This window comes from Schistocerca americana, chromosome 6 (genome assembly GCF_021461395.2).
Source record: "Schistocerca americana isolate TAMUIC-IGC-003095 chromosome 6, iqSchAmer2.1, whole genome shotgun sequence".
NCBI lineage: Eukaryota > Metazoa > Arthropoda > Insecta > Orthoptera > Acrididae > Schistocerca > Schistocerca americana.
In genome coordinates this window covers 430,717,423-431,005,780 of record NC_060124.1, presented here as the reverse complement: position 1 = coordinate 431,005,780, position 288,358 = coordinate 430,717,423, and the positions used below count along the sequence as shown (strand labels likewise).

General features: G+C 42.0%; 1 protein-coding gene across 2 annotated transcripts; it reads right to left on the bottom strand.

The window, feature by feature from the left end:
• Positions 1-59,511: 59,511 nt before the first annotated feature.
• On the bottom strand, positions 59,512-180,172 carry LOC124619639 (oxidative stress-induced growth inhibitor 1-like). Of its 2 annotated transcripts, none has more exons than XM_047146158.1 (6): positions 180,051-180,172; positions 73,097-73,175; positions 72,702-72,859; positions 71,972-72,343; positions 65,870-66,238; positions 59,512-64,010 (listed from the first exon to the last, which is right to left on the bottom strand). In XM_047146158.1, the coding sequence occupies exons 2-6, from the start codon at positions 73,161-73,163 to the stop codon at positions 63,591-63,593; spliced, it is 1,386 nt and encodes a 461-aa protein (XP_047002114.1). In that variant the 5' UTR covers positions 73,164-73,175; positions 180,051-180,172; the 3' UTR covers positions 59,512-63,590. The 2 variants fall into 2 exon arrangements, with proteins under 2 accessions (XP_047002114.1, XP_047002115.1); XM_047146159.1 differs by lacking the exon at positions 180,051-180,172 and adding an exon at positions 73,277-73,591.
• Between the last annotated feature and the right edge of the window lie 108,186 nt (positions 180,173-288,358).

Genomic DNA, 288,358 nt, shown 5'->3' with positions numbered 1-288,358 from the left:
GCAGGCTGCGTCGGAAGTCATCTTAACATAAACGACGCTACTAATGATCGATAGGTGTATGCCGGTGAGTTCGTCACGCGGGATCTTCACGTCTTCGCGTAGGAAGCGTTCGACGGCCAGTGCTTTGGGTCGTGCGTATTCGTTTGAGAAGGTGAACTTAAGAGTGTTCTTCCTGTAAGAGTTGGCCATTACAGCTTGTTCGAATGAGAAGCGCTGTGACGAGGAAGTAAACAAAACACTCCGCGCACGCAGCGGCGTGGACGGCCGAGCGCGGTGCGCACTGCTGCCCTGCCGAACGCAGACTGTCCATCTGAGCTACCGAAGCACGTCTCATGCCGGGTCCTCACAGCTTTACTTCTGCCAGTATCGCGTCTCCTACCTTCCAAACTTTACAGAAGCTCTCCTGCGAAGCCATGTCTCCGCAATATCCTTTCTTTCAGGAGTGCTACTTCTGCATGGTTCGCAGGAGAGCTTGTGTAAAGTTTGGAAGGTAGGAGACGCGATACTGGCAGAAGTAAAGCTGTGAGGACCCGGCGTGAGTCGTGCTTCGGTAGCTCAGGTGGTAGAGCACTTGCCCGCGAAAGGCGAAGGTCCCGAGTTCGAGTCTCGGTCGGGCACACAGTTTTAATCAGCCAGGAAGTTTCATATGTTGAAACCAAAAAGCTTCTGCTATAAAGATGTCGTGTACGTACATTGTAAGTTCTTTTGGAAGTATTGTATTCATACCACGAATAAATGCTGCTGAAGAAATTATTAAACCAAACGGTAATTTGCAAAAGTGATAACAATCACCAAAACAGAGAAAAGCTGTGTACTTTCTGCAGTTTGGATGGAGCTGAATCTGCCAACAGCTGGATTTTAAATCTAAGGTGGAATAGATAGCAGTACCATGAAATTTCTGAAGAAGTTCTTTTAGTGTCTGTGGGCGATCTGATTTATTAATGATACTGTCATTAACGTGAGGAGATGCAAATACAAGGCGAAGTGAGCCGTCCTTTTTCTTAACAATATGAAGTAGGTTTATGTACGGACTAACTGCCGGTCTGATAATGCCTTAGTCTAACATAGCTTGTAGTTCTTTCTTGACTTGTTCTCTGTGGATATAAGTAATAGGATAATGTTTGACTTTAAATGTGTCGAGCTGTTTAACTATAAATGCATACATAAAACCGGGCACAGTATCAGGGATGTTGTCAAAAACTGGGGCTTGCTCAGAATTTCATGTAGCTGAGTTCGTTCGTCATCTGTGCTTGCGTTGCTGTGTTTTAGTTTCTCAGAAATCGTTTGCATCACGTCGTAATCAGATTCGTCTGATGTATCGTAGTTGAGTACATATGTATCTGTGAACAATGTGAAATGCCAGTCGATGTTACAGGATGTAGACATGATTTCTGTTCGATTAATTGCCTGTTCTTCTGCTGATAATGTGTGATGAAATTCCAATGCCAGCTGTACTTTTCCATCCTTTAACATAAAATAGGAGCTTTTGAAATCGATAATTGCGTCGTGTTGTACCAAGAAATTCGTGCCTAAGATAACGTCTGTTGTCAGTAAAGGAACAATCCAAAAGTTTGTGTGAAACGTACGACCTGCAATAAAACATGATAAGTGTGTCTGTAGTTTTACATATACTCCTTTACCAGATACTGCACCTCTTACTTTAGTTTTGCCTAGTGGTAACGTAGATTAATTATTTTCTTTGTTAAATTTGTTGAGTCTCGTCATTTATTACCGAAATAGGTGATCCAGAATCGATTATTCCTGAAAATGTGAATGATCCAATTTTTACTTCAATAACAGGGTGGCAAATGGTTTTCCATGTAACTGGTTTTTCATGTAAAAGCGCATCTTAGGTATCGTCAAAAGTAATAACATTTTCGTGAACAAAATCTTGTGTATCAAACGTGTTGCTTACGCTGCTGGAAGATGCAACCTGTACTGCATCTAGTCAAATTCTTTCTGACGTGCTGTTACTTGCCGGAGGACGCTGTGGCATTTCAACTATCTGTACTATTCTGTTACTTCGTCCTGACGTATTAGGTTGAGGATGATATCGACTGTCTGGTTCATTCATGATAATCTGTGGTTGTGGATGATTCTGCTGCTGACAAAACCTACTGTTATTAAATGAAGGGCTTATTTCAATAGTGCTACAAGTGCATTACCTCCACTTTTCTGTCTATAATGCTTCTGAAATTAATGAGGCAAACAAACAGAAAGAAAGGTTCATCTCTAGCAAGATTCCATATGCTTGAATATTTCTGGTATCTCAACTGCAGATTTTTCAGCGCTCATTTAACTTCAGGACTTTGTATCTCAATATGAACTCAAAAATGGATTTGTACCACTATTGAAATAAGCCCTTCAAATGTGAGTTGAAAACTGTGCTCATTGCATTTACGTTTCCCATGCTAATTACAATTATATGGCGCGTTGCGATGAGAGTTGAAATAATAGGTTTTCTGTACGAACTTGTTTCCTTGTTGGTGAGCGTTACTGCTCGGCGGAGCCGATGCTATATACATAGGTGGCGTAACATTTAAGGTTCGGCTGACCTTGGAAATTGCATTATTGGTTAAGTGTGCTAAGTGGCTAGTTTTGTTGCTGTTGTGGGGAAAAGCCTAGATTGTTGCCAAAATGTGTGTGCGGTTCCTGAAAATTTTGTACATACTGATGATTACAATTCTGCCTGTCATTAAAGTTGTGCTGGTAGTTCTCATCATTTCGGGAACGTCTAGCTCCTTTGCTATTAAAATAGCGTGGCTGGTCGTAGTCACCATATACCTGTTGGCCTTGGTTATGTTGTGGAAGATTTTTATTTATGAATGAATAATCTGACTGTTGGACTTCCAAAAGCTGTGATAAATCTCTAAATGCCTAAATATTTTCTTTCTGTTGTTAAGAGCGATAATCTTAACGATCGTGGTAATTTCGAAATACATAGCTGAATTAGCGCTGACTCTCTGTATGGCCGGGCGGGGTGGCCGTGCGGTTAAAGGCACTTAAGTCTGGAGCCGCACGACCGCTACGGTCGCAGGTTCGAATCCTGCCTCGGGCATGGATGTGTATGATGTCCTTAGGTTAGTTAGGTTTAAGTACTTCTAAGTTCTAGGCGACTTATGACCACAGCAGTTGAGTCCCATAGTGCTCAGAGCCATTTGAACCATTTGAACTCTCTGTATGGTTCGCATAAAAATATTGGTTTTTCTGTACCATAAGTTCAAAAAATTGCGTAATAGTGGAAAAATTTTTAGTTTTCATAATTCGGTAGGCTAATTAACTGATCCTTGATGCCTTGCTGTGTCGTTTTCGCCAATACGCTGACTGAAAAGCATTTTGAAATTCTTCTATGAGTAACACTGTCTCGCGATCACTCTCATTCGAGTTGCCGGTTCGCCTTCCAAAAAGCTGCAAATAAATTCTACCTTGTGTGTTACAGGCCAATTTAGAGGAAATGCAAAAGAAAATTGTTGTATCCAGTCTAAGGGGTGAATTTGTGTTCTGTCATTCTTACATATCTTAAATTTCCTAACGGATAAAAAGTGATGGTAGTCAAAATTATCGTCTCTAAATGTTTGAGCAAGATCAGGATTGTATAAGAATATGTTTGTCTGTGTCTGTCCAGAATCTAAGTCACGTACTCTCTGTAATCTACCTAAGTTGTGTTGCTGTGGGAGAGTGACAAAAATGTTCAGAATGTGGCGTATGTTGTGGGATGTTAGAGGCTGAAATATTTTTCATTTCTGTCACTTCATGCTGTAAAGATGACATTTTTCGACGTAGCATATTATTGTATGTACCTAATTCACTGATTGTTTGCTGCATCTTTTGAAATTTGGGTGCCTGATTGAAGGAAACTGGTCTGATTGAGTGTCATTATTGTTCTCGATAACAACTCTACTGGCTAATTCATCAAACTTTTTGGTTAATGCTTTTACTCGATTGTCATTTCTGGCGTCACAAGCATCAACTTGTTTTCGCATTTTACGCGTAGTTTTATTTAATTTCTTAATGCCTGCTTTACTGGCATCGGGATCCTGTACTAATTCCAATTGTTCAATTCTACTAGTAACTGTATGAAAGTCTTCTGTGTGTTTACTTTCTAAGGTCTGAATATTAGTGTCTGTCTTTCTTTTCAGGTCAGTAAGTTCATCCTGTAATTCGTTGTTCGATTGTTTGACTGTGTTAATTTCACCTGATACTGTAGCAATGTCGGTGTCTACTTATGCTTTTTCGAACAACTTACACTTACCTTCCTGTCTCTGTGTAGTAATTGTTTTCATTACTTGTTTCTTTACTTTGTTCTGTTCTTGTATGAATTTGCGGTAACGCGTTTCTCTGTTTTGTAGGTGGTAATTAAAACGTTCGTGAATTTGGGTGTTCTGTTGTTCAAATTTCTTTTCAACTTTCGCATCTAAAGTGCGAGAAAGTTCTGCTGATACTGCTTTAAGCTCATCGTGTAACCATGTTGTGTTTTCTAAGCATTGTTTAACGACTGCGTTGATGTCATTTCTGAGTAATTTTGTTGTGGCTTTGTGTGTGTTGCGTGTCTCTTGTGTAACGAATCTGATTTCTTCACTACTACTCCTAGCACAAGCCTTAATTTCCTCATGTAATTGTTCTTTAGTTTCATTGCATTGCACGGCAATGGCTGTAATCTGTTCAATATGCTGTTCAATAGAGGTGTCAAGTTTTTCATTAATCTGTTTCCTGGTTTGTTTGTTCGATTCATAAAGTTGTCTATAGTTGTTGTCTTGTTTTTCATTCGACTGTTTGAAATTTTCATTAAGTTGTTTGTTTGATTCATTCAGTTGTAGCAATATTGCCATAACAAACATCAAAATTAGCGACTCTATTTTTTGTACGGCGTAATAGTGTATCTGCATTTGATATGTGTTCTGTAACCATTTGGCCATTGTCTGATTCATCAATAGGTTTGCTGATTGGTTGTGCACTGTTGGTCACTACATCGGAACTAAATAAACCTGATGTATTTTGAGTAAATTGCTCGTTTTCACTAGTAACATTTAGCTGCTCACTGTGTAAATTTTGCACTTCCGATGTGTGTAACTGGGCAGCATTCATTGGAATGGAATGCACCGCATCATCAATGGTTGTTACATTTACTGTGGACGTAATTAAATGTATTGGCTCGTCGTTTAAATTTGAAATGTTACTGGTGGTTAACACTGATTGTCCAAGGTTGAAGAATTAGAACTGTGAGACTGAATATCTCTGGTATTATCAGTTAAATATACAAATCGGCGTTTTCATTCATTGTACTTCGCAATGTACTGTTTGCAGTTTTTTGCGGCATTTTCATAAGTCAAAGGTGGATGCAAAATCAAACAAAGACAAAGTGGACACAAAATGGAGCAAGTACAATGACAACAAAAAGCAATAAATTGCTGATGATCTGTGAAAAAAAATAACAAATTAGCAAATGCGTTGCGCCAGACTTAATTAGTGCAGACAAATCACAAAAAGATTGAGACAAATTCATATTAACATCTCAGACAACCAATTTAGTACGGGCCAATTTAAGTAAGTGCATGGTGATGAAGAATAATAAAGTTTAGCTTACACTACAGGGCAATGAACCGCGTTGCACCAGCGGCGACTGCTATTGCTCTTACATGGCTAACAACTGTACTGTTGCGGTCAGCTACTACGACTTCTCAGTAACTGTGAGCTATTGCTGCTCCATAACAACGAACTATTGTGACTGCTCTGTAGGAGCGAGCGATCATTACTGCTGCTGACACTGCCTTGACCTGCAATTCTATTGTAGCAGAGATGTTTTATATCACAGGCAGCATGTGAGCAATACATCGAAATTACATTTGCTCCAGTAGGGTAGTGAACAGTAAACTTCTTACATAATGAACTCCTTACAGTGGTTCAACAACATTTAACAAGGATGATGAATGTAGGATTGTCATCCAGCACCAACATGCTTTAACTCTTCCATGCAAGAGCTTCATATATTTGGATGTATCATTTAAGGAGAGGGATGGTAGGCATACATTGGGATCAAAGCTTACATGTAAAGCTTTGGCATTCTTGTTCTAGGAAATACAATATGAACTTAATGGGGGTAGAGGTCGATCGTATACATAGTGTTGGCATAGCATCAACCCTTAAAACATGTCTCGCTGTCAGCCTCAGATTTCAATGGTATAGAAAATGCAGGATGTTCCATAGAAGAGCCTGTGGGCAGAAAAGCAGAAGAGTACCACCGATTTACTGCATACATATCTCTAAAAGTGCGTATGGGATGCTTTGAGAACATGTAGCGTATTATTATACATGCATGCTAAACAAGAACTTATTCTGGTATGGAGTGTAATGGATAGCAACTCGTACATTCTAGAAGCTCAAGAGGAGAATCAGATCGTCATCAGTAAAATTACATGGAAAATGCCACACATCACTGTGGTAGACGAGGAGCGTTTGAAGCTTTTAAAAGTTCTGCATACTGGTGCATATCTCCCATTACCATTCGGCTCATGGGGGATTTTTGAGTATCTATTACTACTAACAGCGAGCTGACAAACATGGACTATTAAAACTGCAGCTTGAAATACCGAGATTCATTATATTTGCATTTCAGACCAATAGAAGGGGGAATTTACGAAATGATTCCACCACATTTGACAACCGTAATTGAACTAGTCCCAGAGTCTACTTGAATTCAGAATTCTATTCATATGACTATTTACTGCTACAGTGAGATCACATTGTATAGAGTCTAGCATTTGATATGTATGCAAGGTTCTGTGCTTCTTACTATGAAGGTGATGTTGAAGAGGAAGGATGCCTACTCATTCCACGGAAAGCTGGGCACAAATCATCACAACAGACTCTTCTAAGCAGAATGAGGTAATTAAATCAGGACCAATAGATGTATGAATCGAATTTGAATCCTCATCAAATTTCCCAGAACACACTGCAGCGTATGCTCTATTTCTACATGACCATTTGGTAACCTATTGTGCACTTACTGGTGTTGTGCTGCACACTGTATAAATGATCAAATGCTGTGTCATACCTTGAGAATTTCACAATGACAAATTGGAGTGTGAACGTCGATTCTGACATTCAAGGTTTCTATGATGATGACTATAGACAACTCATATTTAAAAATGTTGCATTCACAGCATGCACAGAAGATGTGGTATAATAGAGACATCCTCAGCAAGCATTTGATCACCAATGCTTTTCAAGGATGTGAACTGTGCTAAAACATGGAGGAGTGCAAAGTGGTTAAGACATTTCTTCCATAGACTCCACTGGGACTATCCTGTTACACTTTATAAAGATATGAGGACGTCACTTCGAATATTCGATCATCCTGATACCACCAACTGTGTTAAACACGAGGAGAAGCTCACATGAATACATCGTATCTTCAAGTTTGCCTCTGTTCTAGACCTGGAATTCTATGGGTGCCCTGCTCTCCATCAGCTAAAGAAGAAGAAGATGTGAGGAAATAGTGTTGTGTCTGCTTATGAAAATGTTAAATTATTTTTAAGGTGGATTAACGAAAATAAATGAGTTTTTTCTTCCTTCTACTTAGCTCCTACTTAGATAGTATGTAACTTTGCCCAGATCCTATGTCTGTGGCTTTGTTTAAACACAGGTGACATAATTTCAGACTTGTTTGCTGTATGTCTTTAGAAGCAGACACGATCATGCGCCGCCTGTTCCTAAACACCTATCATGCAGTACAATAGGTGAAATTCCATGCAATGATTACATATATTTTGTTTTCCTGCATCTTAAACGTTACCTCCCTCATGCTTCAAACTAACATCTTGTGCATCTTGCACAGCCTTTATATTCATTTGTAATGATAGGGATTTGTGAAAGAACAACAAAGATGTATGGAAGAATAACAATTTTTAATTCGGATTAAATATTTAACAGTAGTAACAAAGCTGTTGCTTTTAAATTCACAGTTCTTATTACTATTTGGAATTTTTTAATTCAAAGTTGTTGGTTTTACAAATAATAACATTGGTTGAATTTTTTTTACTTTACATTGCAGTATTGAATACAGCTATTGCAGAGGTACAGTTTGTCTTACACTAATACTATTACTATCAATAGTGAAATTCAACACAAACAGAAGGCTTAATTTATATGTTCAACTGGGTGGCTCTAAACATTTTTCCACCTCAATCAACTGAAATAATTTAATAACACAATGATCTGGATAGTCCTAAAGTATTCATCCTAAACAGATGCACTAAACTGTGTGGAGCTCACAATTAAAACTAGAGTGACTTGGGCAGCTAGCAGTAGGTGAAACTTAAAAACTATTGTATTTATACATGCATTCACACACATGTAGTGCAAAAGAGAGAAATACAGTGAAACTACTTTTTCTCAATTTACAACTTTTTAAATATTTTTTGTTGATCCTTACTCCAATTTTTAAACTTTGTATGTATATGTATTTGCACATTTTCAACTTTTCCAGCACATGGTGCTTATATATTCATGCATACACAGTATGCTGCTTATTAAGAAAAAATAAGCAGAATGTATTTACACACAGGGGGCATAATTATTTACACAGACATCCACACTCAAATGTATTGACAATCATACACACAGGCACCTAAGCACTCACACATGCAGGCACACAATACAGCACGCACATACAATATTTACTATATGATAAAAGAGCCATACTATTCAGCATAATCTCTCATTCAGTCTGTCACTCACTCTCTCTCAATCACAAAGTTGGAGTCCCTCATCCCCTCTTATGTTTCAAGTAAATAGTGAGAGCAAGGGAGAATTTCGATTCCATCATCACAAATGGCTCTTTTGTTGTCATGAGGTGACAGTCCACCTTTAGATTTCAGCACAGTGTACACCTTTTGACCTGTACCACATGTGGAGTTTGCAGTGGAACACCATGAACACCACCGTACAGGCACTGCAAGTAGTCTTTGACCATAAGGACACATAATGCCACATGCCACATACCCTTAGCCCACCTCTGGATAGCTCCATCTATTGTACGATAAGCACACATTTTGGATCATAGTCCCACAAACTCAGCAATCGGCAATCCATCCGCCTCATCTTTCATTAAGCTAATAGCCTTCTTGTTCTGAGGAATAATACCATAAGGATTATTCGCTGCATATCCAAACGTGTCAAATTCATTACCATGATGCCTAATTACTTCATGTGGATCACAGTTCTTCATCCAACAGATGAGGCCGGCTGTATCTGTATAAAGAAACCTCATAGTGGTAGTGGTACATGTGGAGTTTGGAACTGTCCAGTATACACATACCCAAATAGATAGGTTTTGTAAACTCTGCTGAAACCTTCAACATCTCCCACAACAACAAAGGTCTCATCGAAAATAGTGAGCAGCTTACAATATAGTCTGGCGATGCTCTTTCTTATGCACAATGCCCATCGCATTCAGTCCTATTCTTACATTCTTCATGGTTTTACCGAAATGGAATTATTCATTAATTTATAAAATATTTTTTCCGAAATCACAAGTCGTGCCTATCCTCTTTTCAGTATTTAATTCAATATACTCCTTCAACCAGGTAGACTGACTGAAGGAGATAGATGAGGTGATTCTCCCTAGCTTGTTGCGTAAGATGACCCACTGCTGGAGATTACGATAATGAATTATGTGCCTCTGCTTGTGTCCAATAGTAGTCATCAGTTTAGGGATAGTGCTTCTTAGTGAAACTTGTTGCTCTGGACATAACGGCAAGTCACTTGTCATTTCATGCATACTAACAGGGTATACTGTATGAGGTATGCCTCCACCACATACTCTACATCGCTATCAGCTGCCTGACTCATTATTTTTCTAATTCCTCTAATTCGTTTTTGCACTGATTGAAACCCACCAATTGGCACTGGCTACATCATGGTGTGTTCATTAAAGTTATTCATATCCAAATATAGAATATAACTTGAAATGAGGTGTGTGTTGAACCTCACACCCATACGTGGCTTATTTGCCTTGGCATGTCTATGGACACCCTGGTAAAGTCCTCCACGGATTCCACGCTCAAAGAAAAAAAGCATATCAGCTTCAGTCAAAAGTTATTTACAATAGTAGCATGTACCTTTAATTGCATTAGTGCATGATGTGCTCAACAATGCTAGCTGACTCCTTCAGCTATTGCATAACAACTAATTTATAAAGTTAGCTCAGCATCTGTTAATTGTCATATGAACTATGGATAATATTCATATATGCATATATAAATAATCATGTAATTATTGGCTAAATAGTAATGAATTTGTTTCATTGTCCTAATTATTCTGATAACCTTGATATCATTGTGTGATTGTTGTAAGTTGTTATACTTGGTTTCTGTTATTTCATCATCAGACATTTCATACTCTGCCACAGTGTTCATGAATATACCATAACAAGTACAGCAGCTGTGGCTACTGGTCATTCTCCCTCTTTCTAGTGCTTGGGAAAGCCAGCTGCAGCCCTATGCCTTCTGCATTGTGGTCAAAATACTTCCTGGAGTATACTCATAACCAGAGGGTGACAGGTGTAACTCTATGGCTACAACATTGGCCATTGATAGCGAAGTTAAGTGTTACCTTAAAAGGTTTTACTCAAATGTTACTGGCACGGTGAACACTTCATCAAAATGAAAATATTTGAGGCTCTAATGTCCAACACTAAAATTAATTGTTCTCCTAAGTTAAGCTGTGCATCTATATGTTCACTCCCAAAATATCCTTCAGTAAGTAGCAGCTCTTTGGCCTGCATAAACAGATGGTCATTTACCATCTTATATTGAAATAGAACACACCCTCGCATGTTTCATAGTGTATGGTAGACAGAGAAAGCAAAACACCTAACCACGACCTCTTGATGGTGCCAAGATAGCTTTCTAATGGGCCTCCAATCAAACAAACTTACCTTAGCACTGTGTATCACTGAACGGGGGCCAGCAAGACTTACCTCCAAGTAGCTTTGAAAAGGCTCTCTCCCCACCACAATTATGGGTACGAAAATCAATTGCTTTAGTTAGGGATAGGTTTCGATAAATGGCACAATCAGAACAAAACTTTTGTCAGGAAACCATTTACTCCGAAGCATGGTGGCTTCTTAAAACAATACATTGAACCGTTACCACTGTGTCTGGTGCCAAAGCAGGGAGAGCTAAATCTTAGTCCTGCCACGCAATTCTTCCACGCTTTTTCGTGACTCACAAATGTTACTAAGTTATTGTGACTCAGCAGCCCTCAGTTATTTCTGTTACTCTCAGGAAGACACAAACATAAGTTGCTAGCAGATCAGAGACTTGCTCAAGGAGTGAGGTAAGCTGTACAGTATCATCACCATTTCTAACACCAAGCAATGGCATTACAGTTGCTGCTGGGATGAAACCCCGCCGATGATGCCGCCATTGCTGTAGTAAGGCATGAAGGAGCGTCTAGTAGCGTCTCCGTAGCTCTTGTCATGACTAACTTTACAAAATATTTTAAATTACGCCGTCTTTTTCGTCAAGCAGTTGCACAGACTTATATCGAAAGCTAAGTTCCAATGCTCTCTCCCCAAACACCAGAAGATGCTCTGTGTTATAATCTTGGTTCAGTGATTACTATCATTCTGACTAGATCCTTTTTAACAGTAACTACAGTGTGGTGTAAAGTAAATTCCTGCACTACTTTTCAACTCAAAAAAGATCTCTTGTTGGGACTAAAACGCTTCGCAGTATTTTGCTTCTTTTCCCCACTAAGAAAAACGTATGGTACAATTCTTGCAGGGAAGGTGAAACTATTATGTCATCAAGTGGTACCTACTAGTTCACAATGTTGTGCAATCGGTTGGCAGACCAGTGTGTGTGCAAAAGAAAGAGAGGGTAGATAAGCATAGGATGACACAGCTCTTCCAGTGTGGCAGCTTGGTGACATGACGTCGTGTCAATTATGTAAAAGAACACCGTTGGCAAAGCCTGACTGCGACATATAGTCAGGCAAAATTTCCACGGCAGTGATTGGTCAGAAAACAGGGGAGCAGTTCCCCACCCTGGTCACAAGAGCTGGATGAACAGTGAGACAGAGGAGTCCATAATGAACGGTTGTGTGTTGGTCACAGCTCCCGCTCATTAATTTAATCATAACATTTCAAATTAAAGATATAGCCATTATCGATAGCCTCCATAATCAATACACAAAAGCGGTTCCTCAGTGATTACACTTGCTATTTATATGGTAAATTCGTGGTTCATGAATGTGTGATCACGCATTTACAGCGATCTGTCGATTTTCTGCCTACGGAGCAGACAGGATATAACTGAGTACAGTGCAGTGTATGTGACGACACCGTTGGAGAAATGAAATTATATGGCATCCCTCTTTATATTACGTACACTATTTACGGACCAAATAGTATCAGAGCATTCCTTTCACCATTGTCGCTATGCCTCGACATTCAGATCTGTCGAATCTACAACCAGTGCTTCCGTTACTCCGGAAGCAGGTTAGTGGATTTCAGATCAACAACAGCGAGATGTGATGGACATACATTTCTCCAGAGACAACCCCACCACATACAGTTGCTCTAGTACAAATAGTGACCGATACTGGTCTTTCCAAACCAAGGGGACTGTTGTAAATGAGTGTTTTGCAGGTGTTCTACCCGAATGTCTTAACTTCAGAAATATGTGGCTATATTCCCCTGCCCACATGTCTTTTAGCTCCCCGGTAGCCATATATCCCTTTCCAGTGAGGATACTCGATAAAGTCGGCCATGTTGGTTCTCAATGCTTTCACATCTACTCTCTCCTCTGATGTACGAATTGAGCCCATATTAGCACATGAAAACAAAATAAAAGTTTCCTACCACATCAGCTTTTATAAACTTGACTATGTCGAGCTTATATTAACTAATGAAAGGAATCACTCAAGGCTGTGATGAAACACAAACCCCACCTTGGTGCCATGATACTGACATGAGTGACATATTACCTTGAATTGTGCTGCACGCAGTCTGACATAGCAGTTAGCATCATAGGCTGATGTACTGCTGCTTGCCATTTTAAGCCTGACCACGCACAATTATTTGTTATTTAGTATCTATCAATTCTGGAAGGTCCTAAAAATTTCTTATGTTTGTACTTTTGGTATATTCTGGGATAATTGATGATTATACAATTATCTGTAAAAATCGCAACACCAAAAAATAATTAATGTAGAGTAATGAAATTTTGGGAAAAAATTTGTCTAGGTAACATATGCAAGTCACTAACATTGCAAAATCACAGGTTAATATAAGCATGAGTAAGCCACTGAAAATGCAAACTGCTGGTACATTAATAACTAGTATAACCCCCAGACCGTTGAATGCAAGCGCACAAATGTGCATGCATTGTGCTGTACAGATGCCGGATGTCAGTTTGTGGGATGGAGTTCCATGCCTATTGCACTTGGTTGGTCAATACAGAGACAGTTAATGCTGTTTGTGGAGAACGCTGGACTCGTCTGGTGATGTCCCATTTCTGCTCGATTGGAGACATGTGATGACTGAGCAGGTCAAAACAGTATGTCAACAATGTATAGAGCATATTGGGTTATGGTAGCAGTATGTGTGAGCATTAATTATGCGGTTGGAAAACATCCCCTGGAGTGCTGTTTACGAATGGCAGCACAACAGGTCGAATGACCAAACTGACATACAAAATTGCAGTCAGGGTGCGAAATCGCACAGCCCAGACCATAACTCCAGATGTAAGTCCAGTGTGCCTAGCACGCAGATGAGTTAGTTGCAGGCCTTCAACTGGACTCCTTCTAACCAACACAAGGCCATTACTGGCACCAAGGCAGAGCCAGCTTTCACCAAAAAACACAACAGGCCTCTACCCTACCCTCCGAAGAGCTCTCACTTGACGCCATTCGAGTCACAAATGGCGGTGAGTTGGAGTCAGTGGAATGCAAGCCACATTACGTCTGGCTCGGAGCTGTCGTTGAAGTAACCGATTTGTAACCATCTGTTGTGTCACTGTCGTGCCAACTCCTGCTCAAATTGCAGATGCAGTACGATGCGCCAGAGTCATATGCCGAATGCAATGCTCTTCCCTTTCGGTAGTGCCACGTGGCTATCCGGAGCACAGTCTTCTTGTGACCGCACATTCTCGTGCCCACCGCTGCCAGCAATTATGTACAGTGGCTACATTCCATATAAGTATTTCTGCAATATTGCAGAAAAACATCTAGCTTCTCATAGCTGCTACTGGTTGACAATCGCATCTTTGTCGCCTTAGAGGCATTCTTGACTAACATCAACTCACTACATCCAGTCTCAAAGATAACTAACGCTCACGACCGTTGCAGCGTGTATTTAAAGCGAATCTTATTTGCACCCGCTTATGGGACTGACGCAAAATTTGAACAGAAATCAACTTTCAGATGTAGAAACATGCTTACCATCTTTTGTTTATGTCACACAACTCCCCTCTTGGTGTTGCAATTTTTTTCCTGTTGGCGTATAAATATCTGAACTGCCTGTCCAGGACTTCAGATCTGTTTTATCTGTGTGCTGATGTTTGCCATAAACCTGCCTTCAGCGGCAAGTGTTGCAGTCATTGAGGACCTTGCTTTATGATTTGGACTTGATTCCGGTTATAATATGAGATTGTCTGGTGTAAATATCAGATACTTCGAAACATTTACTCTTCTGTGGCTCCAATTATGTAAAGTAAAACCAGAACACAAGGAGTGCATCATTTCTATGTTGTGTATATTCAGGATTCCAAAACAGCAATAAGCTTAATTAGTTGCACATCACACATCCATCAGTGTTTTCTCGATACGCTGGTCAAGTTACGGAGAAATGGCTGAAATGGTTCCACAAAGTCGCCAAATACAGCAGATGGGATGGCATCAATATAGCGGCGAATGACGATAGTAAATCATGTGCAAAGTGCAAGAAAGCTGTTAAAAGCACTAAAACATTTATAAAGCGTTGATTGTAGTGTCGAAAATCGTTCCACAGTGATTGTATAGGCCTAAGTAACAGTGAATCACGTGCTATGACGTCTTCAAAAGTGCAAATCAAGCTTCCTTGTTAATCCTGCGTTAATAGTTTAGCATCGAACATTTCAGAGAAAAAGGAACACAGAAACAAGGAAACAGGGAACTGTGTAAACAATTGCGTCAATCTGGTCAAGTTAGCAGATAAACTAGCAAACAATTACTAAGAAACAAATACAAAATAAAACCCAGTTCTCAGTTCAAATGCAATATTAGTAAAACACTTATAGCAATCATCAAAGTGCAAAGAAAAACTTAGTGAAGAAACCAATGACAGTAGCATGGACTTTGTGGAAATTTATTCTACGAAACGAAAAACAGAAACTGGTGAGGAAAACAACGACACGAACACAAGCGGGTAAAGCTCGTTTCACAATTCCCGCAGACGTGACGTCATTTTGACGCACACGCAATATCGACGTCCGCTTGATCAACTATCGAATTTCGTTAGCATTCGATCTCTACATCTACATCCGCATCCACACTCTGAAAACCACCGTGAGGTGCATGGCAGAGGGTCCGTTCCACTGTGCCAGTTATTAGGGGTTCTTTCTGTTCATTTACGTCTGGAAGAACGATTGTTTGAATGCCTTTTGCGTGCAGTAATTATTCTAATCTTATAGTCATGACAATATGTGAGCGATACGTGCAGAGTTGTAGTGTATCCCTAGAGTAATCATTTAAGGACGGTTCTTGAAACTTTGTTAATAGATTTTCTTGGGATAGTTTACGCCTATCTTCAACAGTCTAGCAGTTCAGTTCCTTCATTATCTCTCTGATACTCTCCCACAGATTAAAAAAACCTGTGACCGTTCGTGTTGCTCTTCTCTGCATACATTCAAGATCCCTGTCAGTTCTACCTGGTACAGGTACCACACACTTGAGCAATATTCCAGAACCGGTCACACAAGTGATTTGTAAGCAATCTCTTTTTTAGATATGTTGCACTCTCCTAGTATTCTACTAATAACCAAAATCTACCACCTGCTTTACCCACGACTGAACCTACGTGATGATTCCATTTCATATCTCTACAAAGTGTTACGTCAGGTATTTGTGTTAGTTGGCCGATTTCGACAGTGACTCACTGATATTATAGTCACAGGACACTGGGTTTTTTTGTTTTGTGAAGTGCAAAATTTTACATTTCTGAACATTAGGAGCAAGTTGCCAATCTCTGCACCACATTGAAATGTTATCAAGATCTGACTGAATATTTATGCAGTTTCTTTCAGAAAGTGCTTCATTATAGATAACTGCATTATTTGCAAAATGCCTGATTTTACTGTTAATATTGTCTGCAAAGTCATTACTATATAACATGAACAACAGGGGTCCCAATACACTTCCCTGGGGCACACCTGAAGTTACTTCTACATCTGATGATGCCTCTTCATCCAAGACAACATGCTGTGTCCTCCCTACCAAAAAGTACTCAATCCTGTCACAAATTTCACTTGATACACATGTGATCGTACTTTTGAGAATTAGCATAGATGTGGTACTGAGTCAAATGCTTTTCGGAAATCAAGAAATACTGCATATACCTGGTTGCCTTGATCCAAAGCTTTCAGTATGAAATGTGAGAAAAATGCGAATTGGGTTTCATATGATCGAAGTTTTCGAGATCCATGCTGACTGGAATCGACGATGCCATTCTGTTCAAGATACCTCATTATGTTTGAGCTCAGAATATGTTCTAAAATTCTACAACAAATCGATGCCAAGAACACTTGACTGTAGTTTTGCGGATCACTTTTACAAACCTTCTTGTAGATGGGTGTGACCTGTGCCTTTTTGCAAGAAATGGGCACAGTTCGTTGTTTAAGGGATCTACGAGAGATTATAGTTAGAAGGGGAACTAACTCAGCTGCAAATTCATTATAAAATCTGAGAGAGATTCCATTGGGGCCTGGAGCTTTGTTTGGTGTTAACGATTTCAGCTGTTTCTCAACATCACTAACACTAATACTTCTTTCATTCACCTTTTCAGTGGTACAAGGATTAAATTGGGGCAATTCTCCTAGGTTTTCCTTTGTAAGGGAATATTTGAAAACGGACTTAAGCATCTCAGCTTTTGCTTTGCTACCCTTAGTTTCAGTTCCTATCTCATTCACTAAGGACTGGACACTAACTGTAGTGCCACTAACAGCCTTTACATATGACCAGAATTTCTTTGGGTTCTGGAAAAGATCAGTTGACAGTATTCTTCTACGGTAATCACTGAAGGCAGCATGCATTGCTCTTTTGACAGCCAAACATGTTTCATTCAGCATGTATATGTACATCAAAGTATCCATCTATATGGATACTTTGCAAATCACACTTAAGTGCCTGACAGATGATTCATCGAACCACCTTCACAATAATTCTCTTTTATTCCATTCTCGAACAGCATGAAGAAGAAACAAACACCTGCATCTTTCTGTGTGAGCTCTGATTACCCTCATTTTATTATGATAGTCGTTTCTCCTAATGTAAGTCGCCGTCAACAAAATATTTTCGCCTTCAGAGGAGAAAGTCGGTGATTGAAATTTAGCCAGAAGGTTCTGCCACAACGAAAAACATCTTTGTTTGATGATGTCCACTCCAAGTCCAGCATCATATCAGTGACCTCTCCCCCATATTTCGCAGTAACACAAAACGTGCTGCTCTTCTTTGAACTTTCTCGATGTACTACATTAATCCTATCTGGTAAGAACGCCAGACCGCACAGCAGTACTCCAAAAGGGGCTGTGCAAGTGTAGTGCAGGCAGTCTCTTTAGTAGATCTCTTACATTTTCTAAGTATTCTGCCAGTAAAACATAGTCTTTGGTTCACCTTCCCCAAAACATTTTCTACGAGTTCATTCCAGGTTAAGTTGTTCATAATTGTAATTCTTAGGTATTTAGTTGAATTTACAGCCTTTAGAGCCGACTGATTTATCATGTAAGCGAAGTTTAATCGATTCCTTTTAGCATTCATGCGGATGACCTCACACTTTTCATTATTTAGGATCAATTACCAATTTTCGCACCATATGGATACCTTTTCTAAATTGTTTTGCAATTTGTTTCGTTCTTCTGATGACTTTACTAGACGATAAACGAAGGAAACATCTGCAAACAACCTAAGACAGCTGCTCAGATTGTCCCCTAAATCGTTTATATACATAAGGAACAGCAGAGGGCCTTAACGCTACCTTGGGGAACACCAGAAATCGCTTCTGTCTTACTCGAAAACTTTCCATCAGTTAGTACGGACTATGACCTCTCTGACAGGAAATCACGAACTCAGTCACATAACTGAGACGATATTCCAAAAGCACGCAATTTGACTACAAGCCACTTGTGAGGCATGGAGTCATAAACGATGTTTTCTAAATCCGTGTTGACTGTGTGTCAACAGACCATTTTGCTCGAGGTAATTCATAATTTTCGAACAGAATATACATTCCAAAATCCTGCTAATATCGGCTTTAATGATATGAGCCTGTAGTTTAGTAGATTACTCCGACTACCTTTCTTGAATGTTGGTGTGACCTGTGCAATTTTCCAGTCTTTGGGTACAGATGTTTTATCGGGCGTGCAGTTGTATATGATTTTTAAGTGTGGAGCTATTGCACCAGCATACTCTGAAAGGAACTAAATTGGTATACAGTCTGGACCAGGAGACTTGCTGTTATTGAGTTAAGTCGCTTCACTACTCTGTCTATGTTCAGTAACTGTGCTTAGGCAGCACTGTCTTCGACAGTATTTCCATTGCTATCACACAGAGCAGGCATTGATTATGTTTTGCCACTAGCATACTTTACATATAACCAGATTCTCTTTTGATTGTCTGTCAGGTTTCGAGACAAAGTTTAGTTTTATGGAAACTATTATAAGCATCTTCCATTGAAGTCTGCAGTAAGCTTCAAGATTCTGTAAAACATCACCAGTCTTGGAGGTTTTCCATTCGTTTAAATTTAGCATGCATTTTTCGTTGTTTCTTCAACAGTGTTCTGATCTGTTTTGTGTACCAAGGAGGATCAGCTACGTCGTTTGTTAATTTATTTATTATTAATCTCTCATTTGTTTTCGATAGTATTTCTTTGAATTCAAGCCACATCTGGTCTACACTTTCATAGTTAATTTGGAAGGATTGGAGGTTTTCTCTCAGGAAGCCGTCAAGTTAATTTTTATATGCTTTTTTTGAATAGATATATTTTTCATTTATTTTTGGAGGATTTGGTGGTTAAAATATTCGATCTCGCTACGACAACCCTGTGTTCACTAATCCGTTACCCGTTTTGATGCTCGATGTTAGCTCAGGATTATTTGTTACTAAGAGGTGAAGTGTGTTTTTACAACTGTTTACTATTCATTCGCCTGGGCTCATGTGCTAACTGGTCGATATGATTTTCAGAGAATGCGCTTAGCACAATTGTTTCATGCATACCTCCGGATTTAAACATATATTCCCGCTAATATATCGAGGGTAAATTAAAGTAACCACCGACTATAATGGTATGAGTCAGGCATGTGTTTGAAATTAAAGTCAAGTTTTCTTTGAACTTTTCAGCAATTGTATCATATGAGTCGGGAGATCAGTGAAAGGATGCAATTATTATTTTATCCCGGTTGGCAAGAATGACCTGTACCCATACTAACTCACAGGAACTATCTGCTTCAATTTTTCTACAAGATAAACTGCTTCTAACAGCAGCAAACAAGCCACCATCACGTCTTTAGCCTATCCTTTCTGAAATCCGTTATGCTCGTCGCAAAAATTTCGGCTGAACTTATCTCCAGCTTTAGTCAGCTTACAGTGCCTATAACGATTTGAGCATCAACAGTGCTTTCTGTTAGTGCTTGGAGCTCTGGTATCGTCCCTACACAGCTACGACAATTTACAACTGCTATATCGATGGTTCCTGTCTCTACGATCTTCCTGTGTTCAACCTGCACCCTTTGAGACTGAAATCCTTTTTGGGTTTCCCCGAGACCCTCTGACATAAAAAAAACCGCCCAATCCATCATCTCTCCATCTATAGCCGTAAGTTTTGCTTTACACCCATTATGCAGTAATATCTGTTTCTTTGCGTGTTTCTTTACAGTGGCAGTTTACTGTAGAGGTTCGCTCCCACCATGGAATGGACTGTTCTACTCGGTACATATTTATCCAATGCACGGTCAACTGTTCTTTTGAATTGAGCCAGAGTTCCTCTACGTGGTTCTTCCCTGAGCTAGAAGTTTCAAGTTCCTCATTGAGATATGACATTAAGGATTTTTTTTATCTAGTTTGATGAACATATACATCTTTCTGCTTGTTTTAGTTGTCCTTTGTACTCTCGTAATCTTTGTTCCCATAACCACGTCATGGACATTGATACCAGTTTCGATGTGAATATCCTCAAAGAGGTCAGGTTTATTTGTTGCCATTGGTTCCAATATATTTCCACCATGAGTGGGGTTCATAACTATCTGTTTCAGGTAGTTTTCAGAGAAGGCATTTTGTAAAGTGTCAGAGGTTGTCTTATCACGCCCACCAGTAACAAAAAAGCAACTTTCCCAATTAATTGTTGTATGATTAATGTCTCCACCGATGATTACAGTATTATTGGGGAACTTACATGCAAGTGAGCTGAGGTTCCCTCTAAAGTTTTCGGTTACATCAAATGAATCTGGGGGAAGGATCCAGTCACCATTTAATGCCCACCCCTGATACTGAATCTTGTCCGTATAATCTTACATGAAGCTTCAATTTCTATCTCAGTGGATTTCAGTTTCTTACATTCGATATGGACCTCTTACAAGATTTCGTGTGTGCATACTAGAGATTTACAAAAGACACATAGTTCTTGGAATGATTTATTATAATTATTGCCACACAATGATTTATCGATAGTTAATTCAACTAGCAATAGGACTGACACTCATAAAAGAAAAATATGTTTACTTTCGTATACATAGTCATTATTATTATTATTATTACTATCATTATTATTATTATTTTTATTATTCTTGATTGTTATAATTATTTTTTGATTGTTACAATTATCATTGTACTACTTTTATAATCTCTATTTTTTTTCTTTAACATTAATACTGTATAACATGTTATATGTCCTAATTTTCTGTAGACACTGAAATTTGTTCAATCTGAGTATGCCTGGTTAGGTGTAAGAGAGGGCCTGAAGGCCCTAATCTTGCCAGGTAAAATAAATGCATAAATAAATAAATAAATAAATAAATTCCTTCATATAAGAGTGGTCTTTTAGAATGAGTTATCATCGTCAATAATTTACAAATTAAGAATGAAACACACTTCGTTCATAATTTGCAGCATGCCGTTTTAATGTAAAGGACCACGGAATGAATAAAGTCGTGGTTTCTGTTGTCGAAAGTTGAAGGTTCGCATCCTGTTTAGTGCGGTTTTTTTAACTTTCATGTTCGCATTATTAATGCCTACTGTTACTTAATTATGAATGTAATACAAGTGTGTTATGCAATATTGGATGTCATTTACATTCAGTCTGAGCTGAGAACGAAGCATGAAATTAATATTTAACGATTTCCGAGTATATGATAATGCAGGAACCTAAGAGGACAGCTTAAATTGCTGCGACTGAGACAAGCAACAATAAAATTCATATTCTTCCTTTTCACATATATTTGGCTCTTCATTTCCTAATATGTGCCGCCTTTCGAGTGCGACAGTTTAAATTGCTGCGAGTGAAACGAAGAGCATTGAGATTCATATTCTTCCTTGTCACAAATATTTCGCTGTTTATTTACGAATGTGTAACATTTTCCGAGAGTGTGATAGATAGGAACCTAAGAGTACAGCTTTAATTGTTGCGAGTGAATCTAGGAGCAATAATATTGATATTCTTCCTTGTCGCAAAACGATAGCCGATCATGCGGTCGTCGATGTTTTGTGTGAACCGAGAATTACCGAACTCAAGCAACCAAACCGAATTGTAAACAGTAAATAAACGAAAAGCTGTGCATCGTTATTATCAAAACATTAAAACAACAACAAACTGAAGTTAACAGCTCGTTGCATATTGTAAGTTACCTCACCAAAAAATTTACTGATAGGCAACAACAAAATACTACAAAACGATGTATTTCTAATGTAACCAACGAAATTTAACCAAATATGTATAAACGATTAACATATGATTAACTTTTCAAATAAACAAAAACAAGGCACTACAGTGACATACGCCCCAAGGTCACTTTACAGAGCATGGTATGCACAGGAACGGACAGAAAAAGGAAGCTATGTGCAAACAAGTGTTAAATGCTATTAACTGCAACACAGTGGAAGGTCATGCTGTAATCCCTCTGCCAGTAAGCTTAATAACAAAAATGAAAGAAATGAATGCATCAGAAGTTTCAGTAGCTAGAGGCTCAGATGATCCAGTTTCATCATCAAACATAGTTAACTCAGTGGTTACAGGTACTTAAGAAGAAATCGCAATTGAAGAAGAAAAGGCAGCTGTTCCACCCTTTGAACCTACAGCAACACTACGTGTGCACCCACATACATGCAGTTCATCAAAAATGTCATCATCAGCAGAAAGGCCAGCTGTAACAGCTCAGTAAGACCCCTGGAACCTACAGTAACAGCAAACTTATCCCCACCTACAAGCAAGTCAACAGCTTCATCATCTTCAGTAAAGATGGCAGCATTTACTGAAGAAAAATCAACATCCTCATAGAGAACAGCAGGTAAATGTAAAGTCGTGTGTCCTCCTCATCTGAAGGATTCTTTAACCACAGGCATGAGAAAGAAGACACCACCAAAATAAGTAATAAACCAAACAACTTCTCCATTTTTCATCAAAACATGAGATCAATTAGGAGTTAACATAAATTACAAAAAACTTTATGAACAATGCTCAGATCTTAAGTTTATCAGAACATCATATTACAGAAGGAATTGAGATGTTACATATAGGCAGTTATATCCTTGCTACCTACTACTGTAGAGATAGCATGGGAAAAGGTGGAGTAGCTATTTTCATTAAAAATAACTTAACTTTTAGATCTGTAGATGTAAGGAAATACTGCATTGACCAACAGTTTGAAGTATGTGAAGTAGAAGTGACATTAAACAGTTCAGAATTAATAGTGGTTACAGTCTACAGGGCACCATGAACCAATTTGTGGTGCAGTTAGAATTGGTACTGTCAACCTTATTTTCAAAAAATAATAATAATGACTTGTTTTACTTGGGGACTTTAATGTCAACTTTGCAACCAAATGCAACAACAAAGTAGAGCTCCAGAATTTGCTGAGTTCCTATAATCTTACATTGGTGGTTGACTTCCCTACTAGGATCATACCTGACTGTCAATCTCTGATAGATTTTTAGATGTAAGTTTATACCAGAACTTCACTGCCCCCCTCCCAATCTTAAATGGCATATCTGACCATGACTACAGACATCTCAAGAAAACAGTCCCATCCTGGAAGGCAATCAGACTTATGAACAAAGAGTCCCAGGAAATTTTTAACCATAAGCAGCAGCATGAAGACTGGAATTCAGTGCACTGAGTAGATGATGCTGATACAAAGTTTATCATATTCATAAATGTATTCCTGTCCTGCTTTGTAGAAGCTTTTCCTAAAAAGTTGGTTAGGAACAATATTTCCTCATCCTTATGGAAGCCATGGATCGGAAAGGGTATTAGAGTGTCATGGAAATGTAAGAGGAAACTTTATATTGCAACCAGAGGGTCCAGGGACAGAGAATTAATCAACCATTATAAAATGTATTGTAAAATCCTAAAGAAAGTTATTCAGACATCAAAAGCACTGTATTATGTAAAAAAAATTGATAGCTCCAATAATAAAATGAAGACTGTCCGGCAAATAGTTAGCAAGGAGACAGGGAACAATAAAAAAAGACCCACAGAAAACTTCAAAATCAAACACAAAGGGAATCTTGTGTAAAAGCCTAAGATCGTAGCTGTTATCTTTAATAAACACTTCCTGTCAGTGTCTGAGCAAATAGGCTGCAAGGTTTCAGTGAATGATGCCTTGCCCTTTTTGCTGTCCCTAACAAAATCATTCAAATGCATATTAGACCTATTACAGTATCAGAAATAGAAAGATCAATTGCCTTCACTACTGAAGATTCAATGAACACGCCAGCCGAAGTCGAAAAGTTACGAAATGAACCACAAAAGGTAAACAAACGGTTGACGGTGAACTTCCGACTACTAACATTGTAAAATACGGAAAAATATGTGTGTTAGGCGATAGCCACGGCCGTGGAATTACCGCAGTGCTAACGGAAAAATACAATTACAGAGCAAACGGTTTCGTGAAGCCTGGGGCTCCATTAAGTGAACTGAAAAACCTTACAAAATTACGTGAAGTAACTAGTTTGTGCAAGGATGACTTTGTTGTATTGCTGAGAGGATCAAATGACGTATATGAGTCGTTCAAGGCTAGCACAGAATTGAGAAAATGCCTCATTAATTTATCTCACACGAATGTACTCGTTTAAAAGATACCGCATCGTCACGATTTACCGAGGTGGTCGTGTGTAAACAGTGAAATCCATGCCGCAAACAAGAGTTTCAGTGAAATATATACTCACTTCGTAAATACAGACGTTATTGACATAAACAGTTTGGAGCGAAGGCTCCATACAGTTCACGGTTTTCATTTGAATGCATTAGGAAAGGAGGTACTTACGGAAAAAAAATTTTTACTCGTATTTCGCGGTGCAATGAAGTACCCAGGACAAGTGGAAATCGATCGGAAGTAACAAAGCGTTCTTTTCATGCAGCGACCAATATAGCCATCAATCAGTGTCAAATCACGAAATGGTTTAAAACCAATAGGCCAGAAAGTAACATTCAAGCTGGGAAACAAACACAAATTACGAAATGGTTCAAGCCAAAAAGAAATGAAGCACAAATTTTGCAAGCTCCAAAAATACTGGAAGACAAACAAGCTGCTGTACGTGTGTCTTCCAGAACAAGAAAAGCTCCAGAGAGGAACAGTGATTTTTTATGGCTGGCACCAGGGAAATCACTTCAGCACCATCCAGATCTAGTGCCATCAAGAATGTAACTATAGATGTAAGTACACAATATCAAAGTGACAAAGAAATGTACAAGCCAAGTGAGCAAGCTGATGGTCTGCTACAGAAGAATCCAGACCTACCCTTTTGTGAGGATGGCTCATTATTAAATATTAGGTCTTTAAAAAATAAAATTGATGATCTTAGTAGTAACTATATAATGCATTGTAATATAAATGGTTTAAGTGCTGAATACTCATGTGACAGAAGCTCTAAGTTAGATGAGCTACAAGTTTTTTTATCTGAATTTCTAAAACGTTAAAGTAATTTGTTTAAATGAACACTGGCTTAGTAGTGATACCATAAAAATCTGTGTAAAATAATAGGATACCCACTATCTAAAATAATAAACCAATATTTTGAACAAGGAAGCTTCCCAGAGGTGCTGAAGTATGCAGAAGTAAAACCGTTGCTCAAAAAAGGGTCATGAGAGGATATGGGGAATTATCGTCCCATCTCCCTCCTTCCAGTCCTATAAAAAATCTTTGAAAATGCTGCTGCTAATCAGATTCGAAATTTTATGGAGAAATATGATATTATGACGGAAAACCAATTTGGTTTCCAGCGTGGCAAAAGTACTACTGATGCAATTAATAAGTTTATCGACAAGATCAGCACATCATTAGACAACCATAATAACGTTGCAGGAATCTTTCGTGATCTCACAAAACCCTTTGACTCTGTAAATCATGCACTGCTCATCTATAAGCTTTACAAGTATGGGATCAAGGGTAATGTTCTAAATTGGCTTACTTCATACTTATCAAACAGGAAACAAAAAGTGATTGTCTCATCAAATGCAGCAAATTACTATTCAAAATGGAAAACAGTAGCCCAAGGTGTCCCTCAAGGCTCGATTCTAGGACCTATTTTGTTCTTGTTCTATGTTAATGATTTACAGAACAATATAAATGCTCCATCGATTTTATTTGCAGATGACACATCTGTATTAATTGAAAACCAGGACCCAGAAAACATCCCTCTCTACATAATAAACACAACGAACAAACTACAAACATGGTTCCAACTGAATGGATTAAGATTGAACATCCCCAAAACCCACATGGTCCAGTTCAGAACAAAACAGTCAAAGCCCCAAGAAATTAAAATAACTCATAAAAATCAAGATATAGAAGAAGTAGATTCTGTAAAGTTTTTAGGGTTAAACCCAGATAAAAATTTAAATTGGAATAAACATGTTGACTACCTGTTAAACAAGTTATGTAGCTTTGCATTTGCTATGCAAATATTAGCTGGTGCAACAGACATGAATACAAGGAAAATTGCATACCACAGCTACTTTCAATCAGTTGTAAGATATGGTATCATTTTTTGGGGGAAATTCAAGCAATATATTGCGCATACTAAAGTTACAGAAAAGAATAATAATGAACATATGTACTGCCCATCCAAGGACATCATGTCACCCACTATTTGAAAAACAACAGTTATTAACAGTTCCCTCCTTATACATCTATGATCTTATCATCTTTCTACATAGCAATTTAGAGTTATTCGAGAAAAACTGTTTCAATCACGCGTATAACACGAGAAACAAAGACAATTTTATGCTTCCCACTCATCGCTTAAACCTATATGCGCAGTCTCCTCAGTATATGGCAATGAAAATTCATAACAAGCTAAAAGGAAAGAATGTTCTGAGTATGAGCCTAGAGACATTGAAAACAAAGCTATATGATCTGCTTGTCAAAGGCTGCTACTACACTGTTGAGGAGTTCATGAAGGATGAACTGAACATTTGAGCAGGATAAATTTACATATAGTCTTGTGTGTAAATGTAGCTGTCCTTCACAAAAGGGAGGAAAGAAAAATAAAAGTCTATATTAATGTTAAAATTCTTTGTACCAATTAGGCCTAAGTAGTCTTATCCATTTTTTTTACGTGTCTCCTGTACACTAATCATATGATTAGAAAATGTATGTTATGAGATGAATAAAACACTATTCACTATTCACTATTCATGAAAACCAAGAACTCCTATGGAGTGGACAATATTTCTAGCAAACTGTTAAAACAGTGTTGTACTCTTGTAAGTGGTATACTGTGTCATATTTTCAGTGCCTCCTTGCAACAAGGAATTGTCCCTGATAGACTAAAGTATGCTATCATGAAGCCTCTCTTTAAGAAAGGGGAGTGTCATATTTTAAATGCCTCCTTGCAACAAGGAATTGTTCCTGATAGACTAAAATATACTAAAAGGTATCAGATAGATTATATAATGGTAATACAGAGATTTAGGAACCAGGTTTTAAATTGTAGGACACTTCCAGGGGAAGATGTGGACTCTGACCACAATCTATTGGTTATGAACTGTAGATTAAAACTGAAGAAATTGCAAAAAGGTGGGAATTTAAGGAGATGGGACCTGGATAAACTGACGAAGCCAGAGGTTGTACAGAGTTTCAGGGAGAGCATATGGGAACAATTGACAGGAATGGGGGAAAGAAATACAGTGGAAGACGAATGGGTAGCTCTGAGGGATGAAGTAGTGAAGGCAGCAGAGAATCAAGTAGGTAAAAAGACGAGGGCTAGTAGAAATCATTGGGTAACAGAAGAAATATTGAATTTAATTGATGAAAGGAGAAAATATAAAAATGCAATAAATGAAGCAGGCAAAAAGGAATACAAACGTCTCAAAAATGAGATTGACAGGAAATGCAAAATGGCTAAGCAGGGATGGCTAGAGGACAAATGTAAGGATGTAGAGGCTTATCTCACTAGGGGTGAGATAGATACAGCCTACAGGAAAATTAAAGAGACCTTCAGAGAAAAGAGAGCCACTTGTATGAATATCAAGAGCTCAGATGGAAACCCAGTTCTAAGCAAAGAGGGAAAAGCAGAAAGGTGGAAGGAGTATATAGAGGGTCTATACAAGGGTGATGTACTTGAGGACAATATTATGGAAATCGAAGAGGATGTAGACGACAGCAAAATGGGAGATATGATACTGCGTGAAGAGTTGGACAGAACACTGAAAGACCTAAGTTGAAACAAGGCCCCGGGAGTAGACAACATCCCATTAGAACTACTGACAGCCTTGGGAGAGCCAGCCCTGACAAAAAACTACCATCTGGTGAGCAAGAGGTATGAGACAGGTGAAATACCCTCACACTTAAAGAAAAATATAATAATTCCAATCCCAAAAAAAGCAGGTGTTGACGGATGTGAAAATTACCAAACTATCAGTTTAATAAAACATGACTGGAAAATACTAATGTGAATTCTTTACAGACAAATGGAAAAACTGGTAGAAGCCGACCTTGCGGAAGATCAGTTTGGATTCCGTAGAAATGTTGGAACGCGTGAGGCAATACTGACCCTACAACTTATCTTAGAAGATAGATTAAGGAAAGGCAAACTTATGTTTCTAGCATTTGTAGACTTAGAGAACGCTTTTGACAATGTTGACTGGAATACGCTCTTTCAAATTCTGAAGGTGGCAGGGGTAAAATACAGTGAGCGAAAGGCTATTTACAATTTGTACAGAAACCAGATGGCAGTTATAAGAGTCGAGAGGAATGAAAGGGAAGCAGTGGTTGGGAAGGGAGTGAGACAGGGTTGTAGCCTATCCCCGATGTTATTCAATCTGTATATTGAGCAAGCAGTAAAGGAAACAAAAGAAACATTTGGAGTAGGAATTAAAATCCATGGAGAAGAAATAAAATCTTTGAGGTTCGCTGATGTCATTGTAATTCTGTCACAGACAGCAAAGGACTTGGAAGAGCAGTTGAACGGAATGGACACTGTCTTGAAAGGAGGGTATAAGATGAACATCAACAAAAGCAAAACGAGGATAATGGAATGTAGTCGAATGAAGTCGGGTGATGCCGAGGGAATTAGATTAGGAAATGAGACACTTAAATTAGTAAAGGAGTTTTGCTATTTGGTTAGCAAAATAACTGATGATGGTCGAAGTAGAGAGGATGTAAAATGTAGACTGGCAATGGCAAGGAAATCGTTTCTGAAGAAGAGAAATTTGTTAACATCGAGTATAGATTTAAGTGTCAGGAAGTCGTTTCTGAAAGTATTTGTATGGAGTGTAGCCATGTATGAAAGTGAAACATGGACAATAAATAGTCTGGACAAGAAGAGAATAGAAGCTTTCAAAATGTGGTGCTACAGAAGAATGTTGAAGTTTAGGTGGGTAGATCACGTAACTAATGAGGAGGTATTGAATAGGATTGGGGAGAAGAGAAGTTTGTAGCACAACTTGACTAGAAGAAGGGATCGGTTGGTAGGACGTGTGTTGAGGCATCAAGGGATCACAAATTTAGCATTGGAGGGCAGCGTGGAGGGTAAAAATCGTAGAGGGAGACCAAGAGATGAATACACTAAGCAGATTCAGAAGTATGTAGGTTGCAGTAGGTACTGGGAGATGAAGGAGCTTGCACAGGATAGATTAGCATGGAGAGCCGCATCAAACCAGTCGCAGGACTGAAGACCACAACAACAACAGACTAAAATATGCTATCATGAAGCCTCTCTTTAAGAAAGGGGAGAAATCTGATGTTACAAATTTCAGACCAATATCTCTCCTGATTGTGTTTTCAAAGGTACTAGGAAAACTTATGTATCGTAGAATTTTATAACAACTACATTCTTAGCAAACATCAGTTTGGTTTCCGGAAATGTCTGCCAACTGAACAAGCGATATATGCCTTTATAGGTAAGGTTTTGGAATCTCTAAATGAGAAAATGGTGACAACGGGGTTGCTTTGTGATTTATCTAAAGCCTTTAATACTGTGAACCAGCAAATACTATTACAGAAGGCAGACCATCTAGGAGAAAGTGGTGTAGCAAATACCTGGCTTCAGTCATACCTCACAGATAGGAAACAGAAAGTAGTCATAGATAAGTCAGACAATTTGTGTGGTGGAATGATTTCATCAGAATGGAGAGACATAAATTGTGGAGTGCCACAGGGCTCTATTCTTAGTACATTACTGTTCCAGTTATTTATAAATGATTTACCTTATTCGACCATGATAAAGTGTAATTTTACCATCTTTGCAGATGACATGAACATAATGGTTAATGGTCATAAATGGGAAAATGTTCAAGAGTCTGTTAATATTATTCTTATAGATTTAATGAAATGGTTTACTGCAAATGGTCTTTCACTAAACCTTAGTAAGACTGGTTGTATTGCCAAAACTGAGGAAGAAATGACTGTTAAATATGCCACACAGGTCATAAAAGGAGTGGAAGTAACAAAGTTTCCAGTGTGAAGATTGACTGTTGAGTAAACTGGTCCCATCACATTTTAGATCTTTACAAGAGACTCAGCTCTTCAATTTTTGCAATGCAAATCATCTCTGACAGTGCAAACTTAAGCATTAAAAAAAGCAGCATACTATGGTTATTTCCATATATGGAATATATGGAATTATTTTCTGGGGAAATCAACCTTTTGCAAAGAAAATATTCGTTGCTCAGAAGTATGTTGTAAGAGTGATGTGTGGTGTAGATCCTAGGCGCAGTTGCAGAAGCCTGTTCCGGAATCTGGGAATTCTTACAACTACTTCTCAATACATATATTCACTTATGTGTTTCAGAAGTAAAAACACTGATTTACACAAGTGCAACAGTGAATACCATCAGTGCAATACAAGGAGGAAACATGATTTGCACAATGAAGGTAAAAATTTGAAGGTTGTGCAGAAGGGTGTACAGTACTCTGGTATAAAGATATCTAATGCTCTTCCTCCAGAAATCAAATGTGAAATAGTCAACAAATCTACATTTAAAGAGCTTCTTAGGCAATTTCTTTTAGCCATGTCATTTTACAGTTTGGAAGAGTTTAAAACAAAATAAGATGTATTATCATATAAATTGAACATAAAGCTGTACATTCTTGTCACATATGTAACTCTTTAGTGTTAACTGCTTACATTTAACTCTTTGGATTATATGACCCATTCATATTTAATTTACTATGTTTTATACTTTGTAATCTGGAGGTCTAAGGTTTCTCATTTTATAATATTGTGTTATGGATCATTGTACCAGTTCCATAACTTTCTAATCTTTACTTGTAAACATAGTGTATAAGTACTTGTCATTGACAATGTAAAAATTGACACACACTACATCCATGTGAAATTCTCACAGTTGGACCCATGATGTAAGAAATAAATAGATAAATATAAATAGCAAATCATCCGGTAATATGGAAACAAACCAGTATTTCAATCTAAAAATCCTAATGATCCTGTAAATCTTGCGGGTGAAAACTCACCAAAAAATGCGGAGGCACCCTTTCAAAAAGGGCACAGGAAAATGAGAAGAAATGAGCAGTTTGTCAGTGTTGAAACTGAGGCTGAAGAACATAAATATTGGTACAAAAATACAGTACAAAGTTCCAAACAGAATGCACCCTCATCATCACAGAACCTAGTTGCATCTAGAAACACCAAAACTAACAGCATGACTAAAGCAGTAGTTGGTACAAGAGAAGAACAAGGAGTGCTTTATGGTGAAAAAACGGGGTTGGTTTCATCTGAGCAGATGAAGAAGTGGGACAACTCCAGAATATGTCATTAGTTTCATGCAAAAGACGCTTCCTAAACATAACAACTTTACAGCTGAGAAGCTTGAATCTAAGGGGGTTGATAACGGTTTCACAGTTAGTGTTGACTTTGATTTAAGAGATAAAGTAACAGATAGCACTACATGGCCCAAAAATGTTATGATAAAGCAGTTTTATTCCAAAGAATTACCAATATTCCTGTGAAATATGCTCCTCTATGACAAAGATGTACCAATACCAGCTAAGTGAAAACTGAATTCACTTACAACCAGAACGTCAGTGCTATAGTTGTAAACAGTTCGAATGTGCAAGGTTGTAGTCGAAACTTGATGTGCTGTTATTATTTATAAAATAAGTGAAGCCTATGTGAACAATGGTTGTCAGGACAAGAAGCTGAGTACTGCAGCTATATCTAATACTTAAACTTGGTACATGCATGTTACAGAAAACTGCTTCCTTTGGTGGTGTATCTATATATGCAAACTGTTAAAGAAATTGATTTAAAAAGCTGCTCTTTGGACCTAGATTTAGAGTTGGCTGCTTCGGAGTTATTAGATCCTATTATAATTGACATCTCAGTACACCATTCTCCAAATGGCAACTCTGAAAATTGTGTTAACCAAATGGAGTATTGCATGTGCTATTTAATGCACCTAAAATATAAAATTGCATTGTGTGGTGATTTCAGTGTATTCTTTGGTAAAGGGAGCACTAAGGAGAGAGAATTTATGTACCTATTAACCAATTATAGTCTGTTCTAAAGCAAACCATCTACCAGACAGATGTGATGCCTGCATTGACACTGTGATCACAAGTCTAAATGCTTGGGACTATGAGATGACTGTCGCTGACCCAATGACCTCTGACCACAGTGCACTATTTATAGAACTATATACAAAAAGAGATCAAAATCAACCATTTGTTGTCTGGATTTCTAATTATGTATTCACAAAAAGGGCCATAAGTAAGGAAACATTAAATGCTTTTCAGACAGCAGTATCTGCGGTAAAGTGGCAGAGTGGAAATGACAGAGACCAATGCATTTAAAGAGTTTCTCCAGATCATCAAAGCCAAATTTGACTATATCTATCCATAGAATATCAAAACATGTTCTATGAGCATGTCACAACACAGCCACAGTGCACATTGTGTGAAAAAAAGCATGGTATACTAATAAATTGAAAAACTTAAAATGGGTCATACTGCTATTACATGATCACTACAAAACAGCACAAGATCCCAGTGCAAAGAAAGTATTCTACAGCAGATATTTACAAGCAAAAAGACATTCTAGAAAGGATGCAGAAAAAGCCAAAAAGAAAAGCAATGACAGGTTCATTGAAGGAGCACACAACCTATGCAAGGCAGTGTGGGACCTGATCAATGAACATAGGAAGAAAACGCCCTCCCTGTAGTCCATATGACTTTAATAGTTATTTTATTGACATGGTGAAAAACACGGTAAGTACAAATAGCTGCTGTAATAAATGACAAATGATGCACCATGATGAACTGGAGGGGGAAAGAAAAAAAAATGCTGATGTATTTTTTAAATGTGCAGCAAGTATTGACACATGGACATGCGTGGGCAGTTGAATTAAAATAAACACATCGTCACTGTTAGTAAATGTATTACAGAAAACACATGCATACAATATACGGAATGTCACTACAGTCTCACTACATTCTTCTCAGGGTTGTTTTCATTGTACCCTACCCAAACTGCACCAAAGAAGCACATACAGAGAAGAGAAGCATATACTAGAAACCCTAGGCTCCCTAGTGCTCTTGTAACGAACCTGAATTTGAGTGATGGTCAGTGCATTATGTAAAACTACTTTCAACACTTCCCATCAGTGTGCAACATAAGAGAATACCTTATCAGTTTCACATTGCAAAAATACTTTATTAAACATAACACAAATGAGACCAAATTTAACAGCTAGGTAGTACAACATAAAATAATACTCATTTTAATCCTAATTTGTCTTCGAATCTCTCAGTTTTAATAATGTTAAGACCTTTAGTTAAAATGTCTGCAACATTGTCATCAGTTGAGACATACTTAAATTTAAGAAAACCATCCAAGACAGTCTGACTGACTTTATGATAGCGCTCTCTGAAATGTTTGGTTTCTTTCTGATACACCCTTTTTCTTGATAATGTCAATGGTGTGGTGTCACCGCCAGACACCACACTTGCTAGGTGGTAGTTTTAAATCGGCCGCGGTCCATTAGTACATGTCGGACCCGCGTGTCGCCACTGTGTGATCGCAGACTGAGCGCCACCACAAGACAGGTCTCGAGATACGGGATAGCACTCGCCCCAGTTGTACGGACGACTTTGCTAGCGACTACACGGATGAAGCATAGCTCATTAGCAGAGCAGATAGAATAGCCTTCAGCTAAGTCAATGGCTACGACCTAGCAAGGCGCCATTAGTAACATTGCATGTATCTAAAGAGTCTCACTTGTATCGCCACAATCTCCAGATGTACCAAGGATGGATTAAAGTTAAGTATTACAGAAGCTACGTACTTTTCTTTATAGCATTCATTACGTATCCTGTTACAGACCTATCTCTTGCCTGCTAAACGCGTGCCTTTCGGCTACTTCCATGGCGTGGCTGTCTTGCTACGCCACAACAGTTGGCGACGAGTCAACGGAAAGGGTCGTGTTCTTTCTAATTGCTTACATTTACTTGTGTCATGGCTTCGCCAGATGTACTGTCCGAATTTTATCGCTTGCAGAATCAGCAGACGCAGGCGTTATTGGATGCCCTTGGACAGCTCATCCAGGGTCAACGTGCACTGCAAAACGATGCGGCCGCTGCCGCTTCACCGCTACCGCAGCCACAACACGCAGTTGCACCCCAGTTTCGACCTTTTGATTCAGCCCAGGAATCATGGACGGAGTGGTCACGCCAATTTGGATTCCATCTCGCCGCCTACAGAATTCAAGGTAATGAGCGGCAGCTGTTTTTGCTTTCATGTGTAGGTGTGTCCACCTACCGTGTGATAGTGAAATTGTTTCCCCGACGCGACGTAGCGACTCTGTCCTACGAAGAAATTTTGTCTGCATTGGATGCCTATTTCAAGGAAACAGTCAATGTCGTTGCAAAAAGGTATACTTTCTTTCGTACAAAACGTACGGCCGGTCAAACTAATAGGGAGTGGGTTGCAACATTGCAAGGCCTTACAAGGGATTGTGCTTTTGAGTGTGAATGTGGACTCCCTTATTCAGATACAATGGTATGTGATGCAATTGCACAGAACGTTTCTGATGTTCGTATACGGGAACAGATTTTGAAACTAGTTAATCCCTCCCTTCAGCAAGTGATAGACATATTAGATAGACAAGACACACTTGACTTTGCTCAGGAATCATTTGCAACTTCGCCAGCCGTGTGTACCATTAACCGGCCCGCCGGGCGCGCTGCGCGGACCGATAAACTGCCCTCGCGCACGTCCACGCAGCTGCCGCCACGCTCTAAATCAGGTGTGCCGCACAAGCATACAAATGCAGTGAAATCATGCCCGCAGTGTGCAACTAGACATTCGCGTGACACTTGCCCGTCACGCCAAGCTATTTGTTTTTACTGTAATAAAAATGGACATGTTCAAAGTGTTTGCCAGAAAAAGCTCAGATCAGACAATCACAATCGTTCCCGGCCCTTTGCTTCGCGCCGGAATCGAACCAAGGACACTCAGGCTCGTGGACCTTCGCCCATGGACATTCATGTAGTTAATTCCGCTTCATCCAGTGCCACTTTCTCTAACAGTGACTGTGTTCGTCCCACACGAAGTGTGCGTCGACGTCGCCGGAAATCACGTCAATTAGCAAGTGATGCTGTACCTGTATCAATTCAAATTGCACGTGATAGTCGCTCTTGTCGTCGGCAGGACAATAAACTTTTTGTGGACTTGGACTTTAATGGCAAGGTCATACCATTCCAGCTCTATACCGGAGCTGCTGTTTCATTGATCAATCACGAAACATACAAACAACTGGGCAAACCTCTGTTGCGTGCCGCAAATGTTAAGTTACATAGTTATTCAGGTCAGAATATCCCTGTGTTCGGACAGTGCACTCTTCTTGCACCATATAAGGGACAAACAAAACTTGTGTCATTTTACGTTCTTCGTTCTTCTTCTGCAGTGAACTTGTTTGGTTTAGATTTATTTCAGTTGTTTAACATGTCTATAGTAAATCAGGTCCTATCAGTGAATCAGACTGTGCCTTCAGACAGTGTTTCTCGTCTGTGTGAAGAATTTGCAGACATTTTTGCACCGGGCCTTGGTTGCGCTAAGAACTATGAAGCACATTTGGAACTGAAAGTCAACGCGCAACCGAAATTTTTCAGAGCGCGCAATGTTCCCCACGCATTGCGTGATGAGGTCACAAGAACATTAAACGATTTAGAATCACAAGGAGTAATTGAACGTGTGCAAGCTTCTCTCTGGGCCTCACCCTTAGTAATTTTGCCGAAACCTTCCGGAAAATTGAGACTTTGTGTGGACTTCAAGGCAACAGAGAATCCACAATTAGTGATTGCAACTTATCCTTTACCCCGCCCGGAAGATCTTTTTGATAAACTGTGCCCGGGTAAATATTTTTCGAAGTTGGACCTAGCAGATGCGTACTTGCAAATACCAGTGGACGAGGATTCCCAGCGTGTCTTGGTGGTTAACACGCATCTTGGTTTGTACCGACAATGCCTTTCATTTTGCCCCATGGCAACGCGCCGCCGCAGCCGCCGCCGCCGCCGCCTGTTCTCCCGCCGGCGCCGCCCGCAGTGGACGCTTCGCTGCTGCCGCCGGGCGCCTCCCTGGGTCACGCGCCGCCGATCGCTTCCCGTGACCAGCTGTCCTCCGCCATGGAACTCTTGCCCGCTCCGGACCACATGGCGTCTTCGCGTGTCGGGTACCCCGACGCAATGGAGGTCGACCCTTCGGCCCCTCCTGTCTCTCTACGGGCGCATACACCGCATGTTGACGTGCACCCTGGACTAGGTTTTCAGGCGTTTCCTAGCTCCCCTCGGACCGAATGGCCGGGTGCGGGTGGCACAGCCTCGCCTGTTGTTAGGCTCCCTACCTCATCGCATACGTCAACATGGGGTCGTCCCCACGGCAGGCGGAAGCCTTATCACACGACCGTTCACCGATTTGTGGGGGAGGAATGTGGTGTCACCGCCAGACACCACACTTGCTAGGTGGTAGTTTTAAATTGGCCGCGGTCCATTAGTACATGTCGGACCCGCGTGTCGCCACTGTGTGACCGCAGACCGAGCGCCACCACAAGGCAGGTCTCGAGATACGGGATAGCACTCGCCCCAGTTGTACGGACAACTTTGCTAGCGGCTACACGGATGAAGCATAGCTCATTAGCAGAGCAGATAGTTAGAATAGCCTTCAGCTAAGTCAATGGCTGCGACCTAGCAAGGCGCCATTAGTAACATTGCATGTATCTAAAGAGTCTCACTTGTATCGCCACAATCTCCAGATGTACCAAGGATGGATTAAAGTTAAGTATTACAGAAGCTATGTACTTTTCTTTATAGCATTCATTACGTATCCTGTTACAGACCTATCTCTTGCCTGCTAAACGCGTGCCTTTCGGCTACTTCCGTGGCGTGGCTGTCTTGCTACGCCACAACAAATGGCACCTGTGTTGTCAGCACTCACCTCCAGGGGTAGTCTAACGAATTCAGAACACTTGATCTCAAATCTACAAATCATTCCACCTGTAGACGACTCAAACATTGCAAAGTATTCAGCTTCTGCTGTAGAGGTGGCTACAATGGATTGCCTTTTGCTCTTCCAGCTGATTACTGCTCCAGCTAACAAAGTTGTGTACCCTGTTGCAGATTTACTAAGAACTGGGTCATTTGCCCAGTCAGCATCACTGAATGTGCTAGGATCAGAACCCCTTGGATTAAAACATCAGCTCAGATCTTCAGTTTGCTGCAGGTAATGTAATACCCTTTTTACTCTAGCCCAATGAGAAACCCTTGATTTAGAGTTGAACTGACTAAACCTTCCTGCAATAAAGGCAATTTCAGGTCAAGCACATGTGGATATATACAACAAACAACCCACTGCCTTTTGGTACAAATTTGGTCAAATGGTTTGTCATTTTCATGTTCATCAAAGTGGCTGTTATTATGTGGCATAGCTATGCCCTTGCAGTCATGCATTTTAAACTCTCACAGTGTCTGCTGAATGTAACTGGTTTGGTTTAGTTTCATTTTTCCTTGAGAGTGCTAAATGATAAGTCCTAAAGTAAATAACATCTCATCCATTTCTTTATTGATAATGTAAGACTTCAAAATATTTGTGAATTTTTCAGTCCTCTATTCCTCACCTATTACAACAATATCATTAACAAGAAACGCAGCGATCAAATGGTTAGAGAAAAATACACAAGGATCCTTTTCATATTGTTCCAAATCTAACTTTTTCGTCACAGAGCAGAAAAAAATCATTCCAATTCTTACCAGCTTGGTGAAGCCTGTACAAACTCCTATTCAATAAACACACTTTATTCCCTAAGCTAAACCATTTTGCTTGCTCCATGAAAATGGTGCCTCTTATGGGGCTATTAAGATCAATATATCCCCTAAGTAATGCAATTGTATCAGAATCCTCAAGCTACTTTGTCTCACTACTGGGATACAGCTTTCCCAGTAATCTACTCCAAATGTTTAGCTATAACCCATAGCTACTAACCTTGCTTTAAATTTATTAATCTCACATTCTCTGTTTCTCTTTGTAGTAAACACCCTCTTACTTCCTATAACACAATCAGCTTTTGATCTGTCAACAAGTTGCCAAGTATTGTAGTGTTTTAGGCTATTCATCTCTGACTCCATGGCTGTACACAATTTGTCCCTATGAACTGAAGCTAAAGCCTCTTCTACTGATGTTAGAACAGATGGATTCACTTGACACACGGTAGCAAGAAAACATGCACAGAGATGCGAACCACACTTCTTCAGCTTCATCAGACATGAAGACCGTCTTAACCCTTTTTCACTATTTGCAATAGAAAATTCACTTTCCAACATGGTATCACACTCCTCACACACATCACTATCTCCACTGCTGGTAATTACGTTGCCTTCAGTATCATATCTTTTTCTCCAACCCTTGATTGGCTCTCATCTCCTCAAACAGCTGTTGACTCAACCGCATCATCTGCTACTGGTTCTGCACTCCTTGGTGGTGTGTTGTCACTATCTGTTGATAGATCAGGGAAACTCAACCCTACCATATTGGCATCATCTGCTGTCACCTCATTGTTGTGTGGACCAGCTGTTGCCTTCTGCTTCATGGTTACTTCCTCTGGAAGACACAGTTTTTTGTTTACTGTAGCCCTTAAGAGTGTATACTGTCTCATCAAAGATGATATCTCTTCCAAAAGGATGATATCCTTTTGATCATGCTTCTACTCGAAGATAAACATATTCTTCTGCCCGTTTCCCAAGTTTGTCAGATGTTAATATGCTTGTCCAGGTTCTGCAGCCAAACACAATGAATGTTTTGAAGTTTTCTTAATAAGTTCTTTTTGCTTTCAGACTCCATATGGTATTTTTCCACCAAGTGATCTTGTTGGACATCTATGTCGGATGCAGCATTCCAACATCAGAGTTTCTCCCCAAAAGCTTTTGGGAAAACCACCTTTGGATAGTAGACACCTCACAATGGATATGAGTTTGATTCAGGCACTCTGCTTTTCTTTTGGATGTGCGAGAGTAATCTGTGCTTTCCCAGTGTAATATGCCCTCTTTCTTGAACAACTGTTCAGTTTGCTATTGATGTATTGCCCGATTGGAAACTTTGCAGGTTTCTCCCTGTCTCACACTCTGCATGACCTTTAAACTCCACAAATGAGTCAGACACATCACTTTTCTGCTTTAGCACTTTCACTACTGAATATCTTGAGTGATCATCCAGGTAAGTAGCATAATAATGTGCTCCACCAAAGGAGGTCTGTCTAATATAGCCCACATCTCTATGTACAAATTCTAGAACATTTTCAATAGTAGTTTGGATTGGTTTGAAAGGCTCCACATACTTTTGTTAAAGCTTCTCTGTGTCCAAGTCTTTGGTGCCACAAAATTTCCACCTGTCTGTGTGTTGCTTTATTTTCCACTGGTTGATGTGTTTTGTTGTTGTGGGGCATCACTGTATTGTTATTCACTTTGTAATATTCACAGTGCACTAAATAGACATCACTACATATGATCTTCCTCTCAACACTTCGTCCTCACCTATAAACACATTAACATCACCATTTTTTAATCTAACCAACATTCCTGTCTTGTCCATTTGTTTAACAGACAACAAGTTCCCATCCAGTTCTTTAGAAACAATTCTGTTAGTTGGACTGATTCGCCCCACATGACTTTTCTGCTTTTATGACAACACTTCTCTTACCAGTCCCATTAGTAACTTTTCCATCAGCTAGTTTCACTTCTCCGAAGTTGCCCATCTCTAAGTCCTGTAGTATCTCCTGGTGACTAGTCATATGATGTGATTCTCCTGAATTCAGAAACCCACCCGCCATTTCCCTCAGCATCTCCTCCACTTTTGATCACTGCCATAGCCACAAGTTCATCATCTTCCTTTGCACTTGCACTTAAGTCTACAGTGCTTGGATGATTATTCGCACTGTTGAGCTTACATCCAATTGCCCTGTTTGATGATTTCTTGGGAGCATTCTGCTTGCTTCGTGCACCCCCTCTTTGTTTTCCATGGAAATGTGTGCACTCCTTGTCATGTGATCTGCTTCATCTCAAGATAAACATAGTCTGTTTCTGCTGGCTGCATTCTTATTATCTTCTTGGTTTTGTTTATGATTTTTATAATGGCTTTGGCCAAATTTCTGTTGTTTATGACATTCACCTTGTGGTGCATATGCTTTGGCTTCTTCTTGGCTCTTAGTGGACTTGGAATCTGATTCCAGGCACTTCTCTTCTAGGACTAGTCTGTTGATGACAAAGTCTGTGGTCAATCTGCCTTTGTCTTTCTGTAACTTCTAATGAGGGCTTCAATGTGTCTCCAGAATGCAGTCATAGAAGTATATTTTGTCATAGAGAATAAAGCCCCCTTGCTTCAATAATCTACGAGGTGCTTTCAAGTTCTAAGGCCTCCGATTTTTTTTCTAATTAACTACTCACCCGAAATTGATGAAACTGGCATTACTTCTCGGCGTAATCGCCTTGCAGACGTACACATTTTTCACAACGCTGACACCATAATTCCATGGCAGTGGCAAAGGCTTCTTTAGGAGTCTGTTTTGACCACTGGAAAAGCACTGAGGCAATAGCAGCACGGCTGCTGAATGTGCGGCCATGGAAAGTGTCTTTCATTGTTGGAAAAAGCCAAAAGTCACTAGGAGCCAGGTCAGGTGAGTAGGGAGCATGAGGAATCACTTCAAGGTTGTTATCACGAAGACACTGTTGCGTAACGTTAGCTTGATGTGCGGGTGCATTGTCTTGGTGAAACAGCACACGCGCAGCCCTTCCTGGACGTTTTTGTTGCAGTGCAGGAAGGAATTTGTTCTTCAAAACATTTTCGTAGGATGCACCTGTTACCATAGTGCCCTTTGGAATGCAATGGGTAAGGATTATGCCCTCGCTGTCCCAGAACATGGACACCATCATTTTTTCAGCACTGGCAGTTACCCGAAATTTTTTTGGTGGCGGTGAATCTGTGTGCTTCCATTGAGCTGACTGGCGCTTTGTTTCTGGATTGAAAAATGGCATCCACGTCTCATCCATTGTCACAACCGACGAGAAGAAAGTCCCATTCATGCTGTCGTTGCGCGTCAACATTGCTTGGCAACATGCCACACGGGCAGCCATGTGGTCGTCTGTCAGCATTCGTGGCACCCACCTGGATGACACTTTTCGCATTTTCAGGTCGTCATGCAGGATTGTGTGCACAGAACCCACAGAAATGCCAACTCTGGAGGCGATCTGTTCAACAGTCATTCGGCGATCCCCCAAAACAGTTCTCTCCATTTTCTCGATCATGTCGTCAGACCAGCTTGTGCGAGCCCGAGGTTGTTTCGGTTTGTTGTCACACGATGTTCTGCCTTCATTAAACTGTCGCACCCACAAACGCACTTTCGACACATCCATAACTCCATCACCATATGTCTCCTTCAACTGTCGATGAATTTCAATTGGTTTCACACCACGCAAATTCAGAAAATGAATGATTGCACGCTGTTCAAGTAAGGAAAATGTCGCCATTTTAAGTATTTAAAACAGTTCTCATTCTCGCCGCTGGCGGTAAAATTCCATCTGCCGTATGGTGCTGCCATCTCTGGGACATATTGGCAATGAACGCGGCCTCATTTTAAAACAATGCGCATGTTTCTATCTCTTTCGCCGGCCAGTGTGGCCAAGCGGTTAAAGGCGCTACAGTCTGGAACCGCGTGGCCGCTACGGTCGCAGGTTCAAATCCTGCCTCGGGCATGGATGTTTGTGATGTCCTTAGGTTATTTAGGTTTAAGTAGTACTAAGTTCTAGGGGACTGATGACCTTAGAAGTTAAGTCCCATAGTGCTCAGACCCATTTGAGCCATTTTTCTATCTCTTTCCAGTCCGGAGAAAAAAAATCGGAGGCCTTAGAACTTGAATGCACCTCATATTGGCAGCCAGTATCTTCATTACATAGTTGTCCACAGTAATATTATCTTATTTCTTCATATTTACTAAGTACCTCCATCTTGGATATCGTGTTAAGTAGGCCATTGTTTGTGTGTATTTTTTATGGTTTCTCCCACTCTTTCTTCATAAATTTAGAGAGCCAATCGTCTTTAGATAGCGGTCTTTGACCAGCACTAGAATGATGGACAAGGCCCTCTCATTTTCATTTTTTTTCTCCACATCCAACTGACTGTTATGTTTCCAAATCTGGGTTCTATGGCATCCCATGTCTCACAATGTTGTATCAGGGAACAAATACGAATTGACAATGTGAAATAGTTATTGCTGGGCAGGCGATAAATCTTCACAGATAGTTCCCTTATTCTGAATTGTTTCCTTCGTCATCAGCTAAGGTAAAATGACAGACACGTCTTCTTCATCAATTCTTGTACCTTATGTTCTTTTTTCATCAAACTCAAACACGCTCACCACACCCACACACTGGGCCAGTAACCCGTCATAATTTATATGTGTACTGACACATGGATATGGATGGGTAGTTGAATTATAATACACACATCATCTCTGTTGATAAATTTATTACAGAAAACACACATACGCAATGTACAGCCTGGCACTATGATAACATTATATTCTTCTCGATCCCTACTCCAACCGCACCAAAGGAGCACATACAGAGAAGAGAAGCATATACTATAAACTCTTGGCCTCTGCATGCTCGGGAAATGGTACTGAATTCAAATGACAGTCATTGCATTAAGTAAACCTAATTGATTGTAAAATCTTCTGATAGTCAGGGTATATATGGGATGTCTACTAATGCCCTTACATAAATAGACATGAACAGTTTATAAAAAGGATGACCCAGCCATGGCAGCAAGCTTCAAACCAATCTCAACCACTCCAGTCTTTGCATAAGTCATTGAGTCTGCAATGAAGGACTAAATATCAAATTACTTTGAAATATATGAACTCTTTACAGATGCACAGCATGGTTTCCAGAAAGGTAAATCTACAACAACACCTGCATTAGATGTGTGTTCTAGGATAGAGAAGCATAGTTCTGTGAACAAAGAATTTGTGGTACTGACACTTTGTGACCTTAGTAAGGTATTTGACTGCATTCCCCATAAGGTACTCCTAAACAAGCTCGTTGTTGTTGTCGTCTTCAGTCCTGAGACTGGTTTGATGCAGCTCTCCATGCAACTCTATCCTGTGCAAGCTTCTTCATCTCCCAGTACCTACTGCAACCTACATACTTCTAAATCTGCTTAGTGTATTCATCTCTTGGTCTCCCTCTACGATTTTTACCCTCCACGCTGCCCTCCAATACTAAATTGGTGATCCCTTGATGCCTCAACACATGTCCTACCAACCGATTCCTTCTTCTAGTCAAGTTGTGCCACGAACTTCTCTTCTCCCCAATCCTATTCAATACTTCCTCATTAGTTATGTGACCTACCCATCTAATCTTCAGCATTCTTCTGTAGCACCACATTTCGAAAGCTTCTATTCTCTTCTTGTCCAAACTATTTATCGTCCATGTTTCACTTCTATACATGGCTACACTCCATACAAATACTTTCAGAAATGACTTCCTGACACTTAAATCTATACTTGATGTTAACAAATTTCTCTTCTTCAGAAACGCTTTCCTTGCCATTGCCAGTCTACATTTTATATCCTCTCGACTTCGACCATCATCAGTTATTTTGCTCCCCAATAGCATAAACCTTTACTACTTTAAGTGTCTCATTTCCTAATCTAATTCCCTCAGCATAACCTGATTTAATTCGACTACATTCCATTATCCTCGTTTTGCTTTTCTTGATGTTCATCTTATACACTCCTTTCAAGACACTATCCCTCGACTCTTATAACTGCCATTTGGTTTCTGTACAAATTGTAAATAGCCTTTCGCTCCCTGTATTTTACCCCTGCCACCTTCAGAATTTGAAAGAGCGTATTCCACTCAACATTGTCAAAAGCTTTCTCTAAGTCTACAAATGCTAGAAACATAGGTTTGCCTTTCCTTAATCTAGCTTCTAAGATAAGTCGTAGGGTCAGTATTGCCTCACGTGTCCCAACATTTCTACGGAATCCAAACTGATCTTCCCCGAGGTCAGCTTCTACTAGTTTTTCCATTTGTCTGTAAAGAATCCGAGTTAGTATTTTGCAGCCGTGACTTATTAAACTGATAGTTCGGTAATTTTCACATTTGTCAACACCTGCTTTCTTTGGGATTGGAATTATTATATTCTTCTTGAAGTCTGAGGATATTTCACCTGTTTCATACATCTTGCTCACCAGATGGTAGAGTTTTGTCAGGACTGGCTCTCCCAAGGCTGTCAGTAGTTCTAATGGAATGTTGTCTATTCCCGGGGCCTTGTTTCGACTCAGGTCTTTCAGTGCTTTGTCAAACTCTTCACGCAGTATTATATATCCCATTTCATCTTCATCTACATCCTCTTCGATTTCCATAATATTGTCCTCAAGTACATCGCCCTTGTATAGACCCTCTATATACTCCTTCCACTTTTCTGCTTTCCCTTCTTTGCTTAGAACTGGGTTTCCATCTGAGCTTTTGATATTCATACAAGTGGTTCTCTTTTCTCTGAAGGTCTCTTTAATTTTCCTGTAGGCTGTATCTATCTTACCCCTAGTGAGATAAGCCTCTACATCCTTACATTTGTCCTCTAGCCATGCCTGCTTAGCCATTTTGCACTTCCTGTCGATCTCATTTTTGAGATGTTTGTATTCCTTTTTGCTTGCATCATTTACTGCATTTTTATATTTTCTCCTTTCATCAATTAAATTCAGTATTTCTTCTGTCACCCAAGGATTTCTACTAGCTCTCGTCTTTTTACCTACTTGATCCTCTGCTGCCTTCACTACTTCATCCCTGAAAGCTACCCATTCTTCTTCTGCTGTATTTCTTTCCCCCATTCCTGTCAATTGTTCCCTTATGCTCTCCCTGAAACTCTGTACAACCTCTGGTTCTTTCAATTTATCCAGGTCCCATCTCCTTAAATTCCCACCTTTTTGCAGTTTCTTCAGTTTTAATCTACAGGTCATAACCAATAGATTGTGGTCAGAGTCCACATCTGCCCCTGGAAATGTCTTACAATTTAAAACCTGGTTCCTAAATCTCTGTCTTACCATTATATAATCTATCTGAAACCTGTCAGTATCTCCAGGCTTCTTCCATGTATACAACCTTCTTTCATGATTCTTGAACCAAGTGTTAGCTATGATTAAGTTGTGCTCTGTGCAAAATTCTACCAGGCGGCTTCCTCTTTCATTTCTTACCCCCAATCCATATTCACCTACTATGTTTCCTTCTCTCCCTTTTCCTACTGCCGAAATCCAGTCACCCAGGACTATTAAATTTTCATCTTCCTTCACTATCTGAATAATTTCTTTTATTTCATCATACATTTCTCCAATTTCTTCGTCATCTGCAGAGCTAGTTGGCATATAAACTTGTACTACTGTAGTAGGCGTGGACTTCGTATCTATCTTGGCCACGATAATGCGTTCACTATGCTGTTTGTAGTAGCTTACCCGCATTCCTATTTTCCTATTCATTATTAAACCTACTCCTGCATTACCCCTATTTGATTTTGTGTTTATAACCCTGTAGTCACCTGACCAGAAGTCTTGTTCCTCCTTCCACCGAACTTCACTAATTCCCACTATATTTAACTTTAACCTATCCATTTCCCTTTTTAAATTCTCTAACCTACCTGCCCGATTAAGGGATCTGACATTCCACGCTTCGATCCATAGAACGCCAGTTCTCTTTCTCCTAATAACGACATCCTCCTGAGTAGTTCCCGCCTGGAGATCTGAATGGGGGACTATTTTACCTCCGGAATATTTTACCTAAGAGGACGCCATCATCATTTAATCATACAGTAAAGCTGCATGCCCTCGGGAAAAATTATGGCCGTAGTTTCCCCTTGCTTTCAGCCGTTCACAGTACCAGCACAGCAAGGCCGTTTTGGTTAGTGTTACAAGGCCAGATTAGTCAATCATCCAGACTGTTGCCCTTGCAACTACTGAAAAGGCTCCTGCCCCTCTTCAGGAACCACACGCTTGTCTGGCCCCTCAACAGATACCCCTCCGTTGTGGTTGCACCTACGGTACGGCTATCTGTATCACTGAGGCACGCAAGCCTCCCCACCAACGGCAAGGTCCATGGTTCATGGTGGTGGTGGTGGTGCAGGGAGGGGGGGGGGGGGAACAAGCTCATTAAATATGAATTTGGAAGCACTGATTTGGCAACCATCAAACCTTATTTGGGTAACAGAAGGCAGATTGTATCAATACAAGAAGCTCTATCTTGTGAATGGAAGTTGGAATGTGATGTGCCACAGGGTTAGGTAATGGGCCACTCCTGTTCCTAGTATTTGTAAATGATTTAAGCTCTCATGGACAGTACTTGTAATTTGTAGATGACACAAGTCTGTACTTGCCAGAAAGGCTCAAGAAGTAGTAGATGCTTTTTTTGTTGCTGCAGAGATTTGTTCCATATAGTCAAAATGAAAATAAATGAAGAAAAAATGCAAAAATTCGTATGTAGCCTCAGATATGTAGGAAATAAGGGAACTGTAAAGCATCTGAGGTTAATGGTGAATTGTAAACTCACTTAACAAGAACACACTGTGCATGTGTGTGACAAACTGCCATAAGTCATATACCTCCTGAGGAAACTAGAGCATGTTATAAATGATCAGTATCTGCTGATGGTATATTATTCAGTGTTCCACACCCATATCAAGCCTGTTACTAAGGGGTCGCTCTACAAGCTGCAAGAAAATACTGCTACTACTACAACAAAAAAGCCGTAAAGATCGTTACATCAAGCAGGGAACTAGACCTCTGCAAACCCTTCTTCACACATCTAGGATTGATGACAATTTTCAGTCAGGAATGATTTCCACAATTATAACGTGCACAGTAAGGAAGACATAGACATCCCTAGCTGTCAGTTCTCCATGACACAGGACAATGTTCCAACAGCAGCAATTAAAATGTTCAACCATTTAAATACTAAAGTGCAGTCCTTGGACTTTGTGAAATTTTGAGGAAAGATGTTGCAAAATCTGCACCAAAAACAATTGTACATTTTAAATGAGTTCTTCAACAGTGAAAGAGCAAATTGGCCTCGCTGTGATATGAAATGAAGTGAACATGTACTTGTTAAAAATTCCTTACTCTATATATCATTGAGAGTTATGCTATAGTTATGCAAAATTGTTCTGTATTATTATGCATACTTACACTAATTTGTGTTTGTATTATAATGATCATGTAATATTAACCTTGTAACACAAACACAGTCTATCCAGTCTTGAGTGGTGAACGACGTAGCTATAATAATAAATGGTAATAAAATCTTTGATGAGTGTGGACTTTTACTTGTATGGCACACCTCAGCAGTGGTTTGAGTACACCAGACAGAAGTTTAATAGCTTAGATAAATTCCAGGCCAAACAGAAGAAAACATTTTGCAACAATCAGCAGCTAGTCCACTTACTAGAAGAACTATTGAAGAACAGGGTCCAATGTCATGGAGAAAGAACAGTCCTATATATGTAATATTTTAGCCCTATGCCATGTTGTGAATCCAAATATGACAGAAACTGACCGAATCTCACACTTGATGAAAGCAGTCACAGGAGATGGACACCAGGCTCTTCTGGTAAAGTGTGTCACAACACCAAAGAAATTCGTCAGCATTGAGGAAATGCAAAGAAAAGGAGCAAGAACTATGATAAACTCCCAAATGTGGCCCCTCTGACAGTAGTGGGAGATCACTGTGACCTCATGTCTCATATGCCGTGTAAGAGAGGTGATAAAGCATTTTATGGCAGTTAGAACTGTCAGACCAAGGAAGCACGAGATAGCAGCCATGAGTGTCAACTGCACATGACAAAAAATATTAGAGAATGTTGAAGAATAAGTGTACCAAACTTTAGCACCAACTGCAGCACCAATCAAACACACCAAGAAGAACAGATTTGGCCAATGCAGACTTAAGCTGCAACTATCAAATGACAACCCAGCACCCGAGAACTCTTCTGTCAAATATTATGCCCCACTGAAAAACAAACATTTGGAGGATGCCTTGAACATGCTGTGCACTATTGCAGAGAAAGAAGAAGAGTTTTTGATGACTACTATGAAAACAAACATCAATGACATAATAGTTCTATTCACACCAGTCAACTGTGGATGATGATTATAGACAACTTGTGGGACAGGGCCCATTGCCAGAGACCAGCACTGATGAAAATCCTCCACAGATAATAGTCAACAAGATATTAGAAAATCTTACTAATGTCATCATCGCCTGCCAACCTGTTCAGGCACACGCCAACTCAGGGGATTTCTTTTCTATAATGTTGAATACTTATTGTTGCCAGCTAAAGAAGTCTATGTTCTTTGATACGAACGCTATTGTGCTGAAAAGTCACAAATAGGATGTTTGTCCAGCCAGTAGCATCAAGTACGACAAGAATAACTACAAAGGACAGAACACAAATCTTTGAATCTATGGTTTTATCAGAACATAGTCATAAGATTATTCTCATATGGGACTTCTTGCAGGCATCACAAGCTGTTATATACTGTTGAAGACCAGAGAACCAGATTGACAAAGCTCTTTCAGTAAGCACCCACTACAAATGTAGCTTAGGGAGGTTGTTTGCTGTTAAAGACATTGTTACCCTATTGTCATCCACAGGATGAGTTCCAGGCATTAGTCTAAATACTCATTTAAACTGTGCAGCTTTTGTTGATTGCAAAAACCTGCTCAAGCTTACAAAAGAAATTGACATACCAGCAATGAGCATAAGCACTGTAGATGGTCAAGCAGAACTTTTGATCATTAACTGTCATTAACAACCACAACTCATCTCTATAACAATGTGTTTAGCGACAGCTGAACCAGTCCAGGAAAGGCAGCTTAGTTCCTTCGACCAAGAATCAGGTTCTGCCACCACTACAGACAGTGTAGGGAAGGAATCTACTGTACTACAGAACTGCCAAGAGGATCAGACCTGACTAAAGAACAACGTTTGTGAGTGTTAGCCATTCTGTGCCATTTTTTGGATGCTTTAAAATCCAGATTGGAGACAAGACTCACCAAATACCCGTGGTAGAACAGCTTATCAATGTTGTGGATCAGCCATCAAGTAGCCAACACTCATGTAGGGTGTCATCGGTTGAATGAAAAATAATCTGGGAGGAAATGGAGGAGATGCTGCAAGATGACGTAATTGAACCTTCAGAGCATCCTTGGTACTTTCTTGTAGTCCTTGTGAAGAACAAGGGTGGCACATGGCATCAGTGATTGCACAGAATCATGATAAAAGATGTTTCGCATTTGCTGTGCATTGCTGACACCCTAGACTTCTTGAGAGGATCCAGAATGCTGAACTCACATCTAATGAGAACTTCTGAAACAGCAAGTCTCTGTTTCTCAGGAGAGGGAGCAATGCTGAGACCTGTGCTGCAGGCAGTGTCGTGATTCGCATGTTCAGCTTGTGTACTGCAGGTTGTCAGTTCGAACCTGACCATCCACAGTTATTTGTCATTCAGTATTTATCAGTTCTGGAAGGTTTTCAGAATTTATTATGTTTGTATAGTCTGGAATATTTGGTGTCCGTATGAGCTGCTGCTGCTGCTGCACTTTCTGTCTAGTGGGTGAGTTCTGTTACAGCTGTATGTTGGTGTTTTAGTTAAAATGCTTTCAGTGCCAAGTGTTGTACTTCCCTGATGATGCTGCTTATGGATTTGGACTTGATTCCAGCTGTGACAAATGTTTTTGTATTAATTGCATCAAGGGCATGTAAAGGAAAAAATTTTCAGCCTGGCTGTGATAGACTTTTTTTCTCTTTTTTATGTAAAAATTCACATTTTTCTGTTGACTAGATTATATCCTTGAAGTATGTTTCTGGGTCTGCAAAATACTCACACAGCTCCTATAAGCTCTTCATTGGACTCAATATGTTTTTCAACATGAAATATCTTTAAACGTAAGGCAAAACTGCAGAGACAACATATATGTGTCAAATACTGTACATTCTAAAATTTGTACAGTGTTATTCAAAAGTACCTCTGGGGTTTCGGAAAATGATTGTGTGAAAACTACAAGACATAGAATTTTTATTTTTATTTTATTTTTATTTATTTATTTGGTCCTGTTGATTACATATTACACAGCCAGTGTACAAGTAATATAGGACAAGTCAATTGATACAATTACAGTAGTACATTAATATTTATACATCACATTGCACAGCCATTGGTTTATTTTACAAGAACAATTACTTGCATGCAGTATTAAAGCTTGCATTATGCCAAAAACAGTTTAAGTGATTGTTCAAAATAGTAGAATAAGTGACAGTGCATATTTTTATGCTATTGACATATATAAGGAAGTAAATTTTCTTCATGGTTATGGTTTGAATGAATAAAAGTTTTAACTGCATTCCTTAAGAAGAGGTTTAAGTGAATGCTCAAGAGAGTGGGATACATGGGAGTTCACATTTTCTCGTAATGAAACAGATAAATTTACATTTTATCACCACAATTTCAGTTAAACTACAAGTAACAGCATCACACTTTATCTTTAAGGGAGTGCTTTTCTTAGGCAGTTTCCCCCACTCTTGTACATCATAACTCTAAGTATTCATCCATTTTATAGAAAGTTTGTTCGATGAGAAATAATTTTAGTTTCCTTTTGAAAATCTGTACATTATTTATTTCCTTTTTTATATTGATGGGGAGCTTATTGAAGACCTTTATATCTGACTCAGTAACTCCTCTATGTACTTTAGTGAGAGATGCAGAGCCTGGATGAAAATTTTTCACCTGTCTTGTGTCATGGTTGTGGATGTCACAATTTTTCTGAAACAGTTCCCTGTTGTTGGCTACAAATAACATCAGTGAATATATATACTGACCTGTGATGGTAAGTATCCCGAGAGATTTGAAGAGACCTCTGCAAGATGTCCCATTAGGGACTTCACATATTAGCCTCACTGCTCGTTTTTGTATTCTGAAGACTTTTTCAACACCTGCAGCATTTCCCCAGAAGATTATGCCATAGGATAGAACAGAATGGAAATACGCAAAGTATGACAACAACATTATTTCTCTGTCTACTAACTGATGGAGAGCTCTTAGTGCAAAGCACGATGAGCTAAGTTTCTTGACCAGCTGATCAATTTGTTCTTCCCATCTTCGGTGACTGTCTATCTGGATACCAAGGAATTTTGTATGTGTGGTTTCATTAATTTTGTGATTGTTAACATGTATTTCGTGAGCTTTAATTTTTTTATTTTTTGTCAGAAACTGTATCATATTGGTTTTTGAAATATTTAAGGTTAGGCTATTCGCAGTGAACCATTTGTGTACTTGAGTAGAGACTGTCATGTCTGTATCCTGCATTGTTGAGTTGGGTCCTTTTACGAGGATACTTGTATCGTCGGCAAACATTACTATTTTTGCTCTGTTGTTAATTGTGATTGGCAGGTCATTAATGTAGATCAGGAAAATTAATGGCCCAAGAATTGAGCCCTGTGGGACTCCATACTTTATATTTCCCCAGTCTGATGTTAATGCTGTTCCTGTCCCCCTTAAGACAACCCTTTGCTTCCTGTTCTGTAAGTATGATTCTAACCAAGTCAAAGATTTGTCTTTAATGCCATAATGTGGAAGCTTTTTCAAGAGTGTGTTGTCATCTACACAATCAAATGCCTTGGCAAGGTCACAAAATATCCCCACTGGATACCTTTTGTAATTTAGTTCACCTAAAATTTCATGTGTTAAGTTAAATATAGCTCTGTCTGTGGAGGAGCCCTTACGAAAGCCGAACTGTGTAGGAGCCAGTAAGCCATTTTGTGTAGTGTGACTATAAATCCTATCATACACTATTCTCTCAAATACCTTTGAGAATACTGGCAGCAGGGAGATGGGCCGATAGTTGGATATTTCATCCTTTGCTCCACTTTTGTGGATTGGCATCACTACTGCATGTTTTAATCTATCTGGGAACACACCAGTTTCCATAGATTTGTTACACAAATAGCACAATATATAACTGATTAAGTCTGCACATGATTTTAGAACCCTACTTGATATGCCATCGTATCCACAGGAATCTGAGTTTTTGAGTAATTTTATGGTTTTTTCAATTTCTTTAGGGGTTGTACTTCTGAAATGAAGTGCTACTTTAGATGTTATTTGCATGTGGTTAAGTAGTTCAATAGCTTCTGTGTGAGCCTCTTTATTATGGTTCACTGTTTTTTCAGCAAAAGAGAGAAAAAATTGTTAAAATCTGAGGCTGCAGCTTTGTGTTTATTATTGTCAGGTTTTATGTTCCAATTTATCTCACTTTTTATGATGTGCCATATGGTTTTTATTTTATTGTTTGAATTGCTAATTTTTTGTGCATAGTGCAACTGTTTGGCCTTCTTCATTACACTTGTTAGGATTTTACAGTATTTCTTGTAATGTAACTTTACTGCTGGGTCTGTACTAGTCCTCTGTTGTACATACAGATCTCTCTTTTTGTTGCATGATATTTTTATGCCAGTAGTTAGCCACTCTTTCTTTTTACTACAGGTTGGTTTGATTTTAATCTGTCTTTGGGGGAAAGAAGCTTCAAAATGTTTAAGGAATAAGTTCACGAATGAGTTGAACTTCTCATTCACTGTGTCAGCCTGGTATACTTCCTCCCATTGTTCATGGCATAAACTATTTCTGAACAAGCAAGTAGATTCAGCATTTATTGATCTAACATGCTTAACTTGGTTACAATGGCCATGTGTTGTTTTTCTGCTGGCAAGTTTAAGGGTTGTCATTTGACCATCGTGATCAGACAGACCATTTGTTACTGCCCGTGTCATCACTTCATTGTAATTTGTGCGATCTAGGAACAGATTATCAATCAGGATCTTGCTGTGCCCATATACTCTTGTTGGGAATGAGATCATGGGAAGCAGGTTGAAGGTTAACAGTAGTGATTCTAATATTTTCTGGTTGTTATTTTTTGTGAGTAAGTTTATGTTAAAGTCACCACATACAATGACATTACTATTGTTTCTATAAAGATTAGTAAGAACTGTTTCTAGCTGAGAGAGAAATTTTTGAATTTCTCCCATAGGTGATCTGTAAACTGTTACTATGATCAGGAACTGTGTTTCAAGCTCTAATTTGACTGCACAACATTCAAAGTGGTGTTCAATACAATATTTAGATACATCTATAACTTGTGACCTAATAGTATTGTGTGTGTAAATTGCCACACCGCCTTGTCTTAAATTGCTCCGACAGTAGGAAGAATCAATTTTGTAACTATTTAAATGTAGCTGATTAATTTCTGTGGCTTCCAAGTGATGTTCAGTTAGGCAGAGCACACAGAGCACATCTGAAATAATTCCATCTGTGTCAGTTGTTTCTTGCAGTGAAAGCATCAGCTCTTCTTTTTTATTCAAAAGACTTCTTATATTCTGATGAAATATTTTTAAACAATATAGCTTATCAATTGTATTTTTAAATGGTTCCTTAATGTCAGTTTTCACACAAGTTAAATTATCAAAAAGTACAACATTTACACTGTGCTCTCTTCTGTTCTTTAGCCTAAAAAAGATCTTATTTGAGTGTTGACTATTACTGGAGTGTGTTGCTGTGGAAAAAAATCACTATTTTTCTTTTCTGTGGTTGGCGATGAAACAAATTTTGTCATTACTGTTGAATTTGTAGTAAAACTGTTGCCTGTGCTTATTTCAATTAGTTTTTGTGCTAGAAACCTTTTCCCAAGACTGTTCAAATGAAGCCCATGTGAGGTATGGAATCTTCGCCCAACACCACTTACATCTAGAACATTTACATTTTTAAACTGTTTACATACGTTTGAGAGCTGTTCATTTGCAAGTTTGATCTCTCTGTTCACACAAGACGACTGATGTAAGTCGTACCTCTTTGGAATGTTTACATATATTACATTTGTGTGTCCTAGATAACACAAGCACTTCTTTAGTTCTTGGTAGGCTACTGATGTTTCATTGCGGTACACGTCAAGAGCCGCCGAGTAGTACAATGAAATCCTTGGATGACAACTTACCGATTTCTTCTGAATGTACATACGTACATATTTGAGAGAGAAATGCTCCAGGCTTGACAAATCCTGTTGCCTTGACAGTTTCATTTATACGAGAAGCAATCTCTTCACTGTGACTATCGGCAAGAATCACAAGCTTCCTCAGAATACCATAATGCGATTTATATTGACAGATGGTTTTCGGAACAGGAACAGCAGCATCACACGGAACTTGAAGATCTCCTTGTTGAAGTTCAGAAGCGGTAGTGCTTCCAGGAAGATTTACTGCAGCATTCGATGATTGAGAATGTTCTGTGTGAGCTTCAAGAGCATCATAGTTACTGTCTACATCGAGCACTTCAAATCTGTTTGTTAGCGGGATATTTGCGGCCCTGCTTAGTATATCGGTTGGCCTACACGTATTACACTTCCACGATTTTGTAAACTACTCATTTCCTTTCAATGAGCTATCCACCTTTGCGCATCGAAAGTGGAATTTTGTTTCATGTTTTACACATACTACACCACTTTTAGCAGTTTTCCCACATTTTTTACAGTTGGTATCATATTTGTTACCACTGGTTCTAATATCATTATCAATTATAAGATCACTGTTTGTTTTATACTCACATTGATTGTTATTGATATATTTGCTCTCGAGACACATGAAATGCGGCTCCGTCACTGAAAACCAATTTCTGCAGAAAACAGTCTTCCTTCATTAGCTACCGCAAGTCATTACAAATGTTAGAATAAAGCTCATTGCCCTGAGTAGTCAGCACATGTAAAAACTGTAGTTGGTATAGTTTTATATGCAGATGTTTGAACAGAATGTGCCAGACACTTGGCTGTGGTATCTGCAATTCTCTGCTTTTGTATGTTGTTGATTACTTTGGACTCCTGGTGAATAATTCCCGCACACGCCCTACCTTCTCTGCTGATGTTACTAGCAGACCTGTTTCCTCCACACAACGTAAGCAGCCAGTCTCACATGATGATGTGTACCACCTAGGGATAGTTTTGTCTGTTGGTGTGTTTACTAGACATCTGATATGGAATCACCAATGAATTCTAGTTCACAAAATGCATGCATTGATCCATCACATGTCATGTTCTGACATGCCTGCTTTCTAGTGGTTGGATCCAAGACAACTGGATAACTATAGCCTGGTCAGATGAGTCCCAATCTCAGTTTGTAAGAGCTTATGGTAGGATTTAAGTGTGGCATAGACCATGGACCCAAGTCATCAACAAGGCACTGTGCAAGTCATCAACAAGGCACTGAGAAAGCTGGTGGTGGCTCCATAATGGTGTGGGCTGTGTTTACATGGAATGGGCTGGGGTCCTATGGTCCAACTGAACCAATCATGGATTGGAAATGGTTACGTTTAGCTACTTGAGCTCATTTTCATCCATTCATGTACTTCATATTCTCAAACAATGATGGAATTTTTATGGATGACATTGAGCCATGTCACCGGGCCCCAATGGTTTCCTATTTGTTTGAAGAACATTTGGACAATTCAAGTGAATGACTCTGCCACCCAGGCTGCCCAACATGAATCCCATTGAACATTTATAGGACATAACTGAGATATCAGTTCATGCACAAAATCCTGCACTAGCAACACTTTCACAATTATGGATGGCTATGGAGGCACCATGGCTCATTATTTCTGCAGGAGACTTCCGACGACTTGTAGAGTCCGTGCCACATCGAGTTGCTGCAGTACACTAGGTAAAAGGAGGTCTGACAAGATATTAGGAGGTATCCTATGACTTGTCACCTCAGTGTTTCAACTATTTATTCTTCTGGCAATGCAAAATATTTATTTCTTAACTGCATCAGTACATTAAATTGTCATCATATAGGTGTTATCTAACAAAATACTTCGCATAATGGCATTTATCACTAACATAAGATATTTGTATTTCTGTGTTTGGATTTTATGATGGAACACACACTGTTATGGTGTGTGTGTGTGTGTGTGTGTGTGTGTGTGTGTGTGTGTGTGTGTGTGCGCGCTCAAGTAACAGCCACTATTTTCTGTAAATGAATTTTTCTCTACAAGTAGAATTGTAGACTGGTCAACATGATACCATCACATGCTAAGCCACAAACTGGAAACATTTAAGAGCTGTGAAGTGCTGTTTATAACTGTTGTTTATAACATCAGTGCTGTGTAATACTTCTTGTCTGTTATCTGAGTTTTAGTCGCAATTTTAATATATAATCCCTAATACATGATGCTGAATGGTATTGACATGGTACTAAAGTATAGAGCATGAAAAGAATAACTAAAATGTTGAGTGCCACACACCAGGCCATGGCATCTGGTATGATGTTCTGCTGTGCCCACTGGCATGCACACACTGTCAGGCATAAGGCTCTGCAGTGGCCGGCAGTGGGCTTATGGCAGTTGAACATGTTATATGCCTCAGTGCATACTGTAATCTAATCTCATTCTTACAGTCCCTACAGAAGTAATACGGGGAAGGGGGTGGGGGGTGGCCCTTACATATTCATAGATTCATCAATAAAAGCTGGTTCCTGAAATTTTGTTTGGAGGTTTTCTTGTGATACTTTGTGTCTATTTTTAGGTCTCTGCCATTCAATTTCTCTGCCACCTCTATGATGTTCTCCCACGGGTCGAACAACCCTGTGACCATTCATGCTGTCCTCTATATACATTTACTATCCCTTTTAGTCTTAGTGGTATAGGTTCCACACACTTAAGCAATGTTCTAGGATTGATAATTACTTGAGAGAGATCCACTTCTGTCGCATTAATATTTATTTAAACCACAAAGAGGTTTCTGATTTAAAATCCCATGTTCAGGTGTATGAAACTGTAATATACAAAGGAGAGGAATGAAGAAATATAATGCAAAACATGTGTAAAAACCGTAAGTGCAGACTGCCAAAACAACGCAATTTACTAATAGTATTTGGTAATACATAACATGCAGTCAGGCTGGTCAGTGTGAGAGTTCCAGTCATCAAGTGTTGGGATAACTAGAAAAAAGAAAATGAGGGGTGGGGGATGGGAGGCAATAATGAAACTGACCTACAAATGTTAACATTTGGATGGGTGAGACAAATTAAGTAGGAGAGAACAACCACAATACATACACTTTCTATTGCAGGTCAGCCACATGGTATGAACACCAACCAGTTCTGCGTGCAGAACCACGCTGACAGTCTGGGAGCATGGTGCAGCGCAGGTGCCAATGATGTAAAAGCAAGTAAACTAATGTTGTCAATCATGATATAGAAAATCTGGACTACTATCATGAATACAAAGTTGAGTTCTTCATTCATTTAACTTTTGTTTGAAATCATCAACCTTGTCCATCATACCTGTAACTGAATCTTTCTCTCCTTGCTTTAAGAGGTTTAAGAAATTCAAATTGTTGGTGATGTTAACCATAAAACCAAGAACAGCAGTTCAAGGATTAAGCAGACGTAAAATTACAAGAGCATGTTGTCGCTGTGGAACGTAATCCAGTCAGTGTTGTTTCCATCATATAAAACTGCAATGGTGTGTTAAGGGAGCCTTGTATCACCAGGTGTGAATGATAGCATCAACTTGTACTTCATGTAAATTTAATTGCTGAGCAGCTGATACCTTGTGCACTGCCTGGACATTTTCGATTTATGTTGCCATTTTCTGGGATTCAGTCATCTTCAAGAGATTTATGGTTACTTTTGATTTCACTCGCTGTTGAAAGTGAAGACACAGGCTGAGTCTAAACTGTTTTCAAATTCGGATGACTTTCTAGTCATGACAAACTTCTCAGCACCAAGACTTCTGCAGTTGCACAGTGTTCCAGCTTAACGATTTGAATGAAACCTATGGCTATTTTAAAGCCCTCATATAAGTTATACTATTCCGTGTTTCAAAATAACTGGATCATTGTGTAACAAGCAACAAAATAAAAACAAATGTACAAATTGATAGTCTGGACACCTGCGTGACCAAGCAAGGTGGCGCAGTGGTTAGCATACTGGACTTGCATTCGGAAGAATGACAGTTCAAACCCACGTCCCATCATCCCAATTTAGGTTTTCTGTGATTTCCATAAATCAATTCAGGCAAATTCCAGGACGGTTCGTTTTGAAAGGGCCTGGCAGACTTCCTTCCCTAACCCAATGGGATCGTTGACCACTGTTTGGTCCCCTTCCCAGAATCAGTCAACCAACCAACTAACCAACCAACCAACCATCTATCTGTGTGCCAACTCAATACATTCTCCTCTTTCCCTTGTACAATCTACTGTTTAAAGTGTTTTTGCTCTAACTCTTGAAAGTTCCCTAGGACACTAGTTAATGAGATACGGTTTTTTGGTATGTATGTCTATGAAGCTGGTAATCATTTTTTCATTGTCTTTTCTGTACACACTTCTGACAAGATTAATGGAAAATTCAGGCATGAATTAGTCCTTAGACACTTCCATCTATCACTTGCAGTATTGCTACTGACACCACTGTAGCCTTGAGTAAGGATAGCAAGACTTGCCAATACATTAACCCACGAGTGATCACGCCATTTTTTTGTAACACGAAAAGGCACGTGGTGTACTATGTACATGTGTAAAGTATACCCGTCTTTATGTTACAAAGGTAAACATGTACGAGCAAAATCACAGTTTAATCAAATAATGATAAAGTGAACTAACATTACATGAGCTACATCACTATTTGACTAAACTACAATAAAATGAACTTTCATTAGATCATCTGTTGCCGTGTAAAAGTGTTGCCTCACATTAATTACCCACTCGAAGCATTAAACAGCACAGTTCCATCAGATACCTGCCAACTGCATATTTTATTACATATTATTTAGTAGACAACTGTCTCACTGTGGCGTTGTGCTGCTTGCTCAGAATCCGGGTCATTATCTTACACAATTGTGATTTCTTTCTCAACTGACTCACTGTTTTATATTACTGCAGCTCAATTGTATGACGACAAATTAGCACTGTTTTAGCTGAAGCAGTAATGAAGGAATAGGTACGGGTTTGCAATTGTAGAACAACAATAGAATGGTACAAGACAATGTTTATTGTGATTGGCGCACTTTATACATAGGTGCACCTGCTCAAAGGTTAAGCTTTACTCATTCTGTGCCCATGATTAGGGTACTGAATAGATCGTGGAACCTTGCTTACTGGTATATTTGCTGTTTCCGACAAAAAAAAGCAGCTTCATATTCCTAGCAATTATATATTGTGCATTTTCATTTCAGTATTGTCTTTTTTTTTATAGACAGTAACAGCTCAATTAACATTTTTATGAATACAAATAATCAGTCTCAAAATAAAAGCAGCAGCAACAGGTAGAGTATTGCAATTAAGATTAGTTGCCCACTTTCAAGTTCTGCTCATAGTTACTTACTACTATTCTATATTAAACAACGTTGAAATACAAGGTACATTTAATTTCAGTACAACACCTACTCTATTTCTGCAACAGGTTAGTATTATGAAACTGACAATTTAGAAAATTATGTAACTTGCAAAACATCAAATGAAACTTTACTTTGTCTAAATAAAAAGTTAAGAGGACATACATGAAAACTGTGCTTCATTTAACTTTCTCAAATGTTAGTTGGAAGACATACATAGCACCACTGTAATTTTTTCCTCTCTCATCAGCATTTTCATATTACAAGACGTATTAAATTTAAACTACTGCATTAAGCAGGTTTTAAGGAAAGGGAATCTTTTATCATTTGTCAAATAAATAATAATCTCAATTCTTTCTCTGGATCATATATTCATTCTCTATAGAAGTCGACTGAAAACACAAGTGGTTTCTCACTTAAACACATTGACTGCCACACATCCACCAGTGTTGACTGTTTCACCATCTGGCCAGGATGTCAGATGTGAGGTTCTGCTGTGGCTGCTGCCTGGTAAACGGCATCAGATGTAGGCTCTGCTGTGGGCACCAGCGGCCTCCTGGCAGTCAACGTGTTAAATACCAACTATTTATTTTCCCAAAACTGGTTGGAATCTGTGTATGTATCTTTCTATATAGCCACAATGTCCTTGATACTGTCATCAAATAAACTGCTTGCAGCAAAATATATTTCCTCTATCTCCCTTTATGTACGTACACAAGAATGTAAGCATCTGCTCCCCACTCCATTTTGTGTGTATTAAACCGCCATCGTATGTCATGAAGTAGCTATGGCATTGTGAGGTAGATTGACAGAGGAGACATCTAAACCGCAAAGACTATTTACTGTGATTCTTTGTGCAGATGTATTGTAGTAGCTCTACAGATACAGTCTCTAGTTTCTTCAGAAAGTGAAAGAGGTTGTCAAACATTTTTGGGGACAGTTCCTTCAGCTTAGTAGTACAGAGATATACGTGTAACTCCATGTTTTGCCCTGAATCATCTCATCTCAAACAGTATCTTTTAACTCTATTCTGAAGAATAGAGTAATGTGACAATAATAGCATATGGCCAGACAGGCTCTGGGAAAACATATTCAATGGGCACTTATCAGCATGTGTCAAAAAGTGAAATGGGTGTCATACCATAGCAATTAAGACATCTTTAAAGGAATGAAGAAACAGAATGACTGGCAATTTAGAGAAAATTTATCTTTCATGGGGCTCTTGCTCCCACTCACTGTGCTGTTGATGTTAGGGAAGCTGGAACCACCATAAACATTAAGTGCAAGTGATGGACTTTGAAGGAACTGTTACAGTCCCAGTCAGAGGTCTTTATGTGAAACAACTGGAGTGACAGTAATGAATGCACATTCAGGCAAGAGTCATGCAATTTTCACCAGAAGCACTGATCAGCTACACAGTAACAATATGTGGTAGATCAATTGCCAGAAAGGTTTAATGTTTTAGTAAAATCTGGCCAACAACTGTCAACAAATTACTTTTCAAGAATGATATGATAGTGCATAAAATACTAGCTAAATTTTCATACCAATGTTGTAAGTTTAATTTAAGGAAACTATAACAGAAGCATGAAAAGAAAATGTTGTTATACAAGATTTCATAACAAAAATAAATTACATCGATGACTGTATGGTCAATATCATTGAATGTCCAAGTAACTAAATAAATCTGGGAATCTACTGGTGCCAAAATTTCTAAACAGAGAAGACATTTAGGCTTAAGATTATAGTAAACGTCTTAATAACATTCATCCCCACTAACAGTAACAACACAATTTAGGGAGTACAAGCTAGTTATACTGCTTTTCAACAGTTGTGTCAGACCCTGCACAATAGAGGACAGGGATTTAACAATATCTCGACAAAATTTTGATGTTATGGTTGGGGTCTACCACCCACAGCCACAGGGCTTTTTATTTCCACAGATTGTTATCTGAAGCAATATTTAAACATTATTTCCACAGCAGTAACACAGATCACTAGCATTAACCGCAATGTCAGTATGCTCAAGTGTGGACAATCTGTTTACATCACATATGCCAAATATATGGGGCACTTAATTTCAATTTTGCTTATGAATGACTGACATTAAGCCCTTTGTTTTGCTTACACTCAAACCTACAGATGTCAGACACTAAGATTGGAACCAAACACTGTATGTCGATAGAGTATCAACCAAAACTGATTTAGGTCATACTATGTGCTGTTGACCAGCAGAACGGGCGTAAACGTTAATTAAAAGAACTAAGGGGCACAGGAAAAGCATAACTGTGAGGAACTAGTATGTACAGCTCCTGTGTAAAAGTAGGTAGAATGTTAAATCGTCATACCAGTGCTCCTAAGTTTATACCCCAATAGTGACAATTTTTTTACTGTATTATGCGCAAAAGTGTTATATGGGGCTATTAATACTTCCACAAGTGTGACGCAATTGTTTCTTTGTTCTAGTGTTCCGATAGTTTATGTTTATTATATGACACTACAAATACAATAGCTGGTTTATCACAAATGTTATCTGTTCAGTCGCACGTCCGACAGAAGACCACACCCAAATGTACTCTCTAGGTTTGCTACTTTCAACAAAAGAAGTGAAAGCAGACTACCAAATGAACATTGCTACAAACTCCGAAAAGTCCTTTCACATGTCAGGAAAATGTTCTCCCCTACAACCGTTTCATATATAAACAGTTGAAACAAATTGTCATCTGTGGAATTTCAATGCAGAATCTTTGACACGATAACCTGACACACTACAAACTCACTCACACGAGAGCTACAAGATCATCTCTCACTAATATGCTTTTCCGATGTTCTGCAGTTGTGGTGCTACTTTTAATTACTATTTACACATTTTCTACTGGATGACAGCACATAGCACGAACTAAATCAGTGTTTTGGTTGATAGTCTATCTACATACATGTCTAGTACCAAACTGAGTGTCTGACACCTGGAGGTTTGGGTGTTAGTGCGAAACCAAATTTAATCAGTCAGAGTCTGACCGAACTTTGAGGATGTGAAACAAGTTTAATATTTAATGTAGTGCTAGAGTGTGGTATAAAAGTAATGTCATTACTAGCAAAGATCTTTTTCCCCACTGAAATGTTTAATTCTTTCTGCAAAATCTCTAATGACAACAACAATGGTCTAATGAACAGTCCCATCACCTACTACTATTTCCCCAGTGAAATACTGCTTTATGTATGTAATTTATTTTCCTGTAAATACTGCCAGTGTTAAAAAATAAAATCTTCATGCTTTTAAATTTTTTGGGTGAAATAATGATAAAACAACACAAATAAATAAAATTCTGCTTATATATTTTAAAAATGATATGAAAATAAATAAATAGACATCAATGCATCATGGAACATAAAAATAGCACCCACCAATACAGCTTGCTGCATTAATATACTGATTTTGGACTCAATATTAGAGTCAGTAAACATAGGACTGACAATATGAAAAACTATATCCTACACACATATTTACAAAATCATTCAGTATCTGATCAGAATACCATTGTCACATCAAGGATCAGTTTATACACAACAGGAAATTAATAAAATAATATCACAGACATGTTGAATTTATATACAGCGATCCACAGATGCCACTGTAGTAGCTGGCAAGTTACCCAGCTGTTGGTGTTTTCATAGCACAATAAGAAAGTCAACCAAGTTTCATCCCTTATGTTGGTTACGTAAGGTCACCAAGCAGAGATGCAGCAACAGCATGGGCTCCAGCAGCAGCAAATCGCACGAAGGTGTCACCGACAAGAGGTCCTAAAGCGTAAAGACCTGCAGGAGCATGGAGCACTTTGTGAGTATAAGGATCCACAGCAATTGGATTACGACGTGGATCCACTGGCTTTGCTGAATTACATGTAAGTTGTGCCACAAGCTCTTCAGGAATAAATGAGAGATTAGGCCTAGCACCAGTCAGGATAGCAGCAGCACACACTTGGACTCGCTCTCTTTTCCCGTCCGCTCCACGAATAAGCACTGATCGAACAGCCTGTGAACCTGTCCCTTCCTCAGAGAACTCCAATACAGCAGCATCTGCCAGAGCCTGGTACCTTGGGTAACAGTGACCTCCATCAGCCATCATTTGACGTACCTGAAAGTAAATATTTCACTTTATCTTTGCCTTTACTGAACACACATTCATCTCAAAGGAAAAGCAACACTGAAGAAAACAAGTTATCAAATCACCTGTATGACTGCACCAATTACTTAATGTTGGGTACAACTTCATAAAGTGTCAAGAAGTATGTTTTAAGAAAGAGAGCAACTGAAATGAAATGAATGGGCTGTAAAGCAGAAATTCTGTGAAATGAAATCGCCAGCAGCAGCAGAGAGAGAGAGAGAGAGAGAGAGAGAGAGAGAGAGAGAGAGAGAGAGAGCGAGCTTATGAACTCCGAACTGTTTAATACGAATGCGTAAGTACTTTAAACATTGTTCTTCCTTACTTGTTTTGTGAAATAAAGAATAATATTGTATTTTATTCTAGGATATTAACTGCTATGTAGTCAATGAATGAAGACAGTAATGAGGATTTATTAATTTAGTCAGGAGTGTATTTTCTGTATGCCATGTATAAATAATTGTTTGAAGTCCTGAAATACGATACGTGATTTGTAGAAAAAGGAGTGACGTTTAGAAAACTGATGTACATAGACAAAACTCCTTGTATAATATTTGAATATTGTAGGTGAATAGTATAATAATAATAATAATAATAATAATAATAATAATAATAATGTGTAACTCAATGCCCTGATGCAAGTCTTTTAACTTGCATAGCCATAACCTACCCCTATTATCCAAGTAGGAAGAGGGGACCTAAAGTTTAATGTCGAATCTGAACCACATGATGTTCTAGTAACTATTCACGCAGATTAAAATGCAGACTGAAAAATCCATCATCCGACTGGGATTTAATCCTGCAACCTCTCTGTTTCCATGCATGCACTTTATCACTTGATCACCAGGCAAGCTAATGTTAAAGCAGACCACTAGTTTGTACAAAAATATATGCATTTCCATTCAAATTAGGAAGAGTGTAACAATGAATACTAAAAACACTCACTTTTATAAACAATTGTGCCATTAATAAATGAAACCTATGATTATTATAAAACTAGAAACGTGCATGTGGCACAGGCAGAGAGAGTGAATTTTTTTGTGGAGACCGGTTTGAAGAACACACTATTTTCACTTGGCATTTACTGAGAGAATGAAAGTTAATATAACTGTCAAGGTAACCCTGGCCAAACCATTATGTGGCCAAGGTAAGTATCTAGTCAGGACGGCAATTGGTAACAGGAAGTCTTATATCTCCTGCTGACATGTAGTGCTGTGTTGGGTGTGGAAGTACACAATAACACACCAGTTTGTTATACTGAGTTTGTATGACTTTTGTTTTTGATTTAAGTTACAGGGTTTAGAAAGGTAAAACTGTAATATCCCACTATACTCACAGGCTGTGTGTCACACATCTGAATCTGTTTAAGAATCTCTCTAGCTTTCACAACTTTTTTTGGGAATACAGAAATACAAAAGGTCAGTTCCACCTAAAAATGATCCAAACAGTTTCTTGCATGTACTACATGGTGGATATATTTTTTTCAGAAACCTAGGTAATAAGTGAATCCTTGCATTGAACTCTTTATGAGCCATTTGATCCTTTCTCCCCCACACCAATTCCTACGTTTCCCATTCCCACATCCGGTTTTAGAATCATTTCCTTTATTTCATTAGCACTGTTACATCAGGCCCTATTTATTTTTAGTAAGAAGATCTTCTATTTTTATGAGAGTTCATTTCATTAACTTTTCTTTCCCTTGTGTGAGATATCAGATTCAGTTTCAAGTTGTATTGATCAACACCAACCTCTCTTCCCCTGTGTTATTTGTCACATCACTACATTTAGTTCAGAACAGCAGAAAATTAAAACCAATATACACCAAGACTTACCTTATGGTACTCAGGATAAACATTCTCAGGCAGCACATGATCAAACAGCGGTGCATCAAGACGCCTCCGAAACACGTGTAGGACTGGAAGAGAACGGAAGCGGGCAGCTATGACAGCATCAGCAGCACTCAACCCTGCACCTACGATAAGCACAGGGTTTACGCCAGTGCCTATCATACCAGGACAGTCAAGAGCTCGCTCCAAGGAGGCGGCATCATGGAAAACCCATCGCAAGCTGTCTTCACCAGGCACTCCCAATTGATTAGGTACATCATGTGCTCCAGTTGCCAGGACCACTGTCCTGCATTTGTAATTAAATACTGCACGACCATCAGTTGCTTCCACCCTCCACAGCTTGTCAGAACTTTCCTGAAAATATCAAGAAAAACACTTGCTTACACATATTTAACAATTTTAAATTAAGTGTCTACTTCTTGTTATTCTTTTATTACATATTTTACAACTTTAATCATAATTTACGTAAAGAGTCAGCCACAAACATTCCAAATCACACATGCATTTGTGAAGACTGCTTACACACCTTGACAGACAAATTAATAGCCAAATGTCATCAACTACATGGGCTTACAGTTTAACAAGTGATCTGAGCAACGGTGTCATCTTGGGTCAACTGAACCTACCCATACACAATGCCACAATGGTGTTGTGGTACATAGCAAGATGTGTGTGCAAATGGAAGTAACAGAATATGGACAGCACTTTTTTGCATATTTATTATTTCTTGGAATGTAGGTTGTCATGAAAAACTGATCTGTAGTTAAGCTCAAAGTACAGGTTAGGTTGAAAATTGAATTTTGTTTCGAGTTGGCGAAGCCAACAAAGTGAAATTAAAGCCCTCGTTTGTGTGTGATCTGTAACACTGCTCGAGGTCTAGGTTAAATTGAAAGGTAACAGTTCCTTTTTGAGTTTGCAATACCATATTGAAAACTCCTTTTAATCCATTATCTCTCAATATTTCTCCAGGTCCATCACACTTTATGAGAGATCAAGTCCAGATAAGGAAACAAAATAACAGTACATTGACCTCAATGTGATTTGAGGAGGAAATATTCAACTCACGATAACAACAATAAACACTCCAAATGTCTAAGATATGGAACATGAAATGGGCTGCCTATCAATGAGATACTTGCTTTTGTTTATCTTCTTTTTTAAATTTTAGTATTCACTCATTTCTTCATTACTCTACTCCAAGCCCTAGTTTTGTTGACAACTAATAGAGATGAATGACTACTGAAACTGGTCATATTACATTCTTAGAACTGAAAGTAATACATCAAAGTCTGGGAACACACTTAAAATAATGAATCAAATTAAACATACAGCAACCATTTCTGAATCCAAGGATTATTCTCAGTCTTATTTACACGACTATCAATGACTCAGGACGTCGTTATCAGGAGAAAGAAAACTGGCGTTCTATGGATCGGAGCGTGGATTGTAAGATCCCTTAATCAGGCAGGTAGGTTAGAAAGTTTAAAAAGGCAAATGGATACGTTAAAGTTAGATATAGTGGGAATTAGTGAAGTTTGGTGGCAGGAGCAACAAGACTTCTGGTCAGGTGAATACAGGATTATAAAAACAAAATCAAATAGGGGTAATGCAGGAATATGTTTAATAATGAATTTAAAAAAAAATAGGAATGCGGGTAAGCTACTACAATCAGCATAGTGAACTCATTATTGTGGTCAAGATAGACACGAAGCCCACACTTGCAACAGTAGTCCAAGTTTATAGGACAACTAGCTTTGCAGATGACGAAGAGATTGATGAAATGTACGAGATAAAAGAAATTATTCAGATAGTGAAGCGAGACGAAAATTTAGCAGTCACGGGTGACTGGAATTCGATAGTAGGGAAAGGAAGAGAAGGAAACTTAGTGGGTGAATATGCAATTGGGGAAGGAATGAAAGAGGAAGCTGCCTGGCAGAATTTTGCACAGAGCATAACTTAATCACAGCTAACACTTGGTTCAATAATCATGAAAGAAGGCTGTATACATGGAAGAGGCCTGGAGATACTGGAAGGTTTCAGATAGATTATATAATGTTAAGACAGAGATTTAGGAACCAGGTTTTAAATTGTAAGACATTTCCAGGGCCAGATGTGGACTGACCACAATCTATTGGTGATGAACTGTAGATTAAAACTGAAGAAACTGCAAAAAGGTGGGAATTTAAGGAGATGGGACCTGGATAAATTGAAAGAACCAGAGGTTGTACAGAGTTTCAGGGAGAGCATAAGGGAACAACTGACAAGAACGGGGGAAAGAAATACAGTAGAAGAAGAATGGGTAGCTTTGAGGAATGAAGTAGTGAAGGCAGCAGAGGATCAAGTAGGTAAAAAGAGAACAGCTGGTAGAAATCCTTGGGTAATAGAAGCTATATTGAATTTAATTGATGATAGGAAAAAATACAAAAATGCAGTAAATGAAGCAGGCGAGAAGGAATACAAACGCCTCACAAATGAGATCGACAGGAAGTGCAAAATGGCTAAGCAGGGATGGCTAGAGGAAAAATGTAAGGATGTAGAGGCATATAGCACTCTGGGTAAGATAGATACTGCCTACAGGAAAATTAAAGAGACCTTCAGAGACAAGAGAACCACTTGTATGAATATCAAGAGCTCAGAAGGAAAAACAGTTCTAAGCAAAGAAGGGAAAGCAGAAAGGTGGAAGGAGTATATAGAGGGTCTATACAAGGGCGATGTACTTGAGGACAATATTATGGAAATCGAAGAGGATGTAGATGACAGCAAAATGGGAGATATGATACTGCGTGAAGAGTTTGACAGAACACTGAAAGACCTAAGTTGAAACAAGGCCCCGGGAGTAGACAACATCCCATTAGAACTACTGACAGCCTTGGGAGAGCCAGCCCTGACAAAACTCTACCATCTGGTGAGCAAGAGGTATGAGACAGGTGAAATACCCTCACACTTAAAGAAAAATATAATAATTCCAATCCCAAAAAAAGCAGGTGTTGACAGATGTGAAAATTACCTAACTATCAGTTTAATAAAACATGACTGGAAAATACTAATGTGAATTCTTTACAGACAAATGGAAAAACTGGTAGAAGCCGACCTTGCAGAAGATCAGTTTGGATTCCGTAGAAATGTTGGAACGCGTGAGGCAATACTGACCCTACAACTTATCTTAGATTAAGGAAAGGCAAACCTATGTTTCTAGCATTTGTAGACTTAGAGAAAGCTATTGACAATGTTGACTGGAATACGCTCTTTCAAATTCTGAAGGTGGCAGGGGTAAAATACAGGGAGCGAAAGGCTATTTACAATTTGTACAGAAACCAGATGGCAGTTATAAGAGTCAAGGGGTAAGAAAGGGAAGCAGTGGTTGGGAAGGGAGTGAGACAGGGTTGTAGCCTATCCCTGATGTTCTTCAGTCTGTATATTGAGCAAGCAGTATAGGAAACGAAAGAAAAATTTGGAGTAGGAATAAAATCCATGGAGAAGAAATAGAAACTGTGAGGCTTGCTGACGACATTGTAATTCTGTCACAGACAGCAAAGGACCTGGAAGAGCAGTTGAATGGAATGGACAGTGTCTTGAAATGAGGATATAAGATGAACAACAACTAAAGCAAAACGAGGATAATGGAATGTAGTCGAATTAAGTCGGGTTATGCCGAGGGAATTAGATTAGGAAATGAGACACTTAAAGTAGTAAAGGAGTTTTGCTATTTGGGGAGCAAAATAACTGATGATGGTCGAAGTAGAGAGGGTATAAAATGTAGACTGGCAATGGCAAGGAAAGCGTTTCTGAAGAAGAGAAATTTGTTAACATCGAGTATAGATTTAAGTGTCAGGAAGTTGTTTCTGAAAGTATTTGCATGGAGTGTAGTGATGTATGGAAGTGAAACGTGGACGATAAAGTTTAGACAAGAAGAGAATAGAAGCTTTCTTAATATGGTGCTACACAAGAATGATTTAGATTAGATGGGTAGATCACATGATGAGGTACCGAATAGAATTGTGGAGGAGAGAAATTTGTGGCACAAGTTGACTAGAAGAAGGGATCGGTTGGTAGGACATGTTCCGAGGCATCAAGGGATCACCAATTTAGTACTGGAGGGCAGTGTCGAGGGTAAAAATCGTAGAGGGAGACCAAGAGATGAATACACTAAGCAGATTCAGAAGGATGTAGGTTGCAGTAGGTACTGGGAGATGAAGCTTGCACAGGATAGAGTAGCATGGAGAGCTGCATCAAACCAGTCTCTGGACTGAAGACCACAGCAACGACGACTCAGCACCCCCCATTTTTTGTGAGTTGTTACCTTTATTGCTTAAATTATTCATTTCATAATTTTTACACATCTTCCACAGTGTGGGTATACACCATCAATGAGAGCACTAACTTACAAGGTTAACAGTCAATGCTCTCATATGTTGTTTGTTGACTAGACTTGTTTGAACATTAATGCCATTCACCTTACATGATGACTGCATTGATATACAGTAGGAGCATTACTCAACTTAGGTCTGTTACTCGACTGCAGTTCTCGGCTAAGGTGTAAGATGAGCTACAGAGAATGGCAAATATTGAAACCAGTCTATCCATTAAACATTACATATTGAACACTATCTGTTAACCTCTGTAGTCTTATTTCTCCATGTAATAAATATATCATTAATCTTGCTTAAGCTTTCCTGATATTTGATTGATAACAAGTGAATAAAACAGCAATGGCTCAGGTAGCAGTGAACAGAAGAGTGGAACGGAAAAGGAAAGGACTAGGCCAGGCAAGAGAAAGAGTTCGTGATGGGATTGCAAATATCTAGGTCATGTTGGAGGGACTCTACCAAAACCATTGGTCTGATGAGTTGTTGGAAAAGATGTGCAGGAGCCAGATCATGCACAAAGGAGAACCACTGTGAATGCGAAAGGGTCAAGGACATAGTTATTAATGTATCTACTGCAAACCCTCTTTCACCTTAGAGAGGGTATCAGTTTTTAGATTATGCATGCTAAATGGGTTAAAAAATGGTAAGAGAGCACTTAAAACTTTCACAGCTATTGGATTGCCTGCGAATATTGGTAACAACTCATATGATGAACAATGGGAACTGAATATGACAAATTATGAGCGAGTTGTTGGTAGCCAATCAGAATAGTTGTTCATAATTTCAAATGGTTTGTATATAAAATTAGCTCGTATTTTGTCCCATTAGGCTAAAATTTAACCACATTAGAATTTTCAACAAAACTGGAAATAAGAGATACAAGTAGATCTTGCAATGATGTATGTCCACGTCTGGCTACTCTCCACACCACTATTACGGCAACCATATTTTCGTGTCGAGATTCATTGGCTTCGCCAAGATAAATCTGCCACACTGCCACCTAACCTAGATCAATCGCTACACTACATGTCAGTCAGGCTGTCAGCACATCTAGCTTTTTCCTGCTTTCCATGCCAGAAACAAATGTCATCTATTTTTACCTTCCAACAAAAGAAACCATTAGATTCAGCTATTCTCACTGGCTATGGCCAATGTCAAAGCACTGCCAACATCAGTATACAATGCCAGAGCCACGGAAACTGTAAGTCCACTTCAGTCAAGAAATGAATTTTAACAAAAATTGGTTAGAAATGGGAATGAAATAGGGGGAAAGGTGTTTAATGATGTACCTGCAGTTCATCTCATCATGTATATGCTCTATTCAAAATGAACAAAATAATGCTACAACACAAAACAGTGAATTTAATAAGTAATTGCGAGGCACACTTTTTGAGCTTCTGTGTAAGAGGACCAAATTAATTATAATAAACACTAAAAATGTTTCTTTCTGTGCTATGTCACTGAGAATTTTGTAAAATTTTAACACATTTGCAAAGTAATTATGGTAACTACAAGTGTAATTGTAAATAACTTTTCAACTGGGAGGGCGAGGGCAGGGAGATTTGGGGAGGGAGAGCGGCAGGGGGGGGGGGGGGGGCAGGGATGGTAGGCTGTAAAATTTGCGTTCGGCAGCATTATGATGCCATTCACTCACTCATTAAAGTTACAATAATAAAAACAATTTATAAACAAATATCTAAGCATTCATTTTATTACTTACAGCAACAGGAGGAGGAGAGATGCGTGTTACATCTACTCCTGAGTGGAAATTGTCACTGATTCCTGTTATAGAAGGATATGCAGCAAGATACTGTGCAACCCTTCCTGCAGGAGGACGCCCACTCCCTTCCAGGGGAACACCTGGCAATGACATCCAAGAAGCTGGAGACAGTGCTAGCACTTGTCCATCAACGCGTCGCCATACACCACCTGGAGGCCCACGTCCCAGTGCAATGTAAGAGGGTAACTGCCGTCCTGTTGGTGCACGTCTGTATTGTACCAAAGGATCAATCTCCAAGCCAATGTCAGCTCCTGGTCGAGCCAGGCTATCCATCAACACTGCAACAGGGTTTTGTGACCGTCCCTCTAGTCCCTGCAAATTTGGTTGTTCAATTAGTCACAGAACAGAGAAACGTAAGTAGGTCTACATGTTCTACATACTTTCATGCTACTGCGCATTTTAATATTATGAGTTTTGATTGCTGCAAGTGTTTTAAAGTGTTTCTGGGGGAAAAAAAGAAAAAAAAAGAAAATCAGCATTAAACCAACACTTCCACTATTCTGAGTGTTAATACCATGCAGTACTAATCAGGCTTCAAAATGACAAGTAAATTTTTGCAACAGGTATCTATTTGCCGCATCATCTAATATGAATATATAATTTAGAGATACATTCATCTGTTTTCATACTAATAAATTGCTGAACAAAAATTGACTTAACTCTGGCTCACCTGAGACAGGAATTCCAAATCTTGATCCAACAATGTCACATCAAGTGACGTAACCCTCAGCCGAGCAGTTAACATTTCATCTGGATGCTCTCCACCAGTGTAATATGGTAAGTTTCCTGACAGTAGAAACGAAAGTGCCATAGCCGATGGGCCATTTCCTGAAATACATTATATTGTCCCTGTATAACCTCATACACGTTTTATAATGTACGTTAATTACTATCACATTCCTCGTCGTTCTTTACCATAATGAGTTTCGGAAGATTATGTAAACAACAGTCGCCAAAACTGAGAGATTTCCACGCTTTCACTACAACGGCTCGAGGTTTTTGGAAACCGCGATAAGTAATTTTCAGAAGAATGAAAATAATTTGGTGTGTACTTTAATTACTCACCTACAATGACTACGTCTTTGTATATCTCGTTGTCCGTCGTGAAATCAGGCGCCAGGTTGTTCTTCATGATTCACACGACCTAAAACAAATCGATTATTAGAATTATGTTTGGCCGGTGCCTGCAAGCCACAGTATCATTCTGCATTTTCTTTTTAAAATAAACAATGGAGAAGTGCGTACTTTAGTCTGGTTGTCGAACGATAATTGGCATCGTTCTGGTGACACTGACGAATAATTTCTTAAGACTATATCCTGCATTTTCTTAGTTATGTTACGTTCATGAAAACATTTAGTTTAAATTTCAAAACAACTGTCCACCTCACTACTTTTAAGATCCTCGGCTGTTAAGTACAACATACACTTTCTTCACTGAAGTGAAATGAGATGTATAAATCGTTTTTAATCACAGTTCCTTCAATTCGAATCCCTCCGCAGATTAATCGCGATCGCATTTTCTACATTCTCCTGTCGGTGTTCGTATGAGCGTCAGCTGATGGACAAAGATATTACGCCAGGTCGAATTGCGATGGCCAGCTAACATCTAAAATAGTCAGAAGCACTGTGTTCAGAAGAACCGTGGACTAGTGCATTTATTTCACATGGAACGCACTGTCTGCATCAGTCAAGCAAAAATGCTACAATACAATGGCCATTACGCTGTTGGCGAACGGAACACGTAATGTTATGAGTTCGCACGTTATTGACAACTGCGAAAAGAATGTCGTTGCGTACCGGTACATTTACATTTAATAGCATGCGGCATATGTATACTACTGTTTTACTGTCGTTGATGGCCAGCAAGGCAATTGGCGGCTACAAATAAAAATAAATTATACTGCCGACATTTGTGCAAGGCTCACAAATGTGTTGGCTTTCCACGATAAGATTTAACTGAAAACGGCCGACAATTTCATCTACAGGTGTAGTTGAAATTTTGGGGAGTGATACCACAACGTTGACAAAAGCATCGCTTGGGCACATGCATTTTTATACTCATTCGCTACATCTTTGCCGTAGATACGAACTTCGGTCCTGCAACAACAACGTTATAACGTAGCACTGCGGGGGAAATTCCGTGATCTTGTGTTCAGACACATGATGGTCGGATCACTGTCTCTTAAGTGCGTATTCAGATTGTTAACTGAACACTGTTTCACGGCAGATATCTGTTAGGTCACACCAAGAACACGAAATTTCGTTTACTAGTGCCTTGTACATAGCGCAGGAAATACAAGCTTTTAGATCTGTAGCGAGTTTCCGTAAGTTCTGCTCACTCTAGTTTTACCACTCTAGTGTGGATTGTCGATTATTGACAGTGAGAAATGATTGATTTACGCAGCAGTACCATCACAGAAACCGATAGAATAAAAAGATACGCAAAAAATTCCCAATGTCTAGCGTGCTTCTCGTGAGAGCAAACATATCTACTGCATGCACGGTTACTGAATATATGGAAAACAGCGGAAGTGACCGCAAGGCAGAGGGAAAGCAATAGGTGTATAAGCTCAACAACACAGCTAAAATTATGTTAAATGAGATCGGAATATCAGATACCGGACGGATAGAATACGTAGATTTACAGAAATTTGCAGAATATCAAGTTCTCGTGGTGAACGGGGAGAGTGTCGAAGAAGAGAGTAAACGGTCTATGCTTGTTATGTCGCAACACAAAAACGGGTCGTGGGGATATTGGGGGGCATCATCGGCGCATTGGATAATCTAACACAATCAGTTCAGTTCTCACAGCTGGTAGTTTACAATTTTATATTAAAAAAAAAGGCCCTAGATAAATTTCACAATATGTAGCTCTACATAGACATGCTTCAACCACTTCCGTGAATCTAGTGTAGACGGAGAAGACAGTTCACACAGCTCTAACATACGCAGAAGCTTTAGAGTGTTTCAGAATGATAACTTCAATGAGCACCGTTCCAAACCTTTCCACCTTCTCTCACTAAGAGGCATGTGATTGTTGATAGAGATCCGTCCGCCGAATTCGTCATTAGGGAAACAACACTACATACACTGTACACGCACTCTAACAGTCACCTACAATACACAGAACTACGATACAATACTCCCACACAATACTCGTGAAATACCAATGTGCCCGACAGAAGAAATGCTTCCTCACTTAGGCGGATACATACTCGCTGAGGTCTTTGATTCAGTCATAGCGTAAGATTATAGTATTCCACAGTGGCACTTCAGATGGTAGAGTTACATGCAAACATTCCAGCACGAAGCGCTCAGATTGTTTCCGCCTTAATGGAGAGTTGCTTCAGCCAGGGATAGATTTGATCAACTACCAACGCATTTCTTCGGCACAACAGGTAGAGTGTGTGTGTGTGTGTGTGTGTGTGTGTGTGTGTGTGTGCGCGCGCACTAGAAATGCGTGCCAGGAACGAACGAACTTTATTACAGAAATTACAGAAGGTACAAGAGTAGAAATGGACATTGCTTTATTAAAATCTCATTTCTTTCGCTCGAGCAAAGTCAGTATAGAATACAAAATGGTCGCGCAATAAATATCTGCTTCATGTACACTGTGACAATAGCCTAAGTTTCAAAACTTACTAATTTCCATTTGTCTCTGACGAGCTTCCGGTAGATCTGATTAAGATTGCGGGCCGACTACATGGCTTTGGCACTGCAGCGGGTTGGTTGGTTTACCACTAGAAATGCATTCCTTCGTTAACCTATACTCCGATATTCTAATTAAGATCACAAATTAATAAACAATTTTCTGTGGATTTTATCCAAAGTTATTAAAGACTAGAAACAATCACGTAAAAGCTGCCAATAATTAAACTGATTTTCCGTAACTAGCAATTTGCGGTGGTTATCTAGCTGATGGCGAAACATGATAGCATTGGCAGACAGTTTTATCATCGCATTTATGTACTGTAGAATGGCAACCGACGTAACAAACTGAAAATAGGATCTGAAAACAGATAAGCGGTTCTTCGTTTTGTGTGCAAAACTAATCACATTTATTTTCCGCACAGAAAGACTTTATTAAAATAGAGAATAAAATCTTTCACGATGTACAATTTCTACAGACCCAAGTCAGGGCTTGCTAAGAACATCGTTCAAATCCTGTTATCTAACAGATGCTTTAAGTCGTGCGTTAAGATAATTATCGTCTGCGATTTCTTTAGGCATGGTGCCCTGCATGGAAGAACTGCTTTGTGCTTTACATCTATACCCTAAATACCTATTGCTCCTAGTATCTGAATTATGGAACCAAGTGCTGACAGACTTACTCGCCATCTCATAAAAAAAATCAAGAATGTTAACAAAAATGACGAACCTGTTCTCAATACACACTGCAAAACATTTTCTGCAATAGATCACGAAGGACTGAAGATTACAACCATGCTACAACAGACTGGAAAGAAACGATGTGTCACTAAAAATTTTAAGTCAGCTTCAACTCTCCTTTGGGTTTAAATGCCGCAGACCCATTTCATGAATCTGCGTTTTACGAATTAGGGGTCAAGAAATTTCCTTGTGTAACTTGCAAACTATACGACAATGCTCAAGACAATATTCAGGATGTGGAAAAACTACCATTCGAAGTAAAAAAAAAGTCGAGAGAAACCACGGGCTCTAAAATTCGGACCCTAAGAGCTACGAGCACCACATCTTCTGTACTATGAAACAAATCTCTTTTACTGCAAGCTCTTTGCTTTCCGTATTTTGGAAGGAGATACCTCACTGTGGAGATACTATGGACCAATCCAAGCAAAAATTTTCAGTAATCATGGACTATAAAACGAATACCTGAAAAGCTATGAGGTCTTCTTCACTAAAAGTTTCACACTAGCGAAGATGAACAAACGCTCCTAGCTATTGAGGTATGTATTTTAGAGCCCATGTTTACCAGACTTGTTTCGTTCGAATGATCGTTCTTGTCATATCCCTGAATACTGACCACTCCTGCTGGAAAACCACGTGTACGCTAGGTAACCGCTTACACGGAAAACCTACTAAACATCTATTCTTTCTTGAAGTAAGACGTGAATAACGTGAAGAAAACTATGACAGCAACCAACCAAAGACTTTTACAATATACTTTCATAATGTGCATCAGAAAATATAGTGTGAATCATTTGTCATTAGATAATGGGACGCTTTGGCATCATGGAATACATTGCTAAATATACAGGAATTATCAGTAAGAAACTGAAGGTCGGCTGAGTGTAGATAACTAGAAAACAGTATTATGTACTTTTAAGGTTTATGCAACACGACAGTAAGGTAGGCGTCGTGAGAATAGAAACATGTCTGAACGATGAATTAAACATCGAATAAATCCTTTCATCAAGAAGTTGTTCAAACCAGTTTGCCAGGTCAGCCTCTTTGTTGGATCAACGACTCATTTGAAGAATACTAATTAAATAATCTGAAGATCTAGATTCATTCATTCACAGATCAGCCAATTAGTTTTAAAGAGGTTCATCATGCTCTTACCTACGTCCCCACGTCAAAGTCAACCCCAATCAACGTCCTTCAGACTGTGGGCACTGACAGATGACGCTCAAGCGAAACGCACAATGCCAACTTAATTCTGTACCAGTCTCCTATAATAATATTCGTAGCTCTGTTGCCTTGATTATATGCCATGAAAATTAACAGGCCATCAGTTACAGGGTAAAAGTATAGCTGTATCGCTTGCCCTCTGTTTTTCCCGGTCTCACATCTATAGTTTCCACACGGAACCGACTGCCTTGGTCGATATTTTTTGAATGTTGGTATGACACAAAATTACGTAAGTATCTGTAGCGGCTTCTGCATCCTCTCCATCCTTTCCCTTGCCCGACATTGGCTATCATGTGCTGTAATTTTATCGACCTTTGCTGCCAAGGCCTGGCTAATAGGAGGCAGCTTGTTCACATCGTAATAATGAAAACAATTTCTCCTGCTGAAATTTTGGCTGCAGTGCTACAGTTTCTCGTATGGAGTCCTTGATCACCATAATAAGAAACATAGTCCACAGATAAATGTGGGATATCAACGCAGCATGTTATCAATCAACGCAACCGTCCGTTGCACATTAATATCCTATTGACTCTTCGTATAGGAAAGCCCGTGGCAGGCAAGACGGTGGCCTGGGCGTATCGAATTATGAATTGAGTCTAGTTTTCCTTTTATATCAGTACTATAATTTATACTCCTTCGGCAGTTATGAAGTTCACGAGACCTTATAAATATAAAAAAATCAATCTATTTTCATCTCATTTCCACGTTACATCGAGAGTTACCTACGTATGTTGCAGAGCTTTTAAATTTGACCGGAGGCTGACTTAACTACTGGAAACTAAGCTCTTCTACGCCTCATATTTTTCACACAATGGCTCAGAGAGGCACAGTTCAGGAGTCGTCACCTCTGCAGCCAAACATTCTATACACGGTATAAAAGTTAAACTAGTAGTAACAGCGGCAGCGTCAAGCAACACTATTTTTAATTTTTTGTTTTTATTTGTGTGTGTCAATGCTCATCCCTCGCTTTACAACGCAATTTTCTATGACGTAATGTAAGTCGTGTAAGAGATCAGCCACATCTATTCCTGAGTATCACTGAAGAGTTCCCGACGGAGTGTAGATTCTGTTACATCGTAGTCGCACATTTAGGTTTCTTCGCGTTTCAATCAATTCGAGATAGAGCGCGAAGAGTAACTGCTTATCCGCACCGTGCAAACTGGAATTAATCTAATTTCTTCTTCACAAACTCTATGTGATGGATATTTCTGGTTTGCGTCCTGAAAGTTGGTTCTCGGAATCTTCTAAGTCGGTTTTCGTGAGATGTACAGCCTCCTCGTTCGATTGCCTGCCGTTTAACACATTTCAGCATTTCTTTCACATTGGCTTGGTAATTAATCCGCCTGAGATCAACTACGCCCGGCCTTCCTTGGGTGCGCTCGATTTTCCCTGTGAGTCGCACATCACATGGAGCCTACAGGACGTGGACAAAAATATTGAAACACTACAAACAACACATATTACTACGTCTAATACGTTGTAGGAAACGCGTTGGCATTCGAAACAGCTTCCAGTCTCGGAATGGATAAATACAGGTCCTGTACAGTTTTCAGGGGAATCTTATACCATACTTCCTGCAAAAATGGGTGAGTGTTTAGGTAACAATGATGGAGGTGGATCGCGGTCACGCACCATTCTATCCAAGGTACACAACAAAGGCTCAGTAATACTGACATCTGATAGCTGGTGACCAGGCGAGTTGCGAAATTTCATGAATCAAATGGCTCTGAGCACTATGGGACTTAACATCTGAGGTCATCAGTCCCCTAGAACTTAGAACTACTTAAACGTAACTAACCTAAGGCCATCACACACATCCATGCCCGAGGCAGGATTCGAACCTGCGACCGTAGCTGTCGCGCGGTTGCAGACTGAAGTGCCTAGAACCGCTCGGCCACAGCGGCCGGCTGCAAAATTTCATCCTCGAGCCCACAAAACCAATCTGCGACGATACGAACTGTGTGAACAGGGACTCTGGCGCCTTGGAACACCCAGTATCACCATTGGCAAACCAACATTGTTCAATGGGATGGGCCTTATCAGCCAAAATGGTCACAATCTTCAGTAGCAATGCAACCTTGCGGAATACACAAGAATCCCCTGGAATACCATGATATGGCTGCCCAAGTCATAACCGAGCCTTTGATATCTTTCACTGGAGCCAATACTGTTATTGTCGGGGTGGCACCTTAAGCCGCACATGTATACCGATGATATTGTTAACTGGTAACGTACATAAATAGATGTGTGTGATCTAACAGATTATTTGCTTCAAAGGACTCGGCAAGTTGGGGGCTGGCAGGCAAGTACTGATCGTCAAAACTCGGCATCCGTCGGAACACTTCATGTCGACTGTCCTGTTTCAATTGCCACCACCCCGAACGGTCCCAAAGTTGTGAAACTGTAACTGCCTGACGAAGTCTTGCTGTGTTGTCTGCAAGGCCAGTATTACACTATCAAATTTCTTTGTCCAATATCTTTGTCAACTACCTTTTTCACAGAAATTTGAAGGTGTAATAGGGAACTTTGTCAAATGTTGTCAGATATTTGATCAAATCTAGGGCCTAGCTGTAGATTTGATCAAAGAAGTCGCTTGTCTTCCGTTCACTGCAATGTGACATGTTACCACTTGGAGCGCTAGCATCGCTGCAGCGTTCTGTCATCTGTAGTGCTTTGAACAACATTGCCGGTAAATACAATTGGTGTGTACCGACAACTACAAAATTAATAGGTATGTATAAAACTGATGAGGCGCTTTACAAAGTGAGGCACCCTGAATACAAAAATAGATTAAGAAGAAGATTGGAGACCTAACCTAACCCTCTCCTGTAGCAAGGAATCGGAGTGTTACAGTGAGCCTGTCTCCTGCAGATGTAGCAGTTCTTAAGTGAATATTGTGCTTTTTGATATGACGATGCACTTAATTGAGCACATACAGAAATGTATGCTCATCCATTCTTAAGTAATTTATGTACGACTTGACGTCCTCCACTATAAGCTCACGTAACAAGTTTTTGCTGAATGCTTTTTATCGTGTCGTCGTAAAACCCACGGCCTCACCCAGGTACGTTTCCTTTTTTCCCCGCTTCTCTTCCGCATGTGCACACAGTGCAATTGTGGTACATGCAACTGCTGCGGTTAATAACAAGTTGTTGTTGTCAGCCATCTTGAACTTTGACGAAAAATATGATAGCAGTGTAATACCCCTTCTAGCGCTATACACGACTTTGTCAAATATATTTGACGGAATATTTGATCACATCTTTGATCAAATCTTTGACAAAGAAATTTGATAGTGTAATACCGGCCTATGAATGATTAATAGCAATAATTCTACTTACATTTAAATGCATTATGCAATACGAGACATAAACATGAATAAAAAATAAACGTTTTGAATTTCATTTTTCTTCTAGTCACTGAGAAGCATTATAACAGACTTAATTTCATCTTCCTGAGAAGTGCGGGCGCAATTTGACGACCACTGAGATATGTAGTTTGAAACAGTGGGCAACAAGAGTCATCAGACCAAATAATTTTTCCGTTTCTCTATAGCCCAGGTTTTATGGGACCACCTCGCATTGTCCTGGTACGGGTATTTGTATCACTGCAATTCCCTGCGTCTGGAGCTCCCTCCGTGTTGTTTTGATGCCGACGGGGTTCGCGAGTGAGACATTCAGTTCTGCAGCCACTTTTGCACCGTTGTCCTGTTTTTCGGCACAGTCCTCTTCAATGACTGACTGCCACAGCCACTCAAATTATACTTTTCTCCTTTCCCTGTGTGTGATATAAATCTTCGATACGGTGCGTCTTGAAACACCAAACACTTCAGTTACGTCGGTTACTGATGGACCCACCACACGAGCACAATTTGCCAGTGGTCGAGGCCACTAACACAAGCAACGTATTTAGGACATAGTACAGATGCTGCCCGTGATCAAATAAAACTGCGCAATCTGCAGTCTTATCTACCTTCTTTATTTATGTTCAAACATGCATTTCTCGCAGTGTTCCCAAATTTTTGTGCAACCTCTGTGCGTATGGGCCACACAAGTGTTTCGTAAGAGTTATCTTTCGTAGACAGAAATTGAATTCTGACAGTATCCTACCAGGAAATAGGAGCCTGTAATTTGTTTCACTAAAAAGGGAATTACACGAACATTCCATTGTTACTAGCCAAAGCCCACTATGTTTTTACGTTTCGTTAAGTGCACAACTTAATATTTCTCTAAGAACTTATTACGAAAGCTCTGAGTGAAGAATTGAACGCGGGTCCCATTTTTCTAGTTGGTAGGCCTAGGACTACATCTTAGCTGTGGGTGTAACGACCTCTTTATTCTCTCTGCTCACAACCACTGTTTTCCTTTTTTTCCTTCACGCGTGCGGACAGTAGTATTTAATACGCAGCGGAGCTGCGATAAAATTCGACGTAGCGTAATCTAAACGCCCATGACATTAGTCTTCGTCAGCGAGATGACACTAGTCGGACAGATAAACGCCAGAGCTGATAGCCTCGTGCATAAGACGTGATCGGTCTCTGAAGTGATTGTAGTGGGTGTGGTTCTGAACTACGCGCCTCACTTAATTGATAACTTCTGAGTGTTGAACGAAGTATCTGAAAACATCTGTCATTAGTTTTACGCGTGTGAATTGTATGGAATGAGGTATGTGTCGGAGAGGGGAGGAGGAGGGATAAAAGGTTCAAATTTCGTCGTCCGCCGCAATGATACTGGTTTTCCGTTGCTTGGTGCTTCAGTGGTTAAGCGACAGACTCTGGGGTTCGATACCCGCCCGGTCCTGGAACTTTTCTCAGTTGTCACTTTTTTAACTTCTGGCAGTGTAAACGTGAAAAGTATCGAACTGCACCGTGATTAGGTGTCCACTAAACGGCCAGCCTTCGGGTTAATGGCAGCTTTACATTCTACCTGAACCACTGCAACCCAAAACCGGGATGGCTTTTTAAACAAAACGGTGAGCGCCGGAAATTGGTGCTCGCTAGCTAAGGGCCCCCTATCGGTGGAACGATATATCCAATTAAAAAGAAGAAGTAAAACCGAATTCAGCTCTTCTTTCTAAGCTGGATTCATCTACCGCATCACTGCAACCGTAGACTTAGCATGGCTATGACTCCCACCACCACTTCTAAGAGGGAAGGGTGACTCGGAGGGTCAGTGGTGTAGCTCCAGACTGCGGAGCCGAAGATCTCGTGTTCGATCACTGGCCAGTCCGAAGATTTTTCATCTGTGACGTATTACTCCTTTCACCTTCGATAACGTTTATTAATGTGAAACTGCACTGTTGTTCCGAGTCCACATGAAAATGTAGAGCCCCTTATAGCTGGCAGGCAAAGTTCGTTCAAAGGTCAGAGCACTATAAGGGCATACAATCTCCAGCAAGACCCCGCCTAGTAATGCACTTCTCAACAATTTCCTACAACAGGAAGTAAGTAAATCTGTCCTCTACCCGAAGGTTCGTTGTAAGACCACGCTGCCCTTGCCACGCTCGCTTTCCGCCGAGGTATAATCTGGTTAGAATATACTACAAGATTTTTACTGACATCCCTTCACCCATTCAGCCTATCGCTGAGTGGAGACGTATTAGGTACTTGGTCATATCAAAGTGAACGGAGGAACACACCTGACGAGGTGAATATTTGGCTAGTACCCACGTCCCATCCTGGTTACACGATTCACAACAATTTCCAAAACGTTCACACGGTTCCACATGAGATAAAACCAGACGCTGAGAGACAAGGTACACAGTTCCGTCCTGGGATGGGTGTGGGGAGTGGGGTTGACGACGACACGGACGCACAAACAGGAAGAGGATCAGGCTACCCTTTACCACTAGCACTTCCAAATTCAGATTAACGGGCCGATACCGTGAAAGGTACAAGATAAGGCCTCGAAAAGGAACGAAGGAAAGAAAGACATAAAACGAACAGTTCCTTTTTGGGTCATCACCAAACCATCCCATGATGTATTTTACCGTGTTAAAAATCACAGTTGGTATTTTTTTCATAACGTGTACGAATCCAATAACGTTAGCGCCTTTTGACTGCTCTGTGTTTGTTGTACATGAGGCTTCGTCTCTCTCTCTCTCTCTCTCTCTCTCTCTCTCTCTCTCTCTCTCTCTCTCATATTCGGCTGATTCAGCACCTCATTAGTTATGCGTCCTAAGCATGTAATCTTCAGTTTTCTCCTGTAGCACCACCTTTCAGAAGCTTGTGCTCAAAGTTCAGTCCAGTGGTTTAGGAAGAAAGAGATGGGGAAATCACACGCCCTCCCGCCCCCCCCCCCCCCCCCACCACACAAACTTTTTTATAATATGTATGTCAACAAATTTCTCTTTTTCAGGAAGCTTCTTTTTCTGTTGCCAATCTGTATTTTAAATCCTCCCAACGTCGGCCACCTTTAGCTATTTTACTATCCAATAGCAATACTTAATTACTAGTTTTGATGTCTCAATTCCTAATCCAATCCCCTCAGCAGCGCCTAATTTAATTCTGCTACACAGCATTACCCTTGTTTTACTTTTCGTCGTATAACCTTTTAAATACACAATCCATTCCGTTCAACTGATCTTCCATGTCTTTTACATCTGACTGAATTACAATGTCACCTGCAAACCTCCAACATTTTATTTCGTCTCCTTCGATTCCATTTCCAAATTTCTCCTTGGTTTCTTTCGTAGGTTGATCAATGATCAGACTGAACGACATCAGAGACAGGCTATAATCCTCGTTCAGTCCCTTCTCAATTACTGCTTCCTTTTCATACCGTTCGACTCTTGGTTACTGTATTCTCCAAAGTGTAAAGAAATTTCTCATGAATTATCTTCCTCAGGTAAATTGCCTCCATAGGTGCCTGCAACGCTGAGAGACAATAATTGGCTCTTAGAGTATAGGAACTGTGTAATCGTGCTGTGCCGCGCGGGATTAGCCGAGCGGTCTCAGGCGCTGCAGTCACGGACTGTGCGGCTGGTCCCGGCGGAGGTTCGAGTCCTCCCTCGGGCATGGGTGTGTGTGTTTGTCCTTAGGATAATTTAGGTTAAGTAGTGTGTAAGCTTAGGGACTGATGACCTTAGCAGTTAAGTCCCATAAGATTTCACACACATTTGAACATTTTAATTGTGCTGTCAAACGGCAAATTTTCGGGGCATTTGGAGCTCTGGAAGAAAGGAAACACTTGGAACACGCTTGTATTGCGACTGCTTACCTTCTTGTATTAATGTCGCGAAGCCCCGATTTCGTGTTTATTTCGCTGGAAGTTTCGTCCAAGAGACGATGGAAGCTACTCGGCGTCTTGCGGAGACAACTTGCTCTGCCAAACCTTGGACACAGGTAGTTGGCCAGGGTCTTGTCACAGGTCCAGGTTGGCCACGTCGGCTGAGGGGCAATTCCTGTCCGACCTCGTTCGGGCGGCACAGTTCCTGTACCCAGAGTAACCAGCTAATGAACACTGTCTGCCCTTCAGCCTATCCTACTTGGCAACCAGCACACGTTCAGAATAGGACTTGCAGTACAGCTTCTACTGTATTAATCTACATGATCCTGTCACAATGTGACCACGGCCTTTGTTCCGGAAGGTATATAAAGCGCGTCGGGAGAAGAGGGGGGGGGGGGGGGGGAGAGGCGGCAAACTTCACTTGACGCCGTGGCTAAAGCATACTGCACATGGTAAAATGGCGCTATACAAAACCGGCGGCGCGGCAACTTTATCACAGGGGTCAACGACGGATCGTAGAGGAGTTCAGGCAAATAGATGTGGAACTGTTGACCAGCTGACGGCCCAGACGAACCAAGGGGCTACTGTCTTCTCAATGACTGCTGCGTACTGGCCTCAGCAGCAGACGAGTGGTTCTTGTACCCCTGCTCACTGCCGTTCATGGTGATGAAGGCTGGAATTTGCAAGCCAGTACCGAAACTGCACGTTCGCGAAGTGGCGACAGGTGGCTTTTTTAGATGAATCACGTTTTATGCTCCATCGGACAGATGGCCATTGGCGTTTAAGGTGTGAGATTGCGAAAAGAAACGAAGCGTTATGGTCCGGAGAATGTCTCCGTGGCATTCTCTGGGTGACTCGACATTTTAGAAGGCACGATGGTTCAACCCAAGAATGCATTTATCCTTTAAGAGCAGTTTTTCCTCGGCACAAAGGTACCTGCAAGCAGTACAAAGCAATGTGTCACACAGCTCGCAATGTACGTGCGTTGTTCGAAGAGTACCAATATGAGCTTACTGTACTCCACTGGCCACCAAACTCCCCTGTGTTAAACCCATTCGGGAATCTATGGGATCACATCGATAGGGCTGTTCGTGCCACGGATCCTAAACCAAGAAACCTAGCGCAGCTGACCACGTCACTGGAGTCGGCGTGGATCCACATACCTTCCAGAACCTCACAGACACTCTTCTTGCACATCTCGCGCTACCGAAAGTGGTTACTCAGGCTTTTGACAGATGGTCACATGTCACTGGACAGTGTAGAAGAAATGCTTACCTATCGTAGGCCATGGATGCATCGTAACTCGTCGCATGACAAAATTTCTTAATAGTTACTTGTAATTTAAAATACAGAATTAGTCTCAAACTTATTGCTTTTCGTGTCCATGGTCGATTAGAGCTTTTTCACACTCTAGATAGATTTAGCTAAAGACGCCGATATGATTTACAGAACTAGAACTATCAACTGAGGCATGCTGATTTGTGGACGGAAAGAGATATTAATCGAACAGCCAAATGATGTGTACAAATACGCATGTGGAAGTAAGTTAACAGAAAAGCTGAAATGAAGATTCTTGGATACGAATGCGGAAGTTGCCAACTTTTTGATGCATGATAACGATATTCGTGTATAGCCGCGCGGGGTAGCCTTGTGGTCTCAGGCGCCTTGCCACGGTTCGCGCAGCTTCCCCCGTCGGAGGTTCCAGTCCTCCCTTGGGTGTCTGTGTGTCTGTTGTCCTTAGCGTGTTTTAGTTTAAGCTAGATTAAGTAGTGTGTAAGCCAAGGGACCGATGGCCTCAGCAGTTTGGTCCCATAGAATTTACCACAAATTTCCAATTCGTTTATAAGCTACTGAAATTTGTAACATGAATTTCATCATCCGCTATCGAACAACAACCTAACTGCTGCTAAATAATTTGAAAGTACAAGAAAACGAATAAATTAACAATTGAAAAAGAAACCGTGAATGTAAAGCGATATTCATACAAACCCTCAGAAACATTAAATTTTTTTATAGGAAAAGTTACAAATTTACATCTTTCTCCGTCAGGTCTCTCTTCACAGCAGTCAGTAGTTAGTATAATAGCGAAAGCAGTTTGCAGTTCTGTGTGTTTGCACTTACATTTAGTGTCTAGTACACATTGATGGTCCACAGGACTTTTGAAACACCAAATCCATTTTATTTTCGTTTGTCCCAGCTGATAAACGGGTTTGAATAATGAAAGGCATCAACGCAGAGACTTTGCAGCTCCACTTCTCGGTAACATACAAATGTCCAGAAAATTCATATTCTATAATGAAAAAAAAAGTTTGCGTTCGTATGTGAAGCACATTGAATTAACAGATTTTTTCCGAGTTACTGATACTGAACATTTTCTGTTGTTCTGAATGCCGGTTACTCTTTGATCAAGTTCAATGCGTGATCATAATACAAGGTGAAACTATATTTAACCATTGCACATAAAAAACGATGAAAATTACAATTCCTTGGATAGCACTACATATATCTGAGATGCAGGACTTATGCAAAAATACAAAATATCTAGGTTCAAGCACAATCAGACGCTAGATGTGTAGCTATGTTCTTGTATAATATTGAATAATGCTTGAGAACAGTTTGATTGTTGGAAGGTTATGGAGTATAACGGTGGTAAGCAAAAATGCATTGGAGGGGGAGTCTAAGAAGATAGTTCGCGGACAGTCACAATGATGAACGACTAATGAAACAAGATACCGAACGACGTATGACTGGGGACAAAGGGTCTGGAAGGAAATGATTGTGCAAATACAATCTGATAGTAATACACACTGAAGAGAAAGAAAAATGAACTAAATAGGTACCGCTAAATTATGCTCGGAAAACCGGTATTTGATCTGCATAGAAAAATCGATTAAGGCCTAACATGCAAACAACAACGAAATCCAGTTTTCGTCTACCGAAAGTTATTTCGCACGTTTACACACAATAAATACAGTATTTTTCTGGAAGCCAAGGAATCAGTCGAAGGGTGATGACTTCGAGTCCGTGGGAATATTTCCGCTCGTTTACAACGTTAACTAGGGAACAGTCGAGTGGATCGTAGCAGTGTAGCATTGCAGTGGGCACTGTGAATGCAATGTTGATTCCAGTGTGCCGGCCTGTGAAAAGGAAAACCTCCCCTTCCCGCTCCCCTGTATCATACTGTGTGTTCAGGGACGTTCCGATAGCAAAGTGTTGATGCCTACTTAAACGGGTGGTACTAAAGGCGTCCTCCGATTACTCGTGTGAATACTCAAGAAGTATTGATACCTCATATCAATATTTTTTTTTAATTTTTTATATGGAATCAAATAATGCTGAGTGTGCATAATATTTTACTTTAATTTCTTGATTGTGATAATCCTTCAACATAAGCGTCACCTTTTGGAAGACTTTCCAAAAAGAGCAATTGCTGTAAATACTTATGAGATAACTTATTTCTATTCTGACTCATAACTGCACCAGATTTTGAAAGTACACACTTACTAGGCACAAATATTGCAACGACGATATGATATTTTTGAGCAATAACTTTCACGTCTTCCCATTACGAAATGGGTTGCGTTTTAATGATATTATAGGATTTGAAAAATGAAGAGCGATTTCGCGACTTCGTGTTTTCCTTTTTGCAGCTTTGTGCTAGCTGTTTATGTTGTTTCCAAAAGACGTATTCCTGTGGTACAATAGAAATAGCAGCATCTTTTCATGGTTTATTACTTATAAATCGTACTTTTGAGTTTTGGTATGGCTCATCTACATGTCGCTGGATCCTGAAAATGCAGGTTTTAAAGCGTTGGAGCCAACAGAGTAGCAATAATTTTATGGAGATTTAATTCGGATAAACTATATCTTTTCTTCAGCTTTCTCAATAAGACGTTCCTGTATTCTTTGACAACTGGTGACATTATTGTTCTGCTGACAAAATATCATTGGCACAGTTTTGGATATTGTAACAATACTTTCGTCTAGACACTTCGCTTGTGACATATTCAAAGGGTTTTATTAAATCTGTAAGTTGGTTGAGTGCCTCCATCAGCAGGTGGCATAGCAGAAACTGACACGCTATTAATTACGATTTCAGTTATTTTCCTCGAATGTAACTCTATGCAAATACTTTTCTTATGATTCTAAAAACAGTCTGTATGGAAACACATGTCTCTAATACTTTGTTGTATCGGAAAATTCCTTACAAGTGACCAAGTGACAGGCAGCGATTTCATGTTTTTGCTTACAGCATCCCCACAAGGCGCGCCAGGTTATATCGTGATATAGTAGCGAATGAGAGAGAGAGAGAGAGAGAGAGAGAGAGAGAGAGAGAGAGAGAGAGAGGGGGGGGGGGGGGAGCAGTTGGCAACAGCTGCACCGCGGAAGACCAGAGGTCTAGGCGCGGCCTGCTGAATGGCAGCCGTGGATGCGTGTGCGTAGTGCGTGCAGGTCAAGGGCGCAGTAGTAGCAGGGGCATACACGCACTGGCCGACAGCCAGGCTCGCGCGACCGTGCTGCAGTCTGCCGGCCTTCTCGTGTACCCACGAGAGGCACATGCCGTGCATAGCAGCAGATATCTGCCTGCGACCCGCTGACGAATTCTGACTCTAGACCAACTCGACATGAGTGCCTCAGAGAAGGGTAAGATTCTTCTCCTCCAACTTTCCAGAAGTGGACGTTCTTTTACATCCTGCTGACCATTACATCTGTAATACTGTGAAGGCGACATTCAACGAGCGTCAAATTAGCAGGAAGTGTACGACATGCTCTCATATGCAAATGAATAGCATTTCAGTACAACCCCAACAGCCTCCACTCAACGACCGAGAGCAGCGGCGTTTGCTTACAGTTCGCAGTGCTAGAAGACAAGCAACACTGCGTTAAATAACCACAGAAATGAGTTTGGGACGTACGATCCTTTAGGACAGTGTAGTGAATTTTGGCATTAATGGACTCTGGCAGCAATAGACGACGCGATTGCCTTTGCTAACAGCACTATATCGCCTGCAGCACTTCTCTTGGGCTCGTGAGCATACTGGTTGGGCCCTCGACGACTGGAAAACCATGGCCTTGTCAGGTGAGTCCAGGTTTCAGTAGGTAAGAGCAGATGGTAGGATTCGAGTGTGGCGCGGACCCTGCAAAGCCATGGGCCCAAGATATCAACAAGGCACTGTGCGAGCTGGTCATGTCTCCATAATGGCATGGGCTGTATTTACATGGAATGGACTGGGTCCTTTGGTCCAACACTATTGGCTGGAAATGGTTATTTTCGATTACTTGGAGACCATTTTCTGCCATTCATGGACTTGAAGTTCCCAAACAACGATGGAATTTTTACGCATGACAATGCGCCATGCCAACAGACCACAATTGTTCGCGATTGGTTTGAAGAACATTCTGGACAATTCGAGCGAATGGCTTGGCCGCCTGTCGAACACTTATAGAACACAATCGAGAGGTCAGTTCAAGCACAAAATCCTGCATCGGCAACACAGCTGTAGAGGCATCATGGCTGCATATTTCTGCAGGGGACTTCCAACGACCTGTTGAGTCCATGCCACACACAGTTACTTCATCACGCTGGGCAACAGGAGGCCTGACAATTTCAGGAGGTATTCCACGAGTTGTTACCTCAGTGTAGTAGAAATGACATCTACATTCTGTGTATACGGAATATTTACGCATCTAGTTTCTCATTCAGAAATGACATTTGCATGTTGACTGAGATGATCGTGTTATGCTTCGTGTAAGAGAGTACTAGTACGCGGCAAAATAAGAGAGCGACAGGATCATGGACGGTGGTGTAACATTCCGCGATATTGCTACTTACCTCGGTTGGGATTTCGTGTTTCCGACCCTAGCCCACTCTCGCATGTCACTATCGCATGTAAGGACGAAGATATCGAACCTGTCCCGGACAGACAGAATCTATCCGACGTCGCTGACGGGGAAGCCCCATTGTACTAAAAGGATGCTGCCTGGCGCCTGCCAGTCAGTTTGATGCAGTGTTAGGTCAGTCGAGCATGAGTAACTTTGCAGGCCAAGTCCCCGTGTTCTAGCGATCCGCACAATCGTGCGTAAAAGCGGTACGGAAATTATTTAAATATTTGGGAGATTATTTTTGAATTATGTCCGACCGCGAGGAACTTACCAGCAATGGAAAACTCGATTGAAAAAAAGCGTTAAGTGAGTGCAGAGCTAGTGTGATTAGGCTCATAGGCATAATGTTGTTTACGATTAAAGGACAATAAACCGGGTGCAGTCAGATCAGTGTGAAATGCATTTGATCTGGTCATATTAACTGATAGTATTTTGGTGGGAGTTTTGATTAAAATCATGCGAACTGCAGATACGTCTTGTGTCAGCAGGCAGATGGTTAAGAACTTTCTCGAACAGGCGCGTGTACCTTGTTAGTTAAGTTCGCCGTCCAAGCTTTCGTTCCCATGAAGTCAGATTGCTTTTTAAAATTCCGACAGCTAAAATACGCTAGTTGGCTTTAAGAAAAGGAGGAGCAACTTACACGCCAAAGAGGACGCACGTTGATGGCTCAGTCCTGCAGGATCATGCAGCCAGTGTCACACACCACGAGGCAGGAAATGTGCAGGTCCGCAGCAGTGCGAATACCCACTCTGACATCGCGACGACTTCTCGTGATCCACGGTCCGTCATCGGAGCGACCGCTGCTGCAGCTCCCCTTTATATGGCAGGACTGGACACACGAATGGCACCACGACGTCTTTGCTGACGAGTCCTGACTTAGCGTAAGGCTTCGCGATGATCGTAGCCGTGTTTTGAGGCTCCGAGGAAAACTAACGTCGCCATATTACATCCGTCATCGTCGAACAGGCCTAGCACCTGTTGTGATCGAAAGAGGTGCCATTAGAAATAAGACACGACCAGCTCTGGTACAGACAGGGGGTAACTCGGACGCAGGCATTACATTTCTGACATACCGTGTGGTTGTAATTAAACTGACGGTGTTGCAAGTGCTGCAGTGTAGGCTGAAGACACAGAATCGTCATATGTAACGTTTTTTTTTTAGTGCGTGCGATCACGGAATATGCTGAAAAAAGATAGTTCCACTTTCTACCACCAGGTGAAAATATTGCATTGTAAGCAGTCAGAACGTGGTGTGGGTGCAGGAAAAGAGGGAACGATCAAAAACATGATAATGGTGATTTTGGCAGGTTTATTAGGATATGGTCACAAGTTACACCATGTGTTCAATATGGTCCCTGACTCAGCAACATACTGCATCTCTAATACGGCATGGTCGACAGTTGCTCGCAGCATATCTGCTGCAATCAGACTTACGTCGTCATATGCTGTCCTTCAGATCAGGAAGAGTCCGGATACATCCCTGATAGACATGGTCTTTCAGATATCACCACAACCGTAAGTCATATGGAATCTGGAAGGCGATGCATCTTGAGATGATGCGGTCGTTACCGAAGATTTTTCGAAGGAAATCCATCTGGCAAGCGACATGTGGTGACGCCCCATCTTACATGAAAATAGTGCTGTGTTCACAGTGTTGCACAATGAGGTCCTTATAGTGTGCACTGTACACGAAAAGGTGCGTGAGATTACATCTGCTCGAAGAAAAACTGACCGGTAACGATGGTGATAGTGAAACCACACCACGAAGTAATAAAATACGATTGCAGTGGATGGTCCTGGCACAACATGTGGCGGAGGAGAACCACAGTATGCGAAGTTATGTGCAATCACGGCACTGTGCAGAATAAAACTTGACTCGGCCACCCAAAGAATATTTCCTAGTCATATGTCATCCGTTCCCATGCGTGACAAAAAACGGAGGGCGAAGTCACGGTGTTGTAACTTATCTTGGGGCTTCATTTGGTGGACATTCTGAATCTTGAAGGGATACCAGTATAAAATGCGCCACAAAATTTTTTTGAACTGTTGACCTGCGGAGAGAGAATTCCCATGACGCAGCTCAAACATTGCTGCATAAGCCCCAGATTCTGCAGTCACAGTCAGCTATCGCTACAGCCACTTCAAATGCCATCGCAATGGGCAGCTTCTCTCTCCCTGCTGCACTACCCAATTCATCTATTTCTTTGCATTTACTGATCACATTCTTTGGCCCATTTACTGCCATGGGGCCTCTTCGCAACTGTTTCATATGCGATACTCCCGCAATGCAGCGCTGCAACTGCTGCCGTTCTGATAAAAACTTTTCCAACAGTGCGCTTTCTTTCTTAACAGCCACTGCGTTTCGTACGGAAAACTTCGACCTTCTTAATCCTTTACACCAACAGCCACTTCACACAAGAAATCAACACGCGTCGCCAAACGACACACAGCATAGTGACGTCAAAACAGGAAACACTCCACATTCTGACTGCTTACAGCGCCCTATTTCACCTAGTGGCATAAAGTGGAAGTACCTTTTTTTCAGTGTACTCCGCTAGTGCACCGATGAATGAACATACCTCCAATGTTTCAGCATCCTGCCATGTATGCAACCTGCATTGCAGTACTCGGGACAGCGTCAGTTTAATTATAACCACCCGGTATTAAGGTCGGCGGCTGTGGCTTATCTTCGAGGTCTTCATGTCGTTCGCTTTGAACAAGATAACGCAAGGTCACATTTTGCCTGTGCTATCCTGACCTATCTAAACTGGCCAGCATGTTCTCCACATCGCTCACCACTGAAAACATCTGGCAATGTTTTGCCAAGAAACTGGCACACCACCGCGTGCCAGCAACTACAATTTATGAACTCCGACCTACAGCTGAACTAGCATGGATTGACTTACCTACCCTCAGTTCAACTTTATAGTCAGCAGGGTTGTTGCTGCCAGAGGTGGCAGATCTGTGTGCTGTATTTTGCACGCTGTACATTCCCACGTTACTATAAATTTAATCCCACTGTACTGTGCGCACACCACAAATTAAATTTCGTTATTTGCTATCCTTACTGAAGTTTCAGTTTTAATAGCCAGTAGAGTATTTAACACACTGCCCAATGAGACATCTGGTAACATGGTTTACAATAAGTGACAGTTTTGAAGGATAATAAGGTTCATGTACGTCTGAAGCTGCTGGAACCGACTGACAAGCGACCTGTCCTATAGCTATAGGAGATTACCCCTTATTAGGGGAAAAGGTGATACGACACGACGCCAGATCAAAAACAGTCGTCTGCATTATGAGAGAGCCTGTCCGCATTGAGGAAGCCTGTTGGAGCAATGCTGTAAGTGGACATTTGAATCATCGCCATGGTGAAACAGCAGTTGAATGGCGTCAGATTAGCGAAAGTATCATCACCGTTGTTTGTGTAAGAAGAGTCTGGAAGTGTACACTCGAAAGAGAAAATAAAACAATTCAGGTTTGGAAAATGACTTGCGTGCGCGTGTGTTTGCGCAGAAGGTGCTTAGAAGCGATGAAAATAGTACTTTGGAAAAGGGTTACTGGAAAAAATAAAATCCAATGGTGTTTTGAAAGAAACCAAAAGGAACGTAATCTCTTAACTATTAAAAAACGAAACTGTAGATATTTCATACATGAGTTTTTAACAAATACGTGGGAAGGCAAAACATCGAAAAAGAAAACGATGGTGAAGCCAATGAAAATTAGCAGATTTAACGAAGATAAAGTTAAATAAATGAAGAAATGAAGAGGACAATAGAAAATATGGATGGGTAGTTGCAACGCCAAGAGATTGTCTACAACTGATGTTGGTAATTTAATGACTTTCGTTAGTTTGCATTTGATGCAATTCGAAACGTGGATATTTATATTTTACACGGTGATGCTTCCTTATTTGGGCTAGTCGCTTCGTAGGGAAAGTGAAGTTTGCTCATTAGTGACATCTCAAGCCAAGTACTCTGAATTTCCTTAATTTTAAATTCTTTAAAAAGATGATGTAACCAGAGAGGAAGACGCAACAGCTATTTCACTTTCCGCGCGAAGACTGCGATGTTTATATAACTACGCTCCAAGGCTAGTTTTTCCGTTAAATTCATCTGCCATGTTTGTTCATAACTTCTATTTATGTTCTTACAATAAATTCTCTTTTTATAATTTCCACAAAATTGGTTTCTTTATTTTCGTTACTCCCCAAATAACTTTAACGTGTGAATGATTGCCAGTTTTCTCTGAAGCTTTACAACCATTTCGAGTACTATGCCATCAGTCCATCGACGGTCACGAACTCCACTGTTTTCAGTTGTAATTTACATGTGTGGCAGAGGACAAAAAACAAATCAGTAACTGAAACACAGTTGTAACAAGATGTGCTTAGGTATTTCCGTGGTAGAACAGTATCGAAAACCAGAATTCCTCGTTGGAGTGCCTATCTCCAACATACCCGCTATCCACGACAAACTTTGATTCATTAGACTTTGATGCTTAAATGCTATTGATCAGATTCACAATGTTACGGGCCTGTCCTCGTAATCTGTTCTGTTCTTTCCGACGGTGACTCACGCAGACGCGAAAGTGGATGGCTTCTTTCAAAGATGGACACTTAAGTTCTACGATCGATAGGTGGCACTTTCTCTTATGAGGGGGAAAATTCCGCAACCTACCCGCTGCAAGGCCCACGAAGTTCCGGGTGATGCAATAAATATTCAGAGACTGCAAGCATTGTATCTCCTTCCAAACTTGCGTTTGGTGATTACTTATAATTATGGTGGCTCTAATTACAGTATTACTGTAATACCGAATAGTGGTACTGTAGCTCCGTAGTTAGAGATTGTCATACAAACACCACAGGCTCCGGTCCGAGATTGGACTTTAAACAATTTTACTGCGATTGTTGTGATTTTCATGACTGACACTGGTTTTGTAAAAGGGTGAGTTACAATTGAGTTCTGATTTTACATTAAACTACAGGTTCCCAAAGCGAGTAGGAGAGGTGCGTGAGACGAACGATAGATATATGTACGAAAATGACACCCCAGCAGCAGTATTCCTAGCAACGTGCTGTTGCATGCAAACCAAACCCCTTCCGTTTTGACTCGAGGATGAATTTCGACAACGACCGGTGGACTCTCGATTAATCATCGTCATGGGTTTTGTTCCTAAACGCAGCGTGAACGTATTTTCGCGGCACTTAACCGGGTTTATTCAACACGAAATTATCTTGCTCAGTGTTCGTCAGCCGGAATTTTCTGCATACATGAACAAGAAAGCCTACAGTAAGCAAAAAATGGGCTTATACATGGAACTAGGGTAAAATCTGACCAACGAAAGTTTTTCCTAAAATCCCATTCGTCGTTTGAACATATTCTTCGTTATTTTAATATGCATTGTCCGAATTTTTCTACACAATTTGACGCCCGGTGCGGAACAGTTTTAAAGTCATCTCACCATTCAATGTGAATTTTGTCCTATCGAGAGATTTCTTAAAGTTTGAGAGAAAGTAACCGAAAGAATAGGGGCGGGAGGGGGGGGGGGGGGTTATACGAGTATAAAATACGGCAATGGTTGTGACAAGCCTGTAAGCTGGTGTAAGGAATTCGCGAAACACAGACCTGTTTTCTTTTTCGTCAGTTATCTGGGAAATTATCCAGTAAGTTGCGTAATGAATATGTGGCAGTTTCCCATGTCCAGGCAATCGATAAATATCACAACACGCCTGTTTCAGCCGGCCGCGGTGGTCTAGCTGTTCTAGGCGCGCAGTCCGGAACCGCGCGACTGCTACGGTCGCGGATTCGAATCCTGCCTCGGGCGTGGATGTGTGTGATGTCCTTTAGGTTAGTTAGGTTTAAGTAGTTCTAAGTTATAGGGGACTGATGACCTCAGAAGTTAAGTCCCATAGTGCTCAGAGCCATTTTTGAACCTGTTTCAGTTGAAGGAATGCTTTACTTTCTGTTGTCCTACGCTTCCTTCGTGCCGTTAAATTTAATGTATCCGAGTTCCATCAACCGTAAAAAAGTGAATCAAAAGTTTGATTGCCCCTGAACGTTTCGAACCTCAAGCCGCCGGATTTCTTTTTTGGTCAAGTGTGTACAGTCGTCTGACGCCAGCCTGCCAACAGCTTCCTCTTACAAAGTTTTTGCGTAACATGTTAAATTTCGTTCATTTCATGCGTCAAGTGTTTTGGGGGTATTCACTCCTTCCAAACATCATAAACTTTGTAAAATACTTCTCCAATTTATGCCAACCCCCCCTCCCCACTGATTCCGCTGAGTTTACTTATTGTCGGACGACTTCTGACTTTTGTGGAACATTTAGTCCCTATATATGCGACTTAGGAGACTACTGAGTGCTTCATTAGGGTTCCCTATCTCCATCGTTAAAAACTGAACATTTGTAGTATCACTTTGTTGACGGCCAGTCTGTCAGACTGTTAAAAACCTTTTTCTCAGGAACAGGTCGATATAACAGATTGAAATTTATGTCACATACTGAGGTCTATGGTTCCTTGTCGGTGAAAAACATTGAAATTTCTAAGTCAGTGTAATACAAAGGTACTTCCCTGTGGTCTAGACGCATGAAAATTATTGGCAAGAAACAAGGTTTTACATTACAAGTAAAGGAAAAAATTCGGAAACCGTAAATTTTTATTATCTCGCCCGAAATTTTTTTTCGGCAATTCTTACCTGAGTGACCGTTCGTCCGCGTTAAGACACCTTTTTATTAGGAACGGCTAGATGCATCACGTTGAAATTTATGTCACGTACTATGGGCTAGGGTCCCTTGATGGTATAATAAACATTAGCTAGTGAGTCAATGTAATCAAAAGGTACGACCGTTTATGTTACATACGTTTATACTAGCTAACTCACTCATCAAAACCTATAGGGTACCTCCCTTCGGTCTAAAGTCATAGACTTTGTCAAGAACAAAGGTTACACAGTAAAACAAAAAATTGTTAATTTGTAATTATATCATACGAAAAAAATATTTCGTCATTTGTTATCCGATGTCAAACTGGAAATTAAAGCAATAAGTAGTTCTGCAGTCAGCCTATTTGATTCTCGATGGTAAAAGACAATCAGGCAATAAATGACATCATCGGTCATATGACGCGTTTCGGAATTTATCCATCAGATATCTAGGAGCAATTACTTCTCATAGATATTGAGTTTCACACACAACTTCAAACGCCTTATCTACTTTCAGTAATCGCTCCTGGATATCCAAGGAAGTATAAATTCCGAAATGCGTCATACGAGCAATAAAGTCGTTCCTTGCCTGATTTTTGTCTTTTACCATTGCGACCCAGCCAGCCTCAATTGAGAACTACTTATAATTAAGGTCACCTTCGTCCTGCATGACACTTCACATTTATGTTACTGGAGTAAAGAAAGCACAACAGTTTGTCTCCTTTCTGGTGTTCTGAACCAATTTCTAAGGGATAAATCAAATCCATTTTTTGTGAGTAAATGTCAAAAATCTTAACGTTATCAGAAATAAAAATGAAGCTTACGCGATTTCTTGTCAGACTGACTGCCCGCACACCCCAGTACTCAACATCTGGACAGCGCACGCGCGAGACAAGTTGGCGGGTAGTTCCCCTTGAAGTATGCCAGGAAGTAGGCCGGGGCTGGAGCTGGCAAGCCGACAGGGGCGTAGGTGGAGCACGCGCCGGCACACACGCCGTGCCGATTATTGTAATGAGGATGCCACGCTGAGGCGAAACGCCACGGATGGGCATCGCAGTGGCAGGCTCACCAGTGGGAATGGGTGCACCTCCTGTTACAACGTGCGAACCTGCATTTACTGCCGATCTAGTCAGGGACCGCAGCTTCAGAGCCCTTTGCTCTTTTCAGACAAAATGCAACGCGACGAGCGTAAAACATTGGAAGTCTCTAAGAGTGAGATACATTTCAGTTCACTAGTCCCTTTGTAATCATAAGAGACATCCAAATGTCTTACTTAGCCACAATCAGCTTTATCGACTTACTATAATTTAGTGAGAGCAGTATTGTTTGACAGAGAGAATGGAAATTCACTCGAGTAACTTCAAATACTGAATACACCTTCTCAATCTATAGCAGGTGGATAACTAGGAAATCACTAAGGATAAGTTGTTGATTTGGATCCCTTGAGCGCAGATATCATTTAAACAACTGCTAGTCATCCTAAAGCCAAAATTTGTAGATCGGTTTGAACTCCATAGATTTACTAGGAGTGATGCTGTTGGAGGTGATCTGAGTTCGCCTTCATTAGGAGAACCGGCTCACCTGGCCAGGCATAAGTTGAAATACAGGGTAACGTGAAAAGAACCGACAGTGCAACCTGGAAGTTTTAGTATAAGCATTTCCAAAGGTGAAAGTAACATTCAGAGCTAAAACAAATAGTTGGCCCTACACAGGACAGAACCCCAAACCTTTGAGATCTTGTCTGGAGAGTTCCTACAACAATGAAATTCAGCTGCTATCGATACATGATTTAACTTTCGAGTAGCCAGGAGCGTCTGTCGTCGATGCAATGGAATTACTACTTATTTTTCATTTTCAGCAATAAGCAGCACAACGAACTGTCAAGGTGAGTTTCAGCCTACACAAAGGTAATATTGGCGGCGAGAATTTGTCAAGCAAAAAGGAGCGCAGCATGGTTAGCTGTTTTGAACAGTGCTTTAGATTTTTACTGCTGTTAATCTGTCTTTAGCTTCACTACTAGTGAGTAGTTAAACTGATGCGAGGTTATAGGTTATTTTCTGAGCGGGATGTTGCAGGTGAGAATCAGAAAGACAAATGACACGGGTATGAAATGCTGGAGGGAAATGAAAAGTTGTGACCACATTGTTCACCAGAAAAAAAAACACAAACTTTATACTAGAACTGTTGTAACCTGTGACTCATCAAAATGTGACCAAAGGTTTCAGAAAGTCAATACCGAGTTCAATCCTGTACTGAAAAACTCACAAAACTTCAGTCATCTCAATTAGGAGTGCTATGAACCAGCTTGTGTTTTATTTTATGTCGTAAAAGCAAATCAAATTCGACTGACCATCGTCAGATTCCTACATTCCAATTAGAAAAATACGTAAGCAACATACACGCTTACACTGTCGCGAATCTTAACTTACGTAAATGTTAACGACAACATATAGATAATAAAATGTCACCTACTTACATAGAAGTATTCACAGCTTCATGTTGGGCGAAATATTGAATTATAATCGTCAGATGATAAAATCATGAACTAGACACTGAAAATAGAAGTATATTATACCACACTGGCGGTTTGCATTGGTACAGAGTGACCTGTTATATCACAATGTAATTTACATCGTCAGTCTACAAGTACAGTAGTGTAATCATCCATTGTGTTGTTGCAATCGGCGTCAACAGATACATACAACGTAGTGCCGACTGCACAGCTGATCACTACCTGCTGGTAGAATTGAAGATGGTCATAGAGGTCTTCATGCATCGACAGTGTCTATATCTTACTACTAACAAGTTGTGTGTCGCTTGCTACAGTAAGTAGATGTGACAGACATAACCCAGCTTTTTAATAGTAATATACTACTCGCTCTCGAAGTACAAAGAACTCTGTGACCATCTTTGGTTCTACCAGTAAACAGTGATCAGTTTTGCCGTCGGCTCTATGTTGTATGGATCTGTACACAGCGCTAATGCCGATTACATTTATCACATGAATGAGTACGCTTCTCATAGTTGGAATATATATATATATATATATATATATATATATATATATATCCAGCAACTTAAGACCTAATATAATAACTTATTGTTTTCCTCTTAAGTTTGGTTTGCTTTTACAACCTAAAATAAAAACACAAATTTAGGCTTATTGCACTCCTAAGTCAACTGATTGATGTTCTACGTAATTTTCAATATAGGGTTTCCTGAAATTGATGGTAAGTTTTCCCCAATCTTCTGAAAAACAGTAAATTATCGTTAGTTACTGAAACAGATTGTACACATTGACCAAAAATTACGAAGTGACATTTCTGTCTGACAACAGGCAATTCTACGTCTAACATAAATTAATTTAATGTATTTTGAGAAATTAGTCATTCATCTTTACTGCGTGAATTCAAGAAATTTGTCTGCCATTTATGTTACATGTATCATATGAATCAAACATTTGTGAAAGCGTATACCGTAATATTTCCTTGCTAAAGTCAGCATGCTGGTCAGGATGTATTGGGTGAATGGTAATTTTTGGATAATCGGAACATCTATCTTTCGTAACACAGTATTTGTCAGTTGGTGACACTGAGCATTTATGTACTGCGATGTCATTTGTTGTTGCAGCGAAGAAAGCTAGTCTGCAGCACATGTATTTTGTTTGAATTTTATCCACGGTGGGTGCTAGTGAACTCCCAGACTTTCCCTTTATAGCTTATAGAATTTTTGTTTACCATAGCCTACATGATTGCATGTAAACAAAGCGTATATCACGAGTGCACGTCGCAATAGTGAAATATGCTGCTAAATTTTATAAAACAAACATGGACGTGAAAATGATAAATGTGCAACTAATTGGAGAAACTGTCACCACAGCGTAATAATAATAACGATGTCTCATCTTTATTGGTCTCCAGCGATATAAACACGTACATGAATCTATAAACACATGAGGATGGGCACAAACCCGAAACCGGTCGTGTAACGAATAAGTAATCTTTTATTGTGACTGGTTGCGGAAATTTTTCTACACTGTATCTTGTTTTCCCCCGCGGAACTGACCTGTTTAGCTGATGTCAAATGAGATAATTTCATCAATTATAAAGGTATTTACTTTTTTTCTCTGAAGAGATGAAAGGCTTACTTGAATGTTTCAAAGCAATCAACCGCAAATTGAAAAAAATCCAGTCCGTTTGTGATACGACTATCTCCATCTTTAAGATAAGATTGTAACGTCCAGTGTCAAGTTAAATTACAAGGAAAAGTGAGTGCCTGACCTAGAAAGCGATCAGGGTCCTTGCCATCCACTAAAGACACGCACTAAGCAACGATTTGAAGTGGAACGACCGCTTAAAATTAATCGCGGGTAATGCAGATGCCAGACAGATTCATTGGAAGAATTCTCAGGAGATTTAGTCCACCAAATGAAGTAGCTTACACAACACTCGTTCGACTAATGCTTGGAATTGCTCGTCAGTCTAGGATCCGTAAGAGAGAGGATTGACAGAGGAGATAGGGAAGATCCAAAGAAAAGCAGGGCGTTTCGTTACAGGTTCATTCAGTATATTGCTTCCTCCTACGTATCTCTCGCACGAAGATCATGAACATAAAATTAGAGATATTCGAACTATACGGAAGCTTACCAGCAATCGTTATTCCGAACGATAAGCGACTGGAACAAGAAAAGAGAAAAGTGACACTGGAACAGAACGTACACTTCGCCATACACCTTAAGGTGCACTGCGGAATATGGACGCACATGTAGAAACAGTGCGTTTAGCAGCGGACACATTTAACACTTTACATCTATCAGAGGTAGGCTTCCGGCTTACGGGGGACGCAAAGTGTTACGCAGCGAGAATATAGACGAGGGATTGTCTTATCAGATAACTTGATAGATGCAGCTTCAGTTGATTGAAAAAAAAAACTGAGTCTATGACGAAGTGTGTCTTGAATACCAAGGGTTAACAAAGAATTAAGAAGCTACTTTCGCGGCTAAATATATTGAAAAGATAATTAACTTATGCTTAGATCCTATTTATCAAACTTTTTCTGTTACCTCTTTAGCTGGGCAGCAAGCGAAACTTTTAAGCTTGAAATCGTTTAGTGAAATGTTCGCTACGCTTCCGTGTTTCCTGAAGAAAGGTTCATTCTAAGGCAGACAGAGAAACATAGGAGACGGCCACCCACGGGTGTTTTGGGTTTACACACAGTAGTCTGGAGTACGATGATGCGCCGCATTAGTTGCAAGAGGGAATTACAGAGCTGGAGAAGTTGGATGTCTGAGGGTAGTTCGCGACTGAACCGATGAGGAGACAGAAGCTTTCATTAATAAAATACACGTCTCACATGTATCACACAGTGTCTTGATGGGAACTTTTCATACCTGCAGTTTATTTATTTTTTAATTTGCTCTTAGTTAGAAAGCTTCACTACGTTCGTTTAGTAGCAAAAATATCATCCAGGAGGGAAGGTGATCACGTGTTTCGGATGCACGCGTGCTCCACAGCTTCTACATATCTGATAAATTACTTTTCCTTTTAAAATTAAAACACTTTTAAACTATACATAAATTCCAGAATGAGATTTTCACTCTGCAGCGGAGTGCGCGCTGATATGAAACTTCCTGGCAGATTAAAACTGTGTGCCCGACCGAGACTCGAACTCGGGACCTTTGCCTTTCGCGGGCAAGTGCTCTACCATCTGAGCTACCGAAGCACGACTCACGCCCGGTAGAGCACTTGCCCGCGAAAGGCAAAGGTCCCGAGTTCGAGTCTCGGTCGGGCACACAGTTTTAATCTGCCAGGAAGTTTTATACATAAATTATTTTTCGACCAGTGTTCGGGGCTAGCTCATATCAGAAACCGCGACCAGCTCTAAACACATTCAAAGTTGGCGACATGTATACTTTCCAAGAACTGTTTGCGCTACTTTAGTCAGGATGGTAACTTGAAAAAAAGAAACATATGAATACGCGGCAGGTTGTTAAAAAATAGTAGCACGGACAGCTCATGTTGGCTTCAGGGCATCTGCTCACGGGAGCTGTATTAACGTACTATATCTTGCACTGAGCATCTGGATTCAGTATACTTTGTCTTTTACCGGGCTTTTGGCTCTACTGTGTGCTTTTAACGAAACCCGCGTATTTCCATGATAAATGTTTCAAGTTTTACCTCTTACATAGATATCGCCCACTTTTAATACGCAGTATACATGACACCAACTTTGATGTGATTATTGATAGTATAAAACTCCTGATGCGCTAATCCTGCATATTTGACGAATAATAAATTACTCGTATGCAGCTTAAATGTGTTGGTTTGGAGAGTCGTTTATCAAACCATCAGGAGTGCCCCAGGGAAGTGTGGTAGGGCCGTTGCTATTTTCTAAACACGTAAATAATCTGGAAGACAGGGTGGGCAGCAATCTGCGGTTGTTCGCTGACGATGCTGTGGTGTACAGGAAGCCATGTAAAGTAAGTGATTGTACGTTGATACAAAATGACCTAGACAAAATTTCTAATTGTTGTGACGAATGACTGCTGTCTCTCAATGTAGAAAAATTGAAGTTAATGTGGGTGAGTAGGAAAAACAAACTGGTAATGTTCGGACAAAGCATTAGTAGTGTCCTGGTTGACACAACCACGTCGTTTAAGTATCTGCGCATGACGTTGCATTTCATATAGCTTCGCAACGAGCATGTCAGGGTTGTAGTGGGAAAGGCGATTGGTTGACTTCGGTTTATTGGGATAATTTTAGGAAAGTTCATCTGTAAAGGAGACCGCATATAGGACGCTAGTGCGACAAGTTCTTGAATACTCCTAGAGAGTTTGGGATCCGCACCAGGTCAGATTGAAACGAGACATCGCAGCAATTCAGAGGGGAGCCGCTAGATTTGTACCATTAGGTTCGATCAGCTTTCAAGTGTTACGGATATGCTTCGGGAGCTAAAATGGGAATCCCTGGAGGGAAGAAGACATCCATTTCGAAGACCAATACTGAGAAAGTTTAGAGAACTAGCATTTGAAGCTGACTGCAGAACGATCCTACTGCAGTCAACATACGATTCGCGTGGGGTCCACCAAGATAAGATACGAGAAATTAGGGCTCATACGGAGGCATATAGATAGTCGTTTTTCCCTATATCTGAGAGTGGAACACGAAAGGAAACTGCTAGTTGTGGTAAAGGGCATTCTCCGACACGCATCGTACGGTGGCTTGCGGAGTGTGTGTGTGTGTATATACGTACATACGATTCGTTTATGTTGGTGTAATAGAGTAACTAATTTCCGTTAAATGTGGGTGGAGCATCAATTTTACGTGGTAGCGTCCTTGCGTCAGATTTCTTGCTATGTTTTCTGTAACCAGTCGTAGCGTCCAGCGACCAAAGTCCTTGGCAGTGGCTACAGCTCCCTCAATGGAATTCGGGTCAGTGTGATTGTCAAGGGGCATTTCAGATACAAACAAACAATGTCTGATCAGATACGGGGCGTCTTGTGTGTGTGCCCGTGCGTGTTTGTTGTGTGGGTAACGTTCCATTGAGAAACCGCTGATGCCACGACCCGCTGACTCCACGATTATCGTCAACAAAAGACGAGGCGCGCAACGCAGTCAGCTGCGTGGCGTCCCTGTTTCCAGACGCTTCTTCAGCAGCATTTCTGTATGTCTGTTACAGCTTCGCTGTCTGCATCTCTAAGTAACCGATGAACGAGTCTTTAATATTCATGACAGCTCTTTATACGGCAGCTGGAGTTTAACGTCCTGTCAAAGCAGTGGTTAACACACGAGTTTGCACATTATAAAGTTTGTATAGTTTTGAAACATCGCTGAAGTAAAAGAGCTGAATCCTCAATGAGCGATTTGGGAGGGAGGGGCGATGGTCCCCAACACTAGGATCACACGTGAAGTTCAGCAACACTCGTAAAAACAGAAATGTATAGAACAGAACCGTTGAAGTAGGAAAGTTTGTGAAACTACCGCACTGGTAACTTGGGACGTTTCGCTTCCAACAGCGGTGCTGTTCACAAAGCATGAAGCCACGTCTCAACATGGACTTGCCGTAACATGACTCTTGTGCCACGATTCAGAACTTTCTTGTTTTGTTTTTTGAGACTATACCGTCGAAGAGGGACACTCCTTTGAGAAGTGGTAACTGGAAGCTTGGACAATTGGAAAATAACGGCTGGAGAGAAAAATGTCCCTCAAACACGTCATAGAGCGGTAGTGATTAAATAAAAACGGATGCAGAAATACACTGAAGAGCCAAAGAAACTGGTACACTTGCGTTAGGAATCGTCATAGGGACGAACAACAAACTTCGTGGAGTCATCTAACAGGAAACGCGTGACCGCTGTGGACCAAGGAATGCTCCAGTTTGCTGAGAGGCTGGACTGAAAAAATGCAGCCCCAAAATCAGACCTAGAGCGTGTTTGAGGAAGAGGAAGAATGAGCTATGGTTCTGGGATCGCGGATTAATCTTAAGTTTTGAAACAGTCTTCCTTTTTACTTCAAACTTGAAACGCGTTTTTCTCTAAACATTTTTCAGCGCGCGTAGAGCTCTAGAGCCTCGACAGATTAGATTTATTTGATGTTTTAAAAATGAAAGAATTAAATTTGGGGGCCTTTGCGAGGACATTTTAATCAGAATTTTAAGTATCTTAAAATGTTTGAACGTAAAAAACGATGCCAAAAATTGACATTTTTCAAATTGCTGCCTTTTTCCGAGGTTTTTCCTATCAAATTGTCGTCGTGATCGTCCCCCAGATTCATTCTAATTTAGGAATTTTCTATTTTTATGAGTTTCTGAAATAGTCACTAGTCTGTACAACGCTTCGCGCAAACCAGATTGCGTCGTGAGGCGCATAGTTCGACACAGTTTTTTAATTTATAAGAATTTAATTTATGAGAATTTTTCTGCATACACGAATATATGTGTAATAAAGGCAATCCTTGTATACAGAAGTTCTAAACTTAACCCTTTTTGTGCCTCTCGTCCAAAAGGCAACAGAAAGGAAGGTAGGATCGAGTTCAATATCTCTTAGATGTGATTGGAGATAGGGCAGTGAATAGCTCGACGAGGGCGGGATGTCACCCATACGCTTTTTAAAAGAATGATCTCAGCATTTAATGTGATTTACGGAAGTCGCACGAAGTGCAAATGAGATTGGTCGGATGTGAGATTTAATTCCTACTTCTCTAAACAGGTTTCGATGAAGACCCCTTTGTAACCAGTGAAACTTTTCTCCACTTTGACACGACAGATTCGCCTTGTAAGACCAAACACCTACGAATTTACGTAATTTCCACTGGCAGAAGTCAAATACCTTCACGAATCGTCCGTTTCAGAACCATATGTGCTACTCCAGACCATGTTGCGATTTAAAAGTTTTCCTTGTGTAGCTATAACAGCTGCATGACGTTGAGTTATTCGTCCATATACGTTCGCGGTCGAAATGCAGTTCACATTTATTCTTCTTTACTCTAGTCTTAATGGCCTTGAAAAAACACAGTATACTCACTTGCGTATTACGTAACAGTTGGTATGTACTGATAACTGGGATATGTCTTCCGCCCGTACAGAGATCAGGGAAAAAAGTGAAGAACAACTTCTCCATTCTTGAGTGCATACAGTTCAATGTAAAGAGATGTTTTGTTGCCACTAACATATGATGCAATAAGGATGTGATAAATAGTCGTGTAAAGACACTGAAAAGTTTTGATAGCGTTTCGACACGCTTTCCGTAGGAAGGCAAGAGTGTAGCGACCTAGTGTTGCGTTAACGTTATTCCAGCTCGGAAAACATGCTATTTTTAGCCTCGTGAATGGGGGTTGTATAACCTGGACGCCAGGTGCAAACATCGATGCAGGCACTAAGGACCAGCTGTCATGTGATAAGTTTGTTTACTGCGCTCACGGCAGAGCGGCGGATAACCGTTTGATATAATAAGTTACATTTGATGCCGTTTCATAGGATAGTGTTACTAGTTGTTGTGACCAATAGATGGCACTAGTGCTCCACAACACCGACGCGGTCTGTTAGGCAACGTTAGTTGCTGGCGAAATGGCGTCGAAGCAGGAGAAAGCGCAATGTGTGCTTTGGTTTCACGAAACGAAATCGCCCATCAGGGTTCAGCGTCAATTTCGGGCTTCTTATGGACTGACGTTAAATCAGTAAAGCGATGGTATGTAAAGTTTAACGAAACAGGCAGCGTTGAAGATCGTCCTCGAAGTGGCAGGTCTGGTGTGAGTGATGCAACTGTTGATCGTGTTCGACAACAGTTTCAACGGAGTCCGTCTAAATCAACTCTTCAAGCATCACTTAAACTTCAAATACCGCAAGCAAGTATGGTGAAGATTTTTTATGAAAGGCTTGGGTTGCATGCTTACAAAGTGCAAATCGTGCAGGCCTTGCGACCGAATAATTTTCTGACACGTGCTGAATTTGCAACTGAGAATCTGAACAGGATTGATGGCGCTAACGATTACTTAAATCGCATATGCTTTACCGATGAATCCACCTTTCATGTCAGTGGAATAGTAAATAGGCATAACGTCCGTATGTGGGGTTCAGAGTCTCCACATGCTACTGTTCAGTTACAGAGAGAGAGCGAAAAAGTGAATGTTCGCTGCGTCCTCATGCATAACAAGGTTTTTGGACCGTTTTTCTTCGCGGAAAAATCCATTACCGCTAACATTTACTTAGACGTTTTGCAACTGTTCATTGCCCCACAGAAGAATATCAACCGGCAGTGGAATTTGTGTGGGAACTGTTACATGGCTCTAGAAATATTCTCAGCGAATAAAAAAAAGGCTCTGGCACGCCAAGAGGAAAGAGTCATGTAATCTGAAGGCAAGGAGGAAAGGGCATCATCTAGATGTTTTCTACTGACATAAGCAATTTGGTTGCGAAAAGCGGAAATCCTGCTGAAGAACCATGGCACGAAGGGAAAGTTGCAGACTTCTGACAGTACACAATTTCGCTTTTCGAAAAAGAGGCCATTAAAGACACAGAACGGGCTCCGTTTTTGTACGAGGAGGGGTGAGGAGGGAAGGGAAACAGAAATCAACATGTATCGTCTTAAATGAGACATTTTTACAACGAAATCCATATTCGGGATTTGAATCATTTCCTGTTGAATTCGATACCCGTGTCGCAAGCACCACGTCGCCACACTCGGTCTTCTTAGAGGGACACTTTCTACCAGCTAAAAGATGTTTGTATGCGGTATGTCACTGCAAACGTATTCCAAATTCGAACAGACGGAACATCACTGCTTTTATGACAGTTTTCGGAATGATGTAGACTTTTATGTGGCGTACGAAATATGTAAAAAGATGTGAACTGTTTTCTCAAAGTCCCTCAGGCGTGGATGGTGCTGGTTTTGAAAAAAGCGAAGGACGTGGATCATGAAGATGGCTTCTTTTTAAATACGCTGGACAACTGGAGCGACTTCCGTGTTAGCTTCCTTTATAGTCAGTGTCCATTCTTATATTGATGTGCCCATAGCGCACATCTTGTATGACGAGGATCTATAATCCTAACCAAAAATTCTTCGGTAGTAGCTTGATCTTTTAGTAAATATTCAAAACAGGATAATCGAAACAATGTAGCTTTCAGATGTAGTCCAGTCGACAATGTCTAAATCCAGTGATGCAGATGCGGTGTATGAGCCACGTGAACAGAAAGACGATTAGGAGCTCAGCTTCTGGTTGGGAAAAAGACGGGGAAGGAATTTAACCATGGCCTTTCGAAAGAACCAACACGGAATTTGCCATAGGTGATTTAGGCAAGTCACGGAATATGTGAATCTGAATGATAAGTCAGGGATCTGAACTGCGACCTTCTCGAATATGAGTCCAGAGTCTTCTCAATGACCCACTTTGAGCCACTTCGCTCGGCAGGACACTGGATAGTCCCCTGGCATTCTTCTGTGATGTCATGTACAAATCCGCCGTGGACATAGCGACAAAGATTGCTGGAGAAACAATGCAGTGAATCCAGGACTAGCCACGTACTATGTAGGTGCCTAAGAACATCTGAACGAAGAATTCTGTGCAAAGTTTGTGGACCTGTGAGAGAGGGAGAGGGTTGGAGAGTACGATGTGACTTTGATCCATAGCAGCTTTTAGAAGAAAGATATAATTAAATGTGTAAATATTTATTGCCTTCACCTTTCATTTGCAGTGGGAGAGGAGTCCAACGGTACAGGTGCGCCCCCTTGGTGAAAGTCAGCGGACTTGACTAGCTGCCTCGGCGCTGCTACTGATAAGCTATCAGTTGCAACCGCCCGCCGAACTATCGCTGAACGCAGTGCTGGCGAGAATTCGCACTGTCAGTGGTGTGGGAAATGTAACGAATGCAGGGCACGCTGCACTCTGGCTAATACTTTCCTGCAATGCAAATTAATTGCGGTACGCCTTCGTAATAATCTTGTTAATACTGCAATGAACGTAGCGTAATAGTTCTCAGGACTGGAAGGCTGACTCGTTCGTCCAGTCAAGTTTTTGTGCAGCGTTCACGTACTTCATCTACTGAATGGTGACCTGTGTGTCTTCGTGAGGCGCGGCGAACCATTGAGATACACACGATGCCTGGACTTCAATAGCTGGATAGTCTTAGAATATAAATTCAATCAAACATCGCCTGCACCACCGTGCAACACTGATGTATTCAAACGAAATCGGGAGCTATTCATTTATTTACTTTCCACCGCTGGCCCCAATTGTTTGCACTCCAGATCGATCGTCAGCCACGGACAGGGTTTTTAGTCCTTTGGGAAGTAATTTGTCAGCGTGTGTTAAACCAGACCTTTCTTCTGACTTCACGTAACTATTCGTCCTAAAACACAAAGTGTAGTCTTAACTCGAACTGTTTTCCACAGACGGCACATGACGTCCTATCAAAATTCTCACGGTTACTTAAAATGGCACGGAATATCTCTTGGAAACACGAGTGCTTGCTAATGTCTACTGACAGGTTCTTTAAAGGCGGTAAATACATAAACGGTGAATAAAACTGTCGGTGCATCGAATTTTTCGACTCATTACAAAATGTGTACGTGGTTGTCTCTTCACACACAGTGATTAGACAAAAATGTGGGAACACCAAGAACACGAAACATTAAGATCCCTATTACAGTGTAGGAAATCCGCTGACGTTCATTGCAGCTTCCAGTAGCCTTTGAATGGGTAAATATACGCCATGTGTGGTTTTCAAGGTCGCCTTATACCACTTTTCCAGTAAAATAGTGGCAATTCAAGGTAAAGATAATGGTGGATAGTTATCACGCACCCTTCCCTTCGCTCCAAAGTAGACCACAATGGCTCAGCACTATTGAGATCTGATGACTGGTGGCCAGGCGAGATGCTCACAAAACCACTTCTGGACGAGGCGAGCTGTGAGGACACGGGCCCTGTCGTTTTGGAATTCAGCATCGACATTGGGGAAAAAAGACAGTACCATGGGAGGGACCTGATCAGCCAAAATGATCACACAAACCTCGGAATTAATGCGACCTTGCAGAGTAACGACGGGGCCCATGGAATACCACAATATGGCTGCCCAAATCACCATCTGCCATGTTTAGCGCTTCGAACGTAAACTCGACCAGAATTTGAAAACACTGTGCAACAAGACCCATCCGACCAAATTACTCTCTTCCATTGCTCCACCGTCCAGCTTTATGACTTCGGTACCATGTTTTCCCGTTACGGGGTTCTGGAATCTGAACTCGTCCTGCAGTTCCAGATTTAAGTGCTCCCTTCGCGTTGTTTTGATAATTACTGTTTGCGAGTGCGACATTCAGTTCTGCGGTTACTTTACCTGCTATCCTCCTCTTTATTTATCGTCACATCCCTTACAGTGATCATCTATCACGATCACTCATCCTTTCGTCCGCGATAATGATGATTTTTCCTTTTCCCCGTATGCGGTATAGATCTTCGATATCATGCCTCTTGAAACACCAAACACTTCGGCTACCTTGGTTCCGGAAGCATCCACCGTACGAGCATCAACTATTAGCTCCGACATAATGCACTCTCAACTAAATAAAACTCTTTTCTGACCACTACTGATATTGTAAGCAGGCTTTTTAGGTTTTTTTGTTGGCAAAGCCACGTAGCGCTCTGTATGACGATCACTGACTGTGCTGTGTGCAGTCTGTTGCTGGTTGGACTTATTGTTGGAAGATTCGCTTGTGTAGCGTTGGGCACTTGGATGTGAACAGCACGTAGTGTTGGGCAGTTGGATGTGAGCCGCCAGCAGTGGTGGATATGGAGAGAGATGCCAGAGTTATGAGAGGTTACTATAAGTGGAAGATCTGGACGTGTGTCCGCCAGAAAAAGGAAATTTATAAAAATGGTTGTCCTGAATTGATAGATATATATGATGACTTTTGAACATTATTAAGGTAAATACATTGTTTGTTCTCTATCAAAATCTTTCATTTGCTAACTAGGCCTATCAGTAGTGAGTGCCTTCATTTGTTAGAATCTTTTATTTATCTGGCAGTATTGGCGCTCGCTGTATGCAGTAGTTCCAGTAAAGAAGATTTTTGTGAGGTAAGTGATTCGTGAAAGGTATAGGTTATTGTTAGTCTGGGCCATTCTTCTGTAGGGATTACTGAAAGTCAGATTGCGTTTGCGCTAAAAATATTGTATATCAGTTTAGTCATGAACAGAATAAGCAAAGAAAACTGTTTGAGTACGTTGAGTTTTGCTCAGGTGTTTGAAATTCAGAATAACGTAGAAGTTGAGCAGCACAGTCATTCATAATTTTTCAAGGGGATGTTTAAATACTTGCAACGTACTCAGGACGTTGTACAGGTGCCGTTCGCATGATACTAATGTTTCCAGGAACCTGTGGATGTCATTAAGGCAGCTAATTGTTCCAACTAAAGATACTACACGACATTCTTTTACTACAAAATAATTCCGTTTACAACACAGTTACTGTTTCGCTAAGGCAGTATGCCTAGCGTGTGTAAAGATACTATTCACATTTGACGGTAATGGTAAACACAGCTGCGAGTAAGAACACAGTAAAGCACTCAAACTCTTGGTACTACTACTTGCAGGAAACGTTAACTGTTGGTGTAATGTACACGTTAACTACAGCTGGATGAGTAGGTTTGAAGAAACGCAATCAAATACCAACATCAGCACGCTCAGCAAACCACGGTGGCATTCGCATTTAGCGTTCTTCACAGCTTTGTGTGAAATGCGTCTTTCACAACATTTAAACTCAATATATAGAGCATTCATTTTCGTTATATTTGCAGGATTATTTAAACAATTGCCTCTCTAAACCAGAATATCCACTGCATTTATTGCTTTCTGAGTAGCTTGATTTGATTGGATGTAGAGGTTATGCAACCAGCGCTGCAAGTAAGGCCATTGCACAGAGAGCATACCGGTTCCTCAAGTGCGACGCATGACCTTCAAGAGTGAGTGTATTTATCTGTGTGCGTGTGTACTGTCGTAATCGAAGCAAACTCGCGCGGAAGCGCACGGCGACGAGCAAACAAAATGACGTACGCTAAACAGCGCATAACTCTAGCTGAGTTGGTATCACTGTATGAAGTACAAAACGTGAGGCGCCATTCCACCGCGTCACTGCTCCTCCATCGCTGAGCAGCGTCACAATACCTAGCGGAACAGACGTACGATGATACAATTGGTTGGCAGTAAGGATGAAAGCAAAAACCGGAGGCACTGCCAAAAATCGGGAAGTGGAGCAGTAGTCATTAGGAATCTCGTCAGAACAGCACACTATTTTAACAGGCACAGTGCTGCTGTAGTACCATATCATATATCCAGTTACTGGGGTACCAACAGTGTAGCGTCGATTTTGAACCACGTTACAGGTTCGCAGCTTTCACATGCAGCAAGCATGGAGTCAGGAAAAAAAGTATCTGCTGAAGGTAGGAAACGAGGTACTGTCAGAAGTAAAGCTGTGACAACGGGGCGTGAGTCGTGCTTGGGTAGCTCAGTTAGTAGAGCACTTGCCCGCGAAAGGCAAAGGTCCCGAGTTCGGGTCTCGGACCGGCACACAGTTTTAATCTGCCAGGAAGTTTCATATCTGCTGAAGATGAAACCTCCACAAACGAAAGTCATGAGATGGCGATAAGCACCTGTACAGATGGCGTTTTCGACGTGATTACAGCCGCTTGACGGTAATTAACAGACTCTGAACGCGGAATGGTGGGGCTAGAACCATGGCACATTCCATTTCGGAAATCAATAGCAAATTCGATATTCCGAGATTCACAGTGTCAAGAATGAGCTGATAATGCCGAATGTCAGTCATTACCTCTCACCACAAATAACCCAGTGACTGACGGCCTTCACTTAACGACCGCGAGCACCGGCGTTAGAAAACAGCTGTCAGTGCTGACAGACAAGCAACACTGCGTGAAATAGCCACAGAAATCAATGTGGGACGCACCACCCTTTAGGACAGTGCAGCGAATTTTCGCATTAATGGGCTGTGGCTGCAGAAGACGACGCGACTGCCTTTGCTAACACGGAATCGCCTGCAGTGCTTCGCTTGGGCTCGTGACCGTACTGGTTGGACCCTGGATGACTGGTAAACTGTGGCCTGGTTAGACGAGTCCCAATTTCAGTTGTTAAGAACTCATGGTAGGGTTCGAGTGTGATGTAGATCGTACGAAGCCATGGACCTATGTTGTTAGCAAGGCACTGTGAAAGTTGGAAGTGGGACCATAATGACGTGGGCTGTGCATAAGTGGAATGTACTGGGTTCTCTGGCCCAACTGAACCAATCACTGACAGGAAATGGTACAGAATCTTTGTGGATGGCAGTGTTCCATGTCACCGGACCACCTTTTTTCGCGAACGGATTGAAGAACATTCTGGACAGTTCGAGCGAATGGTTTGGCCATCCAGTTCTCCCGACATGAATCCCATCAAACACACGTGGGATATAATCGAAAGGTCAGTTCGTGCACAAAATTCTACGCCGGCAACAGTTCCGCAATTATGGACGGCTATGGAGAGTTTCAGTGCAGGAGAGTTTCAGTGACTTGTTGAGTCCATGCCACATCGAACTGCTGCACTACGCCAGACAAAAGGAGGTCCGATACGATATTAAGAGGTATTCCATGACTTGCAGATTCGTAATTTCATGCTTCCCAATACTATCGAATTGGATGACGTAAGGCATTCCGGGAGTAATATCGTAACTCACTCGTGCACTTAACACTTTACACAACTAGCTGCCCTTTGAAATGACTGCATTCCGAAACTGTGCCAAGATCTGGGCAGCTTACACAGCTTTTGACGACGTAACTCTTTCAGTTCGAAATATTGATGTGCGGGCAACTGCTGCTTCACATTGTTCAACAGTTTCATCGTTCATTTGTGATGATGCAACAGAAGCAGGAAACTAGAGGCTTAAAAAGCACCCGGCTCTATTACGGGCACGTTATTTACGTAAGAGTGTTGTGGTTTTCAGTTCGAAGACAGGTTTAATGCAGCTCTCCGCGACAGTCTATCCTGAGCAAGTCTCATGTCTGCGTACATTCTGCAAGATACCTCCATTTCAAGCTACTTACTGTAGTAAGCCTTTGGTCTCCTGCAACTTTTCACCCCCAAACTTCCCTCCATTCAAATATAACTATTCTTTGACGTTTCAGGCGGTTCTTATCAAGTGGTCCTTTTGTCAAGCTGTACCACAGACCTCTTTTCAACATCATCGGCGAACATCTGAGTTTTTCATTTCTTCTCCTTTATCTTAGAGTACCTTTCCAAACTTCCCTCGGTTTCATTTACTAGATGTACATATCTATACCAATAATAAAATTATCGTGTCTGTAGATTGAAAATATTTGCCAAAAATGATTGCAGGTGATGTAGGAAGAGCAAAAGAATACCATAAAGCTATTTTAGAAAATAGTTTGTTTTTCTGTTTGATCAAGCTCATCTCCGAAACTACTGGGCTAATTTCATGGCGTTTTCACAGGTGATGTGAGCGAAGCTTGGGGTAACAGGCTTTATTTCACCCAAATCCGAACACGGAAAAAACATGTTCTAAATTAGAGTTTTATCTAAAATCGTCTGCTTAGCTTAGTAGACGAGATGTTTAATCGTCACTTTGTAGTACATCTAAGAAGCAATAGATAGCCCTTTCCGATTTTTTAAACTAAATGACAGATGTATTTTCGGAAGTTTAAATCAGTTGACAGAATCGAGCACCACAATCTTGTCTTTACGAATATAAACTAACACTGAATTTGGCTAGGATATGTGTTTACTGATTTCGTTTCGTGTATTAAAAACTGTTTTGCTTCTTTCGATAGATTATTTATATTTGACTTGTTGACCAGGAAAAACGAATTTCAAAAATGGTTCAAATGGCTCTGAGCGCTATGGGACTTAACATCGATGATCATCAGTCCCCTAGAACTTAGAACTACTTAAACCTAACTAACCTAAGGACATCACACACATCCATGTCCGAGGCAGGATTCGAACCTGCGACCGTAGGAGTCGCGCGGCTCCGGACTGAGCGCCTAGAACCGCTAGACCACCGCGGCCGGCGAAAAACGAATTTATTGAGTTTGTTTTGTGATGTGAGTGCTACTTATTACATTTTGATTTCCTTTTGCTTATGAATAAAAATACCTACAAAATCGCCGTATCTTCCTCAATCCTGAGGACTATACGGAAAATGAGGTCTCAAGAATCCAATGAAGATGATCAGGCGAGACTTGCTGTGGCTCGAGAACATCATGCTGAACTCCTTTCGAAAGCGAGGTGCAACGTAACTCTCATCGAGAGCCGCATGCATCGTTTGGATACTCGCTACATACTAGAAATAAGCCGTCCAGCCATAGACACTTAGTGATACCCATGCAAACCAGTGCAACGAAAAATATGTTTCAGTGCCCTTCTCAACTGCCGCCTCTATTTCATGCGCTTCAGCTTTCAGTACTGCAGTCTAATTTCTGTAGAAATGTAATAGGTAATCTTGCACTCTATGTATTTTCTCCCTGCTACACTTAAGGACAAAATATGTGTCTACAGGTGGCAGGGGTAAAATACAGGGAGCGAAAGGCTATTTACAATTTGTACAGAAACCAGATGGCAGTTATAAGAGTCGAGGGACATGAAAGGGAAGCAGTGGTTGGGAAGGGAGTAAGACAGGGTTGTAGCCTCTCCCAGATGTTGTTCAATCTGTATATTGAGCAAGCAGTAAAGGAAACAAAGGAAAAATTCAGAGTAGGTATTAAAATTCATGGAGAAGAAATAAAAACTTTGCGGTTCGCCGATGACATTGTAATTCTGTCAGAGACAGCAAAGGACTTGGAAGAGCATTTGAATGGAATGGACAGTGTCTTGAAAGGAGGATATAAGATGAACATCAACAAAAGCAAAACAAGGATAATGGAATGTAGTCTAATTAAGTAGGGTGATGCTGAGGGAATTAGATTAGGAAATGAGGCACTTAAAGTAGTAAAGGAATTTTGCTATTTGGGGAGCAAAATAACTGATGATGGTCGAAGTAGAGAGGATACAAAATGTAGGCTGGCAATGGCAAGGAAAGCGTTTCTGAAGAAGAGAAATTGGTTAACATCCAGTATTGATTTAAGTGTCAGGAAGTCATTTCTGAAAGTATTCGTATGGAGTGTAGCCATGTATGGAAGTGAAACATGGACAATAAATAGTTTGGACAAGAAGAGAATAGAAGCTTTCGAAATGTGGTGCTACAGAAGAATGCTGAAGATTAGATGGGTAGATCACATAGCTAATGAGGAAGTATTGAATAGGATTGGGGAGAAGAGAAGTTTGTGGCACAACTTGACCAGAAGAAGGGATCGGTTGGTAGGACATGTTCTGAGGCATCAAGGGATCACCAGTTTAGTATTGGAGGGCAGCGTGGAGGGTAAAAATCGTAGAGGGAGACCAAGAGATGAATACACTAAGCAGATTCAGAAGGATGTAGGTTGCAGTAGGTACTGGGAGATGAAAAAGCTTGCACAGGATAGAGTAGCATGGAGAGCTGCATCAAACCAGTCTCAGGACTGAAGACCACAACAACAACAATGTGTCAATATTGTTACACGTTCCCGCATACTGTTATTAGTGTAAATAAGAAGCACGTGAAAAGAGAGAGCATTCTCTGAAATGCGTTGCAAATCACATGAAGATGTCAACGACATGATATGATTTCACTGAAACATTTTCGACTTAGAAGATTGTGAAAGACTGTGTCAAATGAAATGAAGCCACGCAGAGTGAACATAAATAGCAGACACACATTATAGTGCATCTGGTTTTGTGGTGGGGAGTTATCGTCAAGCCGAAGGTTGGTCTTAACTCTAGCGTGACCTATCGGATGTGCTCTACCTTTTCCTTATTGTTACATGTGGAAGAGTTTAGTCAGTTATGAGGGAAAATGCGACTTGGCATGGAATTGAAATCACAGTTGGTCTCGGGATTTATTTCTCGGACCACTCTCACAGGCGAAACCTGTGTTAAGCGCTAAGGAAAAAAATTGGCCTAGTGTGAGTACGACTGGCGCACTGAAGGTTCAGTACAAAAATTTTTATGTATGGACTTCATATACGAGGTGTGGCTAGAAAAAAACCGGACTAGTACTGGTGAAACAATAAAACGAATGCAATAAGGCTGAAAGTCGCGTGGCCTGTCACGTGACTCTCGCTCCGCCTACTGCTCGAGTTTCATCTGTCTCCTGCACTTAGTCTGCCCGTGGCGTCTGTTTTAAGTAGTTGACGTTTTGTCTGTGCGTCGGAAAATGTTGAGTGTACAGAAAGAACAGCGTGTTAACATCAAATTTTGTTTCAAACTAGGAAAATCTGCAAGTGAAACGTTTGTGATGTTACAACAAGTGTACGGCGATGATTGTTTATCGCGAACGCAGGTGTTTGAGTGGTTTAAACGATTTAAAGATGGCCGCGAAGACACCAGTGATGACACTCGCACTGGCAGACCATTGTCAGCAAAAACTGATGCAAACATTGAAAAAATCGGTAAACTTGTTCGACAAGATCGCCGTTTAACAATCAGAGCAGTGTCTGAGTTAACAGGAGTTGACAAGGAAAGTGTTAGGCAGATTCTTCATGAAAGTTTCAACATGAGCAAAGTGTGTTCAAAAATGGTTCCAAAGTGTCTCACAATTGAACAGAAGGAACGCCGAAGAATGATTTGTTCTGACATCCTGGAAAACATTGAAAGTGATCCCACCTTCTTACAAAATGTTATTACTTGCGATGAATCGTGGTTTTTTACTTACGATCCCGAAACTAAACGCCAATCGATGCATTGGAAAACTCCTGGTTCTCCACGACAAAAAAAAGCACGAATGTCAAAATCGAAATTCAAGGCAATGATGATTGTTTTTTTTGACATCAAAGGGATTGTGCACATTGATTGCGTACCAGAGGGACAAACAGTGAATCAGCATTACTACATTAGCGTCCTGGCTACCCTACGTGAGCGAGTACAGAGAAAACGGAACGATTTGTGGAGAAAAAAGTCATGGAGCCTTCACCAAGACAATGTCCCAGCTCACAGTGCGTTGTCAGTGAAGACGTTTTTGGCAAAACACAACATTCCCATCTTAGATCATCCACCCTACTCACCTGATTTGGCTCCCTGTGACTTTTTTCTTTTCCCTAAAGTCAAGTCAGCTTTGAAAGGAACTAGATTTGAGACTGTTGAAGCAGTAAAAGAAAAAGCGACGGAAGTAATGTATGGACTTACCGAAAATGATCTGCAGCATTGCTATGAACAGTGGAAAATTCGTATGGAGCAGTGTAGAGACCGAGGAGGAGAGTACATTGAAGGAGATAACATGAAATTGTAAATAATTGTAAATAAATGTTTTTTCCACCATCAGTCCGGTTTTTTTCTAGCCGCACCTCGTACGTGGGAATCAGGAATGTCAATGATTTTTACCTGTTATTGATAACTATACTGGCAAGTTATTAGTCCTAGGAATTTCAAGACTATATAAGAAACTCTACTGTAATTGCCCAGTCTAGCCTGGGCATACAAAAAGAAGGAAACTGGGGACTTCAGTTTATATATGTAGAGAGAGAAGATTTACTAAAACATTTTTATTTAACTAATAAAACATGACGACTGACTGACGTATGCGTGCAGTGATGTTAGTCTATTACGCTTTTGGCGAATGATAAATGCAGTGTATGTTCAAAGGGCGGAAACAGATTTTTTATGCGATATAATTTAACACGTTTCATATTCTTTTCTCTACTTCGGCTGTGAAACCTTGCTTCTTGCCGAATTTCGTAAACCTAGATCAACGGGAAGTACCATATAGATCTCGATAAATGAGTTTGCGAGTTTCAAAATGTGTGCCAAATGACCGAATCTTTGATCGCAATGACTTTAAGCTTCTAAGTTTTTACTCAGTTAAGGACCATGCACGTTAATATGTGACAAACTGAACTTGATGTGTCTACCTGTTCCGGAGAAAAAAAGGTTCTTAACAGTCAGACAGACAGAAGACAAAAAACAACACAACGATCCTTGAACGTTTCCGTTTTTACAGGTTGAGGCACGGAATCCTAAAAGCATCTGAACCAACTGAGGTCGAGATCAGATCCGTTGAATTTGTGGTGAAACAGTCGCCCAGCCAACAAGGAAAACACTGGTTCGCAGCAGCACGTTTTACAAAATTTCAAAAGGTGTTACAGTGTCATTTTAGAATATCCTTTTTGTCTGAATAGCGCGATAAGAAATATTTACACCACTCATGTAATAGTATGGAGCCAATAATCCAGCCCCTGCTGTTGTAAGAAGTGTTTTAAAAAGCTTATCAGATTTTGCAAGACTCTCTTTTACGCGAATAAAGATAGAAATTTGGGATAAATTTTACTTTACGCATAAACTAAAGGTTCGCCTTGGCGGCAGTGTTAAGTTGCCAGCTTCGTGTTGTTGCCTGAGAAAGGGGAGGAGGGGGGTAGGTGTCAGCATGGTGCAACTCGGTCGCTGGCTTGTTCACTGATGTGTATAGACTCGATAAGGCGGTAACAGCACCGAAAGGAGTTTTGCGTTCTCCGTTTTAACAAGCACATTTCAGTTGCAACTGTGCTACGTAATTTTCGTCGGAGAACAGCACTGGACCACCTACAGCATAAAGGGCGTACGGATCTGGCATTGGATAGCCTTGCAAAAAACTGTGTCTACTCTTTCAATTACTTTGGGTGAAATGAAAAGCCAAAAAATCAACAAAGGTGAATGCAATAATTGTAGGCATCCTCACAGCATTACGGGACAAGTGAAAATGCCGTCTGGCTGTTTGTCGTGTGCCCCCGTGGAGGGCACATCGAAATTCTGTGAAAGGTAAATAAAAAACTTTGATTTTAAATGTAACTGTAAGAAGTATTCGTAGGTTGTATGTGCATACATGTGAAAGATAAATTCCTGTAAAACTAGTTATTTTGAAAACAAAAGCTTCATTGTCCTACACATCATTTAAAACTCTTCCTAACTACTATCTTCATTTATGTAGCGGATATGTAATCTTTGAAATTGGATGAATCTTTTTTAAAGACCCTGTAGTTCAAGAGTGGGATTAAAATTCAAGGCCAAAGGATATCAGTGATAAGATTCGCTGATAACACTGCTGTCCTCAATGAAAGTGAAGAAGAATTATAGGATCTGTTTTGTGGTATGAACAGTCTAAGGAGTACAGAATATGGATTAAGGGTAAATCGGAGAAACACGGAAGTCATGAGAAGTAGAAGAAACGAGAACAGTGAGAAATTTAGCGTCAGAACAATTCCTTAACTTCATCTACTCCGTGATCCCCAATTCTACATAGGCAGCAAAATAACCCATAACGGACTGAAGGAGAAGATCAAAAGCAGACTAGCACTGGCGAAAAGGGTATACCTGGCCAAGAGAAGTCTAGTAGTATCAAACGTAAGTCTTAATTTGAGAAAGAAACTTCTGAGAATGTACATGTGGAGTATTGGCTTGTATGCCTGTGAAACATGGACTGTGGGAATACCAGAACAGGGAAGAACCGAAGCATTTGAGATGTGGTGCTACAGAAGAATGCTGAAAATTAAGTGGACTGAGAAGGTAAGGAATGAGGAGGTTCTCCACCGATAGGCGAAGAAAGAAGTACAAGAAAAACAATGACTGGAAGAAGGCACAAGATGACAGTGCATCTGTGAAGACATCTGGGAGTAACTTCCTTGGTTCTAGAGGGTAAAAACTGTAGAGAAAGACAGATACTGGAATGCTTGCAGCAAATAACTGAGAATGTAGGTTGCAACTGCTACTCTTAAGCGAAAAGATTGGCACGTAGAGAAAGTTGTGGTGGGGTGCATCAAACCAGTCAGAGGAGTGACGATAAAGAAACTACTGCGACTGAAACCCCGCTGAAACCATACTGTCTGGTATGTATGTCGTGTCTAGTCTTTCGGACATGTCTCTTCTCTTACGAGAATCGGCGAAATGCCGCGAGTAATTAGGATAATGTGTAAGGGTCACTGCATTAGTAGTGTATGGATAAAGTGAAAATTTGAGGCTGACGGGAGGTGTTCTAAGATAGTCTGCAGTTGCGATGATCACCGTGTCCGTATGGCGCAGCGGTCAGCGCATCTGCCTAGTAAGGACAAGAGCCAGGTTCTGATGCCGGTCTCGTACAAATTTTTAACTTATTTCTTTGTGTCTTTATATTATCTGGATGTTCCAGGAATTCTTTCAGGAAGTTCACATCCATTGGTGGGCTGGCTCCGAAATTGCCCCTCTATCGCTTTTCTTTCCTCCTACAGCTTTGTCGTGACGTACTCTGCTTTAATGGCTGTTATACTAACCGAAAGTTGAACCCTCACAAAGAAAAGAAAACAGATTTAGTCCGGAATATCGCCGCTAATGACCTGGCGGCCTCTGTTCGCACACAGCTTCACGCTGCGCCATTCCGCAAACCAGCCGACAGCAGAACTAGAACAGGTGGAGCAAATGGACACCACTCGACACTGCTTATTACTCTGACATTAGCAGCGGGCGGAAAAACAGTAGGTTCACTGCTAGCACTGCTGACGCGCGCAGCAGAAGCTTTTCCGAGAAACGCATCGGAGTAATGAGAGAAACAGCAGAGGTCTTCCCAGGCCGTGCTATTTTAGCATGTCTATGAAGAGCCAGAGAATGTGAGAGGTTTCTTTTTACCCCTGTTACCAGACACACATTAGTATTGTTACGCAAGAGGCGGACCATTCCTTCTCGCCAAGAGTTACTACCAAACAGAAGTCCGACACGCGATTTTTTTTCTTTTTAACTTTCACAGAAAGCAGATGGCAGTTATAAGAGTCGTAGGGCACGAAAGGGAAGCAGTGGTTGGGAAGGGAGTGAGACAGGGTTGTAGCCTCTCCCCGATGCTATTCAATCTGTATATTGAGCAAGCAGTAAAGGAAACAAAAGAAAAGCTCGGAGTAGGTATTAAAATCCATGGAGAAGAAATAAAAACTTTGAGGTTCGCCGATGACATTGTAATTCTGTCAGAGACAGCAAAGGACTTGGAAGAGCAGTTGAATGGAATGGACAGCGTCTGGAAAGGAGGGGTATAAGATGAACATCAACAAAAGCAAAACGAGGATAATGGAATGTAGTCGAATTAAGTCGGGTGATGCTGAGGGAATTAGGTTAGAAAATAAGAAACTTAAAGTAGTAAAGGAGTTTTGCTGTTTGGGGAGCAAACTAACTGATGATGGTCGAAGTAGAGAGCATATAAAATGTAGACTGGAACGGCAATGAAAGCGTTTCTGAAGAAGAGAAATTTGTTAACATCCAGTATAGATTTAAGTGTCAGGAAGTCGTTTCTGAAAGTATTTGTATGGAGTGTAGCCATGTATGGAAGTGAAACATGGACGATAAATAGGTTGGAAAAGAAGAGAATAGAAGCTTTTGCAATGTGGTGCTACAGAAGAATGCTGAAGATTAGATGGGTAGATCACATAACTAATGAGGAGGTATTGAATAGAATTGGGAGGAGTTTGGGGCACAACTTGACTAGAAGAAGGGATCGGTTGGTAGGACATGTTCTGGGGCATCAAGGGATCACCAATTTAGTACTGGAGGGCAGCGTGGAGGGTAAAAATCGTAGAGGGAGACCAAGAGATGAATACACTAAGCAGATTCAGAAAGATGTAGGCTGCAGTAGGTACTGGGAGATGAAGAAGCTAGCACAAGATAGAGTAGCATGGAGAGCTGCATCAAACCAGTCTCAGGACTGAAAACAACAACAACTTTCCGTGAGTGAGGTTATGCATTTAATGCATCGTATCCATACGATAAAAGAAAGCTGTGAAAAGAGTATAAATTTATGACTGGTTGGGTCATTGAAACTTCCTGGCTGATTAAAACTGGGTGCCGGACCAAGACTCGAACTTTGCCTAGACAAAGCTCCCGAGTACGAGTCTCGGTCCGAATCTGCCAAGAAGTTTCGTATCAGCGCACACTCCGCTGCAGAGTGAAAATTTCACTAGCCGGCCAGAGTGGCCGAGCGGTTCTAGGCGCTACAGTCTGGAACCGCGCGACCGCTACGGTCGCAGGTTCGAATCCTCCCTCGGGCATGGATGTGTGTGATGTCCTTAGGTTAGTTAGGTTTAAGTAGTTCTAAGTTCTAGGGGACTGATGACCACAGTTAAGTCCGATAGTGCTCAGAGCCATTTTTGAAAATTTCATTCTGGCTGATTAATTGCGTGAAAAATGTACACGGTTGAATACACTGCGCTCCCCACCAGACTACTCTGCCTCCATAAATATACGAGTGGTATTCAATGAGTAATGTAACACTATCTTTCTGAGATCAGGATGGTTTTATTCAGGATTCCAATAACCATGTTATTCCCCACATTTATGGCTACAAAACCTTGTTTCTCAATATAATATCCATTCAATGTGACGGCCTTACGCCACCATACTGGGAGGGCGAGTAAGCGTGCATGGTACCGCTATACTAGTATACGTCGGAGCTGTCGTCTTGCTGTGTCAATAACCTCGTCATTATCCAAGTGCTGCTTCCCAAGGACGCCCCCTTCATTGAGTCAAACAGATGGAAGTTGCAAGGTACGAGATAATCTGTTAGTTGGCTAGGAATCCAGTGGGCACTCACATTTGAGTACCCCGTCTAGTGGACGAGTGTGTCAGCACTACTAGCAGAGGCGTCCAGTTTAGCAGCGATGTGTGTGTTCCTGATCCATCGATCACCTCGAACGAGAGTGTACGCACGTTCCAACACTGCAAGAGTCACAGCTGTGTGCGGCCGGCCCGCACGCGGGAGATCAGACAGTTTTGCGCAACTGTGTTGCAATAACAGACGCCTCGCCCAACGACTCACCGTGCTTTTGTTCACTGCCAGGTCTCCGCAAGTGTTCTGCAACCTCTGCAATGCTATAGTGTTCCGCCAGAAGAAATTCAGTGAAAGATCTCTGCTTGGAATGCACCTCCTTTACAGACACCATTGTGAAGTATAGCGCCACCATCTATCAGAACATCGGAGAACAATAGGGGCTGAAGGGGGAATAATCTGCAATATCTCACAACAAATTACGCATTCTTTTTAATCGAAATTGGACGAGATAAAAGGGAGTTGCATTTCTTAAGAGACTCCACTCGTATTTGGTACAATGGATCCTCTTTCGTTACATGAGGACCACTTCCAAAAATCTAATGACATCGGAAGCTACTTTTGAGGAAGCAGTCAATACGAGCATATAAAATGGTAGTTCTTCCAACCAACGTCATGCATTAAGCATTGTTGAAAATTACATTTCTTGATTTTATATCCTTCATTGTAAGCATTTTATGTTTGCTTGAAGTTAGAAATTCCCATACTTGTACCTTGCTGTAAACTACGGTTGTCCATGTAAAATTTTTTTCTGTTTAAATGATCTGAAGATGGCGATTTAATTTCGCTGAAACTAGTAATCACTGTGTATTGTTATGTGATCTGGGCGAATGAACTTCTGTGATAAGAAGAACCGTGTTTAGATTCGGAGTACGCCTCCAATACAGCTGACAATGGCAGGTAATCATCGTAAAGAATAGTCTGTCTGTAAATGGGAGGCGGGAGGGGGGGGGGGGGTGGGGCGTGTTACGAACTGTAGGGGGAAACCAAGGTCAACTGAAGGACCAAGGTAAGAACATAGGTTGTAGCAGCTGTGCTTGCACAGGATAGACTAGCCTGGATGTCTACCTCAAACAAGTCTTCAGATTGAAGAAAACGACGACAAAAACAGTAGCAGACTGAAGTGTCATACTGCTAGAACGAATTTGCGAATAATTAGCGTAAGAGGCTATATCCACGTGATGCTAAACCGCGAGCAGGCCTCTGTAAGACACATGCTGATCTTGCGGTGAAAGCGGAGACGGTCACCAGCGGGAAGTATTCTGCGAATCTTATAGTTCCTGGTGCGAGCTCTTGCGGCGCTGGGATCGAGTGGGTATGCATACACAGCACAAACATCACTCACGATTATCGCAGCTCTCGAGGCCAGTCGGGCGACACGCGACTGATGGTCGCGTCCCGCGGGTGCAGGCAAACCTAGCGTTACCGTGGAAACGCCGTAAACATCACTACCGGTCACGGAAAGGGGAGAAAGGTGCTGCGTGACTTTTTTAAACTTCCTTTGTTCTTCATTTTAATTCTTTATTTTACGAATGCACTAATGACGCAACAATAGCCAACATTTGTTGAAGGTTGCAAATTGATAAAATCTTGGTGTAATTCATTTATTTATTTAGTCGGAAAACGTATATACAGGCAACGAATGCCTACATCTGTATTTGACGCACTCCTTTGTATGTGACCTAGACCCCAGGCAAACTGCACTAATTTTTACTGAAATAGTTCACAATGCAACAGGATCGAATTCGGGACAATGAGGCGAGCCAGACTTCACACTTGCTGTGTGTGTGTGTGTGTGTGTGTGTGTGTGTGTGTGTGTGCGTGTGTGTTCAGAACGTTATATCACGCTTTGACCGTCTCGGCAATGTTATTACATTCCGCTGCGTAATCTTTGTTCCACATGAGTGGTGACTTGTTTTACCGGAAATGATTCTCCCTTTAATTGCTAAGGGATGCTTTTACCCCAAGTTCCAAGTGTGGGCCTAGCTCCCCGTGTCTTCGCTTCACTGCAGACGCGTTTATTGTTTGGAGCTTGGCAGCGTGGGTCGCTGGATGCACGAACTCCAGCGCACACAGTAAATTCGTGAGACTGGGGCTAGCCCCGAACGGTCGATTAATTTCTCACTAACAAGTGTTTATTGGGGAGCACTATGGCGCTTATTAATGCTGTGTTCGTTTAACATGGATTTTCCGAAATATTTGTAACTACGTGGAATATCGACAAGAATGAAAATTTCCTGGCAGATTAAAACTGTGTGCAGGAAGACTCTAAACAGGAGCCTTGCCTCCTACGAGCAATGCTCTTACCAGCTGAGTTCTCCAAGCAGGAGCCGTGATACCCTCAAAGTGTTACTTACGCTAGTTCCTCTAAAACTAGTATATTCCTTCATTTCACTTAATTTATTTGCTATTTCTCAGACAAATTGCCGCATTCATATTTCAGTGAATGCAAATTTCTTGATGTAATAGAAATTCAGGCCTCGGTCGCAACGGGACGGCGACAAGCGAAAATTTGTTACGGACCGAGACTCGAACCCTGATTTCTCGCTTTACACGAGTAGTCGAGTTAACCTCTTCGGTTTCCTGATCACAGTTTCCGTCCAACCAAAATTCTCAATTTGTTGCACATTACACATGTAGCGTCTACTGTCCTTCGTTGCCCGCAGCTTCATCTGATTCCTGAAAGACAGTGATCGCTAAATGTATAGTGTGTGACAAGTTGAGAATTTGGGTTGGACGGAAAGTGTGCTCAGATAACCGGAGTGGTTAAGGCGACGCCTCGCATAAATTGGGAAATCCACGTTCGAGTCCCGCCCGGCACAAATTTTCATTTTCCACCAATGAATTTATTTCAATGCTCTATTGCAGCAGAGGACTCAGTTTCTCTTATGTTTCGCAAAATCAAAAATGATGTGTTCTTTCGGGTATGTCCAAAAGAACAGACACCACACTTACGTAAATTGCTGTGTTCAAAAAATGTAGTTGCCCAAATAAATACTAATAGTGGAAGCATGACACTTCCGAAAACAATCACGCAGGATATGGAGATAGGTGGTAGAGTAACAATGGTGATGTAGGAGAGTGAAAAATAGATGTGCGGGCCGTCTCATGATTCACTAGCCTGCCAGTGGAACCAGTCTTGACAAGTGCCATACTTAGAGTATACTGGTGGACTGATTCAAAGAAGTGACGCTGCATTTAACTGCTAGCACTATGGAGAGAGAGGAATTGCTAAACTGATTGGGACTCTAATCCCATAAAGAAGAACTTGTTTAAATTCCTGTCCGACGAAGCTGGTTTAAGGATTTTCTTAAGTTTCGTAACGAACCTAAAACGAAGACCGAGATGGCTTTTATAAAAAAGCCTTTCGAAAGATTAGTTTATTTTCCTGGTTCATGTGTAATTCTTCCACAGTAAAATACTGTCCAGATTGGTCTCTAATAAAGCACAATCAAAATTTTGTAGCTGGCGAAAACTTTTGGGCGGTGTTTCTTAGTACATAAGAAGTTAGCCCACACCGTGTATTTTCAAACAATATGCAAAACTACTTATTTATGGTACACAGGCAGTCTGAAAAATTGTTTTGCTGAGCTCAATGTGGTTTGGTTAAGTGTAACAGTATTAAGGCAGACCTCAATTTAATTCTCTTTCCTCTTCCTCCTCTCATTTCTTCTTTGCTCTTTTCTTCCTTATCTAAACGTGAATAACTGACAATAATGATATGAAGCGACAGAGTGTCACTTTACTATGTTGTGTTTACTAGAGGCAGCGAGGGTCAAATGGCTCTGAGCACTATGGGACTTAACAGCCGAGGTCATCAGTCCCCTAGAACTTAGAACTACTTAAACCTAAGGACATCACACACATCCATACCCGAGGCAGGATTCGAACCTGCGACCGTAGCGGTCGCGCGGTTCTAGAATGAAGTGCCTAGAACCGCTCGGCCACAGTGACCGGCAGCGAGGGTCACTTAAAATTTTCTTTCATGGTACACTACTCTTGTACAAACTGATGAGGATTCCGCATAAGATGCCAAACTTTACGTTTATCTGAACTAAATTTCTTCCCATCTACCGTTTTAATGGAACATCTAGCTGAGATGCATGTAAGACGTACTCTACTAGCGTCACCTAACAGTGCTTCAGTTCTTCCACCGGTAGTCGTACCCCTGGACCAATATTAGAACAGTGGTTAACAGCACTGATATCACGTTAGTTACTCGGATACAAACGTAGTATTTTCTAATAGCTCTCGCTCTTCCAGCTAGCAGATGAGCGTAGCCTACTGTTTTAGTTAAGAGTTCCTATTCAAACCGTTACCTGTCCAGCATATACTACACATATACTACACATGCTGCTGTATGAGAATGCATTTAATTGGAAACATACTATGGTAATGTTATTTACTGATGGAAGATAGCTCATTCTACTGAGTCTCGAGTATTTATCGACAATTTGGGACTCGTAAGAGGTGAATTAACACGGGAGAAGGAGATACAAAGAAATCGCTAGTTCGCTTAGCAAGCGCTAGGGTATCACGGAGAACTCAAACGCCAATGGCAGACGCTGCAACCGATGCGCTGTGCATCGAGGTGAGAGTTGCTGTTTTAATTACCATAAGAGTCAAGCAATATATTTCTCCATTCACATATATCACACGAAACGCCCACGGCAGGAAAATTGGAGAGATTAGAGTTGTCACGGGGGTTTCACGATTATCTTCGTTCCTAAGCTCGAATCTCGAATAGAACTGCAAAAGTGGTTGTTATGTTGTATGAAGTAAACCTCCGCCACAGACCGCACGGTGGCTGGTGGAGTATATAGGATGTCGACGTAGGTGCTACAAAGTTCGCTCGGCAACTACTTCAGCAGGGGAGATCGCATGCCATATATCGCGAGGCAGGCCCTGCAGACGTCGCATTATGAGACTCCCCGAAGCTGGCTTTCTAGAAGTTTCTCGGCAATCCCGGCCTCGCCGTGCCAGAGCGTCACAATGTGTAAGCACGCGTCAGTTTGTCAGCTCTGGGGTTCGGGGTCCTGAAAGCACCTGGTGCCTTGCCAACAGTAAAGACTCGTCTGGCACTCTTCTCCACTTTGTGTGTGTGGCCTGGCGTGCGCTGACTTTGTACTCCACCACGTGTGATGGTGCACCAAGCCTTTACTTTCCCCTCTACGTCGCAGGGCAGGTGCAAGTGCTTCGGTACGCTCACTAGGGGACCGCTTCTACCGGCCATCACCTATTTCGTCCAAACCTGTGGTATACGCAAGGCTCGTTCAGAAATGAAAGCGATAGAAGTGGGCGCTCCAGATGGCTAAGCTTTAGAGGAAAAAAGTCACGGTTCCAGCCAGACACGAACGCTTTAAGCTAAGGTATTCTCCAGACAACGATAGTCCAAACGTAAAGATTACAGAACGGCAATCAGAGGGTCGTGGGGTCGAGTCTATGTGAAAAGGTTATTTTTTCCTATGTTCACGTTGCATACACTGAAAATAAGTCGAAATAATGGTTAAGATGTATACATTGATGAGCCAGAACATTATTACCACCTGCTTAATAGCTCGTTTGCCCATCTTTGCAATGAAATACGTCATTGATTCTACGTATCAGGGATCAGACAGTTTGTTGGTAGGTTTGTGGAGGTAGGGGGCAATAGATGTCTACGCACAGGTCATGCAATTCGCATAAATAACAAGTCGCTGATTTGCGTAATCGGTGATGGCGCCCGATAGCGACCCAGATGGGTTCCACAGGATGTACATAAAGCGAATTTGGTCGCAGAGACATCAACCGAGTTCACAATAATGCCGCCCCCTTTGTCAAATATCTTTTTCAAAGAAATTAAATGGTGTAATAGGGAACTTTGCTAAATGTCGTCAAATATTTGATGAAATCTAGGGCCTCGCTGTAGATCTGATCAAAGAAGTCGCTTGTTTTCCATTCACTGCAATGTGACATGTTACCACGTGGAGCGCTAGCATCGCTGCAGCGTTCTGTGATCTGTAGTGTTTTGAACAACATTGCCGGTAAATACAACTGGTTTGTACCGACAACTACAAAATTAATAGGGCTGTATAAAACTGATGAGGCGCTTTACAACGTGAGGCACCCTGAATACAAAAATAGATTAAGAAGATTGGAGACCTAACCTAACCCTCTCCTGTAGCAAGGAATCGGAGTGTTACAGTGAGCCTGTCTTCTGCAGATGTAGCAGTTCTTAAGTGAATATTATGCTTTTTGATATGACGATATACTTCACTGAGCACATACAGAAATGTATGCTCATCCATTCTTAAATAATTGATGTGGGACTTAACGTCCTCCACTATAAGCTCAAGTAACAAGTTTGTGTTAAATGCTTTTTATCGTGTCGTCGTGAAACCCACGGCTTCACCCAGGTGTGTTTCCTTTTTTTTCCCCGCTTCTCTTCCGCATGTGCTTACAGTGCAATTGTGGTACATGCAACTGCTGCGGTTAACAACGAGTTGTTGTCAGCCATCTTGAACTTTGACGAAAAATATGATGACAGTAATGCCCGCTTTTAGCGCCAAGACGAAGATCTTTGTCAAATATATTTGAGGAATAGTTGATCAAATCTTTGACAAAGAAATATGATAGTGTAATACCGGCCTAAGGGGTGGCCGGTTGCCCTTCCCGTCGCCACCAGACTAGATTTGAGTCTTTTGAAATGACCGAAATATCACATGCCCCGTAACCCCGTGATGATGATGGCGTTGAAACAGAGGATGACACGCGTAAAGCTGAAATACTAAACACCTTTTTCCAAAGCTGTTTCGCAGAAGAAGACCGCACTGCAGTTCCTTCTCTAAATCCTCGCACAAACGAAAAAATGGCTGACATCGAAATAAGTGTCCAAGGAATAGAAAAGCAACTGGAATCACTCAACAGAGAAAAGTCCGCTGGACCTGACGGGATACCAATTCGATTCTACACAGAGTACGCGAAAGAACTTGCCCCCCTTCTAACAGCCGTGTACCGCAAGTCTCTAGAGGAACGGAAGGTTCCAAATGATTGGAAAAGAGCACAGATGGTCCCAGTCTTCAAGAAGGGTCGTCGAGCAGATGCACAAAAGTATAGACCTATATCTCTGACGTCGATCTGTTGTAGAATTTTAGAACATGTTTTTTGCTCGCGTATCATGTCGTTTTTGGAAACCCAGAATCTAATCTGTAGGAATCAACATGGGCTCCGGAAACAGCGATCGTGTGAGACCAAACTCGCTTTATTTGAACATGAGACCCAGAAAATATTAGATACAGGCTCCCACGTAGATGCTATTTTCCTTGACTTCCGGAAGGCGTTCGATTCAGTTCCGCACTGTCGCCTGATAAAATAAGAGTCTACGGAATATCAGACCAGTTGTGTGGCTGGATTGAAGAGTTTTTAGCAAACAGAACACAGCATGTTGTTCTCAATGGAGAGACGTCTACAGACAAAGTAACCTACGGCGTGCCACAGGGGAGTGTTATGGGACCATTGCTTTTCACAATATATATATAAATGATCTAGTAGATAGTGTCGGAAGTTCCATGCGGCATTTCGCGGGTGATGCTGTAGTACACAGAGAAGTTGCAGCATTAGAAAATTGTAGCGAAATGCAGGAAGATCTGCAGCGGATAGGCACTTGGTGCAGGGATTGGCAACTGACCCTTAACATAGACAAATGTAACGTATTGGGAATACATAGAAAGAAGGATCCTTTATTGTATGATTATATGATAGCGGAACAAACACTGTTAGCAGTTACTTCTGTAAAATATCTGGGAGTATGCGCACGGAACGATTTGAAGTGGAATGGTCATATAAAATTAATTGTTGGTAAGGCGGGTACCAGGTTCAGATTCATTGGGAGAGTCCTTAGAACATGTAGTCCATCAACAAAGGAGGCGGCTTACAAAACACTCGTTCGACCTATAGTTGAGTATTGCTCATCAGTGTGGGATCCGTACCAGGTCGGGTTGACAGAGGAGATAGAGAAGATCCAAAGAAGAGCGGTGTGTTTCGTCACAAAGTTATTTGGTAACCGTGATAGCGTTACAGAGATGTTTAACAAACTCAAGTGGCAGACTCTGTAAGAGAGGCGCTCTGCATCGCGGTGTAGCTTGCTGTCCAGGTTTCGAGAGGGTGCGTTTCTGGATGAGGTATCAAATATATTGCTTCCCCCTACTTATACCTCCTGAGGAGATCACGAATGTAAAATTAGAGATATTAGAGCGCGCACGGAGGCTTTCAGACAGTCGTTCTTCCCGCGAACCATACGCGACTGGAACCGGAAAGGGAGGTAATGACAGTAGCACGTAAAGTACACTCCGCCACACTTCGGTGGCTTGCGGAGTATAAATGTAGATGCAGAAGATTCATTTCGTTTCCCCCTCCGTTTCTGGGTGCTCCACTTGTTGTTGCCAGGCTGTGTATATCTGGTTGTCCGAATGGGGATGCGATACACCGTCCTGCCGATTGCGGACTCATTGAGGCCTCTGCTCTGGGTAGCCGGTTCATAGCCGAAGGAGATTCGTACTGAAGCGGCTGTGCTAGCTGAGCAGAGAAAGGGCGCCCGATTTGGCACGGGAGACTGCGCCCCGTAGAGCAGCGGCTGCTTCCAGAAAGTGGCAGCGTGAAGGGCTCTGAGGGGGGGTGGGGGGGGGGGGAGGGGGCGTCATTTACTGGCGCTGCGTGTGACGGGCGCGCTGCCAGCTCCCGGCCCCGCTGGAGACGGCGCATCGCCCGACAGCAGCACAGGACGCCGGCCACTGCGCCCGCACCCGCACACGGCAATGCGGCAAACTACGAGGCGTGTTTTTTAAGTAAGTACCATTTTGAAATAATAAAAAAAGACGTGCTAAGATATCTCAATTTTATTTTTACATAATAGCCTGTACCTTAATCTACCCACTGACGCCAGTACAGCCTGATTCTTCCTTGTTTACGTTGTGTACTGAGTGTTTAAGATGCCACCGATAATCGTGAGTCCCGCCCACCGTGAAGTGCAGGCTTTTATAAGATTTCTTAGTGCTAAAGGCCTAAAGGCGATCGATATTCATCGTGAGATCTGTGCAGTTTACGGAGAAAACATTATGAGTGATGGAATGGTAAGAAAGTGGGCGAGAGCATTTAAAGGTGGCCGCACAAATGTGCATGATAAACAATGGAGTGGGCGTCCTTCGGTCGTTAATGAAAATTTCGTGCAGGAAGTGGACAATAAGGTGAGAGAAAACAGATGCTTTACGATTTCCTCCTAGCGGGATGACTTTCCTAATGTTTCTCGTAGTGTTTTGTATGGCATTGTGACCGAGCACTTGAATTAGCGAAAATTGTGCGCAGTTGGGTTTCGACAATGTTGACAGATGTGCACAAAACCAAACGTTTAGACAGTGCATTGACTTTCCTTTAGCGGTACCACAACGACGGTGATTATTTCTTAAGCCAAATTGTTACGGGCAATGAAACATGGGTGGCTTACGTCACACCAGAATCAAAGCAACAGTCCATGGATGTTGAGCAAAGGGTATCGTTTTGCTGCTAGACAATGCCCGTCCGCATGTGGCGAATCAGATCAAAGATCTCATCGTAGCTTTTCGACGGGAAGCTCGAAATCATCCTCCGTACAGCCCCGATCTTGCGCCCAGTGACTACCATCTGTTCCTGCACTTGAAGAAACACCTGGGCGGCCAGCATCTTCAAGACGATGGCGAAGTCAAAACAGTGGTGATGCAGTGGTTAACAAGTCAGGCGGCAGACTTATATGAGGAGGGTATTCAAAAACTGATACAACGTTATGAAAAATGCCTCAATATTGTCGGAAATTATGTAGAAAAGTAAATTAAGGGACAAGCTTTCATGTAAAAATGAAATTATTGAGATATCTTAGCAGGTATTTTCTAATTTCGAAACGGTACTTAAGAAACACGCCTCGTAATAACGGAAGCGTACATTTATCTTTACAAGTCCATTTTTATCATTATTTATTTACTGGTCACTGTTACTTGCCGGCCTACGACCGTCCCGGTACTGTACGTTCCTCTGCACTTGCATCTTCCAAGAACCACCTACATGGTGGCCCATGGAAAGAGCAATTTTCAGTTACTTATGAGATTCAGCCTGTATTTACAACAGTATAGCATGGGTAACTTTTTTTGCACAAATTGCCCTTACTGAGAAGTCAACGATTTAATTTGCTAAAAAAACTTTCTAAAGCCATTATCGAATAAATATTTATTTTCAACAACCGGTTTCAACAGAATTTTCCTCTCGTCTTATAGTGCATATATTGACATTAAAAGAAACGGGAAAGTAAATTTTACACTTGCATACCTTCAACTTTTTTTTGTTCAAAAATGGTTCACATGGCTCTAAGCACTATGGAACTTAACATCTGAGGTCATCAGTGCCCTAGACTTAGAACTACTTAAACTTAACTAACCTAAGAGGATTACACACATCCATGGAACCTGCGACCGTAGCAGCAGCGCAGTTCCGGACTGAAGCGCCTAGAACCGCTCGGCCACATCGGCCGGCTCCGTGTGCGGGGAGGACATATTACTAAAGACTGAATCATCGTCACCATCGACGTCGTCGACATGAGAAAGATTTTCATTGGTTTTGTTTTGATGTACACTTAGGGGAGAGCCTGCTTCGTTTTGGAATGATTTTTGTAACTATCCAAAAGCTTTGTTTTCACAAGGAATTGTTTATTTTTTTAAGAAAGAAAGGCGCAAACGTCAATGGATGTGCCATAACAAGTAGTCGTGGTAAACTCTGTGGTATTGTGGAGAGTATAAAGGGGCGATCTAATTGTTTCCGTCTGAGGGCGTTACTGCAGCTCATATGCAACGTAGCACGACTCCGATGCGGGTATGTAAGCATTGATATGCAGGGAAGGTATCAGTTTGGGATTCGTGTCTTTCCGACGTGCGTGCAATAAATGTGGAAACGAACTGTGCCAACGATATTACCAAATGCGTCCAAGCAGGACCAATGTGCTGCTGTTCTTTTCTTGGCTGCCGAAGGGCAAACGTCTGGTAGACATCCATCGCTGAAGAAATTACTGCGGAAAACTATGAAAAGGGGTGTTACTGCTTCACGATAACACACGTCCCCATATTGCAAATGTCGTAAAGCGGAAGTTAACGAACTTAAGTGGGAGACACTCGAGCACCCGCCCTGTAGTCATGCTCTCTCTCGCTGATCACTCCGGCTCCTTCGGACGGCCTAGAAGGGTCGGACGACGATACGCAGGAGGCAGTTACGGAGTACTTCGCGCAGCTGTACACAGTGTTTACCTAACGAGCATCTTCGAAATGGTGCGTCGGTCGGATGATTGCCTCAGTGCTCACGGCGATTTCGCCTGATTGCCACAGCGGTTCCAGACTGTACGGCCTCCGAACGGAAACTTTATGATCGCTCCTACTGGAAAAAGACAGTGTGTTTTGCAGAGGACGGACTTCAAAATCCCAAACATACCATGTAATACTGTGCATTAAAAAACAACAGACTAGACGCATGCCAGACAGAAACTGTAGAAGAATCCTTAACAAAATTTAGTCAGTTCACAAAAGAGGTAACTTACAAAACCCTTGTTCGTACCATACTTGAATACGGCTCGTCAATACGTGTCCGTACCATGTAGATTTGATAGAAGATGTAGAGAAGATCCAAAGAAGAGCGACACGTTTCGTTGTACGTTTATTTACCAAGCGCGGAGATGCGCGCACAACCCCAGTGGCATACGCTGCAAGATAGGCTTTCTGCATCACGGTGTGTTTTGCTGTTGAAGTTCCGCGAGCGTACTTTCCTGGAGGCGTCAGCCAATAAATTGCTTCCTTCTGCGTATTTCTCGCGAAAAGATCTTGAAGATAAAATTAGAAAGCTTTGAGCCCACCCTATCGAGCCCATTATTTCTTCCCGCGAACCATTCACGAGTGGTACAAGAAAATGAAGGAGGGGGTAATAAAAGTGGTACACACAGCACCCCCGCCACATAGCATTGGTAGTCTGCGGAGTACAGACCTAGATGTCATTTAAATACGTAGCGGCCGTAGCAGACTGCCCTACCTTGTCAAAGATGTCAAGAACACTGCTGTCATTACCAGGTGTGGAACGGTCGCATCTAGTACATCAGCTACATATTTAAACGTTGAGAGTCAGCAGTTCAAAATAGCACATCGGATAGAATCAGTTCGCCGTGTGAAATAAAGCACATCGTAACACACCCAAGATGAAAACTGGAATTAATCGTCTTAATAAATTTGTGCCTGTGGCGGCTTATGGAACAAAGAAAATACTAGCTTGGTCGTAAAAACTACCCATTACAAACTCCCCCCATCCAATATTACAAAGATCTAATAATAATAATAATAATAATAATAATAATAATAATAATGTTCGATAGAGGGAATTGAAGTAAGACTGGAAATGTTGAAGAAAGCAAGAAAGATGCTGAGACTGCTTAAAGTTACCCAAAAGCTGTCTTAGTATGTGCCAAATCATTCACAATTTTTTGAAATATTGAAGTTCTTATAGCCAACGGATTGCCGATTTGTACGTACTTTGATGTTAGGAATGCTTTTTTAGAAGTGTACAGACGGTTACCAAAATTACTTTTGCGCCTGGTTCCAGAACGGGTCACTTTTTCACGGCGACCAGTCATTTGCTGCTACCGCAGGGTGTTCAAAATGTGACTCACCACGTGAATGTATGTTTTATTCTTTTAGTTGCAAGTCTGGTCTTTGTTTAACTGACGAAGAAGTGAGTGACAACGCTACAGCAGATAGTCTTCATTGTCACCCAATACATTAGATGTGCCGGTTATGCCGAGACATCACTGCAAAGTGTGATAAGAATGCACCGGCCACGTTCGCCCTCAGGCAGCTGCACGACAACTTCCTGAAGACAGGAAATGCAGCGTGTGCAGCCAAAAGTGGGCGACCGAAAGTGTCAGCACCAGAGAAGCTGAACGACATGTAAGCTACATAACCTCGTTTCAAAGTCTGCCCATGTATTTAAGGATGCATGTGCACATAATTTTAGTGTTAATCGTGAATTGTTACCTGAATAGAATGGAGGAAGCGTAGCTTTCTGTCAGTTGCGCCTGTCATTAACAGCAGGTGAGGACCTCTACGATTGGTTTTAGTCTGACGAGGCATGGTTCGACCTTTATGGATATGCGACTGCACAGGATCTAAACGTGCAGGCTGCAGATAATACAACTAATCTGCACAAGTCATTTATGCACACATTGAAAATTGATATTTGGTATGTAATGTTACGTACGCGAATATTCATCACACCCTTTCATGACAGTGAGCGCTGAATTCAGGTGACGCTACAAATGGACTAGCTGAATACTAGCTACAGAGCACTTTGTTTCTGCGGGACAATGCTGCGACTCACACAGCTAACAGTATGCTGCTGGTCAGGTGTTTTCAGAGAGGTTGTGGTTCCCTCAGTCCTTTGACTTATCTACACATCACTTTTCCTTGTGGGGGCTACATTAAGGAGGATGCTTTCTGAACTAATCCCCTTATTATTACTGAATTCCAGAAAGGACATTAACGACATGTTGCTGCGATCGTTCAACAAACGTTACGACAGGTCTTTCAGAATATGAAACGTCGTATTTAGTTATGTGACTGGGGAAAATTAGTAACTTTTGAAATTCGTTGATATCCATTATGCCAAAGGTCGCCTTACTTTTTAAATACTCTGTATGTTTCCTCGTGACAGTGGAGGAAGCTGTTTTTTCAACCACAAGTGCGTCCGTTACATGTTCCCCCATAAAACTGAACAGTCGTGTTGTATTTGTACAAAGTTGGTCATGTTTTTTGGCCATGATTCATGTATCGGATAGGATTAACGAATATAAATTAGTAAATAGAAGAGTCTTCCTGTAAACCGTGCTGTAGCATCTAAAAAATGGAAGAAAACGTTTGAAAATGATCATAGCTAGTTTGGAAAATGCTGTAGTATTCAGATTTTTGAGGGGAGGGGGGGGGGGGGGGGAGAGAGAAAAGGAACTTTAAAGGTGAAAACTCAAGTTTATATGGGGAAATGTTGAGTCTTCCCCAGTCTAGCTCTTGAAGAAATGTTTTGTCGGCGGTTAGCAGGCATGCATTGTCGTGCTATGGCTGCAGTTGATGCAGCCTTCGCGGTCGCTATTCTTCCATTACTATCGCAAAGTGTGCGAGTTGGCAATAAGTGTCAGAATAAGTGATTATACCTGCGGGCAGCAAACCGTCGTACAAGACGGCTCTCTGTACCATTAGATGATTATATATGGTCTTATGTCTACTGCGTAGTTTGAAAACAGCTACAATTTGCGGTTATATGATATTGTATTTAGCTGTAAAGCCAGTAACTTGGAACTGCTTTCAAACTACGCAGTAAACAAAAGTATAGGCGTAAATATATTAATAATCTCCTTTTGTTGTTCGGCATTCGTCAACACAGCACAGCTCAGCTTGAAATGACTGGTGCCACTGGTGCCCGATCCGATTCCGTATTGCAACCCACTGTGATCGGTGTCAAATCAGTCCCACCACGTTGGAAAATGAAGTGCGGGGAGAATGAAAATTATGTGCAAAATCACTCCCCAAAAAATAATCACTGACTGACGTGACAAGTACTTTGAATTCGTTTCAGGCCCATATCGTTCCCGGCAACCCGGAAATTCATCACCGTCACTGCACACGCGATCCCAGGTTGCTGTCGACGTTTATCTACTGCCCGTGTTTGCACAGAGCACATAGCTGCAGTACGTGATCATTTCCGTACGGATGTGTAAGGAAGTAAACAGAAGTGAGATAATGAAACTCGACACAAACCTGTATGTCTACAAGAAATTTTGAAATTAATTGTCTTTACCATCCAAAGGGGTAGTGAGAAACAAAAGGCACCCAAATGTGTGATCTGCTTCATGCCTTTATCCTCCCTTCCGCGCTCCCAAATCAACCCCGTCCCCTAGGGCTCGCACCACCTACTTTCTAGCCATTCAGCAATGACTTTTTCCACGAACGAGATGCGGGTATACAGCGTCCATAATTTAGAGACCTCGGGCGAAAGATAGGTAGATACGATGGAAATTACGTGTTCTGTTATCTTTCGCGGTACACATTTCAGGACTCTTAACTACCTAGAACAGTGTCGTCCTTTTGTCTACAGCACTTTCCTTCTGTTGTTTATAGAGGAATACTGGTGTCGGCGAATTCTAGCCCTGAAAGACGAACCGTAAATATGTCACCAAGACAACAGGATACGGTCACGCAATGCAATATCCTCGCTCCAGTTCGCGACCTATATCCATAAACAGTTGCTGATGGCAGACTCCGCCATCTGAATAATGTCGGGAGCGCTAACACAGGGTATCGACCGAGTTGAGAGTTTTACTATACCTAGTCACTAACTGCAAAACCATGCTGAATCGAGAAACCAAAGTAGCGCGTGTGAAACTATCCATGTCAACATTGGATGCTGCATTATACAGTACAAATGCTGGTGTCACTGAGACGCATTCTTTATAATAGCTGGAAGGAAATTTGCAATAAACGAATTTTGTGTAGACTGTTTCCTTGTGCCGTCTGCAACATGGGGCGGATCAGTAGCTAGCATTGGAATATGTTCGGTCCTCTATTGTCAATCCATTCTTCAGTATCTACGAGACGAAACAATACCAAGTGGTGATTAAGGAAGAAAGCAGGTATCTCAATTATTCCCCGTTGTTCGTGTTGCAAAACACCGTAATAATGCTATTGTCGGCATTCTCTTTCTTTACAAATAAAATATTCATCAACTGTTCTCGAGAAAGAATTCCACTACTGACCATAACGATCTTCATATAACTATGCAACTCTCTTCAAAGCATCTAGAGTACCATTCCAAAATTTTTTTTCTTACGAAACCACTAACTGTCTATTGAAAATTGTCAGATGGTATCTGTGTGTAAGTGGAGTTAGGGACAGCTCAGCGCTGTTCTTCGTGTAAATAAAACCGCATGAAAACCGTACGGAGCCTAACTTTACTCGTATATCGCTTTTCCACTGTGGTATGGTCGCGCGACGAACTGTGTCACCTGGGTAGCTAGAAAAACACGCGACAGAAGCCGATTCACGGATGATTAAACTGCCCACCGCATTACACATTCCTTCAGGTCGATGGCGTAGCCAGGCAACTCGATCGATGTCGGGTGCAGTCGGTAATTGTGCTCTTGTATCCAATGTTTTCTTAATGACGTCACCACAGACAGCACGATATCTACAATCTCTCTGAGGGCAGCGTAAAAGTGCCGATGCGTATTATGTAAAAATCATGCAGGTATCTATTTAAAGGTAATGAGAAATTCGATGCAAGCTCCGACATGATGCTGGAAAGAGACGGAAAGAGGGGCTGTCTTCAGTTATGAAAACCCGCACTGTAATTCGTATTTGCGGTTCGGATCATATATTTTTAAATTCTATCGCAGTTCAAATGGCTCTGAGCACTATGGGACTTAACTGCTGAGGTTATCAGTCCCCTAGAACTTAAAACTACTTAAACCTAACTAACCTAAGGACATCACACACATCCATGCCCGAGGCAGGGTTCGAACCTGCGACCGTAGCGGTCGCGCGGCTCCAGACTGTAGCGTCTAGAACCGATCGGCCACTCTGGCCAGCTTCTGTCGCAGTTGATTAAATCTTTGATCACGAAAGAATTACACTATTACTGTATAGATTGTATCACAGATTTGTTTTACACACTCCGCATTTTTCATTGATTTTTTCCATGCGGCACGAGATATTCTGAATACAGTTGGGAGCAGCAGAATGTTATATGTACTTGGTTGCTGTTTCTACACCAATCTCCCATGGCCATCACACGTATTTTGTGGCAACCTTCCCAGCGGCTTTGTGTTTGTACATGCTCAAGTATGCTACTATTTTGATCTTATACAACTTTTCTTTTCAGCCACATGCTTATACTGAAAAATTGATCAATGGCACACAGGCAACTCTGACATGATTGGAAGAAATGCACTGTGTGAAGACTTTTTACACAGAGCATAACTGTCCATCAGACACGAAAAGAGACGAAAATATTTTCCAAATGTACCTTGAAGCTAGTGAAATAGTTCAGCAACTTCTTAGCAACTTATTTTACCCTGTGGGTATGGTTACATAGAATTTTTTTTTATATTTAGTGTCGGACCGTTATGTATAGTTCACGTAACTACAACGGCTGGTTTGGACGTATTTCCACGTAGAAATTAACATTATTCAAGGCATTCTGCGACGTTCCACGACAGTGCTTGCAGGTTATATAATTTTTGGGTCGTATCTTGTACGTCTATCTGGATTACAGCGTAGAATCTCTTACGAGTGATAACTCTCGTTTAGAAGTCACTGACAGTCCAAGAAGTATGTAGCAGAAACGTGTATCACACATGAATATGACAATAAGCAGTTGTCAGAATACCATAAAGTAGGTTGCGCATGAATTTTGTGGTACGAAAGCATATAAAAGTGAGAAACGGCAGAGTCGGCGAGACGTTGATCGACGTTAGGAATTTAAGACTAGGACTGAAAATCTTCATGTTAATTCCTCATCTGAAGAACAGACTTCACGCCATCATTTGGCTCGTATGTCTATAAAATATTGCAAAAGCCGTGTTGACAAGTCGTCGATATTAACTTCGTATAACGTAAGCCCTTTTGTTTAAATTAGGACAGCAACAAGGAAGTTTTGCTTTAAAGATGATGTCGCTTACTTCAAGCCTTGAATATGAACAGGCAAGAAATAAACAGGAAACCTACACCGCTTGGAAACGACGTACTCTAAGGGTCTTCTTGAGGGCAACGATGACCAAACTAACTAGGTAAACGCATATCGGAGAGTAATCACGTATTTTCAAACATGGTCTGCTATGTTTTTTCGAACTCGAGATTCAAATCGATCCTTATGAATATGAACTTGGGGAATCTGCACTCTAGATTACAGGAGCGCTTAAATTGGCCGTGTTCCTTTATTACTTAGTAATCTCAGGTACAAAAAACTACTAACTGTACAATTAATTAGTACCGAAAAATTTAACTAAAAACAATTAGTAGTTCTAACGTAAATTAAATGCTCGTGGGAGACGGCTATTGTTGACGGAGTGTAGTGTGATCAGACGTTGTGCAATATCCATCACAGCTATCACTGTTCCACTTCAAATACTAACCTTCACCTCAAGTCACGATATACCTAAGTTTACTATGCGATATTGAAGACATTATTGAGCAACCAAAGAGCAGGAAACAGTTTTTTTAGTTCGAAGCCATCTCTACACCAACAACTGAAGGAAACAGAAGAATTGTTACATAACTATGCTTCTGCAGGTAGGCCTACTAAAGATTACGCAGAAATATCAGCTTGACGGGCAGTATGATACATTAAGGTTGTAGCTCTTTCGAGAAATTCTGAGAATGTATGTTGAGCTTGCTTGTGACAACAGTGCTACTCGTAAGTCAAAATAAAAAATATTCGCCGTTGTAGGTGTTCAGAAGAGAGAAATTAGACCATTATTGATTTCGGGGACTATTGAATTACTGCGATGAGCAAACAATGATTTTCTTGCTTTTGGACAGCAAGGAAGAAAGAAGTCATTTCAATGACTAATATCAAGGTGAATGAGTGCGTGAATGGGAAACATGAGATGAGAATAAAGAGCATCGCGGCCCCAATGTAAAGAAAACCTGTGCAGTTTGCCAAGGTGTTGGCCTCTGAGAAAGGCCAACCTCCTTTGAAATACAGAAAGGTTGCGATATTTATCAGTAGCGGCCGAGATGTTATTGGCAAAAGTGTTAATGGCAAAGTAATTGGTCACACAAGTGTTTCTGAGAAACTAGATAAGGTATTAATGTCCGTGACTGCCTCTCGCAGGTCGGAGCATCTACAGCTAACGGTTACGTAAGGCTGTAGTGTAGTAAGAGCCCCGGGTGCTCGGACGCAATGTTAAGAGATCCGTGGCGTTTGTTGTCCTCGCAGACACGTCGAGGCTGTAAAGCAGGGATGAGTAGCGAGCCAGACAATGCACGGTTCCGCTGGAGGGCGATGCTGGGTGTGCGCCCACGCGAAGCATAGGCCTTGCGGCCGTTGTCCCTACTGAAGGACGCACTAGAGTAAGCTGTTAGTCTGCTTGTTCCTCCATAGGATACTTAATAAACGTGAACATGGTCCGTAGTAGGCTGTAATTCTATGTTTATTTAATCGTGCAATTAGCTAATTTCAACTAAGCGTCATTGTCAAGCACCTTTAAAATATCTGTATTTCATGTCATTTTCAAATCACAATTACAAGTAAAAAGTAGCCATATTCCATCATTTTACGAAAGGATCCACACTACAGTGACACCGTTTAATACGATCTTAAAAGGTGGAAGTCAGGGAATTTTCCAGTAATTGTTAATCACCGCTTATATACCGGAGACTGAACAAGGGGAAAAAAAAAAAAAAAAAAAAAAGATTCAGGCTAAGAGAGAAGAACTGAAGACCTGAAACGAGTAGTCAAAGGCGTTTTAGTGATCCTGACCGAGAATTTAATCATGTATTTTACAACTCAGTGTAATAACAGTGTAATTCCAGTGTCAATAGAGACTGCTTCCGACAACCGGTTTCCTTGACTGTAGTAATCTCTTTTCTTTGTAACCATTGTCAGCTATTACGAAATAATTCGTGACTTGGCCCTCGCTACGTTTCCACTCTCCATTCGACTGCTGACGGAAACAAAACAACAGTAAACATCACAATCTGGCAGCTGTTAGATCAACGAAAAAAAATAAAATAAAATGAAACCGACCAGTAACTGGCTAGCCTGAGAATGTGATTCGCTTTGTGGACCTTGGGAAGCAGAAGTGATTGTGGGACAAGGACCTCTGCCAGTTTCTCGTGCGACCTTCGCTGCGACAGACAATACTGCCAAACTGTCGCCTCCAGGTAGAGGAAAAAGGGAGAATTCGTGCACGTCAAAGAAAAAGAAAATCAGCTACACGCGGAAGAGCTACCTGGCAACCTCCACACGTTACCGATGGCCTCTACAATTCTTGTCTCTGGTTTGATGAAAACATTTCGTTAACGTTTCTTTCTGGAATTCGCTACGGTGAGGCTAAAGTAAATCAAATGTAACGCCGTCAGTTGTTTCCTGAGTTGTATCGCAAAGAAACAGAACAATACTGGTCTCTGGTACCGCAGCAGACTTCGAGGTTGTTCGAACAATGACGTACTAACTATGTTTGTTCTCGCTGGAGTTATTCTTTATGCCAGCTTCTTTTATTTGCAACAGATAATGAATATCAAACAGGTTATGGTGCATCATTCAGTATATTTAGAGAAGAACGTAAGTCTGTGTTTTATTTACCAGACTTGATGGGTGAGGGACTCTCATAGGTCTGCAGTGTCGGCAGAAGCACTGGCTTAGTAAAAAAACAAGTAACATGCTAGTACATTAGCTATTAAACATTATTCAGGGCGAAGAATAAAATTCAGTTCTAACATTACATATATACATGACCACAAAATCCCATGTCTATATGTAAATTTAATTCCCATAGTGATTACATTTTAGAGATCACTTTTATGGCTCACACTTATTTAAGTAGTTGCTCACATACATAGGACAGACAGTAGAAAATTCACAAATTCTATGCCAAAAATATTATCTAATTAAACAGTTTTTCGGTAACTCATACAATATATTGATTCTGGCTGTTGGCCGTGCCTGAAGATACAAACAATGTTCATTTTTAGTCTCCGTCACACAGAACATACTCCAACAACAACAACTAACGGCAGTTTTAAGTATTTGGATTAGACGGACAACATCTGAATATCACAATAGATGGCGGGGCTTTTGATAATCATAAAAAATTCTGTCTTTAATCTGAAGACTGAACTGAACAACGCAGGAAACACACACACACACACACACACACACACACACACACACACTTTCCGCAACTGGAGGGGAGTTTCACTCAAGCTTTTGAGAGCCACTCTAAGAAAATAACTTATCTGGTGATGCAGGCAGCACAGTGGCGCATTGTAACTAGCGAAATGAAGGAAGAACGTTTGGGATTTAACGTCCCGTCGATGACGAGGTCATTCATGACGGAGTCATTCATGACGGAGCAAAATGTCGGACCGATGAAAAATGGGTAATGAAAATTTGTCGTGTCCATTTCAAATGGACCATCAGGGCATTTGCTTTCAGCGATTCCGAAGACGAATTTGAACTGTTGTCCTGCCATTGTCTGCGCCACTTCGCTTGATTTCTGCCTAGGAGGGAAACATGGAGTTACTGGTACACGTAGGGGCAAAAAAGACCAACTACAACAATTTACAGTCCGAAGAAGGAATACACTAATGTGCCAAAACACGATGACTCCCTGCTTAGTAGCTTGTTTGTTCGTATTTGGAACGAAATACATCACTGATTCTGCCTATCAGGGATCCGACAGTCTGTTGGTAGGTTTGTGGAGGTATGTGGCATTAGAGGTCTTCGCACAGGTCATGTGAACAATGGGCCGCTGATTTACGTGCGTGCTGATGGCGGCCCGATAGCGACCCTTATGTGTTCCATAGGACTTGAATCAGGCGACTTTGGTCGTCGAGACAATAGCATGAGTTCACTGTAATGCTCCTCAAACGACTGCACCACTGTTCTGGCTCCGAGACGCGCACAATTATACTGCTGAAAGATGACATCGCTGTCAAGTATGAGGGAATGCAGGTGGTTGGCAGCTGCCAGCCTGTCTTCGGTTACTACCACAGGTCACATGCAAGCGCAGGACAATGTTTCCCACAGCATAATACTAGTCCCATCAGCCCGCGTCCATGGTGCGATGCACGTTTGGAGACGACGTCGATTACGGCGTTTGCGAAGACGACTAGCAACCTTACGTAGCAAACACGTTATTCACCCGAAGAGCCGACACCTTTCCATTGATCGACGGTCACATCTCGTAGGTTCCGTGCCCACCACAATCTTAACTGACAATGTTGTTGGGTCAGCATGTGAACACGTTGAGGTGGTCCGCTACGGTATCCCATGTTCAACAATGTACGATGAACGGTGCACCAGCATTGTGCTCCGTCAACACAGATGCCACAGATCACCATCTGTCCTATTTTACAGAGCAGACAAGCCTCCGAACCCTACGTTCTGTGGAGAGTCGTGGATGTCCAACCATTCCGCGTCTAATGGTAATTTCACTGTCTACCTCTTTCCGTAGATGCTGACGGCAGTAGCACGTGAGCATTCGACCAACTTCGTCGTTTTTCGAGGTACTCGTCAACAGGCTCTGAGTAATAGTAATCTGTCCTTTGTCATGTCGCTTATATCTGTCAACTTCGCCACTTGCAGCCCACATGTTCGCTCCACTTACATACTTCTGTTACCGCGTCACGTGCTCGCAGCGCCAACAGACGGAATCCGACGTCGCGGTGGGCAGTGGTTATAAAGTTTAGGTTTAAGAGTGTATAACAGAATAAGAAAGAAGACGTTCTAAGCAGACTGCACCTCGGATGGTTTGAAATTGAGAACGCTGTCCTTCCAGACACATGTTCGCTTTTTCAGGCTGTCTTTAGGGGTAATCAACACGAGCGTTCAATTAGTAATGGAACATTTTTTTTCTGAAAGCAGGTTGGTTTTATTCAGGATTCCAATACACCAAATTATTCCCCACTCTTGGCTACAAAATGCTGTTTTTCAACATAATCCCTGTTCAATGCGATGTCCTCATGCCACCTTACTGAGAGAGCAATTATGCCTTCTGGTCGACGTCGGAGCCAACGTCTTATTGCATCAAAAACATTACCATCTGCGTACTGTTACCCGCGGAGTGAATCACTGATTTGCGCCAAACGGATGGAAGTCGAAAGTGCGAGACGCCGACTACGGTATGGATGGGAAAGAACAGTCTAATGAAGTTTTGAGAGCTCCTCACTGGTGCATAGCATTGTGTAAGGCGCTGCGTTGTCATGCAAAAAGAGAACTTAGTTTGCGTCACCTCGAGTGAGAGTGTCCGCACGTTTGCAGAAGTCACAGCTGTGTGTGGCCGGTCGGCGCGGGATATGGGACAGGTTTGCGCGGCCTTGTTGCGATGATAGACGCCTCGCCCAACGACTCCGCGTGCTTTCGTTCACTGCCAGGTCTCCATAGACTTTTGCAAGCGCCTATGATATCTACTATGCTCTGGTTTTCCGCCAAAAGAAACTCGACAGTTCTCTGCTTGGAATCCACCCCGTTGTAGACGACATTGTGAAGGCTAAATATAGCACCGCCATCTACCGGCAATTCACGAAACTTTAGGGACTGTAGTGGGAATATTCCACTACGTACTACAACAAATTCCGCATTTATTAACTGTAATTGTCCGAGAAAAAAATGTGTTGCATTACTTATTGAACACCCCTCCTATTAACACAAATCAATGGGACACATATACAGGGTGTTTAACTATCTGCACAAGACGTCTAGGGGATGGATCATATCATCGCGAACAACTTTTATCAGAGACAATGTTTCCTGACGCTTCCCGGCGATTTTATTCTGTTTATTATCGGATATCCCCCTTAGCTGTGGCAGGGCGTCGGCATTCTGTCCTGTCGACATGTAATGCGTGTTGCCTATAGTACAGCCAGCTGCTCCGCTTGAAAGGAGTAGGGGCGGAAATTTAAAGTTGCTGATTCACCTCTAAAATGTCTTTCTCCACTTAAAAACACTTATTCTTAAGGTTTTCTTGTTGAAAATAGATTTACTGGGTTGGAAAGAATATGCACGCCTCAGAGTTCCTACGCTCTTTCGCTTTTCAGAGGCGTAACAAATAATAAACAGTCCGATTAAAATTACTTGATAGTTGACGTCTGTCACTTGTCGAAACAGTGTTGCCACATCGCCTACCGTCTACCCCTCGGTTACAGGTGACACAAACACGGCGGGTCACTTCACATATACTGCTAATGTGTAACGCGGAGAAATGTCGAAAGTGGCCGCCGCGAGATATCTCGAAAATACGAGCTCATTTTAAGTGACCGAGGACTGAACTGCGGCACATGACGCGTTTTGTAGCCCTTAATTAAAAAGCTAACCACAACTTCATGAAAAAAATAAGTTTCAGCCCTAAAAACAAAGTGTAATTTCTCGCTATCATTGGTTACCTCAAAATATCCTCGCACTGGTCACAAAAGCTGCCGCATTAGCAACCGACGAGCAGTCCTGATTGGAAGTTGGTTGCGCATTATAGGGGACACAGGCAGATACCAAACGAAAATAGAACGGCAGGAAGAAAAATAAGAGTAAATGAAATCAATACGATGATGAAAATGATGCGGCAGAGAATTAGAAATAAAAAAATTACACGCAAACTAATTAATCGACTAAAAATAAGAAAACTCTTTATTAGATTTAATAATTAAAAGTTTTGCTATATTAACATGAGTCGAACCTACGATCTTCTAGACATCAGGTTTATTCAGTAAACGCTACGCTACGCCACAACATTGGGTTAAGGTTGTATATATATGACATTGGAGACCCGGTCGCAGCGATGAATTGCAGCGTTCAAAAATTCAGCTTCACGGAATTTCGTGCGAAGCTTATATAATGTAAGCTGATCTCTATGATCATGATAAATGTACATTTGCGTCTTTTGCGAAAGTATCCAATACTGTTTCGTTAGTGCTGTGTGTGAAACGTGTGTATTTCTGTATTCTGACATGACTGTCATAAGGACTGTGACTAAAATATAATTTAAAAGTTTGACACTACAATAGTGAAACAGTAGTCACAGTACATAAATTTTTTTTCTTTAAAAAGAAAGGGTTAAATTACCGCTTTCAACGAACTACGTCGCCATTTTCAAATGTAAAAACGTCAGTTGGAGAATATATAATGGGAATTATATATTCTCCAACTAACGTATTTACATTTGAAAATGACTTAGTTCGTTGAAACCGGTGACGTAACCCTTTCTTTTTACAGAAAAAATTTTATGTACTGTGACTTTGGCTTCACTATTGTAGTGTTAAATGTGTGTACTTCATGAGAGAGAGAGAGAGAGAATATTGTGTGTGTGTGTGTGTGTGTGTGTGTGTGTGTGTGTGTGTGTGTGTGTGTGTGTGTGTTTGTGTGTTTGTGTGGCTATCATATGTGATGAAATACGAAATAAACGTGCCAGACCCATGATTCGGGATCCAAACATATCAAGAGAGAATGCCCGACAAGGAATTCGAAGTGAACTGACAAATTTTGTGGTAGTTGAGCAACTGTGAATGGTTCGGGCGTAACATTGAGCGCTCTGAAGAAATCAGCTCCAACGGGTTAGGTTTAAACTATAAAGTAATTTTAAACGGACTAAAACATCGCTGGTAAGTGTCCGTAAACGTATAGTCTAGTGATTAGAAGTGATTCACATGATGCTATTTATCATACGCGGACCTTTATTGCAAAGACTTAAATACCCTGTGCAACGAACAGAGACGCTCTGAACGCATTTCAGGTTGCCGATAGTAGGTTCACACTTAGCGTGGGTGGGATTAAAGTAGTCCTGCTGTTCCTCTGCGATTATCAGCACAATAATCTGGCCAGCAGTTAGGTTTATTTGGACACGACGAAGAGTTAACTTGACTACCTCAACACAATTGAAATCAGGAAAAATCTAGAATCTGAAAGTGATTTCACGGTGTTTTACAACCAGACGGGACACCGTGTTGCATCATTCTCCTGCGAACACTGATAAAGCAGCTGTTTTAAACACTGATAAGGCTGTGCACACGTTTTCATATCTCCCGGCGCCCACCCCCACTCGTACGTATCCCTAATTACAAAAGCGTGGGAACAGCACGATAAGGCAGCACATCTGTCAGAGACATTTGAGAACACACTAGAGCAAACATCCTCACTAGTTTTGCCTTATCGCTGGCAGACACCCCACTCCCCAGCCCTCGCTAGCGTCAACCGCAGTCTCGGGGAGATAGTCCAGAGCATAATCCGTGACATAATTTGCATGTCTCTCCTCCGATGCTACTAAATTCCGCCGATGGAAACAAATTCCACCATCAAGATTCGAACCAGAAGCCTTCTGGTGTCCTTTACTGCATCATAGTCGTTTGTCGGAAGCGGTTACAGAGACTGTTCTCGTTGACAGCAGGCGCTTCCAAACACGGAGAACTACTGACACACCGATCTACATCTACATTCGTACTCGACAGCCCTTCGCAATGGTGTGTGCGATTTATCCATTATTGAACATTAGGATGATTCTTATTTAGCAAGTTTGGTTGGTTGGTTTGGTTTTTTGGGGGAAGAGACCAAACAGCGAGGTCATCGGTCTCATCGGATTAGGAAAGGACAGGGAAGGAAGTCGGCCGTGCCCTTTCGGAGGAACCATCCCAGCATTTGCCTGGAGCGATTTAGGGTGAATCACGGAAAACTTAAATCAGGATGGCCGGACGCGGGATTGAACCGTCGTCCTCCCGAATGCGAGTCCAGTGTGCTAACCACTGCGCCACCTAGCTCGGTATTTAGCAAGTTTGTCCGCTATACTATCCTTTAGTTTGGTTCTATTGCAGGGAAAACTCAGTTGTGTAATTTGCGCTCCATAGAAAAAGTGGTCTACATTTGAAAAATGGTTCAAATGGCTCTGAGCACTATGGGACTTAACATCTATGGTCATCAGTCCCCTAGAACTTAGAACTAATTAAACCTAACTAACCTAAGGACAGCACACAACACCCAGCCATCACGAGGCAGAGAAAATCCCTGACCCCGCCGGGAACCGAACCCGGAAACCCGGGCGTGGGAAGCGAGAACGCTACCGCACGACCACGAGATGCGGGCGTCTACGTTTGAAAATAAAACTAATAATTACATAAAAATCTTATCTTTCATCACACAAAACATTACACTGAAGTAGCCGAGTAACCAAATACTTTAAACTTAATTATTAAATTTTTTGCATTAATTTTAACAATTCGATTTGTAATGTTACTATGTATGATGTTTAAGTAAACTAACAGCCTACATTGGGTAATGAATGAGTGACTCATGCAGAACCAATATTTTGTGAAGTTGGTTGTGTTTTTGCGGCAGAGGCACCCCTTCCCCTATTACCGAGTCCAAATTTCACATAGCTAATTTTTACATGGAATGGAACCAAACTGTTGGATATTGCAAGAAAAATTATAAAAATATAAAGAAGTTTCAAGTAAGAGCCACTCTACTGTTCAAGTGGCACAAACTATGGAACCCACGCTAACACCAAGCAAAGTCACTTAGACGTGTTTTAGTTTGTAATCGAATTTTTTTTCGCCCATTGGCTCTAGGTTTCTGTACACACTACTATACTCTGAGACATCCTATGATCAAAGAATCACGGTACATAGTTAAAATAACAAACAACGCAAGAAATTTGTAAAATATTTTCTCTCTGTGGTAGCAAATGTATGGTATAGAGTGCACCATTAAAATATATAGGTAGCCCCTTACACGTGGCACATGCTCTTCATGCCCAGTTACCGAGGATTCGAATTATATACTGATTTTTTTTAAAAAGGATAATCAACCGTTAGCAGTTCTGAACTGAAAGTAAACACATTATGTGCGCATGACTGTGCAGCAATTTAAAATAACTGAAAACAATAAATCCGTTACATAATACATTTCTAATATTTGACGAATACAGTCGACGTAATTATACACTATTATATCACATTTTACGTACCTCAAACTGAACAAAAGTTTTATCTACTACGTGTACGGGTCCATTGTGGTTAGTTGTACATTAGTAACAACTTGCACCATCAACACTGGGCAGCAGCTTTGAATTTAGGTATCCTCCCTTGTACAGGAACCACGTAACGTGTGTACGACTGCAAGTTGTAATGCTTGAACGACGACATATGGGAGTTTTGGTCTGGTCGTGAGTCGTGTACGGACAGCCAAAGCAGTTAAGGCGACCACTCGCGTAAAGCGGGAAGTCGGGGTTCGAATCCCAATCCGACACAAATTTTCATTGATATTTCGTTATATGGTTAATAGTTGCTCGTATTCTCAAGTGCGAATACATTTCATGTAATGCACTACGGTATCTTCAAAAAAGATTGTTTTACATTGCGAACAAACCTCGCCTAAAAATCGTTTGCTAGTGACGTCCGACACTAAGGTAAACGCAGGGACAACTAGAATACAGAGTCTGACAGTTATTCATTTCACAGAGTTAGATGTTATCTAGCTCACTTAGATTGCTAGTTTATCATCCTGCTTTACGTTCTTTCCAGTAAGTTTGTATATACCGTACTTATACAAATTTCTTTCAGTTTTCTATTCATTCTTCAAAGTTTATCCTATTCAGATACAAAAGTGTATCTAGTCTCTTCTGATGAATGTGGTAGTGTTGGGTTCCCAGCTTCCGCCACGAAGCACAACGTAGATCTGGCTTTCCCTACTATTGCTTCAAAACGCTTGGCATACTCAATGTAGTGTGTCGCGAAATATCGTTGTATCCAAAGTTGTTAACTTTATGCTTGTATAATACGATAAATTCGCTTTTTAACATGAGTTGTAATAATTTGTGAACTTTTTCTAGCCTGTATGTACAAGCCAGTAACTGCAACAAGACCCATTGCTCTGCTTGCCGATAATACACGGCCAATTTCCATTAGTTTACATGCTCTGTCGTGCTTCTACTTCATCATTAATGACTGTTGCGTACGGGACGATGACCTGTGATGTTCCTTCCTTTCTTCTTTACCCCATTGTCTCTTATTTCCCGCCAAATACGTCGAATACATAGGGATATCCCATTCAGAACGGCGTAAGGCGTATCAACCCAGTTGTGGTTAAGGAGAACCTCTTAGCAGCTGCAAACTTTTGTAGGCCTCCGGTCTCAGTGCCGTTGCAATGGTCTGATTTCAGTTTAGCTGCTACACGTAGTATAACAAGTTTCACGTGTAACTTAACACTTTTACTGTCTGTGGCCTTACTGTGTTCTGACATCATGCACTGCCTTACAGTGGTGTAAACCACCACTCCAGTCGTTTAGTCATGTAGTTGCCAACAAACAGACCCAGGAAACAATCCGAACTGGTTTAACTATTGAGCGATAAAACTTTACGCCTGTGACGTAGACGAGCTGCAATAACAGTAAGACAATGGACGGTATGCTACAATGCAAGCCGTCAGTAAATTGAAATCTATTGTTCACGAACAGTAGAGAACTTCGATTATACCATACGTCCGGTAACGCCGACACCACGATCACGTGTCTCCTTTACGCAGTTCGCCACGTTTCGCACCGGCTTCTTCTCCGAGTGCTGTCACGAAATTGCGAAAGCGTAGATGTTCGCGATAAGAACGTCCATCAGACACCCTCCAGCAGACACCTTAATGCTCCTGGATTTATCTGTGTCATGCGCCGCAAGTATCAACCGCAATGCCGCGAAAGCTTACTGCGTAATTGCGCAAGTTCCTCCCCTCTCCCCTCTCCTCATTCCTTCGCCTCCGAGCAACTCATCCTTTCAGTGTCTTGCTTTAATCCAGATTTATTCTTACATCTGCACTCCATAGCTCCAGCAACCTAGATACACATGGGGAAGTGAAATACGTTAATATCTAATATTAATTTCAATATTAGGAAATTTAGGTGCCAGTACGCCGATCTAGAGGGGGGTGGGGAGGAATGGGGCGACAGAGACAAAGACGAAGACTGCTGTCCCCACAGGCGAAGCTGCTTTTCTTCTTCTTCTTCTTCTTCTTCTTCTTCTTCCTCATCCTCCTCCTCCTCCTCCTCCAAACAGGGATTAGGCCTTAGTGACTGTTTCGCCTTCTGGTATTTATTCCAATCTTTTCTTTGGTCTTTCCACACTACTAAATCTGATTGGCTTTTCGTTAGTAGCCGGGTTTAGTAATCTACTTCCACTCATACATTCTAGGAGGTCTTTCCATTTTTATGCAGTTGTACACTGATGGCAAAAAAATGAGCGCAAAGGAGTTGCGAGACGTAAACGAAAGTTGGTAGGCGTGTTTCTATACGTGAAAGATGTCTCTTCAAATTTCACACCAGTTGCTTAAGAGTGATGCTAGTAGTGCCATCATGAGTATGCAAATACACGCTCTGTAACGGTCTTGAGCCGTAGTCATCTTTGAAATTGGACGTGGTGAAGTGTTGTTAATCAAGAATGACTTTCTGGTGACAAAGACGACACTATCAACACCTTTCTGAATTTGAAAGAGGTCGTGCAATAGGGCCATGAGGAGCTGGATATTTCTTCTGCGATATTGGAGAAAGGTTGGTAGGAATGTAGCCACTATACACGACTGCTGGCATTGGTGGTCACTGGAGTATACGTCGCAAGAAGATCGGGCTCCGGACGGTTTAATGGCACTCCCGGCAGGAAAGACCATCGTGTTCGGCGTATGGCTCTGGCGCATCGTATTGGATCTGCAGCAGCAATTTAATCAGCAGTTGGCACCACTGTCACACGACGATCTGTTACAAATTTGTTACTTCAAGGACAAGCCCAGACGCCCTGTAGCGTGCATTCCACTGACCCCAAATCTCCGACATTTGTGCCTTGAGTGGTGCGAAGCGAGAGCTCGTTCTAGGGCAGGATGGAGGTCTGCTATTTCCTGCTGAAAGCTGTCTCGGTGCCAGTCTTAGCCGCGTGTAGGTAAGAAGAGGCCAGCTGAAGACCTGCAATCAACGTGTCTGCTTGCTAGGCAGAGTGGACCTACAACTGAGTTATGGTCTGAGGCGTGGTTTCGTATGACAGATCACTCTCTTGGTTATCCCAAGAAGCCTGACTGCAAATGTCTACGACAACCTGGTGATTCGACCTCTTGTGCTGCCATTCATGAACAGCATTCCATGGGGTGTTTTGTAACGTGATAATGCTCGCCAGCAAACCGCTATTATAACCCAACGTGCTCTACAAAGTGTCCATGTGTTGTTTAGGCCTGCTCGGTCACCAGATCTGTCTCCAGTCGAGAAAATATGTGACATCATCGGACGTCTACAGTGTCATCCGTAAACAGCATTAACCATCCCTGACTTGACGGACGAAGTGCAAAAGGCGTGGAACTCCATCCCACAAACTGACATCCGGCAACCGTGCAACAATGCGTACACATTCGCATGCTTGCATCAACAGTCTGGGGGTTACATAGGTTATTAATGAATCCAGCATTTCACATTTGCTTTGGCTTAACTCGCGCTTACATTAACCTATGATATTGCGATATTAATCACTTACATATATTCCCTAGACAAATATATTCCGAAAATCTGATTACTCTGTTTTTTGGTGTTGCGATTTTTTCCATCAATGTATTTTATATTTAGGTTAAATATGTGCATTTCTCCTATAATCTCTTTTACATCCTTTTACAGACCTAAGAAATTTCATTTCTACTGTTCGTACGTGGCCTCCTCCTCGTCGTCCTGCTCCCTCTCTCCCTCATAAAGCAATATAGGGGCAGCCAGTACGTTGTATGACTTCAGCCGGGTATCCTCCTGGGTGTTTTCCTTAATATCTTTCTTATGGTGCCACACATCATTTGAAATTAATTTAATATCTATGCCTCTGTCGCTAAAAGTTACAATTTATTAAAATGCTGCGGCCAGTTACACGAGTAAACACTGTCGTCATTTTACACTAAACTAAGACACAAAACCAATTAACAAAAATGCTAAGGTGTCTGGGTGATCTATCCATTCGGAGCACGCTGATCTCCCCTCCCCAATACTTTTCGTATGAGACCTAACATTTTACAGAATTTAAAAACCGGTGCTACACTGGTGACGGTGGCGTCGAGGACGGTGGGCTGATCTCCAGCCAAACTGAGGGTTGCCCATATGTCAGTAGATGGAACACACCTAGCTAAAACGTGCTAACCTAAAGTGGAACACTACAAACTTCATAAAGTGGCGAATTTTCCCGCTGTAAGTGAAATCGTGTGTTAATGGGCAGTGTCCTAATCTTAGTCTTTGGAGGAGCACTTCCATCATCAGTGTTGTTGACATTAAATTCTCTTTTTGGAAGTATTTGTGTGAAGTGTAGTCTTGTATGGAAGTTAACACTGGACGATAGATAGTTCAGAGAACTGAACCTTTTGAAATGCAGTACTACAAAATATCGCTGAAGATTAGAATCGTAGACTGAGCAACTAAAGAAGAGGTGCTGGATAGAACTCTAGATCAGTGCTTTATGGCACAACTTAACTACAAGAAGGAATAGGCTGACAACACATGCTAAGACGTCATGGACTAGTAAATTTGGTAATGGCGGGCAAAATTGGCACAGGAGGGGGAGCGGGTAAAAGTTGTAGAGGAAGACTAAGAGAAAACAGGTGCTAAAGGACGCAGGTTGCACTAGTTACAACGACCGATATGAGAATAACTTGTACAATACAGACTGAAAACAGGGTGTCTGGCAGATGCCTCCACTAGATCTAGCTGATAAGGCAGTTCGGCATTAAATCGCTCAAAATAGACACGCCACAGGTATCTGACGGTTGTCGTGTTTCCCTTGAGTGCTCGGTGGTAGTGTAATCATAAAATATCAGGTCTTTTCATAGCATTACGCACGTTTCATTTCTTTATGGTGAAGGGCCGCTCAGCTGAAAGTCTCTGCACTGCAGGTCCCTTCGTTTTTCCTTGCGATGAACCGATGCACTTCCTCCTCGTACGGTAACTCCCCTCTAAAGCGTGTATTAGACGACGATCCGTGACGCACGGCACCGGTCCAGCGCGACAGCTATCTGTTGGTAGAATGGGTGGCACTAAGAGAATTAGCAGGCGCATTATCCGCGCACGGAAATAGACATCAGCTGGAATCTCTCGTGAATTCGCGCATGCGTACCGCTAATAGGCGGTGACAACACGTGCAAATGCAGAAGGAGATACTCAGAGTAGGCTTTCTACTTAATGTGTATGGTGATCTGTTCTAGCTCACATCTGTGGCCAGCCGATAACCTCCAGTTTTTTCATATTGGAGATTTTTGCGCATTTTTCAGTGAGCAAACTTCCATAAATGCATTAAACGAAAGCAATATATTTCTCCAGCAGACTTAATTTTATACAAGCTGTTTGCAAAATGCGTTCTTTGTACTGATTGCTTCCTACATAGAAGTGGAGTGGACCAAACAAGCATTAAGCTTTCTAATCTAGTTGTATAACGCGGAAAGGTGTCTGTCTTAAAAAGATACGTCAACAAATTTTGTTTCTGAGTAAATACGCGTATACCTTTACATGCTTGATTTTCAAATTGATTCGTAGAGCAGTAACTGACGGAAGTTCACTTTTGTTTTAATTCTTTTGCTTTATTTCAGCGTACTACAAAGGAGAAACTGACTAGTCTGCGAGACAGCCCGCTCACAAAAGCAATAAACGAATGGTTTAGTTCTTACTTCCGACTGGGTGAAACTGCTTCCTACATTACTGTGTCACGTGAGCGAATTTCTTCCAGTATCATCGACAGCAAGTTTTCAAAACACTCCACGGCAATTCTCACGACGTTCCGAAATTCCTTCGGATCTTCTGGCCTCAACTGCTCCATTAACAGGGAACATATCCCCCTACCATCTTCCATTCTTCCCAGCCAGGATCGAACCCAACAACGTCTCAGTTTTCGTCGTCGTCGTCGTCATGGCACAATCCTAAGGGTCAGAGTCACTGCCAGGCAATAACTCCAAAAACAACTCCGTTCCGTGTCCACAAAGCCGTATAAACGTAAATTTTGATATATCTTTGTGGAAACAAGTGTCTTAATATAAAACGGACAGTTGAGCCCGTAATTCAGAACGGTAATAACGTAATTCTGTGATAGGTACGTACACTAACTGCAATTACTTGTTTAATAGGAACCTCAAGCTCCTATTTCCGCGTTCTTGCTGTATAGTGCGCATGCGCGAATTCGCGCCGTGAATATCCCGCGTGCGTCATGAAATCGGTCGACGTGAACCAGTCTGTAGTTCCGAACTCGCACACTTGCGGTGCTGCTGCGGAGGTGTACACCTTGGGTGGATCGCGTAATAGGGACCTACGCTATGTTTGATAAGAAGTCTTCAGTCCAACCCAGTGTTGGGCTTTCGAGGACCAGTAACTGAGTATTTTTCGATTTTGTGTGCGATCGAGAACTGACGTCAAGTATTCGACAGCGACTGCCACATCCGCGTATCACCTTGCGAGTCATCTTGTGCAGGCTTCATTAGAGACCAGAAGGAGAAGTTAGCAGTTGTTCTCGTAAAAGTTCTCGGTTTCGGATATGTTTTCGTCTCCGGTTATCTCCAGCTGACTTATAACAGAATTCGGGCAACGATAATTATTACAAAAAAAGGGTAATGGAAGATGCACCAAACAATACTGGACTGTGCATAAGATATTCGCATTATCATAATCATATAAAATTTCGCTGTGAATCCGAATAACTACTTTCAGTAGTGGGTGTAGCTTTGTTTCATTCACATAAAACTGATCTCTAGAAGTTATCGGCTCCGCCAGTAAGTCTAATCGCATGTTTGGTTTTGTTTATAAGCTGGTAGGAGAGAACTGTCACTGACAAGACACTTGCTCTCCGCTTGAAAAAGCTGTTTTACAACAACCAGTTGACCAACTTGGACAAGAGCTAAAAAGATAATCGCTTTCACCTACGGCATCGTTCTATTACAGGGTAGTAATATTGGTACTTAACATACATACCAAAGTATTTCTCGGACTTTTAGTATAAGTTTTCTTATTCTGCAGTTTTGTTTTCATCTGGACTGAAGATAATTAAGTCTCTGTAAGTCCATCTTTTCAAAGTTGGTTGCGGGACTCGGTTGCTCGATACAGAAGGTCAAATTAAACAGCTGTCAGCCATCTAGTTACTTTATTTGGCAACCAGTTTTAGCGTTTTACTACGCCATCTTGATCTAACAATGTTTAGATAACAATAGGCAGATGATTGTTGAAATGATCTCTATAGCAAAAATCTACTAATACCAGTATTGCTGACCCCTGTTTTGATGACAACCAAGGTAGAATCTTCCTCCACATCAGTCAAGGGCCTGAAGATGGCGTAGTAAAACGCTGAAACTGGTCACCAAATAAAATAACTAGACGTCTGAAAGGTGTTTAATTTGACATCCTGAAGATCGTTAGTTTTCTGCGAACTAGGTGGATGTGACATGGAGGATATTTTAATATATAGGTTGTCACAACGTGTATTTTTTTTTACCCAGCCACAGTCTCAAAATGCCAGTTCTCGACAAAACAGCGTATTTTAATATATCTCGAGTTCAGGGTTGAGTTTCCAGCAGAGATGTAATTTTGCAACTTTTTTCTCCTAATTTCGCGACAAGTAGAGGGCGATTTTGGATATTGCAGACAGCGAATAACATATATGTATGCACTTTACAAAGAAAAAGAGAGAGAGAGAGAGAGAGAGAGAGAGAGAGAGAGAGAGAGAGAGAGAGAGAGAGAGAGAGGGGGTGGGGGGGGGGGGGGGGAGGTACGTAATACAACCGGGAACCGGGAAACTAACTACCATCTTTGAAATACGAGACCAGAGGCCGAGAAATGCTCCGGCTACTTCCAGATGTTACGTAATCTCACGAACAGGTGCAGCAATCGCTGTCAAGTTGCCATGCATATCCATGAGGTGTTCCGCCATTCGCTTTTATGAATAACATCTTGATTCTGCTGAACTTCGCTTTACTGAACACGTTGACTTTTTTTTTGTTTTGAGGCGTTTCCTACCGCAGTCGCAGTTTTACAGGTGATTGTAGTTACGTCAGCTTATGTTAATTTATGATCTCCATTCTCGTCTTCTGTTCAGTGATATGCTGAGGTTTTCTCCGTAGAAAAAAAAAATGTCTTTTCCTTGTGCTCAGAGCTTCTAAGGCGAAGTATTTGCAACTTTAACCAGCCCCTGAAGTGCTCTGGACAGTAACTATGTGATTTGTGTGTTGCTCATATCACGTTTAAATGCGCTTGCCAGTTGGTGCCCACTACAACGTAATACTTTTTCAGGACGAATCGTCATTGACCCTCTACGTTTGGAGCGCGATGCACTGTGCTAGAATAATATTTGGCCGTCGTTTTGAAATACTGCAGCTCTTCTGTACACTGGATGATCCTGCTTCCTCTCTGCCCCCACCCCCATTTTTCCAGTGGGTGTGGTTCGTTGGTGGCGAAATTAATTTCGATGAAAGTATGTGGGACATTTGAGTTCCAGGCATTGTATGTGGGCGAGAAAATTATGTAACGTTTGATGTTACATTGAACGCCTTGGATTCTTCGTTGTTGGCAGAAATCGAAGAAAATAATAAAATAGTGCGTAAGGGGGGTGCCAGTTGCATGAAATTAAATCAACTTCCGTATTTACGTTCTATAATTTGCGAAAAGGTCTTAGAAAATACACGTTAAAACCTTACAGTAAGTATCTTTCATTCGTTTTATATGTTATAAAACGATTAGAAATGGTTTCCTTGTCGCGTGACATTAAGCAAGGACCATTGTGAAAATTTATTATTATTTTACAGCAGTCTACGTGGTATAGATTGTGTTCCTGATGAATCATAATTAGGAGCTTGATCTAGAAGATTTGCATGAACATTATTCGGTAATTACCTGCTCAACATACCCTAAGAACAGATTTACAATGCCACTTCTCAGATTATAGAGATCTGCTGTGACAGAATTCTAGGAAGATAATATGGCACATAGTAATCATAAGGATGATAGAAGTAAGAGAGATGTCACACAGAGGAAAGAACTAGCAATTTTGTTTCTACACAGCTTTCGCAAATAGAATAAGAAAGGGCATGGAGAGGACACACATTACTTGTATCAAACAGATGTTCCACCCCTTAAAAAAAATCATATGGGAATGATAGGACAATTGAGTTTCAGAAAGGCAGTGTAGGTTCCTGAGGATTATGAACGGAATATCATAATGGGTACCAGCTTCCTGAAAACTGAGAAACTTCTCCTAGAAGTTGTGGCTCCAGCTTCAATATTAGACACTAACGGATGCTAAGATGGTATGTGGGACTCGTGTAACTCCTGCAGCAAGACAACATGGCGTCAGTCAGCTGTAAAGACACTATCTCACTTCGCCAAAACCATTCAGGCACGAGATTTATTTGCTGTCAAACGTCTTTTGTCGCTAATCGCCATGTCAATACAATCCACCAGTTGTTAACCCACTTTTGACAGCTACACGCTCCACATTGACCAATCAAAGCCAAACATATACGATTCACCGATAGCCTCGTTGTTGTAAAGGTTGCAGCACCAGCGTCTAAGGTTCCAGGTGCTATTCAGTGTTGGTAGGAGTCAATCTCTCGTCTCTGGTCCTGGTGTGTACTGTACTAGTTATACTAGTCCCATTTTAAATAATTGAGAAATGAGGGAATAGAAAGTGCACGCCTGCCATCACTGCTATATTAACCCACAGTATATGATGTTCGAGACAATTATACTCCAGTGTTTTAGAAGAAAGGAAGAAAAATTACAATTAACCGTACCATCGACGACATCATTAGAGGGAGCACACGCTCGAGTTTGAAAGGAAGCAGCCCAGCATTTGATTCAAGCTATTTTGAAAAATGACTGAACGCTTAAATCTGGATGGTCAGATGGAGATGTGAACCGCAGTCCTAGCAAACAAGAAATTTAGTGTCTCACCACTGCGCCAGATGGTTCGGTCCTTATTATAAACAACAGTGGTAGTGGCAGCTTTCCCGATCACATATCGAAGGTTCATGCGCCTCTCGATTAAGCGTCTGCGTGTCGCAAGAGACCTCATTAACTTGTAACGGTGCCGAGGAAAAGGAAAAACGCGAAGGAAACGTCCAATCTTCCCGTACGAAGGTCGCCGGTAGGTAGCCAGCGCCACGACCTCCTTCGAGAACTCACTGTCAATGAACGCTGTACTAGCAACCACGTCTGCTTTTGCAAGAGAACAGGCAGTGGCAAGTGAGCGTACATTGAACCGGAGGGCCGCAAAGTACGATTTGTGGATCACCTATGACCTGCGGAGTTTGTAGTGCTAGTCGCATCACTGCTCAAAACTTAAAGAAATATCTGACAGTTTGTGAATACAAGCTACTGCTAAAGCGGGCACAGCGTGCGGTTATTGTGGTCGGACGATGGCACGATTGTGGGTGTCCCACATCCATAACTTCAGCATTTACTAAAATGCAGGATGAGCACTAAGTTCTTCACTGATATACAGTATTTCAAAGGAACCATGATAGATAAAGCTATGGAAATTCTGCCTTGACTCGTGAAGCTTTTATGGATATACTTCTAGATTTGTTCTGACAGCATCCGATATCTCTCTCTCTCTCTCTCTCTCTCTCTCTCTCTCTCTCTCTATCACGGATGGTATTTGAACAATATACAACGTAGGGGATTGCTACACCGGACGTTATTTGCTCGCCAGTTCTGGGATGAAACGTTTCGGGATAGATGGATTGGTCGAGACGGTACTCGTCATGACCACCATGTTCACAAGGCATTCGTCCTTTACTTTTTTCTGAGGTACGCTAAGGATAACATGTACCGTTCACGACTATGAAATGATGAAAAGGCGTTGTCGGAAGAGGTTTTGGCGAAGACATGGAGAGAAATTGAGTACGCCTTGACGTTCTACGGGAGAGAGACGGGACACATATGGAAGTGAATCCATAAAAAGCTATACGAGTTCCGATACCATTTGCAATAAACCGCATGAGTGTGTCTAGCGTAGTTACTTAGAAGTACGTTTTTGTAATCAGGGCAAAACAATCTACCCTGTATTATGGCTGACGGCCAACAATATAGACGTGTCTCAATGTTGCCACACTATGAAGCGTGATTGCGCAGTGGAGACATTCGACCTCTACTCGGGAGGAGGCAGAATGTGATATCACATCCTCAACAACTTTATCAGATAGCGGTAGTGACGGTAGTGATAATAATGACGACGGTAATGATGATAATGACGGCGGTAATGATGATAATGACGGCGGTAATGATGATAATGACGGCGGTAATGATGATAATGACGGCGGTAATGATGATAATGACGGCGGTAATGATGATAATGACGGCGGTAATGATGATAATGACGGCGGTAATGTTGATAATGACGGCGGTAATGTTGTTAATGACGGCGGTAATGATGATAATGACGGCGGTAATGATGATAATGACGGCGGTAATGATGATAATGACGGCGGTAATGATGATAATGACGGCGGTAATGATGATAATGACGGCGGTAATGATGATAATGACGGCGGTAATGATGATAATGACGATGATAATGATTATAATGATTACAATTATAATGAAGATGATTATTTGAGGTGAGGGCGCTCGACATCATGGTCATCAGTGCTCTGACGAAAAATCAGCATGCTAATCTCATGGGCGGGGACTAAGGCTGTTCCCACATGCGAAGCAATTTATGTATCAATGCCTGCCTCCATTCCCCACTAATTTAGGGATGAGGCCTGACAGTTCACAAAATGTCACCACCCTTGTAACAAGGGAATCAGTATCTGCGAGGATGGTGTGCAGATCTCCATCGAATCTGAGGGCTGCCCTAATATCTTTATAGGACACACATTGCCATAGTACGCTGAGCTGAAAGTGATACGCCACTAGCTTCAGAGTGGTGGACCACACCGCCGGAGGAGGAAGCCAAGTCTTAAAGGGCTACGTCCGATGTGCAGTCTGGTAAGCAGAACTCCTTCCAACATTTAAGTCATGCCTTTATGGTCGATTTGAACGACCACGATATCAGGGTTCTGTATAATTACGTAAGAGAAACCACGGGGCTATAAATCTACGAAAAAATATTAATGAATGCGATAATCTGAATAATTTTATTACGGTTTCGAGTGCGACCGAGAGATAATAACGTGATGTTCCACAGGCACTTCAGTATTTTTCCCTGATTTTTATCTAGCCAATGCGTAACGGCATTAATAAATTATCGCCATGATGGCGAGATCCATCAAAACAAAGTCGTCGTGTTATTAAAGGCTGGCTTCAAGCACTCGGATGAACCTGCAAGACGTAGAGTGGTTTTTCAGGTCGCTACAAAGACCCACTTAGGTTGGTGGCAAGAAACACCGAGACTGTGGTCAGTCGACCATTTTTCTCGGGGCCGAAGATTTTGAATAGGACTCGACAAGAGCAGTCGACGTTACTTTTTAGCAGGTCTTCAACAGGTGCTTCCATGAACAGTAAAGTCAGTCTCTGGACCGCATAAAATATCTGAAGAAGTTCACCACAGTGAAGCTCGGTGAACTTAGGGAAGGCTATCGGGTTTCAACGAGCAATCAATTTAAACCCATTACTGCTCGATAGTCGCTGTAGCTCTTATCTATGAGGTCACCCAATCTGCTGCTGCTCCTGCCGCTGTATCATTATTCGACGATATCTGCCCACTCGTCTTATTATTGCCTTTGTTTCTCATGTCTTGTATTCTCTAATTAACCGATCAGTGACCGTTGGATTTATTCTATGTACGTGCTGAACAACTTTAACACCCTTGGCTACCAATTTTAGTGCTATTGCGACTAATTAGCGAGTGTTGTAAGCTGCCCACATGCTTGATTCATGATAGTACCTTTAATCTTGTCGACGGTGATTAAGTATAACTACTGCCAATAGGGCGTGAAATCTGATCCCCAGATAACTCGGTCAGGATAGGGGAACTATCAGGCACGCTCTCAGTTCAGCAGGACCAGACAGCACAGTTTGGAGAATACTTGCTTTTCGCGAACATAACGAGCACAGGACATTTTACAGGCTGCAGTTATTCTTGGTAAGGATTTTTGTATCACCACTTAAGGTTAATGCTGGAATCTTAGCTTCAACATGGCATGAGGCTTCTCCCAGTGAGACATTCTCGCTCTCTATTTTGGTTGAGACCTGACTGTTCACAAAATTTCACCACTCTTAACACTTGTATCGGTATCTGCGAGGATGGTGGGCAGATCTCCAGCGAGACCAAGGGCTGCCCTAATATCAGTAGACAGGAGACACGTATCCACAATATGCTGAACTGAAAGCGGCACGCCACAAACTTCACAGAATGTTGGATCCTCCTGCCAGAGGAGGAAGCCATGTGTTAAAGGGCTATGCCCGATGTGCAGTCTGGTAAGCAAAACCTCCTTCCAGCGGCGAGGGTGACACTAAGTCCGCCAAAGCTTTGTGGTCGATTTGAGCGACCGCAGTTTTTTGTGTGACACCTGCAACCATTCAGTCTCCCACTGACGCATGATGCAGCATGAGATAATGGCGTGCAACGGGATGGGACATTGATGGACAGCACCATCCGAACATGCTTCCTTGCCAGTTTCGTCAGCCATGCCGTTACCCTGTATTATCCCAACGTGGCCAGGTACCCAGCGAAAGATCACCACCGTCCATTGCGTTGGAGCCGCTGTAAGGAGTCATGGATGAGCTGAATCAGCGGGTCTACCGGATACATTTAGTGAAGAGCTTGCAACGCACTAAGAGTGGGAACAGACAAGGAAACTCGTACGGCGATGTCTGTGAACCCACTCCAGTGCCATCAGAATGCCATATAAGTCCGCATCATAATTTGTAAATTATTCTGGAAGACGGATTTTAAAAACCTTATCAGGGAAACCACAGGACAACCGAGAGAATTCTCTTGCTGGGATCCATCTGTTTACATAACGATAAAACTATGGTACATACTTAATATAGACGAACACAAAGTTGTAAAAACCATATCTGGAGTACAACTTACCGTGTACTGTCAAGCTTAAAATCACTATTTAAGACGGTAGTTCACAGCTATCCCAGTATTAATACAAACATTTTCTCTACGTGTGTGTCTGGCTCACTCACACAAAGGAAGGGTCTCTTGTCACGTTCCATCGATATCGTTTCCATTACACGCCGAACACTAATTCGGACTAAACAAGGAAACTGAGGGGACCGGAGAAACAGTTCAGTGAAAGAATTCTGGAAGTATCCGTATGAAGAAATTTAGTGAAACATAAATCCGTATGGCTAGTTGTGGATTCCAACAGTTACTCCTCCACAGTACAAGCCCAGCGTCTGAACGATCTCGAATCGAACGGGATACAGCTTGCAGCTCTCAGTCACACTCTTAAACGACTGTCCCAGTGAATTTTCCGCTAACTGTACTACTTTACTACCTCGCTCTTGTGAAATAATGGCACAGACTCAGAACAGGTCTGTTTTTAGAAAATGATTGGCAATTCTCTAGCTTCCTCAAAAGTTTGGAGTTTCTCCGTAGAAATAGGTTTAAGAGATTCCTTTCACTTTCTAGAGCTCCGAAATCTATGAGTTCCTGAACTGAGCTAAGATTCCAGAATGAGATTTTCACTCTGCAGCGGAGTGTGCGTTGATATGAAACTTCCTGGTAGATTAAAACTGTGTGCCGGAGCGAGACTCGAACTCCTGACCTTTGCCTTTCGCGGGCAAGTGCTCTACCATCTGAGCTACCCAAGCACGACTCACGACCCGTCCTCACAGCTTCAGATCCGCCAGTGCCTCGTCTCCTACCTTACAGACTTCACAGAAGTTCTTCTGCGAACCTTTAAGAACTATCTAAGATTGTCGTAATTGTATCTTTTAACCTTCCGCAGCAATTTATTCTAAGCACGCCTTTCGTAGCAATTTATTCTACGTACGATTAAAGTGTCACCACTACCTTTTCTTCAATCATGCACTACACTTCTCAGATTTAGAATTGCTACTTGTAAACTGTTACAGCACTGATGAGTAAAACGCTCTGCAGGTCAGTTTCATAACAAGCCCTGTTCGATTTTGTTCTACAGCCCAGCTACGTGCCTAGTTATTTCATGGCTACACTGCGTATTGTGTTTATAGGTCTAGAGCTCTTCTGATACGCAGCTGACAGTTCGTGCTAGGTGTGAAACGTTGTAAATAAGTGATAACAGATGGAGGCCGCGCAGATGCGAGGCTCGAACAACAATACGGAAGCTCACGTCCTTCCGCCGCGGTGTGCTTCTTATGTTATCTGCAAACTGATGTCGTCTGCAAGGTTGCAACGTTCAGCACCATTCGCTTCCAGCAACCATCCACATCACCACTTATGCCTTCGTTTTCGGCGCCATATGACGGCGAAGAAAGTGCTATATCCACGTTCGGATACTTTCGTTGAATTTAACTATTCTTATCTGCCAGCAAGAGGTACGAGCACCAGGTCTTTGCACCCTCAACTTGGTATCTGTAAACCACAAAATCCAGCAACAATTGCTATTACACAGTCGGCGACCAATTTTCATCCTCTTCCTGAACCAGCTATCATATGATATACAGGGCTATTACAAATGATAGAAGCGATTTCATAAATTCACTGCAGCTCCATTGACATATGGTCACGACACACTACAGATACGTAGAAAAACTCATAAAGTTTTGTTCGGCTGAAGCCGCACTTCAGGTTTCTGCCGCCAGAGCTCTCGAGAGCGCAGTGAGACAAAATGGCGACAGGAGTCGAGAAAGCGTATGTCGTGCTTGAAATGCACTCACATCAGTCAGTCATAACAGTGCAACGACACTTCAGGACGAAGTTCAACAAAGATCCACCAACTGCCAAGTCCATTCGGCGATGGTATGCGCAGTTTAAAGCTTCTGGATGCCTCTGTAAGGGGAAATCAACGGGTCGGCCTGCAGTGAGCGAAGAAACGGTTGAACGCGTGCGGGCAAGTTTCACGCGTAGCCCGCGGAAGTCGACGAATAAAGCAAGCAGGGAGCTAAATGTACCACAGGATGGTGCTCCACCGCACTTCCATCATGATGTTCGGCATTTCTTAAACAGGAGATTGGAAAACCGATGGTGGAGATCATGGTCAGCAATTCATGTCGTGGCCTCCACGCTCTCCCGACTTAACCCCATGCAATTTCTTTCTGTGGGCTTATGTGAAAGATTCAGTGTTTAAACCTCCTCTACCAAGAAACGTGCCAGAACTGCGAGCTCACATCAACGATGCTTTCGAACTCATTGATGGGGACATGCTGCGCCGAGTGTGGGAGGAACTTGATTATCGGCTTGATGTCTGCCGAATCACTAAAGGGGCACATATCGAACATTTGTGAATGCCTAAAAAAACTTTGAGTTTTTGTATGTGTGTGCAAAGCATTGTGAAAATATCTCAAATAATGAAGTTATTGTAAAGCTGTGAAATCGCTTCAATCATTTGTAATAACCCTGTACGAGCACGGTCGCAATAATACATGATAAATTTAACGTAATTTGATTTGATTTAAGTAGGAAGAAAAACTTCTGTGGTCCTAGCCCTCTGTTTCCCGAAGCGAAACAATTTATTGTGCGGAATTTCTCTCCGTCATTCTATAAAGGTCAACCAGTATCCTTACAGAGTAGTACAAGTGCTTTTACCGGATCTGTCAGCCACAATTTCTTCAGGAGTTAATCACCCAGGTATTTTGTCCCTTTTCGTCTTCGAATTGGAAGTGTAAATGTGTTGCAGTTTCATCCCCCCTCTTCCCCCGTACTACATAATCTGCACTACGGGGCTTTTTTCCCTATACCCATCGTGTATAGGTGTTTCATGAAGTTCCTATGGCCAGTCACTAGAACTACCACGAGTATAACCTGCTTCCTGTTAAGGCCCAGAACTACACAACTTCTCTTAAAACATGGTTACGGCATCTTCAGCTTACCATGCTTTTGTTTTTGGTTTTTAGTCCTGATCCACTTACGCAGTTTATATTTTACCATCGCCTTAGCGATAGGTAAGACAGGTTCCGGTGCAACAAATGGAGTCATCACCAGTACTCTGGAAAGCTTATCAGCGTGTTCATTACGAATAATTCATGAGTGAACAGGGACCCACAGCAGTGTCTAAAAACGTACATGTCTAATTACTGTGGGCTTTCCAACTTCAACGCACTGAATGCTGGAACACAATACACCAGATATAAAAATTGTGAAGGAAAAAAGGGGTGGATAATTGACACTGTCATCACAAGTGATAGCAGAATCGATAAGACACAACTTGGCAAAGCTTGCCAGGTATGATAAATTGAAAAGCGAACTACAGCGACTCCTGCAAAAAGCAGTGAAAGTGGTCCCAGTGGTTGACAGCAGATTGGGAGCAGTGCCGAAAGATCTTAGTGGGCATTAAAACCGTAGGCACTGGAAAAAATTTATCTGCCAATTACAAAAAAAATAACTTTACTGGGATCTGCACGAACTCACCGGTACATCACGCAGTCCTAGACGCTTAGGAAGTGTGACTAGTGATAAAACACTAAATCCTGCGTAGTGAACTCATCTGCTGTGCTTAGTGTTGTAAACAGTACGTATAGTGACAATAGTTGTACCGTTCGTAGTGATATGCATGGTGACAGTGGACGGTGGTAGTGAGTGCTTATTAGTGGTGGTTCTGAGGATGGTTAATGTTGGTGTCAGTGTTGTACAAGGGTCATGCGCACTGTGACGGTGGCGTGATGAGGTTGAAATTACTGTCAGTCGTGAGCGACACTTAAGGCGTGACGGTCGCTTATGCGTTTCGTGATTCGTGTGGCTGTGTATTAATTCAGTTTTAAAACGGAAGCTGAAACCTAATCAGGTCGGATTACACGTAGTTCAAAAATGGCTCTAAGCACACTATGCGACTTAACTTCTGAGGTCACCAGTCGCCTAGAACTTAGAACTAATTAAACTTAACTAACCTAAGGACATCACACACATTCATGCCCGAGGCAGGATTCGAACCTGCGACCGTAGCGGTCGCTCGCCTCCAGACTGTAGCGCCTAGAACCGCACGGCCACTCCGGCCGGCTTACACGTAGTGACCAGCGCTCCTACATCAGAATCTAATCTCTATGTGGAAAGAACTCAACGGAAATTGCAGATAGGTTCTGCGTGATCTGAGTGAAGAGCAGAAAGCAGGTCACAAAAGAGTCTGAGAAGAATTGCTTCAACATTATCAAACAGAAGGACAAAAGTTACGGAAAAGCATTGTTGCACTTGATGAAACCTGGATACGAGATTTCGAGCAAGAACTGTCAGTCTCAGTCATCACAATGGAAGAGTTCTGTCTCTCCACGCCCGAAAAAATTCCGCCGCCAACAATAAAATGCGAAACTGATGATCATCTTTGCATGTGACATGAATGAGTCGCAGGCACAATTGAGTGCTCCAGGGGACGTCTGTAACAGGCGGGTACTACAAGCTGTTTCTGTAAAATGTTTTGCGCCAGAAAATGTGTCAAAGGCTGCCTGACATGCTTGCAACTGGTGTCATTTTGCACGATAATGCAAGACCGCATATTGCATACCAGTGAGAGAAATGCCCGACAAATATTGATAGTAAATACTTCCTCACCCACCATACAGTCCTGATATGGGCCAACCAGGCCCACATTGAAGGAACAAAAAAAAAAAAAAGAAGTACAATTTATGAAGCTTTCAGTTGGGTGACTCGAATAATCAGACAGCTCACCAATGAACGTGCCCTCTGCGGAATACTGAAGTTGCCAAAACGTTGGGAAGCCGTCAAACAAGACTGGAGATTATACTGAATGTCTGTAAACGTATTCTGTAAATTACATTATTTTCTTCGATTCTGTCTTACGGTGTACAGAACTTTTGAAATGACCCTCGTATTATGGTAATGAAGGATTGAGTGTAATGAATTCAGCTCTTCCATATCCGCATTCACAGACACTATGTGCAACTACTTCTCCAGTTCAAGGGCATTTTTTTCTGAACTTTTTTTCATTCTGTCTGGCACGTGTAGGAGTCAACATCAAAGCAGAAGAAGACCAGGCCGACACACGTTTTACGAGACGGAAAAAAGTGAAGTATGGCATGTATGTGTTCATCAAATAGCTTACGAGACATGCACTGAGGCAAAAATAACACCTCGAGTCAGTTTTCAGCTGTCTGACAAAAGGCTCTTAAAACGACGCGTTGCACTGACTCTGCATACCTTGCACAGGTAGACATGACGTAACAGATAAGATGCGTCTTTCAACATCCTCAAACTACGTGCCTATTCTGTAAACCAAGGAAGCTTTGCACTTTCGGTATTTACATACGTCCAGTTTCGTGGCCGGAGCAAAATCAGAACTACCTTCCGGTAGCACCCCGCCCCACCGTTGCGCCGCTTTCGTCGGTGGTTCCGAGTTTCGAGGTAAGGGCATCCGACCTCGGCTTCCGATCTGATCTTGTCGGGACTTGTCGGGCACGTCTGCAGCTCCCACGGTCGCGCCGATACGGTGCAGGCGCATGGCTCTGGCAGCACGCTATCGTCAGCCGAAACGCCTGGGGGTCAGATAAACGTCGCCCTGCCCTTACCGAGATCCACTCCGCACAGTGGCAAAGGGCGCGCGTTCACAGCCGGATGGCAACTGGTATATACTGACAGGCTTCAGTCGAGTTCGCACTGGCAGTCAGAGTCCACGGAGTAGCGAAGCAGCTTAAAGCACATAATAAATGCAAGTCTTCCGGTCCAGATCGCATACCAATAAGGTTCTTTTCAGAGTATGCTGATTCAACAGGCTCATTCTTACAAGGGAACCTCCCCATCGCACCCTCCTCATATTTACACTCCTGGAAATGGAAAAAAGAACACATTGACACCGGTGTGTCAGACCCACCATACTTGCTCCGGACACTGCGAGAGGGCTGTACAAGCAATGATCACACGCACGGCACAGCGGACACACCAGGAACCGCGGTGTTGGCCGTCGAATGGCGCTAGCTGCGCAGCATTTGTGCACCGCCGCCGTCAGTGTCAGCCAGTTTGCCGTGGCATACGGAGCTCCATCGCAGTCTTTAACACTGGTAGCATGCCGCGACAGCGTGGACGTGAACCGTATGTGCAGTTGACGGACTTTGAGCGAGGGCGTATAGTGGGCATGCGGGAGGCCGGGTGGACGTACCGCCGAATTGCTCAACACGTGGGGCGTGAGGTCTCCACAGTACATCGATGTTGTCGCCAGTGGTCGGCGGAAGGTGCACGTGCCCGTCGGCCTGGGACCGGACCGCAGCGACGCACGGATGCACGCCAAGACCGTAGGATCCTACGCAGTGCCGTAGGGGACCGCACCGCCACTTCCCAGGAAATTAGGGACACTGTTGCTCCTGGGGTATCGGCGAGGACCATTCGCAACCGTCTCCATGAAGCTGGGCTACGGTCTCGCACACCGTTAGGCCGTCTTCCGCTCACGCCCCAACATCGTGCAGCCCGCCTCCAGTGGTGTCGCGACAGGCGTGAATGGAGGGACGAATGGAGACGTGTCGTCTTCAGCGATGAGAGTCGCTTCTGCCTTGGTGCCAATGATGGTCGTATGCGTGTTTGGCGCCGTGCAGGTGAGCGCCACAATCAGGACTGCATACGACCGAGGCACACAGGGCCAACACCCGGCATCATGGTGTGGGGAGCGATCTCCTACACTGGCCGTACACCACTGGTGATCGTCGAGGGGACACTGAATAGTGCACGGTACATCCAAACCGTCATCGAACCCATCGTTCTACCATTCCTAGACCGGCAAGGGAACTTGCTGTTCCAACAGGACAATGCACGTCCGCATGTAGCCCGTGCCACCCAACGTGCTCTAGAAGGTGTAAGTCAACTACCCTGGCCAGTAAGATCTCCGGATCTCTCCCCCATTGAGCATGTTTGGGACTGGATGAAGCGTCGTCTCACGCGGTCTGCACGTCCAGCACGAACGCTGGTCCAATTGAGGCGCCAGGTGGAAATGGCATGGCAAGCCGTTCCACAGGACTACATCCAGCATCTCTACGATCGTCTCCATGGGAGAATAGCAGCCTGCATTGCTGCGAAAGGTGGATATACACTGTACTAGTGCCGACATTGTGCATGCTCTGTTGCCTGTGTCTATGTGCCTGTGGTTCTGTCAGTGTGATCATGTGATGTATCTGACCCCAGGAATGTGTCAATAAAGTTTCCCCTTCCTGGGACAATGAATTCACGGTGTCCTTATTTCAATTTCCAGGAGTGTAGTTTTAGGTTGGCACACTGGATAGGCCTTGAAAAGCTGAACACAGATCAGTCTAGGAAACAGGAAGAAGTTGTGTGGAGCTATGAAAAAAATAAGCAAAATATACAAACTGAGTAGTCAATGCGCAAGATAGGCAACATCAAGGATAGTGTGACCTCAGGAGCGCCGTGGTCCCGTGGTTAGAGTGAGCAGCTGCGGAACGAGAGGTCCTTGGTTCAAGTCTTCCTCGAGTGAAAAGTTTACTTTCTTTATTTTCGGAAAGTTATGATCTGTCCGTTCGTTCATTTACGTCTCTGTTCACTGTAATAAGTTTAGTTTCTGTGTTTTGCGACCGCACCGCATAACCGTGCGATTAGTAGACGAAAGGACGTGCCTCTCCAATGGGAACCGAAAACATGTGATCGCAAGGTCATAGGTCAACCGATTCCTCCACAGGAAAACACGTCTGATATATTCTATACGGCACTGGTGACTGCATGTGCGTCACATGACAGGAATATGTTGTCGACCCACCTAACTTTTACACCTGGCGTATGGGTAAAAAGATTCTTCACCTTGCCAGATTTAGATTTTCTTGTAGATGTGATAGTCACTCCCAAAAATGTGATGAAAACATAAGAGTTTGTCACATAAACTGCAACAAATGAATGCAACAGTTTCACAGTCGCACAGTTTTCCCTGTGCTCTATCAAAACATATGTTTTTAACGTTTTCAAATTTTTCCGTGTGTAGACCGTCAAATCCTGCATATGTCCAAGCAAATCTGAACGTGTCCTGGAATTTTGGAGAGCGAAGTTGATTATGTGTGAGTGCCTGAACTTTGATAATTGACACACGATCACGTAAACAATACTGCTCTGTGTACCTGTGCAGCTTCGCAAAATAATTGTCTGAAAATAAAAAATCAAACTTTTCGCTCGAGGGGAGACTTGAACCTAGGACCTCCCGCTCCGCAGCTGCTCACGCTAACCACGGGACCACGGCGCTCCTGAGTTCACACTGTCCTTGATGCTGCCTATCTTGCGCATGGACTACTCAGCTTGTATATTTTGCTTATTTTTTCATAGTTCCACACAACTTCTTGTTTTCTCGAGTGATCTGTGTTCAGTTTTTCAAGACCTATCCACTTTGTCAACTTATAACTAAATCTGAGGGGGGGGGGGAGGGGTGCGATGGGGAGGTTCCCTTGTTAGCAATCATATACAACCACTCGTTTCGCGAAAGATTCCTATCAAAAGACTAAAGTTGCAAAAGTCACACCAATACTCATGGAAATAGGAGTAATTCGCTGAATTGTACACCCACTTGACTAACGTCGATTTGCAGCAGGAGTTTGGAACATAACTCTGTTCGAACATAATTAATTACCTCGCAGGTAACGGTCTGCTGAGAGTCAGCACGGACTCAAAATAACCTTGCGAAACAACTAGCTCTGTATTTGCACGAGGAATCTCAAATGGATTTTATATTTCTGGATTTTCAGAAGGCTTTTGACACAGTTCCTCACAAGAAACTTCTAATAAAATTACGTGTCTACGGAGAATCACTTCAGTTGTGCAATTGGATTCCCGAATTCCTGCCCCAAAGGCCGCAATACGTAATAACCGACGGAAAATCGTCGAGTAAAACAGAAATGATATCCTGAGTTCCCCAACGAAGTTTTGTAGGCCCTTTGCTGTTTCTAATTCACATAAATGATTTAGGACATTTTTTTGAGCAGCCCTCTTAGTTTGTTTGGAGATGATGCTGTCACTTACCGTCTAGTCATGTCATCAGAAGATGAAAACCAATTGTAAAATGAAAGACGCGACATCTGAATGGTGCGAAAAGTGACAACTGTCTTTCAACAAGAAAAAGCGTGACGTCATCCACATGAGTTCAGAAAGAAATCCGTTAAATTTCGATTAAATGACGAATCTCACAAATTTCAGGGCTGTCAATTCGACTAAATATCTGGAAATTACAAGTTGTAACAGTCACATAAATAATGTGGGGAAGGCGAACCAAAGACTACGTTTTATTGGCAACAATTAGGAGATGCAACGAGTCTATTAAAGAGACTGCTTAATTACACTTGTTCGTCCTCTGCGAGACAACTGCTGTACTATACGGAATCCTTACGAAACAAGACTGACGGAGGACATCGAAAAAGCTCAATGAAGGGCAGCTAGTTCTGTATTCTCGCGGAATGGAGTATCACGGCTGTGATAAGCGAGTTGGGATAGCAATCATTAAAACAAAGGCGTTTTTCGTTGCGTTGAAATCTTTTCACTGAACTTCAAACACCAACTTTCTCCTCTGAGTGTGAAAATATTTTATTGTCGCCAACATACAAAGCGAGATACGATCATAATGATATCATAAGAGAAGCCAGAGCTCGTACAGGAATATTTGTTCATTTTTTCCCCACGCGCTGTTTGAGTGTGGAACGGTAGAGAAATAGTCTGAATGCGGTTCGAAGAACACTCTACCCGGTGTGCAAGTGTGAACTGCATAGTATTGATGTAGACGTCTTTTACGGCATCCATTAGAGCCTCGCAATAGTGTAGAGTAATGAAAATCTGAAGTTAATAACCCACCAGTTAAATTGACTGCGGAAGGAAATTAGTTACAACCACGATGAAGAAACCATTCTGGGAGTGAGTAGTGAGGTAGTTAAGACAATCACAAAAAACTGAAAAATTTAATACTACAGATTCACATAACTGCTAAGAAGACTAATTCTAGTCTAAAAAGATGCTCACCTGATCAGACAAAGCAAAACAGCAAATTTTCAGACAAGAAAGTGAGGCCAAAAGACGTCGAAAGATACCACAACTTTGATTTTCAGCTTTCAGAGATGCCGTCACAAGTGCTTCGATGAAAAGACGTGTAGAATTTCCGAATGTCCGTAATAAAGTTTTGGATGATACGCTACCAACAACAACGTCACTTTGAAACGCATAGTGTTCTTGTGGTAAAAGAATCATTTTACCTGTTACAGGAAGAGAGAGAGAGAGAGAGAGAGAGTGTGAGAGTGTGTGTGTGTGTGTGTGTGTGTGTGTGTGTGTGTGTGTGTGTGTGGTAACAAGGAAGCTAAAGTAAAAAGACATTCTCAACAATGGGGCTCGGTTCTTTGGATTTCTGCAAATACATGTTAATGGGAATTTGTAATTAACACATGCACATTTCTGTAGCAACTAAAAGTGAGAGAAATGCACCAGCTGCTGATCTTTTGAGGCCGCTAACAGAGAAACTATGATGCCTAAACAAAAGCTACCTCTAACGAAGCTATGCGTAAAGTGGTCGAATAAGTGGAAGGTTGATAGTGTGTGCCAAGGAAAACATGAACGAAGCGAAACATATTCTACTGTCCATTGACAGGACTATAACTCGCCCAGAATCGTAAACCGCCATATGGCGTTCGTGGGCTATTGATTTCTATAGTAACGTTCTGGTTCCGACGTCAGTAGCACAGAAGATTTAAAGGCCTGTATTACTCTGAACCAACGTAAGTTAATATGTCTACTCATACATTTTCCTTCAGGAGACTACTGAAAACTTTTGATTGACAATTTTCGAGTCCCGATTCTTCTAATATTTTAACAATCCTTTGGGGAATTCACCATCAAACACTCAAGAAAAAAGATTCAACTTTTTGTAATAATGCTATCGGCTAATTCTTCAGATTTATTATTTAATTTTTCGATGTTCTCTTCGGGAATATGATATAGTTTGGTTGGATATTGTATAAGAATGACTGACTGATGTGATCATATATGCAATACTGCGAAATGTGGTGACGATGTCTGCGAATACATACATGACATTTTGCGTAGTGAATTCGTAATAGACATGCACAGCTGAGCAATTGTTAGACGCAATGAAGTGGACGTTCACAACGTTCTCCTCAGATATCTAAGATTACTGCTTTCACATATCGCCGGACAGTCTTTGGTTTCCCTAGCCTGTCTCGTTGGTTAATCGGTAACAATAACACGACCCCGACCTCTCTGGTTGATGATTATATATTTGTGTGGCCAAAATTGCCACTAAAGATATCGAGTTTAACTAACATAACATACAGTTAACTAAAAAAGCATCTGAAAAACACACACACACACACACACACACACACACACACACACAGTGGAGTTCTGAGTGGTAGTCTAAATGGATGTGCCAACCGTCGTAGGCCATTACAATTCTACGTCTCATATTAGCAGCACAATGGCAGGGGAACACACACAGCTGTTTGTCGAAGCATTCTCCACGATGCATTTTGCGCAACAGGTTTCCGTTGTGCGGTATCAGCGCAGTTTAACGAGACTAAAAATCCACGTACTTAATTACCTGGTTTAAGTTTAAGCTATTTTACCATCATTTTACTTCGACTTGCGACCTCCGTGCACGCGGATAAGACTCTAATCACTATTTACATTTCTCGTTAAATTTTATGTTTCGCTATAATTGGCTGAACGAACCGGTTGCTAAGAGGCAGGCACCTGCCGTGTTTAACATTTAGCACTATGCTGTTCAAACATGTTGTCGTGTTAAGGGCTTCTTTTTGTGCAAAGCTTGGGCAGTCTCGTCTGAGGCTCATGAACTAATCCAAGGTTGGTCCATATGTTATTACTAAATACATTGTAGATCTTAGCTCGTTCCGGCGGAAAAACAGAAAAAGGAGTGTGTTCTGCCAGTTTCTGGAATTTTGCTAGAAAAACGGTGGCTATTTTCCTAAAAAGTAAATTAGTACCGAACTAAATGACTTAATATACAAATGAAAAAAACTGCGTCTAGTTACATAAGGGAAGGCACCAACAGTGCTAGGCGTTCAGCGCTCCGGGGTCGCCGGATTTCACCCGCTGCAGAAGGCGGTAACTATCGCGAAAGTATACAGTTTCTCGCGGCCGGGCCGGCGTGAAACAGGTAGCTGGCTGACTACGTCACAACGAGAAACGCTTAGTCAGCGCTCTGGTCGATAGGGACCTCGTCCATTATATTGGTGACACCTAACGCCGTTATGGCAATTTCTTGTCCGCTCTGCTTGTGTAAAACGTTTCTGAAAATATCGGGAGCGTTCATTCAAATGGACGGAATGAAATATTCAGGATAGCGCTGCTATGGAAATGCCGCAGTACGTAACCCACGGCAACGACCTGGCAGACACAAACCGCTCCCGTCCCTAGATGAAGACGTCGTGTGGCGAACACGCCTTTTCCTGCAAGACTCTTGGCATGTGCATAAGGAAGACTGTGCTGCGAGGAGAATACAAACGGGTTGGCTCTCGTCCCGCGCTCCTATGCAGCTGCAGACGACAGCTGACACTGCGAAATTAAGTGAAAAGGTATACTTTTTGCCACAACTGATTTCAGGCGGGCAATCTATCTTCATGTGGCTACAATTCAGTGCGCTACACGCTGTCCAAGAAATAGTGTAGCTATCATGTGCTAGTACAGGAAACTGGATCGTGGAAAAGTATTATCCATATCGGAGTAGCACAGAAACCGAGAAATAGTTTTCTCTTATTTCATGACAAACGCAATGAGGGAAACACTGGACGAACTATTTACCTCTTGCAAACGAAACATGTGGTTGCCCGTTGAGACGGCACTAAGCCTGGCGCCTGTAGTTAAAAGTAAATAAACAATCACTAGCGCCGAATACTATCCGGTTACTCTTGCTTTGCCTTCTTCATTGTAAGAAGAACCAAGGATTTCGTTGAAACCACTGCAAGACTACAATTTAATTTCTTTAGCGTCCATAATGGTTTAGGAACAGAAAATAGCTTATCTTTGCCGTAAAAGGTGCATTCACGTACACACACACACACACACACACACACACACACACACACACACACACACACGCGCGCGCGCGCGTACTATTAATTACACCGTCAGGTTACGGATAAACGTGGATAAATGTCACACTAAATTCCAGATGTTTACTTTTCTCTTGGTAAATGGATAAACAGACCATTGCATGAACACTCAAAACCTAACGAGTGACACTTTAGCGAAACTGGAAAATACAGTTTCACAGATTTTACAACATTACGACGAATCAGTACGCTAAAATAGCTAAAGGTTCAATATATTTGTATATTGTGCCACTTTAGACTAAGCAGCTTCAATAAATTGCGAGGAAAACAGGAGCACTCATAAGAACATCAGGGTCGAATCACCAGCATTTCTTTGAGGTTTGTTTACAAATGCTGCAATATAGCAATGAGTGTAAACAACGAGGAAAATCTGTCACTGGCGCACGTATTGTCGACTGCAGGAGAGAAAATGAAGTCTTGCATATAGTAATGAATGACGTGCGTTTTGAACTGCATTTGTTCTTGCCGCCGGCAGCAATTGCGCAACGACCGGCAAAAAATGCCAAGTTACGAGCGTATTCAGCTTCAGTTCACTAATACAGTGCTCGGTCTCATACCTGTTTGTGCTACGCGTGAGACAGGCGGGAACTCCAGTTCTTGCAAGTTTTGTTAGCTGTCGCAGACGTAAGCCGCCGGCTACGTCGGGAAGTTGCGCCACTCCTCGTCCGCACGCGGCGACAGTCAGAGACTGAATGAGGAGCGAGACCACGAGGCAGACCCGGCGCAGAGCCGGCGGCGACCCCGAACTCTGCCGACGGGAACCGAGCGCAGCCGAGTGCACGCGCCGAAGGCGTAGCCAGACGGAGCTTTTGCACTAGTTGCGACAGGTTCGGGTTGGCAGCAGGGATCTCCGCGGTTGAGGACGATCTTCTTCGGCGCCGCACACCAGAGGCGAGGTTCAAGGTTGCAGGCATAGCATTCCCCTCCCCGTTTTCCCCTCTCTATCCTCGGAACCAGCACTGGCGCCTCATCAAGTCTGACAGAAATAAGAACATGACGTCACTTATTCTTCTTATTTGTAGGCAGAGACTTGTCGGCATGTGCTAACGTTTGAGGAAGAGTGCATTTCCCGTACTCCGTGCCCGTAGGTGTTGCACAAAATCACCGCGGCTTGTACTCTACTTGTCGCACTCGCTAGGCCTCTGGCCTCATATTCGGGGGCGGAGACTCTGGTCCAAATCCTGCCCGACCAGTCTGCGTTTTCTGTGATTTTCCACGAGTGACTGTTTCTTCGAACGGAATATGAACGATGTCTTTCCCCATCACTGTCCAACAGAGCGATTGCTGTGTGTTTAAACGGGGCACTAGGTTCTAATGTTGAACTAAATGCTCTCAGTGACATGAAATTTTTCCATTCTTTCGTGCAGTTAACTTTGTGATGAAAATTTGTAACGCGTTAAAATTGTGTATCTGACTGGGACTCGAACCCAGATACCTGAATTCTGCATGTAATGCGCTGTCAATTGCGTTACCCGTACAAGTTTCATATACCGACTCAAAGATTCAAGCCGGCCGAGGTGGCCGAGCGGTTCTAGGCGCTATAGTCTGAAACCGCGCTTCCGCTACGGTCGCAGGTTCGAATCCTGCCTCGGGCATGGGTGTGTGTGATGTCCTTAGGTTAGTTAGGTTTAAGTAGTTGTAAGTTCTAAGGGACTGATGACCTCAGAAGTTAAGTCCCATAGTGCTCAGAGCCATTTGAGTCAAAGATTCAAAGTAAGCTAATCAAAACAAGTTTCACATCAGCCTCTCTACTTGCAAAGTACAGTATGTGGTAGTTTGAGCAAAGAAAATCGCCACTGTCAGCCATATGTCTAAGGGAGATAAAAATAAATCTGTATTATGAATCAGTTCAGTACAGTGTTCTATCTCTCCAATCGTGAATGGGAAAATGTGGGTTGTGTTCACCGTTCAGATTGTCGGAGCACCTTTATAGTGCAGTCAAAGATAGTGGTAAGTTTTGTAGAAGCATTTTTGACAAGCTTTCTATATGTTTTCAAGAGTACTGAATCCGAATTTTCAAAGCCCCGTCAGAATTTCGGTCCGGAAGCTGATCATAAATGGAAAAACCACAACAACATGTTTTTTTTTTTATTTTTCACTTGTATCTCAGAAGCGGCACAATTTTCAGCAAAACTGTCTATGAAAATAAAGGTCCTGCGTTTCAGATTCGAAATCGCGCTAACTTCAACAAGCGCTGACGAAAAATGTCATGCAGACCTATTTTGTGGAAAGTTCCATACCCTTTATTTTCATAAAGACTTAGCTTCGCCGAAAATTTAATCGTTTCCGAGTTATAAGAGAAAGACCAAAAAAGTCCCATTTTTTTGTAGTTTTCTTTATTTTTTGACCCATTTCGGGGCCGAAATTTTGGTGGGACTTTGAAAATTCGGATTCAGCATCCTCAAAAACTTATAGAAACCTTGTCACAAAACTTCTACGAAACCTTCCGCTAGTTTCTCTTTTTGTGCACAATTTGAATGAACTATAGAGGATTGTTTCAAACCTAGGCTCTGTACGCATTGTCACTTTATGGCAAAGAGAGCTGCCGGGAAGTTACTCGCCGAAATGGCGTATATCACAGCAGTGGCATTGGAACGTTCATGTCCTATCGTGAGAGACAGTTAAGGTGTAGCTCGCAGCGAACGTCTCCAGTTGATGACCGTTAACTTACGGCACGTAGCTACCCCGGCGTGCTAGACTGTCAAACCTTCAATAAACTGAAGCCACTGTCATACCATCGATAAATCTACCAGTATTGTCAGACGCCAGTTGGAACGAGGTTTTAAGAAGGCTAAGAATGACATTGGACACCCAAAAGAAAACGTGTGCCGCAATTTTATCAGCTACAACTGCCAAGAAACAATGAAAAACAACGAAAAGGAGGAAACGGGTCCGAGAAGGGCTGCAAAGGGACGACTTGTGACGTAATTATATCTGCCCTACAAAGATATGTGCACTTGTTTAACGCAAAACTTTTTTTTTTACGTTTTATGAGAATTTTGCAAGACTGGCATACATTTCGCAGACCTCTTAGTAGTCACTGCAAATGAATGACTTACTTTTCGAAGTTTTTCCACACTGCTGTGTAATTCAACAAGGTTCAAATGGCTCTGACCACTATGGGACTTAACATCTGAGGCCATCAGTCCCCTAGAACTTAGAACTACTTAAACCTAACTGACCTAAGGACATCACACACATCCATGCCCGAGACAGGATTCGAACCTGCGACATAGCGGTCGCGCAGTTCCGGACTGATGCGCCTAGAACCGCTCGTCCACAACGGCCGGCAATTCAACAAGGAAACACTATATTTAGAAATGAATAAAGGAAGCGATACCGTACTGAATCCTTCAGTGATCGTCTTAAAGTGACACATTCCATGACTATCTTTGCATTAGGCTATTAGAACTGTTTCGTGTTAAAAAAGACTACGTGAAAAATAGAATGTGCGGTATGATATGCACAAACACGAACAGTGCACACTAACGCACTGCGGCTGATTCATGAAGCTCTGTCAACATCTGAATGACGGATATTATCACACCGTCAGTACTCAACCTTGCACGGTCGGTACATATTGACAGTACTGAGAATATTTTTGGGACCATCAATACTGCTCGCCAGTATTTCTATTGTTGACAATACGTCAATACGGCCCTCAGACGGACAATACGTTTGACAGTATTATTGAATGCGTGTGGGCTCCTTTAGATATATGAGGAAGGGTTGTGTCGATCCAGACAGTAAGCAACCTTGTCCGTACGATTAGTGTGGCCTCCAATTGTCCGTTACGAATAATAGTACGAATGCTCCAACACCGTCGTGAACGAGGAAAGTGGGGAAGGGAACGGATAGAATGAAACTTAGATCAGGGCGTTCGTCTCTCTTAACTGGCCATTGTGGGATTTTTATGACGCACGATGATCGCCGTAGAAAAGTTTGGGTGACGCGAGGTACAAATACACGTTTCAGGTATGTAATTCTCGGGTTAAATAGGGAGGTGGATCAATCCTGATTTGGATTATCTGTAATTCATCATCCCTTTTCTTAGCTACTTAAGAAAAGTTGATCGCTTTTGGCTACTTTTGATACTAACCTTCCCAAGCCGATAACGGTAAATAATTGGGTCGCCGGTCTCACTATAAAATGTTGACTAACTAAATGAAACGCTTTTTTAGCCTTGTTTCACTAACTTTATTATTAATGTACGATCTACGTTTCGTGTTATAACACCATTTCCTAGAACACAACTGATCCCAAAGATGAGAACTAATGAAAGATAAACACGTCATTTTCTTTATCTGCCTGTCTATCTAGCTGTATATGGATTAAGAAGTCGAGGTGGTTATCTTTGCTTGTTTCCCATCTTTAGGATCGGCAGTGTACTAGAAAATGGGGTTATGACCCGAAACTTAAGTCTTACACTATAATAAAGTTGGCGAAAAATGCCAAAAAAGTGTTTCGTTTAGTTAATGCAATCTACATCGTTTCACCAAGAACCCACAGTTTAATCGATTAAAATGATAAAATATTGTCCCCCTTGAGTCGGGAGTGTAAGGGGCGATCAGAAAGTTTTACATTCGAGGACGTATAGTCCAGAGCCGATATGGAAACCAGGTAAAATTGCCATGAATATTGAGGCAATCATCCTAATGACGCACCAGAATGAAGATACCCGTTTGGAGAAACACCACGTTCTGCTGCCGCACATGCTCTTCCGACAGAAATCGTCGGCCCTTCAAGCCCTTCAAGGCCTTTTTTTTAAAGGAACCGAAGGCGTGAAAAGCGCATGGGGAGAGACCAGGACTACAGGGCGGGTACTCGAGTGTTTCCCACGTGAGTTGGCGTAACTTCTGCGTTACGAAATTTGCGATATGGGGACGTGCGTTATCATGAAGCAGCAACACCCTTAGCACACTATTTCACAGCGGTGCTGTGGACGTCTATCGGTGTTTGTCCTTCGGCAGTCAAGGAAAGAATAACAGGACGTTGTCCCCGCTTGGACGCATTTCATAATAACGTCGCCATAGTTCACATTTAGCATTTACCGCACGTGCGTTGGGGAGACACGGATGCCACACTCATCTCTTGTCTACATGTCGGTGCTTCTATACCAGCAACGGAGTCGCGATTCATTTGTATACGCCACGGGAACGCCCTCAGACGGAAACTTTTTTGATCGTCCCTTATAATTCAAGAGTAATTCACTAACCGGCTCATCATATCCTTCTGATTGCTCATTTCCAGAGCGCCCAGCGTACGTTCAAAGGATCGTCGAACAATAGTAATGTCTGCGCCGGAAAATGGACAGCAATAACTCGCTTAAAATGAGCAAATCTTCTGTTCCCATACATCTGCCACACACTGGTCTACCTGAAAAGAAAAATAAAGGCTAACTATTGATAAGGACATGTCAACATAAATTAATACTGAATATTAATACCCAGCAATCCCTGGTTTCGTATCTTAACCGAAGAAGTTGCTAAATCTTTGTTGCCTCAGTAGTACGCTTAACAGCTTATAGGTTCTCCTGGAAAGTAGACATAGTAGCAAAAAACCATGAACCTCCAGTCCTTTACCGAACAGAGTTCCTTCCTCCTACCAATAAAGTACTCTACTGGCCAATAAAATTACTACACCAAGAAGAAATGCAGATGATAAACGGGTATTCATTAGACAAATATATTATACTAGAACTGACATGTGATTACATTTTCACGCAATTTGGGTGCATAGATCCTGAGAAATCAGTACCCAGAACAACCACCTCTGGCCGTAATAACGGCCTTGATACGCCTGCGCATTGAGTCAAACAGGGCTTGGATGGCGTATACAGGTACAGCTGCCCATGCACCTTCAACACGATACCACAGTTCATCAACAGTAGTGACTGGCGTATTGTGACGAGCCAGTTGCTCGGCAACCATTGACCAGACGTTTTCAATTGATGAGATATCTGGAGAATGTGCTGGCCAGGGCAGCAGTCGAACATTTTCTATATCCAGAAAGACCCGTACAGGACCTGCAACATGCGGCCGTGCATTATCCTGCTGAAATGTAGGGTTTCGCAGGTATCGAATGAAGGGTAGAGCCACGGGTCGTAACACATCTGAAATGTAACGTCAACTGTTCAAAGTGCCGACAATGCGAACAAGAGGTGACCGAGACATGTAACCAAAGGCACCCCAGACCATCACGCCGGGTGATACGCCACCATGGCGATGACGAATACACGCTTTCAATGTGCGTTCACGGTGATGTCGCCAAACACGGATGCGACCATCATGATGCTGTAAACAGAACCTGGATTCATCCGAAAAACTGACGTTTTGCCATTCGTGCACCCAGGTTCGTCGTTGAGTACACCATCGCAGGGGCTCCTGTCTGTGATGCAGCGTCAAGGGTAACCGCAGCCATGGTCTCCGAGCTGATAGTCCACGCTGCTGTAAACGTCGTCGAACTGTTCGTGCAGATGGTTGTTGTCTTGCAAACGTCCCCATCTGTTGGCTCAGGGATCGAGACGTGGCTGCACGATCCGTTACAGCCATGCGGATAAGATGCCTGTCATCTCGACTGCTAGTGATACGAGGCCGTTGGGATCCAGCACGGCGTTCCGTATTACCATCCTGAACCCACCGATTCCGTATTCTGCTAACAGTCTCGACCAACGCGAGCAGCAATGTCGCGATACGATAAACCGCAACGCGATAGGCTACAATTCGACCTAGATCACAGTCGGAAACGTGATGGTACGCATATGAGAAATCGGTTGGAAACTTTCCTCATGTCAGCACGTTGTGTCGCCACCGGCGCCAACCTTGTATGAATGCTCTGAAAAACTAATCATTTGCATATCACAGCATCTTCTTCCTGTCGGTTAAATTTCGCGTCTGTAGCACGTCATCTTTGTGGTGTAGCAATTTTAATGGCCAGTAGTGTAACTGCAACGAGCTCTCTTCAGCACAGTACTTCGAGTTACGCAGACTGCGTCTCTCGCTTTCTGCCACTCCAGGCGGAATTCCCAGTCTCTTCCATCGTGCAGTGAACCCACTTTAAACATATCTCGTCGCACCTTACACTAACCAGTCGACCGCTGTGCAGCGATGGTCGGATTAACACCGACAGACTTTACTGCCTTCCAGCTCCTGTAGGCTGATACAAATTCTTGGCCTCTCCATTGTGTTGATTAGTTGTCTCATAAACATCCGTTTGCCACTCGGCTCGCTTCTACCCTGTCGCCTAGTCTGCTCCTCCCAGGTGAAATTCCTGGTGTACCTGTCATCTGGAAATCACAAATTTTACCTTTAGCAGGAAAGCAAAACTTCACAGTTGCCGACCCACGAGCGTTCGGTGTATGTTAATAGCCTCGGAGCTCCCGGAGCCGCTACGGTTTCATAACAACTCCACGTGTCGCCTAGGCTTCGTAGCAAACACTGTGTGGAAGAGTTAACTGTTCTGTGTCCGGTGTCCCTTTGTCACTTGTACCTGAGCGCGTAGGCAGGCCTTCCTGCCATCTTCTCGCACGACATGAACCGTTCCCACTCATTCACCAGACACCATTACCCAGCGTGATATTCTCACTGTGGCCAAGGCAGCAGCTTTCCCACATTCCACCTTCAACCAAAGAGTGAACAAAAATGGAAACGAGCGTTTGGCGTCATTGGCCGGGAGGCCCCTTGCGGTGCAGGTCCGGCCGCCTTGGCGCAGGTTTATTACATTCGACGACACATTGGGCAACCTGCGCGCCGTATGGGGATGAAATGATGATGAAGGCAGCACAACACCCAGTCCCTGAGCGGAGAAAATCCCCGACCCAGACGGGAAGCGAACCTTTTTTTTTGTAACCATATACACTCCTGGAAATTGAAATAAGAACACCGTGAATTCATTGTCCCAGGAAGGGGAAACTTTATTGACACATTCCTGGGGTCAGATACATCACATGATCACACTGACAGAACCACAGGCACATAGACACAGGCAACAGAGCATGCACAATGTCGGCACTAGTACAGTGTATATCCACCTTTCGCAGCAATGCAGGCTGCTATTCTCCCATGGAGACGATCGTAGAGATGCTGGATGTAGTCCTGTGGAACGGCTTGCCATGCCATTTCCACCTGGCGCCTCAGTTGGACCAGCGTTCGTGCTGGACGTGCAGACCGCGTGAGACGACGCTTCATCCAGTCCCAAACATGCTCAATGGGGGACAGATCCGGAGATCTTGCTGGCCAGGGTAGTTGACTTACACCTTCTAGAGCACGTTGGGTGGCACGGGATACATGCGGACGTGCATTGTCCTGTTGGAACAGCAAGTTCCCTTGCCGGTCTAGGAATGGTAGAACGATGGGTTCGATGATGGCTTGGATGTACCGTGCATTATTCAGTGTCCCCTCGACGATCACCAGTGGTGTACGGCCAGTGTAGGAGATCGCTCCCCACACCATGATGCCGGGTGTTGGCCCTGTGTGCCTCGGTCGTATGCAGTCCTGATTGTGGCGCTCACCTGCACGGCGCCAAACACGCATACGACCATCATTGGCACCAAGGCAGAAGCGACTCTCATCGCTGAAGACGACACGTCTCCATTCGTCCCTCCATTCACGCCTGTCGCGACACCACTGGAGGCGGGCTGCACGATGTTGGGGCGTGAGCGGAAGACGGCCTAACGGTGTGCGGGACCGTAGCCCAGCTTCATGGAGACGGTTGCGAATGGTCCTCGCCGATACCCCAAGAGCAACAGTGTCCCTAATTTGCTGGGAAGTGGCGGTGCGGTCCCCTACGGCACTGCGTAGGATCCTACGGTCTTGGCGTGCATCCGTGCGTCGCTGCGGTCCGGTCCCAGGTCGACGGGCACGTGCACCTTCCGCCGACCACTGGCGACAACATCGATGTACTGTGGAGACCTCACGCCCCACGTGTTGAGCAATTCGGCGGTACGTCCACCCGGCCTCCCGCATGCACACTATACGCCCTCGCTGAAAGTCCGTCAACTGCACATACGGTTCACGTCCACGCTGTCGCGGCATGCTACCAGTGTCAAAGACTGCGATGGAGCTCCGTATGCCACGGCAAACTGGCTGACACTGACGGCGGCGGTGCACAAATGCTGCGCAGCTAGCGCCATTCGACGGCCAACACCGCGGTTCCTGGTGTGTCCGCTGTGCCGTGCGTGTGATCATTGCTTGTACAGCCCTCTCGCAGTGTCCGGAGCAAGTATGGTGGGTCTGACACACCGGTGTCAATGTGTTCTTTTTTCCATTTCCAGGAGTGTATGAGAGAAGCAGAGAGGAAAGTGTGAGTAAACAATATAAATTTTATGGGGCACATGGTAAAGGAATTCATTAAAAAAAATTATGAGTAGTCGGTACTTTCCACTAAGTAATGCTTATATCATAGACAATATAGTACAAATAGTGAAAAAAAAGACTGGTAGTACTACTGGGCATTCTTTTGACACTGATTTGGCTGTGAGCATCACAAATGTTTGGTGAGAAGCACTTTGTATCACTCATTTCTCTAAGAAGAAACACTTTACACTATTATACTTCGCTATTTGAGGCGAGAGGAGAAAGCACTTTATCTTTTCTGTTGAAGTTATTCACTATGTAAGCTGTCAGGCAAATCCAACACCTTCCATGAAAACCCTGACATGATAAGCAAATCCAGTAGTATGTCACATAGCTCCGAATAAATCGTGACATTAAATTAACCAAAGTAATACGAGTAACGAGTGAGCAAATGGAATACCACAGACTAACACAAGAATGCCTAAATGCCTGTCATACCTTCCCACCGTGAGACAGGCGCAGTTCCGAGGGGAGAAACGAGAACAGAAGCCGAGAGCAGAACCGTGTTAAGCAAGAAGGCCCTACGATAAGGGACGGATACTCACGTAGCCAGCTAACCGACAGGACCACCCCCCAGCCCATGTTAAAAGCTAGAGCCCTCCAGAAGAACAGTATATATCTTACGATAACACTAAAAGGGCCACACCAGCTGCAAGTTTTAGCGTGAGACTTTTTCGCGTCTCTGTTACGTTGCAAACTTTAAAAACATTGCCCCACCACTAAAAGTATAACGTTTCTCATTGGATAGACAGAATTTTTGTAGGCGGAGCTTAAGGCTAACATTGAGACCCTGATTGGTCAGATGAAAACACAGCCAGATAGGTTTTTTTTTAAGCCAACTTCGGTAAATTGTAGTAAGGAGAAGTTAGGAAAGAGTTGCTTCCGAGAAGGCGAACTGGATGGCGCTGCGCCGGCCGCCGCCCCCTGACGAACACCGAAAAGGTAATGAACGCAAGCAATGCCGCATTTTTGAGCGCATAAAGCTTCACTCAGAACTGCAGAAGTCTCATCTGTTACATCCCCTTTTTACGTAATACTAGTGTCGATCGTCAATTGAAGCTCATGGTATTCACATTTGCTATGTAAGTTAAAATCTGAAACGCGATGATTTTTCTGTTATATAATTATTGAGAAGCCACATCAGTCACTGTAATTTACGACAAGTTAGATAAATAATTAAAGATAATTGAAGGTCACTGTAGACCATTTTGATAGTTTTCTCTTTTGTGAAACTTAATTTAAACCTAGATTATAGGTGTGATATGGCATAGGTCATCCTTCGATCCATTGTAGAACTTGGAAACCCATTCAGGGAATATTCGTTCACATTTTTGTTGAACGCAGTTGGTTTTTATCATCCTGTATTAAAACATTTCCTTTTATCAATAGTGCAATTTATAAACAATGTTTTGTGAGTAGAATAAAATTTCCAATGGTAAACTTAACTGCTTTTTCGACGTTATTTTACCAGCTAACTAAAAATAGGAAAGCGTTGAACCCCTTCCACTAAATTTAGTTAGTATTAAGATTCTTTTACAGGGAGTGCAGTGAAGCTGACGCTGAAATCATTAAGTATATGGTTATATCATTGTTAGTCTCACTGAACTCTTCTGAAGTCTACATGTCATGTGTGGTCTGGCGTCTCCTTACCAGCAACAGGTCCCAGGTTCAAACTAGTCAGTTCCCTAAAAAACACGCTCAGAGCATCGTTGCGCGAAAGTGGTAGGGAGACACGACTTAGAACAAACAGAAACCACGCAGAATGGTAGAGAATGGCGACCCTGCCAAGATGGTAACATACCATGATTGAAGGTCGACCACGTGCCTAACTAGGCCAGAAAAATATCCTGTTAAAAAATTTTCGTAATAAAAATTTTTTTTTGAAAGGCATAAATAGTAAAAAACAGTAGCTGCAGCGATAGATAGTAAGAAAGTATTCAATAGGAAGTAAGACATTCTAGCATAGCATAATTAAGTTATGAATTTTAAAAATTGTTAGAATTAAGTTTTCTTCTCAATGCAAACGCACAGGTGGCGGATACATCGTTGACAAGTTCATTCTGACCCAACAAGTAAGTGAATGGATTGTCAGTCTTGGGTATAATAAGTGTCAAGTCGTGTGAACAAAAAGTTTATGAAACGCGTGAGATCGTATGAGCGCATGTTGACTCGAAGTAGGGCGCGTGAATTGCTTTTAAAACGGAAAATAAGGGATTCGGAAAGATTAGCAATGGCAGATCGAGACCTTAACCGAATTGAGGTAGAGACCCAACATGAAGACGGACAGAGAATAGAGGACAGTACAACAGACGATGCAGTATCGCGAGAAATAGGACATATAACGCACCATAACGAGGATAATGTACGCCAAGGCACAGAAAACCTAGGTCAGCATACGACAGAGGAGCAGGAAAGTAGAGAGACAGTCGATGAGGATTCTAACTTGCGTCTTGAATACGTAGAACCCATAGTAAAAGTAATCAGAGCTCCCTCACCACAGAGTACAAGGAATGCGAGCAGAAACGTGTCACAGCACAGTTCAGTGCAATCGGTTGCGAACCAACACTTGGGCGAAAACACAGAGCGTAGGACGTCGGAAAAAGACGCAATAGGACCCACCAATCTGGCAGAATTATTACAACAAATTACGGAAACAATGACAAGGCAAAATAAAGACATAGCGAACCAAATTCAAATTCAGAATGCAGAAACCACGAAACAAATGCGTGAGATTAAAGAACAAAACAAAAAAAATTCAGTTACACCTAAGTCATATTGAAGACGAGGCAAAAGAATCTCAAGAAGTGATAGAAAACTTAATAACAGGTCACAATCAATTGAAAACAGACATTGACAAGGTACAAGTGGACGTACAAACATTGCGTAATGACTCTCAGGACGAGATCAAAACATTACGTAACAACACCCAGGGAGAAGTCAAGAAACTAGAGAAACAGATAAACGTAATTACTAGACAAGCAGCAGGTACAGCGCGTGAAATTATTGAAAACAGTGTGCTACACAAACGTATCACAAAAGCAGCGCTGAAAAGATATGATAACCGCATAGTCAAAATAGAAGCTCAAACGAAGCGACAATTTCAGAAATTGCGAACAGAGTTGTTGCAAACCATTGAAGAGCGTAGTGAACAAGATCGAACAACCACTGAGTCTGCAACCACATCCGTATCTGTAACAGCACCGGAAAAACAAGCAATTAACGAAGATATTACGCATTTGCGATTCCAATCACAGGCAGAAAGTAACGAACAATATCCAATGAATCTACCACAACCGGAAAGAAAGAGGGGAGAAATGATCAGAAGCAAAAGTGGCGAAGAATCGCGAATTTCATATGGAACTATTACGAAGTACGACAACGATCATTTCCTCACAGTCAGAAAATTTCAATACTTTCGAGAAGGAAACTCATTACATCCACGAACTTTTATTGATCAATTCCGAGTTGGATTACCAGAACACTGGACGCTAGCACACAAATTAGACTTTATATGTGCACACATGTCAGGAACAGTCGCAGAAACCATGCAAAATGTTGCAGCGACATGCCGATCGTACGAAGATTTCAGAGAGAAGTTTCTCTCACGATATTGGTCCAGCGAAGCACAGAACAGAGTGAAGTACGAATTATTACAGAACCCATATTTTGAAAATTCAGGAGAGAAGAGTCCCGTGAAATTTTTCGAATTAATGGCAAAGAAAAATCAATGCTTAGATGTACCATACAGTGACGGAGAGTTGATTAAATTATGCGCGATGAAGTTACCAGCAATCATTAGTAGGTCGCAGAGGCAATGACGTCGAAGCATTTAAAGATATTCTAAGGGAACTAGAGTTCATATTTTCGGAAGATGACGCAAGAAAAAGACGAAGCGCACGTGAAAACGAAAGCAAAAAGCAGTGGAATCCACAAGACACAGTACGAAGAAACAATAATTACGAGCCACATGATAACTTCGCACCAAGAAACGACAATAGATTTCAACAAAGAACCGGTTATGGATTTAGAAGAGAATATGGCAATAACTATAATTCACCCAGGAACGGCAACAACTATTACAGAGAGAATAACGACAACCGGAACGGGTACTGGAGAACCAATAGACCGACAAATTATCAACAAAGAAACCACTATCAACAAGCAGAGCGAGGAAAGAGAATACAGATAGAAGAGGTGGAGGTAAGACCACCAAACCCCGATAAACGTTCGAATTGACGGCTAAGCGCCCATGGCAAAGAGAATGATGCACCGACCCAGGACAGTTGCAGCACCTTGAACAGAGAAGTAAAAATCTTATCACGAGAAGAGAAGAAGGAAGAAACAAATCCGCAGGGACCAGATGAAAACGAAGCCAGGAAAATAACAATATCGTGTTGGGACGAAATTAATTGGGAGAATACTGACGAGGAAGATGACTTACCAGAGGCATGCACAACAAATGTAGGAGGGAAGGACGAAGTAATGAGTATTGCAGAGCTATTTGAGATGGAAACCAGGGAAAGCGAATTCAATGAGGATAATGCGCAGTCGACAGAAGTTGAAAATAAGTTACTAGTGGGCACACAACCCAACGTATATAATGAAGGTAGTTATGAAGCGATAATTAGAGCATTTAGATGCGATTATGTGGAAGTAGCGACGAAGAAGGAATAGATAGACGAGGATGAGGAAAAAGTAGAGGATGTTGAAGAAAGCGGTAATGAAGGAAGAAATAAAGAAGAGGAAATAAAAGAGAGAGAAGTAGCAGTCGAAGCTTATCCTACAGAAAGTTCGAATTCACAAGGGAAATTCCTGAAAAGACTCATGTATGATTCAGTGGAGGATTCGTTGATGCAAGAAGAAGAAGAACAGAACCAACCCTTTCAAATTCAACCAATTGTGAAGGCCATGGTAAAGCATATCCCAGTCAATATTGTAATTGATAGCGGAAGTGAACTGATTGCGATCTCAGAAAATTTATTCATGCAGTGTAACGCCAATGAGGAATTGACAGTTCTGAAAACACGTAAGATTAAAGTAAGCAGTCCTATTAGAAACAATGCTGCGGAAGTTAAAAGACAAACAAGGTTAACTCTTTCGTGTCAAGGTCAAAAGATCGAAGCCAACTTCGTGATTATACCTAAACTAACTGTAGACTTGATTATAGGTGCAGATTTTTTAAATGAGAGATGAGCGATAATAGATATGGGGAAAGGTCGCATAACATTCGGAAATGTCACACTGCTCTTTGAGCAAAGGCTAAAATTGGAAGAAATACCAGTTATAAACAAACAATTAAGAATGATGCGAGATAAAAGAGGATGAAGAATTAGAATGGTATGCGCAAAAGGGGGAATTGCCTCAACTCACGTTAGACGTCCATAAAGAAATCGACGAAAAATTGCAAGAAGTTCAAGGTATTTCTGAACACAGTAAAAGTGAATTAGAGGGTATTTTACGAGATAATGCAGAGGTATTTTTACCCAAGACTGGCAGTATTAAACACTTTCAGTACAAGTTGGAAGATTAATTTTATTACTGATAAATAATCAGCACAATATTTCAAGATTATGTTGCAGATAAGATCGTCAGGAGAAAGAAGAATGAAGAAAGAGGAAGGTGGGAAAAAGAAAGTAGTTTCAATAAAATAAAAAACAAAAATAACACCAATAGTACCATAGATTAAGGTGAAGGGATAAAGTGTAGATAGTCTAACAGCATGAAATACTAAAATGCTATACACCACGACACTACACAAAAAATAAAAAAAAACGAATTTGAGGATTCTTGTAGAAGTTAAGACTCAAAATATCTTAGAATTCTAATATGGAAAGGGCACCGAAATTTGTAAAGCTTTTTAAGAAGGTGTAAAACAATGTAGGTACTAGACAAATGTTAGACAATTATAAGTAAAACTTATTGTAAGAACCATTGTAAAAACTCCAGCAAGGAAGAGATGCAACGACCCACAAGTTGCAATGAGAGATGTATGAAGAAAGAAAATGACATAATTAGCAAGACACGATTCCTACAAGGCAGAAGCGTCGAGAGAAGGGAAAGGACAGTGAGACCAACAGAAGGCCCTTGTATCGAAAGTGGTCAGTAAATCTGCCCACTAAGCGGAACCCTACTGGGACAGAACACGGAACCACAGAGTGTGGAACCCTGCAGAGACACGACAGGACACTGAACGCCAGAAGGGTCTCGGAATGCCCTGACTCAGGGAGCGAGCAAAAAATGGCCCGGCGAGAAGACTGCTTGGGCAAACCACCACTGGCAAAAAAAAAATGTGTAAAAGTCACACTACTGCTATTAAACAGCACGCTGATGCACGAAACTGAAGAAAACTTCCACAAAGTAAAAATGACACGCTCAAACAATTTATCAAACTGTTACAAAGAGGAGAACTTCAAAGCGACTAGTTATCAATAAATATATCCATATCCTGCCCAGAGAAGAACCAAGAATGAAGTAAGAAGCAGAGAAAAAGCAGGAAGAACAGAAGTTGAAGATTCGCAAGATTGAGACCAAGAAAGAAGATGGGTGAAGAATAGACGACATACCTTCCCAAATCCCTATCCTATTGTAAACTAGTCGTCTGCGAAGTATTACAACGAAAAACGACCGCTTTCAGCGACACATAACGATGACTTTCACGTATACAAAGCCAGTATCCATGAGATTCTGCACTCACAGCTCCATTCCATTATGGGACCTCCACAACAGCAACACACACTTGCGAAGCCAACAAGGAACGACGAACGAAGCTTTACATCAAATACTTGCCCACATCCTTGTGCAAAAACATTCGCCAACCTCATGCTTAAACATTCATAGGATTGTGTGGATGTGTGAAATCAAATTATGTGGTGGTGGTGGTTAGTGTTTATCGTCCCGTCGACAACGAGGTCATTAGAGACGGAGCTCATGCTCGGGTTAGGGAAAGATTGGGAAGGAAATCGGCCGTGCCCTTTCAAAGGAACCATCCCGGCATTTGCCTGAAGCGATTTAGGGAAATCACGGAAAACCTAAATCAGGATGGCTGGAGACGGGATTGAACCGTCGTCCTTCCGAATGCGAGTCCAGTGTGCTAACCACTGCGCCACCTCGCTCGGTCAAATTATGTGATGTAGGAATTGTGCAAAAGAAACGTGTGAAAAACTAAATAAGTTAAGCACACCAGACAGTTAATAAACTACAAAATAACAGTAATTGACTATGGACTTAAGTAAAAATATAGACTGTCGATAAAAATAAGTCATTAGTTCTGAAATGGACAGTATATAAAGAACAAAAGTAAGGCATAATAAACACTAAAACTATATGCCACTTATTTTCTCCTCATAAAAATAAAAGAATAACTACATTTTACTTATTTGCTCCTTATAAAAACAAAGAATAAAAAATTATCTTGTTGGATGTTTTCCCTTTTTTTAACATTTGTACCACTTGTTAGGATAATATCTCAATACTTGTGTATGTATATTTCTTTGTCAAAGCAATTCTTGGAAATAATTCTTATTTGTTAGTGTAACAATGTTGAAATAAGTGTCTAGAAAGAAAAACATTTTACTTGTACATGATATTTAGAAAATGTGTTAGGAATAGATTTTACTTAATTACTACATTTATAATATATATACATATCTTCTTCTCTTGTCAAGATAAACATATTTTTGAGAATAATGTGGAAGAATATAAAAATATACATTAATAATACAAACTAGCATAGAACCAGAATAATGTGGCTGAACAGTAGGCAACAAAATTTAGATAAAGGAATAATTTTTCACTGTCTTAGACAACGATTCAATCATTGCCTAAATTCAGTGCAAAAATTAAGTTCGAAGGGTGGTGATATGTAAGGTGTCAGGCAAATCCAACACCTTCCATGAAAACCCTGACATGATAAGCAAATCCAGTAGTATGTCACATAGCTCTGAATAAATCGTGACATTAAATTAACCAAAGTAATACGAGTAACGAGTGAGCAAATGGAATACCACAGACTAACACAAGAATGCATAAATGCATGTCATACCTTCCCACCGTGAGACAGGCGAAGTTCCGAGGGGAGAAACGAGAACAGAAGCCGAGAGCAGAACCGTGTTAAGCTAGAAGGCCCTACGATAAGGGACGGACACCCACGTAGCCAGCTAACCAACAGGACCACCCCCCAGCCCATGTTAAAAGCTAAAGCCTTCCAGGAGAAGAGTATAGATCTTACGATAACACTGAAAGGGCCACACCAGCTGCAAGTTTTAGCGTGAGACTTCTTCGCGTCTCTGTTACGTTGCAAACTTTAAAAACATTGCCCCACTACTAAAAGTATATCGTTTCTCATTGGATAGACAGAATTTTTGTAGGCGGAGCTTAAGGTTAACACTGAGGCCCTGATTGGTCGGATGAAAACACGGCCAGATAGTTTTTTTTTTAACCAACTTCGGTAAATTGTAGTAAGGAGAAGTTAGGAAAGAGTTGCTTCTGAGACGGTGAACTGGATGGAGCTGCGCCGGCCGCCGCCCCCTGACGAACACCGAAAAGGTAATGAACGCAAGCGATGCCGCATTTTTGAGCGCATAAAGCTTCACTCAGAACTGCAGAAGTCTCATCTGTTACATCCCCTTTTTACGTAATACTAGTGTCGATCTTCAATTAAAGCTCATGGTATTCACATTTGCTATTTAAGTTAAAATCTGAAACGCGATGATTTTTCTGTTACATAATTATTGAGAAGCCACATCAGCCACTGTAATTTACGACAAGTTAGATAAGTAACTAAAGATTGTTGAAGGTCACTGTAGACCATTTTGATAGTTTTCTCTTTTGTGAAACTTAATTTAAACCTAGATTATAGGTGTGATATGGCATAGGTCATCCTTCGATCCATTGTAGAACTTGGAAACCCATTCAGGGAATATTCGTTCACATTTTTGTTGAACGCAGTTGGTTTTTATCATCCTGTATTAAAACATTTCCTTTTATCAATAGTGCAATTTATAAACAATGTTTTGTGAGTAGAATAAAATTTCCAATGGTAAACTTAACTGCTTTTTCGACGTTATTTTACCAGCTAACTAAAAATAGGAAAGCGTTGAACCCCTTCCACTAAATTTAGTTAGTATTAAGATTCTTTTACAGGGAGTGCAGTGGAGCTGACGCTGAAATCATTAAGTATTTGGTTATATCATCGCTAGTCTCACTGAACTCTTCTGAAGTCTACATGTCATGTGTGGTCTGGCGTCTCCTTACCAGCAACAGGTCCCAGGTTCAAACTAGTCAATTCCCTAAAAAACACGCTCAGAGCATCGTTGCGCGAAAGTGGTAGGGAGACACGACTTAGAACAAACAGAAACCGCGCAGAATGGTAAAGTATCAGTGAACACGTTCTTGTGATGAGTGTGTTGAGGTGGCTGGTGACGGTGCTGAGGGTCACAGGCTGGGGAAGACTCTGGCGATCGCTGTCTGCAGTGGAATCTGCAGGAAGTTTCTGAAGCTCTCGCGGTAGCGCCTGTGCTGTTGGGCCGTCTTGTTCTCCTCCCAGAGGTCCCGAGGATCGAAAGAGTCGCTTGGGTCGTGGAAATGGGTTGCAGTCTGGGGTGGTGATTGCTTCCACTGTGATGCCTCCCGGCGCCGTTTTGTTGATGTGGGCCACCATCTGCTGGCAAGCTTCCCGTATGTTGGTGGCATTCCCGCAGGTGAATCGGTGCTCGAGGGGGTCGGTCATGGCACATACGTCGCACTTGTCACTTACGCCGAATTTTATCTCCTCCAGTCTTTGGTTGGTTGGTACCATTCTGTTAACTATTTTGTACCATGTCTCCTTCGCATGTTTAGGCAACACGTTTTCCGAGACGTTTCCCCATATTTGTTTCCAATTGTATTGAACCCAGACCCGTAGGACAGCAATCCGTCACGCTGACCACGCAGCTATCGGGGTGGACAAAGAGTGAAGAGCATCGAGCTTACCGATACCTTCAGAATAGGGTCTCACTGAATGAGCCGACACATGGTATCGTGTAGGGACCCCGGACGTCACTCATTGCAATCGAGGGCAGTCTGAGGGCTGTGCAGTGTTGTGTCAAGATTCTTCGACCTATTGAACAGCCCTACATTTCTGCGACGTAGGCAAAAAAATACCAGTCGACTGTGCTCACTTCAAGAACACCTCCCTCTAGGAGGCGAGAAACGACGGATTGTAATGGCCTGAGGTATCCGCCGACTTGAACCGCACTGAGCGTTCTTTGAATCAACTGGAATTTAGAAAAAAGATGAAAGAAAACACAAGAGAGAGCTCCTATCAAAGAGGGGACAGATTTGAGCGCGACGTTTGCACCAACTTGACGAAAATATGTCAGAGGGTATGCTAGCATGTTACAAAGCACTGGATAAACAACGCGGTGTTGAATAATACCAAGCAGCGGAGTTTGTTTCCACAGGTGGGCAAAGATCTGCCTTTTCGAACAGACTCCCTTTATTTAGGGTATTGCTTTTCTTTTAATCGTATTTGGCAGTGAAGTTTCCTTTAGTTTCATAATGATCATTCTTTCACTTTCTACTCCCCTTCATTCTAAACTCACACACTTTCGCAGAAGCCTAGGCGAGGCAAAACTTTTTTGAGCCGTTTATATCAAGGACATAAATGAGTAGTTGCAATTTTTGTCACTTCGAAAAACGTTTATCATGTAAGTGAGAATAATCATTTCTCTCTTTCACAACAGAATTTTTATTATTGGTTTTACCAAACTTGTTTCATGTAGTATGTTAGGCACCTAAGCTGGTCTCCAAATGAAAAAGTATTTTTGTGATTTAACACTTCCTCTTACGTCTCCTATTCTACATGTGTGTCAATTGGCTCTTATGTAAGCATTATATGAACGAAACCTAAATTTTCAGTCAGTTCCATGGCACACTTTTGCGTTTCACTGTATATAACAATGCTTGCTGCACACTGCAACTACCCTTACTATCAGGTAGACTGAGGGATCATCGGAACAGCACGGAGCAGCAAAGGAGGAGGGTGCTGAGGTGAGAGGGAGAGTTGTGGCTGCTGTGGTAACGATGACACTTTGCTGGTATTAGAACATATATAAATGTATGTAAGTTTATTACTGGAAATTACAATTGAAACACCAGGGCCGGCCGCAGTGGCCGAGCGGTTCTAGGCGCTTCAGTCTGGAACCGCCCAACCGCTACGGTTGCAGGTTCGAATCCTGCCTCGGGCATGGATGTGTGTGATGTCCTTAGGTTAGTTAGGTATAAGTAGTTCTAAGTTCTAGGGGACTGATGACCTCAGATGTTAAGTCCCATAGTGCTCAGAGCCAGTTTGAAACACCAGGAAGAATTGTAAATAACGAAATTTTATTTATGAAATTATGAAATGTATTCGCAGTTTGTTAGAAACATGTGAAAATTTGTGCTCAGTCGGGACTCGAACCCGGATTTCCCGCTTCTCGCGAGCTATCATATTATTCACTTCAGCTGTCCGAGAAGTATCCGAGAATGTCTCGTAGGCTGACCCAAACTTCCGTATGTCGTAGTGTTTCCGTCCGACATGTGACTGCCGCAAAGGGAGAGACTTCGATTTTCTCGTGAGGTTGCTTTGCTTTGTCATGGAATGCAGTGGTACAATGTCTGTATTTAACAGTGTCTCTTTATCTCGGTGCAATGTTCCTTCAGACACGCATCCATGTCTGAAGAAGCAGCCACTGCTGACAAGTAACAGCCATATTAAATTATGAAATATATTCTCAAACTGCGAATGCGGTTGAACAACAGCTATACGATTTACTAGAAACATATCAAAATTTGTGCCGGAACTCGAATGGTCGCGGCTTCAGCTATCCGGACAGACCAAAACTTCCTTATGCCCCAGTATCTGCTTCTAATAGTGCCAGCACAATTTGTGATTCCCGCACAGTCAGAGACTTGTTTAGCTTCCTCGTCAGAATGCCTTGGCTTTGGCATGAAACCCATCAGTTATTGGACTGTGTCTAAAATTCGATGCAATATCCCTCTGGACTTGTATGCGCGTCCAAAGGAACAGCGCCTGGAATTAAAAAGAAACTGTTAAATGGAGACACTGTATCATAGAAATTTTATTTACTGTAGCATATTGAGGGTACGCAGGATGCAGAATTTAGTACACGGAGCTGCCGCGTCTACCAGTAACAATGGATCGCAACTGACTGGCACGGTGCCCACCTGAACTTGGATGACTTACCGATACCGCGGATGCTTCACCGCTGGGTCGGAGTTCATCAATTATAGTGGATTCCGAGAGCTACCGTGCCAATTTCTTAGCAATCCATAATCAAATGCTTTCATTCGTTGTGGGATCTGAGGACGAGCTGGCCATGTTAACAGACAAACGCGTTCTGTGTCCACTTATGTCAGGCCAGCAATTGCACCATGCGGTCTTGTGTTATCTTGTCGAAAGATAACGTCACAGAGACCTCGCCATGGGCCTTAACACGTCAGAAATGTAAAACTTGCTGTCCAATTTACCGGCTGTACGAACCAGATGTGATTGTTTGTGTACCGACTAGTCAACTATACCATCACGCCAGTTGCTCGGCCCAAATGACAACGACGAATGTAGTCTGGCAAAGTTCGTTTTCCTCAGGGCCTAAGTACACAGATACATCCGTTGTATACCTGCACTCTGAACATGAACTCTTCTGGAAAGACGATGTGTGCCACTCCTGAGTCCAATGAATACGCCACTGTTGACGCATTTTTCTCTGCCGCCGCGTCAAGGGAAACCGCAACAATGGTCGCCGTGTTGGCAGTCCATGGTGTTCCAGACTTCGTCTCACTGCCCTTGTGTATACTTCTCCTACAGAGAATAAACTCATACTCTGACGCAAGGTATGTGTCGCGTATTGTACAGTCCCGCACGTCCGAGTGAACGCTATGCCTGTCCTCTCGGGCGCTAGTCGTGTGGCTCTACATGGTGCTGAGTGTGGCCCTTCTGAATCCATGGATTCTATGCTGGTTTGACAGACGCCGGATCCCAAAGCGAGTAGCAGCATTGTGGAATTATAAACCATAGTCTTGATAGGCCAGGATTCTGGCAGTGGCGATTTCCGGTACATGCTAGAACATGCTTCTACTTCGTACATGAGGCGTAACACGATCCCCTCACAAAAAATCAACACTGAAATGAGATTCATAAATGAGAACCCTGCTGCATAAAATATTTCCTTGTATACAGGATATAGTTAGCGTTACTCCTACCTACTTCGAGTGGTTGCGCTGAAATTCTGTTTGCTTGCATATTTCGTGCCAGTTTGACGTTAGTTGCATTCTGCCTTCCATATATATGCTGCACGCTAAAACTGGAAACTATATGTCAGAGGGAGGCATATTGTGATCATTCGTACTGTAATGTCTAGCCACTTCAGTGTGTTAGTTGTTTTTTCTCTGTATCTAACAGTCTTCCCACAGACAAATGGTTCAAATGGCTCTGAGCAGTATGGAACTTAACATCTGAGGTCATCAGTCCCCTAGAACTTGGACTACTGAAACCTAACTAACCTAAGGACATCACACACATCCATGCCCGAGGCAGGATTCGAACCTGCGACCGTAGCGGTCGCGCGGTTCTAGACTGAAGCGCCTAGAACCGCTCGGTCATAAGGGCCGGCTTCCCACAGACTAGTCACATAATTTAGTATCTCATGTAACTGCACCACTAAATGGACTACGCCTGTCTATAATCATTCTGGGTCCACATTGCTGCCAGGGGAAAATAAGCATTAATGGTTTTCCCTTGCCACTTGTACTTCGAGATGATAACCAACCTAAGCACATACTACTCCTGATAGCTATAATAATTACTCTGCAAATTAAGTAAATACTAATTTAATGTTGTCTGACCTCAGTCACCAACATATACATCTGCACATAGCGTGTAACTAAATTCCCTTTATAGACGTTCACGACTGGCTGTGGGGACCAAGACGGTTAAGCGTAGCATAGGAACTCATGTCCGGGAACGTACCGTTTTCTTGCTACACGCAAAATACTAAGATGCATGTTTAACTCTGCTTCGTTTTTGGCGGCAGTGACGAGGGCATTACGCACGTCCTCATCGACGTCTGATGTCCCGTGCCCACTACTGGTCTGTTTGCATGCCGTTCAGTTGGGTGTATGACCTGGCGAGAGAGATTTATACCTGCTGTTGTGCTTGTGGGCTTTGTTCAAACTGCACTACTGTACAGTAGTAATCATTCATTACGATACAAAATGGAAGCTGTTTGTACATATCATTTTTAATGTGTTGTTACTTAGCGTGGTGAACACGCGGAACACGCCGACTTGCTGTCACTGAACGGCGAAGCTCTGTGCAATGGGAGTGCTGCTCGTCAGTAGGATGCATAACGTTTTCCACACCGCCAGACACCTCTGCACTCTCTCTTTGCTACAGTGCATCAGCGAGTCCCAGGGAGATTCACCAGTAGCAGGGCCGCGTATGGTGCTCCGCGGCGGCGCCGCACTCTCGAGTTTGGAGAGGCTGTACTCCACACAGTGGAAGAGAACGCGACTATGAATAGCAGAAACACAGCAGGTAGACTCGATATGGATCACCAAACTGTCTGGCGTATTCTGAATGGAAGGCACAGGCAATGCAGCCCCAGGCTTTTGTACCACGAGCTCACTTTGGCAGGTGGTTCTGGCATCGTTGTGCGGATGAGTGCGACTTCCCACGGTGGCTCTTTTTCACGGATGAAGCCAAGTTCACAAGGAATGTGTTCTCATTTAGCACAACATTCATGTGTGGGCTGATGAAATCCCGCATGCTACTTGTTCCCATGGGTTTCAGGAGCGATACCCTTTTGGACATCTGGACAGAGTTCCCGGATGGACCTGTGATTGGGCAATACCTACTTCCACCACATCTCATGGCTGCATGGGCTCTTGGAAGATATGCCACTGCGTGTGCATCAGAACATGTGGTTCCAACACGATGGCGAACCACCTTTTGCGCGTGCGATTCTAGATTATCTTTGAACAAAGTGGAAAGGTCTTGGTCACCCGTGTACTTGGCCTGCACGTTCTCCCGATTTGAACGCGCTAGACTTCTACCTGTGAGATCACATGTAATCCTTGATTTACGAGAACCCTGTGGCATCCGTAGAAGAGCCACTGGCGCAAGTTATGACTATGGTGGATTCTGGGGGAAGAGGAACATGGTACGGAGGTACGGTATCAGTGTTGACGTCAATGACCGTCGCAACGAGCCCTGTTTGTAAGTGGACCCAGACAACACACAGAAGGAGACAGAGAGTAACATTTGTTGCGATATTTTGAGAGTAGCGGGAAAACGGTTCGTTTTCGGACAAGAGTTCCTATGCCAAACTTAACCGTCTTGGTCTCCATTGCATGTCCTAAAAACGTGTAAAGGTAATTCAGTTACATATGCGGGGACAGAGTATAGATAGCGGAGGAGTACAGAACGGCAATCAGAGGGTTGAGGGATCGAGACTCCATGCGGGAACTTTTTTATTTTTTATTTCTATGTTACTTACACTGTAGATGAACCGAAATGATAGTGTACAAGATTTATCAATATATTTTCATAATAGGCATGGAACGGAAAGGCAGAGCAAAATTTAGGATTGTAAATTAATTTCCAAGGAGGGATTGTAAGGCGTACACGAGAACATCATACATAAAATTAGGTACTTTTATTATTTTAAAGTTGATGCTTTGCACGGGCTGGGGTGATAGTTACTGTGAAAGCAGAGGAATCGTAATTTTCTCTGCTTCATGCTCACATTATCAGTGCCGCATCTTTACAGTTTCATGGTTGTTTGAAAGTTTCTATAGAAAGACAGCCTTGGTTAACATACATAACAGTTTCTCTCTAATCGCACAGTCTGGCAGTAAACTACTCATTTCATGCAGTATTGGTGAGGACAGCAGGTAATGTACAATGGAATGTATTTTGATGCAGTCTTCTCGGAATGTTATTTCTTTTTCTCTCTTGATGAGATAAGAAAAGTTTTGAAGCTTTTTGGTTAAATTCTTTATCTGAGGATGAAAACGGTACCGCAGGGCTGCACTAGCCGATTGCATTTGGGAGAAAGGGGTGGGGGGTGGGGGGGGGGCGGTAGGTTAGGGAAGTCACTTTAATACTGGACGATGGCAATCCTCGTTCATTTAGAAAATTTAATACCCTACTGGCCATTAAAATTACTACACCACGAAGAAGACGTGCTACAGACGCGAAATTTAACCGACAGGGAGAAGATGCTGTGATATGCAAATGATCAGCTTTTCAGAGCATTCACACACGGTCGGCGCCGGTGGCGACACCTACAACGTGCTGACATGAGGAACGTTTCCAACCGATTTCTCATACACAAACAGCAGTTGACCGGCGTTGCCTGGTGAAACGTTGTTGTGATGCCTCGTGTAAGGAGGAGAAATGCGTACCATCACGTTTCCGACTTTGATAAAGGTCGCGATTGCGATTTATCGTATCGCGACATTGCTGCTCGCGTTGGTCGAGATCCAATGACTGTTAGCAGAATATGGAATCGGTGAGTTCAGGAGGGTAATACGGAACGCCGTGCTGGATCCCAACGGCCTCGTAACACTAGCAGTCAGCATGACAGGTATCTTATCCGCATGGCTGTAACGGATCATGGAGCTTCGTCTCCATCCCTGAGTCAACAGATGTGGACGTTTGCAAGACAACCACCATCTGCACGAACAGTTCGACGACGTTTTTCAGCAGCATGGACTATCAGCTCGGAGACCATGACTGCGGTTACCCTTGACTCTGCATCAAAGACAGGAGCGCCTTCGATGGTGTACTCATCGACGAACCTGGGTGCACGAATGGCAAAACGTCATTTTTTCGGATGAATCCAGGTTCTGTTTACAGCATCATGATGGTCGCATACGTGTTTGGCGACACGCGGTGAACGCATATTGGAAGCGTGTATTCGTCGTCGCCGTACTGGCGTATCACCCGGCGTGATGGTATGGGGTGCCATTGGTTACATGTCTCGGTCACCTCTTGTTCGCACTGACGGCACTTTGAACAGTGGACGTTACATTTCAGACGTGTTACGACCCGTGGCTCTACCCTTCATTCGATCCCTGCGAAACCCTACATTTCAGCAGGATAATCCACGACTGTATGTTGTAGGTCCTGTACGGGTCTTTCTGGATACAGAAAATGTTCGACTGCTGACCTGACCAGCACAGTCTCCAGATCTCTCACCAATTGAAAACGTCTGGTCAATCGTGGCCTAGCAACTGGCTCGTCACAATACGCCAGTCACTACTCTTGATGAACTGTGGTATCGTGTTGAATCTGCATAGGCAGCTGTACCTGTGCACGCCATCCAAGCCCTGTTTGACTCAATGCCCAGGCGTATCAAGGCCGTTATTACGGCCAGAGGTGGTTATCTGCATTTCTTCTTGGTGTAGCAATTTTAATGCCTAGTAGTGTATATTCAGCATTATCCCTGTTCATCTGCAGTGTAAATAACTTAAAAACTGGAAATAAAAAATGGAAGAAAGTTTCCTCCGCGAGATTCGACCTCGCAGCATTCACATTACCGTTCTACACTCGATCAGCTGCGCTAACCACTGCGTGCAACCAAGGCTACCATAAATGGCTCATGCCTCACACGATCCGTGCGAAAAATGCTACTTCTCTCTAAATTATTGGCCATCTGGAGCTTCCACCTCTGTCACATACGTTTCTAGCCGGGCCCTGCATATACATAAATTTGGAAGAAATTGGTTATGGCGAGTAGGTGCGGTCCCCTTGTCAGTTATATCAGAATGGGGAAAGGAAACGGCCAACACCTGTATAAAGGACCATCAGTAGTACAGTAGCAGGGATTCTAAGTAATCACAGGAAATGAAAATGAGGCCGACGATTTGAAATTGCTCCTCCAGAACACGACTACAGCATCTTAACCACTGCGCCGTCTCTGTATTCAATATGTTTCACAATCGCTTTTGCGAGGTGACAGGGGTTGTAGCGTGGACTTAGTTGATAAATACGATATTGCATTGTTTGTGTTATTCCATATTACGATCCAATGTTCGTAAGGAACAGGCACTACGGCGACTACATCGTCTTTAAGTACATGAAATGTATTCCATTTGGGAATATAGACAACCATCACCTGTAAAATGGAATGACGACAGTGAAAATTTTGTGCCGGACCAGCACTCGAAACATGATTAGCCGCTTATCACGAGCGGTCGCTTTACCAGTTGGCTATCCGAGCACGAAACGGCCAGATCCAGACTTTCATATCTTGTCAACCATGTGTCAACAACTTCTACTCGTACATCCATTATGTGTATTCTCCTACAGGGGAGACATTTTACTTAGAAGTTGCTCGCCCGGTTTCGAAAGATAAATACGATATTGCAGTGCCTGTATTATTCCAAATTATAATGCAAGATTTCTTCGGACATGCATGCATGTCTTCATTCCATTTTAAAGCTGATGGTTGTCCATATTCGCAAGTGCGAATATGTTGATAAGGAACCCATCCCCAGAAATGTTCCATTTGGATGTAAATTAAGGTTCAAATGGCTCTGAGCACTATGGGACTCAACTGCTGAGGTCATTAGTCCCCTAGAACTTAGAACTAGTTAAACCTAAGGACAACACAAACATCCATGCCCGAGGCAGGATTCGAACCTGCGACCGTAGCGGTCTTGCGGTTCCAGACTGCAGCGCCTTTAACCGCACGGCCACTTCGGCCGGCGGATGTAAATTAAGTTCGAAGATCGGATCGCTTTCAAATACGGCAAGTGGTTGACCGTGGCATTGATGAGGGAATAATCCAGGCATTTACCTGGAATGATTTAAGAAAACCAATTTAAGAAAACCACGGAACACCTAAATCAGGACGCACGGACAGAGCAAACTCCGTCCTTCCAAATATAAGGTCAGTGTCTTAACGATTGTACTTATTCGGCTGTTTCCTACTGTACAATGTCGTCTGGTTCACACACAACTTGCACCTGTAACCTGATGGTGTAAAACATAGTTCTGCACTGCATCACTGCACACACTAACGCAACACGCAGTTGCTTCCTGGAGCGTGAATATGTTGCTACGTCTCTTGCACTAACCCTAGTCTGTTCGGAAAACTGATTCAGGCCCGTAAACATGCCAGTAAGCACGCGAGTCTTCTAGTCCTCGCATCATCCTGAAAAGCCATTTCACCATTTAAAAAAAGGTTCAAATGGCTCTGAGCACTATGGGACTTAACATCCGAGGTCATCAGTCCCCTAGAACTTAGAACTACTGAAACCTAACTAACCTAAGGACATCACACACATCCATGCCCGAGGCAGAATTCGAACCTGCGACCGCAGCGGTCGCTCGGCTCCAGACTGTAGCGCCTAGAAGCGCACGGCCACTCCGGCCGGCTACTGTGCCATTAGCTAGCTTTCGAGCCACTGCAGTTTTATCATCAAGTGGTGACTGTATGAAGTGCACTATAATTAAAAACGAAAAACATACGATAACAGAAACAAAAAACACAATTAGATGAGGATTTAATTGAAAAGTTTGCATTTCAAATAAATTTGTGTTAGCGAGGATAACACTCCACACCGAACTCTGTAGTGGATCGTAACCACACATCCTCAATTAACTCGCAAACTGCTCGTTACCGACCAATGCTTAATGTAACGTTATTGCTTCTGTTGTCGGATACATTGGCCCGTATCGGTTTTCGTTGTCATTTATGACACACATTGTGTACAGGAACTTTATACAATGAAGCGCCAAAGAAACGTATAGGAATGCATATTCGAATACAGAGATATGTATACAGGCAGAATACGGCGCTACGGTCGGCAACGCCTATATAAGACAACTAGTGTCTGGTGCAGTTCTTAGATAGTTTACTGCTGTTACGATGGCACCTTATCAAGATTTAAGTGAGTTTGAACGTGTGTTGTAGTCGGCGCTTGAGCGAGGGCCACAGCACCTCCGAGATAGCGATGAAGTGGGGATTTTCCCGTACGATAATTTCACAAGTGTACCGTGAATATGAGGAAACCTGTAAAACATCAAATCTCCGACATCTCTGCGTCGCAAAAAGATCCTGCAAGAACCGACCAAACGACGACTGGAGAGATTCGTTCAATGCGACAAAAGTGCAACCCTTCCGCAAAATGTCAGCGTGCCAACCATTCAATGAAACATCATCGATATGATCTTTCGGAGCCGAAGGCCCACTCGTGTACCCTTGATGACTGCATGACACAAGGCTTTACAACTCACCTAGGTCCGTCAACAACGACATTGGATTCTTGATGACTGGAAACATGTTGCCTGGTCGGACTAGTCTCATTTGGAAATGTATCGAGCGGAAAGAACGTGTACGGGTATGGAGGGAGACAACCTCATGAATCCATGTTCCCTGCATGTCAGCAGAGGACTGTTCAAGCTGGTAGAGCTTCTGTAATGGTGTGGGGCGACTGCACTTGGAGTGATGTGGGACCCCTGATACGTCTAGATACGACTCTGACAGGTGACACGTACGTAAGCAACCTGCACTCATTCATGTCTTTGTACTTTCCGACGAACTTGGGTAATTCCAGCAGGACAATGCGACACCCCACACGCCCAGAATTGCTACAGAGTGGCTCCAGGAACACTCTTCTGAGTTTAAACACTTCCGCTGTCCACCAGCAACTCCCCAGACATGAACATTATTGAGCATGTCTGGGATGCCTTGCAACGTGCTGTTCAGAAGAGATCTCCACGCCTTCGTATTCTTACGGATTTATGGACCGCCCAGCAGGACTCACGTTGTCAATTCCATCCAGCACTACTTCAGGCATTAGTCGAGTCCATGCCAGGTCGTGATGCGGAACTTCTGCGTGCTCGCGGGGGCCCTACACGATGTTAAGCAGGTGTACCAATTTCTTTGGCTCTTCAGTGTATTTTGTAATAAGTGTGTGTAAATAGCCACCATACGACGAGGAGTCAACAGTGGCTCCAAAACTGGCTAACGGGAGAATGAAAGTGTTTAAGACATTATTATGTAACTAGTCGCAATTTGCACACTAACTACCCATTGAAGTAGCTTTTGTACCGTTTTCATTAAATTCATTTATTTACGTTTCTACAGCGTGATTCAGAAAAACGTTTACAGACTGTCGTGACACATCGGGCATACAACAAGGATCAGTAATCAGCGAGGGTCGCAAAAGCCAGGAGAGGGCGCTACGGTCACGTGTGGGCTCGCTCTGCTGTAAACTGTTTAATTGGGCTCCCGGATCGACTTGATGGTCGCATGTGTCTCTTATCTCGAGAGTGTTGCCGGACACGCTGAATGACGTTCCATGCCTATTCGTCACCACATTTGATTTCATCACGACGGAGTGCCCGCGCGTTCCAGCAGGCAAGTGAGGGCACATCTGCAGGCAACATTCCCCGGCCGCTGGGTTGTCGCGATCTCCCAAAATGTTCCCAATCGCATTTTTCCTGAGGGGTATTTGAGGGGTCTTGTGTATGAAACACCTGTTACATCGCCGGAGGACCTAGTGAGCTGGATTGTTAGGTCAGCGGGATGTCTTCGAGATGCAGCAGGTGCCTTTGAAAGGGTGAACCGTTCTATGCAGTGTCGTCAGACGTGTCTCAATGCACTTGGACAAAACTTTGAGCATCTCCTGTATTGGGTTCCATTTGTAGTAATTGACTAAATAACTGCAACTCCATTTAGTACCTCCGGATGACCAATGCGATCCACAGTCCCTATGTCATTACTGATCATTGTTGTATGCCCAATGTGCCATGTCAGTTTGTAAACCTTTATTTGAATCACCTTGTATATTCACTCTTTATACAGGGTGGTCCATCTAAAGTATCAAATGAGATTGTCTCGAAAACTGTGCATCGGGTAAAAATAGTGGGTAAGACAAGTTCATAAGCTCAAAGGGGGACATCAAATGATACTACACGTGTCCTGCAGACCCCACCCCCTTGGGTGGGGCGGGGGGCAACTTTTAAATCTTAAATGAAAACACCCATTTTTTAAAATTGTAGTTTTGGATTCTCCATAAAAAAAGTAATCAAGTTTTGACTGAAACATTATTTTAAACCATTGACAGATAGCGCTGCAATTGAGACAAATTAAAATTAGGGAAGAACTCCGATTTATTTAGAATGATCCGAGGAAGACGCATCAAATTGATAAAAAAATGTACACCAGTTCTTTCGTTACGTTAAATTAAGGTATTTCTGTGCAAAATGGACTCTATCCTACGTTTAGCGTTACCCAGGAACAACGACATGGACGTAATAGAATGATGTTCCCATGGGGTGCTTCATTAGCGTGAGTCCCCTTGTCTCTCACATGTTGGGGTGCTTCATTAGTGTGACTCCCGTTGCCTCTCACAATTTGGGATGCTTAATTAATGAAATTAGCCAAGAAGAAGTTGTTCAGAATTATCCCCGTTTGCTTCAATGCATAAAGTTGTCCACAGTTTTGACCAGCACATCCCGTGGTATGGCTGCACACGCTCTTCGAATGCGTTGCTGCATATCGTTTCGGGTTGTGGGCTGTCTGTCATAAACAATATTTTTTGAATAACCCCACAAGGAAAAAATCAGGAGATGGTGAACGTGGAGGCCACTGAATTGGTCCGCCGCGTCCTGGTCATCGACCAGGGTACCGTAAATTTAAAAGGGTCGGCACATTTTTAGCATAGAGGGGAGCTGCTCCGCCCTGTTGGAACCACATTCGTAGCTTAGTTTCTAAATCAACATCTTCAATTAGCTCCAACAAATCATCACGGAGAAGTTGCAAATAAGATTCCCCAATAACATTTCGGTCAAAAAATACGGTTTTATCTAGTAACCGTTTAAAATTCCACACCAGACCATTAACAACCATTTGTGTTGATTGTCAACGGGTCTGTTCAAATGGTTCAAATGGCTCTGAGCACTATGGGACTTAACTTCTGAGGTCATCAGTCCCCTAGAACCTAACCTAACCTAACGACATCACACACATCCATGCCCGAGGCAGGATTCGAACCTGCGACCGTAGCGGTCGCGCGGTTCCGGACTGAAGCGCCTAGAACCGTTCGACCACTCCGGCCGGCAACGGGTCTGTGCCAGTGTGGATTGACAGGGGACCAATAATGACAATAATGACGATTTAATTCACCATTGTTTTTGAATGTGGTTTGATCGGTGAACATAACGTATCTAAAGAAATCATTGCCACCTCTTATCGTTTCCAGGGCCCATTGGCAGAAATGGACGCGTATTTGCATATCTTTCGGCGCTAATACCTGTGTACGATACGCATGATATTTAGGTGCCTTCAAGATCGTAAAAACAGTTGATTTCGGTATTCCAGTTTGAATTGCACGACTACTCATTTCGGGATCCAGTTGAGCACAGGCGAGAACGGCAAGAGTACGAGTGTCATTTTCATTGTACTCGCGATGACGAGGTCAACGGTGCATGTATCCATATCGAGCTCGTTGAGTGCAATTTCGAATAATGTTTTCGCTTGGATGTTGTCTGTTTGGGAAACGATCTCTATACAATTGCGCAGCTGCAGCGTAATTGTTATGGCATTCACCTAAAATTGACATCATATCAACAATCTCTGTAGGAGGATAGTGAGCCATGTTTCGCTAAAGAATAATTTACTTTCTTCAGTTGATATTTACGGTTCACAATCTGAGAGTGAAGTGCACCGACCTTTATACTGAGACATTGTTCGCAGTTTGGCCACGGTAGCGCACAGTCGGGTGAGTAATGCAATTGTGAAGAGTTCCCTAACGCGATTCTAATACCATTGTGCCTCCTTCCATCAAAAACTGTGGTGGGTAGGATACATTCTGTAAAAAAATAGCTTAAAGAATTCGTGCACATTTTGTATCGATTCGATGCATCCATCTCGAATCTTTCTAAATAAATCGGAGTTCTTCCCCAATTTTAATTTTTCTCGATTTCAGTGCTATCTGTCAATGGTTTGAAAAAATGTTTCAGACAAAACTTGATTACTTTTTTTATGAAGAATCCGAATCTGCAATAAAAAATGGAGGTTTCCATTTAAGATTTAAAAGTTGCCCCCCGGCCCATCCAAGGGGGTGGGGGCTGGAGGTCACGTGTAGTATCATTTGATGTCCGTCTTTGAGCCTAAGAACTTGAATTGCCCACTATTTTTACCCCATGTATAGTTTTCGAGATAATCTCATCCGAAACTTCAGATGGACCACCCCCGTATACTCACACCCTGAAATTATGAAGACAGCAGGGGTAAAAAAACAGGGAGCGAAAATCTGTTTACAAGCTTTACAGACACTAGACGGCAGTTATAAGAGTCGAGCAGCTTGAAAGAGGAACAGTGGTTGGGAAAGGAGTGATACAGTGTTGTAGCCTTTCCTCCATGTTATTCAGTCTGTACATTGCCGATCAGTACAGGAAGCTAAAGACAAATTTGGAGAAGAAATTAAAGCTCAGAGGGATGAAATAAAAACTTCGTGGTTTGTCTATGACATTGTAATTCTGACAGAAGCCAGCAAAGGACTAGGAAGGGCAGTTGAACGGAATGGACAGTGTCTTGAAGGGAGAATGTAAGATGATCATCAACAAAAGCAAAACATGGGTAATGGATTGTGTCGAATTAAATGAGATGATGACGAGACACAATAAGAAGTAGAGCAGTTTTGTTGTTTGAGCAGTAAAATAAATTACGATGGCCGAGGTGGCGAGAATATAAAATGTAGATTGGGCAACGGCAAGAAAAGCGTTCCTGAGAAATAGTAAATGGTGAACATCGAATATAGAGTTAAGTGTTAGGGAATCTTTCCTGAAGGTATTTATCTGGAGTGCGGCATTATATGGAAGTGAAACACGGACGATAAGCATTTCAGACAAGAAGAAAATGGAAGGGAGAAGAAGTTCTACAGATCGACCACGGCAACTTAGCCCGGAAGAGTTTACTGATAAAGAAAATGGAAGCTTTGGAAATTTCGTGCTACAGAACAATGCTGATGATTAGATGGGCAGATCGCAAAACTAATGAGAAGGTACTGTGTAGAATTGTGAAGGAAAGAAATTTGTGGCACAACTTGACTAAAAGAAGGTATCTGTTGATGAACATATCCTGAGACACCAAGATGTCATGGATTTAGCACTGTAAGGAAGTGCGGGTGGGAGTTAAAAATTGTATTGCTCGACCAAGAGACGAATACAGTAAGCATGTTCAAAAGGATATAGGCTTGCAGAGGATAGAGTAGCATGGAGAGCTGCATCGTACTAGTCTTTTATACTGAAGACCACAACAATATTTTCGTTGTACGAAATCTATTGAATTGTAGTGTGGAAACTATTCTGCGTTGGAGCCGTCCAGCATACATTTCTCGGTGTACCCAGTAGTATAAAAGTAATTTTTCCTGGTGAATCTTGCGTGTACCTGTATGATCTATAACACCGGACCACGTGAGACCTTAGGAAAAAATTGATTAAAACGATTAAAAAATATACAAATATACAAAACTGAATACTCTAAGAAAACAGACTATTTGAGGAAATGAGAATCTGGTCCCTAGTGTAAGCAGAAACGTCAGAAATCTTTAGTGAAAAGGCGTTAACCAAGACTTCGCAGAAACAACAACCGACAACTCGCGAGTGTGTGGTTTTTCGAGAACGTTTACTGCGTCGACATGAATTCCGTAAAGAAACAATTAAATAAGAGATATAATCTCAACACAAGGGGGCTAACCTTTAGAAACACTTGCAAGAGCTAAAGATGACTATTTATTAAACAGTATTACGAAGTCGGCGTAGAGCAACAAATAAAAGTAAAAGCGGTGATCTTTACTGAATGGTGCCGGAAAAATGCAGCGGAAGTTTTAGCTGGGAAGAACCTGAAGATTATTTACACTCTGCACATGGAATATGAGCCTTATTCTGGGCCGGCCGCGGTGGCCGAGTAGTTCTAGGCGCATCAGTCCGGAACCGCGCGACTGCTACGGTCGCAGGTTCGAATCCTGCCTCGGGCATGGATGTGTGTGATGTCCTTAAGTTAGTTAGGTTTAAGTAGTTCTAAGTTCTAGGGGACTGATGACCTCAGATGTTAAGTCACATAGTGCTCAGAGCCATTTGAACCATTTGAACCTTATTCTGGATCCCGATTCCCAGTCCACCTTCATCGGCAAAGTTTTCTTATAGACAGTATGAAACTACGGTTGATTCTCACCTGGTTGCTGAAAGTGCAAACATTTAGTCTTCACGTTTCTTGTAGTGGTCATTTTCACAGCAGCTGTGTATAAATTGCCGTTGTTTCAAAGAAAATGCCTATTTTGCATGCTCCACATCGAAATTTTTATTTTTATTTGTGCATCCAGACGCGTTTCGTCTTTTTTACAAGGCATCTGCAGCGGGTGTCCTGAAATATTATATGATTTCTGCCTTTTTACACATAGGTTATGGTTTCACATCTAGGTTATAGATTTAAAAACAGTTCCTTAACGTTTTTTATGAAATGGAAAGGTACTTACAGGTAACTTCTAATTCATTGCATCCCTGCAAGCCATGCGGTTCTAGGCGCTACAGTGTGGAGCCGAGCGACCGCTGCGGTCGCTCGGCTACAGTGTGGAGCCGAGCGACCGCTGCGGTCGCAGGTTCGAATTCTGCCTCGGGCATGGATGTGTGTGATGTCCTTAGGTTAGTTAGGTTTAATTAGTTCTAAGTTATAGGCAACTGATGACCTCAGAAGTTAAGTCGCATAGTGCTCAGAGCCATTTGAACCAACCATCCAAGCAAACTGCTTTTTCTCATGTGGCAACCGGGTGGATAATTTACAGTTCACTTCCAGTTTTACGTTACACATCACTGTAGCTGCCATCTTTTTAATACAGAGTTTCATTTGTTTTTCTAAGTGTTACCAACATTCTCAGTTTTCTGCATTCAACCGTTTTGTGAATGTGTGTGAGTGTGTGCGTATGCCTTTTTACCCATAGGTTATGGTTTCACATCTAGGTTATAGATTTAAAAACAGAGAGGGAGAGAATTTTTTTGTAAATAAAATAAAATTTATTTATTTTATTTTTATTACTATTTATTACTATTACTATTACAGCTGCAAAATACTAACGCGAATTCTTTACAGACGAATGGAAAAACTGGTAGAAGCAGACCTCGGGGAAGATCAGTTTGGATTCCGTAGAAATGTTGGAACACGTGAGGAAATACTAACCTTACGACTTATCTTAGAAGAAAGATTAAGAAAAGGCAAACCTACGTTTCTAGCATTTGTAGACTTACAGAAAGCTTTTGACAACGTCAACTGGAATACTCTCTTTCAAATTCTGAAGGTGGCAGGGGTAAAATACAGGGAGCGAAAGGCTATTTACAATTTGTACAGAAACCAGATGGCAGTTATAAGAGTTGAGGGGCACGAAAGGGAAGCAGTGGTTGGGAAAGGAGTGAGACAGGGTTGTAGCCTCTCCCCGATGTTATTCAATATGTATATTGAGCAAGCAGTGAAGGAAACAAAAGAAAAATTCGGAGTAGGTATTAAAATCCATGGAGAAGAAGTAAAAACTTTGAGGTTCGCCGATGACATTGTAATTCTGTCAGAGACAGCAAAGGACTTGGAAGAGCAGTTGAACGGAATGGACAGTGTCTTGAAAGGAGGATATAAGACGAACATCAACAAAAGCAAAACGAGGATAATGGAATGTAGTCAAATTAAATCGGGTGTCGCTGAGGGGATTAGATTAGGAAATGAGACACTTAAAGTAGTAAAGGAGTTTTGCTATTTAGGTAGCAAAATAACTGATGGTGGTCGAAGTAGAAAGGATATAAAATGTAGACGGGCAATGGCAAAGAAATCGTTTCTGAAGAAGAGAGATTTGTTAACATCGAGTATAGATTTAAGTGTCAGGAAGTCGTTTCTGAAAGTATTTGTATGGAGTGTAGCCATGTATGGAAGTGAAACATGGACGATAACCAGTTTGGACAGGAAGAGAATAGAAGCTTTCGAAATGTGGTGCTACAGAAGAATGTTGAAGATAAGGTGGGTAGATCACGTAACTAATGAGGAGGTATTGAATAGGATTGGGGAGAAGAGAAGTTTGTGGCACAACTTGACTAGAAGAAGGGATCGGTTTGTAGGACATGTTTTGAGGCATCAAGGGATCACAAATTTAGCATTGGAGGGCAGCGTGGAGGGTAAAAATCGTAGAGGGAGACCAAGAGATCAATACACTAAGCAGATTCAGAAGGATGTAGGTTGCAGTGGGTACTGGGAGATGAAGAAGCTCGCACAGGATAGAGTAGCATGGAGAGCTGCATCAAACCAGTCTCAGGACTGAAGACCACAACAACAACAACAACTATTTTTTATTCATTTATTTATTCTTTGAAACATCTGCAATTTAGTCTTCTTAAATCACACCAGAGTCACACCGACACGTGCAACAGAAGATAGAAATGCATGGCATGACATCACGAAATTGTCGCGGCAATAGAGCGTTTACATTCCTCTTCGAGATATCTGTGTCCAAACAGGCCGAAATAACGCAGCATACCAGTAAATTGCAGCTGGCAGATGTCACACTGAACATAAGAGCAACGCAGCAGTAGAAACTTGATACGGACATCCCGATACAGATATCTCGTGCGTTGACACTACTGCTTCCGAAATTCGTCGTGACGCTCAGAAGAGGTCCTCGATTGGTTACAGCCAATCGCTCTGCCTGCTCTGCTGACCTGGCTTTTAAACAGTCGACTAATGATGTTCCGCGATCCGGAAGCAATAGGGACCAGTGCTGAAAATTACCGATTAAGGAGTGCAGGAAAGCAGTTCTGGAAGAGTTCCATGCGTCTTACCTTACGAAACAGCGGCGGTGACTGGGTTGCTTCCCTCAAAAATCGGCAGCCGTTGATTCCAATAATGTCCAAAAGGCAGGAAATCGATTCACCTCTTAAATGAAGTGCTGAAAAACGATCTCCTCAGCTTGGCTCAGATTTTGGAGTACATCAGCAGGGGACATAAGCATCTATCTCCCACAAAGGAAATGGCAGATTTTACAACTATTCGCGCGCTCCTTAGAGACACTCGGCCAGGTGGCTGATGGGCAGGGGCTAGCCAAATCGACACAAATCTAAGACACTCGACCGCCCCCTGACACCTTCACCTCACTGCCACCCTAGTCTAACTGCGTTGGTAGACAGCACTGAGTTTAGCACGTCGTCTGGTTTTGTGTACAAAAGCGGACGTGACACTGACTAAACGACACACGAAACAAAACCCAGCACAGCGAAGACAACACAAAATTGTGACAACAGTCGCAGTGTACATTGCACTGTGTGATAGGCTAACGTAGGTAGCGGCCTGAAACAAATGATCATTAGTAAAAAGTCGCATGCTATTCTGGGAGTACTGTTGATTACGCTGCTCCCATTAGATACCACGTAGAGAGTCTTTTTGAACAGTGTGGTTAGTATCCATCCCACCTATTAGCTAACGAGGAAACACGAAGAAACATCAAATGATAAGTCGTCTTCGATGCATCCTCGCGAGAAGACAGGCCGAGTATGTCTTAGAATGAGGCACTGAGACTCATAAGGGCCCAAATTTTGAGAAAATAGATGTTTGTGAAAATCAGATTTGAAGGTAAGCCATCTATCTCATAGGTCTAACTTGTGATTTAACCAAGTCTCAGCATTCTGTAGGCCGAGAATTATTTAAACCGACCAACTCTGGACGGTTACACGGGATACCAAAACAACCATTTTTTTCTAATATCATATTTCCCTGTGCGCATCTTTTAAATCGATGAATGAAAATTAATTAGGTTGCACGGGACACTGAAAACCCTTTTTCCAACATGTTTCCCTGTGAGGCATTATCTTTCGAGGACATCAAGTCTTACTTAAAAAAGACAAAAAGTAACAAAACAATTTTTTATTTGTTATTGCCAAGGTACAACAACATTCACCCAACACAATTACTTCAATTACAGTAGAGGTTCAAAAATGCGTCCTTTGACTTGTAAACAAACGTTACACCGGCGGGTCATTTTTTGTCCAACACAGTCAAAGACTGCAGGAGTATTCTTACTATCTCCTGCTGCTGCTACTATCTGGGCAATCAGACCCTCTTCTGGTTCAACAGGGGTATTGTAAACAAGGCTGTTCATCTCTACTCACACAAAAAAAGTTCAGAGGGTTTCAGAACCGCCACAGCAGCGGATCAAGTAGGTGACAGTATAGGATCACCTCTGCCAATCCACTTTTCTGGAAACTATCGACTCATGAATGGACGCACAGAACGACTGAAATGTGCCTGTACTCCGTCATGCTGGGAGCACATGCCCTGTCTTGTAACGAGCAGCACGTCATCCAAGAACCCCGGCAATGCTCTTGCGAGGAAATTGGTAATAATGCCTGCCATTTAATGATCTAGGTCCAATTAAGCAGGCACCAATTCCTGCCCAAGCATTCACGCAGAACGGCAGCTTATGAGTGCGAGCAAATGTGGCATGTAGTTTAAACTCACTCCAAACATGCGAATTGTGGGCGCTAAAGACCCCGTCACGCCCGAACGCCCTGTAAACAGTGGAGAGGATGGAAATATAGGATGCATTTCACACTGTTCCAGGTATCACTACGAAAACTTGCTCTGGGCGGATAATAATTTGGTTCCATGTTGTGCATACGCTGTAACTAAAATGGATGTAACAATTACTCAGCAAGGACGTTTGTTACATTCCTTTGATTCGTTGCCATGTTACGCACAGTTGCACGAGTGCCTATGGGAGGATCCTGCTCCATATGCTGCGGGAAGCTTCCACAAAACTGCAGAGTTCGTACTGTGCGACTCCATCCCTTTACAGGTAATCGCTAAATGACCCGGTCTCGCGCAGGCGTTGACACACAGAGGTAATCGCCGAATGATGCGGGTACAGCGACTGGGCTTTTGTCGTCGAGAGACCCGCTGTTATGTTCGTCCGTTGTAATTCGCTATGTAGTAAGCACCAACCACGTCAGCGTACTCACTCCAGGTGTTTCGCTCCATTAGTAAACAAGTATTGTACTGCGTCAAGACGAACTACTATTACAACTGAAGAGCGAAGTTTGCCCTCTGATGGTACAACGGGAAGCGACACAATGACAAATCAGTGGAAACAACTAAACAGCGAATATGCCATCTATGCGATTAAATAATGCTTATAGGAAATTATGAGATTAGAGAACAATGTTTTGTGTGTCCCGTGTCGATTTAAATAATTTTCACCTTGTATATTTCCTGTGAAAAAATAATAACGCATTTTATGTTACGAAATTTTAATCCATGTTTAGAATTATTATTATTAATGTCAATTCACAAAATTTTTGTTTATAGGCTAGCGGGAACAGTCTCTTTTTGATAGTTGTAAAGGTTGTAATTATTGTGAAACTAGAATATGAAAATAAAAATTAGATACTAAATGCACTACACACACTATTATGACATATTACAACACTTCATCGTCCTTGTTATCATGGTTTTCATAAAGTACATTCTGTAATTTGAGGTTCGGATAAAAGTCTGTCCACTTCAGGCATGAAATCTAGTAGTTTTGTTATATTTTTGTGTTTCAAGGTTGATATTTACCTTTCACCTACGTATGTAGCCACTAGGGTTTCCAAGGCATCTACAAAAAAATGACAATTTGTGGTCTTCCTCCGTGTGACGTTCAGAAAATGTTGGCCTCCCATGTCTCCTGTAAGTGTATGTTACTTTAAACAACAGTTCCCGCCAGTCTACTGAAAACTTCACCATCGTAAATATTCTGAAATGTGTATTGTTACTACGTACATTAAGTTTAGATGAGGAAGTGAGGTTGGTAATACTCTTAAAGCTTCTGAAATCCTCAGCATCCGTTTTAAAGACTGTAAAAGGCTTAACTAGCCTTGTTAACTATATAACTTGACAACAAGCATCAGGAGAGAAAATTGAAACAGCTTTGCTCCTCACTTCTTCGATTTTTCCGGAGTCAGCATCAAATGGTAAAAATGGCAAACACCTTCAGAAGAACGTTTTGACAGACGCCACGTTTTGCGAACATTACTTACTATGCGGTATTCGTAACTTTCTACTATCTTGTATGTTTTCTGATATTTGACTTTCAGTCTTAGTATAAGCACTCTGATTTACATTTTACTTCAACTGCAAAGCTTGCAAGAAATGTATTGTGTGAATTGTAATTCACGAGTTTGATACTTGTCTTTCCTTCTTTCGAAAGGTTCAAAATTTAGCATGGTATTTCAACCTTACATTTATATTGTTGGCTACATACAGGGTGACAATTATTGAAGTATATGAAATAAAATCTCATAACTTCTGAACGGTTTGCGTTAGAATATTCAAACTGCACGGTTGGCCGCGGTGTATGATGACAGTATGCGCATGCGTACGGGTCTTGTTGTTGTCGACCATTTGCACGTGAAAATGGGTTCGTCAATAAGCAAAATTGGCGCATTTGAGGGACTGAGAATCCGCATTTCGCGTTCGAGATGTCTCTTCACTCTCAAAGGTGACTGTGTGGTGTGCAATGTCCAGTCACGGAAAAATCGGTGTAATATTCCTTTATGGCACAGTGACTATAGAACGGTACTTGTAGGTTTTGGAAGATGATTTCATCCCCAATATCCGAAGCGACCCTGATTTCGACAAGATGTGGTTCATGCAAGATGGAGCTCGACCCCATCGGAGCAGGAGAGTGTTTGATGTCCTGGAGGAGCACTTTGGGGACTGCACTCTGGCTCTGGGGTACCCAGAGGTCACTGCACTGGCATGGGCCTCAGTTGGCCGCCATATTCTCCGAATCTGAACACATGCGACTTCTTTTTGTGGAGCTGTATTAAAGATACGGTGTACAGCAATAACCCCAAAACCATTGATGAGTTGAAAATAGTCTTTCAGGAGGCACTCGACAGCATCGATGTTCTGACACTTCAGCGCGTCATGAAAAATTTCGATATTCGTCTGTGCCACATCATGGACAATGATGGCAGGCACATCGAACATGTCATAACCTAAAGCCGAATCTTTGTAGTGACGTCTACATTTTGAATAAAGTGTGTGCACGCCGTAGTTTGTAACTAATTTACGTTTATTCTATGTGGTTCAACAATTGTCAACCTGTGTGTATGCAATTCCCTGCTCTTTCCGTTGGATCACCCTGTTTACGGTATTCACGTACTCTTCACTACTGTTCCTTTTCCGCTTGCTGACTTTTTTCCCCTGTGCAGATATATCACAAACTTTCCAACAGGTCGATCGTAAGGACAGATCGCATGGAATTTCATTGATACAAGGTCGCTGGTAATGGAACTAAGGAGCCCGTTGGCGCAAGACAGAAGTCACTTTATCATTTAAAGGTTTCCCTTCTGAGCATATATGCAGTCCATTCCTGCTCTGACACTCTCGGAGAACTGTTAGGCACTAATCAGTTCCAGTGCCCTGCCGCTACAGCCGTAGTAGACCAGAACAGTTAACAGGTGTAATTTCACTGCAGCGGGCAAAGAAGAAAACGGCTTGGTCCCTCTGTATTACGAGTTGGCATCGTTAATGAAGCAAACGAACTTACAGCAGTTGACTGAAATATGAATATACTAACATACTATCTAAGAAACGTAGTTGTAATTTGTTAACACATTAACATAACATAACTGGATAGCGTCCTCATTTTGTTGAAGGGAATACATTTGCAGTCAGTTTAAATGTCTAATAAAAGGTGTAACAACATATGTATGCAGCAAGTAAAATTTCAGTGCCAGCTAATAAATAAATGATCAAAGTATAGAAAGCGGGAGGAAGAAATATCACATTGTATTCTTTCTCTTTATTAATTTAATTGGAGTAGTCATCGTGCTAAACTCAACGAACTAAAACATTCTGAATTTAAAAGAAAATAACACTCCTTATGACATGTGCTACTGTACACATCACTGCCGCATACATAGATGACGTGCACAGGAAACTGGTAGAAACTTTTAGGGGAAAGAGGCAACTGTGGATTTCGGTTTTAGAGAGATTGGGAATGAGTCTCCATATGGCGAAATATTAATGTATTTTGTCAGTGAGAGTGTTCAGCACTGTTGTTCTCTTAAAGCTGAGCCGCAAGTGCTAGATCGTCAGCATATCGAAATTTCTTTGCGCTGCTTTCAGGTATGTGAGAAATATAAAGGTTGAAAAGTACAGGGAATAATACTGACCCCTGAGGAAGCCCATTATTTAATTTCCTTTCTTTGCTTATGAGATTACGCTTCACTGCTCATAAGTGCCTGTCTGCGAGCAAGTTATTGATTTAGCTTAGCAGGGTTTGGTAGAGGATGACCCTGATCAGCGTATACCAGAGCCCTTCTTTCCACAATCTATCGTAAGCGACAGTCGACGAAGGCTACGGGTGTCTTCACTTGCTTCTGAAAGCCAACTTCAATGTGTGTATTTAGGCATAGAACCTGGTCTTTGCAGCTCCTATTTGGTCTGAAACCTGCTTGTTCTACACGGACTTATAGCTAAACTGTTTAATAGAAATCTTTCCAAAAGTTTGTAGCAAAACCGAGAAGCTCTATTGGATGATAACTTTCTATTTTATCCGGAGGCGATAATTTTTAGTAATTTTGAAAGTTTTTAGAATCTGCGTAAAAAGTTTGTTCAGCCATACCCTAGTGCTCTTCCCACAGCTAGTTAGAAACTCAGGGTGTGTCCTATAAAACTAAGTGCCTTGCCTGTCTTTACATTCTGGAGAGCCGATTGTGGTTCCTTTAGTTTGAAATCCTGAGATAGCAGCAGGCGTTAGTTACCGAATGATACTAAGCTCCTTTTATACTTTTCTTGTATACTTTTTGTCTCATGGGGTTTTCGACAGTGAAAGAATTTTGTTTGCTATTTGGTCTGGTGTCACTAATTAAACTACCCGAATTGGTGGGCTGCTTCCACCCAACTTCTTCAGTAAGATCCAGGACTGGCCACTTTATTTCTTAAAATCCAACTGAGTTGTTGTTTTGAACCACGTCTCTCTTCTTGATTCATTCAATTTTTGTGTCAGTTTGGGATCAGGATCACCATCCACCATGTATGATTCTTAAAGTTCTTCGTATTCATGGCTCTACGCTGGGATATATTCTTTACAATAGCCCTTTGGTATACGTTTCTTTGCAGTCGAGATTACAGCACCAACAAATCTGTCATAATTTTCAGGTGATGCTGGTATCACTCTGATAATTTTGTCAAGTTATTCCATCTTAGTCAAGGAATGGATTGAATAACAGCAACGTGACACTTCACTTCACAAATGACTGGCCAGTGTTGGCTGTTTGGAAAGTCACCAAGAACTATTGTGGACATATTTAGAGGTTGATTTTGAGAATTCTGTGATGAGAAGCAGAGATCTGGGCTGTAATATCTGCTTGAAGCTGCAAACCTGAACGTATCCTTACCTTTTGCGTAAAAGACGAGGCTTCTTGAGCCCATTCTGCAGCATGCAGTACGTACCACACATCAGAATCACTGCCAGACGTTGGTGCACAATCACATGCTTATTTGAAATTATTTGTATACCCAAATATACTAAACTAAATTAAAAATGGCTAATAAATCTTGTTTTATCAATGTAAACTGTGTTTCATTGTATCCAGCCTCCAACATGTTGAATAAAATATGCATTCATGATTACTAAAGTTCAAAGAGCAACTGAAACAACTAGAGTGATTTATATGTTCAGTAATCTAGATAAAGAGGCAGTCAAGTCATATCTCATACAGTAAGAAATGAAGCATGTTGTGTCTTTAACTATCCAATTTGGTCTAGTTTTTAATGTCAGCCAACTAACCAATTTCATATACTCTTCAAGATCAGTGTGCAAAGACACAAGTAGATTATGGTAAATATGAGAGTTTTAATGTTTAAACCATTACCATTGTGTGTATGTTGTAAGTTAGAAAAGAACAGGAACGTTTATTTATTTAAAGGAGTGCCACTCGAGCCTCTGTCAACCGCCTGCCAAACCGCTTGTTGAGATTTTTACACCAGCTGGGTTGACTGTCGCAGTGTCCCACACCGCTGCTGAAGCTGTTTTGCCAAGTTTGTAATAGCATAGGGACATCTTTTATTTATTGAAACAACTGGACAGGGTGTCAGCACACCACAACGTGTGTCAATGGCTTGATGCCCCTTCCGGTAGGAAAAACCCAGGAGGACAAGTGGCCATCTCCGATCGCTATCTTGGATTCTGAACGTAGCACAGATGGAATGTGACATCATAGAGGCTGTCCTGAAGTCTGGCTTCTTGGATTATAATGTCATAGAGGTTGTCCTAAGGCCCGCCATATTGGATTTTAACTTAGGACAGTTTGGGTACGCCCGCCATTTTGGGCCGCCATCTTGCATTCGGACGCCAAAGAACTGGGAAAAATTCTCTAGGATAAGTGCTTCATACCTGCTTCTTGGATTTTATACTTATGACGATTGGGCTAGGTCCACCAACTTGGATGTTTTAGCATGATTTCTTGAACTTCTCACCATTTTATACACAGGCCAACTGATCTACATCCGTTGTGACAACAGAGCGATGAAAGGACGAATGCGGAGAGGTATATGGTAACAATACGTGACGTTGTCAGTGATATCAGAGAGGGAATCTGACAACACTGCAGTCTGTCTTGTAACATACCTCCCCCATTGCTGGTGGCAGACTACTGCACCAAAGTCCACGTTGACAAAAAACGAATATGTCACAACAAAAGAACGAGAAATGAATGAGACGACTGTACTATGAATGAGCTGGAGTGCGGTATCTCCAGCAATTTTTCATTCATGAAAGTGGCGAGACTGGACTGAGCAAAGGTTGGGAATTTATACGGGTGCTGATTACCGCGCAGTTGAGCGCCCCACAAACCAAACATCATCATCATCATCATCATTCAGCAATTTTGTAAACTGGATAGTGTGCTTCCTTGGTTAACAACCTAGCCCGAACTGCCAACCAGCAGAGAAGCCAGAATGACCTATCCTTGTTAAGTTTTTTTGGCATGGGCTAGAATACTTTTACTTCTAGGTTTGCCCTTTCCATATAGCACCAATGTGACGACACATAGAGAAATGTATAACCCCATGAGTGCGTGATTTAGGAACAAAATTGGAATGGAAATAGTTTTTCCTAATGGTCAATTCCAAATTGAGATTTGTAATAAAAGAAATAATGGTGATAATATAGTTATTCTGACATAGCTGTCTAAAAGTAATTGACCTGTGATTGTGGTTCCTCGATTTATAATTTAATCAGCTGTTAGAATCTGTGCTTAGAATTTGGGTTAATTCATACAAACATATTATAAAAATGTATGTATGTTCTACATCTCCTCCTAATCAACTGGATCGATTTCAACTTGGTACACATATCCCTTACTGTCGGGCAAGAAGCCACGAGGGCGGGGAGTAAGAATCACCTACCCATCATAGTTCAGAAGATACGATGTCATAACCAATCAATGAGAAGAGTGAAAAATTGTCTCATCATGCATGATGTTTAAATTAATTACTTCTGTGCTAGGAACTCTATTCGGAATAAATTTCACATACTCTCCTAACTACGCCTACAAAAGTATGTCTTGATACAATACATAGTTCAGAGATATGACGTCATAAACACTTAGATGGGTTAAAAACTGGTGTAGTGTGCATCACATTTAAATTTATTACTTCTTTGCTACTTACTCTATTTATATAGATTATATTTCTAAGACGGTCTTCACATATGCCACTGAATTCACCTACACAAATATGTCATTGTACGGAAAATAGTTCAAGAGATGTGTGAAAATTTCCGCTTCATGAATGAAGTTTTAATACATTTGATCTTTACTACTAAGTTACTCCCACAGTCGTGTCATCTTTGACAGTTCGACAGCGAAGCCCAAACGGCTGTAGGCGAAAACACTAGCCATCTACACTGATCAGCCAGAACATTACGACCACTTATCTAATAGCTGGTACGTCCACCTTTGGCATGGAAGCAATGAGGCCTTGGTTGATCGCTGGAAGTAGTTAGCACCACGTCTACACACACAAGTCACCTAGTTCCTGGGAGGCAGCAATGAGCTCTGACGCCACATTCAATCACATCCCAGGTTTGTTCGATCGGGTTCAGATTTGGAGAGTAGTGGGCCAGCGCATCAACTGAAACTCGCCAGTGTGTTCCTCGAACCACTCCCATCACACGCCTAGCCTTGTGACATGGAGCATTATCTTATTGAAAAATGCCACTGTCGCCGGGTAACATGGTCGTCATGTAAGATACTCCTTGGTCGTCTTGTTCTCTTGCACGAGCTCCACTGAACCCACAGATGCTCACATGAATGCTCCCAGAGCATAATGGAGCCCCAGCTTGCCTCCGTCCGGTGTATAGGTGTCAAGGAGCTCTTGCCCTGGAAGACGACTGACTCGCGCCCACCCATCGACATGATGAAGAAGGTATCAGGATTTATCAGACCATGAAACGCTTTAGCACGGCGCCAACGTCCAGTGCCCATTTTAGTCGTAGCTACCGATGTCGTGGTGTTAACATTGATACATGCGTGGGTCGTCGGCTGCAGAAGGCCGTCGTTAGGAGAGCTGGGTGCACTGTGTATTCAGACAAACTTGTACTCTGCCCAGCATTAAATCTGATGTTAGTTCCACCACAGTTCGCTGCCTGTCCTATTTTACCAACCTGTCCAGCCTACAACGTCCGACATCTGTCATGAGGAGTAGCCGCCCAACCCCACGACGTTTGGAGTTGGTTTCATCTTTGTTTTGCCACATGTTCAAAACATTCACCATATGGTTTTGCCACGTGTTGAAGGCACTCACCACAGCACTTCTCGAAAACCGACAAGTCGTGCAGTTTCCGAAATTCTTGTGCTGAGCCTCCGGGCCAAAACAATCTGCCCTCGGTCAGACTCAGATGATAGATGGCGCGCCTTCACAATTCTACACATGAACAGCACATTCACTGATACTACGTCCACCGAGCGCATGTCTAGCTTATAGTCATTCCTCGCCAGGTGATGCTGCTATCGCCTGTACTGGTTTATATCAATAGTAGGTTGATAGTCATAATATTCTGGCTGATCATCGAATAGAGCGCGGCCTTACAGACGTATACAAAACGCGTTGTAGACACGTGAAGTAATTGCGCCCGGCGAGCAGAAACTGCCCGGGATACTGCACTCATAAATTTGTACATTATGCATATTTCTTTGTGAGACTGTTTCATAATTTCAAAGGCGTTTTCAAGAAATCGTGAACATGAAATTTTTTCGATATTACACTATGAAGACAGTTTATTGTTTCTAATAGAAAATTGGCTAAATGCCGGGTTTCTCAGCTAGTTGAATTATAGAATGCTCTTTCTTTATATGAGCTAGTTGCAATGGTTGGCTTTGCCTTGACAACTTGAGTGTGAACTGCTGTAGTGAGAGACCAAGACTTGAATACAATGGTTGAAATACTTGCGCAGAGATAAACAAACTTGCACAGGATAGATCACTGTCAACATCTTCAGAGCGAAGACGACAAAGTTGATGGCTGTTGAGCATTAAGTCACCGCATTCTATGCCCTTGAAAGCCAGGTTTCTTACTCATACGCCTGAGTCATCCACGTGCTTTAAGTGACCAATGGTTTGTTACATGGGGGGGGGGGGGGGGGGTGCCCAAGTTTCGCTATGCTAATGACACGTACACCTCCTAGCCTGTGATAAAGCTTCCAATGTGGTTTAATTCATTTCTGTGGTAAATATTCAAATGGCTCTACAGAGTGACCTGAAATGTCACTACAGGACCCACCATTGAGACTTACAGCACGTAAGATATCAGGCGGTGGGGTAACACGCAACAACAAGACGGTTAGTACCGCGTGACACCGCAGCCGAGAGCGCTATTCTGCCAAATATGAATGTAGCGTGAGCTTAAAAGAACGTGTAGAACAACTAACGTTGATTTTTGTAGTTTTCGTATGGTGCAGGTACCTTATCACTACAGGCATCCACAAGAACAACACAGAGCTTTTATTCAGACATAATTCTTAAGCACTTCCAGAAGTGAGTTCATAATCATCAGTTGTGTCGGCTATAAAATTTAGTTACAGTGGTATGAAACGTATTGAAACTAATCAACTTATTTACATAAAAAACGGCAATTTAAGCCTTGCACCCTCCTTCCCCAGAATCAATTTAGTAGTGTTCACTACGGTTGGAATAAAGGAAACACGTGAAGTACTACGTTCAGAAGCGACAGCGATAGTTGTCTGAGTATAGGGTGTTTCAGAACCTGAAACAATTCTCCAATGTGGCACTTGCTCCAGCGTTGTCTGTTACTAAGCTACGCAACGACTGGAGGGTGTGGTAGGGAACAGAGAGAGACAGAGAGAGAGAGAGAGAGAGAGAGAGAGAGAGAGAGAGAGAGAGAGAGCATTGGATATGCCGCAAAGTGTGCTCCGTCTCTGCCTCCGCAGAACGCATCACGCACCTGTCTCCTGGCTTGCACACTACTATAACTCTAGCAATATACATGGTTCAGTCACATTAATGTGACCACCACCTCTGTTCGACATCAACGTGCAATAACCACTCACAGACGGCAAGTCTACGCCTACATGCAGTTTGTTTTTCCTCGACACGATGGTATCTACCAGCAGGATAATACAACGTACCGGGGAGCTCGCAGTGTACGTGCGTCCTTCAAAGAGCATCACGATGAGTTTACCGTACTCCCCTGGCCACCAAACTCTCCGGATTTGAACCCAGTCGAAAATCTGTTGGACCACCTCCATCGGGCTGGAAGCGCCATGGACCCTCAACCAAGCGGACCATGGCACTGGAGTCGTCATGGCTCCGTATCCATCTTGGTAACTTCTAGAACCTCATTCACTCTCTTCTTGCACGTCTCGTAGGGCTCCGCGCCGCAAAATGACAGGTGGTCACGTTAATGTCATTAGATAGTTTATAACTGCAAATACGGCTTGGTGAGGGGAATGGTGGTGAAACCTTCCCATCTCCTCTATAACTCTTTTGTTAATGATAACCTTCCCTTTTACAATAAACTATGTAACCTTCCCTTAGGATTTCTATCTCTTGCTTAATAACAAATGAAATCTTTCCTTTGAAATTTATTCTCTTTCTCAATTTTCGCATACAAATTTAATTGCTGCCTTTTAAAAGTGATTTTCTGATTATTTCGACGAAACGTAGAATGTGTCGTCGTCGTGGCCCTAAGTCGTTATCTGCAATAACCCAAAACTGTTCCTTACCTTTTTTCTGTTACTGGATCGCCATCTGACTGCTACATCGAACTGCGACATGAATATACTTACTCTGGTTTACTATACTCTATTAACTGCTGGTGGTCTGTCATAATACGTGGCTGTATTTATTACCAAAGCTGACGTTATTCTTTAATAGCAAAGCTGAAGTTATTAATTAATTAATTTGACTGAAGTTACGTAATTCATAGTCACATTTTTTCTTGACAACAATAAAATGTTTGCAAAGTTTTACGTTGATGGTTTTTGTGATGGATTATAATCAGTAACGCAACATTGCTGCCAAAAATTAATTACATTCTGAAAACGTTTCTTCAAATATTTACTGCTGGTAATGAAATGATTTTACGAACGTTCAAATGGGACTTACTTTTTACAGTAATCTTACAACTGGCATTGCGCAAACATACCTTCAGCAGTCTTGAGTTTCGCAAAGAAAATAATTCAATAGTATTAGTTCCTCTTACGATAATAGTTAGTTGATGTCTCTGTACATCCGTTTATAATCTCTTGTAGATCATAGCTGGTAGCTGGCAGGCACACTACTCCTCTCAACCTCTCGCTTCAGACCTGCTACCAACTCGCTTCACATCTCGCTTACTACTGACTTCCCACGAACCCTAAAGTGCGGTCTCTTCCGCCAACAATGCTTTCTGGTGCAGACAATCCCTGCTACCATTACAAAATGTATCAATGCGCGGTCTTTCCTGCTCTTTTCTTGAAATGTATCCATACGCTGTCTCTCCCGCCTGTTTTAAAATTATATCAATGTGCGGTCTCTCTTGCCAACAATACTTTGGTGCAGACATTCCCTGCTACCACAATTATTTCCAACATGACAAATATTAATTATTCCTACTTAATCCTATTAATAAAATATAAACATCTTTCATAAATTGTGGTTTGACAATACAGAATATAAATATACACGTCTTACAGTGGGAAGAGCTGGGTTGGTTCCGTAAAACGGTACCTTCATAAAATACACGCGTGCTGCAGTATGCGTATGCAAATGCTGCAAACTCCACCGTGAGCATTGAAGTCTGTGTCAACTCCAGCCTCATGATGCAAAATGAGGACAAAGCGTCCTCCTATCACCCCCCCCCCCCCCCTCCTTCCAGAAAACAATCTCTTTAATGGGAGATCTACATTGTCAATGTTTTCAGGTTCACTTGAAGTGTATTTTACTGAGGAAGCAACAGATTTTCTCAGCATAGTGTCTACTTTCTAATTTATTAAGTTACAGCTAGCTGGCGTAATGACTAATCACTTATGGCATTAAGCAGTTCAAATAGCTCTGAGCACTATGGGACTTAACTTCTGAGGTCATCAGTCCCCTAGAACTTAGAACTACTTAAACCTAACTAACCTAAGGACATCACACACATCCATGCCCGAGGCAGGATTCGAACCTGCGACCGTAGTGGTCGCGCGGTTCCAGACTGTAGCGCCTAGAACCGCTCGGCCATGCCAGCCGGCCCATTAAGCAGTACAATGATAAACTTACAGAACAAGAAATTAGTCACCCCCTTCTGAAAAGTGTACAGTCGTCGCTCTGGAGCGACGGGTGATCACCTGACCCTCCACCATTCTCCTAAGTCGTGACGATAAAGTGTAGAGTGTAAAAATTTCCTAAAGCCAAGGTCACATAAACATTTGTGCATTTTCAAACAACCGGTTTCGACGGACTCTACTGTCATCATCAGGTCTTCATAAATTTGTTACAGAACGTGTTCATTTCGAGATGGACAGCACGACAAGTTGTCATGGATGGGCATGGAGAAGAGAAAGAACGACAGAAAAGAGTTGTTGTTTTTCGACTTGTCGATGATCACACTGTGTGTAAAGTTGTCCAATTTATTGGTGTAACTGTACGAGCAGTACAACGTGTCTAGAAGAACTGGTGTGACCTATGGTCGTAAGAACATTCTAGCCGACGGGGACCGTAGAACAGTGTCACGCTTTGGCAATGATAATCGGTTAGGGACCCAACAGAGATTGTGGGGTTATCATGCTAAAGAGGCTAAGTAACAAAATGCACTTTCTGGGTTATTCAGAATAAACTCTGTCGAAATAACAAACATAAATATGCACAAACTTCATTTTAACAATTACTCATTTGTTTTAGGAAAGCAAGTAATCCAAAATAATGTGTTAGAACACTGACTTGTAGCGATTTATGTGAAGGAGATTAACAATGGTAACCTTTCACAAGCTGCGACATCGTCGCGAAAAAATACAGTGACCCGTATATGTAATAAGTTTCCTTTAATTTACATCTATGGTCAAAATCTTTTTTGTTTAACAGATTACCGGTTTCGGTCTTTAATGACCATCATCAGATCTGCAGCAAAAATGGGAAAAATATAAATACACTCGCAAACTGTATAGAGCTTAAGAATAATACATAGAGCATATTGAAAAGTAGTACTCACAAAATTTACATTTGTGCGTTTTAAATATGAAGAGGCATACCTGTTTCATAAAAACAAAATCCTAATGTACTGCAGCCATAGTGGCATCGTCAAATGTTAAATGCGGAATCAGCACCAGCATCGTCAATACATATAAATCATATCACGTGCACGAGTCACGTTGTCAGTAAAACTACTGTTTAAAACAAGCTGCCGTACAGTAGCCACAAGATGTTTGTGTTGTAAGTTGACCAGATGTCGCTAATGCCGGCATACACTAGTTTCAATAATTAATTGAAACAGCGAAAGTAAAAGGAGGATACAATAGTTAAAGTCTGTAATAAGCTTATAAAGTATAAAAGGTGTTACAGTAATAAAAAGCAATAAAAAGGAAAACACGACTAAATTAATATTGTTAAAAAGACGAAGAGTTAAAAAAACAGTGGTTGACATATGCTCTAGTGCCAATATTCTAGACAATGATATAAATATTAAACACCGTTAATATTGCACCGGGTATAATTAAACAACATAAAACAAATCGCTAAAGGAGCCACAAACGAAAGAAAATATAGTTCTGCAGATAATCAGCGCCCTCTGTTAGCGCTAACGCCACTGACAACATGAATCGTGCATGTGATGTTATTTCATCATCATTCTGGACTCGAAACGCAATGAGAGTTTTGTTGAAGTTATGAGAGTCTACGAAATCACATCTCGGCTGCATATATCTTTGGACACAAGTAATTATTTCAGTGTATGTCACATACCGTGGTCCACACGTCAGTAATTTGGAAATATCGTAAAAGTAACAGGTATGCGTTTACAGGAATAAGTGAGATAGCAATAAGATGAAGTTGTAATAAGAAAGGAATGCTGGAAAGTCATAAACATTAACGTATTCGCACTCTGTGAAGCAATCTCGAAGATTTAAAGCTCGTTAAATGTCTTGGTAATTATGAGGTAAAGCCGAGAGTATTCCCTCAGTTTATCTTCTAGCTAGTGGATCTCCGCTTAAGAGCTGCCGTAAAACATTGCCACACGCTGAGGGGCCTGCAGCGTGACGACGTTAGAAAGGTTGGGCGGAGACGGAGAGGTGGCGACACCTACAACGTGCTGACATGAGGAAAGTTGAAACCGATTTCTCATACACAAACAGCAGTTGACCGGCGTTGCCTGGTGAAACGTTGTTGTGATGCCTCGTGTAAGGAGGAGGGTTGCGTACCATCACGTTTCCGACTTTGATAAAGGTCGGATTGTAGCCCATCGCGATTGCGGTTTATCGTATCGCGACATTGCTGCTCGCGTTGGTCGAGATCCATGATTGTTAGCAGAATATGGAATCGGTGGTTTCAGGAGGGTAATACGGAACGCCGTGCTGGATCCCAACGGCCTCTTATCACTAGCAGTCGAGATGACAGGCACCTTATCTGCATGGCTGTAACGGTTCGTGCAGCCACGTTTCGATCCCTGAGTCAACAGATGGGGACGTTTGCAAGACAACAATCATCTGCACGATCAGTTCGACGACGTTTGCAGCAGCATGTGAAGTGTTGGCAGAAGAGCCAACACCGTGTTGCTAGAGGGGGCCGAAATGCACGCTTTTAGCTCACGCAGGCTGGCGTGAGGTCTGGAACAGTTATAGGAGTTGAGTCTAATAAAGAAGGTACGTAGCTGGTAGAATACTTAACTTTAATCCACAATTGGTGTACATCGCTCTTGACGGTACATGTTATAACCTCAATATAAACAGGTAATGGCGCCTTGCTAGGTCGTAACAAATGACGTAGCTGAAGGCTGTGCTAACTATCGTCTCGGCAAATGAGAGCGTATTTGTCACTGTAGCATCGCTAGCAAAGTCGGCTGTACAACTGGGGCGAGTGCCAGGACGTCTCTCTAGACCTGCCGTGTGGTGGCGCTCGGTCTGCAATCACTGACAGTGGCGACACGCGGATCCGACGTATACTAACGGACCGCGGCCGATTTAAAGGCTACCACCTTGCAAGTGTGGTGTCTGGCAGTGACACCACAGCATGTACTATCAGCTCGGAGACTATGGCTGCGGTTACCCTTGAAGCTGCATCACAAACAGGAGCGCCTGCGGTGGTGTACTCAACAACGAACGTGGGTGCACGAATGGCAAAACGTCATTTTTTCGGATGAATCAAGGTTCTGTTTACAGCATCGTGTACGGCGACATCGCGGTGAACGCATATTGGAAGCATGTGTTCGTCATCGTCATACTGGCGTATCACCCGGCGTGATGGTATGGGGTGCCATTGGTTACACGTCTCTGTCACCTCTTGTTCGGATTGACGGCACTTTCAACAGTGGGCGTTACATTTCAGATGTGTTACGACCCGTAGTTCTACCTTTCATTCGATCCCAGCGAAACCCTACATATCAGCAGTATAATGCACGACCGCATGTTGCAGGTCCTGTACGGGCCTTTCTGGATACAGAAAATGTTCGACTGCTGCCTTGACAACACATTCTCCAGATCTCTCACCAATTGATCTCTTGTTAATGGTGGCCGAGCAACTTGCTCGTCACAATACGCCAGTCACTACTCTTGATGAACTGTGGTATCGTGTTGAAGCTGCATGGGCAGCTGTATCTGTACACGCCATCCAAGCTCTGTTTGACTCAATGCCCAGGCGTATCAAGGTCGTTATTACGGCCAGAGGTGGTTGTTCTGGGTACTGATTTCTCAGGATCTATGCACCCAAATTGCGTGAAAATGTAATCACATGTCAGTTCTAGTATAATATATTTGTCCAATGAATACCCGTTTATCATCTGCATTTCTTCATGGTGTAGCAATTTTAATGGCCAGTAGTTGTACTTGACAGCTACCAGACCCACGTTCAATGCCGTAACTCTGTTTTCACTTTCCATGGTTTCCGTGCTTTTGTCCTGAGGAATACTACAAGTGCTGTATTCACCAATAATAAAAACACTTATCGCTCAAATTGTTACTAGCTTATAAGTGTAATACTATGATACAACTATATTCTGAATTTTAATTTAACTGTTATCTGCGTATCAGCTAGAGGTGTGTAGTAAAGATTGGTTTTATTTAACTGTAGATTAAAATTACTTCCTGTTACATTCGTGAATGGGGTATAGGAACAATGACTAAAGGAAGTAAGGAGAAATGTTAGGGTTTAACGCCCACTCAACGACGATGTCATTAGAGACCAGAAGAAGACGAGTTACACTCTCTTCTGCGTACTGTTATTACTTAATTTACTGCTCAAAGAAGTTTCACTCCCGCTACAAACCTGAGAACGCGTGTTAAGATCCAAGGGGCACAGGGAGTGAAAACATAATTTTACTGTGAAATGAAAACGAAACAATAACCAAAATTGCGGAATCGACGGTATCTCCGACGACGGCACCCAGCGCGCCGCCCGTGTCTCACAGCTACGAGAGAGACAGAGGGCAGTTTTGAACCTCCCGCCAGCGCGCCGCGGGGCAAGGTCTCTCTTCCATCGCTCGCTGTTCTCCGATGGGTGGCGCTACAGACACACGCCACCAGAGGACGCTGACTTAACCACACCGCCCGCGACTCTGATTGGGAGGCGTGTCTTTTTAAGCAGCCAAACTCATAGTTTCACCACCCAGACTCAAATGCATCTACAGACTTATCACCATTAGTACCGAAGAAAACAGTGAGGACAATACATCGAGATAACACGACGCTACTAAGCATTACAGATACTCAGAGACTTATATGAGAGTATCAGCATTCACGTCAGTTTGGTAGTATTGTGAACATTACCTTCTTAGTATACAACACAACATCGCAGAAGAACCTACAGCTATACAATGTTATGTATGTCTCAGTTATTAAACGTACACAGTGTAAATAAACTTATTAATATTCTTTTGTAGATGTCTGTCTTTACTAGCCACCTCTACTAACGATACATCAAAAATAAAGCCAGTGTCTTCGAAAGTGCACCTCTTTGCGGATTAGTGAACCCAAAAGTAGCTGCTGGGTAATATTTCATCCAGGTGATGTGTGACAAAGTACAGATCGTCTTCAGTCTTTCGAAAAAGAGCATATATATACAGGGTGTTACAAAAAGGTACGGCCAAACTTTCAGGAAACATTCCTACCACACAAAGAAAGAAAATATGTTATGTGGACATGTGTCCGGAAACGCTTACTTTCCATGTTAGAGCTCATTTTATTACTTCTCTTCAAATCACATTAATCATGGAATGGAAACACACGGCAACAGAACGTACAGGAAATGTTCGAAATGTCCTCCGTTAGCGAGGATACATGCATCCACGCTCCGTCGCATGGAATCCCTGATGCGCTGATGCAGCCCTGGAGAATGGCGTATTGTATCACAGCCGTCCACAATACGAGCACGAAGAGTATCTACATTTGGTACAGGGTTGCGTAGACAAGAGCTTTCAAACGCCACCATAAATGAAAGTCAAGAGGGTTGAGGCCAGGACAGCGTGGACGCCATGGAATTGGTCCGCCTCTACCAATCCATCGGTCACCGAATCTGTTGTTGAGAAGCGTACGAACACTTCGATTGAAATGTGCACGAGCCCCATCGTGCATGAACCACATGTTGTGTCGTACTTGTAAAGGCACATATTCTAGCAGCACAGGTAGAGTATCCCGTATGAAATCATGATAACGTCCTCCATTGAGCGTAGGTGGAAGAACGTACTGACGAAACTAAAATGAGCTCTAACATGGAAATTAAGCGTTTCCAGACACATGTACACATAACATCTTTTCTTTATTTGTGTGTGAGGAATGGTTCCTGAAAGTTTGGCCGTACCTTTTTGTAACACCATATATATATATATATATATACACTCCTGGAAATTGAAATAAGAACACCGTGAATTCATTGTCCCAGGAAGGGGAAACTTTATTGACACATTCCTGGGGTCAGATACATCACATGATCACACTGACAGAACCACAGGCACATAGACACAGGCAACAGAGCATGCACAATGTCGGCACTAGTACAGTGTATATCCACCTTTCGCAGCAATGCAGGCTGCTATTCTCCCATGGAGACGATCGTAGAGATGCTGGATGTAGTCCTGTGGAACGGCTTGCCATGCCATTTCCACCTGGCGCCTCAGTTGGACCAGCGTTCGTGCTGGACGTGCAGACCACGTGAGACGACGCTTCATCCAGTCCCAAACATGCTCAATGGGGGACAGATCCGGAGATCTTGCTGGCCAGGGTAGTTGACTTACACCTTCTAGAGCACGTTGGGTGGCACGGGATACACGCGGACGTGCATTGTCCTGTTGGAACAGCAAGTTCCCTTGCCGGTCTACGAATGGTAGAACGATGGGTTCGATGACGGTTTGGATGTACCGTGCACTATTCAGTGTCCCCTCGACGATCACCAGTGGTGTACGGCCAGTGTAGGAGATCGCTCCCCACACCATGATGCCGGGTGTTGGCCCTGTGTGCCTCGGTCGTATGCAGTCCTGGTTGTGGCGCTCACCTGCACGGCGCCAAACACGCATACGACCATCATTGGCACCAAGGCAGAAGCGACTCTCATCGCTGAAGACGACACGTCTCCATTCGTCCCTCCATTCACGCCTGTCGCGACACCACTGGAGGCGGGCTGCACGATGTTGGGGCGTGAGCGGAAGACGGCCTAACGGTGTGCGGGACCGTAGCCCAGCTTCATGGAGACGGTTGCGAATGGTCCTCGCCGATACCCCAGGAGCAACAGTGTCCCTAATTTGCTGGGAAGTGGCGGTGCGGTCCCCTACGGCACTGCGTAGGATCCTACGGTCTTGGCGTGCATCCGTGCGTCGCTGCGGTCCGGTCCCAGGTCGACGGGCACGTGCACCTTCCGCCGACCACTGGCGACAACATCGATGTACTGTGGAGACCTCACGCCCCACGTGTTGAGCAATTCGGCGGTACGTCCACCCGGCCTCCCGCATGCCCACTATACGCCCTCGCTCAAAGTCCGTCAACTGCACATACGGTTCACGTCCACGCTGTCGCGGCATGCTACCAGTGTTAAAGACTGCGATGGAGCTCCGTATGCCACGGCAAACTGGCTGACACTGACGGCGGCGGTGCACAAATGCTGCGCAGCTAGCGCCATTCGACGGCCAACACCGCGGTTCCTGGTGTGTCCGCTGTGCCGTGCGTGTGATCATTGCTTGTACAGCCCTCTCGCAGTGTCCGGAGCAAGTATGGTGGGTCTGACACACCGGTGTCAATGTGTTCTTTTTTCCATTTCCAGGAGTATATATATATATATATATATATATATATATATATATATATGTGTGTGTGTGTGTGTGTGTGTGTGTGATAATCTAACATCTTGATTAACATCATATTTCATTTACTAAAAGAATACGTACCTTTTAAGGGAATTTTCATCAACTGCTGTAGCTCTTTGAAAGGTGTACGTGACTTTTAGCTTCCGTCTGTTTTCATATTTCACACGTGAATCCTAAGACTAAATTATTGTGTATACATTTATGTCATTATGATCGAGTTCTAAGATGTTTGTGAAAGAAATTTTCTTCTCACAGTTTCCCTAGTAGCGAGAGGAGAGATAGTGGTACCATAGTTTTTTAGCTACGAGTTGCGCACCGAAGCTTTGTGTTAAATTCCAAACTTAATTCTCTTCTCTTCTGCTCTGTGTACCGACTGAAAAAAGAACAATGGACGACCAGTAACTCGGAGAACAGTGAAATCTTCCACCTATTATTTTAATCCAGGTGCGTGGCACCAAGCACTCAACATTGTGCTAGAGATGTTTCAACGACATTCTCAGGCGACAAGTTACACTATTGTCACATTATAAGACCCTTCATAATATCCGTGCCTGATCTGTGAAGTGGACAACTACACTGAGGCGGCAGGCGCCCGGTGATGTAAATAAATGGCGTAATCTCTGCTGAATGTTTTGAAGATAAGAAGCTTTATTTTACAAAAAGACTTCGAGTGAATGATTATTTAGTTACAAGGTTAGTATTATACTTTTCCTATTGCCTTGAAGGTTCGCACAAAGAAAAGGATAGACGCCACACGAAATTCTTCTGGAATCATCTGACGAAGAGGCAATTTCTTTGACAGCGATGATGAAACAGAAATAATTGACGCTGCAAATAATTCCAGTGAATCTGAACAATTGTACGATGGCCGGAATTACGTAAATTAATCACCAAGTGAGGAGTGCCATTTTTGTATTGGTAAGGACCAGGAAACTTGATGGATAAATAATGTATTAGTGGTGCCGGATACAACAAAACTTAAGAATATAATCAAGGTCTTACCAGGCCCGAAACGTAATGCTACAGAAACTAAAAATGAAATTGAAAGTTTTCTCAAATTTTTTGATACTGAGATAATTGATTGTGTTGTTGCGAACAGCAACAGACATATAATTAACAAGAGATCATCTGTGAACAGATGCGAGGGACAGAGAGTACAGAAAATTAACCTTGAACCAATCGAGGGCACTCACGGACAATTATTACAGCAGTTATCCTTCAGGACAATATCTTCTACAAAATGGGCTAGCCTTCATAGGGACACTGAAAAAGAACAGGAACGAAATTCCTCCGGAATTTTTGCCGTGCAGGTCGCGAGACACTGGAAACTGTATTTTCGGATTTCAAGATGACTTCCCGTTTGTTTCGTGCCAAACGAAATGAAACAAGTCGGTGCTTTTTCTGTCGTCAATGCATGAAACAGATGAAATAGACACTTCTACAGGAAAGTCTGTTGTAAATCTGGATTACAATGCAACCAAAGTTGGCATAGATACTGTTGATTACATGTGTACATACTACTCCACTCAGAAGACAAGAAGAAGATTGGCGTTAGCTTTGTTTTTTTTTTCGGTATCTGCATATTGCTGGAATTAATTAACAATCGCTGTTATTCGCAAATAATTCAATAAAAGGTTCAGAAGAAGAACGTACCTCACAAACCTGGTCATGGCTGCAATGGACAACCAGTCGAAAGAAAGGGCACAACTCTTTATCAAAGTAAAATACAAGGATTTCTGTCACCCTATCAATCGGTCCCCGTAAGGAACGAAGAGATTGTTAGAAGTGGAAGGTGCTATCCTTGTAGTGGTAAAAAAATAACAAAACTACTGTGACTTGCAACAGTTGCAAAATATTTGTTTGCACACAGCCAAAACATTGTGACTTGTAATAACTGCCTAGCTTCTCCAGAGAAACAAAGTGTGATTCTTGATACATGTTCATGATACTTTTTTTCTTAATTGGACGTCTTGTTCTTTATTATGACTATACAATATTTCCGTTTCTCTTCACTATACATTTTTGTAAGACTTGCTTTAATATAGGCCTAGAATAACACTAAAATCTGTGGTTATAACGATCCTACTTGTAGCTCAAACCCTCTTCTATAAATTCAACCAGACAATTAAAAAATCGTAAGTTACATGGTATAGTGGCGCACGCGTCCGCTGGCGTAAAAATCTTCAGTGCGCCTGCCGCAGAGTTAACAAAGAACGTATTTTTACTCAAGTTCTGGTGGGGCCTGGTGCTGAAGCAATGAAGCGCTTACCAGGAAATCTGAAAGTCGCAGTAATGAATCCTGGTCGAACCGTTGTTTTTTTTCTTTTTCAGCTGGCACATCTCCTTGGTGTGCAGTTTCGTCAGAAACGACTTGTGGTTCGGGTTCCACGTTAAGCTGTAGGCTTCCTTTCTCTGCCTGGATAGCTGGTATACATTAGGGACACATGAGTCTCAAAATCAATTGAAAGACTTACACGAGGTCACACGAAATTCTTACGATTTGGAAATTCTAGCCGTCGGTGGTACTTGTCAGCATCTAAATTAGGTAGTTTTTGTATAGATTTGTCCCTTGTATCTAAAATAGGTTTATTTTATCCTCTCACATTTGTAGTGAAGGGAAATGAGTGAATTAAGACAGGCACCTGTTCGAAATGGGAACACACGGAGGTATCGCAATGGTTTACAGCCGGCCATGTGTCGGGTATCAAATCCCCATCATGAGTTATCTCCCTGAGCGTTCCATAAATCATCCGAGGTGACTGCAGAAATACTCGGTATTTTCAGCAAGACCACACTGATTCCTTTTTGCGTTCGTGTCTCTATTCAGTAAATGTCTATCAATAATGGCCAGTTTTTCGACACATACTCACCCACTTCCACTTCTCTGGTCTTTTGACCGAAGTGATGTGGTGGTTAAGAGGCTGAACTCGTTTTCAGAAGTGACGGAGTTTATATCTCTGTCAGGAAACCCTATGAGGGTCAGTCAGAAAGGACTGGCTCGAATTTTATTTCCTGTAAATACAGTTTGTTAAGTGAAAATTTTGAAATTGATGCTGTTCCGCAAAGCTTCTTCTCCATTTCACTGCAGTAGTAACTTTCCGCATCAACAGATACCAGTACTGCCGTCGCTTGCAAAATGGCCAACGTCGATGTTCGTACTAGACAGCTTTCTGTGATAGAATTCTTGGATGCACAAGGTGAAACTCCCATTCGTACGCGAGGTAATAGAAAGTGCACATTTAACACAGGTCCACATGGTTGGAACATTGCACCCACCTCGTCCTGGAAGCAAATTTTACACAGACGAGTACCCTCAACTACAAGCTGTTCGAATGACACTCTTTTTTCAGAATATCTGCCTCATGTTCAAAATTTAATGCATTGTTTCCAAAAAGTGTTGAGTTTTTCGTTCGACCGTCGTTCATTGCCCTTTACATGAATTACAAACACACATTTTTAAACAACGGAGCATGTGCTGTTCATGGATCATCCTATCCATACCAATGCTCCAAACCACTAACACAACGAAAACACTGTTTCATCGCCATTATCGGTGTAAAAGTACCCCTCTTCACTTAGCTCATCTGGTCACTGTTTAGTAGCAAGAGGCTACTCATCGAATGACGCTAATTTCGCCTCCTGCATGCTGTATTTAGGACACAAGATTTAGGATTTCAGCTGAACTGCATAGAGGCGTCGGTTCTGGAAAGGAATTTAGGGGGCGTATTTTCATTCTGCGCAGATCTACTTGCTACGTCTACGTATATACCTAGGATTGTTACCATTATCGACCTGCAACTGCTGTGAACTGGAATCACAATACACACTGCTACACCATGTGGAACTGCAGTAGAATCGAGAACTAACAACTCAGCACAGCAATACCATGCCTGCTGCGATCTGTTGGTGCAACCTGAGAGACAGGTCAGGTCCGCAAGGCTCTTCTTGGTATCAGCCAAGGTTGAGAACCTCAGAACCGACGACTTGGTACAGAGCGTATTGGGACCTGGACTGCAATTAGAGACCAGGTGAGTCTCCCATTTAAGGCGTGCCACGTTTGCTGGGGGCATGAACGCCAGGAAGCTAGTTCATTTTCCGGACCCTGTGTGCACAACAGTTAACGTGTTGTAGCACTGGTATTTTACCACATACAGAGAGGCTCGCAGGGATGCAAGTGCTAATCGATCGCGAGTACTTTGGTCATCGTGTTGATGATGTCTCCAACATTATTTCTCCAAGACGAGCACAGACGACGTATGTTTCTTGAAGAGAAGCACAGATGACATACATTGAGTACTTACCTGACGCCTGGAGGCGAGAAGGTGGAAAATAGGAAGTGAATAAATTAATACGAAGTTCTGTTTAAAAAAAACTATTGGTGGACGATGTGATGGTATTTTGTGGAAGCAATCAGTCTAGTGCATACACTCATACCACATGCGTTTTGGCGTGATAGTTGCATAATATGAGGCCTACTGTCTAATGCAATGGTTAAACATTAAAATCATAAGACACAGCTAAATGGTTGCTGGCCGCTAGATTATATAATATCACCTAAGGCGACAGTCTTCTACACAGAGCTGCATGTTCAGAATAGTATTCTGAACCTATATGGTTGGAAGTGGAATGGTGGCGTGTTGTTAATGGTACGTAGCATGGGTAGCATGGCAACACCTCATCCTGGTGTGCAGGTACAACACGTTGTAACTAGTGGTGTAGCAACACAGATGTAGGCAGGTAGGGAAGCAAGACATGAAATGTCACTCCAGGGAGGCAGAACCACCTAGGAAATTTCAAGTTAATGATCATGTGACCTGAAGTTCGAAAGTATTGTGATATAGATGCAGGCATTTATCTGTAACATATTTTTATAACACGATAGCCACACAGTCTGTGTTTTTCTCGACGAGTAAGGTGGTGGGGCCACTTGAGATAAGGTACGTGTTTTTTTCGATACTTATCCATTTCTTCCATATTCTATATGTAAATGTAAAAGTATAAATATACTTTCATTGCTTGCATGACCAGGCGTACTGTGATACTTTTTTTATACATCCAGCTTTGAAAGAGTGACATCGCTTTAAGTGATTTGAGTATTACAATGTTTTTTTCATGTATTAACCTCAACTAGCAGTGTGAACATCGCACTTTTTCGCGCTAGTGACGTGTTCTGCAGACATTTTAGAACTTTAAAACATCTTAGATGTGGAAAATAATTAATTTACAACTCTTTTGTGTTTTTAACCACGCAGCAACCAACTGATGGTAATACAAAATCGTGGTACAAAGAACGAACGTCCTTGTTTTACACTGCAGCCATGTGCTGATCGCACTAAGCACTCGATTTCTACAGTGCTGCAAACTGCTGATGACAGGAGAAATAGGATGTGACAAGGAATTGCTTTTGCTTCCGTTTACAGAGCTTGTGGGATAGGATATATTCAACAAATATGAACTCCTACTTTGTTATTTCTTTTTAAATGTAAATGTTGGTTTTTAATTTTATTTATAGATAAATATGCTATTCCATGGTGAATGATTTGTAGCTTCAAATCAAAGTTACCAATGTGCAAATTCCCAACCCTCCTCATCCACCTCGAAACCTCCTCCATATCTCCTATGCTATCCACGAACTAGGTTGCAATAATGTCGTTGTCTTCCCTCTGATCGCCAACCCTAGTACGCTGCCGTGCCTTCACAAATACATTCTTCCGTCTCTACATCTGCAGACAGACAATATCCTATCTCAAACGCAATTTCGACCAACTCCCACTCCCAGACAGTGAGATCTGCTCCGATATTTATTCCTCCTACCAAATTTAAATCTTTATTTAACCTTTAACGAATGGTTGCTTAAACAAATTTCTGAAAGTCAGAAATGTAGACATAGTCACAGAGCAGCGGCGGAGGGGTGCGTGGGTGTGTTTCATACAACATTTGCAGAATTGCAGGGAGGAGCGAGACCGCCCTCCCCTCCCCTCCCCTCCACTCCTCTTGACCTTGGTATGTCGCAGCATGTCTTGATTCCTGGAGTAACAATGGAGATAACGAAGTGCTGATGCTGCTCTTAGTGAAATATAACATGCGAAATTGTCTCAGCTGTATTTTTTTTAGTCAGAAAACTGATCACTCAAAAAAACAGTATAATCTAAAGGCCATAAATTTAATTAAATACCTTCTTTTTTGAGTCATCAGTCTGAATTCCTCTCCTGTGCCAACCTTTCCATCTCAGAGTAGCAATGGCATCCTACGTCCTCAATCATTTGCTGGCTATATTCCAGTCTCTATCTTCCTATACAGTTTTTAACGTCAACAGCTCCCTATAGTACCATGAAAGTTATCATCTGATGCCTTAATAGATGTTCTATCAACTTGTCCCTTCTTCTTGTTAGTGTTTTCAATATGTCCCTATCCTCGCGGATTCGGGAGAACCTCCTCGTTCTTTATCATACCTATCCACCTAAGTTTCAACATTCATCCGTAGCACCACATTTCAAAGGCTTCTATTCCCTTTTGTTCTGGATTTCCCACAGTCCATGTCTGACTACTATACAAAGCTATGCTCTCAGAAATTTATTCCTCACGTTAAGACCTTTGTTTGATACTACCTCTCTCGGCCAGGAATACGCATTTCGCCAGTGCTAGTCTGTTTTTATGTCGTTCTTGCTCCGGTGTCACAGGTTATTTTGCTTCCTAGGTAGAAGAATTACTTAACTTCGTCTACTTCGTGATCCCCAATTGTAATGTAAAGTTTCTCGCTGTTCTCATTTCTACTACCTCTTCTTATCTTTATCTTTCTTCGATTTATTCTCAACCCATGTTCTGTACTCATTCGACTGTTCATTCCATTCAATACATCCTGAAGTTCTTCACTTCCACTGAGAGTGGCAATATCATCAGCGAATCCTATCACTGATATCCTTTCACGCTTAATTTTAATCCCACTCTTGAAAATTTCTTTTATTTCTATCACTGGTTCTTCGAAGTTTAAATTGGACAGTAAAGGCGAAAGACTTCATCCCTGTCTTACACCATTTTTAATCCTAGCACTTCGTTCTTGAACATCCAGTGTTATTGTCCCCTCTTGGTTCTTGTACATATTGTATGTTACCCGCCTTTCCCTATAGCTAACCCCTGTTTATCTCAGAATTTCGAACATATTGCAACCTTTTTACGGTGTCGAGAGCTTTTTCCAGGTCGACAAATCCAATGAACGTGTCTTTTCTTTTGTTCAATCTTGCTTCCATTATCAACCGCAACCTCAGAACTGTCTCTCTGCTGCTTTTACCTTTCCTAAAGCCAGACTGATCGTCATCTAACAGATCGTCAGCTGTCTTTTCCGTTCTTCTGTATATTATCGGCCGGCCGGGGTGGCCGAGCGGTTCTAGGCGCTACAAACTGCAACCGCGCGACCGCTACGGTCGCAGTTTCGAATCCTGCAGCGGGCATGGATGTATGTGATGTCCTTAGGTTAGTTAGGTTTAAGTAGTTCTAAGTTATAGGAGACTGATGACCTCAGAAGTTGATTGTATTACTGGGTCCCATAACTCTTCCCAGTCAACTCCTGTTTCTTCTTGTATCAATTCCTCAGATACGTTATCCCCCTCATAGAGGCATTCAATATACTCTTTCCATCTATCCGTTCTCTCTTTTGTGTTTAACAGTGGAATTTCCATTGAACTCTTAATGTTACCACCCTTGCTTTTAATTTCACTAAAGGTCGTTTTGACTTCCCTATATGCTGAAAACGTCCTTCTGACAATCATTTCTTTTTTAGTGTCTTCACGTGTTTCAAGCAGTCATTCTGTCTTAGCTCCCCTGCACTTTCTGTGTATTTCTGTATTCCTGAATTTCACAGAAATTTTTGTACTTCGTTTCGTCGATCAGCTGAAGTATTTCGAGTGTTATTCATGATTTCTTGGGAGTAGACTTCCTTATACTTACGGTTTTCTTTCCAACATCTGTTATTGCCCTGTTTTGAGATGTTCACTCCTCTTCAACTTTCCTACCTACTGAGCTATTCATCATCGCAGTGTCTATAGCCTCAGAGAACTTCAAACGTATTTCTTCATTTCTTACAAGGGAACCTCCCCATCGTACCCCCCTCAGATTTAGTTATAAGTTGGCACAGTGGATAGGCCTTGAAAAACTGAACACAGATCACTCGAGAAAACAGGAAGAAGTTGTATGGAACTATGAAAAAAAATAAGCAAAATATACAAACTGAGTAGTCCATCCACAAGATACGCAACATCTAGGAGAGTATGTGCTCGGGAGCGCCGTGGTCCCGTGGTTAGCGTGTGCAGCTGCGGAACGAGGGGTCCTTGGTTCAAGTCTTCACTTGAGCGAAAATTTTACTGTCTTTATTTTCACAAAGTTATGATCTGTTCGTTCGTTCATTGACGTCTCTGTTCACTGTAATAAGTTTAGTGTCTGTGTTTTGCGACCGCACCGCAGAACCGTGCGATTGTTATTGAAGTCGCGAGCTATATTTGCTGGATTCATATTGCCCACGGAATACACCTCACGTATTTATTGCACTCTCGTCCAAAGTAGCGAACAGTCAACTGCCAGCCAGGGAGCCTCGTTAGCAGGAATACTGTCTCTTCCGTGCGCTGTAGTCGAGTGACGTCGTGTGTTTCGATGTTTGTTTAGGTGTAGCGCCCCATACTACGTCGCAGTTACCTCGCATCGCACGGACGGATAATAATTGTCTGAAAATAAAAATTGAAACTTTTCACATTCGAGAGGACTTGAACCGAGGACCTCTCGTTCCATAGTTGCTCACGCTAACCACGGGACCACGGTGCGCCTGAGCTCACATTGTCCTCGATGTTGCCTGTCTTGCGCATGGACTACTCAGTTTGTATATTTTGCTTATTTTCTTCAGTTCCACACAACTTCTTCCTGTTTTCTCGATTGATCTGTGTTCAGTTTTTCTAGGCCTATCCACTGTGTCAACTTATAACTAAATCTGAGGGGGGTGCGATGGGGAGGTTCCCTTGTTAGTACCTCCGCATCCCACTTCTTAGCGTATTGATTCTTTCTGACCGGTCTTTTGAACTTCAGCCTACTCTTCATCACTACTGAATTGTAATCTGAGTCTATATCTGCTCGTGGGTACACCTTACAATGCAGTCTCTAGTTTAGGAATTTCTGTTTGACCATGATGTAATCTAACGGAAATCTTACCGTATCTCCTTGCCGTTTCCAAGTATACCTCCTCCTGTGATTCTTGAACAGAATATTCGCTATTGCTGACTAATATTTATTGCTGAACTCAATTAGATTTTCTCCTTTTTCGATTTTCTACTACCAAAACCGTATTGTCCCGTAACCCTTTTTTCTACTCTTTCGCCTGCAAGCGCATTCCAGTCCCCCCCCCCCCCCCCATTACTGTTAGATTTTCATTTCCCTTTACGTACTGTATTACCCGTTCAACACACTCATTTGCTATCCATTCTGATAAGAACAATCCTATCACCGAACTGTTCGCAGTAACTCACTCTCTGCCCTACCTTACTACCCACAACGAATCCTACTCCCTTTATGCCATTTAATGCTCCTATTGATATTATCCTGTATTCCTATGACGTGATATCCTTGTTTTCTTTCTATTTCGCTTCACTGACCCCACTATGTCTGGATTGGGCCTTAGAATTTTAGTTTTTAGGTTTTCTAGCTTCCCCAGCACGTTCAAACTTCTGACTTTCGACGCCCCGACTGGTAGAACGTTTTCTTTTCGTTGGTTATTCAGTCTTTTTCTCAAGGCCACTTCCCCCTTGGCAGTCCCCTCCCAGAGATCCGAATGGGGAATGTTCCGTTATCTTTTGCCAATGGAGAGATCATTACGGTCCCGTGGATACAAATCATGGATCTTTAATGCAGTGTTTTCCATTGCCCTTTGCATCCTCATTTCGTTGATCATTTCTGATTCTTTCGTCTTCCGCTTTTCCCGCCCCAAGGGCAAGAGAGTATCTTGAACCTCTATCCGCTCCTCCGCCCTTTTTGATAAGACCGTTGAGCCGGCCGAAGTGGCCGTGCGGTTAAAGGCGCTGCAGTCTGGAACCGCAAGACCACTACGGTCGCAGGTGCGAATCCTGCCTCGGGCATGGATGTTTGTGATGTCCTTAGGTTAGTTAGGTTTAACTAGTTCTAAGTTCTAGGGGACTAATGACCTCAGCAGTTGAGTCCCATAGTGCTCAGAGCCATAAGACCGTTGACTGAATGAGGGTGACTTCTTATGCTGGAAGTCTTCGGCCGCCAAACCTGATAATTTTTACTCAGAATTAAAGCAGGTACGCCATGGCCCTGTGAAATCAATCTGAATCTGTCCGTGAGCAATAAACTGAAAAATTCTTACCCCGTGATGGTGTCGCCGGATAAGGCTGTCTATATATCTACTCGTAAATGGCGCAGCTTAGTGCAATGCTGGCCTATCTACTAATACTGGACAACGTTTGTCTGAGATCTGAATTACTAGAAAAACAGACTTTACTTAGTGACACAGCTGCACAGCTGGTCGTCTGATTACTAAAGAGCACTTGACTATGCTCTGACAAAAATTCTGGAATAGATAAATGACTGGATCTGGACTGGCAATGACTTAAGGGGAAATTATACTTTTATAGTTGACTGGTAAAAACAATTATATTCCGAAAAATATTTTTAAGTTATTGATAATGATCTACAATCTAAAACAAAGGAAAATTGAATATATTAAAAATCTGGGTCAACTGGTGCTGATGAATCACAAAAGACTAACTATGCGAATGCTAATAAAAATAATAAAATTTACCTTACAATAGATGGTTGAGTTAATTACACTGTTAACTTTTCATTATATTAACAATTACTCATTTGTTCATCATCAAAAATTTTACAATTTGTTCTGCACTGTGACTTTAACAACTATTAGCTGTAAACAGCGCTGTACCAACGACAGACTACAACTACATTGTAGCAGCGAGCCACTGCAACTACCGCAGAGACTGCTCTTACCTGCTTACCTGCGACTCTATTGCAGGACGTTTTGATTACAGATCAATGACCTTACTCCTAGACCTGTAACATGACATCACAGATAAGAGTGCTGTCAGCACATTCTCTACACGAATGGCCCACTGTCATCCTGCTTGCGTGAACAGTAATTAATAATTCTGAAAAGAGAATCAAATACTAATTTGCTAAAACAGCATTTTAAAGGAAACGAGAATAAGAAGGCAAGCTGTCTTGCAGTCATTTATTTCAACTAATCGTTCTTCCAGTGGAGCCAGCCAGAGTCAAGTTATCTGTTGCAACGTAAGAATTGGTTATAGGGCCTGAATGAAAGCTCTGACTGTATATTAGGAACAGTTTTCGATTGCTGAAATTTCACGTAAACTCAACAGAGCCATTTTTTAATTTTTTTTTAAACTTTGTGTTCTGCCTTACGGCAGGTCTTGTCATGGGGGAATCCCCGTGAGAGGTCCACCGCATGAGCGTCTAGGGAAGTGATTTCAGTGGTGGTTTCCCGCTGCCTTCCACTGATGATGGTGAAGTGATAATGAGGACAACACAACACCCAGTCCCTGGGGGGGAGAAAAGCTCCGACCCAGCCGGGAACCGAACCCGGGCCCCTTGGCGTGGCAGACAGCCTCGCTGACCACTTAGCTATCGGGGTGCACTTTTTTTAATAATACGCCACATTTAAATTACTTAACAGTTAGTGATTCTGAGTATTCCTAAAAAGTAATATGCATAAAGAATTCCACGTTCAAAAGTAGGGTAGCTATGCCCATCCTAGATCGGAATCTGTAATAGAAATTTAGAAGTCAGGCGGTTTTTAGATTGTCAGATGAATTTCACGTGGACTGTGGGATGACCGAAAACAAGAGAATCGAGGCTTTCGAGATGTGGTGGTATAGAAGGATGCTGAGAATTCGCTTGATTGATGTAAAGCATGAGGCACTTCTCGGTATAATTGGCGAAGTAAGCACTTGTGTTTAGCCATGAGGAAGTACACTGCACGAAAAAAAATTAGTCCACCTCGAAAGATGACGTCGATTTTGATCCGATGACGGCATACGCCATTTGGGGCATCTGATGTACTGGCAATGGCATCGTCGTCGTCCAGCGACAGATAACATGGTGGCATAGCTACCAGAACGCAATCTGTGTCTACTCTTTAATAGGGAAGCTCACAGCCAGAAGGCTCAGTGTGGTGCAAACGCGTATAGCAAGAAGGAAACCATGCTACGGAGACGCACTCATGCTTCCTACAGGTGGCTTAGTGAGTTTTAAAAGTGCCAAATTGTGGCCTTCCGAATGGCGTGGCGGTTCTTTCAGAGAAATGCCACGCAGCACAGACGCCCGCCAGGATCGTCATACTGTTAGGCAGTGGCAGATCGTACGGCTACCCAGGACAGATAACTAGGCTTGTGAGCCCAGATGTGTCGACACGAACTGTTGCGAACCAGTATTTAACAGTGGAACTATGGGCATGCACACCTCTAGCTCATCTTCCAACACGCTACAGGCATCAACGTGCTAGGTCCGACTGGTGTCGTCGGACAAATCACTTGGAAGATGGAATGGCTCAATGTGATCTTCAGCAGTGAAAGTAAATTCTGTCTGCAAGCAAGTGATGGTCGTTTACGCGTATTACGTAGACTGGTGAGCTCTGTCTCGTAGAATGAATCCGTCACCTCCACAAACGCCAAAGGTGAACGAGAGTTGTAGCTTACCGCACACCGGACCATAAGGCCTCGGGTGGTCCCATCCCAGGCCTTAGGGTCCGGGGTGTGACGAGCTACAACTCTCGTTCACCATTGGTGTTTGTGGAGGGGACGCTAACCAGCGCTCCGTTTGTGCAGAATGTTCTTAGACCCCTTGTTTTGCCGTTCTTGCAACAGGAAGGTGATGTGTAGTTCCAACAGGATAATTCTCAACCACACACTGCACGTGAAACTCAACGTATTCTGTAAGATGTGCAGCAACTTCCATGGCCAGTCCTATCTCCGGACTTATCTCCAGTCTAGCACGTGTGGGATGTGTTGGGACGAGAAGTGACTCACGCGACTCGTCAGCCAACAACTCTTGACAGAACTACGTGAACAGGTCGAACAGGCGTGGCGTAGCGTATCCCAAGACAGTATTCGCTGCGTGTACGGTCGACTGGATGTCAGAGGTAGCAGCTGTATTGCCGCCCGCTGAGAAAAAAATGGTTCAAATGGCTCTGAGCACTTTGGGACCTAACATCTGAGGTCATCAGTCCCCTAGAACTTAGAACTACTTAAACCTAAATAGCCTAAGAACATCTCACACATCCAAGCCCGAGGCAGGATTCGAACCTGCGCCCGTAAAAGACACAAACACAAACACACTTTTATACACAGGCATACACACGCCTATGACTACATGGTGCCCTTTGACGAGCTAGAGTAAAGTACACAAACACATATACATGCGTACACATACTTATGTCCCTAGATTGTCGCACCATCATGTAGGGCCATAGGCATGTGTTTGTGTATGTGTATGTATATATATATATATATATATGTGTGTGTGTGTGTGTGTGTGTGTGTGTGTGTGTGTGTGTGTACTTTACTCTAGCTCGTCTAAAGATGACTACGAAAGCTAGCAAGTTTTCCTTCTTCTGTGTGTACCTGTGGCCAACTCAATGCTTCTGCTTTTCTCTCTGAGTGGTCTCTTTAATTTTAAAATATTAGTCTCAGCTGTGATTGACGAAGCGTTTAGCTGTGCATCTGCTGAAGGAAACCGGAATGACGGAAATCTTCCACTGTGCATTCTGCTGTGCCATTACGTCGCTTTCGTCCGCGGTTCCTGTGTGGATTTCCAGGAGGAGTGGGTACAGATTCACAATGGAGACGGTGTTTGTTTCTATTTTCTCAAACCGACAGATGTGTGGAACAGAAATTACTGGCCGTCTGCGTGCACATCGCTGTGCACCCGTGTTTTATGGCAGTGTCGGTATTCTGCGTGGTGAAGGAATCAGTTTTTGCGGTCATGCATCACAGATCGATGCCACCCTCACTGGCGTCTCACAGTTGCAACGTTTCAGACAGACGATAAGAGATGTGGCGTGGAATCGCGGCGAATCCAATGATGCGCGCTCGGTGAGCCAACGCTTCAGCATCTCTAACTACGAGCACCATCTGCCGCTGCAATATACGAGGGTAATCCCAAAAGTAAGGTCTCCCATTTTTTTATAAGTGCATAGACCTGTTTATTTCTACAGTGGTTTTCATCAGTTTACAGCTTGAACATTTCGCTGTTTTTCTAGATAATCACCAATTCTGTCGATGCATTTTTGTAGACGCTCTGGCAGTTTTTGTATGCCCATGTCATACCAGCTCACCGTCACGATGTTTAGAAAGTTATGAATCTCTTCTTTCACCTCGTCGCAGGAGCTGAATCGCTTTCCGGCCAAATGTTCTTTAAACCTAGGGAACAGGTGATAGTCACTGGGCGCCAAGTCAGGACTATAGGGTGGGTGGGTGATTATGTTCCACTGAACCTGTTGCACGAAAGCAACGGTTTGCCGAGAGATGTGTGGGCGAGCGTTGTCATGGAGCATGTGTAGACCCCTCTTCTCCGGTTCAGAATTGCCCGTTTGAGGTTTTTCAGAGACAGTACCTGTCACCGTTAATTGTGGTCCCATTGGGCATAAAGTCGACCAACAATACCCCTTACCGATTTCAAAAAGCGGTTGTCATGACTCTACCGGCAGACTGTGTTTGTTTGAATTTCCGCGGCTTTGGCGAAGAAAGATGCCGCCACTGGGGTGATTGTTGCTTGGTCTCAGGTATAAAGTGGTATGCCCAAGTTTTGTCATCCGTGACAACTGAGTCCAGAAAGTTGTCCTGTCTGGTTGCAAGGCAGTGAATAAATGCGCGGGAAGCATCAACTCGTTGCCGCATGTGGTCCTCAGTCAGCATGCATGGACCCATCTTGCGCACACCTTCCGGTAGTTCAATGTTTCGGATAAAATTCTGTGAGCCGTGCTTCGGGAAACCTCAGGAACCAACGTGCAGAGATCATCCAGGGTGATCCGCCGATCTTCACGCATGCTTTGCTCAACCTTCAACACTGTCTCAGAAACTGACGGTCTCCGGCTCCTTTGTTCGTCGTGAATTTCGGTTCAAAATGGTTCAAATGACTCTAAGATGAATTTCGGTCCGACCAGCTGCAAACTCTCTACACCACTTACGAACATTTTTGATATCCATGCACGACTCACCATACACTTCCGTCAAATGGTGATGGATTTCAATCGGTGCAGTGCCCTTTGAGTTCAAAAACCGAATAACTGCTCGCAGTTCGCACTTGGCGGTAACATCCAACAGGAGCTTCATGCTCAACGGCTTCCAAGCCAAGACTGAGCGCCTCAGCGTGGCGTGCGCATGTTTACACACAGCGCGTGAAGCACAGTGTGACCAACTGCCACACAAACAGAGTTCTGTACTTATAAAAAATAGGGGACCTTACTTTTGGGATTACCCTCATAGGATGGCCGGCGGCAGCTACACGGCCCAATCTCAGTCGCAATCTTAGACATTTTCAGTCTGTCAACCTTCAACAGTCCGCTCGTACATTAGCAGCAAGAGCCTCACACTACACGATGTTCTTTTGCAAAAGGTGGAATTTATTGCTGTTTATACCTTTGTTAAGTTTGAAACGTCCCCTTAGAACAATTATACATGACTGTGCTTAAACTGACACACAATATTTTGTTAGCGCAACGCAATCTGACTTTCAAAATTCCCTACAAAAGAATGGCCCTGACTAACATTAAACTATACCTTTCACAAATCACTTACCTCACAAAAATCTTCGCTGCTCAAGCTACTGCAATACAGCGAGCGCCACTACTGCCAGCTAAATAAAAGATTCAAACTATGGAAGGCACTAACTACTGATAGGGATAGTTAGCAAATGAAAGATATTAATAGAGAACAAACAATGTATTTACCTTGATATCATCATATATAAATATAGAAGTTCATGACAAATTACAAAACTCTGCCATCTCTCTCCCCACATTCACCACTGCTGGCGGCTCACCTCCAACTGCGCAACGCTACGCGCTGTTCACAGCCAGCTGCCTAACACTACAATGGCGAGTATTACAACAATGCAAAGCAGCCACAGACTGCACACAGCACAACCAGTGATTTTCATACAGAGGTGGCGTTACCAATAAAAAAACCTAAACAGCCTACTTACATAGCCCCCATGCTCCCCACAAAAAATTTTACAAATTGTATTGGGCAGTGGCCAATACAGATTTGAAAAAAATTTTTCATAATTACAATAACAAATAAATCAATTGCACACACTTATTGATACAATGTTGGTCAAAAGCTAAAATTTTCTCACAGTCCATAAAGACAGTCCTCATCATTTGTCACAGTAAAATTGCAGTGTTTTTCTCAAAGTCTGAGCAGTAAAGGAAAATGCACACAGAAGTAGTGGATTTCCATGCAATCTTGAAGAAGTAGTGTTGTCCTTCCAACGGAACGACAGTGCTGACTCTTGACATGCACACAGGTAATGGGCCACAACAGAGCAAACCCACAGCAGAGTCCGCCGAAATTTTGAAGAGTATTGGTAGGTAGGTCATCACAGAGCAGACCCACTGTAGTCCTGGTAGAGATTACGGTATTGGTGGGCCACCAGAGGTGCAGACCCACTGCAGTCCTTGTAGAAATAATGGTATTGATGGATCATCAAAGATGTAGACCCACTGTAGTCCTTGTAGAGATAGCCAGCAGCCATCTGTTGTGACTGTGCAGGTGCACAATCACCATTGAAGAGTCTTGTGGACAATATAGCAAGTCCATAAACCACCACTTGTGCACTCACAAAGTTTTTGAAATTGTCCTTGCTGAGTTATTAACACACGTGCAAACACTGTCAGTCCCTACTTCTCACATATTGTCCATATACTATGACCAACAGAAATGTGTGCAGTGAAATGTAACTTACAAGTTAATAATATGATGAACTGGTGACAATTATAATTTTATAACATAAGAATACAATTACAAAGATACAGAAAACATCATTAAAAACATAATAATACAGATAACATTTGTAGTAATACAGGCTTTACAAAAGAATAGAAATAAACATATACATCAATGTTACAGGAATTATGAGATAAGTAGATACATAAAAGATCACAATACATTTTGAAACATCAACTTCACACATGAGCATTAAAACAAAACAGAACAAATAATGTCTAAGCATATTTACAAGGTAAATAACATATTATTAATGCCAATTATATTTGAGGATAACAGTATTCCTCATCATAGTGAATGTAGCTTAGTACTAGAACAGAAAAAAAATTTCTATGAAACAGTACACAGAGACAGGAAGAAAAGAAATACACAAGGGTACACAAACACATAGCATAATAATACAAAAGGAAAGAACAGGGTTTGTTTTACTGCAGTATTTTGCAAACAAAACTTTCTTTACTTCTTGGAGATCTCCCTTCATTCATCATTATTCCCAAAAGCCCTATCTATACCTGCTTTCTGTATTCTATTCATATTTCTTTCAAAATATTTATTTCTCAGTGCACAATACTCATTTTCACCAAATCTGTTTCTTATATCTTCTCAATGCGTTTCTTCCAATTCATTGCAACTCATTCTCTTATATAGTCTACCCCCTCTTAAGCTAACTTAAATCTACTGAGCTCAGATGCTAAACTAAGGGACGAGGCAATGCAGCAGCACATAAAACAATTAATATAAACAGCAATGAAAAAAAATGGAAAATCGCAAAGCAAGCTACAGTAAATCTAAGTTACCAAGCAATTCAACATTACAACTAATATGAGCCAATGTGCAGCAACAAGAAAAATAAATGAGTAGTAAAATTGGCTTAGCAGAGTAACACAAAGTCAAATTCAGTAACACTACACCTGGCAAACAGCAGTAACTTATACCTAAACATGACATAGCTCAAGCAGAAAAAATATTACAGTAAAAACAACAATGCAGATAAGGGAAATGTATATTCACATCTTAATATCTATGTAATTAAAGTGGTGCACCACAACAACTGATTGTAAAAAGAAATATTACCATGTACTTGAAAAGAAAATTATGTGTTACTGTTACTAGTTCCTTCTTATTGTTCTTTCCTTTCCAAGTGCTCCTTTTTTAAAGAATGTGGATCATAAAATAATTATTTAATAGATCTGTTGACAGAAAGTGTTCACATTAGCAAATGCATTTCATTTTATAAAAGCAATGCTGCAACACAGCTGGAAACCAGATATCAAATGAAATAAGCAACTATGAAAAGCAAAGCATAAAAATATCATTCAGTAGTCATGTCACATTTCATAAGTTAGTAGAAATTCTCTCAACTCTCATAGAAAGACGCTTGTCATAATCAGGTGTGCAGATGTAAAAATATTTCTTGTCATTTTATTAGGCATTTCAGTAAATATCATAAATTACGAGCTCCACAGTATGCTTTCAACAAGGAAATGTCAGTAGCACGGACAATGGCCTCCCCTTTTTTTTTCTACCTGTGCCACTGAAAGGCTAATGGCTTTTTTTTTTTTTTTTTTTTTTTCGGGCGGCTGTCGCCCAGGTGGATGCCCGCGACGCATTACGTGCAGGTGGTCACTTAACTTTCTTACGGAAATATTTACGACAGCAGTTTCCGCTACAGTGACAGTCTCACATAAAAATATTTCACAGGTCAAGAATTAGCGTTGCAAATCTGTAGAAACAAAATCCTATAAATATAAGTGTCCAAAAAAATTTTCGCTGGCATTGTGATACATTCACGCATTTACACACATTTCATAACTCTTAAAGTACGATTCTTGGTTTCCAACATCCTGTTTCACAAGTCAAGAGTCCCTACCCACTATTCATTACTCCTTACCTTATTACACATATACGTGTCCATCGACACTCGTCAATATTTCGTCATTATAAATATGAAGCATAATCAAATAACTCATATAGCCTCAGCCTATTAATCATAAACATACCTCAGCAGCATAATACACATCGTCGTCGTAAAAATAACATCATAACACCTCAGTCAAATCTCAAAATCGTCGTAGCTTCCTCCAATAATTAAAAAAATTCTCTGCTCATGTCAAAAGTGTCATCTGCCTCAAACGTACTTTAAAAATCATGAATCCATACCAAATACATCATTCAAAGCTCTCATACTATCACAATGGTTCCAAAAAAATATGAAGAGTTCACACAGTACAGACAAAATACAATTTCGTAAGTGTGAAGTTATCCAACGGTGTAATTACGTAAACATGTGTCACTGACGTAGTAAAAAACATGTTTATCTCTCAGTTAAATGATCAGATAGCTGTGTAATTTGTGTGTTAGAGAAATATGGTACCGATGTGTAAAGTTGTATAAGCAAATACCATATTAGCTAGGGTTCCTTGTGGTTGTCACACACATGGTACACAAAGTAAGCATGTGCCCCCCTGAGGATTAATGTAATTATACTCCCAGGTGTTACAAATTACAGCAATGGAATGAAATGTATCACGGAAAACTTTCTTTGTAATTAAAAAAATCTTTAAAAATAAGTGTTTTAAGTATAAGATTAATCACTCAAATGCGTGTACTGTAGCGCTAAACTGTGCATCTTGTCGCAACATAATCTGTGTGGAAGTGTCGTAGTTATCGTCCTCCGAAAGCTAAGTTCTGCAGAAGTCAATGTACTTACCACATGATAAACAAAAGTGAAATGCTTTGCGTATAGATATCGTAGTTATTATGCTTATTGGCGTGATGAAGAAAGTACTGTACAGTAACGTATTGTTATGCCACGAAAAAGGCTGTCTCATTGTTGCTATACCACAAAAGTTACTACTAAAACATGTTTTTCTTCCTAGAAGAATTCAGAAAACTGTGCAGATATAAAACAGATACACTGCAAAAGCAACATTGTAAATTGTCACTCATTAGTAGCGTCGTGATAACATCGTGTAGCTGTCACATAAACTAACCACTGTGTCCTCTGGTATCTCACAGAAAGTACTTTAAACCCAGAATGTATTTTCAAGTAAACGAAAATGTTGCATTAAAATCTCATTAGCAGTACCAGTATGTGTCCTAAGTATGTAAGCCTGATAGTCGTTATGTAATCGTGCAACTAACAAGCAAGAATGTACAACTAACAACACTGTGTCGTCTGTTCATTATAACAATGCATTCGTAATTTCTGTTTAAATAAGTTCTCTTGGTTCTTGACTGGATATTTCACTTCAAACATTGTTACATGTTAACAGATTCTAAATCTGACAAAGCATACTAGAAATGTGAAGTGAAAAGTTTTATGGCAAAGACAAAGTTAAAAAGCAGATTATCTTTCAATAAACGGTTTTACATGTGAAAAGTGGTGCAATCCTTTACTCTTCATAGTACTCAGAGTTTGAACTTGAATGCAATTGTCATGCGGTATACGTTGGTAAAGAATACTGGAATTTTTCTCAAGGTTAGCGTCTACGTTATTTTTCTCTGAGCCACCTGGCGCACGCGGCTGCCTGCTGTGCGAGTCATTGTCTGTCTCTTTGTTGGCGCGCGTCGTTATTGGGATTAGGAGACCTAACTTCTACAAATTCGCCTTGCCGAGAGGGCCCAGCTCTGTTAGATTCCCGCCAGTTCTGATGAAATTCGGGTCTGTCGTTACGAATATATCGTCTGTCATCATGTCGGTAGATTCCGTAGTTTCTTCCTTGTCCGTCACGTGGTTGAGAATTTCTCCCTGAGTCGTAACAGCGCGCTGGACCGTAGCGTCTAAAGTTATTCTGTCTCCCTTGATAATAATTGTTTTGGTTCCCATATTGTCTGTTTCTCTGATTGTCTCTGTGATAGTCATTACCGTGGAAAGGTGATCTTTCCCTGTAACTATTACTCTGCCAGTGGTTGTCATATAGGTGGTGTCTGTTTTGGTCACGATTTACGTTATAAGAATAGCCTTGTCGTGTATTATTTCTGTCATCGCGGAATTGTGACAGATGTGACCTGTAATTGTTGTGCTCCTGTTCCCGCGTTCCCCGATTGTCAGTGTCAATTTCCAGTTCTTGTAACAGTCCCTGAAAAGCCTCAATGTCTTCTTTGCAACGTCCTGCTAAAATAATATGTCGTAAATGTTCAGGTAATTTGATTAAGCAAATGCGGATGAGTTCTGAGGGGCTGTATGGGTTTGACAGGTACTGATTCTTGTGCAACATGTCTTCAAAATATTTCACAAGACTGGAGAATTCAGATTGTTCGAAATGTTTCATCATTATGATGGCATGTTTTACTCGGTCTTGTGTGGCTTGAGACCAATATGCTGAGAGGAAGGCATGGTAAAATTCTCCTTCACTGTGGCAATCGTGAATGACCGATCGCATTCTTACAGCTGGTTCATTCTCTAAATAGCCACACATGAATTCTAATCTGTGTTCTAACGACCAGTTGGGAGGAAAACAATGAGAGAATTGATGGAGCCATGCTTGTGGATGAATGTCGTTGCCAGAATTCTTAAATGTTTTGAATTTACGTGTAGTAATGAACAGCTTATAGTCAAAATCATCATGTCGGCAAGTCGCATGTCGGTCACTGTTACGTCGTTTCGGCGGTTCCATCTCAAAATTCGGCGTACCTTGCCAACTTCTTTCACAATTTCCGAAGTGCCCTGTGTTGTTATTTTGTGTCTGTTCCGTATTTCTATGTCCCTCTTCCCGTATTGGGGCGCGAGTGTCCTCTGAAACACGTAATTCTTGTACTACTTGTGCCAACTGATCTTGCACTTCCCGGATTTCTCTTTTGTACTGTGTATTGATTTGATTTTGATTTTGTTTGAATTTTCTAATTTGTTCATACTCTTCAGTGTCCGTGAAGGCTACAGGTGTTGTGTCATTCAGATCATCATCTACCTTTGTAGATAAATTAGTGAACTGATCCGAAAGTTCGGCTACTTTCTCCGATAGTGTACTTATTTCCTCAGTGTGTTTTTCTGAACCAAGTTTCAGAGTATCTACTGCGTCCTTTAAGTTTTCCTGAGTTTTTGCAAGTTGCGGAACCGAATCGATAGATGCAACTGAGTCAAATTTTGCTTGCAAGGTCTCATGATTTTCATGAACAATAGTTTGCAGTTCTTTTATGGCTGCTTTGTGATTCTGTAGTGCATTTTCATGACGCAAAAAAATAGGTTGGAAATGCTCACAAATTTGTGTTTTTACGTCATTACAGACTTTTTGACATTTCGATTCAATGTGATGTAACTCAGTAGTTAAATCCTCACGTGTTTGTTCAAGAGTTTGCTCCAATGAGCCTAACTTTTGAAAATTTTGTTCCATTGCGTCTAACTTTTTAAGATTTTGTTCCATTGTGTCTAACTTTTGAAGCTTTTGCTGTGTTTGTCCCATTTGTTGTATTAATTGTAATAACAATGCATTGGTGTCTGAAACATGTTCCTCAGTGCTTTTCGGAAGTGAATTTACACCGGAAACATTCACATTTTGACAAGCAGAAAATGTGTCTTGACTTAATTGAGAAAACGGTGAGGATCCAAAACCTGAATCTACAGTATTTGCGAAATTGTGTCCTGTCATTTCGGATTCCTGAGGCGAGCTGTTGCCGACCGATCGATCGATAATGCTTCCCTGTTTACTACCTGTTTCACTGTCTACACCATTGTTTGCAGCCCGCTCCATTTCCCTATGCACAATTACCAAATTACTACTTTGAACATCAGTTAATTCATTACTCGGTGGCGCTAACACACTGCTTTCATTTTCACTGTCATTTCTCAGTTTACTTTGGAGCCTAGTATTACGTTTTTCACACGCCATTATTGTCACAGTATTTAACACGACAACACAGATAAACACAATCTGAAGATCAAAAATAAGAGAACACATTAACATAGCACTGAAAATAATATCTAGTTAATTGCAGCTGCAAAATACTTGGTGCAAATCTACATGCATGCCACACCTGTTTTATTGTACAACAATGAAAGACTGCAACTACAAAGGAGATTCTCTCTACAGTTACGCGCTAGCAATAAACAAAATCTACACTAATTACACAAACTACAAGAAAAATCAGAAGATTCCAGTGAGGTATCCTAGGCTAAGGGTCGACATATGAAACGTCCCCTTAGAACAATTATACATGACTGTGCTTAAACTGACACACAATATTTTCTTAGCGCAACGCAATCTGACTTTCAAAATTCCCTACAAAAGAATGGCCCTGACTAACATTAAACTATACCTTTCACAAATCACTTACCTCACAAAAATCTTCGCTGCTCAAGCTACTGCAATACAGCGAGCGCCACTACTGCCAGCTAAATAAAAGATTCAAACTATGGAAGGCACTAACTACTGATAGGGATAGTTAGCAAATGAAAGATATTAATAGAGAACAAACAATGTATTTACCTTGATATCATCATATATAAAAATAGCAGTTCATGACAAATTACAAAACTCCGCCATCTCTTTCCCCACATCCACCACTGCTGGCGGCTCACCTCCAACTGCGCAACGCTACGCGCTGTTCACAGCCAGCTGCCTAACACTACAATGGCGAGTATTACAACAATGCAAAGCAGCCACAGACTGCACACAGCACAACCAGTGATTTTCATACAGAGGTAGCGTTACCAATAAAAAAACCTAAACAGCCTACTTACAAGTTTCTTCACAAAGCCTGGAGAAAGTTATAAGTTGAGTAAAACATTTGTTTGCCGTGTTTAAGTGTTCGCTAATCATTTCTGCTCTTGACCAGTTTCGATACGACAACAGCTGCTACTCCATTCTTCAGCCCAACTCTCCTTACTGATGTGAACGAAACAGCACACAACAACAGCGTGCCACACAAGACTTCAGAACGTTGGAATGAGCCGAGGAGGGGGCTAACAACGTCGTACTTTGTGGGTATCGTTGCTTGTGGTAGCGGTTGTCGTGTGCCCTGCGAAATGAGGCTACTTCGAGCTATCCGCAGTCGGCATAGCAACAGGCACTTTAAAGTCACATTCAGTGAAGTATTGAACTTCCTGAGCTTCGATTACTTTAGGCATGTCATTGATACCAGGCCCGCTATACTTAAGTATCTCAGGCCTTATTCTGTTATTAGGAAGGTTTTCAATAATGGCATCACGATGCATTTCGTCTCGAAATGAAGCTCCGCAAGAGCAGTTGAATTTATAGTTCCTAGTGATGCCGCCGGCCGTTGTGGCCGAGCGGTTCTAGGCGCTTCACTCCGGAATCGCGCTGCTGCTAGGGTCGCAAGTTCGAATCCTGCCTTGGGCATGGATGTGTGTGATGTCCTTAGGTTAGTTAGGTTTAAGTAGTTCTAAGTCTAGGGGACTGATGACCTCAGAAGTTAAGTCCCATAGTGCTTACAGCCACTTGAACCATTCTTTCAAACTCTGTCAGATGCTGATAACGTTGTCTCAGACGGTCCACGGCATTTCAATGTCATTTACGGTGATGATTCAACATCTGACGCCGTTCACGTCGCTTCTAAGTACTTCTAGGCCCCGTAACAACATTAAAGCACTCTGGTGGCCGGTATACCTGTCACAGAGAACTGAAGCTCCCATAAATCACATATGGTGTGATGTTAAGTCCCATAGTGTTCAGAGCCATGCCCTTGAGTTCAGTAGTACATTCGTTGTAAGACATTACTATGACGACGCATATGAAAAAGTTTGAAACAAGCGGCAGCTTCATGAGTTTGTGCTTCGAATAATGTCTTCATAGGGTGGGATTTGGAGCTCTGACTAAGGGAACAACTTGCGACACAATCGGAAAATTTGCACCTCTACCCACGAAATAAGAAAAAGCGTCGTGATTCACCTGATATGTTGTATGCAATGTGTTGCTCTAGCTGCAGACGGTACTCTGTCCATTCCTCTTGTTGTGCATCAAAAGAGAGGAAGGGAGGAGGCGATAGCACCTAGCCACTGGCATCCAGTGATTCATTTATTGTTTATTGGATTTGTTGCGTTTCCATCAATCTGCCAATAGTTTCCAGCAAGGGGGTAATTTGTTGGCTTTGAAACTGAATGAGTCCTGTGAGGGATTGCTCTCCAGAAGTTGCCACTGCAGACGTACCCATTAGCTTAAGATGCTTTAAATAGAGGAAGTTCCACATACAAAAGTCAGGAAGAAATATTACATTTTGCCGAACACTGACAACTCAAGTACCAGTTGCAACGCCAGTTGTGTCTGGTAATGTCAGACTCGTCGCCAGTTGATATCTATTGTATCGGTAGCTGAGGTGGCCAATAAATATAATGAAGCATCTAGAATAAAAGGTAAGATATTAATACTTTTATTTACACTATGAAAATTTAATAATCGAGTTATACGTAACATCGAATGCCGTAGGTTCTTCTGTGGTGCTGATTTATGATACTAATGTTCTTGCTTGTCAGATAGTCTTGAATGCTGATGAACTTCTGTGAGTCTCTGAGACGTTCTAATTCCCAGTACCATCGTGCTACAGTGATGTATTGATCTCACAGCAGTCCTCCGTCCTAATATTGATGAGTCTGTCAGCGCACTAAATCTGGAAGCGAAGCACTGAGTGAAGCTGCTTAAAAAAACGCAGCGGCCAATAGGCGTCGCACACAGTTAGGTTACGTGGTTTTAGCATTCTCTGGCACCACCGAATGGAAAACATCGAGCGATGGATGATCGATGCTCGCCCGGCGGCATGTAGTCTGGACACCTACAAGTGGCTTTCCTCGCTTAGCTGTAAGCGGCGTGCGGCGCTCAAATGCTGTCGCTGAAGAAACCGTTGATACCGCAGTCCTCCTGCCGATAACTGCAACGAAGAATGTTACACAAAACAACGTAAGACGAAGGAATTACCCGAATGGGCCGGAAATCGGTAGATGCGACGCACATATACAGGACAAACAAATGATTACAGTTTCATAAAAATTGCGTGATTTATTCAAGAGAAAGCTTCACAGATTGAGCAAGTTAATAATAATGACGACATGTTAGTAGAGATTTGTGTCTGTGGAAAGATCTATTTCGATTCCCGGCGGGGTCAGGGATTTTCTCTGCCTCGTGATGACTGGGTGTTGTGTGATGTCCTTAGGTTAGTTAGGTTTAAGTAGTTCGAAGTTCTATGGGACTGATGACCATAGATGTTAAGTTCCATAGTGCTCAGAGCCATTTGAACCCTTTTGAAAGATCTATGCGCGAAGCATACAACAACTACTACCGCCACAACTTAGCAAAAGATCTGTAAGAGAACCTGAGAAAATTCTCGTAGTATGTAAAATCGCTAAGCGGGTCTAAGGCTTCCATTCAGTCCTTTGTTGACGAGTCTGGTGTGGCAGTTGAAGATAGCAAAACGAAAGCCGAAGTTTTAAATTTCACGTTCAAGAAATCGTTCACACACGAGAATCGTACAAACATACCGCTATTTGACCATCGGACACACTACCGTATGGACGACATAGTAATAATCATACAACTAAAAGGTTTGAAAGCAAGTAAATCACTAGATCCGGATGGAAACCTAGTTCGATTCTAAAAAGAGTATACTACGGCATTGCCCTCTTACCTAGCTTCCATTTATCGTGAATCTCTCGCCCAGCACAAAGTCCCAAGTGATTGGACAAAAGCGCAGGTGACTCCAGTATATAAGAAGTGTAAAAGAACGGACCCACAAAATTACAGACCAATATCCCTGACTTCCGTTTGTTTGCAGAATCCTTGAACATATTCTCAGTTAGAATATAAAAAACTTTCCTGAGACTGAGAAGCATATGTCCACGAACTAGCAAGGTTTTAGAAAGCACTGCCCGTGCGAAACTCAGCTTGCCCTTCTTTCACATATACTGAGAACTATGGATGAAGAGCAACAGGCAGATTCTGTATTTCATTTCCGGAAAGCATTTGACACGGTACCCCATTGTGGTTTCACAGATAAGTGAGTTGCTCGAAGACTTCTTAAATCATAGAAGCCAGTATGTTGTCCTCGACGGCGAGTGTTCATCAGACTGGGGTATTGTCAGGAGTGGCCCAGGGAAGTACGATAAGACTGGTGTTGTTGTCTATATACATAAATGATTTGGCGGACAGGGTTGGCAGAAGTCTGCGGTTATTAACTGATGATGCTTATGTACGGTAAGGTATCGAGATTGAGTGACTGTAGGAAGATACAAGACGAGTAATATAAAATTTTCAATTGGTGCGATGAATGGCAGCTTGCCCTAAATGTAAGTTATTGCGGATGAGTAGGAAGATCAAACCTGTAATGTTCGGTTGCAGTATTACTAGCGTCCTGAATGACACAGTGAAATCGGTTAAATATCTGGTCGTAACGTTGCAAAGCGGTATGAGGTGGAACGAAAAAATGAGAGTTGTGGTTTGGAAGGCGAATCGTCGACTTCGGTTTATTGGTAGAATTTTAGAAATGAGTGGTTCACTTGTAAAGGAGACAGCATATACACTCCTGGAAATGGAAAAAAGAACACATTGACACCGGTGTGTCAGACCCACCATACTTGCTCCGGACACTGCGAGAGGGCTGTACAAGCAATGATCACACGCACGGCACACCGGACACACCAGGAACCGCGGTGTTGGCCGTCGAATGGCGCTAGCTGCGCAGCATTTGTGCACCGCCGCCGTCAGTGTCAGCCAGTTTGCCGTGGCATACGGAGCTCCATCGCAGTCTTTAACACTGGTAGCATGCCGCGACAGCGTTGACGTGAACCGTATGTGCAGTTGACGGACTTTGAGCGAGGGCGTATAGTGGGCATGCGGGAGGCCGGGTGTATGTACCGCCGAATTGCTCAACACGTGGGGCGTGAGGTCTCCACAGTACATCGATGTTGTCGCCAGTGGTCGGCGGAAGGTGCACGTGCCCGTCGACCTGGGACCGGACCGCAGCGACGCACGGAAGCACGCCAAGACCGTAGGATCCTACGCAGTGCCGTAGGGGACCGCACCGCCACTTCCCAGCAAATTAGGGACACTGTTGCTCCTGGGGTATCGGCGAGGACCATTCGCAACCGTCTCCATGAAGCTGGGCTACGGTCCCGCACACCGTTTGGCCGTCTTCCGCTCACGCCCCAACATCGTGCAGCCCGCCTCCAGTGGTGTCGCGACAGGCGTGAATGGAGGGACGAATGGAGACGTCGCTTCTGCCTTGGTGCCAATGATGGTCGTATGCGTGTTTGGCGCCGTGCAGGTGAGCGCCACAATCAGGACTGCATACGACCGAGGCACACAGAGCCAACACCCGGCATCATGGTGTGGGGAGCGATCTCCTACACTGGCCGTACACCACTGGTGATCGTCGAGGGGACACTGAATAGTGCACGGTACATCCAAACCGTCATCGAACCCATCGTTCTACCATTCCTAGACCGGCAAGGGAACTTGCTGTTCCAACAGGACAATGCACGTCCGCATGTATCCCGTGCCACCCAACGTGCTCTAGAAGGTGTAAGTCAACTACCCTGGCCAGCAAGATCTCCGGATCTGTCCCCCATTGAGCATGTTTGGGACTGGATGAAGCGTCGTCTCACACGGTCTGCACGTCCAGCACGAACGCTGGTCCAACTGAGGCGCCAGGTGGAAATGGCATGGCAAGCCGTTCCACAGGACTACATCCAGCATCTCTACGATCGTCTCCATGGGAGACTAGCAGCCTGCATTGCTGCGAAAGGTGGATATACACTGTACTAGTGCCGACATTGTGCATGCTCTGTTGCCTGTGTATATGTGCCTGTGGTTCTGTCAGTGTGATCACGTGATGTATCTGACCCCAGGAATGTGTCAATAAAGTTTCCCCTTCCTGGGACAATGAATTCACGGTGTTCTTATTTCAATTTCCAGGAGTGTAGAACGCTGGTGCCACCTATTGTTGAATACTGCTCGAGTGTTTGGAATCCGTACCAGGTGGGATTGACCTGGAACACAGCAAAGCTGTTCAGAGGCAGGCTGCTAGATTCTTTACCCTTAGGTTCGAACAGCACGTAAGTATTATGGAGATACTTCGGGAACTCAAATGGGAATCCCTGGAGGGAAGGCGACATTCTTCTCGAAAAACATTATTGAGAAAATTTAGACAACCGGCATTTGAAGCTGATTGCCGAACGATTCTACCGCCGCCAAAGTACGTTGCGAAGATAAGATACGAGAAATTAGGGCTCGTACGTAGGCATATAGACAGTAGTTCTTCCCTCGCTCTGTGAGTGGAACAGGAAAGGAAATGACAAGTAGTGGTACACGCACCGAACTGTGGCTTGCGGAATATCTATGTAGATGTAGATATATAGATGTTGGTTTTCCTCTGGCCCAGCTGCAAGCAATTATCCTGCTTTGCATTGATTGACCATTCTTGGATGTCCTCCTTAGATGGTCAAAATCCCGAGCTCGTTGGAGGGCCCTGTCCACAGTACTTCAAACTTTCTCAATATGGGAGATATCCGGCGACGTTGCTGCCCAAGGCAGGGTTTGGCAAGCTCGAAGACAAGCACTAGAAACTGGCCAAGTGCGGGCGGCCGTTATCTTGCTGAAATGTATAGGAAAGGAAATCGGTGATTTATGGTTTACGTTAATCGATTGGGAGGAACCACAATAAACCTAAACCTGAATGACCGGACAGGAATTTGAACTCCGTTCTACCCGAGTGACAGCATAGTGCCTTAAGTAATGCTCCACTTCCCTAGAACATACTGTGTGGTGACATGTCACTTCTAAGACAGCTCGATACGGTCTGTTGGCTCATCTTCTAACAGTTGTAGCATTAAAAAAAAAAAACAAAGCAAAAATAATTATTAAGCAGACAGCTCACATGACTTCTTAGTATTCACATATTTAAGGAAAATATTCTAATAGCTGCCATAATTTTTTAAAATAGCCGAAACAGTTACTAAGCAGACAGTTAATTTGAGTTATTATTCATCATTTTAAAAATAATATTCTAACAGCTGTCGCAGATTTTTAAAATAGCCAAACATTTATTAACCGTGCAACTGAAACACTAAGTTTCTATGTACCAGCTCACCTTCAGTTGTGTTTCAAGGACATCTCTATACGTCAGTACCAACTGTTTAAACCCAAAGACAGGAAAAAGCATAATCACCAGTATTTTCTGAGTCGGCAGTTACCGTTGTCTGTCAACATTCCTAGGATTATTAATGTATTATGCGTTTTTATTGCTTAAGTAATTGGATGGTAAAAGAATTTTACTGATTTTCTTTGGGTGGAAACATAATTTTCAATTTAGAGTTTATTTTTCCTGTCTAGGATACAAATTTTAGTGCTATTAACAATGGCCAACGTTTTCGGATATTGAGAGAAGCCCTAGGACGGGATTCTAATAAAGCAAAGGAACTGATTGTCATCCGGGCTATTTTTGCAGCGCAGCGTGCTTTTGAGAACTTAGCTTGCAACATCACCGAAGCCACTCAACGGTCTCGTGACCCTCCAAGCCGTTCAGCGATAATCACCACGTCGCGACTATTCTGCCTATCGTATTTTGCGTACGTGTGATATAATTTTCTGCTACTGTGGTTCCCTGTCAACGACCAGCGTTTTGCACTTGAAATGACATTGTTAGTACTGGAATTTCAAGCGACAGTAACTCGGTTAGATGAAACTTCCAGTAAATATAATAACTGTCATTCGGTGTCTAAACCGCACTCAAGGCAACATTATGGCGTTAACGTCACTTTTGTTTGAATCTTAGAAACAACTCAACGATGTTTTTCATAATTACCGCACTATATAACTTTTCTTTTTATACGAAGATTATGGGAACGATCCAAATGTACAAGTTGTTCCTGCTGACAAAGGTTGGGCCCCTAATTTTTATAGTTTTGTATACACCTGGTAAATTTTGAAGCGAAAAGAAGATGACCACTTTTCTTTGATCGAAAAATCGATAGCGTCATTTTTTCATTGCGCTGAGTAGCGTCTTTAAAGTCCACCTTTTATCTTACGCAAATACCTTGTGTAAAAGTGGGAAAAACAGCAACCCATCCGTCATTTCGTGTATTTTTACTGTTTCGTCGACTTTTGAAGGCTATGTACGGTTACACATGCGTGCAATACCGCTATCACACTCTCAGGTGCTGGACTGATAATTAGTCAGACGCCACGGAGTTCTCAAATTTTATTTGTCTGCAAGGTGCACTTTCTACGAGGGCAAGTAAAAAACTGTAGGAAATCTTTTAAAAATAAATTTTTTATTGGGAGAACAATATTGCAGGTAACATCATTTAGCCACATAATCTCGCTCAGTCCGTATCCACTTGGTCCATCTATTGACAAGCTCTGTAATTCAATCCTGGAAGACGCCTTGGGTCATCGTGTGCATCCACTCTTGCGCCACCTATACAACCTCGTCATCTGTCGGAAACTTGGATTCACGCAGGTATTACTTCATGTCGCGGTATTTATCAGTGGCTGCCACTATTCGCTGTTTGATCTTTAGGAGCGTAAAGACACTGTAGTGAATATTTCAGCTTCTAAAACATTGTCAATATCAACTACACAGCAAAATATTGGCTTTTGAACCTATTTGTTGTTTAGCAACATGAATGTTTCCACATCATGCTGTTTCGTTTAATCTCCGGTTGACAGTTGCGGACCCATGTCTTTTCAAAGATTGGTACGCGGCTAAGAAAGCCTTCTCTTTTCAAAGCGACTTAACTGTGGTTTTGACATTTCCAGACACTCCTGTTCGTAATTGCTGATTGTCTTCCTGGCTGTGTGGCCGTGGCCGAAGATACTTTTCGGTTCCTGCTGTTTTGTCCAGAAATATGCTGGGCATCTTCGGATATATTCCTGGCAATGATGAGTCCTGGCGACCGACCCAGTCAGCAAGACTCAGGGTCGCCAGGAGTATCTCCGAAGATGCCCAGCATATTTCTGGACAAAACAGCAGGAATCAAAAAGTATCTTGGACCACAGCCATGCAGCCCGGAAGACTCATCAGAAACTATGACATCCGGTCTTGAAAGCCTTCATAGTATGTCTGTTAGTTGATGTGGTACCCAGTGACCACAAATTTATGATACTTTCAAGATTCATGGACGATTGAAACTGCTGCGCCTTGACTTATGTTCAGTTCATGCAGAATATCATCTGTTCTGGCATGAGGATCATCACGAATCATTCACTCAGCCGTCTCGATGTCCCTGTTGGAAGTGGAAGTCCTACCCGAACGCTCTTCGTTGCAGCTACGTTCACGTTCACTTATACGGCTATTTATCCGCTGGTAAATTTTTCGTTTGGACAGGAAACGAGTCAGTCCAATTTATTCCTCTCTGCTTAGAGACACCGGGATATTCATAACAAAATGCTGTGAAATCGTTATGGATAGAACTGTTCACCATATCAACACAGCTAACGTACATACACAACAATGAGGTTATAGGCATCCCATTGTTCAGTCAGTGCTGTTAAACTATATAGCAGAAGAATTGTCTTTTCATATTGAATTGACATGTGGTAGATATTATGTAACCAGTTCCAATCTGAACCGTTACGCACAGCGACCGTAGAATACAAGGAAGGAGAACGACATCTACCATATGCGAAGGATGAATAAAGTGGTATGTTTGCATGTCCCTCACTTCAACCATTTCGATTCATATGTCGGGGATAATCCTGGTTGCTTTCTGAACTTGGAAAAACTTGCTGGCGTGTTGTCACTATTTACAACAAAAATAATTCCCATGACCAGATTGGGTATGGGGAACTTCTGTGGTGAAGTTTAGTAAACTTGCAACGTGAAATACCACCTGCCAAGACACATACCCATATCATCCCATAATTTGAGAGGTTACTGCCATGACATATACCCATCTTCTTCCATAATTTGAGTGACTACGATGGCTCACTCACTTACTGAGCACTTTGGTGTGGAAAATAATAAATTCTGTGTCATTCTTCACAGTGTTGAAGACTGCATAGCGTTTTCCAAGCAAATCATTAAGGTTCCACTTCCTCCACTCACTAAGTTTCATTTGCGCGCCTCTTCAGAAATTTTCTGAGAAAATGCGTCAGGACGATACGCATTTCACAGAGCTGTGTATCCGTATGATTAAAAGTCTATAACGATGAACGGGTTCTTTCCTTACAAATACCAGGGTTCGCTGGAACAACTCCATGAAAACAGATTGCCCGACATCAGCACATTCTCCAGTAAACTAGCAGTCAGTACCATAACGGATGCGGAATATGAGCATCTGGCGAATATTAGGCAGGAATTTGGCATCACTAATGTAGGAGAATATACAATATCCTGTGTGCACCTGCTCACAAATGTTTCGAGAAATTGCAGAGTGTGTGCATCGACCCATACACTCTGGATCCTGTCTGGGACGCAATGTTAAAAATACACGTGTCAGCATCGGACTCTGGACCGATGTTGACATGTTGGTCTTTATAGAAAGCAGGATTCGCTGGAGATTTTCCTAGTGTGTGCATAGGTATGCCAAGATGAATAACCTGCGAATGAGTGAGGAATACAATGCAAGTTACACCCTTTGCTTGGATGTAAACAACCTACAGGCTTACAGGCACACCCTGTTAACATTCTCTTCAGTTGATGGGTTCCGATGGCAGTCTGATGACGAAATCGCCAGATTGGATAAGTTCTAAGATGTGGCTCCGGATTTTGGTGAAGGATATGTCATGGAGGCGAACATGGCATATTTTACTGATTTGCATGATGTGGACAGCGACTTGTTGCTGGTCCGCAGCGTTTAGTCCCACGCAGTGGTTCCATCCCCAAGCTGATGACAAAGCTGGGGAGATACATTCTGCACTAAAATGTCTCAGTGTCTCAGTTTGGGGATGAAACTTATAAGAGCCATCTACAGCTTCTCATTCAATAACGCAAGTTGAAGGAGTACATACATATAAATACCGAAAAGAAGGCTCTCGCGACATGTAACTTCAAAAATGATTTTTTAAAAGTAATGGACGATACAGCTATTGGAAAAACAATGAAAAATGTTAGAGGTGCCGCGAAATTAATTTAGTTTACCCTTAAGAGATGCGTTATGGATGAAGAGATGTATTGGCAGGCCTAATTTTGAGTGGGCCACGATGTTCAATAAAGAACTAGTTGGTAAGGAGATGGCTAAGCTTTCGTTGGAGTTCACGAAACCTGTCAATGTCGGCATATGTATTCTGGACATTTCCGAACCCCACATGTGCCGATTTTGCTATGAGCTTGCGAAGCCAAACTTCCCTGATCCAAAGTTACTTTATATGGATACAGGCAGCTTCATCCACTAGGTGAAAGGCTGTGATCCATATGAAGTAATTAGTTATCATCTTAACGCATTCGGCTAATCTGGATATGCCTATAATTCTTAAAACAAGAAGGATATCGGCCTGATGAAAAACGAGATGAGTGGGTCGTGTATTGTCTTGTGGAGTTCGAGGGGCTCAAATCTAAAACGTACGCATATCATACAGCTACAGGTGCAACCGGGCGGTGGGCGAGTCGTGCGCCCTCAATGGTTCTCGCGATCAGAGATTGGAAAGATTGTCTACTCAACGGCGTTGATGGTGCTCCGCCAATTCTATAGTGCCCCGAGTAGTCTTTCTATGGAGATGTCATGAGGTACATACTGCAACGCAGCTGAGAGTTGGTCTGTGGCGCCATACTGTTCTCATAGTATTCACTTGAGTAATTGGAGATTATGATGGACATTTACTTGCGTAAAAGAGTGAAAACTATAAGTAGAAAGAAAACTGAACCCTATTAAAAGCCAGTCAGAAAAATGAATGATCAGATGGAAAATGTAGTATAGAGGATGAGAGGTAGTTAATAGAGATCACTCCAAATATATCCAGATTGAATAATTATATCGAGGTGCAATTTTTGCCAAGTTGTAGCAGACAAGATGGCAAATTTGTCTGACGTTCGAAAGTAATTTTTATCGTTTATAATCACCGAATTACGACGCTGACTTGGTTAGTTTTCAGTGGAACTATATACTTCTTTCTGTGTTATTTGCAAGAAGCTTCTAAGAGAACTTCAACAACATAACACGTATGGGACTTAATCAAACAGTATTAAGATAACATCGCCACCAACCTCTGTCCCGCAGTCAGGAGACGAGATTCCACAAACTTCTGTCGTATTGTACCAAAAATAAGCAAGAAAAAAGCTCAGGTACGGCTATAACATCAAGTGCTCAAAATATTGACCCTGAGTACTGCTGCAAGCTATAAAGTCAGTCTAGAGAAACAATAGTATACGTTTAACTTCATCTGGAACTAACGGTAGCACAGGCCCGTGTTTTGAGGCATTTGACACCTTCGGGCGTTGTCGGTGTTTCCTAATAGACCTGTTGTTTTAATTTTTGCCACAGATAACAGTATAGAAGTGTTAAGTTTCGTGAGTGTGCAGACCATTTTGCGTTTCCTGAACCACGGTTTTAATGCCTTTCAAATGTTCTGTTAAGAGGTCATAATATGTGCAGAATTAGGGGATATCCGTCAGTTAGGTACGTTATTGATTACCTTAGGTCCAGTGGGATATCTTCCAATAATTGCGGTAGCACCATTTCTTAGAAATTTCAAATTCTTAGCTGTATTTAGGTACCCATCAATAAACCAGTGACCAGTGATGAGGATTTAGAAGAGCATGCACCAAACGTTCATAGATCAAGATCGTTGATTTAATAAACTTCTTTGAGTCAGCGTGAATTTTCAAGTAAAGGTTAGTGCAGTTTCCTAAGATTAGCTTACCAGTGGTTTGTAAACGACGCTTCTTCCTTAAATAAAATTTTGCATAGATATGTCACATCAATTTGCACTTTTCGTAGCTGACACTCACAGAACAGTAAAGAGTTTTGGAAGTCATTGCCATGACGCTGTAGAAGCATCGAAAAGTGAACAGGATGAAAGGCGATGGAATGTAACGTTCACAGAAAAACCGGTGGATTGATCTCTCTAGATCGGAGATGCCTTTTAATGACACATGCACTGTGCTGCTAAAATGTTAGTTTCATTTCTTTCATCAGTTGCTCTTCTTTTCCTGTGGAGTATTTCATTCTCCACACTTTCAGTTTCACAGATTGTGAGTGCTTGACAGGATCTGGATAGTCTTCAGTATATAACCGCACTGCTGCTCTAATACACTGGTGTCCAAAATTAAAGCAACAAACCGCTATTTCCCCGTACTGTATCTAATTCACGATATAATCATACCAACCGTCAACAGATGTCCATACAATCGTGTTCTGCACGGAAGATGGCATTCCGATCCAACGGACAACCACGTCAGTAATGACAGCAGGGCACCCATCAAACTGGGTGGTATTTGTTGGGTAGCTCCACATCCACAGTTACTGTGTACATAGCCACAGATGGTGTAGTATGGCACAGAGAAGACCCCTTCCTGACTCTCTGCAGTGGAGAAGAGGAGGGGAAATAGGCACGACAGTTGGAATCTGAGTTCTAGGCGCTCAGTCCGGAACCGCGCGACTGCTACGGTCGCAGGTTCGAATCCTGCCTCGGGCATGGATGTGTGTGATGTCCTTAGGTTAGTTAGGTTTAAGTAGTTCTAAGTTCTAGGGGACTGATGACCACAGATGTTAAGTCCCATAGTGCTCAGAGCCATCTGAACCATTTTTTAGTTGCAATCTGATGTGGCCCGATGGCTTAAGGTGAATCGTTCTGTTGTTTCTCGGAGGTGGCGACAGACTGTAGCGACCGAAACTGTATTCCAAAGACCAAGGCAGCGCCTACCTCATGTGACATCAGAAGGAGAAGACAGTTGGCTGCAAGGGTACAACGGTACCGACTTAGTACTGCACGGCAACTGGCATCTGACCTCGCAGTATCCACGAGGCAAACGGTGTACAGCAGTCTTCGGCAGAATGGCCTTTATTGTCGAAGGCTGTATGTGTACCTCTGACGCGTCTTCATAGAAGGGAACGTCTAGAGTGGAGCCGTCAATATGCCACCTAGACGATCGAACAGTGGACCAATGTTCTTTTCATGGATGAGTCCTGAATTGGTCTAGACAGCAAGTCTCGACGGATTCGCATCTGGAGAGAATGTGGAACATGATTTCAGGACCCAAACATTGTGGAAAGATACCGATGTCGAGAGGGATCCCTGATGGTGTGGACAGAGATTATGTGACCCCTCGAACAACTCTTCATGAAATTGTACGGGTGAATCGGTAAGGTTTAACTGCTGTCAGGTAATGTGACAAGATGTTGTGACCTCATGTGCGGTTGTTCCGAGGTGCTGTGGTGTCAGACTTCGTTTTGATGGACAATAATGTTCGACCTCATAGAGCACAGGTGGTTGATGTTTTATTGGAGACAGAAGATATTGCACACATGACGTGGCCTTCGCGCTCTTCCGATTTGAGTTGCATAGAAGATGTCTGCGATACACTACGGAGACGGACTGCATCACCCCAGGATCTACTAACCAATACTCAAGACTTACGAGCTGTTCTGCAGGAAGAATGGGCGTTACTGCCTCAACACGAGATTGACGACATCATTCACAGCATACCCTGTCGTTGTCAGGCCTGTACTGCTACCAGAGGTGCTCACACCCCTTACTAAGCACAGTAATCAGTTGTCGCAACACATGTACAAATCCGTTAAGTTGGAAAAAACGAAGAACATTTTTGTCTTCCGTTATTCACGTTGCGGTTGATTACATTATGTATTCTTTGCTTTGTTTCTGTTTTACTGTCGCTTGTTTATACTGTTTTGTGGCAAAATAAACGCAACCTTGCAAAATTTCCGTTTGTTCCTTTAATGTTGGAACCAGTGTAGTTTGGCGACATTCGCTGTAAATGATATTCACCCTTTTCGACTGTCTTATACATTGTGCAGTTCCCAATAGCTTTATGAGCAAATTATCTGGCTGCTACAACAGCAGAACATAGACTGACGAGCTTCAACCGCACACGTAAACACAAGAACCATACCTGAATTACACGTTTGCCTACATTTTGTATAATGGGAGAGATGTTTTATGGAACCTCTTATCCTGACGGCTGGACAGTGATTTGCAGTGCTGTTATCTTGATAATGTTGATCAAGTCTCATACATGTTACGTCATTAAAGTTCTCTTAGAAGCTTCGTTGAAATGCCACAGAAAATGTATGTAATCCCATTAGCAAATAAACCAAGTCGGTGTCCTAATTCGGCGACAATAAACGATAAAAATTATCTGCGAACGTCAGGAAGTTCACCATATTGTCCGCTATAACTTGGCGGAAACCACACCTCGATGTATTTTTTCATTCTGGATATATTTGGAGTGGTTTTTCTTAGCTGCCTCATCTGTATAGTTTCTTCTTCTTTAGTACTAGTTTTAGTATAGATAATTAGTATCTCTGTATGTATGTATCTCTGTAACTAATAGTGTTAGCTCATAAAAAATTATTATGCAGTATGCATGCAAGTTATCTTTAAAGGATAAAAAAGAATTTATTGTAAAAGCGGCTTTGATATTTATTGCAAATAAATAATAAATTAAAAATTAAAAATAGTTATAAATAAACAAAAATGAGGAATTGGAAACAGAACTTTACTGTTAATAAATAATAAGATAATTTGTTATATCATTGTTATTAGTTAGAAAAGAAGCCGATCGTTTCAGTACAGAGTCTAAATGATAAGTCACACGCACTTGTTATAGAGAGAGGAAAGGAGGAGTTGAAAATTATTGTTTATAATTCAGAAATTGGTATGTTATTATTATTCAAAAACCGTCTGATCCTCTCGCCATGGCAAACAGACATTGAACGACAAAGCTCATACAATTGCTCAGAGAGGAGGGGAGCAAGGTTGAAGGCGAGCTTTGTTACCCAGCCAATTTTATGTCACTCAGTTGCCCAAGATGCAAGGGCAGGGTATGAGGTTACATCCTGACTGTACCACACACAAGTGGCCTACAGGCGTGGGCGACCACGTGACCAGTATTAGGCTATATCCTGACCTTGGATATAACAAGGCCAATTGGCTTAGGTGTAACCTGGCACAGAATGAGACCAAGAGATAAGATCGTTGTTTTGGCTTGTACTGGTACTGCTCCTCTACTCGTTAACTGGTGCACTTGCAGGGTATGCTGAAAAAATAATGGTTCTACTTCCTGCCACCAGGTAAAAATTTGTCGCTGTAAGCAGACAGAATGTGGTATGGGTGCAAGAAACGGTGGTTCTGGCAAATTAATTAGTGTGTGATCACAAGTTACAACATGTATTCAATATGGTCTCCCAACTTAGCAACATGCTGCATGTGTAGCTTGACGTGGTCGACAATTACTCGAAACAATCCAGTGTAATCAGACAATCAGAGTGACTTGTCGTCGTATGCTATCCTTCAGGTGGGGAAGAGCCCGGGCACATCCAGTATAGACACTATCTTTCAGAAATCCCCACAACCAGAAGTCACATGTATTTAGACCGGAGGATTTGGAAAGCCGCACCACGTAATTCAACTGATACTTTAAACTTCTCGATCATATTCTTTAGCTCAGTTGCAGACATGGGGCATTTTCACAGCTGTTTCTGTGGTTGATATTGCCGCAATGAAGCTCTGCTATTGCCACCATACTGACAAAATAACTTTACAGGCAGTGTATAGTCTTTCTTCTCAACAGCCATTGCTGTTAGTACGGAAAAGTTCAATTTTATTAATCATCTACACCGACAGCATCTTCAGAAAAGAAATCAAGACACGTCACCAAGCGACGAACAGCATACTGTCGTCAGAACAGGAAACATTTCACGTTTTGACTGCTTACAGCCCCATATTTTCATCTGGTGACAGAAAGTGAAATTATCATTTTTTCAGCATATTCCACGAGAGCACCGGCTAATGAACATATCTACGATGTTTCAGAATCCTGTGATCTATATAGCCCGCGCTGCAGCACTTGGAACACCGACAGTTTAATTATATCCACCCGGAATAATTGGAACTGAAAAAACAATTTTTTAAAATATAGAGTGTTAATTGTAATAAATGGCAGCTATTTTTGTTATCTTATTAGGACTCAGCAAACTAAAAACTACGAGAAAACACGTCTCATTAAAACGTGTTTTTCACAGTGCGTCTGTGTTATGGTCAAGAGCCGATATGATTAAAAAAAAAAATGTTCAAATTTGTGTGAAATCTTATGGGACTTAACTGCTGTCATCAGTCCCTAAGCTTACACACTGCTTAACCTAAATTATCCTAAGGACAAACACACACACCCATGCACGAGGGAGGACTCGAACCTCCGCCGGGACGAGCCGCACAGTCCATGACTGCAGCGCCTAAGACCGCTCGGCTAATCCCGCGCGGCTGATGTGGTTCGATGCATATTCTGTGAGCAACTTGATGGAATCAAAAAACATCTGCTGTCACATGGAAAGCTAATCCGGAACTTACCTGAATGTGACTGGTCCTGCAGTGGGCTGCAGTCCGATGCCCATATTGGTGAGGCCATGGGATTCCCCTGTCGCGAGGATGGTTGCACGTGTTGTCTCCCATTCCTGGCACCTTCCTGAAGCCAGTTGCGCACAACGCTCGGTGATATCATCTTCCGGCGGTTGCAGCAACTGCAAGCGTACTTGGCATGAGGTCATGCAACAATTCCTTGTGATGCATAACAGCAAACATTAATCATTCTCGCATGCAACAGTCCGTGCCTGAATGAATTTTCTAGATGCAAAACGCGAACTCCATTCGCGGAGAGAAAACCCATTCGGTAAGCACTCGTTGAGCTGTATTTTCTCTGAACATACCGTGGTGATCACTTTGTGAGATATGCATGGGAGGAAGCAATGCGTTGCTTGACACTTCTTGGAATGTACGCTCTCGGAATTACAACGGAAGATCTCTCCACAATGCAGCTCGCTTTTCGTGCAGCGTCCGCCCCTGGAGTTTAATGAGCATCGGCGTGACACTTCCGGTCTTACCAAACGAAATCGACAGGGAAAAGGGAAGATTAGACTTTAACGTCCCGTCGATGATGAGGTTATTAGAGAGAGAGAGAGAGAACACGCTCGGACTGAGGAAGAACAGAGTACCGAGGCCTTTCCGAAGAGATCCCACTCAAACGGCTCTGAGCACTATGGGACTTAACATCTATGGTCATCAGTCCCATAGAACTTAGAACTACTTAAACCTAACTAACCTGAGGACAGCACACAACACCCAGCCATCACGAGGCAGAGAAAATCCCTGACCCCGCCGGGAATCGAACCCGGGAACCCGGGCGTGGGAAGCGAGAACGCTACCGCACGACCACGAGATGCGGGCAGAGATCCCACTCCCGGGATTTAGGGAAAGTAATGGAGAGCTAAATCTAGTTGATCAGCTACTAACTCAATAAGTTTCTGATGCCTCTCGAAGACGGTTCTTATCGAACGCGTTCGAACTAAAGACAAGGTTAAAAAATACGTTATTCAACAGGGAATCTACTAGTGTATCATAATCACACCTAATGTTGAACACTCTGAGCAGTGGCTACTGGCGCTAGTTATGCTCCACTTGCGTCGTTGATATCGACAGTCGTCTGGTCTTTTATCTCTGTTCCGCCTTTAGTCTTCCGGCTTGGCGTGTGGCCGGGCACTCTCTCCGGTCGGCGGTCAACGAGGCAACGTGCTTTGAAGGCAGGCCCTCGTCTCGATTAGATGTGCCTGGGCCTCGCCGTCCTTGCCATTTTGCCGCGCGCGGGGCGTATAGTGCTGATCAGTCGACGCGTTTGCGTGCGAAACGGTGGTGGGTCCGTCATCTCATGCTGGACATCTTCTCATCGCGTAACTGGAAGCATTAAGTTGCGTATGATTCATATTCTGCTGTTAACCTATGAATATTTGTGAAACTTATGGTGGCATGTTGTATCTACCGGAGATCAGTTACGGATGGTTTTGAATAAGAGATTGTTATACGGAACTTACGAAGTCTAAGGCTTCGAAGTGTTGTTTCCGCGGAGCGGAGTCTAATTATTTCGGCAAATGCGAAAGGAAATAGAGTTTTACTGATTGTTTTAAAGGCTCCGTGCAGCGCTAATTTGATGTAGTATGGACAGTGTCTTGAAAGGAGGATATATGATGAACATCAACAAAAGCAAAACGAGGCTAATGGAATGTAGTCGAATTAAGTCGGGTGATTCCGAGGGAATTAGATTAGGAAATGAGACACTTAAACTAGTAAAGGAGTTTTGCTATTTGGGGAGCAAAATAACTGATGATGGTCGAAGTAGAGAGGATATGAAATGTAGACTGGCAATGGCAAGGAAAGCGTTTCTGAAGAAGAGAAATTTGTTAACGTCGAGTATAGATGTAAGAGTCAGGAAGTCGTTTCTGAAAGTATTTGTATTGAGTGTAGCCATGTATGGAAGTGAAACATGGACGATAAATAGTTTGGACAGGAAGAGAATAGAAGCTTTCGAAATGTGGTGCTACAGAAGAATGCTGAAGATTAGATGGGTAGATCACATAACTAATGATGAAGTATTGAATAGAATTGGGGAGAAGAGGAGTATGTGGCACAACTTGACAAAAAGACGGGACCGGTTAGTAGGACATGTTCTGAGGCATCAATGGATCACAAATTTAGCATTGGAGGGCAGCGTGGAGGGTAAAAATCGTAGAGGGAGACCAAGAGATGAATACACTAAGCAGATTCAGAAGGATGTAGGTTGCAGTAAGTACTGGGAGATGAAGAAGCTTGCACAGGACAGGGTAGCATGGAGAGCTGCATCAAACCAGTCTCAGGACTGAAGACCACAACAAACAACATGTTAATTAGTATGATCTTTGCCAAGTTTTGGTTTGAGACATTTTTTTTAATATGAAGGGCAGAGCTTTTGTTAAGTCAGTGTAATTTTAATTGCTCTTCTATTCGGAAAACGTCTCACTTCGGTTTTCAGTTACAGATAGTCACGTAGTTAGTAAGCCTTGCATGGTCTTGAATAAGGGGAATCACGAGTTAAATTTGTCTGCTGCGTGAATTATTTGCTGTTGCAGAAATGGTCTGGTGTGTTGGGCAGATGGGGTTTGTCTCCTTAGCGGGCAGGCTGAGATCGTCTGTGTGTTCGGCGTGTTTTCTGCCCTGGCTTGCAGCCTGATCATCTCCGAAATTGCTTGGCGGTTGCTTTCTAGTCGTTTGGTGTTCCGAGTACCACCGTGTATAAGCCGCGCTTCCATCCTTTAGTTAAATATCCGACCTGTCCGCCGGGACGGACGAGATCTTTTCATAAGTAACTCAAGGAGAATCATCAGTGTTGTGTAAATTTTGGTTACTTAAGCAATGAACTGGATAGTGTGCTTATGGTGGTGACTGTCTGTGGTCCTTTTGCAATCAGACCTAATTATTATCTTTAAAATACTGTTTTTTATATTAGTTCATGTCCTAATCACACAGTTTTTCTAAGTTAGGTGAAGGACAAGCGTCCGCAATTTCATGACTTGGTCTTCGGTAATTCCATTTGTATCTTTTTTTTATTTAAAAAAATAGGCCAGACAGTTAAAGTCAGTTTTATATTTTCTTAAGAGTACAAAGATCTGAATTGAATTTTTATATTGTTATTCTTGATTCTGTAATCCTGTAATAATGAAACTTGTTCTTTAGTTGAAATTAAAATTATGTACCAACCACAGGTTTGCCCATCATCAAAGATCTCTAGCTTCCTATCTCCTTTGAGTAGCTGTGGTTAAATTGCAATATTGGTTCCTCTAGCACGTAACTTAATCGGTCACACAGCTCACACTCGCCACGCGATACATTGTAGCGCAATAAGATCGCGTTCAAAGGAAAGACATTTGGACTGTCAAAATTTTATCAGTAAATTGTAGAAATGTTCCTAACAATCTTCTCGATTTTACTGCTCGTCAGGAAAGTTCTCGCGCTCAAATTATTCTTGGGAGTGAGAGTTGGCTGAAAGCCGAAGTAGAAAGCTGTGAGATATTTAGCGAGTCATGAAACGTATATCTGAAAGACAGAATAGATGCCATTGGAGATGGAGTGTTTATTCCAGTTGACAAACATATTGTCCCTGTTGAGGTCGAAGTTGAATGTGACTGTGAAGTTGTCTAGTCGCGCATAACAGGTCTAGGTGAAACCAAGTTAATTGTTGGATGCTTTCACCGGCCACCCGATTTCGCTGTGGTAGTTCCGGAGTCATTAAAAGAAAGTCTTCAGTCAGTAGCATGAAATATCCAAATCATGCAAAACTAGTGGCAGTCGACTTTAACGTATTGAGTATAGACTGGGGCGTAATTGGATTCATAGCACGAGGGACAGACACTTTTGTGTAGTACTTTTGAACATGATTTTTCGAAAACTGTCTTGAGCAGAGAGTTCGGCAGCCCACACGAAATGAAAATATTTTAGGGCCTTTTGGCTGTATCGAAAATGTCAGTATAGAAACCGGGATTAGCGATCATGATGTCATTATAGCAACTATGGTTACGAAAGTTAATAAATGGTTCAAATGGCTCTGAGCACTATGCGACTTAACTTCTGAGGTCATCAGTCGCCTAGAACTTAGAACTAATTAAACCTAACTAACCTAAGGACATCACACACATCCATGCCCGAGGCAGGATTCGAACCTGCGACCGCAGCGGTCACGTGGTTCCAGACTGAAGCGCCTTTAACCGCACGGCCACACCGGCCGGCAAAGTTAATAAATCATTCAAAAAAGCTAGGAGAGTGTTTTTACTAGAAAGAGTAGATAACCAGTATTATCATATCACTTGGACTATGAACTGACATCATTTAGGTCCAGTAAGATGGATGTAGAAGAATTAGGGGCAAAGTCTAAACAGATTGCAATTCGTGGTCTGGAAAAATATGTGCCTAGTAAGTGGATTAAGGACGTAAAAGACCCACCATCGTTTAACAACGAAATTCGTAAAATGCTGAGGAAGCAGAGGCTCCTGCACTCTCGGCTCAAAAAAGAAAGCTTAGATGACGACATGCAAAGGATACTAGAGATTCGTAAGTGTGTGAAAAGATCTATGCGTGAAGCATACGACTATCACCTCCATACATCCAAAGATCAAGCCGACAACCCGAGAAAATTCTGGTCCTAAATAACATCGGCAACTGGTCTAAGGCTTCCATCCAGTCATTCGATGACCATTCCGGTGTGGCAGTAGAAGATACCAAAACCAAAGCCGAAGTTTTAAATTTCGTGGTAATAAGCATCCCTAGTGTAGAGAAACACCTAAAGAGTTGAAAAGATATAAGTCGCGAGGGCGAGATGGAATCCCATTTCGGTTTTACAAAGAGTACTCTACGGCACTGGCTCCTCACTTAATTAACTTGCATTTATCGCCAACCTCTCGCCAAGCGCAAAGTCCGAAACGACATGAAAAAAGCGCAGGTGACTCCTGTATATGTTGTTGTTGTTGTTGTGGTCTTCAGTCCTGAGACTGGTTTGATGCAGCTCTCCATGTTACTCTATCCTGTGCAAGCTTCTTCATCTCCCAGTACTTACTGCAACCTACGTCCTTCTGAATCTGCTTAGTGTATTCATCTCTTGGTCTCCCACTATGATTTTTACCCTCTACACTGCCCTACAATGCTAAATTTGTGATCCCTTGATGCCTCAGAATATGTCCTACCAACCGGTCCCTTCTTCTTGTCAAGTTGTGCCACAAACTCCTCTTCTCCCCAATTCTATTCAATACCTCCTCATTAGTTATTTGATCTACCCATCTAATCTTCTGTAGCACCACATTTCGAAAGCTTCTATTCTCTTCTTGTCCAAACTATTTATCGTCCATGTTTCACTTCCATACATGGCTACACTACGTACAAATACCTTCAGAAACGACTTCCTGACACTTAAATCTATACTCGATGTTAACAAATTTCTCTTCTTCAGAAACGCTTTCCTTGCCATTGCCAGTCTACATTTTATATCCTCTCTACTTCGACCATCATCAGTTATTTTGCTCTCCAAATAGCAAAACTCCTTTACTAGTTTAAGTGTCTCATTTCCTAATCTAATTGCCTCGGCATCACCCGACTTAATTCGACTACATTCCATTAGCCTCGTTTTGCTTTTGTTGATGTTCATCATATATCCTCCTTTCAAGATACTGTCCCTTCCGTTCAACTGCTCTTCCAAGCTCTCACAATGTCATCGGCGAACCTCAAAGTTTTTATTTCTTCTCCATGGATTTTAATACCTACTCCGAATTTTTCTTTTGTTTCCTTTACTGCTTGCTCAATATACAGATTGAATAACATCGGGGAGAGGCTACAGCCCTGTCCATTCCCAACCACTGCTTCCCTTTCATGCCCCTCGACTCTTATAACTGCCATCTGCTTTCTGTACAAATTGTAAACAGCCTTTCGCTCACTGTATTTTACCCCTGCCAGCTGTATATAAGAACGGTAAAAGAAACGACTCGCGAAATTGCAGACCAGCATTCTTAACATGGGTTTTCTGCAGAGTTATTGAACATATTCGAAAGTCGAAAACAACAAATTTCCTTGAGACCGAAAAGTGTATGCCCGGGAATCAGTACGGTTTTAGAGAGCATCGTACGTGCGAAACTCATCTTTCCCGTTTCTCACATGATATACAGAGAAATGTAGGTCTTATATCAGTAGAATTATTATTCCGGAAAAATGTGGTTTATCCGTGAAAGAGATCGCTTATAGTGAGTCTGCGGAATCGCTGTATTAGAAGAAACTGATACCTGATTAATCATCATCATCGTCGTCATCATCATCAATCATTCTATGTTCCCTTTCCTCAATTTTTCCATGCATTACGACCTTCAGCTGTACACATCCATGCCGCAGTTCACCCACATTCAGTTATTGCTTGTCTCTGCCTCTTTGCACCTCATTAAATCCAGAAACGTTTTTTCGTTGCTCCCTTACTATCAGTTTACATGTCTATAAATCCAAGGGACCGAAAACCTCGCTGTTTTGTCCCTCCCCACAAATCAACCGATCTATAAATCCAGCTGACATCCATTTCCTTTTTTATCAGAGTCAGAATTCCATCTTCCACTGCCGTAGTTCAAATCTGGTAATACACACTGACTTGACTGTAACTTTCGTTTTTGTACACGCAGGAAGCTCAGTTTTTAAAAGTCTGTTTAGTTCATTAAAAGGTATTCTGCACCATTTTTACTCTTCTGTTCCTGTGAGTTCCATAATCGTGTCCAACTGCGCTAAATACAAAAACCTCCGTAACTAATTTTAGGAGGAGCGCTTTTAACTTTATAAACGAACCCTAGATGGTGGACGCTATTGAGAAGTGACGTTATATTTTGCTTCGGACTTTTCTGTATGTTGGAAACAATGGAAGCTCAACAACTGATCCATTATTTTGTCTACAGGAAACGTTTAGAGAAAGAACTTTCCAAATAACGTAAAAATCACCTCGAGGATTCTGTTGAATTGTTTTTTACGTGTTTGGTAAAGAAGTAACACGGCGACAGCGTCTCCAGGCGCTTTGTTCTCATTTTGCTCATCATTCACCTTAACAAATAAATGTTAACAGGTGAGTCACAGGGTCGGTTCGAGAAAATTTTTCCACACGATCGAGATTTCATTTTGCGCCCCCCTCGTTCTCCCCTCCCCTTACACATGAATTGGTTTTCCTCCGGATCCTGTTTTACCTTTTAAAATGAATAATACACCGACGTTCCACTGAAACAGAAATATTTTATTAAACTTTTTCCGATAATAAATGTTAAAATAAGAAACTATATCCGTTTAAAGTAATTCCTGACAACTTTCATAGCTTTCAATGAAAGCAAAAGTAATTAGATCTATTGTGTTATTTTTGCGCCAATGAAAACGTGCTATTTTTTAAACTAAATGCATATATTGGAAATATATTTAAATTGTGTCATGCTGCAGCTAAATAATGGTACGTTTTCAGATTATAACTAACAAATTATTTAACTTTCCATCGAAAAAGGGGAACAGCAGCACAGAAAAACTATCATCTAATTTTGTACTACGAAGAAAACTCACCAGTATGTAGTTAAATTTTAGAAAATTTATCATGAAAGTAGTTGAAAATTTTTAAACATGGTCAAAGTTTTTATGTATGCAACTGAAAACAAAAAAAGTTACAGGTGATACGAAAGAGAAATCATCTAATAGGACCATGTATATTTCTACAGCTGTTCAGCAAACAGACTATAAGTTCGTTCCATCTGATAAACCTTATATTGAAATTTTTCTAGCTTTCAACTTTATAAACTCTTTCAAAGTAGAATCTGAATCTGTTTACTTCAAAGTATCGTTCAATGTCTAAGACTAACAGTCTATACAATCCATCAACATCTATTCTCTCTTCATTTTCCTATTATAAGGATGTGAAAAGTTCCTCTAAGATAGCTGTCAATTGTGTAGGTGACAAGGCTTCTTCTCTCTTTGCCTCATCTTTGAATTTCCCAGTTTTATGATGAAGACCAATGGAAGCTGCAGCAGCAATGTATATATTTTGAAGTATATTGAGGTAGATTGAATCAGTGGCTTGTTTTGTAAGATATCTTAGCACAGATTATATCGAAACTGATTCAAAAGCATTCTCCAATCTATAAATCACAGATTTCTTCCTCCAGTTCAAGGAGCTTGTGTTGACCAGTTGCAAAATCAACTGAACCGTTAAGAGAACTGTTGTCTTCATTTCTATATAGGCTGTCCTATATCCTGTCTTACAGTTTGGTTAAAATGTAATGCTTGCCATGGTAAGCGCTCAGGTGGCATTATTTGGTGAGGTCATACTATTTTTTGGTAGCACCTACTCTCTTCCATCGTTGTATTTACGGTTAGTTGCTGCCTTATGTCTTCACTCTGGACTCTGCCTCTTAATTTTACTCAAAGAAGTGACCACAGGACCCTCAACTCAGTTGCTTCAGTTCTTTGTTCCTCTCCTGTGCACACAGTTTTAATCTGCCAGGAAGTTTCACATCAGAATTAGTTTTGTATATTGGGGTATCTGTTCTGAGGTAATGAAATGATTTTACCTGTTCTGTTATTTTAATGTTTATCATTATTTTTGCCCTTTCTATACTTTCCTTTCCATTGCCATTGCTTTCCTTTTATTTGATAATATAACCATTTGATAAGTTTGAAAAGCATTATTCAATTTAACCACATTTTCTCATGGAGCTCTTTCACTATCTACTAGGAGAACTTGGTCGTCCACAAATAATATATTGTTGACAAATTCGTTCGTTCCCAAGTCGATCCTCTTGGGGATTTAGAATTTCAGTCTTATACATTGGGTACATGTACTGGGTGGTGTATAGTACAACGATAGGAAACAATTACGAGAAAACGAAGATGGTATCAAAATGACAGGACTGCAAGGAGAGCTACAGGTGAAGGCCTGTTCTAAGGCAGGGCACTGATGATGATAAGCGTGTTAGGTAGATATTTTATAGGTGACTGAGGGTAGTGTACAGACTAACATA

Coding starts and splice junctions, on each gene's coding strand:
- LOC124619639 (XM_047146158.1), bottom strand. CDS start 73,163: ATGAAGAACAACCTGGCGCCTGATTTCACGACGGACAACGAGATATAC. Junction 72,344..72,701: donor ATTTGGAATTCCTGTCTCAG/GTGAGCCAGAGT, acceptor CCAAATTTGCAG/GGACTAGAGGGACGGTCACA. Junction 66,239..71,971: donor TCTCTCCTCCTCCTGTTGCT/GTAAGTAATAAA, acceptor TGATATTTTCAG/GAAAGTTCTGACAAGCTGTG.